The sequence below is a fragment of the Natrix helvetica genome (assembly GCF_964273705.1).
Source record: "Natrix helvetica genome assembly, chromosome: 5".
In the NCBI taxonomy this organism is placed as follows: Eukaryota; Metazoa; Chordata; class Lepidosauria; order Squamata; family Natricidae; genus Natrix; species Natrix helvetica.
In genome coordinates, this window is record NC_138551.1 from 47190914 (window position 1) to 47479271 (window position 288358).

Below are 288358 nucleotides of genomic sequence, written 5' to 3' on the forward strand. Positions count from 1 at the left end.
CCTGCGTTGACATATAGGGAAAGAGTTCTTCAACTCCTTGCTTTTATTACTCATTTCTTTTACTTGAATCATGCCAGGATTAAGAAGCTTGCCGGAAAGGACATATTCTAACAGTCTGTGTCCCCAAAGTGGTAAAGGAATCCTTTGATTGAAGTTTAAAGCAAGGTTTAAATTCAGGGCTTGTTGTTTCCATAGGTATGTTTAAAAAGAACAAGAAAAAGTAGTGCTGCATTGCTGTACCTCCTTTGCATCTTGACTATTGTTTTTTTTTAAATATGACATTATAAGGGCACAAAGACACACACATAGAAGTAAGAAGAGATGCAAAAATCTTAGAGGCTCTTTATTGTCTATCATCTGTTATTCTTGGCCATGCAAACAAATAAATGCCAGTTCCAGCTACAAATAATTGTGATAGGCCACAACACAAGAACGCCAGTCACCAGCTTTTAGAGATCAGAACCTACCTTGTAATATATAAGAAATGCCCTTTTAAGCTAATAGGTGTATAATTTAATTTTATATTGCAGTTCTGGGTCATTTTGTAATATGCTAATTGTGTCTCTTGAGTTTTCTTGGCATTTCGGCACTGTTTTATGAAACTCCACCCTCCTACTTCTGTAAATTTGTAAGTAGGCTTTTATCAAATTAATGGATTATTTAAGGCATCTGACAAAGGGAACTATAAGTCTTTCTGTAATATATTTATGGAATCAAAGCACTTGATCCATGTTTGGGAAATTATATTGGAAAAACTGATACTTGAATGTTATTTTGTGGTTACTGAATTGACTGATAGCAAGTTTGGGTCTATTTTCAGAGTGCTGGTTTTCCACTATAAAACACTTGAATGACATTAGAGATTGCCTGATTGTGCTTGATTTTGTCGGTGGAATATGAACTCTTAGAAAGAGCTTGCACAAGTCCCAGGCGAGGCTATGTTTCTGATGTTCTTCAAGGCACTCAAAACCATATTTTCTAAAAGGGACTGAGTATTACAGGACAATATTGGGGGACATTTACTATGTATAAGATTTATCTGATTTAAGATGACCAAACCTCACCCCTCAATATAGTATAATCATGGCTAACGTTTGAACAATACCAAATATATATAAGTAGATATCACTTTATTCTAACTTCTGTCTTAGATTTTTAGCTTTATACTTTAGTTTTAGACTAATAATATTCAGGGGAGGGGGTGTTGGTCTTAGAGGTATAGCTTACAGTGGTAACAATAATGACAATAATATTCTGTACCGGTAGTCCTCAACTTACAACCACAATTGAGCACAACATTTCTGTTGTTAAGCAAGGCAATTAAGTGAATTTTGCTCTATTTTACGACCTTTCTTGACACAGTTGTTAAGTGAATCACTGCAGTTGTTAAATTAGTAACACAGTTGTTAAGTGAAACTGGCTTCCCCATTGACTTTGCTTGTCAGAAGATTGCAAAAGATGATCCCTGACTGTGGGACACTACAAACATCATAAATGTGAGTAAGTTATCAAGCATCTGAATATAAATCATGTGACTATGGAAATGCTACAATGATCATAAGTGTGAAAAATGTGTTCATTCATTTTCCTTTGCCACTTTCTAGAGTATCACCAATTGCTGTTTATTTCAAATATTTTTATTTTTGCGATCTGAGCCTTTTCGATATTGCTTCTTCCTCCCTGTCCCCAGAGGAGTCTTCAGCCCCCCTCCTTCTTATCCTGCGCCATGCTGCCCCTCCCTCTACCTTCATTATGTTCGTCCTCTAGGAGGAGATAATTTTTTTTGATGAAGGCTTCCGCCTCCTGCACTGTATTGATTCTAATCCTATGAATGAATGAACACATGGTTAACATTACAGAATAAGATCTTGTTTTCTGCTTATCTTTTGTATTTTGTCTTTAAGATTGTAAAAACTGTGAGTGCTGGATGGGTTACTAACACCAGTGTGGGAGCTGCCAAAATTTTTTGTATACCCATTTACCTTTCCCCATATATGTGTAAAAACCAATAAAATTTTTTGAAGAATAAGTGTGAAAAATGGCCATAGGTCACTTTTTTCAATGTTGTTGTAACTTTGAACGGTCACTAAATGAACTGCTGTAAGTTGAAGACTATCTGTATCATTCTTTTAGCCTGCATTTTATACTTGGCCCTTCTCTTTTATCTTTAAATACCAATAATTTGTTAATTATTTCATCTGTACTGGGCTTTGAGTGAAGTAAAGGGTGACTGACTGATTGACTGATTTAATTGATTCTAGATAATTTTTATGAGGATTATGCTCGATTTTTTTTGTTACTTTCGAAAACAGTCCTGAGTCTGTGGAATAGAATTGTGCTAGATAAACATTGTTTTGAACCTTCAAGAGAGTATAATAAACTAACGACAGAGCTCTTTTTACAAAAAGGCATTATTTCAATCTAAAACATTTCCAAATATACATGTAAGTTCTGGGGAGTCTACCTGGGAATTTCTGCCTGTAAAGAAGATATGATTTTGTCAAGCAAGTTCCTAAATATTTCTTACAAGTAATGCTAAACTCTGTTGTAAAAACAGGTATTGCTTTTCTTCCTCTACCAACTTCTGTGTCAACATTTTAATATTTTTCATTGTTTATTCAATTGTCTGAAACAAGAGCAGATTATTGTATATTTTCCTTCAGCAGTATTAAAGAATCTTTTAGTTGGATACTTATAAAAATGGCATATTTTGTTTTCTCTTAACTGACACAGTATAGTTGACTAATCTGATGGGAAATGAGAAGAACTAAAGTCAAAACAAATATATGTCAGGAGCATAAATCAAGAATGTGACAAAACAACTTCCAACACTTATCAGTCTATTGGCAATTAACCATTGTTGCTATTATATTTGGTGATAAATAATATTGCAAAGAATACAGAAGCTAGAACATATAATCATGGATTTTGAACAACTTGAAAGGAAGCTCAAGAACTAGGGTGCTCCCATGGTGTTCTCAGCTATCTGTGAAAGAGGATTGGAAAGGGAAAGAAAAATAATGCAAAGAAGTGGCTGGCTAAGTAAACAGTGTCTATGGAGAAATTTGATCTCTTTTCATACAGCCAGGTGAAAATGACAATAATTCTGTCAGCTTCCTCTTCCACGCCAAATGGTAGAAATGGCACAATTGGTGAAAGTGTGATGGTTTCTTTCTTTTTGGTCCATGGGTGAATTCTTCAGAGAGGAAGATATCCAATATGAGGGGACTGTGGGAAGGAAAACTTTGCCTATTGGCTTTCTTGTTTTCTTTTCACCCTTCTTATTGTTAGGAGGAAGTACTCAATATATGGAGTGGAAGTCTCTAAGCTACAGTCTGTCTCCATGCCACAAACTCATTATGAAGATCACGATGCAATAAAGCTTTGTGTAATCAGGGATGTTTTTAACATCTAGAAATACTGTATTTGCACATATCGATTATTAAAAAAGAAGCAGATGTCTGCTGTTTCAGTCTTGTAGGTGGCTTAACCCATTTTCAGACAGACTTGAAAAGTTAACAGAAGTAGTGGAGGCATTTACATTTCAGGATTTATTTGGATTTTGGCAGAGGCGTCTGCAGGCTGGACGATTTTGTCAAGCATTTCCCCTGCCAGGTAGAAACATTGATTTTTCAAATCAGCCTATGCCTAAATATATGATCTCACAATCCATGATCACCTTATCTTTCTTCCATTATAGTTTTACAATTTGTTGGCCTTCATCTTGGCCCTATTGTTCATATTATCATCTATAGCTTTATTGGAGCGTTATGAAAATATCTCTCCTACATCAGTGTATAGACCCTTGTGGGCCTGATTCAGCAGAATCCTTGAGCCATGTGCTGCTCTTTTCATGCCTTTATGGGGAATGTCAGACAACATTTATGCCATTTTGAAAAATATCATGGAACAGAGTATAAAGCATATTTGTAATTTCTTCTATGTGGTCACATCTTTGTTATATACTGCCAGATTGCTTGATTTTCTGCTTTGATTTGTTCTGTTCATCATACTTGCAATTGAAGAATTGAATTAATATATGTGATCTTTATTATTATTATTATCTCATACTTTGCTATTATGACCTTATAGCCAGAAGATGCAGTCTACTCAAGTACCTATTTCAAATATATACAGACACACACACTGCCAAATTCTACAGCTATAGCAGAGGTAAACATAAAATTCAAGAAGGCAACTTTGCAAAGCTGTAGAATTTGGCAGTATATACAGACACACACACACTGCCAAATTCTGCAGCTTTGCAAAGTTGCCTTCTTGAATTTTATGTTTACCTCTGCTATAGCTGTAGAATTTGGCAGTGTGTGTGTGTCTGTATATACTGTATTTGAAATACGTACTTGAATATACTGCACCTTCTGGCTATAAGGTCATAATAAAGAAACTTTATCAAAATGCCAAACGTAGTGTATGGCTGTCACAAGCGATCTCTGTCTTTTTGAATGTCCTTGTGATGTCACTATGCGTATAGAGAAAGGACAGAGCATGTGTTGCAATGATGTGACACCTCTATCTTCATTTATCCTCTTCCCATTTCACTGTTCAATTTCTAGATCTCAGGCTAACTATCAAGTTGAAATTGATTGGTCAACATCAGATAAATCTTACTTGTGCTGTCTCCCCCAGCATGGAAATCTTCTACAGCCTCCTTTTATTACACCAATAAATGAAATGTCAAACATGATAGTTGGAATAGTCCAAACCATCTGACCAGTGTTCAGCTTTGAATACCTTAGCTGCCCTAACTACATATTCAAAATATATCTAAATTGCATTTTAGACAGGCTACAATAGAAACAACTACTGGTTTGATAATAATAGGGTGGGAATGTTTTCATGCCTCCTTTGCAATCATTTAAAATAACAAGGACAACATGCAAATAGGCAACTAAGGGGAATGCAGAATGTTTATTTAAATTCCAAATGATAGTAGAAAAATATAGATTGATATAAGAATTATTGCAAAGTGAATAAAACATGACAATTTGAATTGTGATATTTCAATGTAGTGATCAGGTGTAGGACATTGATAGATGCGCAAAATGGAAAAAGGGAAACCCTCATGTTTCTATTACTTGTTAACCGACTGCGTGATGAGAAAATGAGAATAGGATTAGCAACAATGCCTTTGTTCTATTTTTTTGGCACTATCTCATCTTCTAGATGCTCCCTTAACTGTTGTTTTATCATCTTTGAGTTTTTTTTCATCCTTTTTGTATTTAATTTATTGATGTAAGTCCAGCCAGAGAAGAATCGTACTGAAGGTCTGTCTCATGTCTCTTGTTATTTGTCTTCAATTCAGACTTGATTCCATATATATCTTATAAATAAAATTAGATGTATTGACTTATAATCTAATGGTCAAACATTTGCCCAATGTCTTTGTACTTTTCTATCAAGAAATCACTGTAATGAAATTACGGCTTTGAGGGACTCTAGCCATAATTGGTTATAAGGTATGATGGGAAAGCAGAATGGACTGAATATTATAAGCCTGCCTAAAATATGAAATACAAGCTGACAAATGTGTAAACTTCTTTTAGGAATGCAACTGTGGAAACTTCTTTTGGGAATTCAACTGTTTTTATTGAGCAAATTTCCCCAGATAATAACTCACTACAGAATTATAGAATTTCTTAACACTCAAATAATTGGGAACTTTCTTTACTTTCATAATTGTAGCTGTGAAGTTTAGTCCTGCTTCATCAGGCAAGTCTTCAAAAGAATAAGCTTTGAAATCATTGTTTTTCCAGTAATTTTCCCCGTCTTCATGGTAAATCTATGCTGCCATTTCAAATGCCATGCCTTATATTTGATTATCACCACTCTGAAAGGAGTGTAGTATGATGAAAATGGTTGCCTCAAATTCCAATGCATGTCCTGCTATCCTAACTTGGATTATGGGAGCCTGAAGAAGTTTTAAATGTATTGGCAACTGCAGACAAAGCAGTCATGATCTCACAAGTTTATTTAACCAGAGTATGATTGAATTCACATCTTTAGTTAAATGTACACACCTACATGCAACAATGAGATTACAGTTTCACTTTAAGGCTTAGGAATCTTGTGCAGGTATGAAGCCACTCCTGAATGTTGAACAACTAGCATTTGTGGCATAGAACAGATGTTAACTTGCTTTGTCTGGGAACATAGGCTGTGTTTGAATGACTCATATAGTACTTCTGATTCTTTTATTGCTGCACCTTATGTGTAAATTAAATTGCCTTTTCATGTTTCTCTTCTTGAAATGTGTATTTTTTATTTCAAAAGAGCCACTTCTACTTTTGTTCTGTGTCTTTTACAAATTAGTACTACACATACCCTCCCTAATAGGGACACAGTGGCTCAGACGCTTAACTTGTCAATCAGAAAGGTCGGCTGTTCAGCGGTTCAAATCCCTAGCGCTGCGTTGTCCCAGCTTCTGCTAACCTAGCAGTTCGAAAGCATGTAAAAATGCAAGTAGAAAAATAGGGATAACCTTTGGTGGGAAGGTAACAGCATTCCGTGTGCCTTCGGCATTTAGTCATGCCAGCCACATGACCATGGAGATGTCTTCGGACAGTGCTGTCTCTTCGGCTTTGAAACAGAGATGAGCACCGTCTCCTAGAATTGGGAATGACACAAGTGGGAGGGGAACCTTTACCTTTACTACACATAAAAACTCTCCAGAATTTGCTTTTACCAGTTTGACGAAAGAGAACCTATTTTTAAATGAATTCTTCAAAAGAGGAAGAGGATTTTCATTACATTTTCATGGAGAGTGGGGTGTTCTATTTATGTAGTCATGAGTTGGTCAGAGGTTTGGCATAATTGTTCTGCTTTTTCTTATAGAATTTTATCTCCAGTGATCTGCCTTGTCTTTCCATGCTTTCATTAAATTTTAAAAGATGTCCTGAGGGGACTTCCCATGGTGCCTTTTCAGATTGAAAGTATGGGTAGCCATATGGTGAAAGAAAAAATACATAACAAAAGCAACAACAACAACAAAGTCAGCAGTAGGACTTTCTGTCATCTCTTTGCTATCATGCACCACCTGGAAAATCAAGGAAGAAATTCTTAAGCATCCTGGGAATTTAGTAGAAGTCACTTTCATATAGGAAGAAAAGATTTGAGAAATTGCAAAGCCTAGCATTATTAGAAATACCATCTCCTTCTGAAGCAAATTGTTTTGACTTTCAGTCTGTTTTAGGCTGTGATCTTATGAAATGTGGACTACATGCTGCACAGCAAGTATATGTTATTTTTTCACCAGAAATCAGTGCTTGGTCCCAGTGGGAGCTTTTAGTAAGGGAGGGTATGGGCACCCTCCTCTGTGCAAATATCTAGTAGCAGCAATTAATTGACTCTTGTTCCTGTGCAACGAGCTTGTGGTAACCATTAGTGCAAGCCAGATGGTGGTTTCATACTAATGAGACTTTGGCTTGTAGAGAGGTAGAAGCAGCCTCTGCTTCCACAGGCATTTTTTCTTTAGAAGCTTTGTCAGCCAGAACAGCAGGAGAGAGATTAATTTCTTGTTTTTGAGATGCTAACATGTCCATGATATATAATATCTTGCTGAGATGTTCTCCTCCCCCCCCTTTTTTAGATTGACCAATATAAAGCATAGGTGTGTTAGGGCTTCCTTGATATTGAGCCATCTTTCAGGAGTTGCCATACATAGTATTCCCCCGCCCCCATAAAATAATTAGTTGCATCATTTCATGGGGAAGCTTGAAAATTTAAGTTAGGTTATGCTAAGTAGGCTCCATCATTTGGTTAGGCTAAGATTTTCTAACAATTGCTTTTAAATTGTGATAATTTAACATACAAATAAAGCAACAGACTGGTAAATAGTCAAATCCAAATTTGAGTTCCCTTATAGTAGATTCTACTATTCTACCACTAGTAGAATCTAATGATTAATGGTGATTTATAATCTGCAAATTAAAGTAGACACTGTTTACTTCTGATTTCCCCCTTGCAAGGAAGATTTATAACAGGTTTATTTCCCTTTCCCCCACAAACCAAAGCAATTTTCTTCCCATGGAACGGATCAAAGGGAATTAGAATATCAATGATATGGCACATAGACAGCATACACAGCAATGGAGAATGCACATATCCCAAAATATAACAACAGGCCAAAAATCTTTCTGTATGCTTTATTTAACTTGCTAAGGTCCAGTCTTGATCTAGACAGAAACAATTAGGTGACTATTCTTTTATTTTGTTTTGTCTGTTTTGTAGTAGTTACTGAGATGAGTAAAAGGAACACAATCTCTTCTCTTTGTAACATATTTTTTAAAAAAAGAAGCTATAAATAAATATATAAAGCTTTAGAAGTTATTTGATTCAGTTTAAACATTGCTGTTAGTTTCTGCAGCAAACATGCAGATCTTACAGAGTCGGTCTATTGGAAAATAATGGTCTGAAGGTAGATGCTCTCAGTGTTAATAAGAAGAGCTTGTTTGAGATCTTAAATGGGAGAGAAAAATGGAACTTAGAAAGATCAAAGTACCAGTTTATTGGATAAAGTCACCCAAAGAAAGGAGACGAAATAGATCCTTGGGAATAGCTTGTTCATCAGCTTCATAATGCAGCTTAGACAGCTTTGTAAAATTAAAAGCAGTTTGCATAAAGCAAGTAACATTAGCATGGTATCTCACTCAACTGCAGTTGTGCTGTTAGAAGCACTAGCAATCACCAAAATTTGCAGAGGCATTGGCGCAGATATTGAAACTAAAATGAGTTTGTAAAACGCAAGTGAAAATCAGTTCAAACTAGCAACACCAATAAATTAAAACATATTCCAACATGTACAAAACAAATCATCATTTGAAAATAAGTTCAACAATTATTTTTCATTGTTCAGCACTCAAATTCAGCACGTAGGAGGGAGCACCTGAGAAAAAGGCAGAGGAGAAAAAGCAGGAACTATAGGACAGAATGGGGCAGGGAATTACACGATGGAGAACTTCCCCATGATGCGCTTCAGGATTTATTAGAAATCAAAGATATTAACATAAAACCTCAATGAGAGGAAAACCTCAGTCGATCAGCCTATGAATGCATGCAGCCCATGAGATAATCATTTGGTTGGCCAACTCCTCTTTGCTTTAATATATATAATTTTTAAACCTGTCCATATTAATGGAATGTGAGCAACAACAAAAAAGAATAATGGTTCTAATGATATCCTATGCCCAATCATGGGAAATGTTGCATCTTCTGTTACCATCCTGGTATTTATAAAGAACTGCATGGCTCAAATGGATTTCAAGACAGTAGAGGACTGTAGTATTCAAGTTAGCAACATATGCCTGTCAAAACTATCTTTAATTTATGAATCATCTATAAATGTAAAATTCACTTCTAATGTAGATGCTTTAGAACTAAAATGGACATTCAAACCTACCCTTTCCATTCAAAACTAGACTAGCACAATATCTTGCTAATCATATCTATGTTTTTTTCAGGTAAAGGATCAGAATGGATTGGAGAAATCTGTGTAAATGTGAATTGCATGTGTCAAACATGAACTGGAAGAGAGCCTGAACTCATAAAGAAGACTTTGCAGTGGCCTCCTGATGCCCCTTTGTTTCTCATCTTAAAAATCTTGTCTTTCTAATTGAAAAAAAAAGCAATATAAATTCAGCCTCATGTAATAGCATGGATGTTTGGCAGTCCTTTGCATTTAGTGTAATAGTTCCAAGCAACTTTCTTCCCGCTTGCACAATTGGAAGCCTAATGGGATTTCATTGCAAGAAATTGCTATTGCATATAAAGAAAAGTCAAATAATATTGCATTCAGAAAACAAATTTGTCTTCAAGCAGAGAATATGATGGTATGTGTGTGTACACTAGACGGGAAATGTAGGAATTTATCAGGCGGGCAGTCTTTTTCAGCTTTTAAGCAACATTTTTAAAATTACTATTTGGTCTTTTTTAGTATTAAACTAGAAACACTTGGGGATAAACTTGGCATTGGCATATACTCTACCATTGAACCATACCTTCCCTTGCCTAGCTTATATTGATCCTAGTTAATGTTGGTCTTTCTCTTCCACATACTTTGCTAGTGAGATCATATATATGCAATGTATATTTGTTCTGCTATGTCTCTGCTATTCCACATTCCCATTCAAATAATGTAACATCATCTTTTTAAAAAAAGATGCAGTATCTTTCTGCATAATCTTTTAAAATCATTATGTACATGCTTTATTCTTGTCAGTCATCCTCAACCCCCTTCTCTAGATGCAATTATACTGCAGCTGCAAGATTTCCAGCCAACAAAGGAGTTTTAGCCAGAACATATTCAAGGTATACCAAGTGAGGGTTGGCTTGGCTGAAGCTATTCTTTCCCCACTACTGCTATAATTTCCAAACAATTCTCTGTAGATTAAAAAAAATGGCTACAAGATTAGACACATCCAAACTCTTAGAATGTAGCATTTCAGTGTATTTAATAGGATGATGAGAGAAATCTTGCACAAGTACAATGAGATAATAATTTCCCATGCCAAAAATGGAGAACTACTAGATTTTCCTTTTGTTAAATTTTCCTAATAATTATTCTGCAAAATCCTATGCCAACCCATATGCATACTGCAGCTGAATAAAAATCTTCCTACTTGATCAAAGCCAGAGAGGTCTATCTGGTCAAGCATCCTGTATCTCCTAAAAGTCAGCTAGCTCAGTGTTTCTCAACCTCAACAACTTTAAGATGTATGAACTTCAATTCCCAGAATTCCCCAGTCGGCTCTGAGCTAGATAATTCTAGAAAAGTCAACTCCTATTGTTACCCAGCAACTGGTATACATAAAGGTATATACTTCTGAAATTGCTTGCTTTCATTGTCAGGGCTAGGAGCTGATTTCCTATAAGAACAGACTGAGTGCAGATACCACAATAGAGTCCCAAAACAACAGAGGGAGCACTAATCATTCAACTGGTTAATTCATCTTTTGTAATTACCCTTCTCTGTTAAGAAATTTCACTAGGGAAAGCTGCCATCAGTCTAATCCCAGTGTACTCCAAGTTGGAGAGCTTTGTTAATTATATCTTTTCTGGAAAGGATCTTCCAGTCACAATAAACTGACAAGAAATATAATACATTGTGTTATATGAAAAATACTTAGCTGGCTTATGGCCTCAGAACTATTCCACAAATCCCCATTCAGTCCTCATTTCAGGCGGCTTCTGCAGAAAACAATTTCTTAAGTAATTTCAGCAAAGATTGAGCTATAATGTGCTGGCTGGTACTGCAAAATTCTCTTTTGCTAAAAATCTGGAACCAATGTCCTGGAACACCAGGGAGTGCTGTGGGAAGGATGTCTGCTGTTGGAAATGTTTATAACATTTCTTCTGTAGGGATTGTTCTGACTAAGTAAGCATGCTGATTTTAAATAGCTAGAGGAGATGTTTTCTAGACTTCCCCAGCACCAGCACTGCTGATATTATAAACTGCTCCTGTCAGAGTTAAGGAAAGCTCAGAAGATGATATGGAGGTTGAAAAGACACAATCAGGAACTACCCAAAAAGTGTGCCCTGTTATATTGTAGACAAAGGATTTTAAGCTAAGCATGTTTTTTCTTTACAGTATCATTGATCTGCTCTTGAACTATCTGGTCACACATCAAAGAATATTCAATATAAAATTTCTTCCCATGATATTAATGAATTCTTCTAAACAGTCACATTTAGTGTTAGAGTCCCACTTTTTTTTTCTATATCCTTATAATTGTCCTTATAATAATTTTAAAATCCTGGACTGATTTCCTTTATTTCTCATACCCAATCATAGCTTATTTGCCTTTGCAGTTTCAGTTCTTTTTGTCCAACTTAGATGCATTAGTCCAAATTATTTTGAATGACTTAAATGTCTTTGTAATAGTATAATACTGTATCTTAGCAAAAGTTGGGAAGACAAATGAACTATTGTGACAGGCCATGAAATTGTTATTTCCCTCTGCTGCAAGAAACTATATTGTGATCTAAGCATAAAATGACCACACACTCACTTACTTTGGTGCTGACGCTGACAATAATATTCAGTAGTTTTTATTTTCTTAGCTTTTACTTATAAAAACATCAAACAAAAATATTGGAGGAAGCTTATTTTCACAGGCAGATCCATGAAGGTTTTTTTTTAATCCAGGTTGTAGTGGAAATTAAATTTAAACACACACACACACACACAAACCTAGTTTCCTTTTATCTTTATCCACATGATGAAGAAGCCCTAGAAACTTGCTGTTTGTCATACAAAGCCTAATAGAACAGGCTCTCTGTTGTTCACACTATGCATATTGATTAGTTGCTGCAGCATATTTTTGTGAGACCATAGTGATGGACACAGTATAAACACTCTGGGTAAAGCTCCATTTTCTGCATGTCCAATGTTTTTGCTGCAGATGTTTTTGCAGGCAGATAATTTTAAAACATTTTTTTTATATTTGTTGCAAAAGTCCAGAGTTTTCCAGAGAATTAGTAGACTGTTGTTAATCCCTAAATTTAAGATTTAGGGATATAAAGTCTTCTCTGCCCCATCCCAATTATATTCAAATGCTTAGTTTTGATGAACTGTGAATATGAAGGGCATTTTCAAATACAGCAGAAAACCTTTCGACTGACTTGAGCTGCCAAATATTTGTATTTAAGAACTAGCATGCCTTTCAGGATGTAGATCATTACAGGTCCCTTGGTATTTGTGTTAAATACTGAAATAGATGGATAAGGTTATGTTTAAATCAAGTTTTCCTTCTGTTATCACTCTAAATATCACTCACTGTCCTGTGGATGAAACATAGAAGCAGCAAGCTGAGCATATATAATAGGTTGCTTAATTAGGCAACCTCCTTAGGAAGAAGACCAAATCTTAGGACATGAAGCATACATTGAGAACTGTGGGAAAGAATACAGGAAATCCTTGACTCATGACCACAATTGGGAACAGAATTTCTGTTGCTTCGCAAGATGGTTGTTAAGTAAGTCACACCCAATTTTACCTTTTGCTATGGTTGTTAAGTGAACCATTGCATTATTAAGTGAATCACATTGCATTATTAAAGAATTGTTCATTCTTCAAATGAATTTAATGTCCCACATTGATTTGGCTTGTTGGAAGCCAGCTTGGAAGGTTGCAAATGGTGATCACATGATTCTGGAACATTGCAACTTTCGTAAATATGTGCCACTTGCTAAGTGCCTGAATTTGGATCATGAGACTATGGAGAACGCTGCAAAGGTTGCAAATGCAAGGACTAGTTGTTAAGTCACTGTTTTGTAACTTTGAATGGCTGCTATGTCAAGTACTACCTATATTGAGATACAGAACCACAAGAAACTTTCTTGTGCCGAAAACCATGTACTAGCTTCTCTCTATGATGCAGAGTGCGCCTGATCTTTGAGAATCAGCTGTCAACCTTCATATTCAAATACTATCTACAAGTTAACTCAGTATCCAAGAGAACAGAAATAATAAGTCATAATGACAAACACAATTTGGTTTCCTTCAGACTCTCATTTTATAAAACTATTTAAAAACTTATAAAAGTGTTTAGAAAAAAAAGAGACATAGGTTTTTGGAGAGACAATAAATGATAACTGGATGCTTTCAAAAAGAAAAAAATGTATGGCATTGTGATTTTAAAAAAAAATGTTTATATAAAGGCTTATAAAATCAGAGCTTGAAGTGAGAACAACTGAGCGCTTCTAGCCTTACAAGTTGTCTTGTTTGCTCAAAAATAAGAAAGCCAGCCAGACAGACAAGTAAAGTCTCCTTCAAGTAAGCAAATACCTTCATGGACACATCCATGCAAGATTTGTTTTTGGTAATACTGTGGAAGTGCCACCTTTATGGGATTATTCCCCCCCCCCCAATTTTCTCATCTAGTCTAAAACCTTAGTATTCTTTAATATTATCACACTCCTAAGTCCTGAGACTGCTTAGGTTTTCAGCTCAGACATGATCAGCCAAATGCTGCCATGTGTTTATGCAACGCAGTATCTTAAATTCAACATCAGCACTCCCATAAATAGTAGATATTATCCAGTGAAAATTAGTTGCATCTAAATCTCCTTGACATCAATCAGTGGAGATGAATTACTTCATTAAATTTTAAGTTAGCCTCATTTGACCTAGGACTTATAATGATCTAATGTTTATTGTATAGCAGTCACTATACAGCAATGGACAATATGTAATGCCAAATAATGAACTATCACTTTGAATAATAACTGTGCCTTATTAAATCAACATCCAAACAGAGGGGAAGAATATTTTCCATCATGAGCAGAACAACCAAATGATAATTTAGAATTTGCATGGAATATGTTGGCTTCCGTTGGTCATATTCTTTAAATTTATTGGAGTGATACACAGTCAGTCTTTCTCTAGGAAATGATTTTTTTTAACCACTTGTGATGAGATCACTTACAGTTAGTTTTACACGGGATTTAATTCTCTCTTTAACAAAGGCTGAGAAAATGTATGCACAGATTCACCAGTTGTTTTGATAATGTAGAGTGTATGAGTGTGAATGTATGCATGCAAAACACCAGTGCCATGTAATCCAAACTTCAGTCCCCAATTCGTAGTCCAGGCTGTAATTTGTTTGCTGAATGTTTCTTATTCTCTATTTTTAAAATTTCCTTTTAGTTTGACTGCTGTTGGTTATGTATTCTGCCTTTGTTTTAGCCATGATTTCAATCTGAAGTCAAGCAGCTGGATCTGGGACCAAGTCATCACTGTGTGGCAGGGTCACTGCCATTATGATGATGTTCACCACTGAACATCTTATATAGACAAGGGAGGAAAACACTGATTCTTTGAAGCAGTGGTACAAAAGCTTTCTCTATGATGTCTAGATCTGCATCTAGGAGATGAAATATGTGGTGACATTTGGCCTCAGATCTAGGGGACTACACTTGTGCATTTTAAACTCTGAGCTCACTTTTTTATTATTTTTATTTTGTTTTATTAAGAACCCCATTGGTCTTGTAAGAAACAGTAAAAAGACCCTTTGTTTAAAGAAGCATTCTACTTTCTGTTTTACAGATTGTTTTAAATAAGTTTTTTTTTTAAATTCCATGTTCTTTTGTAATGGAAACACTAATATCTTGGTTTGTTTTTTTTTGTATAAAATTCTTTCAATGCTACCACTTCTCTATAATATGGCTCATGTAGTCCTCGGTTGGCAACCGTCCTTGTTCTTCTGTCTCTTCCCTGGGAAGTGCTTCATTAGATCGGTGAAGAAGCCTTTCTTCCCGATTCTTTATTCTCTGCTCCATCCTCTCCAGCTGCCTTTTGTACTGATAGCGCTGTTGGAAGAGGTCTTTTGCATAGTCGTACAGCTGCATGTCCAAGTCATTAAGTTCTTCAATTCTCCGTATGGTCTTGGTGTCCACCTCCACTCCACCTGCTCTTGTGCTATTATACTGCATGAATGGCCTGATAAATTTTAGATTGAAAGTTCTTTCAAACAAATACTGTGTTTTTCTCTGGAATTCTGTCAAGCCAAAAAAGGCCATGTCTCTGAGATTTTTCTTGGCACTTTCCAGCAGTATCTGTGCTCGCTTGTTTTCTGGTATGAAGGACATATTGTAGCAGCCTACCAAGCTTAGGTCAGCCAACATCCTCACTTGGCGATTGTTAGCTAAGTTATATGGACAATCCATGAACTCCTGAAGAGTACAGCCTGACCAGTCTGTGCCTTCATAGCATGATGGCAGCTCTTCAGGGGTTGGTGTCCGGCCATCACACATATGCAAGGATGTTTTCCAGGTAGCTCCTCGTTGGACATGCCTCCATTCACTGAGATAACGGGACACAGGATCCCTTAGCAGAGTGATGTAATAAAACTTCCTGTAAGAGAGAAAAAAATGCATGTAAGAATTACAGATTGTACACATAATTATTTTAATTTTAATTTTATTATTTATGTATTTATTTATTAAATTTATTGTTAGCCCATCTTATCACAGGGCAACTTATCCAGTGGCAGTTAATACTATTATTTGTTTCTTATTAATTTTTAAGGTTTACATTATCTGAATCATATACATATTTCTTTTCCATTAGGCTTCATAGTACTAGTTTCAAGCAGTGTCAGTAGAATTCAGCTGATCTGTGATCATTCAACAGTTCTTTTGGCATTAAGAATCAACTGACATTTCATATTATTATATACATTAAACGTACATGGCAATAAGAAAAAAAGACAGGAAATAGAAAAATACAGAGGGAGAAGCATACAATACTCTATTGTGGTGGTACTTCTCATCAAAAATCACTTGTCATGACAAGGAACACAGGATAAGCAACAGTGGGCTTCTGGCCAATAAATAACAGAATAATCATGATCAAAATTGCAGCCAAATCACTACAGATGTATGTATCTTAGAAGACAACTCATATTGAGAAGTAGAAGATTTTTATGGCACAATACAAGAAGCCATTTCTTTAGTAAAGGCTATGAATATCCCAATGGTTATGGGAGAACTCAATGCAAGTGTAACAAACCCCAAGGTAATAATAATCTTGGGGAAGAAAGACCCTCCCCCCCAAAAAAAATCAGTGTAACATGTACCTACAAAAAGGCCAAAACCTTGTCTACCTTGAACACTTAATCAGGGCACATGGAAAAAAAACCCTGATGAATTATCAACATAAATTGCATCAAAACATTTAAAGAACTAAATAATATTGTGACCTCAAGGGGAATGAATTTAAATTAAGAATGACCAAACACTATGTTTAGTCACTTCTCTTTTATGACATCAAGCATGGATGGTATCCTTCCAGGATGGGAACAGCCTTTGAAATGTGGCTTTTAAGGAGAATATTGAAAATTATTTGGAGTCATAAAAGGTAAAAAAAAAAAAACTTGAAATCCTAGAGAAATCTCATAAACACCAATATACAAAGAAAAATGTGATATTTGGTACATTTATTTAGTATTACACATATCCCCGGGGAAAGGATGTTCCAGAGAATGGGAATCCCTGCAGAGGAGGCCTTCCATCTAACTGATGTTCCATGGAATTCGAATTGCAAGTTCCCTCAAGATATTTGAATTGGATGGGTAAACTCAATTTGGCAAGGCGGGGCCTGATACGGGGGTGAAATGTTTCACCTTACAGCTTTTTAATCGCATCCTATTTGAAATGGGCTCAGAAGCCTATTGGTAATTACTGCAGTGAACCCAAAGTCTGTGTTATTCTGTATTGCCAGGATTGGTGTACCAGTCATCTGGCTGTTGCATTTTGAGCTAATGCCCTGAATCCAATGTTTTATGTCTGGTATCATTATACATTGCTGCATTATTTGTCTTGTATCACTGACTGAAATTTTCCAACTTTCTTTGCTCTCTGCCTGCGCTAATAGGTTTCCTTTTTGTGACATGCAATAATGGTGATGTAACTTTAAATGATTATGTTCAGGAGCTCATAATGAAAGCTCTCACAGCTGCTTACCCAAGGGTACTCCATATTCATGCTCCAATGGATCCACACATAAATTTGATTTCTTATTTATACTTAAGGAGAATAACCAACCAGGATTTTGTTTAAAAAGCCCACCTTTATAAACCTCTAAGAAAATCAAACAAACCACTAACTCCTATATAAGTCACAATTACTACTCTGTGCATAATTACTTTGAAGGAAACAAAGCAAAACAAAACAAAATAGGGGAACTATGTAATTGGACAGAAATATTATCATACTATTTGTGTAGATATTGACAAATACCAATGATGTTATGCAAATGATAACACATCAGGGCTACATCTACACAGGTTTGGAAAGTAAACATTTTGTTGAGAAGGATGTCAAACTTTTAGGATTTCTAAAAAGTTTTAATAACTTGTATTCTTTCCTTGCATTTTTACAGATAAATGGCGTGGAGTAGGAGGGAAAAATTAGAGAGAATCTGCCCAATCCAAAGATAAAAAAGTGACATTTTGTTGTTTTCTCCCTACTTTTCTAAATAGTTTCCCCCCACTTCTATTTCTCTCCTTTTTTTTTTTTTGCAATGATCAGGAATTACAATTAACAGGATGCTACAGATATGCTGATCATATTTCTTCCCCTTGCTGGTTTTATACTTGTGATTCTTAAACTTGAATTTATATCACTTTATGAATACATACAGTGTATATAATTTCCTTCTGTTAGTGTATGATAATAACATATTTAAACTTCAGCAAAAATTAATAATGTATAAAACTGTCAAGTTGTATTGTATTATCACAAACTTTTCATTATGGAGATTTCATAGTCCACTTTGTCATATGAGATCAAATTATGTTTACATCCTGGATAATCAGCTTTAAAAACTAAACTTATATGATTTAATTAATCTATATGAGCAGTCATATAAATTTGACTAATAAATATATGCAATAAAAAATAACAATGATTCATTTTTCCCAAGCAGGATACTGCTATGATTTAAATTATCAATGCTATGAAACACCAAACAGGCAGGGATAAAAATATCAATGGAATACATAAAGATTATAAGTGATGTGAAATGTTTCATTGAGAAAGAGAGAAAAACATTGATTCTGATCACTTAAAAGTTCTGACAAGTGGATATTTTTTTCAAACCAGAGGAATTCTCAAATTGATTCTCTGAGATTGAATTCTCAATCTCAAACTTGTTTTTCAATCTCTCTTCTCAGAAGCCAATGTAACAAAAAAGTTACTTATAATATTAAAATATTCTACGCTATACTAGATCTAGTATATCCTGAAGTGTGCCAAGTCTGGGATGCAGAATCCAAATATTCTGCCATTGTTATTGACATTGATACAAATACTGAAATTCTATATATTAGAATTTAATTTAATTACTTTGTTTCTGTTTTCTATATTGTGTTAAATCTTGTTTCTTAAGTCCATCATCAATTCATTTCTAACCATGGGATTCAATCAGATCTGATTGGCAAGGATCTATGGTTTAAATGGATGTAATGTCTGTCTACCAGTTTTCTTTGTATAGACACTTGGTGTATCTAACATTAAATATTTAGCATGTTGTGCTAAAAATGTACAGAAGAGAAAAATGTTTTAAAATAGTACAGAGCCACTCAAGAAATTATGGCACTAAATACATTTTATTTATTGGAAACACCTCCATTGAAACCACCAATAGGAGAATTCCTTGAAGTGCAAACGGCAGTTTCAACTACTACTTTTTTATGTGGACTGATGGAAGAGAAAGTTTAAACTCCTGTCCCCATCTTCCATAATCCTGAAGGTGCTCAGGGTTACTAAGCAAGAAACCATCAAAATATAGGTGAAGCTTGAGTTATGATCACGAGCATTCAAAGTTACAATGACACTGAATGTGTGGGACTTACAACGGGTCCTGGAGTTCTAGCTGTCCCAACATCCCTGCGGCCATGTAATTGTGATTTGGTGCTTGCAGTTATGTTTCAGTGAGCAGTGGTCACCTGATTGCAATTTCTGATGTTCCCTGCCAACTTCCAACAAGTGAAGTCAACAGAGAAGCTAGCCGGAAGTCTGCAGTTGGAGCATGTGAGGTCCTTGCTTAAAAACCTGCAGAGGTCTTATTTAGCTATGGCAAGTGGGACTGCTGGAATTGCCATTGCTAAATGATGGGCTCGCATGCTATTTATGACTATCTTGCTTAGAATTGGAATTCCTGGTCCCAACTGCTGTAGCAACCTAGGGACTACCTATAAATACAATTGTCTTAAGGTAATTAATATCGTTTCTACTTTTACTAATTAGTGAGCAGATTGAGCACAGTAATGCCTGCATTCTTTCAAAAGAAAGTGTCTCTCGATATTCTCAGTCATCCAGGTCATGGCAGTCCCAAAGGTGCTCCCTCAAGAAGGCAACTGGACCTTCCCATTTCTCTTTGAAGACATTTCACTTCTCATATAACAAACTTCTTCAGCTCTGGTACTTACTTTCAAAAGAAAGCATTTGCATGTATAATGCTGAGGCAAGGTGAGGCAGGTTTCCTACATGATATAACCTGCATGGATATACTTGCACAAACACACCAAAAATGGGATTGACAAGGCCCTTGGCTCCTATGCGCACAGCTCTGAAGCCTCCAACCGCTAAATTTCCACTGTTAATTTCCATATCACTATCGATTTCATTCCAGAAAAATGCCCTCTCTCTATGAGGTTATTCATAAAGAGTAATGTGACTGACCCACCTTTCGTAGTAGCTTAATGAAAGGATAGAGTTTGAAATTAAAGTCCTTTAGAATTAATGGGCTGATTCATTAATGAAATTAAAGTATATTGAGATGTAAATTGAAGGTAGGAAATTATGAAAGTGGGATAAAGAGAGGAAGAAAAACGAAGAGAAGTATTAATGAAATAATTCAAGACATTTTCTCTCAGCTAGGGATGTATGTGTGTGTATGTGTGTGTATTTGTGTGTATGTGCATATGTGCGTATGTGCGTATGTATGTATGTATGTATGTATGTATGTATGTATGTATGTATGTATGTATGTACACACACACACATAGGACCAGAATAAATCAAATACAGAATAAAACAAAACAGTTTATTGGTCAATTGTTCTCTAGATTTCTGCATTTGGTCTTTTATTCAAATTCCAGGAAATTTGGAATTGGAGTTGCTTATCTGGTTTTATGCCAATCAGGAAAGAAATTCTCTACTCCTCCCGATGAGAGAAAAGGAACAGGAAAAGAAAAATGGGAGGTTGCCTACCTGAGAGAAAGGGAAAAATCTTTCAATCCTGATTTTGATTACCTCCTCCCTTTATCTAGTTTGACAGGTTGGGTTTGATTGACAGGTTAAATTGATGCTTTCTTTTAATTCTTTCATATCTTTTTCTCTTGGGATAGGATTTCTTCACGTCCACTTTAGTACATCTCACCATAGTCATTAAAGAGAAGACTCTCGCCAGAGGCCAGTGGATTCTTTTCAATTACAACCTCCATCTTCACAATTGAGTGTGCTATGTGAAGATGATGGGACTGTACTCCCAACATTCTCTGCATGTTTTGTAACAGTGGATTTGTAAGGCACTATATTCTCCAAATAACCTCATTTATCTGAAATAATGACAGTGAATTTAAGATAATCCACCAGAAGGAAAAAAAAAGTGAACTAAAACAAAGATTTTTTTTAATGGACATATTTTAGCAGACTGCTATATTTATATATCAGGTGTGAGACTCCATTTAAATTGGTAGGCTGTCTGGTATTTTTTTCTTGCTAGATTAGTAATTTCCTGTTACCATTCTTTATTAAATGATACTATGCCTAAAGTAGGATTAACTTGAAGAAATAATCAATCACAATGCACAATAATTTCCTTGCTTACAAGAAGAAATCCCCTTCCATGTTTCTTATTGCAGGACAAAAATCAACACAGGGAAACTTGCTCTGAAGTATATTCAGAATTTTGCAAAACGTCTAGGCCATGATTAGTGCTGCTGCTTATATTGTTAATCAGACACCATGAATTCCAAAAATAAATATTGTAATGTAAACAATTGCTCTGTAGATTATGATATACCCAGAATTTATTTAGTTATCTATAAATGTATTTATTTAATTTATATCCCACATTTACTATTTTGACTTCTATCAGGCATATATTATAATATTCTACTAATACAGGTAGACCTTGATTTACAACCATTTGTTCAGTGACTGTTAGAAGTTACAAGAAGGCTGAGCGAATATGGTTGCAACTGGTCTCCAAAGTTCCAACTGTCTCAATATCCCTGGATCATATAATCATGATATGGGAACTTGGTGACTGACTCACCCAACCAGTTGCAGCGCTCTATGATCACATGATTATTTGTGATCTTCCTTGCTGGCCAGAAAAATAATGGGGAAGCCAGCAGGAAAGGTTGCAAATTGCTGAGGTAAGACTGCCCCACTCTCTCACATACACACCCTTGTCTCTTCTGCTTGCACTGAATTGGCCGCACACATACTCCTGTACCTTGCACACCTCCCTGCACTCCATACACCCTCCCAGACCTTCAGCGCAGCTCTCTCATATCCTCTCACACTCCCGTGCACCCTTGCATCCATTCCATGGCTTCCCCATGCACCCTCAGATACCTTCTCCAACACTCCCCATGCCTCCCTCACATCCAGTGACGTGCGGTGAGGTTTATGGCTGGTGAGGCTGGTGATGTCATCAGGAAGGTGGGGAATTCTTAACAAGGCGCTGGCCATGACTCGGTTTCCAGGGTCCTTTCGCGAGCAAGCTGGCAGGGAAACGGTAGCCGACAGTCCGAAAAGTCCGTCGCACTTTCTGCTTTCGCAAGCAACTTCCCGTAAACCTGCCGTTGCTCAGTGCAAGGAAGGGAGCCGCTCAGACATGCACATTCGCCCTGGAACATGAGCTCCGGCGTCAGAACCCAACAGAAGGAGGGGAATGGGACCATGTGTGCAGGAGGGAGGCTGAGGCTAGAGGAACCTCCTGCACCTCCCTCTGTCCTGCACACGTGGTCCCATTCCCTGCCTTCCTGAGTCAACATGAAGGGGACCACGGCTCGCGGAGTCCCATTCTCCGAGGCTCCTCAGCGCCTTTCCCCTTTTCCCTTTTTTTTCATGATGAGAGTGGTGAGGCTCTGCCTCCCCTGCCTCCCCTGACCGCACATCCCTGCTCACATCCTATCACACCACTTTGTGCCCTTCCCACCCAGGAGCAGCTACGTACTTGCCTGCTGGGTTGCATGCAAACTGCCTGGAACTTATAACTTCCTGCTAACTTTCTCACTGTCCTGTTTCATAATCACACATGCCTCAAATATGTGTAATTGGGAGCAGAACGGAAATGGAAACATTGGACCAGGTGCTTCTTTCAGTTTCATACACTGTACTAGAACATAATGTGATTTGTTTGCTTTTGGCTTAGTGTAATATGTGAACTCAGACATTATTGGTTGCAGATCATGGCTTACAGCAGTGCTTCTCAATTATTTTCTGTCATGCCCCCCCTAGGAAGAAGAAAACATTTCGCGCCCCCCGCGCGACTGTAAATAGTATCATTTGTCTATAAAATTGTTATAAGTACACCTCTGCATAACACTGTATCCTTATTAAACACCTCTTATTTTATACAATAAACATTTATCCATAAGTAATTCATCGCAATTCTGTGAGAAAATGATGAGAAATGCAGTAAATATCTTATTTTTAAATTGGTAACAAGGGCCCTACAGAATGAAATTCAAGGTTTATCTAGAGCGGTGATTCTCAAAGTATGGTTTACCGTACTCTTTCAGGGGGATGGCGGAGTATTTTATAAATAAATATTTTTAACATTTCTCGGTTTTAATTTCTAACATACTACACATCAGTGATATAACCCACACACATCAAAGCTTTTTGGTGTCCTCAATCACTTTTTAAAAATCAAAGAGACCCCCAGGCTAAAACCTTTGAGAACCGATCTAGTCCTATAATATGTAGAGACCCCAGTGGAAAAGCTGCCTCGTATTTCTGTTTCCCAGAAGCAAAGCCTTCCTCTGAGCGAGAGGCAACCACCCAGGCATGGCCCTCCTGGAAGAGAGGATGTGCCTTCGGCCAGAGGAAAAGCGCGGGTCGGGCCAGGCAGAAGCCAAACTGGGCACGTTGTTGCACCGGCACTAATTCGGCGGGGCTCGTCCCCGAAGCGCCAGGGTTGCTCCAGCGGCGCGGTCATTTTAAGCGCTCCGAAGGCATCAGGGAAGCCTCGGACGGTCCCTGAAGCCTTCGGAACGCTTAAAACCACCCTCCGAGCAAACCGGAGAAGGCGGAGCGGCAGCTCCTCCCTCAGCCAGGAGCCAGCGGGGGCTGGTCGGACAGGCAACCTTGGCGGGAAACTCCAGTCCGCCGCCTTTGCCACCGCCGTTGCCGCCTTTGCTGCCGCCGTTGCCACCTTTGCCGCCGCCGTTGCCACCTTCGCCTTCGCCGCCGTTGCACCCAGATGGAAAGGGAGCCTTCGCGCCCCTTTATGGAGCCTCGCGCCCCCCCTGGGGGGGCGCGCCCCACTATTTGAGAACCACTGGCTTACAGCTACATATTATTGAACCGAGCCAATTACAGCAAATCCTGATTAAGCCTAACAGTGTTTTAATACACATTAAACTCAGCTTGGTGATTCATCACAATGCCAAAAAAGTTCACTCAGAAAGAATGTGAGCATATTGCAACACAAAGGCTGCTATTCTGTAAACTATGATTTATAGTTTAGCATTACATGTAAAGCTAGCCAATTAGATGTGATAAGATGAGATAAACCATGGTTTATTGAAATATGGAAACCAAGCCAGTGTAATGATTCTTATTAGGCATTAAGCAAGTTTCTAGCTTCTAAAATTGTAGCATAGAAACCCTGCTGTATTTACAGAAACCCTGCTGCATTTACATTGGGGTGAGTTGGTTGTGACACAACAGTCACAGGTCGTGAAATGAATGAAATTCAATGCAGTTTCTCTGAAACTCCAAACACCAGAGGCCTCCTGGCCTAAGTAAATTCCAGGGAGTCTCCTGCTGCCACCTCCCCTAAGCCATCTGGGATTTAAAAGCTCAGGTCAATGCACATTTGACTTTATTGTGAGAGACCTAATAGGTGCTGTATGTGGCTGCCAAGCAGCCTCTTCATGCTATCCCTTGGATGATTTCCAAATCTTTCTGGAAATGCCTTGTCTGGTTTCTTGGCTTGTCAATAACATATTTTCCTGCCATTGCTTAAAAAAACATGTATTGATTGATGCCTTCTTTATCAGAGGATGAAGTGAACAACCGAATGTCTCGTTCCATGTTTCTACATTTGGAAAGATTTCCAGTGCTGAGCAAGATCCAGTGACTTGCCATGATTCTTAACTGATTGAAATGCCATTCTTCTGCTAAGCTGTGGTAAAATCCACTTCCAGCCAAGTGTTATGAATCCAAAATTTAGTAAAAGCTTTCTCTTGCAGACTCTTTTCCCATCCATATTTTTGATGGCTGTTGGAAATCCAGCAAAAGCTGCACCGTTAAGATGTTTTCAAGTTTTCTGTTTTCATTTTTTTTAAAAAAATCTGCATGCATACTTAAATAAAATGTGCTTTTGTAACTCTTATAAAGATAGCTTATTGTAGTTAATCCAAATGGACCAGTACTGTACCTGAAAAGAACTAGGATTTTGTTCCCCAAATCATTTATCTTTAAAATGGAAGGGTTAATCTAATTAATATTTTTGTATGCTTATATATTCCAAGATCATAGAGCCATATGCCATATGAAACCATACATGATGTCTAGGAAGAAACAAGAAATAACCAATTCCCAATAGATGGAAGATGGTGAGAAGACAAATTGCCATGAAGAAAATAACTAAAATGCCAGCTGATTCCCTTAATTACCCTTATAACTTTATGCCAAGAAAGAAGTCTGACCTGACACACATTAGATATTAACAGGTATTACTACGTCAAGGAGATATTTTAGGTACATTCTATAGAGCAATGATGATCAGTAAAGATTATTTTGACAGAATACCCTGCCAAGAATATATATCTTGAGAAAAAAGTTATATTTGGAACTGTTTGCCACTGCTCCACCTTTTTACACTGTTTTGCAAATGAGAAGAATTCTCAATTCATTAAGGTCACACATTATGTTATAAATACTCTAAATAAACAAAGGAGGTAGTAATACTCCACATATACACAAATACACTTGATAAATGTTAAGTGAAAGAAGGACTAGGGGAGACATGATAGCAGTGTTCCAATATCTCAGGGGTTCTCAGGGGTTGCCACAAAGAAGAGGGAGTCAAGCTATTCTCCAAGGCACCTGAGGACAGAACAAGAAGCAATGGGTGGAAACTAACCAAGGAGAGAAGCAACTTAGAACTGAGGGGAAATTTCCTGACAGTTAGAACAATTAATCAGTGGAACAGCTTGCCTCCAGAAGTTGTGAATGCCCCAACACTGGAAGTCTTTAAGAAGATGTTGGATGGCCATTTGTCTGAAATGCTATAGGGTTTCCTGCCTAGGCAGGGGGTTGGACTAGAAGACCCCCAGGGTCCCTTCCAACTCTACTATTGTATTGTATTGTATTGTATTATTGTATTGTATTGTAAGTTTTCTAGAAGTCTCTTTTATCTTTTGAAATTAAAACATTCAATTTCCATTTTTTTCTCCACTCTCTCATCAACCACCTTTTCTATTTCAATATTACACACTTACCCACATACATAAATAAACAATTGGTAATAAATAAATGTGCTTCCTCTGAGAAGGTGCTCATTAAAATCTTGGTTTCTTGATTTTGCTATGCACAAAGTTAACAATCAAAGCCTTTTTAACTATTGTCACTAAAAATAACACATACATTTCCCTATACTTATATTTTTCTTGCATTATTTACACAAAGCAAAGGTTGGCATAGAAATGAACCATGTCCTGTTTCTTTAGGTCATGAAAAAAAATGAATTCAGCCTGCCTCCTATGGCTTTTTAACATTACCAGAAGTCACTGACTCCTGCATATTTAGTGACTAGTGCGTTAGTAGCTGCATTTTTCTGAAAGTCCATTTAAAAAAGATGATAGGTGATACACCTAGCAACATTAAAAATGATTTCTTATTATATAAAATGCTGAGTAAGTTTCATGAATGGACTCTTCTAACACAGATCATATCCTACCGAATACTGGCTGAAACTGTCATAGGCCACATTCTGATTCAGCAGATAACATTGGTCTAATTGCACCTATAGCACCAGGTCAAAAGGTTAAAGTGGACAATAAGGACAGTATTTTTTATTTTTAAAATAGTTTTATTAAAATTTGTTTTAGCAAAATAAAAACCATAAAAGAGAACAACTCTATACTAAAGTTCAACACTAAAATGGCAGCAAGATAAGAATCAATGGAATTCAGGAGGGATTGGATTTGCACTGCTTGTGAAAATGCAATGACTCTAAGCTAATGATGCACTTAACTCTGTCCCCAGCTCTGCCTGCTCTTCTACAATTATAAACAAGTGGCTTCCAATCTTCTTGCTTGTACATACAGTACATTTATATTAATTAATATTTCTGAGGACAAAGAATTGGAAATTTTAGCTGTGATCCAAAGAATAAATAAACAACACTGGTGAAAATAAATTGCTTTCTTGGTCTTGTGGCTAAGACCAAGTGTAAATAAGCCAATATACCAAAAGCTGAGAAGGAAGAATATTACTTCTTTTGGGACTAAAATGTGACTTTAGGTAACAGATATGAACTCCCACCCACCTACCCCGAAATTTGGAAAGCATTATGATAGTTACTGAGAAACAATGCTCAATTTTCGATAAGTTATTCTACAGATAATAATGTAACCAGACCAAAGCTGCATGTCAGATCACTGACAATGCCAGCATTGAAAGATTTCCTTATTTTAAAGATACATTTGGAAAATGTGAGAAAAATGAACCGAGGAAAACGATATTTTTTTCCATATGACAAGTGTGAATGTTTGGAGGTATCAGTGAATTTAAGTAGACCAGAAGAGATGATTTAAAATCAAATAAGTATATGATTCGGAGCATGAGAACATATAAAGGAATATAGTAGCAATGACACTTAAAATCCTCGTAACTATTTGTTTGACTATAATCCACATATAGACCACAAAAAGTGCTTTCTTGGTGGTGATCTCCACTCTATGGAACATTATTCCCCTCCCTCAGGTATGGTGGCCCCATCCTGTTGCTTTTTTTAAAAAGCCTTAAAATGTGTTTTTGTTAATGGGCCTGGGAAATGTGAATGGAGATGGAATCAACCACGTGGTTAATTTGAATAGGTTGCTGCTGTTATAGGGAGATGGTTTAAGGATTTTATGTTGCGATTTTTAATGTATAAACCACCCAGAGTCACCCATATGTGAGTTGGATGGCTATGTAAATTTGTTTAATAAATAAAGACACAAATTAATTCAAAAAAGATAAGATATATTTGTTCTATAGGCATTCAAGGTTTCTGGCCATAATTAAAGTATCAGTTAAATTTTATTTATAGTCATAGACCAGATTTTTGTGTAAAAATAAAACACATAAAGCTAATATATTAAAAGGAAAAATATGCAATAAATTATCTTCCAATAAATGTACTGTTTGATTGTTGGTTGCGAAATCAGTATGCAGTGATTTGATGGCATATGTGGACTCTATGAGACACATATCCAGACTTTCTCCAGGATGTTTTGTTTCCAACCTGGTCTTTTACATGTCCCATCTATGTGCTCTTTGCTAGTAAAATCAAGCACATGCATCTTGCTGCGGGTCATTGTCTTCTCTTTGTTTCCTCATTTCCCAGCATTACCTATTTCTCAAGGGAGATGATAATTTGAGCATGATTATTTACACCTCCAGTGAGACATCCAGATTGTTTGATTTCTTTGATTATTAATGGTATTCTTAACAACATTTTCCAACATCTAGTTCAAAAACATACTGTGTTTCCCCCAAAATAAGACAGGTTCTTATTTTCTTTTGCCCCACGAAATATGGCCTTGGGCTTATTATAGGGGGAGGGATTATTATTTTCTGGGGCAGGTGACAAGCGAGGTGCGCCTTTTACCTTTCCAGGTCCGTTGCGTTCCTCGCCCTTCCGTCCAGTGAATCCCCTTGTAAAAAACACCTCATGAGGGCAACTCGTGAGTTTTTTTTTACAAGGGGCTTCAATGGGCGAAAGGGCGAGGAACGCAACGGACCTGGAACGGCAAGAGGCGTGCCTTGCGGCCCAACACTGCCCACCTTGTCCCAATGATAAAGGCAGCCTGCCTGGTTCCCTTCTCCACCGTTCCTTTAGCAAGGGGTGGCAGGTGGGGGGGGGAGAAGTGAGGCGCGCTTCTTAGCTTTCCAGGTCTGTTGCGTTCCTTGCCCTTTCGTCCTGTTAATCCCCTTGTAAAAAAAACCCTCACGAGTTGAACTCGCTTCTCCCCCCCCCACCTGCCACCCCTCGCTAAAGGGATGGTGGGGAAGGGAACCAGGCAGGCTGTCTTTACCATTGGGGTGGGGTGGCGGTGTTTTTTTGCAAGAGAAGGAACAGGCAGGAGGGGATGATCGCATTGCTGGTCTGCTGCTCTTTTTGCGGCAGGCTCTTTTTGCACAGGAGGGAAGGAAGGGAGGTGGAAGCACTTTGCTTCGCCTGCCGCTGCTTTTGCGGCAGGCTCTTTTTGTGTGGGAGGGAAGGGCAGGGTGTGGAAGCACTTTGTTTTCCCTGCCGCTGTTTTTGCAGTGGGCTCTTTTTGCGTGGGAGGGAAGGTGAAGCATTTTGCTTCACCTGCTGCTATTTTTGCGGCAAGCCCTCTTTTTGCCCCGCAAGCTGTACCGGCAGGTGGTACAGTGGTAATGGTGGGGACCGGTTGCGCATGTGCTTAAATAGTTGGGGGCGGGCTTATTTTTGGGGGAGGGCTTATTATGGCGCATGCTCTGAAAAGCCCGATTGGGCTTATTAGCACAGCATGTCTTATTTTCAGGGAAACATGGTAGATACTGTGACAAATTGAGTAGCAAACTGCAAGAGGTGTTTTGTTGTAAATTCAAGAAGGATGTAATATTAACAATGGTTGATCACAATGCAAAAATTGAAAAAATGGAATTTGGAATCACGGGAAGATTTAGCTTGATAAAGACAGTATAGAAGGTGCTAGACCTTCTATACTGTTTGCAAACATAATTCTTTATTTCCAACACTTGTTTTAAGCAAGATCACTGTAGACTTTCCACACTGAAATCAATGTGGACAACACTGGAAAAAAATAGTGACCACAACAGGGATATAAGAAATTCTATTACCGACTACAGAACAGACGACACATTAGTGGTACCAAATATAGACGATAAATTTGAATAATTATAAAGAATAGTTTTGTCAGTAAATGATGATTTAGAGAACATAGAATATAAGATCAATGTAAACAATAGACTCAGTGTGCTTAGATTATGCAATAGAGTACAAAGGAGCAATTGAAAGATATGAGAATTCATGAAAACTGAAATAGAAAAATATCCCCAAAATTTCAAAGAAGAAAGATCCAAGTAGCTTTCCTAACAACTTATCATGATAGCTAGGGAAAGATGAAGGATGAAAGCCTGGGGCAAAATATAGATGAATGTGACTGAATACTGACTTTCAGTGTTAAGTATGAAAGGACAAGGAAAGATAGCTCAATCAATAATGTCAAAAAATAGAGAAAATAATAAGTTAAAAAAATGAGAGAGTTTAAAAGAAGATTAGAGAAAGTGCAGGAAAATTTACAGCTAAGGTAAGATTACTAAAACGTAATCACGGACAAGATCTGACAGAAGCAAATGATGTTAAAGGAAACTGGAAAGGCTATACTGAAACTCTGTAAAAAGGGGATTATAGAATGACAGGAACATTTGTTGGAAGAGTTTGGAACTGACTCCATTAGAAAGTGAGATACGACAGGCAATAGACCAACTGTCAAATACTCAACCACTTAAAGTTGCAAGAAAAAAACAGCTAGTGCTAAGTGCTAGGTATTCACAAATGCAAAGCAAAACTGTGACTTTGAGATTGGTACATTTATCTATCCCACAGAAGAGAGTTGCAAGTGAACATGAACTACTGAGTGTTCATTAGTATACTAATGCTGCTCTAATTTCTCATGCAAACAAAGTTTTGCTTAAAATCTTACGAAGAAGGAGAGTCATATATGGAGAAAGAAATGCCAAATAAACAGAAAAGGCAGGATGTGAGATTAGATAGCTAAAATGACGGAAAGAGCAAAAGAGAACAAATAGGAAATTGACGTGCGTTTCATTGATACAAGAAAACCTTTGACAATGCAGATCATTCCAAAATGTAGAAATATGAGTAAGAGCTATGTCAAAATTATCTGATGCAAGCAAATGATGTTCCAGAAAAAAACAATGATTATGCTCACTAGATTAAGGGAAGTAGCAGGAGCAGAAAATGGATGGATGGATGGATGGATGGATGGGATCAAAGAAGTTGAATCCTACTGGTTATTACCAAAGTCAGGACAAGATGTTGAACTGTTTGTATATATGTTACTGTGAAAGTCCGAAATCTGGTGAATGTCGACATTCACATAGTCGCTTGGTGTATGTCCTTATCCTCTCGACACCCTTACCCTAATACCCTTACCCTAATACCTCGGCTCCTCGCTTCCTTTTAAGCGTCTTCTATTCGCTGACTTTTTTAAAAAAAACCTGCGATCCTGCGCGGTTAGAATGAGTAGTTTCCAGGACCGCGAATTGAAAAGCAAAAGTAAAGTTACGCTGACTCGTTATATATGTCACCGTGAAAGACCGAAATTGGTATGTGTCGACATTCACCGGTGAATGTCGACATTCACCAACATTCACCGGTGAATGTCGACATTCACCAATTTCGGTCTTTCACGGTGACATATATGTTACCAGGAGACAAACTTGCTTCAATAATACCTGGTCCATTTAAATGATAAAAATTTCACTATAGAAATAAACTGAGGCTTCCCAGTTCCTCACAACTGTTAACATTTCTCCAGTTTTAAACAATCCAATTTTCTGTTACATCCAAATCATGTCTTTACATTTTAGATTAATGAATAAATCAGAACCAGAAACACAAGAAACCTTGTGCCACAATAATTAGTATATAATATGCCAAGTAAATATTCTGCCATAGATGGCTATATCTACTCCTATGAATTTCTAAACTCTTATCAGATTATACTGCTTCCACATTTAATAATTTGGTTCCAACACAAAGTAAATACTGAATTAGGCAATGCTATAGATTGGATCTTCTCCTTGAACTATGCAGTAATGAGAAAAGAGTGGCTTATGAAAGAGGCACATGAGATAGTAAGTATAATAGCCTTCTTCGATCTGAAGCCTTCCAAAGACACATAGCTCTTATTACCCTGACCACAGGCTGAATCTAATAGAAGCTACTGCCTAAAATACAGTATCCCACAGAAGAATTTTCAGAAAGGATAAGACTCTACTAAGTTAAGACCATGATAGGTGACCTTGGGTGAAACACTGATTAGATTCATACATCTCATTCAACCATAATGTAGTTTGTTTGCTTTTGTTTTTTTTAAATGTTTATCCGGATAAAGTACTGTTTATAAACTTAACTTTTGGGACTTGGCATAACAATGGCATATTGTGAGATCTACAACAGTTGTGATATATTCAGTTAGCTATGAATAAACAAACCATGGCTTAGCATGATTTAATATGAGAGTCAGGCCACTTTCTTTTAATCCACTTTCTTTTAATCCAACACTGGAAGTCTTTAAGAAGATGTTGGATAGCCATTTAGGGGTTCCTGCCTAGGCAGGGGGTTGGACTAGAAGACCTCCAAGGTCCCTTCCAACTCTGCTATTGTATTGAAATCTTACCTTTCAGGGTATTAAGAGAACAAAGTGGAGAAAAATCTATGAAGGTGCCATGCAAGTTGCCCAAAATTCAAAGTATGAAAGGAAAAAAAAACAGAGAAAGAAATCAGTAATAAGAACAGTTTATACAGACTGTAGACAGACTTGGGCCATCTCTTGTTTTGCATGACTTTTTAAAAGATCCTAGGTAACTATCTCAAAGTTTTATTTTCCCATCTTTTAAACTGAGTATTAATGAGTGACTCCTCCTCTAGGGCAAGTATAAATATAAGCCAGATGTAGATATTACAGAGCACTTATTATTTACTTATTAGATTCCCGCAGAAATCCTAGTTGTCATAGTATCAGTTTCTGTCAAATTAAAATATTTCATTCTGTAATAAAACAAAGAGGGAGGGGTGTGGATAAATTTGCCAGATGGTGCTGTAAATCAGATCTTTCCTCTAAGGCTAGGAAATGTTCCTGAATGATTTATTATAAAGCAACAATAATCTGAAATACGCAGTAATGCACAACAGTTAAGACAGCTGTTGCAGTGGTTTAAGAAGGGACGACTGATTACCACAAGTGGACAATTTGTCTAAATAACATCGCTAAGGAATCTGCATGCAGACTAACTAAAATTGATAAAAACTAAACTGCATAGTTTAGTGAATTAAGATCCACATGAACTTTCTTTAAGTAGTTGATTGAACACACTAAGGCTTGGCGGAAACACTATTGTAACTCACGAGAAGCGGTACTCATCTTTTGGTAAAAACAAGATGCAGACAGAGTAACTAAAATGGATAAGAGCTAATCTGTAGAGTTTAGTGAATTAAGATCCACATGATCTTTTTAAAAAAGTGGCTGATATAAAAGAGAGGAACACACCAAGACTCGGTAGAAACAGTATTGTAACTCTTGAGAAGTGGTACTAATCTTTTGGTAAAAGCAAGATGCAGACAGAGTACAGTTCGCAGAGATACACTTTGCACTCTAGAAACCTGTCACTATGAATGATAACAATAGGAACAACCAATAGTCGTATAATCTAAGCAAAAAGCACAGATGTGTTTTTTCAGTCAGCCAGTCAAAATAAAGGGACATATCTACAGAATGTTCAAAACAATGGCTGGAACCATGCCTTAAAAATGTCATGGAAAAATATGGGACTCTTTCAGAAGGCAAATAGATATAAATAAATTGCGAGCTGATCCTAGCAAAGGTACTGATTAGTAGAATAACAAAGGCCATTGCTTTCTGAACGTACACTTAGCACAGAGAGTATACTATAGTTTCCTCCTCCCCTGTTCCTCTTCTTCCACAGAATAAAACTTCATTTGTTTGAAAATACCAATATATATTTTGTCTGGAAATTAAAGCTTACTTCTAGTTTTGAACAGAATATGTAATACCCAATTGCTTTATGCCAACTGGTATTTTGTAATCAAGGCATTTAAAGAAATCAATGGTCAGATATATAAATTAGACAATATATATTGTCCAATTTAAGAATCATCACATCCAACTCTTCTGAAACATAGTGGCAAAACTGAGCAGCTAAACAATTTTAAGCACAGTGAAGGTTGAAATATAGAAGTGATTCACTCACATATTTGCCCTTTTAATTTTACATAGCTTTCAAATCACCTGTATGGAATATACTGTATGGAATATACTGTATATAATTTACTTGGATGCCAATTCTTTCTTCTATAGACATTTTAAAGTGATACATGTAATTCCTTAACAGTTATTGTCCAAACAGAAAAGAGAATGATGTTTTTTGTTTAGTTGCATAAAAATATTTCATTAGGTTTGTTTCCTTGCCTTACTTGCAATTCATGTACTTATATAATTATTGAACAGATGCAGACCAGCTGGCTGATGCTGGTACAAACTTCCTGGAAAAGGGAAGGTTGAATGAATTGTGAAAAGGGAATGTGTAATGAATTTGAACATGTTATTTGAATCCAGACACTGATATTCCTATCAATAACTAGATTACTTCCTTGGTCTCACAAGTTCTAGAACAAAAATACCATACAAAATCTGCCCTGCGATATACATAGGACAAACAAACAGGAGAATAAATGCACGCATCGCAGAACACAAGAACGCAGTAAGAAAAAAAAGAAAAAACTTCCTCCCTTTTCCAGCAACTTAAAGCTACAGGACATGAAATTAATTTTGAAGGAACCAGGTTAATTTCCAAAACTGAACACTTCAACAAGATAATAATTATGGAAGCTATCGAAATAGAGAAACACCCCCACAACATGAATAAACGTGACGCTACCTCCCGCCTACCAGATATCTGGAAACCAGCCCTAGTCAACAAATGAGCCCCATGTCAGGCCTGTAATTATATTCTTTTTTGGATCTTTGGCCTGCCACACTTTCTTATAATTTTCTATGCTGTTTCAATAGTGTAGTAGTTGGGAGGGGGGAATAGAAAGGAGTAGGATTGTAGAATGGATTGTTGACATTCTTTTGTAGAAGCCAAGGCCATCTTTTCACTTCGCATCGCGACACCTGGCCGGAAGAAGATGGGTGTACATGCCAGCGTGGAAGATGATGATTGGAACATGTGATGGATGGGTGTGGGGAGAGATCATGAACTTTAACTGGGTGAACCCAGAGCATGTACTTCCAGAGTTGAAATTTCCATAGCTGTACTAACATGCCTGTGGAATAAATTGCACCATTAAGGATGTTTTGCCTTGGACAATGATTTATTTCTGCATGGTATTTAGAACCCTAACACCCCACCCACCACCCAGGCCATTACAACATGAAACAAAAACGGACCCACAGGCAGCACCAATCAGCACCAATCTACCAATCATGATACAACCACACAACCAATCATTCCACTTACTGAAACAAAGCCAGCACTCCACACACCCCCACCAAGATATATAGAAATATGGCAGCTCTGATCACACTTTAAGCTGAAAACACCAGCCTGAGGATGGCGAATGAGACCTCGCTGAAACGTTGCCAAGACAATCTCAATCTTACATGGGAAAAGACCTAAATACAACAAGACCAGCATACCTACACCCATGAAAATCTATGAAAACATTGTGTGTGTGTGTGTTTGTGTGTGTGTGTGTGTGTATGTATGTATTGTGTCACAACCCCTGGTATGCCCAAATATGGGAGGGAGCACACTGCTTCCCTTTTCTGTCTTTCGGCTCATTCCAGAGACCATCCAGGCAGAAAACCATCTTTTTTTTAATGTTGCCTTTGTTACATTTGTGTTGCATTTGTGCTGATAAATAAATAAAGGGAGACTAGTATAGATCTATTTCAAGCTATTTAGCTCACATCAGCTAGCCATTACCCTTACTGCTTAGTGGCTAATACATCTGCCTAATATGTAGTACAGTCCAGATTCAATTCCCAGTAAGGGTATGGCTAGCTGATGAGAGCTAAATAGCTTGAAATAGATCTATACTAGTCTCCCTTTATTTATTTATCAGCACAAATGCAACACACACACACACACACACACACACACACACATGCATTATATAAATTAGATCATAGGTATTAAGCCCAAAAACTTATCATAGCTTCAGATAACATATTAATCACAGTCAGAAACAAAATTACAATTTTGCATACAAATGCTTTAATACATTGTCTGGACAGGAATTGGATTGGTCTGACTACAACTTTATTATTAACTCTATCCAGAAATATCTCACTGGATTCAACAGAGTGCACTCTGGAATAGGCTTTATAATTTTATTGTCTAAGTGTTTCTGGGACTTCACAAAGTCAATGTATTTAAGAATAGAATGATTAATAAAGATGTGGGAACTAAAATTCCCAGGTTTCCCAAGTAGTATTCCAGAGTCCATCTTTTGTTTTAAAGAAAGAGTGGAAAATAGAATACTTCAAAGAGAACAGAAAACCTTATTTTTTGTTTTACTACTTAAAACCCAATTGCTACTAATAAAGAATGAAATTGTAGAAGTAATCATAGAATCAATGATTTCATTTTGTTAAGAATCAATTACTTCCATTATGTTTTCATGTAATGACTGCCGGAATTTTCCATTCAGCTTAGAGAACTACAGGTTTGTAGAATGAAACTGCATTATGAATCGATCATACAACAATTAAGAGAAATAACTATGGGAAACTGAAAAAATAAATAATTTTGCAGCAACTTAATAGCAACAGAACCGACCTAGTGACTGAGTTTTAATAAGTCATTTGTCATAAATTTATCCCACTGTAGCATGAAACATGTTCATGTAGATTCATCAGGGGGGAAAAAAGTCTAAATTGAGATTTGAATGATGATATTCTCTTTCACTCTCTTTCTCTATCTCTCTCACATAGAATCAAATATTTTAGCCACTAAAATGTTTTTAAGTCAGTGTTAGGTACAGGATACCTCAAAAGATAATTGAAAATACTGTCACTCAAGCAAACATCCACTAGATGGCACTTTCGTTACTCTGATAATCAGATGCGAAATTGCACTGTGGGAACATGCTCCAGTGCTTTTCCAAGAGTCAAAAGATTGCAGCATTTCATAGTAGCACAATGCATTTCCTTCAGTTCTCATGGGGCTGGTATGTATCTTACATGGTAAGGTCACAAGCCGAAGTGAATATAATTGCCTTGGGTGGGGGACGGGAGAGAAGGTATAATCTGTTTCTATTTCCTGAACACGTTTCAGCTGTACGAGAGTAAATGCCAGGGAGCTTGTGACAAATACTGATGAGGAGAACCAACTGGTGTCAAGGCATGTCTGGATATCAACTGTGTGCTATGCCAGCAACACTGGGCACTCATGAAGCTAAAACAAGTAAATTATCCCCAGGGGGACTTCTTGGCATGTTAAAGTACCATAAGACCTGCCATTGGTATTCACATTATGTTAACATTGAAATTTTTGTGATACATTGCTATTGCTTGCTATCACAGGCTATGCAGAGTTCGTCTGGAATGAGTGTGCAACAATAGCATTTGAATATGTTGAAAGAAAGCATATGATAGCGGGATTATAAATGGCAGAGTTTCAGCTGAAGAACCTGAAATGGAGAGAAACAGCAGCAACAGCAGGGACAGCAACAACTACTACAGGCCTTTGGAGGCTTTTATACTTTAGGCTCATGTGAGTAGTAGCTATAAAAATACCTTCCCACTTTCTGTAAGTCAATTCCTTGCAGCTGCTAAATCTAGGTAGTGCCCCATTCCTGATGGTAGCTTTGTCTACAATGCCAATACAATTGTGCAATTCATTCAGAACAACTTATATTTTGGGCAAACAGAAGACATTGTTCCTGGATATGACAGAAAAATCATCCCGTTTCTTCCAAGGGTTCCAGTAGGTCTTTAACATTCAGGAACAATCAAGAAGGAGCACATTACAAAGAATTCAGTGGCTTTCATTTTCAGCTTAATTGTTGGATGCGGGTCTACGACAACTTGCCACAGCCAACTAGCCATGGGACAAGACTGCGGGATACACTAATATTGAAGAAATAGTGAAATAGAATAATTTAAGAAAGGATGTCAAAGGAAGGACAAAATGAAATATGAATGACTAAAATTAAAATATTTTTAAAAATTATTTTAAATAATTAAGTTGAAGTGTTGAATTGTCCTGCAGTGAGTGGCCATGCAGCCTGCCTCTTAAAATATGTTTTGTCAACTCAATTAACTTCCCAGAGTCTAGCAGTATTGTAAATATACAGGATTTTCACTGAAATATCTTATTAATACATCAATTGTTGCACTTTCAAACTTGATATAAAGACCAATGATATGACCTGAAAAACATTTGATATAGCAATGAGAGAATTGTTGTCACTGGGGCCACTGCCTACCATTGCTGGTTGCCATATTGGCTGGGGCTTCATTCAACTCACCCGTATGGCAACTGTCTCTATGATTGTCTTTTGCAGGTTTGCCCACCAGAGTATTTAGGGGAGTATTATGACTCCCTTGGTCTATGATAATCAATGGAATAGAGAAGTAGGTCTTGAATCAGATGTCAGCAATGTTGCATTAAATCTTTCAATAAATTTTTTTTGACATAAGATTGTAACTGTATTCAACAAAATTTCATTTTAAGTGTGCATTCAAAGTGACAATAAAGTTATTCTAAGTCTAATTGATCATTCATACCATTTACTCTCCCAAGAAATAGCCATGAAAAGAAAAGAAAATTTTCTCTTAATACCTCTTCTCAGACCTTTCTGAGAAGAAATTCATATGAATGACGGATTTAACATATAACACATGTCTTTTTCTATGAGAAAAGTTTAAGCCACTCACATGGACCCAAATGTTTTGCAGTAAAAATAACCCATTCTTAAGGTTTCAAATTATAGAAATATTTTTCTGGTCCTGATGATATACTACAACCATGAGTTGTTCCTCAGAGGTCTTACATTTTGCCAAGTTACTACATAGTTGTTATTATTTTGTAACATAATTTGTTTCCTTTGAAGTCAAAATATCCAGAAAGTTAAGAATGGAAATGTTCAGATATTCCATTTATTGATTCCTACAATTCTACCTCAGGTCTAAATATTAATAGTGTATGCAACAGAATTTGTTGAGAGACAGTTGGCTGGTTACAACTCTTTTTTTTGACTGAAAGAGTTTATACTGAAGGGAAGGACAAAATCCTCAGGTTTTGGAGGAGGAGGGGACAACTGCACTGCAGCTAACCCCGGGGCCTCAGATGGGCAGGGAAATGTTTGAATGACATTGGGTCATTCTCTTCCTTCCCTTTGTCACTGAGAGCTTGGAGTTGTTGGTTCTCTATGCTTATTTAATTGTGCTATGTATTTTTCATTGACATTACTATGGCACCTTGGCCAAATAATTAATTTGTTCCAGAAAAAGCAGCCAAACTAGAGGCTTGGGAGATTGCTAGGCAGGAGAATAATGGCTTGGAAAATTGTATAGGGGTCAAAGCCTAATGTGTTTCCTCGATTTGATTAAATTAAAGGATATGTGCTTTCCCCACTGATTAAATTAGTTGCTCACATGGAACGGCAGATACACACAATGCCTCCCTGACTGCCAGAACATTGCCTAGCCAGCTAACCCATGAGTGTATCTGCACATATGCCAATTTAGAACTGGAGTGGAAAAATTGCGCCTAACTATTCCTCAAGCCACAAGCCAGCCATCATTTGTGGTGCTTTGTGCTTTCTCTACTGCTATCCTCTTGCCTTTCCTAACATGACTTTGTATTGTTCTGTAAATTATCCATAATTTGATCAGTTAGTTCAAAATCTCCCCCTGGATTCCTTTTATCCCGCTAGAAAATAGTATTTGCTTTGGTCTATTTTGAATTGTTTCAGTGCAATTCATTCATTCATTCATTCATTCATTCATTCATACATACATACCTTTACATCTCATCTCAATTCATCTTCTAAATTGCCCCCAAACCAGAGATTTCTGAGCATTACATAAATGAACGCTTCGAGAGAAACAGCTACAACGCAAGCGTCATACAAATATTTTTATATTTACTCAAATCTTGAGTAATGGATCCTTTGGATTAAATCATATTCATTAGTGCTCAATTCCTTCGGCAGCAAAGATGCCATGTAAGGAATATAGTTATTATACATTGAGATTGGAGCTCTCTATGCTAATACTTATTTTGTTTGCTTGTTTTGACCCTGAGAAACTAAGCCCCGAAAGGAGGCAACATCCCTCATATTATTCAGTTGCAGACAAGTGCAGAGGCCAACATAAAAATATACAAGAGGCAGAACTGAAAAGCACCAAGACTCTCCCCATTAGTTCCAGCGTAAGCACAAGCAGTCAAGGCAACTAGGGCCTCAGATGAATAAATAAGAAGCAGAACTGAAATGAACAGGCTAGATACACTGAAGGGACATCTTATGATAATATGAATGTCATGAGTTAATTGCTGCAATAGCACAGCCTTAAAAAAAAGATTTAAAAATAAAACAACTAGAAACTGCAATTATAAGTTAATTAAAAAAATTACCAGAAACATTTGTGAAATTATTAAATCAGCCCATATGTGGAATCTTGGGAGGCCAGCTTTTTCCAAATACGTAAGAGTAACATACAAACTTTTTGTTACCTGTTTGATCCGAAACTTTTAAAAATTTCAATGACTTCATAATTAACCTCTCTTAAGTAACAATTAAACTCCAGGGGCAGCAAACATTGCTTAGGAAAGCCAAAAACAAAAGAAAGAAAAAGGAAAAAAAATCAATTAAAGTAAGGTGAGGAAGAGTTTACCCTATCTATATTATGGAAAAGTGTGCCAATGGTACAACAGAAATTATTCCAAACACGAGTCCATTTTCGCAGAACTAGTTTGGCAGTTAGAAGCAGCATTCCTTCATCTGGGGTCCTCCAGATACTGTGGATTTCAACTTCCATTGTTCCCAGCCAACTGACTCAAGGACATCAACTTAAAGAAGGCTGATGTGAACCATTTAAGTTATACAAAACCTACATTTCTTGCTTGATCAGCTCTAGATCAAATGACTAGTTATGCTTCTGCTCAGTAATCTGCAATTCGCTTTAGGCTCTGACAAACAAAATGACAGAACTGAAATAATTCAAAGATACATTCATTAATTTCATAGGGCAAAGGAAGGCTTTAATTGAATTTTAAGGGCTTAGACACATGTTATGTCAAATGCACTGCTGACTGCTTTAAGGTCTCTTATTTCTATATGAATTCCTTCCAAAGTCCCAGCTTTTATCAGCATTACAACATGCAGTAATTTGAGATTTTAGCCTCTACTCATTGACCACAGTCCTGACCAAGAGGAAGTGCCTGGCAGCCCTCAATGATGATGTTCATTGCCAGGTTAAATATTTTTTTTGCAGGCATTTTTACAATTAGTTTTGATTTAAACGCTTGTATTCTACTGAGGAATGTATGTGTGTGTGTGTGTGTAAAAAATATATTATACATAAAATGCCTAGTTATTTCACACCTAAAAAGTGTAACAAGCACCACAAAAGTAAATGGAATATCAGTAAAAACATAAGGATGAATAAAACAGTAATAATACCCACTGGTATCCAATGCCAATGGTAGCATATTAAACATTAAATGCTCTGTGGGTTAAGGTAGATTCCACCGTTTTCTTAATAGGTAACAGTTTGGAAGCAAGTGAATCCCTGGGGAGAAGAAGGGAAGGTGATGTAAAGTATCGCTTCCAGGCTCTTTGATATTTGAAGAAGACACTCCTAAGCCAAGCCATAAAGGATTTAAGAGGTTAAAACCATCATTTTCAATTCTTCCTGGAAATTGTCTTGAAGTCAACTCAATGCTCACAAAACTGGTTATATAATTCTTACCTGTAGGTAGGTGCAGCATCACATTTTACAGCAATAGTTTACAAAGGGAGATCTACAGAAAGTTCATTATAGTAGTAGTCTAGTTTTAACCAAATCCAAGGCTTCCTACTCCAGGCAGAGCAAAAACTGACACAGCAGCCAGAGTTGAAAGAGATTCTTCTATCATCTTGCCATTTACAAATCTAGCCATAGTTTTAAGTTCAAGAGAACTCTCAAAATGAAATCCTACTTATTGAAAAGCATAATCCTGTCTCGAGTCAAACCTAGAGTTGGCCAAGGACCAGGTACTGTATGAGTCTATTTTTTAAATAAATAAATGTTTGTTTGTTACAGTTCATACAAACTTATTCTGATTCAATGAAATATCCAAGCTAAACTTGATTAGGTCATGGTGAAATACCCAATGAGTGTCAATATTCTCTGTGGAACAATAAATGATTACTAAGTAAAGTTTCTTCTAATGCATGCACTGGGATTCTTAAACAGGCACCCCTTCCACATTATGCCACTTCTATTTTAATTTTCTTTAGACAAAGTCTAGTCGTGTCTTGTTCCTGTAGCTGACTGATATTCAGCAAATATCTAATTATTGCTGAGTATCATATTTCATGATTCATTGAAATAATCTCTTCCTTGCATTGCATAAAGGTACTTCCAAATAAATACTTGGTACCCTAATATGTTAGAGAAATAATCTTGGAGATTGCAAAAATCCATTTGTATCACACTAGTGACCAGTGATGACACTTGTGATCATGTTGGACATGATCTGACGCAAACACAGCTGCATTTAAGAAGGTTTCATGAAGAGTATTTTCTCCCACACATTTGCCTTTGGTGACTCTGGAGAATGATGGGAGGTTTTTTAAATCCCCCTTTTTGCCTTTTTCATACTGATTGCTCTGAACTGTTCTGTGAGGGTTTTTTTTTTTTTTTGTAAACATGAAAATTTGATTTTTATTTTTTCTCTTACGTTTCATGTATTTGACAATTAACAAATCATAAATGCTCACAAAATATAGGGTTGCATTTATCAGCCCTTGAATCGTGAATTTCATTAATCTCATCCTTACCCATCCGGAAATTTTAAGAAGTAAAATCAGGCACTGGGCAGGTGCGAAGAATGAAAAACATAATTGGGTTACTATATTTTTTATATTTTATTATATTAAATAGGAACACCGAAGCCCAGGGACAACCCCCTTCAAAAAGGTATTAAAAAGGAAGGAATGTGGAAGACTTATGTGTAAAATTGGTTAATAAATTGGTGTGCTTGCATTGCATAGTAATGCCCTAGCTTGTTTTGCATGGCTATTCCTAAGGATGCTATTTGTTCATTTTGATGTACATTTTCTCTGAATGACAGAAGAAGCTGACAAATAGAGTCAAAAATAACTTCTGCAAGAAAGGAAAGTCTTTGTGTTTAACAGGTTCTGCTAGCATTTATCATTCTGTTATAGTGTAATATGAACATAGTGTTTTATTGATCGTTTGAACTTTTATCTTGCTCTTTCTTTGAAGAAGTAGAATAGCCTACACAGAACCTGTCCATCCTGCCCTACAACCCATAACCTGGTAAGGTAGCTTAGGCTGAGAGATGAAAGTTTTTGGTTTTAATTTCCCCTGTGTGGATTTTGCTTGGATCTAAATTGTTGCTAACAGTCCAGTAACAGCAAGTATACAGATACTGACACCAATGTTCTCCACAATATGAGAAGCAGTAACTTGGAGGCAATTTAAATAGAGAAAGGTTTTGCGAGAAGAGATTAAAAATTGCTTCTTCACTTTTCCAATCAAATTTGGGAGCCCCCAAAGGCAGCTTTAGATAAAAACAACATTTAAGAAATAAATCACGGAACAACTTCTCCCTCCCCCTCCCCAGTCTATTTCAGACTCTGAAACTTCAATTATTTCTGTGTTGTTCCAAGGATTGGTATGTAACAAAACTTGGAAATTTGGGCTACTGGATTCAGCATTAGTCATTGCTGCACCCTTTGCAATAAATTATTATTTGCCTCTAAATGTGTTTATGGATCAATATTATTTATTGAAAATATATTTTAATTGTACCATATTTTAACTCTTTAGTCAAGGTGTATCCTGGAAAATTTATCTAACTTAGAAAATGTTGTGTTTTTGTTAATGTAATCTCCTATTCTCTTAATCTTGTCTAGACTTGATATTGGCCTGTGACTTGATTGTGAAAGAGACAGTTCTTGACATTCGTGCTGCTCATAACATGTTCTGATTAGCCTTATAGTTTTTTGCATACTCATCCATACTCCTTTGCTCAAAATGTCTCTGCCATATTCATCCAACTGAAATTATTCATATAAAAGCTTGATGTCTATTGTAATTACAACTTCTGTCTCCTTCAGATACCTCAAAGGATTGTCATTTAGAAAGAACAGGTAATTTCCCTCTCATCCATATTCTGGAAGAAACAGACAACGGTTTATTATGGAACTATTAGCCTATTTTAGATTAGGTAAAGATGACAAACTGAGTTTCTGTACTTCAGCAATAATCGAAAGACAGTTGCCCCATAGTCCGAACACATTTACTCAGATGGTGGCTATTCACTCCAAGACAAGCATAGAGTACAGTGTCTGTTTTTATTAATGGACTAACATGCTGTCACAAGGAGAATTTTCAATGTGATTGTAAAAACATGATCAAAACTTTTGTTTTCCTTCCAAATGAAGTCAACAAGAGACTCATTTTCAACTGCAGCACAGATGGCTCCAGAAGATAATATTTTCTTGAAATGAACCACTGGAATGGCATTATTTATTTTGTTTGCGAAAAAGATATCCAAGAACTCTTTTTCCAGGAGGAAAAAGTTTAAATTAAAAAGAAACTAATTTGAAAATCTTTTTTTTTCTTTTTTACTGTGTGATTCTATTTTTGCCCTGTAGTTGACAAGGACAAACACATCTGATTTTCCAGGTAGAATTTTGCAAACTCTGAGAAATGCATAACCTGGAAAGTTCATGGTTAAGCAGACTACTTTTTAAATTCCTTTACATAAGGAGGGGTGGGCAACATTCAACCTCTTCCCAGCACCCCAATTACAGTTAGTCAGGAAATTCTCAAAGTAGAATGTATGGTCCTCTCAATACAATTTAATTTGAAACTAAATTAGTCTACAAAATGTTAAACCTCTCAAACTTAGATTAGGGACAAGGTGCCATAAAAATCAGTTCTTTAGATAAATGGAGAGTTAAGCCAAGATCTGGTATTATATCTAGTACATCAGAAATGGGTTCCTACTGGTTCGGACCGGTTTGGCTGAACTGGTAGCAACTTGGCGGCTTGGGTTGCTGGAACCGGCAGCGACCCAGGCCTGGCACACCCCCGGTTCTCTCGATGGCGGTGTAGGCGCCACCATCTTGCTTTTGGCTTCTGTGCATGTGCAGAAGCATTTTTTAGTACTGCACATGTGCATGCAGCACACATCAAGCATGCGCGCGGCGCATCTCTGAGTGAATCGGCAGTAGCAGCAACCAGAACCCACCCCTGTAGTACATTACAGTGACTTTCACAACATACAGATCAATCAATTTCCTATCTTCTAGTCAAACTGATCTGTTAGAACATAAGAGCCCAAAACACAGAAAGAGATTTTTTTCAGAGTTTGGCCTTCACAGGGTGAAAGTTTAGTTGACCAGTTCTCACGTGAAAATAATAATTTACCATGTCCTGTTTATCACTATAGAAATATTTCTTTTTTTATATATATTTTTTTATTTTTAAATTTCAAAACAAACACAACACATCCTTCTTTACATACTGTAGAAAGTGTATCAGTTGGTTACAAAAAGGCATTCGTGCATCTCTTCCACAGTCAACAAACATAATTCATATTTACTCAAGTATTTTAACTCAGATATTTTATACATGTTACTATCATCATACCTCCATTTTCATTTGGCTATAATTGTTTAAATGTCCTTCATCATAAAATATACCAAGATTTAATACATAACCACATACTGGTATTTCATTTACTATTTCTAAAATCCTCCAATACGACTGAATCCTTATGTCCTATTCTAGCTAAACATCCATAATATTTAATAACAAAGTTTTCTAATTCTCCTTTCCAAATCACTGTTTACAATTTACATCGAGTTTCCTTATGTTGTACCCATACCTGTATATACGTTGTTATCACTATCCCACCTTTATTTAACTATATGCTGCATCATAACATTTCCCCCCTAATAATCAAGACTAACTTAGTTCTTTTTTTATTAACCTTTATATATAATCCAAAAGGATTTCTAATCTTCCTTTCATGGGTACCATTCAATATTCATATCCAATTATTACTTATCATAACACTACACATTGTATACATTATTATAATTATCAATTATTTATTAAACTATATCTATTGTCACTAAATTTCACTAAGTTTAACTAGTTTTAAATTATACTCTTCCATCTATCAACCTGTATCTTTCCATTAGCAAATCAGTCTCATATCTTCTGTCATTTGTGGTGTCAGTCCTCTAATCATCTCCTTAATCAACTTTGTATGGACTCCTCTTAGCAACTCCTTGCTTATAAAATCTCTCATATAATTTCGATGCCCTTCTTCTGTTTCCTTAATCAACTTATCTTTGATTGTCGGTAGTGTTATCAATGATATTGCTAATAAAATTTCTCTCTTTAAATCCATAAATTCTTTTGTTTTTTCTTCTTCTGTATCTTGCCATCTGGGGTAGATTTCCCTTCCATTTAATTCCTCTTTCAGTATTCCCCTCTTTCCATTTTCAGAGACAAACCAATCACCATAAAAATCAGCAATTTTAATTTCTTTATATTCATTTTCCTCTTTGATTTTTAGGATTTTAACCATCACTTTTTCCATTTGATAACCATTTCCAACTTCTTCATCATATTTTACTGTTAGATACTCTAAGTCTTCCAACTTCTTCTCTATCCTCTCATATGTGTTTGATAATTTCTCTATTTCTGAGAATATCTTTTGCAGACTTAAAATTTCTTTCTGCTGTTGAAATTGTACCATTATCTCCAGCTAACAAACACTGCTGCTCTAGCTTGGAAGGTTTTAACAAGATTAAGCATAGATTCACAATAACGTTTTATTTTAACCTTTCTCTGGTTAAAGATATACTTCAAAGGGACATCTGTATGCTTTTCTTCTTATCACTCTCTATAAACAAGCAGTGAGACCTTGGAGTGCCAAACCAGGATAATCAGTGAGAAAAGTAAGAGTGTTTCATTTCCAATACACAAACCACCAGCCTCCGAGTACCAGTGTTATTGTTGCAATTTTCTTTGTTTCTTTTTGTATCTTTTTTGTATTTCACGTTAAAAAAAAAGTACGATTCTTGAATGAGTTAGGAGAACACCACAGTAATGAAAGAGGAGAATTTTAGTCCATAGGTTACAAAGAATAATAAAAGAAAAAAAAATAGAAGAAGAAAAGTTAATCCATTCATTTTAAAAGGCTTGCATAAATTCCATCCATGAAGATAGCATTTAAAAAGTAAGATAACCCACTGTCCAAAACCATTCCAAATTTAATTCCGCCGCTTATTTCTTCTGTTCTCCAATTTAAATTAGTTTTAAGTTTTTTATAGGCAGTCTCTTTTAAAACGGTAACAATTCCTCACCAGCTGGAAACACTTTCTCTTTCTGTATTTATTTATTTATTTTATTTAGTTTGTCACTCATGTACAAGATAACAGGAATAAGAATAAACATGAATAAGAACGCAGGAAATGGGTACAAATAAATGGGGACAGAAGGACAGGGACGTTAGGCACACTGGTGTGCTCATGCACACCCCTACTGACCTCTTAGGAATAAGGTGAGATCAACAGTAGACAATTTAAGGTTAAAGTTATGGGGTTTTGAGGATGTAACAACAGAGTCAGGTAGTGTATTCCAGGGATTGACCACTTGTTGCTGCAGTCGTATTTTCTGCAATCGAGTTTGGAGCAGTTTATCTTGCATTTATTTCTATTGTGTGCTCGTGTATTATTGTGGTTGAAACTGAAGAAGTTATTGACTACTTAAATCTAATACTGAAATCAAACTATCTAGATTTTCATAGTAATTGGATTGGCAGGAAATTCAGGCGTGTTTGTTCTTGTGGTGTGTAAAGACTATCCTATTGGAAAATAGGTATTTATAACTGAGGCTCCAGAGCTTCTCAGCTGAGTGCGTACTTGCAGATGTGTCTAAAATAAGTTATTCTAAATCACATGATGTCACTTGCTCCATTTTCTTGCTTTTCAACTCTTCCCCTTCCCTGATGTTCCTTCGGGGAACATCATGAGTATAGTAGAATACTGAAGGATATTCTCCTCTGGGAATAGTGCTAGCAATTGTACAAGAAAGAAAGTGGGCTTTTCAAATTCAGAATATGAAAAAGGCATACAGTTGTTCCTGTTCTTATTTAGCAAGAGAAGCTGAATATTGCTCAGTACTCTTTGTCTGAACTCTCATCTGTCATCATAGAATTTCCTGGAATCTTGCCTGGATCCTGGGAGTAGAACCTAAATTCTCCAAAATGAGGACTGCTACTTTTATATCACTGAATAATTCATCACTCTTCAGTGAGGCACACATTGCTTTCTTTGTATATCTAAGCTTCCGAAGAGTTGTGTGGGCATCTCTTCTTTTTCAGCTGGAATCCCTTAGGAATATAAAACTAACAAGGGCATCATGAGATGAAGAGATGGCTTTATGACTATGATAAATTATTATCGTAATGGAGCAGAAGATTGCATAGTATCAGTAATAAAGTATGTAGGGCTCAACTCTAGAAGTTGAGTAGATGAATTGAAAATGATATGCTTCTTACAGCTTTTAGCACATTCAATTAGGTAGATATTGAGAAACAATTTTCTCGCTGTAAAATAACAAGAAAGATCTTAATTCACAACAGTGAAAGTACCAAGTTGCACCCACAACTTACAGTATGTCTGAGAAAACTTGTGAATGCAGGATAATGTCTTCTGGAGCACTTGTTTATATTAGAGTCAGATTGGCATTGACTGAAAGTAAGTATTAACTGTTAATTGCACTGTGCAACAGCAAGAAATTAAAAAAAAAAACACCACTCAAATCCAAAACTACAAAACTCTACACTAACAGGATAGAACCAAAACTAATTAGTAAAGCACACTAAAGAAACTTGTACACAACTGACAAGCCTATATTTTATTCAGAGACTGACAAATCAAATCAGCATCTCCGCAAAGCTGGTAGGAATTATGAGACTGCCAACAGAAGAGAATGATAGGTTTACAAGTACCAGTCAGTTTTAGACTTAGGTTAGCAAAAGACATCAAATCTATCCATTTTTTTTTGTGCTACACATTTCCAGTCAGAAAATATATTTTCAACCACAGGACTTCTGAAATCCTGTTTGAAAATGAAACGGCTTTGTGACATGGCTTGTCCACAGAAGTCTCACTGCATAATCAGAAGTACACTTTACCTGAAGGAATTGGCAGAGGGATAAATAAGTACAGGTCAGTCAATTGGCTCAGATAAAAAAAATACCCTGTGATTCTTTTTGTCTATTAATATTACTCTCGCTGCTTCCTGTGATGGTCTGATGAACTGATGGACAAGCAAGTTGCCAATATACTGTAGTAAAATCTCTGAGGTTGATTAGCTGATCCAGCATGTCTTTGTGGCTCTGAATGCTCTAACAACTCACTTAACAAAGTTGTTAGCAACAAAATGCTCACAGTCCAAATTCTGTACGGGAAGGACACCTACCTATTTATTTAGGATAGAAACCTCATACCATCCCTATGAAAGAAGCATCAGATGAGTTGCTTAAACCAATCAGAAGTCTCAGAAGATACAGGTTCAAATGACTAAGGTAAATTCTGGAATCTGACAGAATAATAATTGGAAAAGAGACTTGATGAAAAGCTTTGCAGATCACTTACTAAGGAGCCAAGTGGGAACATGTTTACAGGATTAAGCTTTCATATCACCTTTAAAGGTATCAAAGACAAGAATATTTCATGTTCCAATTAAGAGTGTTGAGTTTAAACTGCTCCCTCCATCTGCATAACTTTACATTTTCTTTCTTTCTTTCTTTTTTGGGAAGGGAGGGTTTCCTTCAAACCACTGTTAACTCCTGATGAGTGCCTGGACTAGTTCATGCAATTTTCTTGACATGATTTAAGAAGTAGTTTGCTAATTCCTGCTTCCTAGGGGTGGGAGGGAGTGATTGGTCCAAGGTGACCTGGCTGGCTTTGTGCTTAAGGCGGGATTAGAATTCATAGCCTCCTAGTTTCTAATCAAGTGCCTTAACCACTATAGCAATCTGGCTCTGTTTATCTGAAATAGAGATATTTTAATAAACAAGCCAGGAAAATAATCCTTGAAATTAGTTCTTTTGTTAGCTCTTTTACTTTTTCTTCTCCACCCAACCAGCATCATTTACTACACACTTCTGCTAATGAAAGATAAACTACTAAAACTACCACAAAGTAACTTCACATGTTGAACCTTCAAAGAGGCCTTGAGAATCTTTTCCAATATTTTGAGTCAAGATGCCCAGAAAAATATTCCTTCAGTTTTGGGAAATGATGGAAGGTATATGGTGCCAAGTCAAGATTATATGGCAGATGGAGTAAAACGGTAAGATCCAACTTTGTAATTGATTCTTGGATGGCTCATAAATGTTGTCAAATTGCAGCAAATTTTCCTTCTTTTGCTACTGAACTCTATTAAATCATTGTTTCAAGTTCTGTGCATTGTAAAGTAGTGCTCTGAATTGGTACTGATGCAATGTTCAAGGTAATCAATAATACCATATGCACCTGAAAAACCTATAAGTGTAACCCTGAAGCCAGGGTTAAGATTTTTTTTTAACAGATGAAGCTTTGTGATGACATTCTGTGCACTGGTTCTTTGTTTCCGGGTCATATCATTGAGCCCATGTTTCACCAGCTGTTATAATGTTATGAGAAAATCCCACACCTTCATCGTCATAGTGTGACAACTATTGCTGACAAATTCTTGAAGCTTTTGTTCTTGAAGATTTCAACTCTCTGCTTCCAGCATGGGAGGAGCCCATCTTTCACAAGTCTTCCAATACAGAGGAACGTCAATATCAAGCTTGATAGCAATTTCTTTTGAATGATCTACTGTTTGCCCTTATTCATCAAACTTTCTCTGTTGCTGTCACCAGTCATCTACTTTGTTCTTGATCACACAAGTCAATTCTTCCTAGTTACCTATCTTTATTTTTTTGATCCAGTGACATACAGTACTCCTATCTACCACCATAAATAACCTGCATTTGGTGATGAATTTAAATTTCAATTAAAGGAAATACTTCATCAATAAAAAATTTTTTTAATCATAGTGCGTTGCTTAAAGCCCATTGACAAGCATTCACTACAGGTTTCTCTTTCATGAAGGATAAAACTTTTTTTCACAGCAATTTCTCAGGAACATGTACTGTAAGAATTTCTGATGTCATGGTACCATCTGTTGATAGTATATAACACTGGAATCATTACTTTTCATTCAAACCTCATAACTGGAGAATAAGAGTCAAAAGAAATGGAATGAGACAACTATTTTCCATATATTAATTTCACCTAATCAGCTAGTTTGTGTCTTTACTTAAAAGTAGTTTACTAAGACGTTTACTGGCTCATAACAAACATATAATTGATTAGTATGAATGTTATCATTTCCATGACCCATTTATGCTACATATTAGCCCCTAATCTTCTTATCTCACAAATGTAGGGAAACGTGACATGTGTACACAACAGGAAAATCCACTTGGAGAAAATGATCCTTAAGAAACCCAGGAGTCAAGACAAGTCAAAATCAGCACTATGAGCCAGTCCTGGAAAACTACTGGCAAGCAATCTGCAACATAAATGTTATATGACAGTAGTGGGTCTCATCTAATAGTATTTTGTGCTGAGTAGAGTTTCTAAGAACTCTTTAAAGGCAGCTCTGTGTAAAACACACCTTAGTAGCACAGATTATCATCACCAAATGTTGCAGGCATTTCTAGCTAAAAAGCTCAAGCAACAAAAAATGGAAAACGCTTTTGCCCAAAATTCTGATATGCCAATGCTAAAACTATCATATCCAGGGCCCCAACCCATATTAAGATTACCTCATTACAGTATTGCTATGATAACATCTGAAAGCATCTAAGTCCAATTTAAACATCTGGCTGAATATGTAACTAACCATAATAAAATAATGACTTAGTTCATTCAAAACTCTAGAGTTATCCCAGCAGGAAATATACATTATAATAATAAGCTGATGGAAGTGGTGGTGACTTCTCTAAATTGCTATGCTTATTCTCTAGATAAATTTGAAGAAGTTAAATCTTTCAAAATATTGTTGCAAGCCATAGCACTTGACATGGTGACCTGGAACTAAAAGGATCTTGAACTCTGAACTGCTAAACACCAATGACATAGAACTGCCTCAGGCTCTCAAACATAAAGCAAGGCTAGAGCACAGGGAAGCAGCAGTGGTGCAGAGAAAGAAGAATGTGTGCATCTCTCTTATTTCTGACTTATGCTGCTTAGCTGAGTTGTGGAAAGGGAGGTGATATGGTGCATGGTGAATCCATTCAGCCTAGTTTAATTTACAGCCTTAACCAAAGTCACTCCAAGACTTCACTCACATTCTGTTAATAATTTATATTTCCCCAGCAAACTACAATTAGTAAGGGAGCAAGCTAATGAGAAGCCCAAATGATGCGTATGCTGGTACTTACTGCATATATATAATAATAATACTTTATTTACAGTCACAGACCAAAACATGACCACTACAAAAGAAACACAGCAGCCAGTCACCAAAAGCCCAACTAAGGGAGGTTACAGCTCTCTCCTCTAATGGTCACAGCTCTCAAGAAAAACCTGGAAACTTGAGAGGTGATGTACGAGGAGACATCCCCAAGGCAATGCACAAACAAATCACAGCCATCAGGACCAGAAGGGACGATTTCAGGAAGAGACAGTAACCTAGATCTGTCCGCAAAATAGGGCAAAATAGAAGGACATGCTCCACTGTCTCAACCTCGGCTCTGTCACAAGGGCACAGCCGCTTATTAATCGGGAGCCTCTTGAAACGACCATCCAGAAGTCCTGAGGGCAAGACATTGAAGCGAGCTAGGGAAAAAGCTCTTCTATACTTGGGAATGGTTAGGGTATAAAAATAGGAAGCCATCCTCAATCCATAGTTATTAACTTGGTTGAGAGTCAGGGTGGAGCAAGTTTTATTGGCTCTGGCTCGTAGATATTGTAAATCATGCATATATATATATATGTATGTATGTATGTATGTATGTATGTATGTATACACACACACACACACACACACACACACACACACACGCCTAGGGAAAATGTACATACCAAAGAATCTGCTAGAATAGATGGATGTATTATTAATATGATTGGTCACACAATCAGCCACATATGTCATTTTTATCCACCTATTGAGTCTTTTCCAAGGACCTGGGATAGATAGGCAATTGTTGTTGTTTGATGGTGACAAAAGTATTGTTGGATGAGTTAAAGGTATTGTTTGATGGCATTACAAGTAGTCCTTGACTTATGATCATTCGCTTAACAAAGGTTTGAAATAACGACTGCCTCAAAAAGGAAGTTTTGTAAACCATTTTTGACTGTAATGGCTTGTGTTAAAATCCCTTTTCATGCTTCTCTGACTGTGTTAATGATCAACTCTTACTCCATCCCATCCCATCCCCCAATTTTGAGTCTGGCTTCACCTAAGAGCAATCCATCTCTTTATGCTCCCTTAGGCTCCTCGTGCCCTTTGAAAACATAAACATGAAAGAAAAGCAGCCTTTTCTTTAACGAGATCAGTAGGATAAATAGCTTCCAAATCTGGAATCAGTTGAATGAACTTAAAAACTAAATAGGAAATGGGAATGCATTTTGGTTAACACAGTGGATCCCATTTGATTACATTTGTTACCAGGAGGACATGGCTCATCCTTTAAATCAGGGGTGTCCAAACTTGAGAACTTTAAGACTTGTGGACTTCAATTCCCAGAATTCCCCAGCCAGTATGGCTGGCTGGGGAATTCTGGGAGTTGAAGTCCATAAGTCTTAAAGTTCCCAAATTTGGACACCCCTGCTTTAAATGGTCTGCTTCAGTTTACTAACCCTTCTGGCATTCCCTCTTCAGTATGTTTAGGGCTGCCTCACCTTCATAATGTATTGGATGCTAATAGGTCACACAAATGAGAATTTGGCAACAATATATATCCATGTATAACAGCACAGAGATATAAATCAAGCACGAGTAGTAGTACATCTCTTAATTAAATCTGAAGCTTCCACTAGCCCTTCTTAAAAGCTCTTTATCTATTGTATTAAATTTATACTGATTTCCATTAAAAAGCTATACTATCTACTGAAACCTAAAGGGGAAAGTAGCATCAATTTATATGTGATGCTTGTAATTTCAAAGCCATCACTGACAATGATGCTCAGAAACAATTTGGAGAAAGCTTGAAAACCTTTTATGGATGATCCATAGGTATCATTAACAATAAATCTCTTTCAGGTTGGAAACATTTGCTATGAAATCTTTTGATTCTCATATATCTAATCTTCCTGTAAATGAAGATGAAACAGAACCAAGTGGTCCAACATTAATACTTGGAGTAATTATAGGAAGACACCCATGTTAATCTAAGGAAGGTGGAAGAAATTTAGTAGCACTTTTTCAGGCTACCAAATGTTATTTAAAAGGAACAAAAGACAACAGAATGCTTACATGAGAATCAAACTCTGCAACAAACCCAGATGTTTATTCTCATTTACATCAACAAAACCAATGCAGACCCCAACAACTACACACACAAGATTAGAGCCATTTTCACAAACTCTTCTATCTTCTCCTATAATATATATCATCATCTGTCAGTAATCCCCAACGGACTTTATGTAGACCAAACAGTCAAGTTTGATATCATAATTCAAAATAAACACTATTAGAGCATTTCAATCTTCCATGTCATTACTTTAAAGATCTTGGAAAACAGAAAATTTGTCAACATGATTGATTGAGAAATTGAGTGGCATGGCGGTCTAGTGATGAAGACATTCGTCTCCTACTCGGAAGGAGTAGGATTGAGAAATTGAGTGGCATGGCGGTCTAGTGATGAAGACATTCGTCTCCTACTCGGAAGGTTCAGAGTGCAATCCTAAGTAGCGGCAGATGTTTCTCTCTCAGGACATAAAGAGAAAATATCTGCTGTGAACTCCACATAGGTATCAGGAAGGGCATCCAGCCAGTAAACTTTCAACTCCATTAAGTCATCCCAAGCCAGAGTTCGATCCTGACGGCCTCAAGGTTGACTCAGCCTTCCATCCTTCCATAAAACGAGAACCCAAATTGTTGGAGCAATATGCTGACCCTGTAAACTGCTCAGAGAGTGCTGTAAAGCACTATGGAGTGGTATATAAGCCTAAGAAATATCACTATTAATACTTCTAACCTGTCTCACATATAACCTGCAACTGCACAACTGTCTTATCTTGTTCTCCTTTCCAAACTCATTTCAATTTAAATCTTACATCAGTTTAGCCACTCTTAATTTTGCTGATAAAGTGAGCTGTAATTCATACAAGCCTATGCCTTTTTATTGGTATTTAAAGTGCAACCAGGCTCGTTCTGACATTTGTAAGATGTGGGTTGGGTAATACTATTACAGATGGTGAAGGGATTATAGATGTGCTAGTATACAACAGTACCTGAGGAAGATTGAGTGATATTTGCCATTTATTTTGCATTAAGAGATGGGTACGTGCTATAAGCTCATGGTCTAACATAATGGTTTGTTTCTCATTTCTAAATTATCCTAAGTATAATCTGCTAGGACAGTGATGGCGAACCTTTTTCGCCTCGGGTGCCAAAACACATATGTGCGCGCTATCACACGAACTCGAGTGCCGACCCACATAACTTAATGTCCCCCCTCACCTGTGTGGACCGTGCATTTTTGCACAAGGCTTCCTCGCCACTCCCTGCTCTGGCTGCTTCCCCTTGGATAACACCCAGTGAGGGAGAAGTTGCTCTGCCACTAACGGGCAGAGATTGGGGTGGGGGTGGGGGGATGCTCAAGTGTGCTCCTGTGTCAAAAAACCTTCCCTTATCATTCTCCTGTGTAAAGATTGGGCCCTTTTTACTATGGCAGGTGTGAGTCCAGTTGCTAAATTCTCCCCTTCTATTAAAGAGGATCCTGGGCACTACAGTCAATAGACAAATGAGGAAGGGAGCTGCTGGCACAGGGGAAAGAAAAGCATCAAGAAAAGAAGAAAAAGCAGCTTTTTCCCCTCAAGGTGGCTGCTCTGTTTTCCCCCCTCCCCTGTGCTAGCATAGAGGATCCTGCCTGGTTGCTGCAATCCAAAGAGAAAGGAGGAAGAGAGCAATCTGCATGAGGGAAAGACAAGCAACAAGGAAAGAAGAAAAAGCAGCTTTTTTCCCTCAAGGTGGCTGCTCTGTTGCCCTTTTCTCCATTTCAGCACCACTCCATGGAGCCTGCCCCACCCCCCATCGCCCAGGTCCTCGCTTCTCCCAAGCATTTCTTTGCCTATTTAAGTTCCCCTCCATAGCATTTTTCCATCGTGTTTCTTGCCATTTTGGACAGGAAAACAAAGTTTGTGGGACTAAAAAAAACTCCTTTCAATCAATCAATTCCAACTTTGCGAGATCTCTCCCCCCCCCCGCCCCAAGTTGTAATTGATTGAAGTTTTGTTTTAGTCCCACAAACCTTGTTTCTCTGCACACGCTGGCAAGAAATGCGATGGAGCTGGAAATCAGGTAGGCAAAGAAATGTTTGGGAGAAGCAAGGACCTGGGCGATGGTGGGTGGGGCAACCTCGATGCCCTGGCACTGAAATGGAGAAAAGGGCAACAGAGCAGCCACGTTGAGTGAAAGAAGCCTCTTTTCTTGCCGCTTGTCTTCTCCCCCTCCCCACTGCTAGCAACTCTCATTTCCCTGCGGATTCAAGCGATCGGGCAGGATCCTTTTTAGTAGCAGGGGAGGAGGGGGGAACAGAGCAGCCACGTTGAGTGAAAGAAGCCTCTTTCCTTGCCGCTTGTCTTCTCCCCCTCCCCCCTGCTGGCAACTCTCATTTCCCTGCGGATTCAAGCGATCGGGCAGGATCCTTTTTAGTAGCAGGGGAGGAGGGGGGAACAGAGCAGCCACGTTGAGTGAAAGAAGCCTCTTTCCTTGCCGCTTGTCTTCTCCCCCTCCCCCCTGCTGGCAACTCTCATTTCCCTGCGGATTCAAGCGATCGGGCAGGATCCTTTTTAGTAGCAGGGGAGGGAGGGGGGAACAGAGCAGCCACGTTGAGTGAAAGAAGCCTCTTTCCTTGCCGCTTGTCTTCTCCCCCTTCCCCCTGCTGGCAACTCTCCTGATTTCCCTGTGGATTCAAGCGATCGGGCAGGATCCTTTTTAGTAGCAGGGGAGGGAGGGGGGAACAGAGCAGCCAGCACGAGTGAAAGAAGCCTCTTGCCGCTTGTCTTCCCCCGTTCCGGCAGCTCTCTCCTCATTTCTGGTTTGCATTGGGCTGTTTTTCGCCCTTTGGAGGCTTCAGGGAATCCTCCGGAGATTTTAAAAAAAACTATCGAAAAATCAGCTGGCCAGCGGGCGCATGCGCACTGGAGCTGACAGGGCAATGCCTCCCATGCCCTCAGAAATGGCTCTGTGTGCCGCCTGTGGCACGCGTGCCATAGGTTCGCCATCACGGTGCTAGGATGTCTGAATCACACAGAAAAAATAGTGCTAATTTCCAAATTACAAGTTACAAATCTATCTCAAACTATAGTTTTAAATTGGAGGTGGGAACAAATCATAGTCTGATTGATTCTAAGGAACTCCAGAAAAAAATGTATAAGTTTGAGGAAAGAGAGGGCACATTTCTGATCCTTTAATTAATATTTTGAAATATTCTCTAAGCTGAGCCTCAGTGATGGTAATTATAACCTAACTCTAAATATCTTACAACGGTGTTATGTTTTTAGCTCTTTAAAAAATTCATTTCCGTATTTACAGATCTTCCACCGAATGCCATCAGTTTTTATGAAAACGAAATAAACAAAGCGAAACACTCTGCAAGTTCCCAGGTTTCCATTTGCACTATAAAAAAAAAAATCTCCAAATTTCAGTCATGCGCATTTTTACAGGATTATACTTGCACTTTACTGTTGTCTACCTTGTTTTAGACTTTAATTTATATTTTCAACATAACAGATCTATCCCTTGCTTTTTAGTTATGTCTAGTTATATTAACCAGGAAGGCTTCATCCTAAAGAGTGGAAATAGAAAAGTGTAAGAAAAAGTAACATCACACTCAGATCCTGCAAGGAATGGCTGAAGATACAAGAGTGTGGAAGTGACGACAGCTTGGTGCCTATAGCATATGTGCATTCTGCTTGTGCACATGTTCATGAACAAACATACATTTTCCTTGAGTCGCACTTTATTCTGAACATTATACTTGAATTGTTAGAAAGAGATTGGTCCACTATTTGGAATAATACCATGGTAAATCAATACTTCTATCATAGTTCCCCCGTCTCCAACCATAGAAAGTTGGGGGAAGTGGGCCCTATCCAAGAAGATGGCTTTTGTAGTGGCAGAAAAAGAGCCGTATCTTAAAACTAACATAACTGAGCCTCTAACGTGACATATGTAATGGAAATGTGCAACTTGTCAAGATGAACTTATATTGCTATCTGTAAGCACATATTGGCTTATAGCAGGGGTGAAATACTACTGGATTTCTTTAGACCGGTTTGCCTGAATCGGTAGTAAAAAAATGCTACTGGTTCGGGTGAACGGGTATTTCCGACGATCAGCTGTGACGCACACTCTATATTAGTTACAAAGCAGGAATTCCTGCTTTCTAGCTAAACTAAATCGCGTGGCACAGAGGATTCCCCCCCACCCCCTTGCTGTTCTACTTACCTTTCAGGCGTGCTCGGTAGCAGGCTCCGCCCACCAATCCAGACGTCATCAAGTCCATTTTTGATGTTTTGCGCATGCGCAGAAGGTTCTGCACATGCGCAGAGGTGACAACTGCGCTCACATTTGGGAACCGGTAGCGAAGATAAGTAGATTTCACCCCTGGCTTATAGGCTTATTTTCAAACCATACATGAGTGAAGCCAAAAAACTTGAACGTTACAGCAAGATACAAAGGCACTGATGCCAAAATTAAAGTGCTCCAGGCTGCGGAATCTCTACTTAAAGCGCCCTCTAGCTGAATAAAGATAAAAGTTAAACAGGCAGACGGTGCTTCAATAAGGCTGCCATTTCTACGTCTTTCCTACTGAAGTTTGCCCTAGTTGCAGAATGAAAAAAATTGAATCAAACTCACGCTTAAGACACCCCATAAAACAATCTAAGAAACAATAGGCCACATTTGGAAATAGACTTCTGTACAGGGGAAGTTTTCCTGATTCTCACAGAGTATGACACCAGACATCTTTGTGTATCACAGGAATAAACGAGTTCAGTTTATTATCTCACATTTTTTAAAAAGGCTTATAACCACAGGCATTCCTTTAGGGCATATTACTGGAGGGGAAGAGTCAACATTTTTAGATATCTTTTAAGGAGCCAGGGAAGTATTAGGGCAAAATAAATATACTATGCTTGGTAGAAGCTTAAGATGACAATTTCCTGTCTTAAAAATATACAGTTCTCCCATCCCAAGCATGGTTAATTTTTCCTGTTTGAAAAAAAAAATCTCACCAACATAGCACTCCCCCCCCAAGCTGAAAGATGAGTTATGAGGATGTGAATTAAAAAATTGACAAAAGAGAAATAGTCCAGATGAATTATCCCTTGAAATGGTACACATCCACACTCAAAAGAAATGTGTTGAAAATAGAAAATAATCCGGTAAGAAGCCAAGGAAGTAGTGAATGTACTGTTTAATGAGTCTGAAAATGTTCATTTCAGCTGGATAATGCTAATTTAATTGCCCCACTCCCATTTTTCCTGTAATCAAAAGGTAAAATTGGATTGTATTATGCAAAACTGAAAAAGAATATGCAAAGCTTTTTTTTTAAAAAAAGTCTTATTTCAACAATTAAAATGCATGAGTAACATTAAATACGTAAGAAATGTTTTTGAGTTGTAATGAAGAATAAGCTATTTCTGCAACTATTGAGCAGAAATTAATATTGTGATGATCTTTGTGCTCGAATTCACCGTGGAGAATCTAGCATTTCTCTGGCAAATGGTGGCATCAACTAAACAACAATGAACATTCATTACAATCGATAGTGGAAGCTGATTAGGGAGATCGTTGCTATAACTATTATGTGCAAAGCACATACCAACTTCAACTTCCAAAGAGGGTCCTCAGTTCCCTACTGATCTAGGGGGAAAAAAAAACTAATATTCTCTCTCCTTACAACACCACTGTAATTTCTTGGTGATAATTTCTTATAAAGTTAATTACATGCCTACTGCTAATTAATTAGTACAGTGACATTTTCACAAAATAATGAACAATTGGGATTTTTTAAAAAAACAACACTGTCTCACATCACCAAGTCTATTTCGACAACGTTTAATGAATTTGTAGATTAGAATCAAAGCTAACATTGGTAGCATGCAAATATGTCTCTAAATTCAAAATGGCAATGTTTTCAGAGATAGAGAATTACCATACTGGCATAGAACTTTGCTTGTATGGGCTCCCTCCCACCCTTCTAAGCTGACTTCAAATGTTTAGACTCGGGAAACTTCCAAAAGAAGGATCTCAGAGCAAACAGGCCCTTCCTTCCTTCCTTCTTTCTTTCTTTCCCTCCCTCCCTTCCACAAAAGATGAACACAGTGGAAAAAATGAAAGACAGTTACATACTGAAGGTGAGATATTCCCTTATAAATCCTATAAATGAGGATCACATGGCAAGAAAATGATTTTTACCTTCTGTTTTTTTCTTTCCATTGAAAATACTCCTGTAGAAGTTCTATTGTCTAGAAATTGCCCATTAATTTGGATTAATATACCCTGAGTTTGCCCTGATAGCCTAAGTACTCCAGTTAACACTATCATTATGTGTCTAATAGCCAGCAACTTGTTGTTTCTTCTGCCTCAACATTTTTTATTAAGTCCACCAAATAGATCTGACCAACACTAGCAGAAATAGGGGGAAATGCATTTCCTTTATATAAATTTCCTGAGTATCCTCAAGCATTTCAATAAAACCCACTTTTCCTCCTGCCTCCAGTAAACCCAATTTGCAGGTTAGGCTGTTCTCTCCCCAATCACATAATAAAGACTATTCTTCTGCTTTTGCTTGGACTCTATTTCACTCTACCATGATGCTTGTAACATGTAATGTAGATAGATGGACACAGATTGCACATAGGAATCTGGTGTTTTATTTGTCTTTACTCTTAGGACTATGGCTTGATAGGAAATAAGAATTCTGATGAAAAATGAGTATTAGTACTGGAATGAGTCAAAAAGATTTTGCACGTAAATAGCTAAACTGAATTTCTGCTTTATTTCTTGGCAGTGGCCAAGCTCTACGCTGAGAGCCAAAACTGAATCTTGAGCAACATTTAAAGGTTCATCTAAAAGGCAAACTTTCAGAAAAAGATCAGTTTCCGCTTGAGCATATGCTATTTGGAGTCAGCTTCATTGAGCCACGTCATAATTCACAATACTCAACTGCCTTGCAGGACATCAAGATGAAAACGCTCTAAACTGTCAAAGGAAAATAAGATAGCTTGCTAAATGTAAGCAATATTTTCTTTACTCATTATAGAAGGAGGTGGGGAAGAAAATAATAAAGACAATTGCTAAAAGAATGATATGAGATGAAATGTTTACAACATCTGAACAATGAAGTTTAATAATAATTTTTCAATATATTATTTTCTGTTGTGGCTTTCAAATGGATCATACAGGTTTGCTTTATTCAAACAGTAGAATAATGAATAATTCAAGGCAGCTGCAGTCAAGAGTTAGCACACTGCCAATAGTATCTATGCGGTGATAAATCTACAAGCTGTCCAGCTTCAAAGTTAAATTTTATTAATCATCATGCTTCTTGCATGTCTCTAATTTCACAGGCAACATTCAGTATACAGCACAGAGCAATTCTTGTTTGCTCAAATCTGTTCTGCCAACCCTCAAAGGGCACCCTGACCCTGTATAACATGGCATCATGGAAAAAGTATACATTTTGTTCTCTCGGCGGTAGCATATGAAGCTGTCAATCACAGGGGCAGAGCGGCTGAAAAATATGCCTGTGGGAAATATGCCTAGTTATAATACAGATGAACAAAGAGGCAAATGTATTGTATTGATTTCCTTGGGCAAAATATATAGTATTGATTTTCTGAAAACCAAATTCCATGCTTTGTATGGAATCAAAAAATATATGGCTCATGTGAAGGAAGTGCAACTGGAGTTTAAGAAGGACCGAAAACAAGTCAGTCTTAAGCATATTAATTTCTTTTTCTATACATTAATGCCAGGGGTGTCCAAACTTGGGAACTTTAAGACTTGTGGACTTCAACTCCCAGAATTCCCCAGCCAGCATGGCTGGCTGGGGAATTCTGGGAGTTGAAGTCCACAAGTCTTAAAGTTCCCAAGTTTGGACACCCCTGATTAATGCAAAAACATCAGGAGCATATTCCTCAATAATGTATCCAACATCATGACCAGATAAAATAAATCATTACTGAAAATTTCTTGAAAAGAAGTGGATTTGCATATCATGCTTTACTACTACTAGGTTTTTTAGTTACTTTCTTTTAGTGAAATCTGTATAGCTATCTGTGTCTTCAAGCTGCAAAAAAAGTACAAATCATTAAAACCTTAATTAAAATAGTAACTTTACGAGGTAGCATTTACTGTTCTCATGTCTTCATAACTATGCATTATAACAATGTCAAAATTGAACATATTAACATGAAGATAAACTCTTCTTTATGACATGACTTTTAAAACTGCTAGTATTGTTAATTACATTCTGGGACCGATTTTATATGAGAAAAATATATTATTTTTTTGTTTGGCTGATATTTTTTATAACCCATGTTTTTCATACCAACTAATACTGACAGTGCTAATCTTTCTTTAGCTCGTAGTACCAATATAGAACCCTGCTCTTTTTATAGCCACTTACCAATGCCATTCAACTGTCCTATGTAGCAATAGTACACTGAAGGAATGTTGGTTGTCATCCAAAAGAAATGTATCCATTTATTTTTAAGAACTAGGAAGAATAATTATATGGGATATACTCGCTGGGGGCAGGATGTTTATTAGAGCATTCACTTCCCTCTCCCCCCATCATAAATCAATGTAATCTTTTTCTCATTTTTAAAAAATATAGTCCATTGACTCAAATGATCCAGTTAATAAGAATATATCCAAAGAGTTAATTTGTTTAATATGGAATTAATTATTGGGACTGTATGTTTTATTTTATTAAATGTAATATATTAATACATCTGATACTTTCAAATATCAACCATGTTGGTACATGCCGTCCTTTGGAGGATAATGTACCTTCTTTCAACACCAAATTCTTGTATATTTTTTTCCTGCTATTGAACAGCTCTTGAAGAAATGCAAATATATGTCTAGCAGGAAGTGCAGAATTTATATCATATTTTTTTTTGCTTTGAAAAAAAACCCCAAGAAAAGAAACCTATATTCATTTAATTTGTCTAGTGTTTCTGTGAGGCTCTTTTGCATCTTCTAAGTTGAACTACAATCCACAGCATTCCTAGTAGCTAAGAATTAATAGAGATGCAATCCAAGACATCTGGAGGATAACACATTGGGGAAATCATTCAACAAGCTTGCTAGCAGCCGAAATCCAGCTCTGCTGAATCAAAAAAAAAGGTTCTGATTTATTTACATGGCTGAATGTTCTATTGCTTTTGAGACGGAAAGGAATCCCAAGAGACTGACAATATATTTTTGGCATTTCACAGCCCTCTTCCTTGATGTATGCTATGGTGGGTTGCTAAGGATGACTGAGAGAAGCAGTGCAAAAAAGAGCCTGGGAGAAGAAGCAGAGGGCACTTCTGTCAGCTGATGTCCACCTAACTTTCTAACCAAAGCTAGAATCCATCCTATTTTCTGGATAAATAGGAAGGTTTTCAAAATAGCAGCAGTTCCAATGCACCTGGAAAGTTGCATTAAAAGCAACAGGACTGGCTTGCAGGTTTCCTTTTTCTTTGCCTCAAAACCAAAAGCATACGCAAACCAACCAACCAATTAAAAAAAAAACCTTTAAACATTCAAAAAAAGAAATATCCTTGCCTGCTTTTCCCCCCTTCCTGTCATAAGTGCTCTACATGTTACATTTAAGTGGCAGCAACTCCCTTTTACCAAATACGCATGTATGTGTCTCACACAAATAAAGCATCTAAATCAGTAAGGAAGGGTGGGGAAGGGAAGAAGCAACTCACCCTATTTACCCTGATTCACTCCACCAGTTAAAGGACACCCTCTTGCCCTTTTGGGACCGCTCCAACTATCCTTCAAACTGCAAAGAACCAACAATATCTTGCATATAAAAGACACTGCCCAACATGAGCAGCAGTTGTTCTTTAGAAGATTATTCATTTAATTGCTTCATAATCTCCCAAGAAATTGGATTCAGCTGTTCTACAATCTACAAGGGGAAAATAATGAATGTTGCTGAGCTGGGGAAATGAAATGGAGACCATTAAACCATTATGGAATTTGTCAAAACAATAACAATAACCACCCACTTTTCCCAATCTCTGAACTGGAGCTTCAAAATTTAGTCTGATATCCTTTTAACGCTCTTCTTTTCCTTAATTTATAAACAGAGCTGACTTTATCCAAAAGATCTGGTTTTAATTTTTTAATGTAGGCAGAAGTAGAGAAAGAAGAAATAAAGTTACAATTAAAACTTAAAAGACCTTAAAAGGGCCTAAAGACTACAACTTAAAATGTACCAACATCTTTTTAGGGATTAGCCTGGAAAATAGAAGGGTAGTATCCACATTTATTGGGGAAGCAGATTTTCTTTCTGATATTTTCAAAATTGAGAAATGAATTTTTTTTCTATATCCCAGCAACATGAAGCATGTCCAGTACTTGACCATCCTAGATTTGAAAATCTGCTGCCTACTTTAATTTGAGTATTACTTGTGATACTAAAGTAACTACATAATAGAATTATGAGATAAAGGTCTATTGATTGTAGATGATCTATGAACCAACTGCTGGTCAATCAATAGCAATAGCAACAGCACTTAAGACTTATATAGTGCTTATCAGTATTCTCTAAGTGGTTTACAGAGTCAGCATTTTTGGGTCCTCATTTTACCCACCTCGGATGGATGGAAGGCTGAGTCAACCTTGAGCCTGATGAGATTTGAACTGCCAAATTGCAGTCAGCCAGCGGTCAACAGAAATAGCCTGTAGTACTGCACTCTAACCACTGTGCCACCACAGCTCTCATCCTAACCTCATCCTAAAATGTCTAAGTATGTCTTTACTGCTCCTGTGGATGGCCAGGAACTTCCACTGTTAAGACTTTGCTCTTTTGAAATGGATAAACTCCATAAATTTGCCCTACCAAATGAGTTGACATAAGTTGGTCTACTCTAAATAACGCTGGTCAATTTCAACTCTAAATCTCTACTAGGCCTAATCCAATAAGCAGTAATTGTATCTATTCATTTATATGACCACTCTACATTGACCTCTATAATCAACTCAAGCTACCTTTGTCTGGGACAATATACAGGCCAGAAAAGTTGCAGAGATGAAACGAAGGATTACGTTTGCAGAAATAATCTGCCAGGCTCCATTTCAGAGGGTTTTTATACTGAAACATAAAGGATTGGTACTCAGAAAGGCTGTTTTTTTGGAAAGACTAAACAACAAAGCCAGGTAGTCCTCAACTTACAACAGTTCATTTAGGAACCATTCAAAGTTACAACGGACTGGAAAAAAAAGACTTATAACCATTTTTACATGTATGACCGTTACAGAATCCCCAAGGTCATGCAATCAAAATTCAGAAGCTTGACAACTGACTCATATTTATGAAGTTGCTGTGTCCCAGGGTCATTTCATCACCTTTTATGACCTTCTGACAAGCAAAGTCAATCAGGAAGCCAGATTCACTTAACAACCGTGCTTCTAACTTAACAATTACAATGCTTCACTTAACAACAGTGGGAAGAAAGATTGTAAAACAGGGGAAAACTCACTTAACAAATGTTTCACTGACCAACAAAAATTTTGGGCTCAACTGTGGACATAATGAATACCTGTATACGACTTGAATATCTGACGCTTCTCTTTCTCTCTCCACCTCCATACCATTAAAAAAATAGTTTTGGTTTATCTTCTTGTTTATTAGGAGGATTCTGGAATATTCAAAAGTTCATGCTCTTTTCTGATCTTGAGTTGGTCTTGCTATAATATGGATTTTGTCAAGAAAAATGCACTGCAACTAAATGCTGCAGAGGTCACTCTAGTGCAGCGGTTCTCAAATAGTGGGGCGCGCCCCCCTGGGGGGGCGCGAGGCTCCGTAAAGGGGGGCGCGAAGGCTCCCTTTCCATCTGGGTGCAACGGCGGCGGCGTGGGCGAGGCATAATATATCCCGCCTGGAAGTGGCAGCACTTCGGACTGTGGATTTTCATTGGAGCCGCAGGCTAGAGCTGTGCAAGAAGCCTGCTCGGGCGGGGGTGGGAGGGAGGGAAGCATGGCTGTCCCAGGCTTCCCTCCCTTCCCCCCCCCCAGCCCAAGCAGACTTTTTGCACAGCTCCAGCCCGCGGCTCTGATGAGTCTCTGAGCAGTCCCCAGCGCTGCCACTTCAAGCCGGGATATATTCTGCCATGCCCTCGGCGGCGTCTTTATGCAGGTAGCTCGCCTCCCCGCCAGCAGCTCCACCGCCAGGATTCCGTCTGGAAGCGGAAGCGCAACAGCCGCTGTTGGGGAAGGGACAAAGGGGCGGCGGTCGCCCAATCTTGCCACCGCCACCCCTTCGCCCCTGGTAACGGCGACTGTTGCGCTGCTGCTTCCAGCTGGGATGCTGGAGGAGCTGCTGGCAGGGAGGGAGGGAAGAAAGGGAGGAGGGAGTAAGGATAGACAAGCAAGAGGGAAAGAGGAAAGAAGGCAAGCAGGCAGGAAGGAGGCAGAAGGAAGGAGGGAAGAATGGAACTGGAAGGGAGGCAGGGAAGGAGGGAGGGAGAAAGGAAGGATAGGAGGATAGGGAAAGAGGAAAGAAGGCAGGCAGGCAGGGGGAAAGAGGAAGGAGGGAACTGGAAGGGAGGCAGGAAGGAAGGGAAGGAGGAAGGGAGGGTGGAAGGAAGGATAGACAAGCAAGAGGGAAAGAGGAAAGAAAGCATGTGACTACGGTGGGAGACGAGGAAAGACCGGTGTGCTATGTTATGCAGAGGTGTACTTATAACAATTTTATAGACAAATTATACTATTTACAGTCGCGCGGGGGGGCGCGCGAAATGTTTTCTTCTTCCTAGGGGGGGCATGACAGAAAATAATTGAGAAGCACTGCTCTAGTGCAATGTTTCTCAGCCTTGGCAACTTGAAGATGTCCGGACTTCAAGCATTCGCAGGCTGGGGAAATCTGGGAGTTGAAGTCCAGACATCTTCAAGTTGCCAAGGTTGAGAAACACTGCTCTAGTGGCAGGCAATGTTTTTGACTAGCAGCAGCTGTCCTCCACTGCCCATTTAGCCTATCAATGCCCTTATTCTCTACAATAACTTTCACATATTATAAAGAATTGGGATGCTTCACAAATAAAATGATAAACATTTTAAAAGGAGCCTCCCTACTATAGGCAGATATTGATTTAGCTCTAAACTACAGTACAAAGAATATAGAATTAATGAACCTGGATGACTGATTGAATGGCATCTGGATGTTCTGGCACTAAACTGTTGCACCTATTCAGAGGAAGAAAAGATCTATTCTGACAATTACGATAACTACCGCTATTACTACTGTACTTTGTTATAGTAATAACCAGGTTCTCAGTTAAAAGAAAGAAAGAAAGAAAATTGTGAATTAACTCAAGTTGCAGCTTCAATATACTGCATTTGCAAAGTTCCAAACTGAGAAAGGTAATGTAGGTCCAGTCAGATCTTTTGGGATGACCAAACTGGCTGTTGATTCCAATTCACAGAAACTAGATCTTCCAAGTGCAAAAAATAGGTCACATTCCCTGCCCCATCATCATATTATTCCATAGAAAACTATGGAACGTGTGTGTCCGTGTTATAAATACTAGTTGAAACTTTGAAGAGATATGACTACATTTCCCCTGAATTTTTCTCACAACCCACAAACCACTAGCTTTTTTCAGTTTATTTGTAACATTGCAGAATTATTTTGAAGTGGCGCAAAAAAGCAATGACTGCAGAAAGTCAGCTCTTTAGATTTGAGTAATGAACAATGGCAAACATAGAAGAAGGAAATCCATTTTGGTGATAATAAGATGATTACTCCACTGACAAACCAACCATACCTAAAGAAAATGATGGTGGACAAATGATACTGCTTTACATTATTATACCATCCAACAGAAATCACCTGGATGAAAGCAGCCAGACAAAGTTCTATGAAATCTTCAAAACAAGGCAACATTATTTTAGGCAACTAAGGTTTAGAAATCTTTAACAGCAATTCATAGATTAACATCAGCTGCAATCATAGTTTCCCACGGTAACTGACAAAAGGGAAACTATTACATTTACTTAGAAAGAAAAATAAAATCATTGGCTCCTGATATTTAAAAAAAAGCCTATTTACATTATGTATAATCCTTTCTGTATATTACCTGTATAACTATCTTATTCAGCTTTATTTTGCTTTGGAAATTCTGGGGGCCATTCTGATTTTCCAGAAATGATCAAACCTTGAAATAGGGCATTCCATTTAGTATGGAAGCTCTAAAAGTGATGTGACTTTAAAACAAGCTACTTCAGGATCAGAAGATCCCGTTACATTGATGGAACACTCACTGGATATGTTGCAGTATAGCTCTCATTGGTTAGTAATATCTAGAAAAGAGAAACTGAGATTGCACTGGATACATAACGAAAATATATACACCTTTAGTGTTAGGACTAGAGAGTGGGGGGGGGGAGAGGGAGGAAGGGGGGGGAGAGAGGGAGAGAGAGAGAGGGAGAGAATACTTTGCTGTAATTTGTTCTATAAGAGACACTCATGCATCCTTTCTGTAACAATAGAGTGCACTTGTTGCATTTCTAATTTTATGTAAATTCAGATAAATCTGTACAATGGATCCAGAAAAGTTGCAGGAAAGTACAGTCAAATGATTATATGAATACCTTGGTCTCTTTAACTCACCAGCAAGATATCCTTTGACACATGCTAGCTCATGCTATACCTCATTTAAATTTTTTAAGGATTCTTTTATGGGAACCTTTCTTTATAGGTAATAATTGGGAAGCTAATATGAAGAACCTTGCACACAATGCAAAATATTTTATACTTGGGCTTCCCCCCAACCCCAACCCTGTTTAAGCAACCTTTGCAAGTATGTGGACAGTCAAGTTCGGTCATTCAGAGAATGAGCTAGTAAACAGAGTTATAGGATACAGTTGGGTGACATGGACCCTTGATTAATGAGGACATTTAATACTTCTGCTACAACAATGAATGAGACATTAGATACTTGTGAAGTGACTTCAAAGGTTGCTGGAACCTTTTATATGGAAGATATGGGAGTTTGAGGATTATACTCACACCTACACCATGACTCAGAGGATAGGCAACAGCACAAAAATACTTTCATCCAAAAGATTTGGCCTTTGACTTATGTAGGCTAACTGAAATACCAACTGAAATTTGTTTACTATTATGGAAAAGAGGAAACTTAATCTAGCTCCCAGTTAAGTAGTGTCTATTTGAAATCAAGAGGGTATGAGACATTAAAATTACTTTAATTGGAAAAAAATTGGTTGTCTGATATAAAGCATGAGTTCAGTGGCAAAGGTTGATTTTTAGACTTTTGCACCTGCATTCTTCAGCCATAATCAAAAACAGAACCTCAGCTTATCTTTCAAAGGGAGCCATTCCCATAGGATTATTCCTTTATGCATCTAGCAGAGTATATTATCTGCATGTTTTAAAGGACTCTATAAAGCATTAAAAAGCATTAAAGCATTATTCCCAGGTATATTGACATGAAGAGAGCAACTCTCAGTGATGATTTAAAGCGGCCACCTTTCCACAAGGCTCAGCACTCTAATTTTGATATTTTTCTCTGGCTGCCAATATGAACATCAGCATGCACAGTCACTGGCAGTTCCAGCAAAAGTACTTGTGGGAATACTCTAATTTTGAAGCAGCCATGTCAACTTTCATGAGGATATAGTTTGTTTAGTGCTTCAAGGAAATTTGCTTGAGCAAAACACTTGAGCAAAGTATCACGTTTCCATGTTTTAACTGGCCCTAATGTTTATAACAAAAACTGAGACCACAGGCAATCAGGAAACTGTTAATGATCAAATAAACAAAGACAGCAGCTTTGAAGTTAAATACTGAACAGGCTTAACATACTAAATGTTCTCTTTTCGGGATAGTAGATAGCGACATGTCATTTAAAAAAAAACCCAACATTTTGCACATATCAATCTATAAGAAATGTATATTGGGAATAACGACTGCAATATCAATAGTAAACCTCCTTCAAATCAAGCTTGCTTTCTCATGAATTCATAGGCAAATCTATGTTTGTGTCTTAGCTGCAATATATAACTGGCTGATTACTGCTATTACTTTTTTAAAATATATCCAGTCAATCCCTGGAAAGTTATATTTTATGATGTAAAGACTTTGCATCAAAATAACCTACAATATCATTTATTCTCTGGGAACTGGGAAACCAACAATGCATAAAATTCCACAAGAAACTTTGACACTATACATTTGGCACTATATACTGAACCCTGCAAGGTTATGCTAACCTATTACCAGAGTCTCTAATTGAACAGTGAGATATAACTTTAGAATATTGAACTGTTCTGGCCTTGTCTTGGGAAAGCTAAGAGACAACAACTAGTGCTCCTCAGGCACAAGCTGCCATTGACCTATACGCAAATAAATCTAACTTGTTTTGAGTAAAGTTGGTATTACAGCACACAGAAATGCTAAATCACTTGATTGGAAAAAAAAGAAGACAAATTTAAAAAATGGAGAGACTCATCAAGTGAATTTTCAAAGTGGGTAAAGATGTAAGAGGATTTGAACAAAAATCGTTCCATTAAAAGATCATCTTTATTTCTTGAAGCCCTTCGGTCTGGAGGCCATTGGGTCACCGTTTGCTATTTGACCTCTTGGTATCGGTGGCTTCTCTTGAAGTTATGGTATGTGAAAAGCAGCATTTTTTTAAAAAAGAAGTCTGCTAACTTCTATATTCTTCAAAGCTATGTTCCAATGAGACATATTTGGAATATTTGTCCACAGTTCTAATCCACTGCCTAAAGAGGGAATTAACTCAAAGCTGGGGGGAAAAAAAGAAAAAGAGCAAAAAATAAAATGGCAGAGAGCAAGAGAGCAAACAATTACGGCTGTAATCCAACTGTGCTTACGGGAAAGGAGAGAGAGGAAAGCCTGCTCTGATAAAGGGAAAATGTTTACAAATGTTTACAAATTTTAGTGGCTGCTTTTCCAAACATGCTGAACCCCTTATTTTTCTTACAGTGGCTCATAGTTTTCTAACCATTCCCATAAGCTGGCTTTTAGATGGAATGCAAGTACAGTGGTTTATATCGTCTTATATTATCTTGCTATCAGCTTTTCTCTTAGAAATATGGATGCTACTAACTATACCTTTCTTTGAGATTTTATATCATTCTTCTGCTTCTTGTTGACGCTATTTTTAATGCATCCAATTTAGAAATGATCCTTAAGAAATATATCTTTATAAGAGAAATGCACCCTCTTGCATCCCCCCACTATGCTAACATTTTAGATAGCCAGATCCTGCTATTCCTCAATCAAATTTATCTACCATTTGCATTAGATGATTAAACTAGACAAATTTTCTCTTCTGGCATTTGGCCACTTGGGGAGAACTGTCTCAAAAAACTATTGGTCTGAACCCAAGTATATAAAAATGATCAAGGAAAACTTCTGGTAAAAAATGTTGGATTGCAAACAGATCACAACCTTAAAAGAAAAGATTGTAAGTAAAGGTTTTCAGAAACATTGCATTGCTCTTTGAGAAACAGGTTTCTTGGGCCAGGACTATCAAGAAACAATCAAACCCAATTGCTTTCAATAAAGTATAGTTCTGTGAATCTGCAGTTATTTATGTGAGTGACAGCATAACAGAGGAAAATAGTTTATGATGAGGTACTGCTTGATTCTGTGATAACATAAAGAACTAATATGAAAAAAAATAATAAAGGCCTTTTGCTATTCTTTCTGGAAATGTGAAAATAGGTACAAACTGGTTTGGGAGACAGTTTATTTCAAGGATATTGCAAGTCCTGCTTGTGCCCTGGCTTTTCTAATGATTCAATCCTACCTACAGGATGGCATTTACAAGAGTAGTAATTTCACGAGAACAAGCTCTACGTTTCAATCACTGTGGCTTCTTCCATCAGTTAGAGAAATGGGGATTAGGAATAGCAGCTGGAACAACAATTGGACATGGGTTACATATAGGAAAATACTGGGATGTGGTTGACTGATTGCATGTCTTTATGGTGGGAGTCTGCCGTTTCCTTTCCTTTCCTTTTCCCTTCCTTATTTTTATAAATAACTCAGGGTAGCAAATCTATCTAGTTATTCACCCTTCTCCTATTTTCCCTATGACATCCCTATAAGCTTGGTTTACATGACATCCCTATAAACTTGGTCTGAGAGAGAGTGACTGGTCCCAAATGACTAAGGTCGGACTAGAACTCATGGTTTCTTGGTTTCTAGATTGGTGCCTTAACCACTATACCAAACTGAGTCTCTTGTCTGAGTTGCAAATAAGGACACCCACCAATGGATAAGATAGTTGGTTTCCTGAAGTTCTAATTGGTGGTTAACACACTAATTCAAGAGACAAATCATTTCTCTAGTGCAGTGTTTCTCAGCCTGGACTTCAACCAGCAGGTTGACTGGGGAGTTGAAGTCCACATATCTTAAAAGTTGTCAAGTTTGAGAAACACTGCTCTAGTGGATGGCAAGGGATGGAATGACAAGCCCAGTTGCGGTTCCATTGCCAGCTGTGAAACAAAACAGGAAAGAAAACAACTGCTCTCTCTATGCCTGAACAATGTAGACCTTACATAAATATAGGTTCTGTGTCCATCTCAAATTTGTCCCATCGTTTTAAGCGCATTTTGAACTGCATTTTGCTGGTCTTGTACAACATTATACAAGGTAAGAAGCTTCTGGTGACATTTCAGATAGTTTGAAAAGAAAGATCTTCGTCATACACCACTTTAAATTTATGAATAGATATCAGCTACGTGGAAGTATGCCAATTACCCCAAAAAGGAACATGAGAATTGGCAACCAGAATTATTGGAACATGAATGAATTCTTAGTGCACATTCATTACCTGTAACACATCAGTTCCAATAATCTGGGTCTGCTGCAGCTTTTTCAAAGGCAGCTACTAAATATTTTGCAAGCCTTGGAACTAGAATAATTGATATTATATGTACTGTTTTCACTAGTGGAAGCACATCTTTCTTAAACGTTTTAGAAGTGCTAAAGGAAGTACCCAGTCCACTGTCCAAGTGTGACTTCTTCCTAATCAGCTGCAAGATGTTCCAAAATCAAGCAATGAAAAGATACAATGCATTTTTCCCATTCTTTACATATTTTCTCTTAATAAAATGTTAAATATATATGATTTTCTAATGAAGATAATTTGTAAGCTCCTTTCCTTTCTACCAGGCTACCTTCTCATGTTTCGCTAGCTGCCTCAAAGCTACAGAACTGAGGAGGCTAAAATGATTTCATTAAAAAAAAAAATCTAAGTGAAAGGTTCATGTTTACATGTGCCTGTGTGGCCTTACAAGAACCCACCCATCAGTGATCCTTATTCACTTTTTTGCATGCGGGAGGCACGTACTTTATGTTTACAGGTTGATTTTGAAAGTTCTGTGTCAAATCCTCCAACCAATGGGAAGGGAAAGGTCCAAGAATTCTCTTTCTTCCCTCATTCTCTTGCAAAAGGATAGAGAATTTAATTTTCATTGATGCATTTTGAATTTGCAGAGGAAATGGCTCCTTCATCTTTCTTGTCTTTTTAATATGGTGTATATATAGTAATGTTGTGTCCCCCATAACAACCGTTCTTGAGTTGGGATGAAAAGAAGGTCCCTCCCTATCATGCCTAAGGAAGGACAGGAAGGCCTCCATGTTTCTAGTCCAGCAGCTTAACCGCTATACCAGATAAGGAACTTCTGGATAAACAATCCTTACAAGACACTTTAGAAAACACTACCTTAATCAGAAAATTTTAAATGTGTTGAATTAAGACTGAAATGATCCAGGGATCTAGGCACCTGTGGTAATCAGTGTTAAATGAACAAATTGTTATGATCTCAGGATGTCAAGACCCAAGTACGAAAGTGGAGATTAAATCCAGATGTTGCAATGAATATTTTATAATTTTTTGCTACTATTGCTAGTAGCGAAGGCCTGATTCTTTTGGTTATGGTTGGGCTAATGAAAGATAGCTCAGCACATCTGTTGGAATGCCAATTTGGGAGAAGCTGTTTTGCAAATAGAAGAGGATCTTTCGGCTTTGGACAGGTATTTCTGACCAAATTTTTGACAGCATTTTTAATGACTACAAATCTCAGCATATCTATTAGCCTGGCTGACACTTCTAACAACCCTTAGTTTTTAAAAAAACTGACTACAGAGAACATGTGCTGGATAAATAGAGATTTTGGTTTTTAATATTAGCCAGTATCCTAAATGAACTTAATTTGCTGAAATCCCATGGGTGTGAAGCACAATGAAAAAATGAAGTTTTATAAGTGAATTATAATCAGATAATACAGAAAAGAGGGAATGAGATTTTTCACCCTCTAATATTAACACCATACTACAAAAGACAATTTTCGTTTTTCTAGATATGCAATCCTAAACTGGATAATTTTACAGTATTTTAAAAAAGGCCATAATTTTTATAAGAATATTTTGCAGATTAATTAATCATTTATGGTTCTTTGTGAAACTATGGTGAACATGAGGCAAATGCAAAACATAATAAATCACTGTATCACTAAATAATGGCAATACAGATATATAATGCCACATGTTACATATTAATGTATTATAATTAATTCTTTGATAACAATGCAGGCTTGGCTTTGAATCAGAGCGGCTACCTAGAGGGATTCTCTGCATGGCATCCCTTTAAATATCATAGAAGCAGATATTTAGCAACTTTTATGCTTTCATAATGTTTGCATTGAGAAGGGAAGGTGTAGAGGTGAGGGGTGCTGAGCAGAAGAGAAAAACCTAAATGGTTCAAAAATGGAGTTCATTTAACTACAGCTACAAGAATCGCTCTATATTTTAATGGGAACTGAAAAAAATGGGTGCTTACTGAAAGAAGCCAAGCTAAAGACTCTATCAGAGTTTGCAATTGTATTTAGAATTTGTGATTTTAGCTTTCCATGACAATCTCTATGTCAGAAATAGTAAGGGTAAGTTCTATCTTATCTGTTCTCCTGTCTTTACTACCGTGTTTCCCCGAAAATAAGACAGGGTCTTATCTTCTTTTGACCCCCAAAATAACAATTTCTTCACAATTAAAATAGATAGAAAATGGAACTGATTATCTAAAAAAGAGAAGAAGTTGTCTTCATGGGATAAGTTCAAGCAAAGTTGAAGAGCCTGTTAGATTCCAGCACTGGAGAGTTGATTTGGCATGATCGTCTAAATAACCTCTTCTAACTGTATAACTTTATGTAAAACACTAGGGATTTTAAGGAGGTTTCCACCATAGTTTGTTATCACCAACAAAAAAACTCATCATTTATTTTAAACCTGTTTATTGTTTTCATTCAGGTTTATTCCAAGTGGAAGTGATTATCACTTTTATGATAAGTCTGCTTGAAAAGAGACACACATGAATGCTCTGGATTGCAAACTGTGTATTCACAGCCAAACTGTGTTTGGTGACAGTAAAGAGGAATGGTTACGCTTTTTCTGGTACCAAAATTACTGCTGTGCTTTTGAAACAGCAATATTCCTGAAATTTGGAACTTTTCATATGCTGGACTAGATGCAATGTTAAATACTCCATGTCAGGCTTCTAGCTAGTATTAAATCCTTAGACCAGGAGTCCCCAAACTTGGCAACTTTAAGATTTGTGGACTTCAACTCCCAGAATTCTCCAGCCAGTTGAAGTCCTCAAGTTTTAAAATTGCCAAGTTTGAAGACCTCTACCTTAGACACTCAACCCTTCATTTTTCACTTGGATTGACCTCACAGAAGATGCTTAGGCAAACTCAGATTATTGTAGATAAGAATGACATCTTAAACACATCTTTAACATTTTATTTCATACCAGAGATTTAATAAAAAATATCAAGCAGAGGAGCCTTTTCTTCTCTTTGATATAAACATGATGGGAAAATCTTCAGTCACCTATAGTCTTCACATCTAATGCTAAGAAACAAAAATAAAGTCAGCAAAAATAGAACCCAACCTAATGTTTTGCTTTGATGATCCCGTGGGTGCAGTGTTTAAAGGACTGAATTGCGAATAGGGAGATTGAGGATTGAGTTTCCACTTCAGTAAAAGTGCCGATAATCATAGGATGATTATCATGTCCATAGCTAAGGGAACTTCCTCAGTAAATACTGAGGGCAATCCGGGAAAATCTGATCCTCCATCAAGGAGAATTAAGACTAGTTGGAGATTAAAGTAACACGGCAGTTGGACCAATAGTTTGAATTGGCATGAAACAGGTTCCTTTATTCTTTTATATTTATCTGAGGAACATGGATACACACAAAAGGATTCTAACAGAAATGCAAGCATTGCATGAAATAACCCTACAAAACTGACACTGAAATCTTCTTCAGTAAGTCTGACACAGCAAAATTTACCTCAAGGAAAAGCTAACATTAAAAAGATAATCTTCTGTGTCACTAGAGCCATATCTCCTCTCCCACGTCTTTGCTCTGAAAACTAGATTTGTTATAGACACTTCCTGCTATTGCACTGATCAAAAGGGACCAATTTCCCATCAGAGAATTGATAAGCAGCCTCAGCCTTAATAATAATCCTGTCCTGTAATTTGATTCATGGTCCCAGAACACAGATTAATCCACTAAGCCTCTCCGTGCTTAGAAATGAGGGAAGAGCATGTTCTTTGTTGTATGGCTTCTCCAATGATATTTTGCAAAATTAAAATAACCAGGAGTGCTATGTGTTGGCTTGGTCAAATTGAGGTACTTTAGTGAAACTAGAAGCAGGAGTTATGCTAACCATTCTCCCAATGTTGGCTTACTGCACTTCATGTTTTTAAAACTCTATGCAAGAAGGTACAGTTGGGTGGAATGGAAATGGAGTACGTAACTTCAGTCTTCTACAACATCTTTCCTGTTACAAAAGGTTATTCAGCTACTATTTGTGTATAATTTGGCCTTGAATAGTGCTAAGCATAATTGCATTGCTTTATTATTGTTTTCAGTCTGCTAGCAAAGTACTTTATTCCTGCTCCCCAAATGTTGAACATTTGGTGAAATTCCCATGGATGGAATGAGCTGTATTATGTCCTTATTTTAGTTCTAGCATTGGCTAAAGAGTATTTTCATTTTCAGGGTACAAATAATCTAAGAATTGCAACTTCCCTGGTTTCCCATTCTTTAACTAAATTCCAAGAGAAGATTTTAAGAGAGGCAAACCAAAGAGTCTTTCACAAGGAGAAAAACATATTGGGAAATTGTAGATGTAGCAGTACAATTATAGATGTAGGAGTGAGTGTATCATGTGACTGTAGGGAGGAAGGTGCTCCAGCTCTCCCATGGGCAAATCTGCTTGTTTTTAGGGGGAAGTGGAGTATCTGTTTTTAGGGGGAAGTGGAGTGTCTGTTTTTAGGGGGAAGTGGAGTGTCTGTTTTTAGGGGGAAGTGGAGTGTCTGACTGAGCAAATCATGTGACTGCAGGGAAGAAGGTGCTCCAGCTGACCTCATGGATGAATCTGTTTGTTTTTAGGGGGAGAGTGGCTGTTTGATTGAGTGTAAGTGGGAAGTTTTGTTAGCTGTGTCCATAAGAAAAGAAACCGGCTAGACAGTGTTCGTTAGCCTTGGAAGGCAACCCATGTAGGAGAAGGAAAACTCCAATCTCAAACCTCCACTGCCTTGTGGATACTCATCTACAGGAAAGGCTTCAGGAGTCAACCTCGAGGCAAAATCTGGAGCATTTTCACACATACTATAACTTATTTTGGAACCCTATTTCCAATATGTTGAGGTTTTGCTAGCAGCAGTTGATACCATGCTGAGTTAGAAAGAAAATTGAAGTTCCCTAGCAGAGCAGACTATCACCTACGCTGCATCAGATATCCCCTTAAAAGCCATATTACTTAACCTGACTGGGCTTTAGAAAGGTGATTAAAAGATGGCCAAATATGACTATAGAGGCCTTTGGTATAGAAATGTTATGAAATGTCTCCCTTTGCAATGTAGCATTCTCTTTGAACTGAGTTGCTTGTTGTCCATGACACAGAATTTTGAGCGGTTTATTCCTTGCTTGATTTCAATGTATGTTTAAAATCTTATTTTATAGAATAAGGTACGTAAATCACTTGCCTGCAATTGGATCAGTATAAGGTAAAGGTTCCCCTTGCACTTATGTGCTATTTGTTACCAACTCTAGGGGGCGGTGCTCATCTCCATTTCAAAGCTGAAGAGCCAGCACTGTCTGAAGATGTCTCCGTGGTCATGTGGCTGGCATGACTAAACGGCAAAGGTGCACGGAATGCTCCTACCTTCCCACCAAAGGTGGTCCCTATTTTTCTATTTGCATTTTTACATGCTTTCGAACTGCTAGGTTGGCAGAAGCTGAGACAAGTAACGGGAGCTCACTCTGTTATGCGGCACTAGGGATTCGAACCGCTGAACTGCCGACCTTTCTGATCAACAAACTCTGTCTTAGCCACTGAGCCCCCACCTATACAAACCCACTAAATAAGTCAAGTGAGTGAGTGACAACTGTCCTGTTATTGTCACAAGGATGGCAATGTCATTTTTTCTTCATTTACTGAATTAAAAAACTAAAGTAGTCCAAAAGAGAATTAAAGAAGTGAAGTACTTAGCGATCTCTGAGTGTGCTTTTTTTTTTTTTTAAAGGTTGTTTCATTGCCAGGCTAGGTAGCATCAGCTGTGTGTGTGTGTGTGTGTGTGTGGAATCTACGGTGGCAATGAAATGTCAACAGGAAGAAAAGGAAACTTATAGAACATCAAGAACCCACAACTCAACTCTCAGCTACAGATATTCCCCACTATTGCAAGGAAAGGAATGCATCAGTGACTGTGAGCAAAGGCAATGTGTTAGCCTAAAGGGAAAGGTAGATTTGCTGCACTCCAGAGTATTAAGACTCTGCAACCATGCAATGCCTATATAATAATACGATATCATCGGCTCATGGACTTCCCAAAGAATAAAATAAGAAGGAAGACTAATTTCACAATTGGAATATAACCCTTCCAACTCCATCCTGAAGGAGAAATCATTACAACCCAGTTATATTCAATCAGTGAAGTCGGGACCTCTTACCTCTTATTGCAAAGCCTTTAGAGTGAAAAAACATAAACAAACGGAAACTGTTACTTTGAATTGCTTGGCAGCTAAATCAGGCTGGAACACATTTAGGAAACTGGCAAACTTAGCCAAGGCATTTCTTACTGAAAAATTGATACAATAAGCCATAAGCAATAAGAACGACGTTTTCTCCAATAGGCTTCATCCCTCTACCATCCATATCAAGGGGAGGGGGTAGTAATCATGCTTTCACAATAATATATTATTAAGTCTCCTGAAATGTATAAAGCAGACCAAAAAAAAAAAAAAAGAGGAGGGGGTCCATATCTTAATAATTTTCTCCCATTAATTATTTTCCTTATAAATATTTCAGAAAACTTTATGGTTTCCATTTCTTCCTAATACTGTTTGGAGAGGGTTTTCATTCCAATTCCTGGTCTGAACTTTTTCTTCTTCCATTAGTTAGCTGAACCATCATCTATCTCACAGGAATTGCCTTATCTAAGGCACGGGCTCCTTCTCAATCTGAATACTCCAAACAAAACTCCCAATAAATAAAAAGTAATTGCCATTTGTAGCTTTCACCTCTTCATCTGCATCTATGAATGAAAGACTGAAGATTGGACTATCACAATGGAACAAAGCTTTCACAAGTGAGTTTGGGGGCTAGAGTCACTAATTGCTTATGGTAACCTGAAGCTTGCCGTGTGGATAATACATTTGGCATTAAATAATTAGTTTTGTTGGTGCTTGTCTGTTTGCTTAGCAGAAGCCTGGCTGAGGCTGGGATCTGCAGAGTGCTAGGCTGAGATAAGCGGTTGTTGCTAGGATGAAGGAAGGACTGATACATGGTGGACTGATACAAAGCCGGAGACAATAAAGCTAGAGACAGGCATCTCGTATTCGCATGGCATGTAAAAGAGGACGAAGGCCAAGCAACCATCTGGAGACAGGTCTTAAACCAAAGACCTGCAGGAGCAATTTTATACTAGAAGTCTTCGAGGGGTGTCCAAGGAATGCATTTGAACGAACTGGAGGACCCTCCTGTGACCTGTGTGCATTGTGCATTTATGAGCGTGCCTGAATTTCATGACTGTAATAGTACAGTTGGTCCTCGACTTGCAACCACAATAGAGGTTAAAATTTCAGTCATAAGTTGCTGCAGTCATAAATTAAGGCACCATGTGACTGAAGTCAATTTTGTGAGCATTTTTATGACATAAAAATGTCATAAAGTGACTCATCATGTTTGTATAGCGAATTGCGTGATCATGAAGCAAATCATGGGGTTGTTAAGAGAATCCAGCATATTCAATCAATGTTTTCCCCCCCCAGAAACTAATGTGAGAAATTGGCAAAAAAACCTCACAAATTAAAAGTCACCTGACTGTGGGATGATGCAACTGGTCATAGATGTGACCATGAAGGGGGGGAAGGGCAGTTGTAGCTTCAAAAACAGGTTGCATATAGCTTTTTAAAACTCTGTCATAACTTTGAACAGTTGTTAAGTGACTGGCTACAAGTCAACGACTATCTGGAGTAAGTATGAATCCAATTAAAAATTAGCCCAAGATTAAGGACTCAAAGCTGGACCTTTTCAGGCCTACCACATCATTCTGGTTCACCTTCTAAAAAAACAACAACTTGGTAGCAAGATGTGGTAGACGTATTGCAAGCAGAATATGGAGAATCAAGAAAACCATGAGTGCATTATGGAATTTTATTTATTTTTGCCCTCTTAAAGTCAACACCAAAGGGATCTTCTCAAAGGAGAGGATGCATTTTGCTTGTTTCCCTTCAGCTTGAATTAAAACAACGACCCTTGCAAAAATTAAAATCATATATAATGATGAAAGTTGAATAATATGGTTTATTCATCCATGCAAATTTATATACATCTATATTAGAGGCACCACTATTAGAAGCTCATAAAGGTTGGTCTGCATCTGTTGAAAAATCCTGGAGAAACCGGGACCAATTTTTATTTGCCACCTGCCATCTGATCTAGAAGAAGTCAGCAGAGATGAAGATGTGTGAAAAGTAGATGGCAACTACTGTGTTAGGAGAATAATAAGACACTAATGAAGTAGTCTAAGTAAGACATATATTAATTAACAAGATGTGCTCAGGACAAAACAGATGGCACCTTTTCTATCTCCCATAAAGGAGCCAAAAGGAATATAATTGTAGTAATTGGCACTTGCACTTTAGGGGGGTATTTTGTTTTGTATCCCCTCATGTCCAATGAATAATCTGCAAAGTTTATATTTTAGAATGCTACAGGCACAAAAGTGAAAGAAATGTGACATAGCGAAAAGAACAAGTTTAGTCACATAATTCTTAATGACTTGAAAGAATAACCCATTAGCATTTTCCAATGAAAAGAATCTAATAAAGCTAAACTTGACTAACTAAAGGTTATATATAAACAAATTGTTTCAAAGCAATGACAATAATAATAATTAAAACAGGGTTTTGATTACTCTTTGGTTTCTATTTCTCCAAGGAAGATTCATAAACTGGTTTTTCTTAACAGTTAGTAGATGGGAAAAATATTTTTTTTGGCATGAAGTTTCCTTGACTGTCCTTTGCTTAGATATCATAGTTATAATTAAACAATACACTTGTTTTAATATTCATCTCACTTAATACATGCAGAAGATTTGTAGCCATTTAATACATCCTACTTAAGATGCAAGCTGCTTATTATTAAGTGCAATTTATGATGATGCTAATGTCATGAGTAAACTCAGCCACGTTTGACAGGAAAAAAAAAAGTTAAGAACAGAAGGAAAATCCTGGGAAGATTGAACTCATGGTTTCCTGATTCGTTCTCTGTCACATTAAGGATAAACAGGCTCATCTAGACAAATTAAATGTAAAACTGGAACATCACTTAAAATAAAAAAGGCATGAACTGATTAAATAGGTCTGGCTTCTCTATGACACCACCTACAAAGTAGAGACCCAAATATTATTTTGCTCTTTTCTTAGTAGACTGAACAGCAATTATATGCATTAATGAAAGCAAAAATCAAGTTGTTATGTACCATAGTGACTCAAGACAGTGAAACCTTTTGCGGGATTGAAAACCATACTTCAGCCTTGGAATCAATAGAAGGTGATACTTTGAAAAATAGATGGGGTGTCAGTAAAACTGGTGCAGCTATTACCCCCAATCTAACTCCAAAATCAGAAGATATTCTTGAGTTACTCTAAAAACAGCCACTCACTGTTCACCCAGACTCCGCTTGCCTTCCAGAGATTATGATATATCATATTTGGGGAAGGGAGAGCAATTGCTTCATTTTAGAGCCACAAGGTCTTTGCATGTGCTTTCTAAAGTCCAGTCAACCTTTCTCTATATACAGGATCTTGCATTTGTCAGATTTATAGCTACTTGGTATAATACTGAGAAGGTCACAATATATTTGGATTGTTGCTTTCCATGGTAATTTTACAATGTGATTGTATTTTCAATATACTGTGATTATAGGCTGCATTGACATTAATTTGTTTGGCACATAGAGAGCTGCACCATTTCCTCTGACACATTTGCTATAATCATAAGCAGTTACATGTTTAGGTATTCTTTATCTAGCAGTATCTTTAGAATGTTTTTGCTAAAGACATAGGTTGATTGATCTATTTACAATGGATGTCTGAAGACTGAAAATTGAAGGAATCAAGCTAATATCCTATGCTATTTAGAATAAGACTTTGGATTTTTAAAGATTGACTTCTAGATTTGTAGTTCTACTCGTGTGAGGGCAAGTAAACATTAATTCATCTATTCCAGCTCCTTTGTAATTCAGTTCTGAAAGGAGTCTAACAAGTTCAGACAGAGACCAAGCACTAGCATTTTAGGAAACTGAGAGAGAAGCCAGAAAATGATTTATATGAAGCAACTTGTTAATCTGTCTACTTGTACACTTTGTTCTGAATGAATCTTTAAGGTGCCACAAGGCTCTTTGTTGTTGCTCTTGCTATATGAGAGTAAGAAGTCTACACCTTTAGGCACCAAATTTCATATAATACTTTCCAATTCTATTCTAAGTAAGGAGTTGTTTCTCATTCGGATTTTTTAAATAAACAACACAATAGTCTTATCTGATCTTTGGATATGGAAATCCTGTCTTTGTTATCCAGTTGTTTGTTATTGGTTTTGTACTAGCTATTTCTGGTATCTTAATTCTGTTCCAACATTTTCCTACCTCAGTGATGAAAATAAGAGCTATTTATTCCCTTCCTTTATCATATCTCTATTCCTATTTGTCTTCAGAACGTTCTGATGTATATCCTGAGTAACTCTTTGATTTACAAGATTATGATCAAAGACAGTTTCTCTATATAAATCAGGTCTCACTTTCCCTAAAAGGAGCTATTAAGGTCCTGGAAGAAGTGTAACATATTGTTTAATGATGGAAGCAAAATCTGAAATGGCTAATTTAGATTATAAACTTCTTTGGGATGAAACATTGCATCCCAGTTTGAGACAAGCCCAAATTCCTTTCAACTGAGTGCTGAGCTTTTTGGTATGCATGTACTTGTGTGTGGGCATGTCCGAGCATGGGTAGCACTCATAGCATTGCTGCCAGCCATCAATAGTTCTTCCTCCTTTCCCAAGAACTTATCTCAAACTCACTTGAGGAAAAAACAGTGCTGAAGAAAGCCAGATGTCTGCCTCACTATACCTCTCCCTGGCATCTAAAATGCTGCAATATCATCAACATTTGCTGGATTTCTTCTTTTGAGATGTTCCCACTCTAATATTCTAAGTGCTAGGAATAAGGAAAGAGAAACTTCAATCCTTTGCCAAATTAAATTGGCTCCCTGAAGCTTTTCATCCCCATGCTGGTTTTCTCTAATTTTCAGTTCAGAACCAGTCTTCTGTCATAATTTTACATTTCAGATTTAAGGTTTTTTTTCTTGCTCAAACTGACAGGATTTTATTTTAATAACAACACATATATAATCTATGCTATTTTGCAGCATCTCTTCAGGGAATCTAGGCCAGGTGAGGAACTTCTGTATATAACCACAAGCAATGCCCCATCAAGAGATAGGGTTATGGCACCTTCTCTCTAGTCCATCACTTCTCTTCCAGCTTTGCCTTTAAGCAGATCTCAATTATCATTTTCCTGCTCCCCCACATTTCAAAATCAAATTTGACTTAAAGAGTTCCAAATGCCTAAAGACACTTGTCAATTTCTATAGCTTTGATTTGCAAGATCGTACCAGCCTGGCTTTTCAATCAGATTTTCAAATCTTTTGAAGGACCACAGGCCACTCAAATAAAATGAGGAAGAGGTAGCTAGAACTTTCTGTGCAAGTCCTCAGTATTAATTCCACCAAATATTAAATAGTGCAAATCTTATTAACAGTGTCAGGGTAGACTCAAAAAGCTTCACTCTTCTTTGGTACAACATCCTTATTTGTGCATGATTCCCATTAGCCAAAGATGTTGATCAAAAAGGATAGAACATTACTGAGGAAGGAGTAGGGAAGGAGGGGGTGGGGTAAGTAACTGCAATAAAATTAACACAAGTTGGCATAATGCTGCTCCAGAACCAGATGGAGTTCATTCTTTTCGCTGACAATGAGTAGTGTGTTAAGTTGCTAGCAAGGAAATAGCCATAGAAGATTACATGAGAACTTCTTGTTGTGATACTAGCTAGTTTGAGACAAGGAGTCTTAGGAATTCAAGGGAGATTGCCAAACTTCCTTCCTTGTTGCAATTTCTACTGAATATTCAGAAAAACTTCTGGTTATTTCCATAATTATACGGAGTGCTGCAGACAATGAAATAGAAGCAAACCAGCTTACCCTACATTAATATGCAGATGGCTATTAATACTGTACCATATTTCCATATTACTAAAGATGGAATAACTTAATGGCTTTATGGGCTTTCTGCAAAACTGGTCATTAGTGAGAAAAAGCTTTTGCATTGGAAAGAAAAGCTTTCCATTAATAGAGTTACAATAGAAAACCAACAATTATGAGTTGGTCATATGTTTACTAATGAACACAAAGCTTTGAGCAAAGAGGAGATCTTTATCCCTGTCATAGTATAACTAAAAGACTAGGATGGGACACATTTGCACATAATAAAATGTACAGAAGTAAAATCCAAACCAACCATTTCTTTGTTGAAACAAAATTAAGGTCAAAAGTGGATAATATTTTATTTGCAACATGATAGCGGCCACTTCTTTTTCTGTTTGTTTGGTTCTTTAAAAGTTGAATATTGAAAGGCTTATATCAGAAGACTTTATTGCGGCCTTTATCTGGCAATCTTCAGATGTTACGACTAAGGTAAAGGTAAAGGTTCCCCTCACACTTATGTGCTAGTCATTCCCGACTCTAGGGGTGGTGGTACTCGTCTCTATTACAAAACCGAAGAGCCAGCACTGTCCGAAGACGTCTCCATGATCATGCGGCCGGCATGACTAAACACCAAGGTAACACGGAATGCGGTTACCTTCCCACCAAAGATGGTTCCTATTTTTCTATTTGCATTTTTTACATGCTTTCAAACTGCTAGGTTGGCAGAAGCTGGGACAAGTAATGGGAGCTCACTCTGTTATGTGGCACTAGGGATTCGAACTGCCGACCTTTCTGATCGGCAAGCTCAACGTTTTAGCTACTGAACCACCACGTTCCTGTTACGACTACAACTCCCTAAACTCAGTTTCTATGATAACAATGCTAGGGGTTGCAGTATTAATATATCCAAAGGGCATTAGGTAGGGGAAAGCTGTTTTCTTCCAAAGAAAGAATACCCAATACCTCCAACCCTGTAAAAAGAGGAATCTCAATCTCCTTTGCGTTTCAAAAGGAGAAGTCTAAACAGTAGCAATAAGACCACTCAGGCAAACTCTCCTAAATAATCCTGGTTTCAACAAAAGATGCTGAAGCGACTTAGCATTATTACCTATTCCTTCTGATTCTTTCAGTCACAGCAATTAGCTACACAAGTTTTGTTATAGGGATGTGCAGCTCAAGCTGGATAATAGTGAGAAGTAATATGTTAACATGCCTAAAATAAGGCAGTAAAATAATGAGCTTAGCCATTAAGAAGTGGCGGCATTCTCCTTCCCCTTGCCTTTTTTACAATAAATTGTTTGAGCAGATCCAGCTAGGAAGCAAGACATTCCACAGAGGAAGCAAAACAGAAGCAAACATTCACTCAGAAATTGCTTTGAATTCAAAGAGCAGCATAAGAAACTGTAGACTTAGGTCTTAAATACTGAAGTGCTGTGATGACATGCAGAATGGAAGTAAGTAAAGAGGCTGACAATTGGTTTTCTGTGCCTAGTACTTTATTTCTATTCAGGCCATCCATCCCTGAGGACAGATGCATATACTAAACTAACTAAAGATGACAAATTGTTAGAAATCTAGCAACCACTGCTCTATGGCCCCATAGGAGTTGTAGTCTTTTCATTCCCTTTTTGCTTTCGTCTGAACATGAATGAGTATTACATCTCCCACCAGGCTTTTCCTTCTCATCATACCTATAGAACAAAAACAAAGGGGGAAAGACACTGAGCTTTCTAACCTCCTCATTAGACATTTGCAGGGATGAGAACAATCTGGGTTGTTTGCCTTTAGGTTTCTCCCATCTACAAGGTCATTGTTTTCTCCAATGTCTCAGCACCAAATAACATCAAGCTGTTGTCTGTGTTGCCCAAGAATGTCTATAGTAGAATTTCTTTATTCCATTTTAGATCCAACTATTGCTTGTCATTATTTCTAAAGTGGCATCAAGTGGTTTATGCTCTGTAGCAGGTCTACAGACCATAGTTTGACCATACTTCCAATCTCAGAATAGTAAACAATGATTTATAGTAATCTGGAAGTATCACAGAGTGCTACATTCATCTCACACCCCACCTTCACATTTTTATACTGCTTTAAGCACTAATGAAACACAATTTAACAGACCATTAAGAAAAAGAGGGATCTATGAAATCTGAATATCTGTAAAATCCACAAATGATGTAAATTATGTCATATACCTCCATTTATGTTATTTCAATACCAAACATAATTAATTCAAATGTCACTTGAAGCAAAAAAATTATGTGAGTTGTGCAAACTATTTGAGATACTTATTTGGGGGTAACATGCAAGATAAAAATCTGGTCCACTGTACTTTAAGCCTTCTAGACTAAGGTATTATATATTACAGCGATGGCGAACCTTTTTTGGCTCGTGTGCCACAAGTGGGGGGAGCACAGGGGGGTTGTGTGCGGGCGTGCCGCACCCATAATGCAACGTGCAACCACCCCCAGTGCGCATGCGCGCACAACGCGTGACACTCCCCCATTTTTACATGCTTTTTTCGCCCTCCCCAGGCTCCAGAGGCTTTATAGGAGCCTGGGGAGGGCAAAAAGAGCCTCCCCCGCCCCCCGGAGGCCCTCTGGACGCTTCAGGGACCGTCCAGAGGCTTTCCTGAAGCCTTCGGAACACTTAAAACCATCCTCTGAGCAAACCGGAAGTGACTTCCGGTTTGCTCGGAGGGTCGTTTTAAGCGCTCCGAAGGCGTCAGGGAAGCCTCCGGAGCCTGGGGAAGGCGAAAAATGGCTTTTAAAAAGGTGAACTCGCGCTGGCCAGCTGACAGGGCAGTGCCTCGCGTGCCCTGACAAATGGCTCCATAGGTTCACCATCACTGATATATATATATATATATATATATATATATATATATATATATATATATATATATATATATATATATATATATATATATATATATATATATATATATATATATATATGGTTTTGTTGTATTTGGGTCTTTTCCCGTGTAAGGTTGAGATTGTCTTTGCAACGTTTCGGCAGGATCTCACCTGCCATCATCAAGCGTGGGCTCAAAATGTGGGCTTAAAATGGGAACGGAGCTGCCGTCTTTCTGTAAGTCTTGGTGGGAGGGGATGGGGTGCTGGCTTTGTTTCAGTAAGTGGAATGATTGGTTGTGTGGTTGTATCATGATTGGTAGATTGGTGCTGATTGGTGCAGGTTGTGTGTACATTGTTGTTTTGTATTTTAACGGCTTGGGTGGTGGGTGGTGTTCGTTTGTTGGCTAGGGCTGGTTTCCAGATGTTTGGTAGGCGGGAGGTACCATCACGTTTGTTCATGCTGTGGGGGTGTTTCTCTATTTCGATGGCTTCCATGATTATTCTCTTGTGGAGGTGTTCTGTTTTGGAGATTAACCTGGCTCCTTCAAAGTTGATTTCGTGTCCTGTAGCTTTAAGGTGCTGGAAAAGGGAAGAAGTTTTTTCTTTTTTTCTTACTGCATTTTTGTGTTCTGTGATGCGTGCATTTATTCTCCTGTTTGTTTGTCCTATGTATATTGCTGGGCAGATTTTGCATGGTATTTTGTAGACTCCTTGGTTTTCTAGCTGGATTTTGTCTTTGGGGTTTCTTAAGATGTTGGCTATTTTTTGGTCAGTGGTGAAGGCTGTCCTGATATTGTGCTTGTGGAGAATTTTGCTGATTTTATCTGTGGTGCCTTTGATGTAAGGGAGGAGGGCGATGCCATTTTCCTGTTCTGTATCTTGGTTTTTTGGGGGAGTCTCCTTTTGGATTAGGTTGGTGATTGTTTTTCTTTGGAATCCATTGGAGATTAATACATTTGTGAGTTTGTGTAATTCAGTTTTCAGGTGGTCTTTGTCGGCTAGGCGTTTGGTTCTGGAGATGAGGGTCTTGGCTACAGAGTTGATCTGTGCAGGGTGGTGATGGGATTGTGCATTTAAGTAGCGGTTGGTGTGTGTTTTTTTCTGGTAGATGGTGTGTCCTAGGGAGCCATTGGGTTTTTCGTAGATTAGGACATCCAGAAAGGGAAGTTGGTTGTTTGCTTCTATTTCCATGGTGAATTGTATTTTGGGGTGTAGGTTGTTGAGATGTGTGAGGAAGTTGTCCAGTTTTTCTTTTCCATGTGGCCAAATCAAATATATATATATATACATACATACATACATACATACATACATACATACATACATACATACATACATACATACATACATACATATATATATATATATATATATATATATATATATATATATATATTATATGTCATAGGTAGATTTAGACAACTAAATCTAATTTAGAAATAAGAAAGATATAATAGTTTACTTGGTCTTCAGGTTATTTTTAAAATATACAGATAAAGAAATACACATTCAGATTTTTTTACAAGAGAAAATAACTGAAGCCACCTGATCCCCTTTTTCCATTGTAGTATTAATGAAGAATAACCCTTGTTAAACAAACATTGTTTAAAGGTTAGCCCAACTTATACTATTCTGCATCTTATGTCAAAACATAGCTATAGCCAACAATTTTTTTAACATAACTCTCACTTAAAACAGACAATAAACAAGCAATAAAAATAAAATGGAAACATATTACCAACAATTAAATAATAAGGTCATGCAGAAACTATAAAGTGCTAAAAAATCTGGGAAATATATATTAACTGTAATGAAAATTAATATGAAGAAAAGATTGTAAGCTTAACAGTATATTTCTAAAAGTACTGGAATAAACCGTGGTGAAGTATTTTTAAATAAACCCCTCCCCCTTGAAATAATAAAACAAAACCTGTCAGTTACAGGGAGCACAAAAAAGAACCAAATGACAGGTCCATTTCTATTTTATGTAATATGAAAAATGTAATTGCGCACGCATAATTTCTGTAGGCCTTCTTTTCCATACAATACAATGTTTTCAGGAGCACCTCTCCAGACAGAAGAATACAGCTTATTACACATGCAAATATATGTGTGAATTTGCTGAAAGAGGGTGGGAAGATTTGCAGCTAAGCAGGTTAATGATAAAAGCTCCAGCATTATTTTTTTGTTCAACCAAGCAATGCAGCTGAATATCCTGGAAAGCTTGAAGGACAGCAAGGAACAGGAGAGATTAAAAAGAACAAAGGCATTTTGGCTTCTTAAAATATTTCTACCAGCCTGATAGCAGCAGTGGCAGCAAAGACCACGGGCAAAGGGTGGGAGTCTGGAATCTATGTCTCCTTCATCCCACCCTGCTCCCAGCTGATACCATGAAACATTCAGGAAAAGAGATACTGGGCAGATAGCAAACTATACCAGGAAGACTGGCTATCCAGACTGAAAGTCATCCTGCTGTGATGGAGAGGTAGAAAAAGAACAACACTTGTGCAAAACAGATTTTTTTTTAAAAAAAAGTGGAGGCTGAAAATCTTGCACCCCTTCATTTTCTTTCTTTATTCCCCTCTTTTTGATTTATCAAGAAACAGCTAAGTACTTTGAAAAGACTCTTCATCATGAACCTTGGTGCAGATGGCTTCTGATCCCATTCGGAGGCCCTGTTGTTTTTAATACAGCTGTCACTTAGACTCTCTTTGCTGATTTAACAGGAAAAAAGGGGAATGCTAATCTATTTCTGCCTAAGGGAGCACACTGCCACTGACAGCCACCCACTGGGGATGTGGGACTGTTTCAGATATCCTGCTGGCTCTGAGAGAGGCCAGCCCTTTAAACTGCTTTCACGCCACATTTACACCCTGCCTAGCAGAAGCGGGGGAAGAAGAATCTAGGGCTGTCTGACTGAGGCCCAGCGCTACCAGAAATAGGAAGAGGGCTGCTCCTATTTTTACCCTGCCACCTCTCTCTGTGACAAGAGAAAAGAACAGCAAGGTTCACTCAATGCAAATGTGGCTGGCGAGGAAAGTGAATAACCTTCAGCTGTTCCTTGATGATCTCAAAAAGATAATAGGCCCATATTTGAATGCTGAACAGACTTGGATTCAGTTAGAGACTCTGTAAACCTCCCTTAGAAGCTAAGTGATTACAGCATCTTGAGCAGCATCATTATATCAGCTCTTTTCTTGCATTTTCTTCTCGTTGTTTCATTCTGCGCCACATCACAGCTCACAACTGACACTGACGAGTCTTTAGCTTTTGTTTTAATGCTTTATATTACCTGAACATTCTATCATTCATCGAAGGGCTGACATAACCTACATACAGGTTTTAGTTGTGAATATAAGCCCCATATCATTTGGGGTATATATCTGGGCTTTATGCTGCAATATTTTATGACAGCACACTTTTTAGAAGTGCTGGGGGAATAACCTCTCTCTCTTTCTGAAAGAGCTGGATACAACCCTCTGCAGTAAAAATGGCCCCCAGCTGAGACAGCTGTAAATAATCCTTGAAGGTTTAGGCTAAACACAGGGGAAGCAAATGGTCTGCAGTCAGTTTCCTTTTGTCAAAGCCTGGAAACAAAGTTTGGTCCCCTGGAAGAATCAGTATCTTTTAAGAATAAGGGATAAAGAGAAGAAGAATGAAAATAACTTTTGGAATTTGTACAACTTTTCCTCAGATTTTATTCCTATTGTCTTGCTTTGTAGAAAATATTTAATCAGTATTTTAAAACTAGGCTTTGTAGAATTCAATGGCATAGATAAACCAGCATGGTTTGTTAAACTAGTGACAATGACCTGGTTTATACATTGTGCTAAGCTCAAAGTAGACATACTTGCAATATGGCTTAGTGGCGTAGCATGATATGAAAATTAAACTATGATTCTGACAAACTTGACAAATTCGTGACAAGAAAAAGAATACAAACAAAACTCCTAGCTCTAAAATCAATGTGCTTAGTTTCTTTTCAATTTAAGCCAATTGCTAGACATGAAAACATCACCACACATCCCTTAAGAGTTCTATATGGGCCCTTAATTAAAATCAATAAAACTTACTAAAAATAATGGTAGAATTTACGAAATTCTGACCAGAGAAAGAAAAATGGGTCCCTTTGGACTCAGATCTTAGTAGGAAAAAGTGTCATAATGATATTATCATAGCCCAGGAAATAATATGCACATAAAGCAATTACAGACCCACACTGGCTGAGAATTTTGGGCTCTGCAATCCCGAAGTATTTAGAAGGTGTTAGATTGGGAAGCTGTTAGAAGCTGTTAAGAACACACCTATTTCTAAAGGATGAAAGAACTTATGCAGATAAAATATGTTTATCTAATGACTATGCACAGAGTTTGAGCCAGACATAAACCTGAAAGAGAACAGAGCAGTTTCTTTAGACATTTTAATTAACAGTGAGAGATAAAAAAGCACTGAGCATTTTGTCAGGTGTTTTGAAGGGAACTGAAAGTTAGTTTAAGTGTGGCAGAAGCAACAGTAACTTCAGCATGAGAAAAGTGCTACAGTTTAAATGCGCATAATTACCATCCGTTCTGCTACTAGGCACGTACAATGGAAGTAAAGGAGTGAGTGACAGTTGCCTGGAATTAAGAGACAGAGAAAAGAAAAGCCAACTGGTTCCAGCTCCCCCCCTTCCATAATCAAAAGTCACTAAGTATAGGAAGAGGAATGCATTGTGCAACCCTCAGACCATCGTCACAGTGAATTTACTACCTGACAATCAAAAAATAAAAGCACTAGAACTGATAGACTGTAGTCCCTCCTCCCCACAGCCACAAAAGGGGGAGGGGGATGAGGAATGGGGAAAAAAATCCTAGCTTCAGATCCTCTAACAAGTTAATTCAACTGGGAGACTTTTCTAGGTTTCTGTTAACCCAACCCTAGAAAGAAGCAGTGCTTTAATAAGTGTGTTCCCAAAAGTGGACTTGTAAAAGTCAGGACAATGATCAGATGACACCAAAGCTCTAAGACTATTCTAATGCACTACTGGAAAGTAATCTTAAGTGAGAGACAGTTTCTGCATGCACTGATGAACAAGTTGTATCCATGTACTGTTTGTCAAGAACTGCAGGTCTTTGGAAAGTGCACAGGAAACCCTCTAAAGAAAGCACTACAAATTTCATTCTGCACTGTGTGGGTTTTGATATCATTGGTTTCTCTCTTGAATAAGCCATGATTGGCTGGATACATATGTCTAAGCTATAAATGATGAATGTCTCTGTTAAGAGAAGATGCTATGCCAACCACTTTATAACTTACACTAATGTACCAACCCAAAACATTTTGTATGTATATTTCAATTTACTGCCTTTATTATGTTACCCAATATTTATTTTTCCACACCAAGTCTAACTGCAATTTTTAATAAGGGTGAGGGAGCATCACTGACCAGTTTTGCTAAATTGTTATTAAGATGTTTCTTTATTGATCATTAGATTTCATTAAAGTTCCTTCCTACTTAGTAGTAACAGACTAAGTCATTGTTTATCGTGTTTTGGGCTTCAAGTCAAGGCTGTTTGTCTGCCAATACTCCATGCAGATTGTGAGCTACCAAAAGACTTGGTTTTTTTCTATTAAAAAGAAAATCTCAGTTTTAGTGGATGAATTGTGTTTTTTGTGTCTAGACTTGTTCGGAGATGAAAAACTGGGTTCCTTCATATGCTAAGCTATATTTTTTGGCAATGAAACTGTGCAAAAAAAAAAAAAGTCAAAGATTTTGATTGAATTACTCCAGGCACAGAATGTTGGTCCATACATGTTCAGGTGAGTGTCTCCTCAACTATATCAGTAAAAAGTTAATTTTCCAAAAAGATCTACTAGGAATACACCTACTGGCAGTTTGGTAGTGAAATGTCTGCAAGAAAACAACCAAGCTCAGAATCCCTTAAGGGTCTTTTTAAAGCTCCCCCCCCCGAAACATACATAGCTTTTATTTTGAAGCTATTTATTTTAATATTTGCAGTGGTATATGAAATATATAATAATAATAATAATAATAATAATAATAATAATAATAATAATAATAATAATAATAATAATAATAATAATAATAATAATAAGTAGATTATAAATTGCGGCACAATTCAGTAGCACAAATGATCCACTGGAATTTGTGCAAAAATTATAATATTAAAACAACAATAAACTGGTGGGAACATAAGCCTGAAAAAGTCACCGAAAATCAGATGGTCAAGATCCTATGGTATTTTCGTATACAAAGGGACAAAATACTGGCGCATAACACACCAGGCATCACACTGGTTGAGAAAAATAAGGTTACAATCATAGACATCGCAATACCAGGGGATAGCAGGGTCGACGAGAAGGAACATGAAAAAATCGCGAAATACCAGGACCTAAAAATTAAAATTCAACGATTATGGCACAAACCAGCAGTGGTAATTCCAGTAGTAATCGGCACACTGGGTGCTATTCCAAAAGCACTGGAATTACATTTAAAACAGTTAAAACTTGACAAAATCACCACCAGTCAAATGCAAAAAGCTGCACTGCTTGGATCCGCATGTATATTACGAAAATACGTTACGACGTCCTAGGCCCCTGGGTGGGGCCCGACTAGTAATCAATGCCAAATCTGGCGAAACAACTGGCTGCTGTGATACAATCATATAATAGTATATAAAATATATAAAATATATAAAATATATAAAATATATAAAATATATAAAATATATAAAATATATAAAATATATAAAATATATAAAATATATAAAATATATAAAATATATAAAATATATAAAATATATAAATATATAATAAATATATAATAAATATATAATATAATGAATATTACTACCAAAATAATTTTCCACTACTTCATACATTTCCCTTGGCAGGGGAGAGATTTTAACAACTTCTAAGTGCTTTTCATATCCCTAGCCATATAGCTCTGGAATACTTGCCAGCTTCAAGGGAATTCAACATGTGCAGTAAAATTCAATCAAGTAAATAATGGGCTGCCACTTTTATTTAAATCTGGGATTATTATTATTTTGCTTATGGTCCAAGTCTATGTAAGACATACTTGGCATTCACTGTTTTGTCAGGCAGGCATTTCATTTCATTGCCATTTATTTGAATTTTTTGGTATTGCCAGCGGACTTTCTTTTTGAAGATTTAACATTTCTGATTATCAATGTAACAATGCCTACCAAAAGCTTTTCTTACTGACTCTTAAATGATACAAACGTGCACTTTGGTAAGAACTTTAATTCTTCAACTTGGCATCCTCAAGATATGTTGGACACTCATACATGTTGGCAACGAATTCTGGAAGTTGTTGTTCCAACACATCTGGAAGCTGCAAGAATTGGAAAGACTAGGATAGAGAACTGCTGCAGAAGTGCCATTGGCACTGAGTGTGCCTGTTAAGTTATAATAAAGAGAATAATGCTTCAATTTTAAATCAGCTTTATAACTAAAAGGCCCAAGTTACTGTTTGTCCTGTTTATTATTTATCTCTACTCATTATTCTTTCAACAGACAGTTGGGCAGATAAGGAATTTTGAGACTATGTAATGAACATACTTTCATAAGAGAAAGTTAAGAGAGAAAGAAAGAGAGAATATGGAGTTTTTTGAACTACAACAGTTATTTAATACATTACAAAACAATGTGATTAGAATGTTCTTTATGGTGTGTAAGCTGGAATGAAAAATACAACAGTGGCTAAGGAACTGGAAAATATCAATTTATATTCTAGTACTAAAAAATGAGTGCTAAAGAATGCTTAGACGACTGAACAATTGCACATATTATATTCTAGTAAGATAATATCCAAGCACTGTGATCTTCAACTATCATTTGAACAAGAGCTGTCTCGTACAAGATGAAATCAGAAAAGATTATATCACAAACCAAGATTATAAACTGATGGATAGTGGAAAAGGTAAAGGAATTTAAAAAAATCATTTCTTACATAAGTTATTCAAGGCTTTAGTCTGTGTTGACCACAACAAATTGTCTTTATCTCATCTGACCAACAAACAATTTAGAATGAAATATGTAATGAAATATAAATTAAATGGTTCAAAGCTGGAAAAGCAGTACACTATATATTTAGCATATATGCAGGATATATTGTGATAAGGAGAAAGAGGAATAAAAAGAAAAATTAGAATTAAAATTTTCTGGGTTAAATACCATAAGCATGCTGGTATCTTTTTGATTGCTGGAAACAAGGAAGGTTTAAGGAACCTCTTTTCTGAAGATGAAAGACGAGAGTACAACAAATGGTGTGATATTTTCTTTAAAAAACACCCTGAGATTAAGGCAATAGGCAATATCAAATCAGTATTTGGTATAGGAAAACTGATAACTGGCTTTATCTTTCCGGACATAAACTGGAGGAGAGATATTATAATGATAAAATTTGCAACCCCCAATGTCAGCACGTTGAGCTAGGCCAGGGCAGGTTAGGAAACAGAGTTAGTAAATCCACAGAACTTAATGGAACTCTACTCTATCAATATAGATTGTAGTAACAGCATCTTAAAAGCCTGACAGCATTTTCCCTCCCTCCCTCTGATACCAAATAAAATTCAGGTAGAATCAGCTTGCCTTCATTCATGAGAATCAGTTTAATTTTTCCTTTTACTAGTGTTCTCTTCCTGTGCTGGATTTAAATCATATTCTCATAACTTCCCTCACATACCTACCCTAAGGAAATCTATGGGATTATCTACACCCAAACAAAATCTGCTACTGCCAAGATAATGTTAGCCCTTGTGGTCTGTTTGTCCATTTCCAGCCTCTGATTTAGCCCAGCAGCAAAATCTATCAGTAGTAAAAAAAAAATAAACTGAATTAGATACTGCTTCTTGTAAGAAATTGAAAGATGGGTGAGGGAAGAGAAAAAAAACTCTAGGAAAGTAGATTGAAATGACAGTTTGTGGGGATTGCTGTTGTAGAAGCAACTACAAATTAATATTTAAATCTAAGTGTTTCTATTGAGGATGCAGAATCAGACAAGACAGGCTTCTCAAAACAAAGGGGGTGGGTTTGAGGCAAGATCATTTCATTAAAATGACTTGAATCACATTAATCACATTACCTATTTTGTTATGAAAGGGTGGGAAATTACTGATCCTATAGCATCTTTGTTACGGCAAGCAAAAGATCGCTATCTAATGCTCTAAAATAGCAACTGTAGTTCAGCAACACTTGTTGCTGAATTATAATTTCTAGCAGCCCAAAGTATGGTGGATTGGTATTGGGAGTTGTTTTTCAATTCTGTTTAGAGGTTGCTTTAGAGAACTGTTACTTTCCTAGTTGCTAATCCTATGGTATTAGGCTAATTAAGAGGAATATCCCATGCTAAAATTCTGAATACTCCTGGCTTCCCATTAAGTTATCAAGTTCTGTTTCCACAATTATCAATTTCAAGGCTTCTTGAAAGAAGTCAAAAGTGTTGAAGCAAGTTGAAGCAAATCAATCAAAAGTTTCCCACTTAATGAAGCTTTTTGTGATTGAGTTTTACACGTCCCACATTCCAAAGAGTGGCCGTAACAAGACTTAACTGTGTTAAAACTTACTGACTTCAAAAACATGGCTTTATACGTTCCAAGGTACTTATCTTTTCAGGTTTGCGAATGTTGCTTTTGACTGCAAGTCTTTAGTTCGGGAGCTTTGGCACCTATGTATCACTACTGATATTTTCAGTTCTACCATCCTATAACATTTAAATTATTTTGAATAATCATATTTCTTTCTTCCAAATTTAGGCAACCGAATTTTCTCTTTATTTTTATGTGTGAAATGTAATGTATTGGGCAGAGAGGAAGAAATGTTCATTTCCAGTGAGGCTAGCCACTGGGAACCCTAGCCAGAGAGGCTTTAAGGATTCCCTTGCTGTTGTGGAACCAAATCACTCTAACTTTGTCATTTATTAGTTTTGAAGAGTTTTGAATCTGTATAGAAAAAAAAGGGGTTGATTCAGGCAGGCAGATTTACAAAGATTCCAGAAACATAAGGAATAATTTAAAGCGAACCAGATGTGGGTTTCCTTTTCTTGCCATTATGCTGTAGGAGCTTCTTGATTAGAGTGTTTTCTGGACAACAGATGTGTGGCCCAGGAAGAGTCATAAATCAAGAATCAGATTTTCAATTGAAAGCCAATTGAAAGCCAATTGAAAATAATTTGGGGTTCTATTTTGAAGACATGGTGACGGCTGCGAGAATTGTACTTGCCAAACACTGGAAAGAAAAAGACATTCCGATTGTTAAAGAATGGATTTTGAAATTGACTGAATTAGCAGAGGTGGTGAAATCAACAGCTTTGATTAGAGATAATGAACTAAACAGCTTTATGAGAGACTGGAAAACAGTTTGTGGACTTTCTATGTGCTAAATATAGGATAACAGAGTTGGAAGGGTCCTCTAGCCCAAATCCCTCCTTAGGCAGAAAACCCTACGTCACTTCAGACAAATGGATATCCAATATCTTCTTTAAAACGTCCAGTGTTGGAGCATTCACAACTTCTGGAGGCAAGTTATTCCACTGATTAATTGTTCTAACTGTCAGGAAATTTCTCCTTAGTTCTAAGTTGCTTCTCTCCTTGATTAGTTTCCACCCATTGCTTCTTGTCCTACCCTCAGGTGCTTTGGAGAATAGTTTGACTCCCTCTTCTCCCTCTTTGCCCCTGAGATATTGGAACAATGACATCACCCCTGGTCCTTCTTTTCATTAAACTAGACATAGCCAGTTCCTGCAACTGTTCTTCATATGTTTTAGCCTCCAGTCCCCTAATCATCTTTGTTGCTCTTCTCTGCACTCTTTCTAGAGTCTCAACATCTTTTTTACATCATGGAGACCAAATTCCAAGTGTGGCCTTACCAAGGCATTATAAAGTGGTATTAACACTTCAAGTGATCTTGATTCTATCCTTCTGTTTATGTAGCCTAGAACTGTGTTGGCTTTTTTGGCAGCTGCTGCACACTGCTGGCTCATATTTAAATGGTTGTCCACTAGGACTCCAAGATCCCTCTCACAGTTACTACTATTGAGCAAGGTACCACCTATACTGCACCTGTGCATTTTGTTTTTCTTGCCTAAATGTAGAACCTTATAATAATGGTTAACAGTGGGATTTGAAGATTAGTGAAATGTTTAGCTCAACCTGATGATTGCTTTTTTATCTATCTGTCTGTCTATCCATCCATACATTCAGTATACATACATACATACGTATGTACGTACATACATACATATATACACATACATACTGTGTATATATACCATATATAAACTGATTGTATTCTGCAACAAATAGGACCATTGGCAGTGTAGAAGGTGATAGACCTGAAGAGGGGTAACATAATCTGTTTAATTAGGCTGCAAACCAACATGATGATAATATACTGTCTATGTTGGTAGCACTAACTGATTGTTTTGGAGACAAAGAGAGAGACTGATTTTGCCAGCATCAGAGGAAGGAAACAATAATTATTGTCTGTGTCACTTTGATTGACAGGCTTGTCCCCTTGAGAAGAATCTAAAATACTGCTTTCTTACTAAGTTATGAGCAAAATAAATTGGCTTTCTGAAAATACTGTTTCAAAACACCGATCAGACTGGAACTGATCAACCTGCTAACAGTAGTGACATCTCACACATCTGATGTCTGAAAAATAGCTCAGATTAGCTGCAAAGGCAAAAGAAAGAATTTAAAAAAGAGTTATTTGAGGAACAGACAACAATGAAACTAATAAAAATATATTCTTGTTGCTACTTGTCAATGAGTTAAAACCTACGATATTTTATGTTGTTGTCTTATGAAAAACATTTCATAAGGGTGGATAAGGAAGTTATACCCATTCAAATGATATTGCATTTCAACTCCCCAAACCACCAGCATAGCCCATGGAGTCATCAGGACTCACCCATCCTTGCTATATGCAACTGAAGTATGGTAGCAAGTCTTGATTTGGAAAAGCAGCAATACTTCGTTAAAGTGATAGAAAAGGCATCAAAACTCAAAACAAGACTATATTTGAGGATCCTACTAAAATATGATTTGCTAGCTAAACTGTAGGGAAATTTTAGGGAACTAAATCAAGACTTATCAAGCAAGCCAACCAATTTGATTTCTGAACCTGGCCAAAGCAAAGGAAGCAGAAACAGTAAGGAGTCAACAGACCATCATTATCAATACAGGGTTAAATATTCAATCCACTTTTTAGATGTATTCTTTGTAAAGCAAGAATATTTACATTCTGAACAAGCAAAGATGCCTATTAGTTAGAAACTGTTTGCCTTCCACAAATGATACACTCTGTTTGGAAATGAAATGGCAAAGTTGCAGATTTATGCAGAGGCCAGACAATTTAAGGCAGCTTGGGTTTTTTATTCATTTCTTCAAATGGTGTATAAACTGGAAGTTGTAAGAAAATTGGCAGACCGTTGATATTCTTAAACTCTTAGCATCGGAGCATCTTAAAGGACTTGTATATTTCCAGTGTCTCTGTGATATGAAAAGATGGCATATTGAAATCAGTATGCCGTAACTCATTAGCAGCTTTAAAAACATAAGGCAAAGCAGGTGACAAACCTAATTAATATACATCTTGATTAAGTGCTTGTTTTCAAAAAATGGACAGAATATGCTTTAAGAAGGTGCACTGTAATGATACAGGAAGGTTACAGAATGTAGAATGTGCTTCAAAGCCAACATAGTGGCAAAGTAGAGATATTAATAGACAGAAGATTGAAATAAAATGCATATGCCAGAACTTATGATCTGGTGAGGATCATATATAAGTTATATTAGTTGGAGCACTATTTTCTGTTTCAAAAAAATCACAAAATGCTCCCTTCCCAAAATAGGGTTGTTTTCGCTCTTAATATAGGTCAGATGTCTAGCATTTTATGGTAAAGTTTCTCATAATTGCACATTATGTGTCCTCATCAAGTGTCCAAAAGTTCCTGCTTTTCTGCTTTGCTGTTCATCACCTCAAAAGACTAAACTAGTCTTTATTTTATCTAGAACTGACGGATAAATTCTTAGTATTTTGTGGTACTAAGAGCCATGGTGGCGCAGGGGCTAGAATGCAGCATTGCAGGCTAATTCTGCTAACTGCCAGCAGTTTGATTCTTACTGGCTCAAGGTTGATTCAGCCGCCCGATATCTTAAAATATTAATAGTATTTCCATAGTAAAATAGTAAAACACTATGAAGCAGTATATAAGTTTAAATATTCTTGTTATTGCTGTTGCTACTTTTAGCAACTATTTCCAAATCCATATATCATTTGTCTTCTGTTCTTTCTCAATGTCCAACTTTCACAACTTCTTTGTATTATCACTGCAGTGTTCTATTGCTATAACTATTCTGATTTCTGCTATCATAGAAATATCCTTAGTCTTCAAGAATGTGTGTAAGCTGATAAACACTTTCTTCTCCAGAACATACCCCATCTTTACTTCTTCAGAACACTCTCCTTAATTTCCTCCTGCCTTGGGCAGAGGATTGGACTAGAAGACTCCAAGGTTTCCTCCAGCCCTATGAATATATGATAATCTAGTTTTGAGTTCATGAAACCGAAACTATCTACATTGCTTCTGAACATGTTTCAAAGAAGGTTTTTTTTTAACAATGCAGCCCATAGAACTAATCTCAGCCATTAACCTCTATGCACTTTATTCCTTTGAATCTGAATAGAAGTGTGCATATATCATCATCTCCACCACCACCGGCAGGGACATTGTGGTCAATTAAACCGGCCCATTGCTTTCCTGTGCTTAATTAGGAGAGGTTGTTCAGTCTGGCAGTAGCAGTGGTTTCTTTTTAGTGAATGGGCCTAATAAGCTCTGGAGGCCAGTTTTCCAATTTTCCTCTTCCTGCTCCTTGCAAATACCCTTTGCTATCTTCACAAAGATTTAGGCAGTGATTTTGCAAAGTTAGTGCTTACCAAGGGCTGCATGAATACCAAAAAACAGAGCCCCAATGCTTGCATATCAGTGCAAAAGAACACTGAAAAATGGTTTATTTACCATGGCATGGCTTAGATAATGAAGTCAAACTGTAAGACAGAAGAAAGTAAAAAGAAAAAGAAAAAACCAGGCACAAGCCAGGATAACTTTAAATTAGATATAGCTTGATGAGTAGCAAGAGAATGTGAGCACAAGATACATAAAACAGAAAAAAGGGTAATTTGTTGTCTTTAAAAGAAAAGAAGAGAAAGAATATGCCTTTGGTTTCCAAATGTTCACCTAAAGGCTCAGAGATGAAATTCTCAGAAATTTGAATTTTAATGTTTCTTGCACTATGATTCTGATCAGTGTTTGTGAAAACTAGACAAAAAGTGCAAAAAAGTGAACCAAAGGAACTTGTAATCACTTTAATTGCACTCTTTTGGCATTCTGAGTCTCTAAAAGTGAGTGAAAGCCAACTTCACATTCCACTCTTCCCAATGAATTGGAGAGAGGTATGGATTATCCCAATTGGGCCATTCAATCTGATAGCCTATTAAACTGGTGCCTGGGAAACCTTATTTTATTTTACAAGTCTGTTCTGCTGGGAGTTTGGGATTTCTAGTCATGTGGCTTCTAGCACTTGCCTTTCTTCTTCCCAAAGACTTCATACATTAGGGTACCTCTTCATACTCCCCCTGCGATTAGCATTTAAAGACTTCTACATTCTTTCAACCAACTTGGCTAGGGCTTATTTTCTTTCCACTGTTCTTTCTCCTTGTCAGCTACTGTACTTTTCACAAAATAGCATTCTCCCTTGATGTGGTTTTGTTAAAGCAATACGTATCCCACAGGCTCTGTGTGCAGGTTTCTGGTATCTATTTGCCAAAGATGTGGAAAGTCTTCCTCACAGGAAAGTGGTAGCCAAGCAAGGAATAATTCTAAGATTAAAACTTCTGAAACCTAAAAGAGAAACAATGCCACTATTTGCAAAGTGCTGCAAGATAGGTATCATAACCTTGGCTTACATACATGACCCATGAATGATTAATTGAAAAAGAAATGTCATTTATCACTCTTTCATGGTTTCATATCCTTAGTAGAAACCTGAGAACGAGCCACTACAAAGGGCACCCATGGTATTTGCTGCCAACTCTTTAGCAGTTCAAGCAACTCATGCAAGATTTAACCCGTCACTAAGCGTATACTAATGAAATAAGCTGCCTACAGAAAGGGCAATTGCTGATATGAGAGCAAGGGGGAGGGGGGAGGGAGGGAGGGAGGGAGAAAGAAAACACAGAGGGGAAAATAAGAGATAAGTATGTTAATCTTGAAGAGAAGGGTTTGAAGGATAGTGCTCATAATTTAGCATCCATGAATATAAACACATGAGATACTAAAGGAGCCTATATATTCCTTTTTATTGAAAATGGAAGAATGAAGGTGGGTGATAATAAACTGTCAGACTGCAATCTAGAGATTCATGATATACAGGCAAAGAAAGCTTTAGTTGTTCCTTCTCTTGCACAAAAGAGGTAAAATATAGAATCTCTCGGAGGCAATTCAGCAGAGCTATAGACAGTTGTTACTCTAGAGATGTAAACAATATTTGAAGTCTAAGTTGTTGCTTAATGCAGGATGTGTATTGTAGGATATTATCCCATTAGACTGTCCAAACTTTGCTTCAATATTTTCAGCAAAGAGCTCCTAATTAACCAGGACTCTCCATCCAAAGTGTTCTAATTATTAGCATGTTTCTTCCAACATTTAGCCAGAATCTGTTTCTCTGAAAAACATTTGTGAAAGATTGATACTAGTATTTTTTTATATCTCGGAGGTATTCCGCCACGTCCAATTATTCAGAATGTGCTACAATTGAAGGGTCAAAAGTACCTGATGGCCCAGGACTGAATAATTCAAAGCAGTTGTTACTTATTCTTTCATCTCCTGGCTTGTCGGTCTAGCAGCCTCCTAGATTTTACATGATTCCACTGCCAAGTATAAGCAGAACAGGAATCTTTCCTCTCATTAGCACTGCCACTTAGGCCTTGAAACACAAACCGAGGCAAACTGTGCCTTTTTATTTGGACCAACTAGTGTTTAAAATGTAATACACAGCTTTATAATTTGGGCTTTTCCAATGCTGCGGATGAAAATTATTTCCAGGTAGGAATATAAAAAACACATGTGGAGCTTCATGAGTAAGGGCAATGATCACAGACATGTCTGTGCTAGTTGTTACGTGAACACGTGTTTCTTGTTCTACGGGGCCAACATGTCTAGCAAGATTTTTATCTATCTTGGATCTTATCACTTAAGGAATTCCTATATTATTATTTCTAGATTTCTAAGAGAACATGCATTCTAACAAAAATTAGCTGGCTTTTCCTTCAACAGCTGGAACTAATCAAATCTTGAATTTGATCAGATTACACTTCTTTAGAAATATGTATGGAAAATTCAAGGGGAAAGTTAACTATCTCTATAACTGAAAACATTTCAATCTGAGGCTATGTTATATGGGAATTGTAAATATGAAAATTGCATGGAATAGGCTCTAGATTTATTCAATCCTTTGCCAACTACCCTTTTCCATTCATTTTACCAAGACAAGTGATGATTAAAATACATATGCTGTGCACCATTAAGAATTCAAACAGGATATCTTTATATTGTGGTCTCTCTTCAGATGATTTGATTGGGAAATGGTGGGAAAGCATAGAGTTATGATCTCAAGGTAAACGTAACTAAGTGGTGATTTATAGTATCTTGCAGAACCAAACAGAATTAGAACTAGTAATGAGCAATACACCGTTCATAATGTAATCCTGCTTTACAGGTAGTTTCAATTTATGACCCCAATTGGGAGTGGAATTTTAGCCAAAAATCAGAATAGTCATTAAATGGGCCATCACATGAACTGACTTGATTTCACAATGGTCATAAAGTGACTCACTACGGTTGTTAAGCAAACCACGTGGTTAAATCCAGCATACCCAATGAGCATTTTTGCCATTTTCGGTTGTAAAATGGCAAAAAGCATTGCAAATCTAGGTCATCCATTTGAGGCAGTTGCCAAGTGCCCAAAATGTGGGGGAGGTGGTGCGTTATATTTTACGATGGTTGGATATGCTTTATAAGTTCCAAAGCACCCTTTGTAATGTCACTGTAACTTCAAACAATTGTTAAGCAACTGATTGTTGAAGGAGATTAGGACTCATGGTCTCCCAGTTTCTAGTTTGGTGCCTTAACCACTAGACCAAACAGGCCCTATACTCAAATTATTCCAATTTTATGGGTTCACATAACAATCAATCATAATCAACTATACTGACTGAGTTAATCCAGCATGATAAACTAAAATCTCGGTAGCTAGTTGATGATTAATGGATCATTCAAGCATAGTTATCATCACTGTTCCTGTTTAAATTACAGAAGCAGAAACCCTAATCCAGTGATGGCGAACCTGTGGCATGTGTGCCAGAGGTGGCACTCTCTGCGGGCATGCGTGCTGTCGCCCCAGGTCACATCTCCATGGCACTTCTTTTGTGAGCTTCTATTTCTCTGTAGATGATGAAACAGAAGCTCACGAAAGAGAAAGATCTTACCTCTTGCCGCGCTGTAAGTGTTGGGATGCCTTGCCTCCCACTGGCCAGCTGGTCTTCGAGTGTACATCCGCATGTGCGCACCCACACACCTTTCAGTTTGGGCATGTGTGCACATGCAGTTTGGGCCCTCAGTGTCTAAAAGATTTGCCATCACTGCCCTAATACATTAGGAACAAAACACTGGAATTATATCGTAGTTCTGTCCTACAGTAGCTGCTAACAGTTACAGTGGGGCAAAAAAGTATTTAGTCAGCCACCAACAATGTTCCCTCTAATTTTTTTTCAGTGTGAGCGGAGAAATATAGTGTTTGAGCGGCACATTTTCATGCCTGAGCATCTGAATTTTTTTCATAGATGTCACCCAAGACAACAACGAAATCAGTGTTATTTGAAACTCAATTCTACCATGTAAATATCCATTAAGTAAAGAAATCTCCCTATACAGGTAGTCCTCAATCTACGACCATAATTGAGCCCAAAGTTTCTACTGCTAAGTGAGACATTTGTTAAGTGAGTTTTGCCCCATTTTACCACCTTCCTTGCTACATACAGTTAAGTGAATCACTGCGGTTAAATCAGTAACCTGGTTGTTAAATCAATCTGACTTTCCTACTGACTTTGCTTGGCAGAAGGTTGCAAAAGGGGACCCCAGGACACTGCAACCATCCTAAATATGAGGCAGTTGCAAAAGATCCAAATTTTGATCATGTGGCCATGGGGATGCTGCAGTGATCATAAGTGTGAAGAACAGCCCTAAGTCACTTTTTTCAGTGCTGATGTGACTTTAGTCATTAAGTGAACTGTTGTAAGTTGAGGACTACTTGCATTCAAGTTCAATGCATGACTTTCTATGGGAAAAGGATCAAAACTCCCCTCTATCCACATTTTCCATACTATGAATTACTTTATATGCTTTATACTTTCCCCCTTACTATCCAATAGTCTGCAGTGATATTAGCAAGTTATGAATAAATTACCAATTGATGTAGATTAGCAATTGGGGCACATAAAGAAACAAACAAAAAGGGGGGAGGAGGGAGGGGGAGGAAGGAGGGGAGACACACACACACACAAACACACACACACACACACACACAGACAAAAAAGGAAAGAGAAGAAAGAGAAAAAGAAAGGTGAGAGGAGGGAGGGAGGATAAGAAAAAGAGGCAGAAAAAAGAAAGAGAGAGAAAGAGAAAGAAGAAAGGAAGGAAGAAGGAAGGAAGGAAAGAAAAAAGGAAGAAAGAAAAGAGGAGAAGGAATAGAGGCCAAAAAAGCAAACAAGGAAAAGTAGGAAAAACTTTCACTGGAAAACACTATTTTTCCATCAGCGCAAAACTTTCCTAAACAAGGTTAATTTTCCGGATTTTGAGTTTCTGGTCTAGGCGGACCAAGAAGCCTCTGTTTTCTTTTTCTTTTCGAGCAATAAAATCAAATAAAATCCACGGAGCACCAGCTCGACTCCCCCTCCCTGCCAAAAAAACCTCGAGCCCCAATGCTCCGAACGCAGAGGCTGGATTCAGACAGGTGCCCACCCGGCGTGGGTTTCTACTTGCTTGCATGGCGAGCACCTCCCGCACATCCGCATTTCGGAAGCGGAGGAAACAGCGGGGAGCCCAGCCATGGGGGCTTAGCCCACAAACCTCCACGGAAGCATCCTCCGCACGTCCCGCGGAGAGTTTGCTGTTGCCGCTGCTCCCCCCCCTCAATAACTTTGATCCAGGAGGGAATGGCCTCCCTGTCAATCAGCCACGCGCCGGCAGAGGGAGCCCAATCATAACCCTAGGCAGCCACATTTCTATTGACCAAATGCCCGCCTTCCTCTGGGTGTGTCCAGGCACTATAATATCCCGGCCGAGCTGATAGAAGCCTCCTAGCCGCCTGCAGCTTGTCCATCATGCTAAAGATCCCTGCGCGGCAGTTGGAAACTGCTGCGCTGTGTTTTGTTGCCACCTGCGCACCCGCGCACCCGCGCAGCTTAGAGGGAACATAGGCCACCAATTGTGCAAGTTCTCCCACTTAAAAAGATGAGAGAGGCCTGTAATTGCCATCATAGGTAGACCTCAACTATGAGAGACAAAATGTAAAAAAAAAACCAAACAATCACATTGGCGATTTGGAAAGAATTTATTTGCAAATTATGGTGGAAAATAAGTATTTGGTCAATATCAAAAGTTCATCTCAATACTTTGTTATATATCCTTTGTTGGCAATGACAGAGGCCAAACGTTTCCTGTAAGTCTTCACAAGGTTGGCACACACTGTTGCTGGTATGTTGGCCCATTCCTCCATGCAGATCTCCTCTAGAGCAGTGATGTTTTGGGGCTGTCGCTGGGCAACATGGACTTTCAACTCCCTCCAAAGGTTTTCTATGGGGTTGAGATCTGAAGATTGGCTAGGCCACTCCATGACCTTGAAATGCTTCTTACAAAGCCACTCTTTCGTTGCCCGGGCAGTATGTTTGGGATCATTGTCATGTTGAAAGACCCAGCCACGTTTCATCTTCAATGCTCTTGCTGATGGAAGGAGGTTTGCACTCAAAATCTCATGATACATGGCCCCATTCATTCTGTCCTGTACAGGGATCAGTCGTCCTGGTCCCTTTGCAGAGAAACAGCCACAAAGTATGATGTTGCCACCCCCATGCTTCACAGTAGGCATGGTGTTCTTTGGATGCAACTCAGCATTCTCTCTCCTCCAAACACGATGAGTTGTGTTTCTACTAAACAGTTCTATTTTGGTTTCATCTGACCATATGACATTCTCCCAATCCTCTTCTGGATCATCCAAATGCTCTCTAGCAAACTTCAGACAGGCCTGGACATGTACTGGCTTAAGCAAGGGGACAGGTCTGGCACTGCAGGATCTGAGTCCCTGGTGGCATAGTGTGTTACTGATGGTAGCCTTTGTTACATTGGTCCCAGCTCTCTGCAGGTCATTCACTAGGCCCCCCCCATGTGGTCCTGGGATTTTTGCTCACCGTTCTTGGGATCATTTTGACCCCATGGGGTGAGATCTTGCGTGGAGCCCAAGATCGAGGGAGATTATCAGTAGTCTTGCATGTCTTCCATTTTCTAATTATTGCTCCCACAGTTGACGTGTTCACACCAAGCTGCTTGCCTATTGCAGATTCAGTCTTCCCAGCCTGGTGCAGGTCTACAATTTTGTTTCTGGTGTCCTTCGACAGCTCTTTAGTCTTCACCATAGTGGAGTTTGGAGTGTGACTGTTTGAGGTTGTGGACAGGTGTCTTTTATACTGATAACAAGTTCAAACAGGTGCCATTGATACAGGTAATGAGTGCAGGACAGAGGAGCCTCTTAAAGAAGAAGGTACAGGTCTGTGAGAGCCAGAAATCTTGCTTTTTTGTAGGTGACCAAATACTTATTTTCCACCATAATTTGCAAATAAATTCTTTCCAAATCAGCCAATGTGATTGTTTGGGGTTTTTTTTTTACATTTTGTCTCTCATAGTTGAGGTCTACCTATGATGCCAATTACAGGCCTCTCTCATCTTTTTAAGTGGGAGAACTTGCACAATTGGTGGCTGACGAAATACTTTTTTGCCCCACTGTATACTATGAGATTATAATGTAGCTGTAGTCTGTCTTCTCTGCTCAGTTACAGCATACAATAGGAGAATTATTTCCAAAATATAATACATTTTACATTTACCATCTCTACTACATTTTTAAATTGGCGCCAGACTATGACTGTAACCATATTAGACATGTAGCTTATAAATCAAGTTAGCTTTTCATTTGGAATAACTTATAATTCATATAATTTTTATATGAATAAATGAGTATGGAATTCTCTAAAAGCAAGAAAATCCAGGAGTATCTCTGTGTGGGGTGGATGGGGAATTGCAGCTGTCATCTTGACTTTTATAATGGATGGATGCCCTGACAAAATATTAATTTCTAGAATATTCCAAACAAGGACCCACCAAAGATCTCAGGAATGGTATTTATTATAAAAATATTAGAAAAATGTATAACACAGTGTTTTTCAAACTTGGCAACTTTAACTGACATTGCTCTAGTTACTGTTTCAATAAAACCTTGGTTAAAACAAATCACATACATATCCTATTTAGTTATTAATTTTTGTAGTATGACTGTACATCCACACTCAGTTAAGTCTGCCACTTAAGAATTACTACTGTCAGATGTAACATCCAGGACAAACTGCAAAGATGTGAAAAGGATTAAATGTCTGTCATGCATCATGGTGCAAAACTTTTGTACTTCTGCCTAACGCTCTGCACACAAATATACAAGTTATGTGAACTGTGTTGCGATGAGGTTCTCATAATCTGTCTCATAACCCAACTCCCAGAATACTCAAATTGCTAGAGATTATTTTTGATTTTAAGGCTGAAGATCAGAAGCACATGTTAACTGAGCTCTGGTCAGTTTAGAAGTGCATACAATAATGTTAATACAGTACATTAACTCTACACAATGATCAGACGGAATAGCAATTTGGGATCCTTCTGCAGAAATTTCCTAAAGAAGCTATTCAGCCATCCTGCTTCATATGTACCAATCGTAGACCAGATCACAAAAATGATTACATAGGAAGACCAGAACTATACTTCATTGAAATGGGCTACAGTAATCTTGCAGATATTCTCCTTCCTCTTATACCTAGTGAATCAGGCATATCAGAGCTAACTGGAATCTTTTCTGAATACTACTTCCTTTCCCAGTGCTTAAAGTATATTTCTGCCCTTCGTGTTACAGAATATTTGCTTAAAGACATCCCCAGGATAATCTGTAACATGTGACAACACTGTCCCAAAGGTGCTTTTTTCAAGAGACAACTGGACTTTCTTGTCATCGGGTTCACTTCTCATCCAAGAAGCTTCTTCAGCTCTGACTGTATGAGGGGTGGGGGAATAGAAGGATTTATATTCCTTGCAGATAACTGGTTATTTGCATTCTTTTAGAGAGTCATTGAGGCCACTTAGAGGTTTCACTGTGTCCTCAGGTGCAAATGAGTAGTGCAAATGGGTGTGGAGCCTTCTTGGAACTGCTGAAAGGATTGCTTCAACTGCTCTAAAAGAATGCAAATGACCAGCTGTCTGCAAGGAATATAAATCATTAATTTTCCACCATCCAGTCAGAGTAAAAAAGCTTCTTGGATAAGCACCTTGAGGGCTACCATGACCTGGATGACTGAGAATCTCCATAGACATTTAGTTATGTAAGAACACTGTTATCCACCTTGCAAAGGGGGACATTCAAGGATTGTGCTTATTATCATTTTTAAGAGATCTGTTTTGACTCACAGTTCTAGACTGTAATTATCCTTTAATCTTTCAATGTCTTCAAAATTTGCATCCCAGATCTCGTTTCCAAAAAAATAGCAAAATGTATATGCTAAAAAAATGTATACATGCATGTTTACTGTAAAATAAAAAAGGCAAAACATTTATTTGTAAAAAAATGAATTTAAAAATTCATTTTTTTTCTTGTATGGGTGAACGAAGAAACACTTTATTTCAGAAAATATTTATGAATGAACACATTTGAGTCTGAAATCAACTAATTTATCCATTCTACTTCTGAATATCTCCATCCATGATTAACACTGCAGGAAAATCAAAAAGACAGTGACTTCTTAAAATAGAGTAAATTAATGTAAGATCTTGTGCTTAAAAAAGACAATATGATCCTATGTTGTATTGTCACATGAGACCCTATACCCAATTCTAGAAGTTAAAAAATTCAGTATGAAATATGTCTTATTTTTAACATCTGCCTTGAAACATCAAACTAATTTTAAACTGAAATGTTAAGTTGCTTTGAACTTAAAACAGATGAGAAAAATAGACAAATAAATTAAAATACACAGCAGATGCACCAAAATTTGATGTAGATACATCTTATCTGTGTCTAACAGAGCAATACTCAAAACTCAAAATAAACCTACCTCCTATCACTGCTTATATTTTGTTTTCTTTTTATCTCACCCTTAAAATATTTCTGATTTTTCTTAACTGCAGTTTAATTTAATTAAATTAGAATTTTAAAAATACCTTTATCTTCATGGTCATTTTCATGGATTGTTCCTGTTGTTCTGATAAATACACATTTAAATTCCATGTAACAGGCTTAACTCATTAAATTCTAATGATTTTTACTAGTACAAAATAAGCTTATTCTTTTACAGCAAGACAAAGTAAGAGGAGTGGTAGCTTCATGTACATCTGAAATGTAAATGCAAATGCAAGACAGATTCTAGCTGCTGAGAAAGACGAGGCATGAAGAAATAGTGGGTAACAGTTTCCATCATGATCTGTTAACCCCACAAATGAATTACTACTAAAACTGAAAAATGGGTGAGAAATCTAACAGATTTAATTAATATCAGCTTCTATATATATATCTCTTTCATATACCAACAAACTACATTGTTAACAGAGAATTTGAACTAGTAGACACTTGCTACAGAAAGATTATCAGACCTCCCTGTAATTTCTTTCACTATTAATAGAACAATTCCATAGCTTGAGGCCTGGCATTGTCAATAACTGCCCAGAATGAGAGCACTAATTCCATTTTCATCAATCACTCCAAAATTCCATTTATTCTTTAGAGCAGGGGTGTCAAACGTACATCATCACATCATCATGTGATATAGCGGGACTTTTTCCTGCTTCGCTAAACAGGGGGTGGGGTTTGCCAGCCCTTGACGCATCCAGCCTGTGGACCGTGAGTTTGACACCCCTGCTTTAGAGGTTTAGACACAGCAATGGAGATCCGCATTACAGGTAGTCCTCATCCTATGACCACAATTGAGCCCAAAATTTCTGTTACTAAGTGAGACATTTGTTAAGTGAATTTTGTCCTGTTTTATGACCTTTCTTGCCACAGTTATTAAGTGAATCGCTGCAGTTATTCATTTAGTAACACATTACTAAGTTAAGTGAATCTGGCTTCCCCATTGTCTGCTTGTCAGAAGGTTGCAACATGACTTCCAGAAGCTACTGCTGCAACCGTCATCAATATGAGTTAGTTGCCATACAGCTGAATTTTGATTATGTGACCTTGGGGATGCCGCAACAATTGTTAAGTGTGAAAAATGGTCATAAGTCACTTTTTTCAGTGCTGATGTAAATCTGAATGGTCACTAAATGAACTGTTGCGTCGAGGTCTATCTGTAGTCTGTTTTTCGCAACTTCCTTTATCAAATTATCAAATTAGGGATCATATACCGTGGTGCAATCTTGCACAATGCGTGTTCCAGATGAAGGATGAGGAAAGCTGATACTGCACTGATTATTTGTTTAGTATTTTCAATTTTTACAAAGAAACAATGAAGAATTGATGGTTTGGTTTCAGCCATCCAAACTATTTAACCTAAGATTCAGAATACTGTAAGGAATTCAGAATATTGTAAGGGGAGGAAGCTGATGTGGTTTTTCTGAACCATATCTATCTAAAACAATGACTATAAGGTCTAGAGCAGGGATGTCAAACTCAATTCCCACGGACCGGATCTGGTCCACAGGGTGCTTAAATCTGGCCCACGGGGCCAGCCTGGAAATATCAAAGGACTGGCCCTCAGTGCCTCTGCCGGCCAAAAAGAAGTTGTGAAGTTGTGAAGTTGTGAACTCCAGAAGTTGTGAATGCCCCAACACTGGAAGTCTTTAAGAAGATGTTGGATAGCTATTTGTCTGAAACGGTATAGGGTTTCCTGCCTAGGCAGGGGGTTGGACTAGAAGACCTCCAAGGTCCCTTCCAACTCTACTATTGTATTATTGTATTATTATAAAATGGGCTGTGTGCAGCCCCCCCCCCCCCACGGCCCATTTTTGGTCTTCCCAGCCTCGCCAGGCCCCCATGTGGCCTGTCTTTGGCCGGCAGAGTGCTGCAGGAAGCCATGGAGGACAAAAATGAGGCATGGAAGGGCTGCGTGTGGTCGCCTCACACTCAGTTTTGGCCGGCAGGCTGCTGCAGGAACGGGCCCAACAGGCTAACTGGAAGTTCAGAAATGATATGTTTCCGGCTTCTGGAGGGCCTCCTGGGGACCAGGGGAGGCCGTTTTCAACCTCCCCAGGCTTCAGGAAAGCCTCTGGAGCCTGAGGAGGGCAAAAACATCCTCCCACGGGGTCAGGGCAGGGTCTCGCATGCATGTACAGGTGGGAGTGGTGCATTGAATTGTGGGGGTGGGCACGCATGCGGGTGCAATAGCACGTGCACACACAATTTTGGCACGCCTTTACAAAAAGGTTCGCCATCACTGTCCTAGGGAAATACCCTTGATTGGGTTTAGGCTAAATCTGTTTGTCATTGTATCCAATGAAATCAATTATTCATTTACCTTTTTTGCATTAATTTCAAAGGCATTTAAGTTTGATGGACATGGTCTAAATTTACTTCATTTACTTTAATAAAAAACACATAAAACAGTTTTGATCCTTTCTTAACATATTTATGGATACCATGATTGATTATTTATGTTGTCAAAACAAAAATAAACTCATTATGCACTGGCTTGCCAATGTCATTCATAGGAGCTACCTGCAAGCAACGGAAAAATACATCTGTCATGAAGGAAGCCAACAACTGAATAAAATTTTAAACAATAAGGCTACAGGTGATAAGGACAGATATTATAGAAAAATACAAGTCTTGGAATCGCTGCATCATTTGTTATCTGTTATCTGGAGGAAGAATATGGCTCTGGGTAGAGCAGATATGCTATCAGTGCTTCTAGTTTTTTGTGTGAAATGCCATGCACAACAATAAAGTTGGTAATGCATGTATTTAAATGAAGAACAGAAAATATATTTTATGTTTACTCCATTATTTCTTTTGCAATCCAAATCTGCAAGAGAAACCAATGTGCAAAGATACAAAAGAATGTTTTTGTTCTATCAACAAAATGAAGTCATACTCTAGACAGAAGCATGCAATAGTTTTCAGTAATTCAAAATTGGATTTCTATCATCAGCAATGGAGCCAAGTTCCACGGTACTATTTGTTGTTACGCAAAAACCAAATGTAGTATTTCACAGCAATTTGGATTTCTTTGGGAAAAAGGGGGTGGGGTGGGTATCCTTGTATGCAGCTCAAATCAACTACTTTGCAAAGGATACGGGACCTTTTTCAAAGGTCGTTATCATTCAGGAGCATCCACAAAATCCAAGATGGCAGCCACAATTACATAACCGACCACTTTTTAAACACATGAAAACTATGGGCAAGCGTCTTCTTAACTCTCTCCCCACTACAGATGTCATTGCTCTCATGAAATATTTATCTAAAGGGCACTGAATATTTGGCTGTTTTCAGTGCTGATAAAAATTGAATGATTTATAAAAATTGTCTTGTTCTGCATTTTCAGTTTAGTTTATTTTAAAATATAGGACAATGAAAGGCTGGTTTGTATTGGGATTACTATGCACTTAGTTCTCTCCTACAGACAGATAATAAAAAAACAACACTCCACCTAGCAAAAATAGAGTTTAAAAAAAAAATCCTAGCATGACGTTTTGCCCTATCACTGAAAATAGTGAGGCAACATTTGGGTAGTTGTATAGTATGTAGGATTACACTATAAATGACACAATATGAGTCTCCATGCCAAGTATTGAGATCACAGTGAGAGAACCTTAATTATAACTATGTGTATGAAAACCAACAGGTAATGTAACATGTATTATTAATGATAAGAATTATGCTTCTTTCCATACAGACACTGATAAATCCTTATCTGAACGGGATTTAATACTATTGACTGCTAAAAATCCATCCATTCCCACAATCTTAACTAAAGCAAGATCCAACATTGACTTTTTCCAAACCACATTTGGATAGCTGCCAAATTAATCTTCGCAGTAAACACAGGAATGCAGTCACCTCTCAAAAAGGAAGAAAAACACAGAACTTGAATGGCCCCCAAAATAGCTGTGGAATTAACTGCTGTTCATAACATACGGCAATGCCAAATAATGTCTCACTGGCCACACTAATTGTGTGGTGTGTGTGTGTGTGTGTTCCTTATGACCACAATTGAGCCTGAAATTTGTTGCTGATTGAGATAGTTAAGTGAGTTCTGCCCCATTATACGACTTTTTTTCCCTACAGTTGTTAAGTGAATCACTGCAGGTGTTAAGTTAGTAACACAGTTATAAAGTGAATCTGGCTTTCCCTCTAACTTTGCATGTCAGAAGAGTGCAAAAGGTGATCACAGGAACCTGGGACACTATTTATTGTCATTTATTGTCATAAATATGAACCAGTTCCCAAGCAACCTCCACCTCAGTTTGTGGGATTTGGAACCAAAAATATTCCTTCAGTTCACCGTGGCAAAAATGACCTACAGACTTGAAACTTGGTAGTGGAAAAGGAGTCAACAAGACTTGGTTAGTCGTCTTTTTACTTGCAGCAAGTGGTGAAAATTCCTTCTGAATTCCTTCTAAGCGGCTGGTTTGCCAGATTAATTTTAAATTAAAGTCAAAGGCAAACCAGAAGTACTGGGGGGGGGGGGGAATCAAATGTTTCTGTCAGCTTTCCATAGTTACATGTTCCAAATAGCCCTCAACCCTGTTGAAATAGATCAGGGGTGTCCAAACTTGAGAACTTTAAGACTTGTGGACTTCAACTCCCAGAATTCCCCAGCCAGCCATGCTGGGGAATTCTGGGAATTGAAGTCCACAAGTCTTAAAGTTCTCAAGTTTGGACACTCCTGAAATAGATCCTCCTTAATTAAGTAAAAAAATCAGTATGAGCTTGCCTATGTTTGTTATTGACTAGGTAACATCCGCACGACACTGAAGATGTTACCTTGTTGGGTAATGAAACATCTGCTAGCAAACCATCAAGCTCAGACAGCCCCAGGCGTTCAACCATAGTTCAACTGTGAGCTACACATATTCTCTTCTAAAAGAATCAGTGTCTTACATTTATTACTGTGCTATCAGTATCAACCCTATTCATATTTGAATGACCAAGGTAAGTTTTAAAAAACATGTATTTAAATAATTCACATCTTGTCATGTCTACTGATGCTTATGCCAGGGCTTATTATTTCCTTTTTTCAATAGGGATAAAAAACACACATTTTTGTCAATTTTCCAAAAAAATATTGCTAATGTATAATGCAAACAGTACTATAGACTAAAAGTACCCAGTAGATTCCTAAAACCTTTACAAACTATTATTATATGTATTTTAAATTTTGGGGGGTAGGCTCCTTAGGTTGCTTTTTAATTTTTATTATTATTGTACAGCTTTACATTTAATTTGTTTTTAGGGGTATTTAAGATTTTCTATTTTGTATATGGTCTTTTAACTGCTGTCTGTACACCGCCCCGAGTCCCTTCGGGGAGAGGGGGCGGTCTATAAATTCAATAAAATTCAAAATTCAAATTCAAATCTTTAAAATATTTTCTGTCAATCAGATTTTTTTGAATTCTTCTACAGAAAACCGCCATCCTGGGCCCAACACTTGGGAACCCAGGCTCTGCCTGTCACAAATCAGGACAAAGGGTGAGTGAGGGTGAGTAACACCTCCTTAAAAAATCTTGGTCCAGCTGGCCTGGCTGGTAGCACTTTGTAAGGGCCCCTTTCCAGGGTTACAGAAGAAGACAGTCAACGGTTTTGAAGGCAGAAAAGGGCTCTACACCCCAATGGCAGATGAAGCAGCAGAGCCATCTTCTAGGAGAAGGGAAACTCTGATTACAAACCTCCACTGTCTTGTGGCTATATCCACTACTGGAAAAGGCTTCAGGAGTCAATCTCAAGGCAAAATCCAGAGCTGGAGTCCCAGAAGCAATTCGTGACTGTGTACAGCCATGTTCTGGTAATTCCTGCGACACAGCTTGGACCAATCATATCGGCTCTGCTGTTCCATTGGACTATTTCAGCGACATGGAGAAGGGGGGATCTGCTGCTTGAGTAACAGTCTATCCTCCATATTAATCAACCCAGGCCTTGTGCTGGAGAGAACACTTCAGCGTTGACCTCTTTCCAGAGCACAATACCATAGTCCAGCGATGGCGAACCTTTTTTGGCTCGCGTGCTACAAGTGGGGGGAGCGCAGGGGGATCATATGCAGGCGTGCCGCACCCATAATGCAACGCGCCACACACACCGTGTGCATGCGCGCACAACGCGCAACCCCCCATTTTTACATGCTTTTTTTGCCCTCCCCAGCCTCCAGAGGCTTTATAGGAGCCTGGGGAGGGCGAAAAGAGCCTCCCCCACCCCCCCGGAGGCCCTCTGGGTTGACTTCCGGGTTGCTCGGAGGGTCATTTTCAGCGTTCCAAAGGCTTCAGGGAAGCCTCCGGACGGTCCCTGAAGCCTCCGGAGGTGGCGGGGGAGGCTCTTTTCGCCCTCCCCAGGCTCCTATAAAGCCTCTGGAGCCTGGGAAGGCGAAAAATAGCTTTTAAAAAGGTGAACTCAGCTGGCCAGCGCGTGCATGTGCGCTGGCCAGCTGACAGGGCAGCGCCTTGCGTGCCCTGACAAATGGCTCTGCATGCCACTTGTGGCACGCGTGCCATAGGTTCACCATCACTGCCATAGTCTTTTGAGACTGAAGGATGCCAATGCACAGAAATGGTTTTACAATCTCAGACATCATTTTGGATAAAACCTATTAGTTTGGCTTTAGTAATTGTTTTGGTTCCTCTGTGAAGCTGTCCTTAGACTTAGGCTATATAATAAAATTATTGATGATTAGCAATTTAGTTCCATTCCGTAGAAGAGGTAACAAATCTTACGATATTCACAATATATGGCATAACATTTGGGTTGTGTTATGATTCAAAAATGATTATGATGCTGAACATATAAGTATGTTCCAGCAGTGCAGAATCTAGGGCAATGGTAGTTGCTTGATTTCTAACAACTCTGATGTTTCCACTAGTGTGCCACTTAAAAGGATTAGCTAAGAGAAAAACTCTATTTGGCATATTGAAAAAAACAGCCCAAACATTCTATTGAGATTCTTTGCTCATGAATCCAGATCTATTAACAACCGCGTTATGGGTAGTAAAGAAAGGAAAGTCAGTCATTCTCTTTTTTTAAAATATGTAATTATGCAGTAATCCATAAACAAGCAGGTTCCTTTCCCACTCATATCTTTAATGTCTATATTGCTTGTTCATGCTGCTGTGAGCCTCCTTGAAAGTACTTCTTCTTAATATAGTAAACACTGAGTTGATCAAATTGGCAAATTTGTTTGGGTTATTAGCATCTGGCAAACAGTATTAGGGAAGGGAAGATATAATCTGTGAGGATGATAAAATGTGTTACAAGAAATTGTGAATGGAAAAATGCAATGGATAGTGCCTTCGTTCTATGGGAAATGATCACAAGGACAAAAAGGTTGCACGTTTATAACCACAAGGTTGAATGATCATAGGAGGAATCATGAGTCACTTCGGTGAAAGTGAAGGATGTAGGATACTTATGAGAAACCTATCTGCTGAACTGATACAGACTAATGAGGGCAACATCACTTATGAATAAATGAATTGATTATTCAAAAATTATACTATTTATCATGTTCAGGAATCAATTTTGAAGGGAGAATATGATCTATTAAAAATGCACAGGTAGCAGGAGGAAATAACTCAATCTTTCTTGGTTTTTAACAGTTATAATATGTCTTCGGGTATCTTTTTCCATTAAAAAACATTAATTACTGTACAAAAATTAAAGCAATCCTGCTTGCTGTTTAGAATTTACTATCGGATGCAACTGGCCATGTGAAATCTATGCTACAAGAAATCAGTGGTGTTGCTGTTGGGGAGTATTTTCTATTAGCTTACCCTCTTTAAATGTCTCTTCTGAAAGCTGCGCCACATCACCATAGCTATGAAACAAGCTGGAGGAGAAAGAGAAAGGACAAGTGGTGCTGCAATATATTGTGGAGGGTAACGTACATTGTACAGCGTACAATGAGAAGATCTCTGATCAAAGATTAAAATATGAATGCAAGAAAAGTGTGTTTGTGTATGGATACAGATAATGGCACACCAGAAAAAGAAAACGGGGACAGCCTTATGTCTATCGCTTGAGAATAGCAGCAAAAATCTAGCAGACTCATCCCATTTGGCATTCATACTATGTCAAGAGTGATTCTTCTAGATTTCTGAGAAATCCATTGGATGGGTTGAAATGCTATAGGTCACATTCCTACCTAAATTCTGGGAAATTTCAACAAAATCTTCCAATCAGATTTTATATATATATATTCTTCCAGAAACTGAAAATCATGATAGTTTTTAATGCCAACCAAAATGACATCTTCTCTTCAATGTAACTGGTAATTTATCTATCTGGGCAGCTGAATTCTTGCAGCCAACTGAACATGAATTTTGCATGCACTGTGAACAAAAATGTCTTTTTGCTCTTTTGCAAAGTCCTGTTCTAGTAAGATTTTCGTTGCTGCCAAGTAACCCTGTAAAGATTATTGTGTTTCATACATATTGGCAGCCAATTGTTCAGATTTAAACCATCAAATAATTAGAAAACAACTGAAAATTAATATCTCAGTATCATCCTTGTAATTATCTTCATCCGTGGTAGTTTTTTTTAAAATTGCAGTTGTAATGAGATTATGAGGCTGTTGAAACCAGTCTTTTTATAAAAGGGTGACAAATGGCCCTGAAAATGAACACAATGTGCAAATTAATGTTTGTTAACACATTTCTGATCAAAGTTCACAGTTAAAATTAGGAGCTGCATCTTACAATTCCCTGCCCCCCCAATGATTCTTGTGATTTCTACAATGAATGATAGTACATCCTTAGCATAGTATTTCTGTGGGAGACATATTGCATTTCCCTATTTAATCTCTTAATTAACAATTCTTACAGCGAAATGTGATTCCTTAAAAATCATGTTTGCCTTAAGATGTCACCAGTGAAGACGAAAACAACTGTCTCCCCACATTTCTGCAGCAATTTATTTTTTGACATCAAAATGTGACCATTTCACTGTTTGTTCAGTTGCTTCTGATTCATTGTGACCCAGTAGACAACATTTCACTAAGATTGTCAATCAAAAACTGCTTTCTTGAGTCCTTGTAAGCTCATCCTTATTTTATGATTGAAAATAATCTAGCCACCTTCTCTTCTGTCAGCCTCTTTTTCACCTAGCTTCAGTTTTTCCAAGCGTTAGTGTCTTTTCAGGACTCTTCCTTTTACATTAAATGTGTCAAATATTTATTCTTTAGTTTTGTTGTGAATGCTTCCAGTGAGCAGTTTGCTCTTACTTCATCTAGTAGTGAATTATTTTTCTCAGATATTTGCCAGCACCACGATTCAAAGGCACCTTTATATTTCTTCAGCCTTTCTAATGTTCCCTAACTTAAATACGCATATGTATGTTATGCCTGGGAAAACCATAACCTTCGTAATATGTAACTTTGTTGGCAATATGATGTCTCTGCACTTTCAAAGTAACAGGTATCTCTTTATTTCACAGCTCCATCCCCATGAATTTCTGATCTAGGAATTTAACTCTGTTAATATTTCAACTTCTTCTCCACTTTGTGCTTGTGTTGCCTACTGATATAATAATCATTTATATACATTATGTATTGTACACTGCCCAGAGATAGATGGTTAAGAAATATGAAATATAAATAAAATGTATGTATGTATATATATTAATATTGGGCATTAAACAGGTTTTTATTATCTCTTCTTTCACCTTCAAGAAATGAGTCCCAGGTTTTCCTCATTCAAGCAATCAAAATAGTATCAGCAGCAGAATATCTGAGGTTATTTATATTCATCCCAGCAATTTAAATTTCTATTGTATCTGGACCAATTCTTTATGCTCTAAAAAAAATTCCAAATGGTGCCCACTGGAAATACATAGTGAATCACTGGGACCACAATGAAGAATTTATGCAATGAGAGACGTATAGTACTTTAGAGAAACATAAAACTATCTTAGTTGAATTATAACAATTCATTTGGGTATAACCATAGGAAACATGGTGGAAATAGCATGCTAATCCTGGCAGGGAGACAAGTATCTTCTCAAATCTTCATTTATTTATCACAGGGCAGCAAGTTCCAAATCTAATAACGAATCCTAGTCTGAATTGATAGGCAAAATGTCAGAGCTGTTAGAAACCTTTTACGGGTTTAGTTCCCATTCTTTGGCTACACATGAGGAAAAATGGGTATTGCCATAGGTTCCCCAGGTTAAAGATGAAGAAATCAATGTGGGAAAGAGAACAATTTTGGCCACTTTGTGAAACTTTTCACTGAAACTTTAGAAGTAGTTCATTTCTATGCACCCATCCAGAATGGAAACAGAAACCCATGAGGTTGTTCAATTATAGGAAGGAATTTCAAGAAAAGAGTACTTTTGCTTTGTCTTTGCAGACAAGAGAGTAACATTTTTATTTTATTTTATTTTAATTTTTAGGCTGCAGCAAGCTGGTGTTTTTATATTTCACTGGAACTTAATAAACTATATTTTAGGAAAATAATGATTTCTGTGCAAGGTATTATAATTTGCCTATAAATCAGAATCTAGAAACATCAGGTTGTGAGCAAAGTCTAGTGGTCTGGATTCAAAATAAATAGCAAGTTATTGTTGCTATATTCTTGGAAAGGAGGGTTCTCAATCTTCGTATGTTACAACTACAAGGAAGAAGCTTGTAAGCTAAAATCTGTTTTCATAACAAGCCATTGTTAGCCATTGCACAGTACAAATCCAACCCATACTGAGATATAATTGTTTCCAAGAGAATATGTAGTGGTAATAGAAATCTTTCCAAACAAACAAACCAAAAAATTAAAAACCATTTTAGTTTCAACATACAGTTTTAATAAAGACTGTTACATTTAACAGAGCATTCAATTTATATCAATGTATAATTTATTGATTTTTTTCCCTAAATTATATATTGTTAAAGGTACTTAATATATGATTGTTCTATTCATTTGTTCTGCATTATGACTGAACTGCAAAGGCAACTAGAAAAGCTCACTGAAATTATTGTCAGTGAAAGTTTGAATCACCTGTATTTTATTGTAGTGTACTATAGCACAGGGGTTCCCAACCTGTGGGCCGTGGCCAATTAGTGGGCTGTGAGGGGTTTGCAACCAGGCCATGGAAATGGCCAGTGAGACTACATGCATCGCTACATGCATTCTCACTTTTACAAGCAGCAGGGGGTGTACGCGCTCCATTTGCAGGCATATGTGGACACCACTCGCACAAATGGAGCGGCGCACACATGTGCATGCTTGCTAAACTCTTGCATGGCACCATCTCCTCTCCCCTTCCCACCCCACCTGTCTGCCAAACCGGAAATGTTGGGGAACTCTACTGCAGCACTACTTAAAGCATTTTTCCAATTTCATATTAAAATATGGAACTAAGGAGACTTCCCACCATTTCATAGATAAATTCGCTTTTTATAAATGGCACAGAAGGAATAAAACCCTGCATGAATATTGAAAACAGCTATTCAGAATAGAAAGGGACTGAGACAAAGATGCATATTGTTCTCATATCTTCTTAATATATACAGTGAATGTATTACAAAAATAACAAGATTAAAAAAGATGACAGCTGTAATCAAAATAAGGGCCTGGAGTACTAAAAGTTGAGATACGCAATTGACACTACTTTCTTAGCTGAAAGTAACAATGAGCTAAAAGAATTCACGTGCAGAATAAAAATGGAAAGTGAAAGTACAGATTAATGTTAAATGTTAAGAAGACAAAGTTAATGTAATTCTGTTTTCTTAATGAAAGTTTTTAGTGAAGAAGTGAAAACTACTGATTTTTTTCCTTGGGGTCAGTCATAGATAAAGATGGATAATGTGCTCAAGAAGTAAATAGATTAATCTTAGCGAGGAAGGTAATGATAGAGCAAAATATTTCAACAGAACTGTTAAAAGAATGTTCTTTTCTGTGATAATATACAGTTGTGAATTTGAACAATAAGAAACAGATACAGGAGAGAGAGATATAGCACTGAATTACAAAGACTAACCAAAGAAGATTACTAAGAGTACCATGGTTTACGAGAAGAACCAACCGGTTGATCCTGTAGAATATACTTGGGTCAACAATAAGGAAGTAGAAAATTGCACATTTTGGGTGTGTTTGGGATGAACAAAAATGATTATTCTTGACAAAATTGAGGAAGTAGAGGAAGTAGAATGAAATTGCTTACCCTAAAATAAGGTAAAGCGGTGAGCAATTTTTTCATTCAACCAGCCAGAATTTAGCTTGACTCAATGGTACCTTATGAAGCAATGTACTAAGTAAGTAAAAGAGCTGATAAAATATAAACGTTTACTTTCTGCTGGTATTCCAAGACCTTTGGAATATAACATGGCTTGGGTAGAAGCACTTAAAATCTTTGTAGAAAGAAAAATCTCCTACATCTGCAAGTATAAGTCAGTTTTAAGTGAGATTTCAGAAAATGGCACCTACAGTATTTGGCACCTACAGTAAATACATTTTTGCATTTCATATACTGTATTCACTATATATGCTGTGGGCTCTGATACATTTGACCAATATCTCATGACATACTGATATTTAACAGATCAATAAATGGACAAAAGGTCAGTCCATTTCATGTAAAGATTTCACTAAGTGAATCATTCAAAAATTTATCCCACTATTGAAGAAGTACATCATTACGCTAAATGATTTTGCGTCACAGAAGGGCGACTCTGTTTATACCATAAAACTGATTTAGGAAAGGATCTTAATGGCCCCAAGAGCTCTTTATCTCTGCCTTTTATCATTTTATATATGTATCAAAAAGCTAAACAGCTAAGCGAATCCAAACCAGCTTACTGCAAGGAATCCTAAATTTATCTATTAGGAATCGGATTAGGCTTCCTCAAAAGAGGCACATATATATTAAGAGTCCTTCTGGATATTAATATCTGCCTGGAATCACAGATTGTGACAACAGCTAGACGTATCTTATAATCAACTTATCTAAGATTTCCCAAAATTGTTGATAATGTCTATAATAGACTACTGAAATACTTCACAAAGAGCTAAAGTCTAGTCTGCAGAAAATAGGTTGACCTATAATGTAACATGGACTATAATATACTAATATAAAAAATATTTCACTAGAATTCACCCACTAACAGACCTGTCTCCAACTGTTGCTGGATTATCTAGCAAATATTAGGAGTTGCTTTTCTCAGTAATTGCTTCTGGGTTCTGAAATGCAATCCCTCTGAAAATAAGAGAATTGTTAACATTGTTGGCCCATATTCTACTTTATAGCAATAAAATGAAAAGCAAAGCAAGAGAGAGGCATTAATGAGTACAAATCTCATGGAATCAAATAAGCAATCTGATTTATCTAGTCAACAGGAGTCAAGCATAAGCATAATCTAGAGACTGTACACAGGGTCAAGACACAGGTAAGTTCAAAAAGACTTCTTCAGGAATCCAGATATATAACAAAACATGGCCTAAGGAACAGAATCAAATCTTCAGGTTGTCAACAGCAGGGATGTTCCGGGGTGTAAGCTTATTTATATAGTTGTCTGTTATTAAATTCATGTAACCAATCTAGTGATTTGAGGCAACTTTTATCCCGCTTCTATGTCCATAATAATAATTCTAAATTAAACAATAGGTTTTTTTAGAAATCAATAATTATTTCCAGTCTCAATATTCAGCTTTGAAATTCTGTTAGAATATCAGGTGATTTTAAATTTAGTAGGTTCCTGATAGCCTTAAATAGAGTTCAAATTCTAAAGGGAAAAGCAACAGCAATGTTGCATTTCATTAGGACACATAATACTGAGAAACAATAGAGTCCCTTGTGGCATTGCATTTTGATTTAATGTTTTTTCCACTCCAGTGACAATTCATCCCCCACTGCCTTACAAATGATGACTTGTGGGTCTTAACCTTACAAGAACGATACATGTGACCCATTAGCTACCCTACTTAAAAGCTTTTGTTAACCTGTAGTAAGAGCTGGAGCCATGGTTTAAATATAGACAGTCCACACCACAGTAGCAGATGGTCTTACAAAACATGCTCCCTCCAATCCTTTTTATTCCCATTCATCAATGTTCTTTACCTAGTATTACCTAGTATTACTAGACTTAGGCTTATATTTTTGCAGATGGTCTAGTAACAAATGACACAATGGCTTTAAGAACACTTGCAGGATGAGTGGCTGATTTGGTTTGAATTAAATTATTATCAAACAACAGACAATATTGTTTCAAGTAAACAGAAAATGAATAGAATCAAGAGATCTTGACTTCGCAACCTTATATTTCTGTTTGGAACTGATTCCTGCATAATAAATTCCTTTTGGGAAGCCTTTCAGAAAATAACACATGCCCTGATCATCTCATGATTGGCCTACTGCATTGGGTACTACTTGGGGCTGCCCTTGAAGACCACCCTGAAGTTACAACTTGGATTGGACTCCAAAATTAAATACCTTCCTAGAGAGTATTTTATCTCAAATGAAAAGGCAGAAAAGACTGTCAAGATTTGATGAAAAGACAAAGGGTAGATTTCTTTTGTGATGGCTTTAACTAGCATGTCTATTACTAGCAGAATTACTTTTATTTTATTGGAATTATTTTTTATTTTTTTTATTACTAAATTTATTTGCTGCCCATCTCATGGTTTGAGTTTTCTCTGAGCAGCTTACAGTGTGATAAAATGTAGAATTATGCATTATGTAGCAAATGGTTCTGAGGTTGGTAAAATGAGAACCCAGATTGTTGAGGGCAATATGACTATAAAATGCTTAGAGAAGGTTGTAAAGCACTGTGAAGTGGTATATAAGTCTAAGTTCTATTACTATTATGTGATTATTTCCTTTTTCATTTAATAAAGTATTCCTATTTAGATTAAAGTTACGGAAGTATGCACATTAGCTTTTTATTTAGCCTCCATATGTAGTTTTTTAAAAGTCAGTTGGTACTCTGACTTAATTTTGTACTAATTTTCTTTTATGTATTCTTTCTATGATAGTCAATATTATAGTTCAAGATAAATGTTTTATGGAAAAGTAAAGCCATAAGGTATCAAAAAATGGGCATTTAAATTAAAAAAAGGTTGTACAGTTGCTTTATTAGGTTAACAGATCAGATGCTGAGCAACAAGAACTCGTCAAAGTACTAGAAAACATTAACTGAACATTTAGAAGAATTAACACAGATTCTAGGAACTTCAGCTGCAGTACAATAAGTTCAACCCTAATCAAACACAGAAATCAACCAGAAGTAGTAGTGATACAGCCGTTGAAAAACTGACAGATACAGGAAAGGAACTTGTTGATTTAATTCAGTTGAAGAGATAGTACAGTTCTGAAGAAGTCAGAATGATGATCCCTGAATGTGCATCCAGCAGCATTAAAGTTTTGCCCATTTGTGTGATTCAATGGAAAATAAAAGCTTCCCTGAATGTATCCATATCCTCTAGGATTATACTGTTTCAATTTTGTAAGAAATATTTTAAGGACAAATTTTACTGAAATCTCTTTTCTTGTCCCCGTTTTTCCTTATATTTCCCCGTTTCTCCTTATATTTCCAAGAAATAAGCTCATTCACCAGACATTTTCTACATCTCTGGTGTTATTTAAATCCTCATAACATAATACGAAAACATTGTAAGTAACAATTGTAAAGTAGCTAATAGTCAGCAACAGATTCAAACAAATTCTATTCTAAATAGCTCTGGAATACCCTGAATGCAGGAATAATAAATATTATCAATGAAAATATTTGTGTTCAGAGATAATGAAAAAAGCTTGTAGATAGATGATGAATGGTTCATATTATATTTCTATAGACTTCTGCTAATCACTGTGTCCATCACAGCAATGGGCTAAGAGATGTGATATTGTTGATGACCAAGAATACATTAGGAATTTTGACATGTAAGCTTGACCAGTCACTTTTTTTTAACTGCAAAGGGAATGCTCAAAATTCAATTCTACCAACAGAATGATAGCACCTCCACTTTTCCATCACAATTTAAACATCTGGTGCTAGCCAAGGTTCTATATGAAAGCTTTTATTTCTAGCCTTTTCCTCTTTTGACTGCCATCTCTGCTTGCACATGAACACATTTGCTTGCACATAAACTTACAATATTAATATAAGAAAACAGGATTAAAAAGTCTTCAGGGAAGAGGAGGAGAAAGAATAACAAGAAGGAGAAGGAGGAGAAGGAGAAAGGGAAGGGAAAGAAGATGATGATACCTGGAATTTTCAGTTATGTGTAATAGCTACCTTAGGAAAAGCCTAGAATGTTCAAGGAATGGATAACAAGCTAATTTCTCTATCCTAGTATGAATTAAACAAATCCTTGTCCAGGGAATATCTCATATAGGAATGCATTTTCAACTATGATGGCTGATAGACATTTTGGCATTCCCAATACCTAACTAACACTCTAACAGCTTCACCAAACTTCATATAGCCCTCTATTATAATTCCAAAATATAGCAGTATAGTCTAGTAAATAAATCCTGTCTTTTCTAAAGTTGAATATTTGCAGCAGTTGTCAGACCTGAAAAAATGTGTAGAAACTCTTATTATACTCGCTGGAGCTAATACCCCAAATGGTGCAAAAATAAAAGACAGAAAGGGAAAGCTAGGAGAGCAAAGATGAGAATACAGGGCTGGAGATTTTAGTAAAGATCTTTGCTTCTTTGAGAATTATAATATCAATTCATGTAGAGAAAATGGACCATAGAAGTCTATTAAAGGAGGTTTGCAAGGTAACCTACCTTTCTTAACTGACAAATTATATCCAGAGGAAATAGTGTATGAATTAAAGCAAGATAATTGATAATTCAGGAAAGAATTCCTGGAACTTTCTACACACATACGAACCCTTCTTACGTTCAGATTTGTGCACAACACATGAATATCACCAAAGTGACTAAGAAATTGTATTATTACACAGTTGCTTTAATATGCAGACAACAAGCAATGAATACAAACAATTCAGTGAACGTAAGTATAAAAACCATAATATTTGCTAAATCACTATGGCATAATAAAAGAGTTTTTAAAAGACATACACAACATTTAGAAATCTGAATTGGAACATTAGTACATCATTATTATTAATGTTCATGAAAAGAGGAGAAATATCAGATTAATAGGGCCTCCTACATTTTGGGCATTGATACACATATCCAATCTTATATCATTATTTTCTTTTTATGACTGTACCCGTGGGGTCTCTTTCTAGAGAGCACTTCTAGCATCTATCTAAGTCAAGGGTGTCAAACTGGCAGCCTGTGGGCTGGATGCATCACATGCAGGCCACACCCACCCCAGTTCTGCGAAGGGGAAAAATGTGAAATATCATGTGATGGCAACATGATGCCACGAGTTTGACACCTATGATCTAAGTCATATAGGAACTGAAATATGCACACTTATTAATCAAAGGGACTTAACATCAAAGTTGTAACTGTTTTTTAAAGTTATAGTTGTATATCATTGTTTGTTAATTGCACAAATTAGCTTTATTTAGTCAGGAATGCATATTTACAAATTTGTTTTTTTGCCCAGACCCTTTGACCCTTGCATAAAATATGCCAAATAATATGTGTACTGTGTTGTAGGCATGTAAGAATATATCTATAGATTTATATACAGATTAATTCTGATACAGATTTTCATAACTAGTAAGAGCATTCTAAAAGTGTTAATTGTTCTTTGATAGTAGCAGTATACATTACTCAATTGTAAAAAAGCAAGAACAGACTTACCTAAATTCATCCATCAAGAGACAAGTTGGGGAAGAGTTGCATCCGAAGAACATATATAAAAAGAGAGAGATAAAAATAAAAATGAAAATTAATAACATTCTGATGACAAACTAAAAATAGTAATTGACAATATTGGCAACTCGACCTACAGGGAATACTGAAAAATGGCATGGGATTTAATTATGAAGTAATTCAAAGATATATTAGAAGGTATGAACTAGTGTCATCTAAATTGCTGCAGATGTATAGATCTCATCAATTATTTATTTATTTAGCAAACAAATTTATGTGGCCATCCAATTCACACACAGGTTACTCCACAGATGATTATTGGGGATCCATGAATTACACTCAAAAGTACATGATGCTAATGGGAGAACCAGAAATGATTTTTGGAAGATTTGTGCAACATTCTGAATGAGATTCAAAGGGACAAACATACTGTATTTTGCTAGTGACATGAATGCATAGGGCAGAAATAATATACGTTATTACAAATAATCACATTTTAATTTTTTTGTTAGTTTAATGTCCTGTCCTTCACTGAATTTACTAAAGATGTTATGCAAAGCACTCATTTCCATTTTATTTGACAATAGGAACCCTGTGAAGTAAAATGAGAGAGAGAGGGATGTGTGTCAAAACAACTCAAGTGACTTTGATGGCTAAAGAAATATCTAAACATGGGTTTCCCTAATACAATAATACAATAGTAGAGTTGGAAGGGACCTTGGAGGTCTTCTAGTCCAACCCCCTGCCTAGGCAGGAAACCCTATACCGTTTCAGACAGATGGCTATCCAACATCTTCTTAAAGACTTCCAGTGTTGGGGCATTCACAACTTCTGGAGGCAAGCTGTTCCACTGATTAACTGTCAGGAAATTTCTCCTCAGTTCTAAGTTGCTTCTCTCCTTGATTAGTTTCCACCCATTGCTTCTTGTTCTACCCTCAGGTGCCTTGGAGAATAGTTTGACTCCCTCTTCCCTGAGCCAATTAAACACCTTAAGCAGAACACAACACTGTTTTGCACAAACAAGGATAGGCAGCATTGCTTTAAACCAGTAATGGGAAAATATCACCAGTATCTTGATATGCAGAAATACCTCTGTTAATTTTAGCCAGTTTTCCAAGTCTGATGCTGGAATGCTAAAGCCTGCATTTGATACAGGGGCCTCCATTCAGAGGCATCTGTAACAAGGTCCCAATGATTTTAAAACAACACATATGTTATTATATCATTACCCAACTGCTGCAATTATGTAATGACCTCATGATGTCTGAGGTAAATACATTAGGCATGTAATTTGTGTGATAATGCCATTGTTGTAGAAGAGTGTGTAGGAATGCAAAGAAGAATGCAGGAATAGTTAGGACAAAATGACAGACAATTCAGTCCTGGGAAATGAGAAAGTGTGAGAAAAGAAACTCAAAATAATCCTGCCTTGAATTGTTCCGCATAAGAGGGGGCAGAAGAAAACTTTAATAGGCTTTCAAGAATCTGTAATTATACCTTACAGCAGTAAAGTAGCATTTCTGTAATCCTTGCTCTATTGGTTTTATGACCTAGCCTACCTCAAAGAGCTGATAATCATGCACTTTGATGACTAAGTGGCAAAATTGCCAATTAGAGGAAGACAACTTCCAGGAAAAATTCCAGCTGCAATGAGATGCCTTCCATGGCCATCCTTTGATTGGTAGTTCCGTCACTCAATCATTATATGTACATACTGTGATTTGCCACCCTCCCCACTAGTGCCTACTTTGCGAATTTGATGTTCTCGGGTCACCAATATCAATCATTTTACTTTCTTGTAAATGGGAAGAATGAACCAACTTTCATAGTGTCGATTGTGTGTGACAAAAGAAAACCATTTTGAAAGCTCCAATAATATTCACATCACAATTTCTGAAAAACATTTTAATTTGGTTAATTCTGATTTTTATTCTATGCAGTGCAGTGCTCCCCAGTTTTCTCCAGGAAAACATCTGTATAGAAAACAAATCATGTAATCTGGATTATAAAAAAGAGTGAGTCAGTTTCTCTAATTCTAAGAATTTAAAAATAAATAGTTGAGATGCACCAAATTGCCACCAGGAAACTATGATTGTATTAGTCTAATTGTACATATTTTCATATAATCGTTCTTGGGGACATTTCAAGTTCACAACATAGAAAAGGTTTCAAGTAATTATTAGTTGCTTTAGGGAAGAATAACATGGCAATGCTTAAAGGAATAGTGTATAATTATAGATTTAACCTACCAAGTATGGTAATTCTAGACCTTTTATTTGCAATCTCGGAAGGAATTGGTGTCTATATGTCAAATATTAAGAGAGGCTTCATTTATGAAATCTATTAATCTTTATCTAAGGTGACAACAACAGGGAATATCTAGGAAAAGTAATAGACGGTTTGCCTTAATGTTTTGCTTTTGTTGTTCAGATATTTACATTATAGAGAGCTATTTACAAAGCCAAAGATTTATATATAAAACCTAAAATTTCTACTACCATTTCAATCCAAAGAAAAAGGAATACTGTTATGCTTTTAAAAAAAATTGTATTAATTAATAGGCATACATTCATTTTTTTTGTTTGCTTGCTTGCTGGAAAGCTAGGTGAATATATTTCTCATGATGTGTTATCAAGCAGAATGTTTCCCTATGGAGCCAGGTGATAAATAGCAGAATTAATGCCACATAGTATTAATGGTTTACTCATTGCCCTAAACCACGTTTGTTTTAACTATGGTTCCTTGAATAATCCATATGCTTGATTTACAATAAATATTTATAATCCAAAGCGTTTGAACTTGCCCAGACAAAAAAACAAACCACAATAAGATTTATTTAGATACATGAATTCTATCAAAATAAATCAGAAAGACAGCCTGGCCGTGATGATTTAGAAAATAAGGACGGGGATCTGCAGCCCTGCAAACATTGAAAAATTCCAACCAGAATGATCAATAATGAAAGATGTGGGAGTTTCAGATCAACAATCTTTGAACAGAAAAACCCAGGATTTTAAGGAAGACCCATTTGTTTGGTAAAAGCCAAAGGTAAGGAAGAGTCTTTTTCTGTTCAGGAGAAAAAGAGAAACAAATCAATGAAGATGAAGAAGATAACATTAATGAAAAAAATATTAAGCTACAAAAAGCTAGTCTACTCTTTATACATTTGGAAAAGTATATATTTTGCAGAAAGGTGGATGCCTGGATGAGGAGATAAGGCATTGCCATCAGAGTGTGCACTATAAAGTAATCGGGAGATTATTTTACTATTAAAATTACACATGGAATGTCAGCCTATAAACTCATTTGTACAGACTTGAGAGTCTATATTCTCTATACATACCTAAAAGAAAAACTAACCAGAACAGAATGGCATATTATGTGTTAGTCGTGAGACAGGTGTACAGAACACGGTGATTTAAAAGCAGAAAGCAGCACTGGTGCTTAGCACTCCTCAGAGGCCATAGTCAGCCTCAATCAGCTTTGGCAATGCAGACAACTGTCTTAAAAGATCAATTAGGCAGTTCAAGGTCAGAGGAGACAGTTGACCTTCTACTGCCAGTCTCAACAAGACTTTGGTCCTTCCTTTCACACACCACAAAACAATTCTTCTCTTCCTTTCATTCCCCTCATTTGGCAAAGGAATTTCTCAAGGGTTTCAATATTATTCAGAACAAGCACCAATGTGTGACCTAATCAACACACTGAGCCTTGACAAAGGAGAGCCCTGCTCAACTAACCTGTTTCTGAATGGACTGGAACACAACCCTCCATTCTCAACACTCCCAAACGATGCCTGAGCTTTGTTTTAATCTGCAGTGGAAACACAATACTTTCCCACAACTCAGTGGAATTAGTGTTACATACATTTGGGGGTGCAGGGTCTCAGTCCCTGACATAGAAGTAAACGTTATGAGTCAAGTCTGTAGCAGTGTTTCTCAAGTCTCAGCAATGGATAATGGTGGGTGTTGTCCAGACATCTGAAACTTTGCTGAGCTTGACAAACAACTGCTCTGTAGGATTTTAAGGAGGAATTTAGGGTAGGGAGGAAAGGAGGCAGATCTGTGTAATGAATAAAAATAAACAAAGAAGTAAATGAAGGAGGAAACTGATTCAGAACAGGAACCAATTTTCTGCCACATGCTTAAGAGGACAGCTTGAAAATGACAAAATAATTAAGCAGTCTTAATTGCAGATTTTCTTCATTCCGAGATCCCAAGAGAGGTGGCAAACATTTTTAAAACTTGCAGAATATGGAAGATTTCCCACCCATTAAAAAGGGAGAGAAAGTTTTACATTTCTGTTCTTTGTTTATTTTGCTGTAAAATGCAGAGCACAAAAGCCCTGTGGGTATCTGTGCAGCTAAGGATTGATGCTGGGACAAGGAAAGCAAAAAGGAAGAATGGTGTATAAAGGCAACACTTTTCCATAACAAGGACAAGGCTGCTATGTTTTAGAAGTATTAGTTCTGGCTTCAGTCACAAGCATAAAGGAATTTGGCAAGCCTCATACAGCTCCCTCATAGCCTCAAAACCACAGACGATTCCAGCACAATTGGCTGGCTCAGCTCAGACAAATACTGGAAGATGTTTCATCACAGCATTTTTCAGCTGTTGACCTACTGTCTTGGAATTCAGCAACAGATTTTAACATTATTTTAAATTAATTAGTGCCTATAATGAGTGTTTCTCTTATTCTGCACAATCAGGCAGAATACAGGCTCAATAAAGACTATGCTCAAGAGGAAGAATTTTAGTTTTTGAAACTTTATTTTCAGCAACTTGATTTCCTGAACACTTACCTTTCTCCTTCAATATTTGGGCACCTTTTCAAATTAGGGCAGCAGAGAAAGTCTGCGGTTAGTCTGCAATCTCATTTAGACTCCAATACACATTCTCTCCAGTCTAAGGAACCTAAGTAAACCTTCCCAAACCTGTTGCCATCCAGATGTACTGAATTCCAACAAACAAACTTCTTTGACTAGAAGTCAAAGAAGAAGTGTGTTTAGTTATGCAGAATCTCAGGCTGCATTTTGGGGAAAACTCACTTTTCACAAAGCCTGGGCATTATATAGACTTTTGGATTTTCCAAGTAACTTGGTTCCCCTATGACAGTGATGGCAAACCTTTTACATGCCAAAAGCGGGGGAGCACAGGGGTGTGTGGGAGAGCATGGCACACCCATAATCCTATGCACACGACCCCCGTGCGCATGCGTGCACAACCCCCCCTCTCCTCTACCTTTGGTGTGCGATGGTCCCATTTTTCGCCGTCCCCAGGCTCCAGAGGCTTTCTAGGAGCTGGGGAGGGAAACAATTGCCTTCCCCCACCCCCCTGGAGGCTTCTAGCACCTTGCACTCACACTCGCAGCACCTGCCGCTCCCTGCCGCATTCAGAGGCAACCGCTACTCTTGGCGGGGCAGCTGTGCTCGCGCGGTCCTGGCCCGAAGCCTCATGACCCCCCTACCCAGCCAAGCACAGGTCATCTGCGCTGGGAGGCACCTGGCAGTGCCGGTGGTCTCCCTTGTGGCTGGCGGGTGGTTGGGGGTGCAATGCCCCCGATGCCCAGTGCCTTCCACTGGTGCAGAAAGGGTGTGCCATGGGGAAACAGGTTCCCCAGGGAGGAGGGTGAGAGAGAGATTGGGCCGGCAGGGGGGGGCGTGTTTCCCCTATTTGTCATGGGAGCAGCACTGGGATGAGGCGTCACGCTGGCCATTTTCATTCTGAAGAGGCGAAGCTTCCCTGAAATCTTCCTCATGGACTTGAGGGGGAAAAAGCTCCCCTTTTCCCCCCTTCTCAAATTGCGGCATGTGTGGCGAGAGAAAGAGCATGGGAGAGCAGCACCTGTCAACAAGTCACTGAGCACGCCAGCTAGCTGGAGAGACCAATCCGTCACTGAACCCTAATCGCAGCCTTGGCCTAGCAGGTGGGCGGGCGCGCAGGTGCTCCCTTGCACTGTATGCGTTCCTTCGCTTAAGCGCTGCGGTGACCCACGCACCAGCTGGGTATGAAGTGCTGGCCGTGGTGCTCCCATCCGTGTCCACCACCTCCACCAGCTCAGGGCAGTGGATTCAGCTGCATCTCATATGAGCTGAGGCTGCAGGTAGGCCCCATGTGTTTCAGAGGGGGACCAGCCTTCGTTCGCACAACAAAGCATCCCCTATCACTAAGGATGAAGGGGAGTGTTCCAACAAGCAAATGATGCGCCGGCAAACCTCCCACCTGCTTTCAAATCAGCTCGCCTCCTCTATCCCCATATGGGCTCTCTGGTCCCTGCCAAGACCAGCTTCGTTCCTGCCCTCCTGCAACATCTGTCCACACCCAGAAGCAGCTGAGGATTGCTCTCACCCTCGGGAAACAGTTCTGCCTTCCCACTCCTCAAGCCCAGCAATGAAGCCCGCTCCTCCCACCAGATCCACCCAAGGAAGGAGAGAGACATCGGGTTCAGCCGATCTGCTCTCCCTGAGCTAGAAGAAGTAGTTAAGGGCAGAGACCGCAATGCTCCCCAGCGCAAGAAAATAAAGCTCCTTTTCTCAGGCTGTATGTGGTGGAATTTAAGACTAACCCAGAAGGGGTGGCGGCTTGATGCTTGCTGATTCTTCTGGCACTGGAAGAGGGACCTCGGCCGATTCGGACTCTCTCTCTCCTTCCTTGGGTGAATCTGTAGGGAGGAGCAGTCTTCCTTGCCGGGCTTGAGGAGGGGAGGAGGTGGAGCTGTTGCCTGAGGGCAAGAGTAATCCCTGGCCACCTCTGGGTTAGGAGCAACCACCTTAGACGTTCCTCTATCAGTCTCTCCTTGCGCCAGGAGAATCCTTCTCTGGGTAGGAGCGAAGAAGAGCCACCACCCTCCTCCCCCTGTGGCTCCTGTCTAGTGCTCTCTCTTCTCTCTCCCCTTCGCCTCCCCACACTTCTTTACCTGTTTCAGAGAGCTCTGGCTACGCCTCCCTTTAACCCGGCTGCCTTCCTCACCGGCATTGCTCCCAAGTGAACTCTTCCATCCTTGGGTGTTGCGAAGCACAACCCAACATGCAAACTGGAAGTTGGTTCCCAAATTTCCAGTTTGTGCGTTGGGTTGTTTTTTGTCATCTGGAGGCTTTGGAAAATAAAAACCAAAGTCAGCTGGCCAGTGCTCATATGCACGCTGGAGCTGACAGATCAATTCCTCGTGTGCCCTGACAAATGCTCCATGTGCCACCTGTGGCACACAAGCCATAGATTCACTATCATGGCCCTATGACTTAAAATACAACTAGATTCCTTTGCTGTTTCTTTTAGGCTTTACCAGACATGCTGGGCCCAGGTTGGAGAACTTCAAAGGGAAATACATCTGTGTGAACACGGGATCTTGATTTTCAGTTTCTCTAATCATAACCCACTTAGCTATTTAGTTAGCCCAATGGTAACTTCCCCCCCCCCCTAAGCCTGGTATTTTCCCACATTTTTCATAGACATAATATTTAAAATGTGTGTTTGAAAGGGGTTGAAAAATTCTAGAGCCTTCATACAACTAAGTACATACTTCAGGGTACAAGTACATTGGATGGCAAACACTATTTAGAATATTTTACTTTAAAGAATAAATCAGCCTTGACCTAGAGCTTGCTACTGGGAATAATGCTTGGCTATATTTGTCTTTATGACTGAAAAGACTTGAAAATAAAAGAATTTGGCATCCTTATAAAATATTGAAAAAAAAACTAAATATACTTGCTGAATAATCTGCACTTCTAAAGAAAAAGAATGTAATGAGGCTGAAGACTAAGTCTCCACAAACCATTCTTACTCAGCTTTTTAAAATTCTTATTCGCTCTTTTTTAATTTTAATGTCTCCAAACTTTGTTTTCTTGAGATATCTAGGGTTCAATATTGTAGGTTTTTGAACAGTTAATGGCTTAAAGTAAATAGGAAGATGCAAGTGCTTAGTTGCTAGGACATACACATCAAAGCTTATGTTGATGCCTAGGAATCTGAAATATTTATTCAATTTGATTATTATGTACTGACAGACTCAACACTAAGGCGTACATTTATGTTAGTTGCAAAGATTAGTTGGGTAGAAGGTCAAAAGTGATAGACGAATGAAACAAGGCACACATAGTAACCTATTGGATGGAGTCTCAAAGGAACACACTGGCTCTCTTGTTCAAATTATGTAAGCTTGCCAGTTTAATGAGATAGTTAGGGTTATTTCTCTAGCTTCAATTAACTTCTTCTTTTGACAAGTATTAAAGCATCTACTGTTGATTATCTAAAAAAGCCGTCCCTAATTTGATATCTTCCAGCTATTTTTGTATTTGTAATTTCCAGAGCGTCTAGACTGGGAAGACACATAGCTCTGAACTTCCATTTTTATTAACAGCCATGCAACAGGTGATCTATGTCTTGCTAGGTTGCTACTTTAGGAGAAGGAATGGCAGAACCTGGGGATGCAGTCAAAAGAGAAATCAGCTTAGGTAGCCACAAAATAAATGTAACTCCTCTTGAATTCCACTGACCCTTATCTAGGCCAAAATAGTGCTAATTGTTGACTAGATTCTTGTAGTTAGGCATGAGTACTACTAAATCAATTTAATTGGAACTTCATGTGCGGTCCTGGTCTTTCCCACCTGACACATAATTACATTTAAAAACTGACTCTTAAAAAATCTAGCTATAAAATAAAAAGATGCAATGAGATCAATAAACCTTTAATCACTCTGAAGAGTCAGCATTGTGTATTTCCGCCATCCTGCCCCCTTTTCTAAACATATTTTGTAAGTAATTGTGTGTGTAAAGAGGAAGAGTCTAGCAGTTTGCCAGATTATACAGATTCAATAGAAAAATTAAATAAGGAAGTATGTGGTCAGGCAAACATGGGATAGTAAAAATATGAGCTTTCAGAAAACTCAGTTCTCAACCCAGAAAGCAATTATATTCCCTTTAACCAGCAGGTGCTGCTCTGGCAATAGGAACAGACTCAAACAGCAAATAATAATAAACTGCAAAATGTGTCCAAGCAATATAAGGGCCAAATGAAACTGGCAGCCCTATGCTTTGGAATACAAATAGAATACAATACAAATCACCAAGAAACTTTCCTTCCCAACCATCTCAATGGTCTCCCTGTCAAAGAAAATCGCAAGATCACTCATTGAACAAACACGTTCTACTCTGCTCAACTTGGACCAGTTACAATAGAAAGCCAACACAAAAACCAACCAAAACATCACAAATCAGGAACACTGCTCCCCACAAATTCAGCTGTGATCTATCTCAGATCAACACAATCCCTTTGTTACAGTATATGGCAGACAGACTTCAAAATGTTTTCTGCCGATGTGCAACAGATCAGCATGAAGTCTCCTCCTTTTACAGAATATTTAGAGAAATGGAGGAGCCCCAGAACCCTGGGAGCAGGGGGGAGGGAGTTGGCATAAATACAGAGAAATACTGTGAGGCTACAAGGGAATTCAACCACAGGCCTTTGCTGAGGTATTAATGTCGACAGTTCCCTATAAAAGATACAGGGTAGGCCTTAGTGAAATTAACAGTTTTCTATTGCCCAATTCATCTAATACAAAACCAAGCAAATGTTATTATGTTCTTATCACTGAGGAGGAGTCAATGTCTTCTCACTCTTTCATTCTTCTTCTGCAGAATCTACTAGACTCAAATAGCACTCTGTTTTTAGTAATGTAGGTAAAATACCTTTGAACATGCAGCTTTCTTTTGAATCAAAAAAATCCTTAGCTCATTGTTTGATAAATTGCACTACATTTAATGAGTGAAATACTTTAACAGTAGATGAATCTGAAATTTAGTTTGAACTATTCAAATTATTTATATAAAATCCCAATAATTTAACATGAAATCCACAAGAATGTTATCTTGATGGGCTTACTAGATGAGCTAACTAAAGAAAGAATGGGACAATCATTAACATCATTGGCCAAAGTTTATGTAGGGGTGTTTTTAATGTCTAGGTAGAAAGGAGGTTAGTGAGTGAATTTAACAGTTAGCATAAATTTCCCCTAGAAGTGAGCGGGACAGAAAAAGGAGCAGAAAAAGAACAAAGGAGAGAACAGAACTATTTTCTGAGACTACTTTAAGTTAGAGACAAAAGGTAGAAGTCTCAAAGTTGACGGAAGTCTCAAGGTTCAATTAAATGATTTTTAAAAAGATTAACATTAGAATATTGCTAAATGTAAAGATGTTGGTGAGGGAGATCTTTCTATTCAATATACAATATATATCCGTATACAATAAATACAGAAAACTTTTGATCTAACTAAAATTAAATATTAATGGAAAGCAATACACTGTTAGTCATGATTAACTACAGTGGTACTGAGTTTAGGGAATAATAGGATTAATTCCTAATCTGGAAAAACATAGCCAATTTCAAGGTCTCTTTTTTCAAAAGGGAATTTGAAAATAATAATGTTTGATTGGCTACAGAAATACTGCCCTGTTGCCTATTTCAGAGTTATGGTAATATCTAACGCTATTTCTAATGCAGAAATGAAATCAAAATACGTATATAGTCTGTGGATTGTTCTGTAAAAAGGAGTAGGCTAGACAATTCCTGTCCAGATTCCTGTCTGCAGAAAAGAAGCAAAAGGACAGGACAGAAGGAACAATCTTTACCAGGGAATCCAAGACAAACACAAAGAGACTACACTTATGTCATAATGAAATATTCGGTACCACGCTGGCAGCTTTTGAGAGATAATTTAGTGGAAATAGAAATATATTTTGCTTGATGGCAGCTTCTGTGAAACAACACAGGGGAAAATGGTCTTGTTAATCTAATACATGTAATGTATCAATTGTGTCCTCTACTTAATAGAAGGCTCTTCACTTCAGTCAGGGCTTTTATGAGCAGAGTTGATTTCTGAAAATTATCCCATTTTTCTACAGTTTTAAAAAGGTAATTCCTAACCTTATGAAAATTTTGGACAGATAATATCAGCAAAAATTGCTCTCCCTTACCGGATTCACCAAAGCTTTTATGGCAATCCTGAAGGCATTCAAAACACAGATGTATTATGAGCTATTTCAATTGCTAGATTGTCTTCAAAAGATAACTTCAGTTTTTGCATATGATAACCCTGCATTATGCAGCTAGATAGCAACAGGCGTAGCAGTAGCAACATCTAGTAATATAAAATATATGACAGCATGTTATGATGCCAGGTGTTTTTATGCCACACTCCGATTTTATTAGTTGTTTCCTACAGAAGATCGGAAATTACCAAGCAATGGTATCATGACAATGCAGAAGCATCCTTCCATTGAGAAGTGTCTCCATAACAAAGGGTCAAAGCTCCACCATTCTCTCCTTTTCCTTCTATTCCTTCACATAAGACTGTTACATTGTTTCCACATGCAGGATTTGAACAAAAACACAACTAAATTAATTAAAACACCCACAATTACTTTTCTTTTAAAATGATTTCATTTTAAAGCCTAAGGATATGTAATTTGTGATTAACACATTCTGATTGACTTTCTGTTAGCCTATCCAGTATGATTCCGGTAGAGGATTATGCCCATCCTCATACCTGTTTAAAATGATTGGCTTACAAAGAGGTTCTGAGTTCATCACCCTTTTTACTGGAGGGCATAGAAGTACAAAAGCTAATGAGAGAACCTGTCACTGCAGGGGGCATTTATTTATTTAGTTTCCAGTCATCAAAGGAGGAAGTGACAGACAGTGAAGACACTATGGCCATCATGTCAGCTTAATCTAGGAAACAAGATAAGACTCTGCTCCCTCAACATCCTTTCAAAGGATGGCTCAGAACTATTTTAAAGGATTAAGAGTGAGCAAATGTTCTCCTAGCCAAAGGAAACAAATGCATACCCTTTCTGTCTTTTCTGGCCCCTGGGCTGATAGACTCATGCATATTTTACATTTTTCCACACAGTAATTCAGGAGCAGTCTAATCTATTCTAATTTAGCTGACTTTAAATACCTGAAACACCTTATTGAAAGTCTGATTTAATCTATTGCTACTTTTACCTGGACTGTTAAGAATGTCTTTCTTCCCTCTGAGGCCATCTAATGATCATTCAAATGTCTGCACATGAGAATATTAGTTCATTTCTCCTGAATTGCCCAATTCCGTAGGGCAAAATAAGTAGAAGCATGTTGTTGTTGTTAACCGGAAGTGTGTAACAACTGATTACTTCAGAGAAATATTCACTAGAAGCAGACTATTTACCACCCAATACCTTTCTAGTCACATTTGTACATCTTAGAATTTTTCGATCGATAGTAAACACTCCATCAAGATTTCACAAATTCATCCTTTTACTGTAGTTTTTCACTATTTATAAAGGGGTACTATTCATTCAATTTTATCTGTCATATACCACTATCACTAATGTTTTTGATATATAAATTTTCAGATCTGTACTCCTCATTGCTTCATACAATCTATTAGCTTTTTTTGGGGGGGGGGGAGTCATTCTGCTTCTCAACCAACAACATGGCATCATCTGGTTACAACACTACTTATGCATTCACACTAACCCTAACCCCAATCCCAACCAACACACCTCTATTACTGTCGCAAACATTCTTTATCCATTTATTAATATGTTGATCAAGGAGAAATCACATACTCTTGTTTTGCTGAAACATTTGCTAAGCATTCTATTTATTACCACAATATTTTTTTCTATCATCTGAAGTTAGCACATTTAGCAGTCAATCTTCAACTACAGGTTACTGAAAAATCTTTCATAATTCAGACCTATTCACAATTCAAGCCTATTGGAATATTTTTCTTTAAAAAAAATAAGTATAAAACTTACTTTCAATGAAAAAAAAATCAACATGGAAATGGACAATCCATACAGCAAAACATCCAGGAAATGTGGCATGTCACTTTTTTCAAAGACCTGTTCTTCTCCTTTATCAACATACTTTTATTTATTATTGTTCAAATTGTTGGCATCATTATGTTGGCTAAGATGGATTTTATGCAATAAATCTAAAACAGTATTAATGGAACTAGTATTTTACTAAAGATGTTGCAGTGGATCAGTATTGGCCTACAGACAAAGTGAAATAGTTTCTTTGACAATTGCTTATTTTCGTGGAAATATAAATTCTGGAATTAGAAGCAAATTGTTGGGATTTGATTTCTATAGGGGCTGTCCTATGCACCTGAAGTTAGCCTACTGTCTTCAGATAAGGGAAAAGTTAAGTGTTATGACCAATGTTAAAAAGAAGCTGTTTATGAACATGGAGTTGTTATCTTAGTGTAACTCACTAGAATCCCTTAGCCATTTCTCTGAAAATTAGGGAAAACATTGTTACTTTTTATAATAAGCAAGCTTTCGGCAACATAAATTCCAAAAAAGCCCAATTTATACTATAGGATTAAGCAAACATACCAGAGTCCCAAATCCTCAGATAAAATGTGTAGATTAACAGAAAAAAAACCCAAAACACCCTCCTGTTTTATGCTGCATGAACATTTATTATTCACACTAAACTTTAAAATGTGGTTTATAAACTTTAATATTAATATCATAGCACATTATATAAAACCACAAATAAATCATGCTACATCTTAGAGCAATGTATGAACCTAACTAATGCAAGACAGATGGTATAATGTGCAGTATTACTTGTATATTAATGCAAAGGCAAAATTGTCTATCTTGTTCCAATGGGTCTCTCTCTCTCTCAGTATAACAAACATAGGAGAAGATAGTCTTCTACCATACCACAAAGAAGCCAGTTATGAATACCATATCCCTGAATACCACATCCCTAGTCATTTAAAAATAGAGTTGTTCTTAAATCCCTTAGCTGTAAACAGAGTTTATATCTGTAATTAAAAAGAGATGATACAGCAGTCTGGCAGGATAAAAGACACATGTAAAATCCTAGCTGAATTAATTCCCCAGAAAGATAAGAAAGATCAACAGTATTTTAAAGCAAATTCTGGCAGCAAGGGGGAAGTTCTAAGTGTTGTCTGAAGCATCCATGTTTAAAATGAAAGAAAAGGGGGAGGGGAAGCCTTCTCCTCAGCATGTTGTAGTTCAGCAGCAGAAATAATTCCCATTAGCAATAACTGACCTAACACTGCCCAGGTGATGGTGTGGAAGAAACAACCCACAGATGCTTTTGTCTTCAGAGACCTTTTGGTCCAAGTCTCTTTGAACATCCCAACAAATGTAATGGGCTGAAATGCTTTGTCCTGGTGTATTTTCAATTTATAGGAAGGAAGATTGGGGATGGGTGGCTGGGAATACTTTCAGGCAAACAGTATTGCATACATATAATATAGTGGCAGAAGCCCATTCTTTCCACAGCATTCATGTGAGCTCTTACTGCCCACTTGCAGCTTCTGTAATTTCATCATATTAAAGCTGAATGACAGCTTTTAGAAATAAAACAAGGCACAGGCATGTGCTATACGAGCAAGAACCCAATCCAAATTTAATTCCAGAATTAAAACAAACAAAGATGAGAAGGGACCTGGATCTTTGTATCAAATGAAGCCTGCCCTGACATGGCCTTGTCTGTTATAGCTTAACTTGTGTGAACCCAACCAATAAAAAACAGATAATGCATTTTGGGAAAATAACCCGGATTTATCATAATATGATTATTTTGGAGCAGCTTAATTTGGATAAAGCAATTTTTAAAATGTTTTTCAAGCTTAGCATTAGATTTGATTAATTTGAGAACGTTTCTTGGCAGTTTACACAATTTAAGCATATATTGGATTTGTGGGGAGAAAGCTGTTGCAGCTGGAAAAATTAATTGTGATTTCAAAACCAATAACTTATCTTGATAAAGAGCTGAATAATGAAGATTAAAGTGACCTCAGATTATATTTGGAACAATGAACTTGAATGCGTTGTTCTTGTCAACCAATGGGAGGTTAGCCTAAAAAATGTGAAACTAATGTTTGATCCTGAGGCACTCTCCAGAACAAAAGCTTTGAGAGCTGGATTTCTCCCCATGCACGCTAACTAGAACCTTCCTCAGCAGGAAGTGAAAAGAACTACTGCAATACTTCCAAATCCTGAGGTGATCCAGAAGGTACTGAGGGATGCCAAAAGTTCAAGGATGGAGGCAACATCCCAGTCTCTTTACTAACCATCAAGTATGACCAGTGCGATCTCCATACAGCAATCTGACTGAAAGCTTTGAGAATAATTAGCTTCATCTTAGAACTTCTGAAGCTGTAATATGTGACAAACCTGGGAGGTTAGAGAAAGGCTGGAAACTATCCAGGATGGTTGAAGCCAGCAATGGCATCTTGAGAAGTGGGTGGACCTTCTTAAGTGCATCTATGCACGTTCTCTAAGGACTATTGTCTTCCTGAAAGATGACTTTACTGCTTGGATGCAGCCACCTGCTACCTTCCAAGAGGCCTTATCCTACCAGTAGGAAATGTATTTAAAATGCAGATGGACACATTCACAACTCTAAAGACCCTATCCAGTTTCCAGCCCAATCATGTCAGACTAGAGTTCATCCAACTCTTTGGAACTGACTCTTTAGAGTCCAACTCTACAGTCCAATTACTGTAAGTCCCATAATGTTATTTGAGAAATCCATGAAAAATTTTCATTATGGCCCTGGGGGTGGTATTTGACCCAGTGCCTTAATAAGGAGACAAGTCACCTTATAAAGGCCACTGGAAGCAGTCTGTAAAAGCAATAAGAGTAGCAAAATACTTCTGCTTTGACACTCTTATTGCCACAGTCTAGTCTCTAACAAAGGCCCTTACCAGTGTCAAATTGTATTTGCTTTTCATTTTTTTTCAGTATTTTTATTCTGCTATTTCATCTCCCAGAAAGCATGCAAACAAACAAACAGAGATTTCCAGAATTGGTAGAAAAAGGCTGTGTAGGCATAATCCAGTCTAAAGTCATTGCCACCCTCTCATTCTATATGCCACTAAGCCCTCAGACAAACTGTGCACCAAATACTTGGAAATCCACCAAGTGCCCTTTGAACCCAGACTTGGGATAGACTGGATAAATAAGATCTACCTTTCTGTAGTAGGGAGTGAGCATGAAGAACTTCTAATCAGTCAAAGAGTCATTGTGCCATGACAAACAACAAACAAAATCATCCTCAAATTCCAGATCATGTCACCACTATCCTGAGAATAAAACAGATCTAGCAGGTGTGAAACTCTTGATAATTTGGAATAGGACTGTAGTTGCCACTCCAGACCCAGGGACCAAGATGGCAACCTGAAGAGACTGCCAGGCTAAGAACTGAATTAAGTTGTACAGATACGTATGTGTAATGGAACTTGTGGATGATCTTGGGGAACAAGAGAAGAGGTGCTGCCAAGGAAACAATCAGACAACAGAGGTAAGAACCTTCAGTGTTTCAATGGTTAGAGAAAGAAACATAGGAAGATCCCTCCTTAATTGTTCAGATGGTTGAAATTGGTGGCAGGATATTCGTACTTTCAGATTTGCAAAATTTGTTAATCCAGCCTTACAATAAAGTTGAATTAGTTATTCTAGTTGTGTTTCCTATCTGGTTTATTTGGGAGGGCTGACAGTGTGCCATTACACAGCAGGAAAGCTGGTACAGAAATAGCAGTCCCATCTGTTCCTGAAAGCCCATCCTCACAAATAAGGTCTCACATCTGTTTGTCTGGTGGGCAACATGGGTGGGGGAGCTTTCTGTATCCCATTTTCTGAAATGACAAATAGCTCTTGATCTTCTTCCATGTAGTATCATTTGAAACTGCTATACTATTGTCTTTCTCAGGACTAAACATGCAAATCATGAACGTGTGCATTTAGGTGTAAACATGCTACTTTCTCTTCCTGCAAGGAAACAGAAGTGCAGTCTGTACATGAGAGACGTTCAGCATGGTGTATAGTAGTGGGGTACGGTGTTGGACAGGAGTGGCGAGACTTCTACTTTACCCAAGTCATGGAAGTTATCAAAAAGGATGACTGTAAGAATCAAAACAAGGAGCATAAAGACCCTAATGGCTCTGTACATAGACTTTAATGGGACAGGTAAACGAATCCTTAATGCTAGCCTATAGATCAAAGGAAGCCCTAGAGAGATTCCAGTTATGTGGGACAATTAGCACAATTTGAAAGGCAAGGAACTGCTAGCACACACTTTTGGGCTATAAAGTGGAAATATTTCAGGAACAAATTTTTCCCATGCCAAAAAAGTATAGATGCTTTTGTAGGTAAACTAGTTAGGCAGTGATACGGCAGCCAAATGGGCATTTTACATATCTTAATTTCAATGACAGTAATTGCCTTTAGTATATTAATCAATGATATCCTTACAAAACGAGAAACACACACACACACACACACACACACACAGAGCGAGAGAGAGAACATTGTTTTTATTTTTGCAAAGCTCCTGGCTTCAACTCCTCTAGAACAAAATGGATTCTTCAGCAGAAGATTCAGAGTAATGCTGATGCACATACAAAAATACAATTACTTGTCTACAGAGAGCCACTGCACCAAAATTTATCTATTACAAAGCACATTCAGAAGCATTTTCGAGGCAAAGCTTCAATGCAGCAGTCCAATGAAGAACTAAAATGCATTGGGAAACACAGTGCTGTCTTTTATAGAGCTTCTCAGATTTGCCCCTGACTTGACAGAGACTTGTGCCCCTGGTGGCATGTCATGTTTCAGGTCAGTAGTTTTGAGGCTGAAGCTGTTTAATCATTTAATAGGGAAGTGCTGTTCAACATGAAAACTGTAACCACTGTGTGGATTCTTTTCTTTCTTGCTTGCTTTCTGAAAACACTTCTGTTCTGATAACTAGTCCTTTAGCTTAGAAAAGCTCCAATCTAACCTTCCACTATCACCAAACTATATCACTACAAGTTCCCAGATAAGATGTTTGTAGAAAGAGGTTTCAAAGCAACTATTTCCAGGTATTGTAGAAACTGGACTATTTCTAAAAGGGCAGCGGGTGGGGTGAAAATCAACTTGGGTGCTGCCTTAAGGATTTCCTATAAAATACTGCTTTACTGTTTTATTAAAAACAGAGGCAGTAAAGGAAAAAATAATAATATAAGGTAGTTTTTACACTCTTTAGACTTTATCGCACATGTTTAAATGTTGATATTTCACCCCATTTTATAAGGTTGGAACCTCCAAAAATGAGTTAGGAGCAACATAATCTTTTCATAAGTTCTGAGCGAGAAATTTCCAAAAGATTGTGCAAATTTCTTTTTAGGAATGATGGCAATGGTAAGAATAATGTTTGAAATACCGTTCAGTATGCAATATTTGAATATCTTTCAAGGTAATGCTGTGTATGTCTTTGTCTCTCACATGCCGCCTTCTCTTACACACACAAATCCCAAAAGGAGAGGGAGAAAAAAGAATTCCCAGGGAGCTTCATTAACACTTTCCACAGCTGAAACCCTAGGCTCAGGACCACAGGCTTCATATAGCCTTGTGCAAAGATCAAGAGGGAGGGGGAATAGAGCAAATGAATCACCTTTTGTAATGCAGTTGGCAAATACAATTGGCACCCAAACCTGACTGAGGGCACAGCAGAGGACAAAAAATTAAATTCCTTTATTGCCAGACAAAGCCCCAAGTGTTGAATTGTCTCCCGGGCTTACATTATAAAAGAAAGGAGAGGAAAGAAAGAAGAGCTTCTAGCCATGTCTATAATACAGTATGCAATCTGGTTTTTTTGAAAGAAAAAGTTTAATGAAGCAGGGATAAGGACAGAAGATCGCTAAAGTATATTCTGGTGTCTGAAAGAGAACTCCTATACATACTTAATTAGATGGGAGTCCCTATCAGCATAAATAGGGCTCCTAATGAATAGATATTATTGGGATTAGACACTTCTAATTTTATGACTCGCAGCTTCACCTCTCATAAATCCTCTCCAATGGAACTTTGTTAGAGTTAATGGTATTTCTGGCACATTTGCTACTGGCAGCAGTAAAATCCTTCTTTCTTAGCCATGAGTGGGATTAAACTTTACAATTTTAAAGGGAAGAATGAATTAAATTCACAAACGAACACTTCCTCAATTGATTGGGAGAATGGATATCCTTTAGATATTGTCTGAAAAGAGTAAAGGGAAGGAAGAAAAAATAGTATTTTGGGCGAGGAGTTTAATATCATTGTAGGAATCAATTTTCCACAGATTGCAAGACAGTATGATTCTCCACATTGTACAGTGCTCATAATGTAGCTTAACTGTTAATATGATGGTCATTAGTTAATTACTTGAGAAATAGTTGAAGCAGATGTAGGACAGCATTTACTATGCTTTAAATAGGATTGCATTAAAGGCAAGCAGATGATTTAACCTACAGCTTACTATATCAGAGTTTGGCATTTATGAAATATGAGAAAAGAAAAAGAAAAGTCCAATGTGGTGCCATGTTTGATGATGTTTCACTATTTTCTGCATGAGAACATTTTAGCCAAAAGTTATAATGTAGCATTGACTTCACAAACACTGGTTTAAATTCTAACATTTCCTCTCCATCCCATAAAAGCAAATTGCAAAAGTAGAAGCACTCCCCCCAACCACCGCGCTGTTTGGATAAATGTCTCCAAAGGAAGGCAGAAATTCTAAGAAATTTGTTATTTGCTTTTAAAAGAGAAATTGTTTGACAATGTTAAAGAGTTGTATATAAATAAACCTGCAGTAACAGTAACTTACAAGACTGTTTCAATCAGGTGGCTGTGATGACTAGAAAACGTCTAAATGTGTAATGATGTCAGGAAATTGTGTCATTTAAGAGTTGCAATAAAGACTTTAAAATTGATGGTTTGCCAGTAAACAGATCCTCTCAAACCTGGAGTCTTTTCAATGTGTGGAAGAATTCTTTGCAATGGATGGAAGGCTAGATCTGGAGTGTCAAACTGGTGACCCGCGGGCTGGATGTGTTATGTGCAGGCCACGCCCACCCCAGTTCTGTGAATGAGAAAAATGTCGCAAATGTCAATGTGACACTGCGAGTTTGAACACCCATGGTCTAGATCAGGGTTGTCACACTCCCGCCCCACAAGCCAGAGGTGTCACATGCTGGCCACACCCACGCCCGGTTTAGTGAAGGGGGAAAAAGTCCTGATATGTCATGTGACAATGCCATGATGCTGTGAGTTTGACACCCCTGGTTTAGATACTTCAAAGATATCTAGGGTGGGGAAAGCTATATTACGGTTCAGTGAAGGTTCCCTTCTGTGGAGGTAGCGTATTTCATAGCTACTAAGAAAACAGGACTATTTGTACCCTTGTGAACTCTGAGCTGAAAATATTTTAACTGGCTATTCTTGTGAAAAGCATCATAGCACAGAGATAGGAAAGACAGAGATCCATTCTATGATACTTGGCTTAAAGATGTGTGGACCCATTTCAAAAACACTGCAGTAGCTGAAGTGTGTATGTTAGCATCAATTTTACATGCAAAACCTTAATGCAAAGTCTGCACACATGCAAACAGTAGTAAAAGATCAAAGCCTATGCTGCACTCCCTTTAAAAGGTTCCACTCATTGAAGAGAAAAAGGGTGTTGGTACTTACGATACACCTCTTTTCATAGTGGGGGAGGAGTATCCAGGATGGGTTGACCTTGTCCTCTCTTGATTGGACTGAGTCAGATAAGCTCTTTGTGCCCATGCCCTGGTCACCAGGTACCACCCAGTTATCGGCGAAGAACTTTATCCGACTCGCTGTGTCATCCACTCTAGACTTTATTTTTAGTTTCAAACCTTTATTATTATTCCTTCAACAGAACAGTTCAACAACCGGCATAACGAATTGCTGCATAGCTATATCAGGGAGGGGCTGGATACTCCTCCCACACTATGAGAAGAGGCATATCAGGTAAGTACCAACCCTCTTTCTCCATAATGAGGGGGAGGAGTATCCAGGATGGAACGTACCAAAGCCTACACGTCCCTAGGGAGGGTTACACATTTATTTATATATAAATAAATATATATAAAAGCAGCAGCCTGAAGATGATGAATGAGACTTCATCGAAACGTCGTGAAGATACTTCCAATTCTACGTGGGAGAAAACCCGAACAACCAAAGACCTACATACAAACACCCGCGAAAACCTCAGAAAACATATATATATATATATATTGTATTTGTACTGATAAATAAATAAAGGGAGACTAGTATAGATCTATTTCGAGCTAATTAGCTCTCATCAGCTAGCCATACCCTTACTGGGATTTGAAGCTGATGAGAGCTAATTAGCTCGAAATAGATCTATACTAGTCTCCCTTTATTTATTTATTTATCAGTACAAATACAACACAAATATAAAAGGCAACATTAAAAATAAGAATATGGTTTTCTGCCTGCATGGTCTTCTGTTATGAAGCCGAAGGACAGAAAGAGGGAGTAGTGACCTTCCTCCCATATTTAGGCATACCAGGGGTTGTAACACAAATATATATATATATATAACCAGGGGTTGTAACACAAATATATATATATCCTGAGTTATGCCTGGTGAGGCATCTCCCCCGCCCTGTGAACCACCTGCAACACTCTACATCCGAATGAGGCTTCTGCAGAAGCGAAGGAATCCAACTTGTAGATCCTCATGAATGGTGAGGGGGAAGACTACATGGCTGCCCTGCAGATCTCAGTCAATGATGCCTGCGTGGCCCAGGCCGTCGAAGTGGCGGCGCTTCATTTAGAGTGTGCTGTGATAGAGCTTGGTGTTTGTAGACCACGTGCTTGATAGGCATCAGCAATACAGGTTTGTAACCACCTGCCTATAGTGGTGGATGTCACCTTGTTCCACAGGGACCCCGGCTGGAAGGAGACAAATAAGGCTTCTGATCTCCTGTGCGGCTTGGTTCTTCTGAGGTAAATCCACAGAGCCCTCCTCACGTCCAAGGTGTGCCACTTCTTCTCTAATGGGTGAGAAGGATCTGGACAAAAATTGGGCAATATCAGCTCCTGCGAGTGATGGAAACACGAGCACACCTTGGGTATAAAGGAGGGGTCCAACCTTAGCACTACCTTGTCCTGGTGGAACATGCAGAGATTTTCCCTGGTAGACAGAGCCTGCAGTTCGGATATCCTCCTGGCGGAGGTGAAGGCACCAGAAAGGCCACCTTAAGGGTCAAAAACCTAAGAGAAACAGTCCGTAAAGGTTCGAACAAGGGTTCTGTCAGAGCGTCCAACACCTTATGTAAGTCCCAGGAAAGGTACCTGTGCACCGTGGGCAGTTTAAGGTTGGAGGCCCCCTTGAGGAACCGCCGGACCATGGGGTGGTGAGTCAGTGTTTGAAATCTACTGCACAGCAGTACTGATGAAATGGCCAAGATCTGTCTCCTAATCTTGTTGGGAGCTAACCCTCTGTCCAGACCTGCCTGAAGGAAGTCCAGAACTTGTGCAACAGTGGCTCAAACCAGATTGTGGCCCTTGGAGATGCACCATGTTGAGAAGGCCCGCCATATAGCGCCGTAAATGCGCTCTGTGGAAGGTCTGTGAGCTGCCTGGATTGTCTGAATAACTCTGGGGGAGAAATGGTCTTCAGGATGCTCCGCTCAAGTGCCAAGAGTCAACTGGAGCCACTGAGGGTCCGGATGTTCCAGCGACCCCTGACTGAGGGAGATCCTCTCCAGGGGAATCCTCCAGGGCCTGTTCACCGAAAGGGATTGGAGATCTGCAAACCAAGGTCTCCGGGGCCAGTGTGGGGTAATCAGGACCACCTCCGCCCCCTCCTGTAGGATTTTTTGTATGACCCTGGGGATCAGGGGCAAGGGTGGATAGGCATAGAGGAGGCCATGGGCAACGGAGAGCATCTATCCCCTCTGCCCCTGTGTCTGGTACCTGGAGTAAAACCTCGGGAGCTGAGCATTGTGGGGAGTGGCGAACAGGTCGACCTCCAGGCGCCTGAAGTGCTTTGCCACCTCTTCGAAGATTGCTGGCTGCAGTTTCCACTCTGAATTGTCCACCTCGGTCCGGCTGAGCCAGTCGGCTCTGGTGTTGTCCACCCCTGCTATATGTTCTGCAGTCAGAGAAAGAAAATGTTTTTCAGTCTTTTGGCCTCCAGTTTGAGGGCCTTTGATCCCCCCCGACTATTTATGTGTGCCTTGGTGGTGATGTTGTCCATGAGGACTAGAATATGGTTGCCTCTGACAGAGTGATGAAACTACAGCAAGGCTCGGCGGACCGCCCTGAACTCCAACCAGTTTATGTTCCGCCCGGCTCCATTGTCCCTGTGCCATCTGAGCTCACAGATCAGTGCCCCATCCCAACAAGCTGGCATCCGTTATTACTGTCACCCAGTCTGGCGTTATGAAGACTTCGCCCCGGTTATTGCCGGGGATGTCCACCAAATCAGTGAGCGGGATACCTCTGCCAGTAGAAGGACTTTGATCTGGGAGCAGCTCATGCGCCTTCGCTGGAAAGGCAAAAGGAACCATTGGAGGTCTCTGGTGTGGAACTGAGCCCAAGGAACGATGCCAATGGCAGACACCATAGTGCCTAGCAACTTGGACAGCTTGGCTAAGGACACCCTACACTCCCTGGCTACCTGGGTGGCTAGCTGCCTAAGAGAGAGCTGTCTTTCTGAAGACAGAGAGACCGTGTATCTATCAGGGCTCCTAGATGGATCAGACTAATGGAGGGATGAAGGTGACTTTTGGCGAGGTTCACCGAAAACCCGTGATCTCTCAGGACTGATATAGTAGTGTCCAGATCCCACCCTTAAAGGAGGATGATTGTAGCAGCAGGTCATCTAAATAACATTGAATTCATACCGGTAGCTCAGGTGCGCTGCCAATGCTGCCATTACCCTAGTGAAAACTAGAGGGGCTGACGACAGCCTGAAAGGTAAGGCTCTATACTGAAAGTGGTGCCCTAGGTAGCAGAACCTGAGATATTGAGGTTTTCTGGGGTTATAGGTATATGCAGGTAGGCCTCTGTGAGGTCTATGGAGGTGAGGAAATCTTCCTGCCTAACCCCTTCCAAGATGGAATGCAGTGAATGCATCTTAAACCTCCAATAGTGTATGAATCGGTTCAGGTGTTTCAAGTCAAGAATCGCTCTCCAGCCATCCGAGGCCTTGGGGATCACAAACAGAATGGAATAGTATCCCTGGCCTAATTGCTCTAGAGGTACTGGATGGATATCCCTGATGTCCAAGAGGTGTTGGATGGCCTCCTGCATTAGCAACCTGCGGGTCAGGTTGTTTGAGACAGGGCAGATCCGGAAAGATCTTGGGGGGGCTGGAGAGAAACTTGAGTGAGAGGCCATAGCGAATGGTGTTCTGAACCCACTTATCAGAGGATGATATGTCCCATTGGTCGGTGAAGTATGCCAAGCAACCCCCAATGAGGCGGTGAGCTAGGTAAAGGTCTAGTTTTTGCAGAAGGAGCACTTCCTGCCTCCTCCTCCACCTCCTCGAAAGGGCCGCTTCTGCTGTCTGCCCTTCTGCTGTCTATCTGGGAATCTCTGCCTGGACTGGAAGCCTCCCTGGTACTGCCTGGGGCCTGAATACCCAAATTCTGACCTCCTGAAGGAATTCTGACTCCAGAAGGAGGACCCAAAGTCTTGACCCCGAGGGTAGGAGCGCCTGGGTATGGAGCCGCCGTGAAGCTGTTCTTCTTTGGGGCTGTGGGAAGCACCTTCCGCTTGTCCTTGTTCTCTACCAGGAAGGGATGAAGCGCTGCTCCAAAGAGGGATTCCTCCGTGAATGGGGCCGATGCCAGGCACCACTTGTGGCGCATGTCCACTTTCCACTGCCGCAGCCAGAGCAACCTGTGAGATGCCACGGACGGGGTGATTGCTCTAGAGGCAAATCTGGCTGCAGCTAAGGTGGCATCTGAAGAAAATTGGATGGCAGCCACCAGCTTGTTGATGTCTTGGTGTAACCTGACATCCGAAATGGGGATCCACTGCTGGAGGTCCTGTAGCCACAGAAGAGAAGACCAGTTGAAGAAGGAGGCGGTGGTAGCTGCTTTCACTACCCAGGCTGCCGCTTGGTGGCTCCTCTGTAATGTGATATCAGCCTTTTTGTCTTCCGGCTTTAGAGCATCCTCTGGTTCCCCGGGCATGTTGGTAGGTATATGCAGGGCCGTAACCGCTGCATCGATGGTGGGTTGTGACAGCACCTGTGCCATGTCCTTGTCCACGTTGAAAAAGGTCTTGTCTGTGGAGGTGGGCATGGGGCCTGCCATGGGGGATGTCCATTGCCGCTTTACCAGCTCCAGAAAGGACTTGGGTGTGGGCACTGTGTCGACCTCAATGGGCTGCTCTTCAAAGATGTTCTCAGCTGAGAAGCCTGGGAGTTCATCGGTGTTTCTACTGGTCTGTTGCCAGGTTTAGCAGCTGCCTTGGCCTTGAATAGCAGAGATTTATACAGGGAGGGCTGGAACAATCCGGAAAAGGTAGGTTTAGGAGGAGGCATACCTTCATCTTCTGAGAGTTTGTCCTCTCTGATTTTGCCTTCCTTGGATTCCGAGTCACTGTCCTCCTGGGATGAGGCCTGGGGAGTTGGAGGGTCCTCCTCCTGGGGCCCCAGTCCCTCAGAGGCCCCTGGCCAGGGTGCCACCTGAGGCTGCACCTGTGGCTGCTGAAAAGCTGCTGCCATGCATAGCTGGAAGGCCTGCATCATAATATTCTGGAAGTCTGGGAACCCTGCTGAGGTTGGCTGTCTAGTCCCCATGCCCCCAGATGTGGGGGGGAAGACCTGAGGTGATGGCAGCATTGCTGATGCACGTGGGGGTGATTGCCATCCCTGCGCAGCTCCCCAGATGCCTGAGGTATCGAAGGGGATCCTCACCTGTAGGGGAGGCTCCCCCTCTGTAGGCCTGCTGGGGGAAGGCAGTCCAGGTGGTCTCTCCTGGTTCCCGGCCAGGGGGGGCTTTTTACTGCTGGCTTTGTGGCAGATGTGCTCCAATGCTTGGTGCCTCTGCTTTTCGTACTTGGAGCTCGGCTTGGGGGAGGTTTGGATCCACAGCCTGCTTCCTTGGCCCCCCTCGTGGAGATGTGTTTCTTTTTGGACTTTGCCTTGCGTCCCCCGCCCCTGGCTCAAGCCTCTGAGAGGGTTTCTGACCTGCTTAAGGGCTCCTTATGGCCTCCGATGGTGTTGCTGGCTGCAGGGCTGGGTGCCTGAATCCTGCCAGCATCTTCAGAGCTGCTGGGGGGTGCCATCTTGGACCACGTGGTTTCAAAATGGTGCCCGGCTCCAAATTCAAAAAGCTTCTCTTCCTAGGAACATGTGGAAGCGGCTTGTGCCTTTGCAGGCTGCCGTGCGGCTTCCGCTGCCACTGGGGGCTCTCTCTCGCATCCCCCTGCCCTCTACTGCTGTTTGCGAGCCACTCCGGCTCTCCTTTGTCTTTGGCGATCTCCTGTAGGCGCGGGTGCTCTGTGGCGCTTTAAAACGCTGCGGTTCATTGCTCAATCCCTGAGGGGAGCGACGGAGCGCTCTGGCGCTTTTCTCCAGAACCATAAAATACGATATACTTTCATTTCAGAGTATATATATTCTTTGATTCTGTACTAGTAATAGAGAGTAGTTCTGTAGTTCTAACCTTTGCATGAATTGAGGTATTTATCTCATTTTTTATAGCCTGCCCTTATCAGCCCTTTTTCTCTTGACCATAATCTGACCATATTAATTCCTGGTAGTTCAAAGAGAAGCTCTTTTTCTCCTGCAATCCAATAAAGCACTTAAGCACAAGTTAAACACATTTCTTACTCTGTTGTAGGTAATTAATGGCAGTTGACTTTGACTGGATCAACCGTCTGCACTCAGCTAACCTTGTTGCCATGTGACACCAATAGACTAAATGATCAGCTCCCACTGAGGTGGGTCTATAATAAGATTCTTATTGCTAATGACTTCTATAGTACTTTTAAAAGGGGCCAAGTGCTTTTGAAGTAAGGCATTATTATTTCTAGTTTAGTGATCAAGACTGAAGGTTAAAAGGCTTGTCCTAGCATAGATCAGCGCAGCAAAAAAAAAAAAATCATAGTTCTGCTAAGGAAAGCTTTATAAATAAATTATGCAAATTGCACTGAGCTCAATTATTTAGTTTAATTTATCTAATGCCAGCATCAGAAGAGATGTGTTCCCATTTCCATACAGAACATTACAATGGGCCCTCTTTCTATGTTGTTATGCACGCCATATAATTTATTTTTATTATACCTCTATTTTTTTTCTTAGGAGTCCATGCGGAAATCTTCTTTCATTTTATTCCCACTGCAAATATCTTGGTCTTGGTCAGAGAGTGACAGATTCAAAGATACCCACTGAATTTCTTTGTGAGAGTGGAGTTGAACTTGGATTTTCCCCATTCTTAAACCCAATGCCATAAAACATCACACCATCCAGGCTCTAAGACATTGAAAATGGCATCACCATGTTGAATGCTACAGAATCATAACGGATAAGCATCAATCCAACTACAATGGATCCAAGAATCTCACACTAAGCATTTGTACCTCTCTAGGTCTCTATCAACTCTGTAAAATTATTTTTTCTATATCAGAAACAGTGTCCACCGGCTAGAAGGAGAAAATTTTATATTGAGGAATATTAACTAAGCATCTATCATGATAATAGCAGGACTATTAATACAGAGTAAAATACAAATTAATTGGAAATGTTATCTGTCTTCTTTTATATAAAGACAAAGCCTTTTTTTGTAACAGGTGGGTATTTGTCCTGAACTTTAGCTTAACCACCAGAAATAACAGCAACAAAGCAACAATAGAAAATCCATTAGCTTGTAGTTGTAGAGCACTGTTTCTTAATTTCAGCAACTTGAAGATATACTATATGGATATCAATGCCTAGAATTCCCCAGGTGACACCTTCAAATTGCTGAAGTTGAGAAACACTGTTCTAGAGCATCCAAAGTCTATTAACAATTGACTGATCAGCCTGTCAGATACAAGTCAGATTCTGAAATCTTTCTGTCAGTAAATTGTTACAAGTTAATAAATAACGTAATGGAAATTCAATTTAAAGTAAGGGGAGAAATGTCTAATTATTTTTTTTAGAATGCCACTGATATTCTGAGCTCATGGCATTTGCAAAAGACAAATCTTGTCAGATCAGGATGCTTGAGATAAAAAGGTTCATCTTTTCCTGTGATAGATATTTAGACCAAGAACTTTGGTCAAAGTTTATAGAAGTATAGTATAGTATAGTATAGTATAGTATAGTATAGTATAGTATAGTGGAGTGGAGCGGAGCGGAGCGGAGCGGAGCGGAGCAGAGCAGAGCAGAGCAGAGCAGAGCATGTGTGTATCTTCAATTGTGACTACCTGGGCAAGTTTGCACTGAAAAACTAGCAGATGCCAGACATTAGTGTGGAGATAAGAAATCTCAACAAGATAAATAAATAATCTATTTACCATTCTGTGAGTGCTTACTCTTTGACTCCAGTAGGCAACATTGTATGCATGAACTTCATTTCCCTATAAGTCAGGAATGATAATGCTGAGGTTCAAGAATTTCAGATTTGGGGGCGGCATAGAGTGTTCTGTGATCATGCAGGTTTTTTAAAAAAATGATTTTAAGGCATAACATTCATGATAATGTTAAGTGTACATTCTAAAACAGGGGTGTCAAACTCACATCACAGCGGTGTCACATGATGTATCAGGACTTCCCCCCCTTCACTAAACTCGGAGGGGGGGTGCAGCACATGATGCATCCGGTCCTTGGGTCGCGAGTTTGACACCCTTGTTGTAAAACAAGCTTATAATACTTCAAAAACAGGAAACCTTGGCTTGGCCCCTGCATATTACTTGACCACATTTATTTGTTATTCCCCTCACTTGCTGCAGTTTTCAAATCCCTGCCATGTTTAAATGTGGTGCTCAGACACGAAAACATCTATCCTTGTCTTAAGCTCTTGAGGAGTTTTTCTTGCTCAATGCCTCAGACATAAAGAAATACTCCCTGGATGACTCTTTCAACTCTGTGGCTTATTTTACATATTTTGTTATCTTATCTGGTTTTGCCTCAGGATCTTAAATGATTAGTGAACCATCTCAGAATCATATCACCAGTACCACCTTAGGCTTTAAGTTAGCAGATGCCATCACAGCCCAACAAGAACAGTAGTTTCATAACAGATTGATATCTCCCTACATGCTGGTAGTCTATTAGGATAGACGACTTTGAAAAATGCCAAGTAAAATCTCTCTCTCTCTCTCTCCCCCTCCCCCCACAAACACACACCCTCCAAAACTCTTGACCTCCTTGAAAGTAGCCTTTCTGTAATAAAAATACCAGACCTGTGAAGCAGGGATGTCAACGTGTAAAGCGTTTCCATGACTATTACCAACTCGAGAAGGGAGGAGAATTCCATGCATACTTTTGGCCAGAGTCAAGTCTCATATTCTTGCAGCTGGCATGTGAATGAGCATGTCCATAACCTGCCATAACTTCTTGTTGGTGAATGTGATTTATGACTTCAGGCAGAGGGGAGGGGACACAGGGGTAAAGTTCAGTTTAAAGTGAAATTCAGTTTCGGCTCCACAGGAGATCATGCCAAGATGTTGATCCTAATAAATGAATGTTTTTTTTAACTTTGTCTCGAGGCTCGTAAATTAATTAGATCATCCCTTGGGAACTTCACAAGGGGTGGGTTCCAGCAGGCACTACTGCAAGTTTTCTCATGTGTGCGCCATGTGTGCACGCCACTCTGTGCTCTGCATGTACTGGTGCAGTGTGATTGATATTGTTTTTTCATGTGCAGAACCAAAAAACAAGATGGTGGCGCCTATGCTGCTGCCAGGACAACTGGTTTGGGGGCGTGGCAGGCCTTGGTCACTGCCGGTTCCAGTAACCCAGACCGCCAAACCACTACTGGTTTGACCAAACTGGACCGAACCGGTAGGAACCCACCACTGCTGTGAAGCATCTAATTCAGCAGAAGCATCCTGACACACTGCACTTAAGTTGTGTGTGTGTGTGTGTGTGAGAGAGAGAGAGAGAGAGAGAGAAAGTAACCTATGCATCTTCTGCTAAATGGGTTTTACTGAACACAGTCCTAAAATGTGAACCCTGCTGAATTTTCAATGATGAAGTCACTGAATATGAAACAAAGTCTCATATTCAGATGTCTCTCATGAACCCCGTCAATTCACTGTCTATTTAACTAGTAGTGCTGGAGGAAGACCTGGCTTAAACCCCAGTAAAGCATATCTTCTTATAACACTGCTCCAGCCCTTGAGAAAACGGCATGTTTTCAAAGCCCTTGAAGCCTCAAACAAAGGAAGATTACTGTATTGAAATACAATCTGAGCTGGGAAAGAACTTTTAGAGAGGAATCAGCTCACATCTACAATGTTGCCACATCTTATGCACTAAGATAGCGTTGTATTTTAGGCTTTTTATATCTGAAATTAAATTTCAGACTTTTACAAATAGTCATGAATAAAGAATGTTAAAGTGATTTATAAAACATACAAATAACAATAATTTGATGCTATTAAAATCTTGTTGGAAACTATTAATTACCTGACTTTACAATAGCGTTCCATTCCATTTTTCAAAGTTTTACAAAAAGCTGTGTGTTTGAGATGGTTAAGTATGTTTTTGAATTAACTCTTGTTTCCAATTAATATAATTTAAATGTGTCTTGTCTCCCCATTCCCATGTTGTACTCTCGGTATTTTTTCCACCATCCTAAACAGATCACACCATTGTTTTCTTAGGATTGTTTTTATCATAATTTCCCATTTACTTTTACTACTTTAGAAAGTGACAATTTTGTTTTCACCTTTGCCTGAAGACCCTCCTCCTAACCAAATAATAATCATGTGGATACAAGCCGAGTCAATGCAGACATGTGATATATTGCACATCTCTCAACAGTGCTTATGTTCTCAAGGGCAAATGCAAAATCTCTCTACTGAAAAAGGTATGTATGTATATGAGTATCTATATGTTTGTGCATGCGTGTGTATATGTATAATATGAGCAAGAAAGGTTAGACTCATCTAGGCTAGTACACTTAAGTTATACTATATATTCATTGTGCCATGCCATTTCAATTCAAATGGTAAATTATTTCAGCCTCAATTTCTTATTTATGAAATCAAATTCATTTGCCACCGCTAGGCACTGAAACTGTGCAAAGTCATCAACAATAAGAGAGCGTTGACATTCATAAAGCCGAGCTAAATACTTTCATTTTAAAAACAGATGCTGTATTTTGAAAAATAAATAAATCATTCTGGAAGATAAGCCTCTTCTGCAGCATTTCCAAACTTCAAATTCAACTTTTGAAACCCTGTGACCATCACTGAGAGGCAGAAACCTATGGACAGAGCAGGCTCCCCCACCCCTTATTTTTTATATGGTGAAAACATATCCCCATGAAATACATAATATTTACATTATTGTTCTTTTATTTTAAGATGCTCTAACTTTATGCCTCCGTAATGTGTATGGTGGTTGCCTTTTTAGGTCATGTTGGTCAATTCTTGGTAACCCATTTTGAATTGCTGCCTGTAGGTAAATCAATATATCAATGATTTAAATAACAGGGACAGTGTAATATTTTTATATTAAAGAAAAAAACATCAAAACAAACAATTTATAGGAAAACTAGGCGTATTAATGCTAATAACAAATAGACACTAACACTTGGCAAGACTTCAGGTTTCCCCGTAAATCCTTTAGCTTAGAAATCCTACATGACCTAGTAGCCAGAAAAGCTTTATCAAGTGCTGAGTTGTACCACATGGGGATTATACCCTATATCTGCTGCAGAAAGCACACTTGGCTCTTGCACAGTGATGACAGCATGTCAGTGCAGGCACACTTCAAACATCAAAAAGGGTTGGTTCACAGGAGAACCAGTTTTTGTTCTCTCTGTACTTCCGATGTGGTTGAAACAGTGCCCTGGTATATTTGCTTGCCATGTCTCTGTCATCCCAACTTATATTCTTCTCACAGAGGGGAAAAGTGGTGAAAACAGCTGGCTGTGACATAGGCTTCCACCAAGAGACCTTCTAAATCTTCTGAATACAGTATACCCTTTAGGAGGATGAGAGTTTTACATTTGCATTTTAAATATGTAATTGTGGATATAAATGGATTAAAGCTTCCCAGCCTTGTATAAAACCCTTCCGTTTTATGACTTTAATTTAAAAAATCAACTGTGAGAATATTTCTCTAGATAAAAATGGAGTATGCATGCATGCCTTGAAGTCAGTCTTGACTCCAGACAACTGCACAAACAAGTCCATGCAGCTTTCTTGGCAACGCTTTTCAGAAGTGGCTTACCAGGTCTGTCCTCCCCGGATTGAGAGTGGTTTTGTGCCTAAGGCAGGACTAGAATTCCTGTTCTCATTTTTTAATCCAGAAATTTTAATTGTCACATCAAACAAATAACAAGGGGGGGGGGACTTCCCTCTGCCTTGGGTCTGAATTTAGGAAGCTTTTGCTAAAAAATTATTATATTTTATGTAGCTAGGCTTAGGAAGTTTGATTACATTTTTTTTTCACAGAATGGATTTGGAAAAACTTTTAGATCTTTCTTACTTCCACCATATTTCTTTGTTCTTCCTCACGGGGATCCCGATTTATCTTTACACAGAGTCAATCCATCATTTCAAGAAAATTACTGTGTAATATCTTCTGTCTCTTTTAATAATACAAAGTGCACATTTCACACGTAGTTTTTAAAGATTAAGTCAGGGTCTGCTATTGACCACATAATTACAATAAGCTAACCCTAAATATTTTAAGTGTCATTGTGCAAAGAAAGGCACTACTTTCATCACCTTATATCTGATAGAATGAAAAAGTATGAAGGACACAGCTGGCTTCAAAGTCAGTCCTTTGATTTTTTGTTGTTGTTGGTTGTGAAGTTGTGTCTGACCCATCGCAACCCCACAGACAACGTACTTCCAGGCCTCCGACTTTTACAGGATTCCAATTTCAAGTATACCTAGTACAGATTACTGAGATATAGGATTAAGATCAGAATGGGATCCTATCTTTCAGGACTTCAATGAAGATTAAACAACTCTTTGTCAACATTCAAGGCTTGTTCTCTTTGGCCTTTTCTTTTGCACTGTCACACAATAAAATTCTGTACCAGTATTGGTTAAGGAACAAGGATGACTGCCCTCCCTGGTACACTTTTTAGCATATATTAACATTTCAGGAATAAGACTTATATGACATCTGACACATCGTATCTATTAAGTCCCATTTATATACTTAATTAAAATTAATGCAACCATCTGTCCATACAGTATGTGCATAATTTTAATTGCACATTTCCGCTTTTCTCTGTAATATGCAAACAAACCTATGCCTCTTCTCTCATCTAGCTTGATTATGGCATACTCTGGAGAAGGAATGAATTGGCCAATAATGAGATTGTTTCCTGAAACTGTTTGTTCTCTTCTTTCTTAAGATGAGCAGTTAAAGGCATGCTAAAAACTGGTCAGAAATAATTAGCCACTGAAATCCACTGCCTCTGCCAACTAATTGCCAAAATCACCCCAGTGATATTAAGACTGAGTGGATTCTTGTTTCAATAGGCATTTTTTTAAAGAAATGCAATAAAAATATGCAAGCTGGATAAGATTTGCAAATTCTCTTGGGCACAACCCAGGGAGAGTTGAGATTATTTGAACCCCATCAAAATCAATGGTCTTGAATGCACAATTAAATACTTAAATCCCATTGATTCAATGAGTCTTAACTTTGTTTTGATTATACACCCTGGATGCAATCCAAGGAAATATTTAATGTGACGACAAGCCATAGAGGACGGGGAGGAGGAAAGGATAAGGATGAGGTTTTCATAATCCTCCCATATTGCAACTGACTTCTCAATTATACAAAGCATTCAAACCATCTTTGAAAAACTTAAATAGCATTTCATTCACTCTTCTGGCAGAAAAGAAGGAAAGGCAACAGTTTGACAATTCAGCTCACATCTTGTATTTGCAAATATTCTAGCACGCTCAATTATTGGGAAGATGAAAAAGATAAAGACAAATGGTCAGTGAAGAGTTCAAATGCATATAAATTTCAAAAGGTAGAAAATGCAGATATTTTGTTCTCCTAGCACCAAGGCCAGCTCCAGATTGATATGGACTCCCCTCCATTTCACCTTCTCCTCTCATAAGTGATAAGCTTATTACTGTTATTCTTTTCACCTACAACTGCACTTCTTTTCTTTTCCCTCCTGAATCTAAAGTCCTTTCTCCTTCAACCAATGATTTTATCTGAAATGGTGATGGGTAAAATCGGCATGGAGATTAGTACAAAGAAAATGCAAGCCATCTGACACTGTTATGAACTATAATGCCCTGATACTGCTCTATAGCATTGTAGGTTACGGAAATGGCAAGTAACTTGCAACTTCTTGGTACAGACAGAGAGATCCTGCCCACTGATAAAGGCACATGACTGATAAAGGCAAATGCAAGGTCAATAATGTGTGTTTTCAGAACACAAGGTTTTTGTAGTTGGCACATCTCTGTGTGAGTGGCCTTGCAGGTGCATAATAGATAATAATAATAGATTTTGGTTCAGTCTTTTTGACAGATAGTTATATAGTGCACCTAAAGCATTTCAGGAGGGGCTATGCATTTGTAAATCTAACTCCCTCCTTCCCTTGTGTGTGTATGTGTGGGTGCACACACTTTTAGTCAGTTTTTACTCCTGGTGACTGCCTGGACTAGTCCTTGCAATTTTCTTGGCAAGATTTTTTGAAAGTGGTTTGCTATTCCCTCTTTCCTAGGGCTGAAAGAAAATGACTGGCTTAAGGTCACCTAGCTGATTTAGTGCTTAAATTGAGATTATAAATCATGTTTTCTCAGTTTATACACCAACACCAAATTGGCTTTCTAAAGTTCCCTTACTCTTGAAATATTCTTGGACTTAATCACTATGTTTAATTGGGAAAACATGTGTAGCTATTGTCTATTGTTTACAGAATGCTGGCAGTGACTTTGAATATCAGATATTGTTCCACCTTTCTACTATGGAATTTTACCATTGTTGTCTATTGTTCCACTCATTTGCAATCTGAAGCACATATTTTTGGATCTTGTTTTGATGTTAAATAAATCTGCATAGTCTTCCAAGGACAACCTCATCAAATCTGAGAACACTGCTACAAGGCAGCCAAATTTATCATTAAAAATAGAAAAAACACCAAGAAAGAATAGAAAGACAGATGAATAGAAAAGAAACCAAATAAAATGCCTTGATCGCTTGTGTACCAAACAGGAAATTGGAGTGTATAACCACTGAGGTACTTCCCATTTGTACAATTTTGTGAAAATACCTTGTATATATAATTTGTTACTTTTAATCAGGAACACATATTTGGACAAATACACAAACACAATAATTGGAATGTACACATGCAGCAAATGTTGCAATGTTGGGGTCATGTCTGGCCTTAGCTATTGCCTCAAATAATTTTCTAAAAGATCTTAACTCAATTTAAACAGAACTACAATTGGATATATAGTTATTCTTAATAACTGCACCTGTAATACTTACTATTTTCACCATTAGTCTTTAACTAGCCACAACTGTTTTTGCAGATCAGACCCAACTATATAAATTATAGTAACATCATTCAAATATGATCTTGTTTCCAAGAGTGGCAGATCTAAGCAGATAATTCCTCTTTACCTTTGTCTGACAAGTAGTTTCTTGCAGATAGTTGGATAGTTTTATGTTTTCCAAAGGAATAGCAACTGATTGTTATAGAGAGATGGCCTATTATAATGCAAGACTGTTGAATCTGGCCAGGAAAAAAAATCAATCAAGAAATAATATATCACAAGCATTCTAATATACATTTACATTTCAAAATGGAAAAAAAAAGCTTTCTTACCATTTGACTGATGAACTGGAAAAATAGATGGGTTAAACACTGCTTGCTATGAATTCTAAGATGGAGAGTGGAAAGTATTTCCATTGGCAACACAGATAAAGCTAAATTGTGAGTATGATGAAACAATAGTAGAAGCATCTTATCTCCTTTCAGCCTTATCAAAGAAGGAAGGGGTATCCTGAGTTATCTCAAGCTCAACCACTTGCTGTCATGTAAGTCAGGGAGATTTTTCTGATTGTATGAGATGATGATTCTTAACAAGAATTTGTATGCATGTATGCGTACACATGCATATATCCCTTTCATGGTTCATTCTCTCTTGTTCTCCCTTCTTTCCAGAACTTGTCTTGCCACACCACACAGCAGCTCTTTGTGCCAAAGAACAATGCATCAATAATGACAAGCTGGTCATGGTGGGAAATGCAGCCAATTTAATTTAACTGAAGGGATTCACATCATGGCACACTGTTGTCCATTAACAGAACAAACACCATTCTCCACATTGCCATCACCACCACACCCTGCACTTGGCAATTGAAGCAAATCTTCCATGAAAATACATTTCCTATAATGTCCTGGTCATGGTTGGAGGGAGCTGCAGCACATTTCCATAAAGCTACCATGTGGAAAATTGCCTTGCTGTTCAAATGGAATAATGTGAAAGAATTTCCTTTTTCTAGCTGAGAGACTCAATCGTTTAAAAGAGACAGTCTAGAATATTATCAAGATACTTGCCAGCAACAAGGCAGAGACCTCAAAATTAAGACTGCAAATCAAACAGTTTTAAATAAAACACAAAAAACCAAACTGCACATCACCATCCACTGGAAATAATCATGTATATACAGCAAGGTACTAATCAAAGCTATTATTGGCACTACAAGGTATGCACATCCCAAAGGCAGGTTGTGAATGCTGGCAAATTACCTCCTGAATAAGTCCCAATACCGTTCAGTTTTTCATGATCAGATTTTCACCTATTAACTTTTAAGGCCTTTCATAAGTTCTAGTCATATATTATCTATATAGAAGAATTTTCCAATTCTTGGAAAAGAATTATCTCTAGAAATTGGAGCCTTCCAATTATATTCAACTGCAAATCCTATGTTGTCTTGGCTTTCTGGGACTGGAAAGCCAATCATTTTTGGAGGTGTCAAACTGGCTGAAGCCCTTTGCCATTTACAAAAGGAGATGACACAAACAAGTTTTAAGAATAAGAGTAGCCAATACTGGGTCAAATACTGGGTCAAAGCAATGTATTTACAAGCTTTGCTAATCATCATAACCCACTGGCTTTAAAATAATTGCTTTAGGATGATGTAAAGTCTTCCAGATTGAGCAATAAGAGGAACTCATTTTGACAAGTACATCAAAAGTCATCAAGGAAGAAGGTATTATGTTTTAAGTAGCTCAAAAACTTCATCAACTGTCAATGACAATAATAAAGATCTTAAAATTTATTGTTTTTGAATATTTGGAAGTAAGGAATAGAAAATAATTTTATCTGCTTAGGTGAGACAGTCATAGTAGTAATGACAGCTATGGTTCATACTTTAGTGTTCAAAAAGATTTAATGTAATTAAACAGTAATTAGATTAATAATCAATTAATGTACCCAATAACAGATAGTGAATAATGCTGTTAATTATTTGCTGAAAGCTACTTATGAGAGGGGGCGGTCTAGAAATTTATCCGGGGAGAGGGGGCGGTCTTATCCGGGGAGAGGGGGCGGTCTTATCCGGGGAGAGGGGGCGGTCTAGAAATTTAATAAATTATTATTAAATTAAATTATGAACTCAGAATTTGAATTTTACTTCTTTTAGCCATCATATTGAGTCACATTCCCCAAACCCCAGAATTTACGTTGTTTTCCTATATTCAGGCACATTTGGAATCAGCAAGGTGAGTCACTTGGCAAAAGAAGGTATGCAGTTGATGCAATAATTTATTTACTTGAATTTTGCAAGCAATGTTGATTTCCAGTACCCTCTTCTGGAAAGTAAAGCTAACATTCTAAACTGATTTTGTAATGGATAGACCTATTTTTCAAAAAAAAAGTCTTGGGAAATTTGAGATTGAAACTGGCTTCTTGAGTAATGATAGTTAAAAAATTAAAAAGTTGTGTGCCAAAGAGATTTTTCAAACCAAAGCCCATTGCCTGCAATAATAATAAGTCTCAGAACAACTTCTTTGTATGTGCTTATATAACTCATATAACATCCAAAGTAAAGTCATGAGATGTAACTCATTTTATTTTGCTGTAATCAGACTCTGCTTTGGGTATTCTGTCCAGTTCAGCACAAATTTTCAAGAACGATTCATACAAGTAGAAAAGATTCAGAGAAAACTAATCAGAATTTATATCCTAGAAGAGAGATTTAAAAAGCTGGGAGTGTTTCCCTTGAGAAGATAGAACATCGCATTACTGAAACACCTGAAAAGATGTTACACAGAAAGAGGTCAAGGCTTGTTCTTCATTGTTCCAAAATGAAGGACACAAAATAATGAATTCAAGTTATAGGAAGGCAGTTTCAGACCAAATATCAGAAAAGCAATTATAACACAAAAAGCAAATTTGACTGTGAAAACCAATGCCCAAAGAAGTAAGGTTCACAATTTCCAGGTTGAATTAAAAAGATATTGGAAAGTCATATACTAGGAATGGATTCCTGAATTTAGAAGGACTAAGTGGACTAAATGTCACTTTCCAATTCTAGAGAATTGTTCAGGATCTCAAGAGATTCAAAAGCACTAAAAGTGAGCCATGCTTACATTCTGTAAGTAGTAGTAAGATTGCCACAGCAGCTGAGGCCTATAGTTTTCTTGAAATATTTTGTTTTGTTAACCTGAGGACAATTTAATTAAAAGGGAGAATTTCTCTAATAAAGAAGAACATTATTTGATTTCAGATTTGCCTTGTTCAGTTTCCTAAAGGAAAGATATCAAGTTATTTACTAATTTCATTTCCCATTACTGGCATATTTCAATGCTGAAGTCAGAAAGAGAAACTTAATAATAATAATAATAAATTTGAATTTATTAGCCGCTCCCTTTCCAGACAGGACTCGGGGCGGCGTACAATAGAGCATATAAAACATAAAACATATGTACAAACACATAAACATACATATATACAAAGACATACATGCACGGAGGAGGTAACAAATTACATCACATTTAGACAGTTAAAAATCACCATTAAAATACCCCAATTGTAAAAAACACAATTTAAAATTAAAAAATTTAAAAGGACAGTCAGGAGGAGTAAGAAAAATTACGGTTGAGCCAGGCCAGATAATTGAAAGAGGTGGGTCTTCAGCTGTACACGGAAGGAGCGGAGATCGGAAGTAATCCTGAACTTCATTTTAGACAAACAGAACATTGAATTCATAAAGTGCTAGATTAAGACACAAAGACATAATCCAAAGACTAAACTTTTCACCAGTGACCGAAGTTGGAAGGCCACAACACTGGCAGATATCTTTTTTTTAGCATCCATTTTAAATGGCTTTATCTAATTAAATTCAAAATGCTCATAGGTGATCACCAAATCAAGTATGTGAACCTAATTGCAATTTAGATAACGTATTTTTCAAATAAAACATTCAGGTGCCTGTAGCTCCACAAACATGCCTTTCTGAGAACAGAAAGTCAACACTTGAAAACATTATTGTGCATAAAAACAGAACATATTTTTTACAATTACAGTTTTGTAGAAGATGAGATAACTTTGAAGTAGGCCTATTAATGGAAAAATAGACCCCAGCATAACTTCTGCATGTTTATATGCATTATTTTTTATCTTGCATAGGAATTAATTCTATGATTATATACCATAACCTCTACATAGAAATAATCTTCCTTAGATACATCCACATTCATATTAATTTCCTGACTCATAAAGTACATCTCAATTTCCACTACAACCAAGAGGAATATCTCTGAAAATAGTATCAGGAAACACAGAACACAAAAATATATCAGTCATGTTTCTGTGAGAAGGGCAGCCACACAAATAGTGCAAACCAACCAACAACCAAATGTTTAAAGATTCAATTTGTGTTGAGATATTTGGATCACTAGAATACTTCCTCACCTCCATGATAAATAATATACAAATTTATGGGAGTGCTGAGCATTTCAAAGAAGACATGGTCAAATCAATCTGTTTAGGCTCATTGGGTCACTTTGCCATGTTATGTTTTCACGAATACTGATTCTTTCTATTTACAGCCAACCATACCTGGTCCAAATCCAGTCTATTGGCTTCTCCTACTGAGACTGGAAATAGTAAGAAGTCCTCTACTCTAGAACTGGTGGACTTGTACACAACTTTTCATGGCAACATGAGAGGAGCCAAGACAGCCTCCGCAGTTCTAAAGTAAATGGTGTGTACCGTTTGTGTGTGTGTTAAGGTGCAATGTAAAAGTGAGGATAGCTCCTGAAAAACCTGTCAGATGTTCAGATCAGAGAGAAACAGAACAAAGCTCTATCAGCCCAGATGGTCTCAGCATGAGCCAAATACTTTAAATCTCTGGCCACATTTATTACTTTTCAAGCACAAACGTGGAAAGATCCCTTTCAGAGAAGCTTTTAAAGTTTAGATTTTTCTGTTGCTCGGTCCAATGTAGTCATTAATGACCATGTTATCTTTTGAATACAGAAACTGTTTTTTCCATTTCCATCTGATTCAAAAAATAACATAAAATATGAATGTTTGAAATGTAACAATACAATTTTTACTTTTAAAAATAAAACACCTTCTTCCTAATCAAGTTTCTACCTTATCTACTTCAAAACATAAAGGATTCTTTAACATCATTTTAAAAAATTCCTTAGATTAGCTTCAGGCATTCTATGTTAAGTTACTACACTCTTAACCAGGATGGAAGACAAGTGAAAAGCAGAAAGATAGATTATTTATGTGTATGATCTCAAGTGCACAATCATACTGTACAGTTTTAACTGTTTCTTGCACTATCTTTTCAGTATATAATCTATTCAGTTTAGTATCCTAATGGTTGCTGAGCACAAAAACTTACTTTTGTCATCTGTGTATCTCCTAAGTATTTCCTACAACTGTTTACCTGCCTCTCAGATTTATGACCTTGCTGTTGCTGTGATTAAAACAATAACAGTTTGTTTTTCTTTCTCCTTGCAACTGATTATTTTTCCCCTTTCTGTTCAACAGAGGAAATGAGCTGTTAAACTCACCAAAACATGCTATGCTGTATTCAGTGGTTGGTTACAGGTGCTCTAGAAGCTAAAGCTGGACTTAAGAAACCCTTTTAACCCAATGCCTTCACAATGGGGGAAATGAGCCATAGATCTTTCTTCGCCCCCAAATCAACCGCATGCATTGCCTTTGATATATAAGCCTTCCTTTCTGAAATGCCAAAAGCATAATACGAAGCCCTTTTAACCTTTCTTGACCCGCATGGGTCTTCTATTAAGCCCAGAGGAAAACTACAAGTTGTGTATACATTGGTTAATGGTAAAGCTTGGTTTTAGCCAGCTACTGTTCAGAACAAGTATTATTTACAACAGGATCGTGCAGCTCTTTGGATTCAAAAGCAAAATAGAAGTGCAGAAGGCAAATGATTAAACCAGACACACCGTCTCTTAGGGACTGATCAGCTTTAAGGAACTGTAGGCAAAGTTGCATCCCCAGCACCCTGAAAGCACCCTTCTGGTTTTGAAACTGCATGTTTTTAAATGAGTGTGTGTGATTTTGTAAAAAGAAAGCCAAGTAATAATCAAAAAAGGAAGCCACATTCTTGCTGTATTCAAAATATATTGAGGTTCATGCAATATTATAAAATACCTCCAAGTAAATAGCATAGGCCTTAGATCTTCTCTAGACAGACTGCTCTCCAAAGAACAGAGGCACCAAAACTGAAGAGATGCAACAGTATAGGAATATGTACAGGAATCTTTAATATTCACATGAATATTAGACGTAGTACTAAGTGAGAATGAGAGGTGATTCACAAATGTTATAAAAACTGGCTTTAGTTTTGATATTAGATGAACAGACTCTGTAGACCAGGGGCGTCCAAACTTGGGAACTTTAAGACTTGTGGACTTCAACTCCCAGAATTCCCCAGCCGGCTGGCTGGGGAATTCTGGGAGTTGAAGTCCACAAGTCTTAAAGTTCCCAAGTTTGGACACCCCTGCTGTAGACAAAGAGCAAATCTTATAGTGCTTTTCTCAGCTCCTGAAAACCAGCATTGTCCATAGAATGAGATGCTGGTTCCTGAAATTTCAAAGGCCACACGTTTCCTATGTGATAAATACATTTATCACATATTTATCCTATGTGATAAAGATATTGATCATATATTCATACTTTAAGTTTCTTCAACCCTTAACAGAGGTTCCAAAATAGTAGAGGATGGGCTGGCAGGGGAAGTGCTAATGAAGGGGCAGAGGAATTGCCATAAACCAGTTCCGATTAGGAATATAAATTTATAAATCAACCCCTAAAAATAAATCACACAGAAGACCAAGACCTCATCCCAGAGAGCAGGACATGGATTAATGTTTTAAAGTTATAAGAAGGCAGATTCAAATTTGGCAGTGAAACCATGGAATGGTGGTGGACTGGGTGTGTTTAAGCAGAGGCGAGACAGTCATCTGTCATGGATATTTTAATCTGGAATTCCTTCACAAAGCAGGACTCAAGGACCTAAATAGCTTTTTCCAATTCTGAGATTTATGAAAAACCTTCCATCAGAAACATATTTTTGAAAAAAACTGGTTTTCAAAATAACGTGTAAAATGTCCATTTTACTAAACCAACTTTTTAATTATTTTACATTTTTAAAAATAAAGAAAAATCAAATGAAGGAACTTGGTTTTTTGGCAGTAAGACGCTTTTCAAAAAATTGGGAGTGCAAAGTTTGCAGCAATATTTGCCAAAACAGAATCAAGTCCTTGTTACGATTCTAATCACAGCAAAGATGAATCACCCATGATTTGCTCTAAGGAACATTATCTTAGAGTGCAGGCAGACAAATCTTGGAATTTGTCTGAAGCAATTAAATAGCGCAGATGCAAACAACTAGAGTCCATATGGTTTTTTTCTCTCTCCAGCTCTAATAACCAGTGATATTTTGACTGTGCTTATATAATTTGCCTTAAATGTTATGATTTAAAATTCTTGGAATTTCTCATTAATTGTTCAGACAATTCTGCTAACAGCTGCTAAGAAAAATAATTCAAAATGTATTAATTGCCTCCAGAGTGTGTGCAAGGTCAGGGAACATCTGGCACAAAGGATGTAACAAAATGCCCACATTATCAAGGGCCTTCTTCCCATTCTCCTAACTTCCTTTAAACTTGAATACGTTTCCTTTCCCATCTTCAAAACAAAACAAAACAAAAACACAGATTTCCAACTGTATATGTACTCCTTTTTATTTTAAGGAGGAACAACTTGAGACATTCTAAATGTTTCCTACGCATGTGCCTGAAATAACTTGTTGAGATATTTAGCAACTGTTATTAATATATCATTTAAGCAGAGCTAGAAAACACCCACTCAAAGGTGGAAGTGGAAATGCTGAAGAATACAAAAATGCATAACTGTAATCTTAACCACAGCTAAAAAAGCCCAGACACAGTATTCTACATTCACTGATAGCAAAACCCATGAGCAAACATTCTCCTTTTTTCCTGGCTTTTATCCATTTCTATTTTTTTAAGAGCCCTGAAACATTTTTTTAAAGAATTTTATTAGTTTTTACAAACATTTATGGGAAGGGGTAAATAGGTATACAAAATTTTTTGACAGCTACATCGTGCGAAAGGTAGAAATCCCCCCAAATCTCACAACTTTTACAGAAAAAAAAGTAAGAGATAAACATTGGCAGCTTTTTGTTTTACATTGTATCAACCATATATTCAATCATCTCATATGTCACTTCCAACAATTACATTATATCAACAATTGCAATAATGTTTCAAATATGCTTATTTTTGTGACCTGAGTCTTTTCAATATTGCTTCCTCCCCCCGTCTTCTGGCAGAGCCACGGCCCCTCCCTCCTTCATATCTTCTGTACTGTCCCCTGTTCCATCTAAAAGAGCACTGTGTTTTTTAATGAAGGCCTCCGCCTCCGCAACTGTGTTAATTCCAATTCTACTGCCCTCCCAGAAAATCAACATTCCTTCTGGCAATAACCATCTAAACCAAACTCCTTTATTATATAGTTTCTTTGATAAAGAGGAATATTTCTTCCTCTTATCTCTTACTTTCTTCGGAATTTGCTTAAGAATGGTTATTTCTTTATCTTTATATTTTAATGGTCCCACCCTTTGAGCTCCTAAAACCTCATCTCTTGTAGTCTTTCTAAGAAATTTAACATGTACTTCCCTTGGAACATTGTGTGTTCTAGCATATCCTGAATTGATCCTATAAATCAAATCAATATCCCACCACAGCTGTTCTTTATCTCTTTTGATATATTCTGCTAAAATTGTAGCCACGATCTCCTTGAGATCTTCATTTTCTGTCTCTGGTAAGTTTTGAAATCTAAGAAAAAAAGACATTCTTTCAAGGTCCATCTTTATCATAAAATTTTCAAGTTTTCTATACCCCTTCTGGACTATCTTAACCTCCTCCCTCAACCCAGTCGTGTCTTCCTCCAACACACCAATTCTCTGTTTATTTTGTGTTGCTTGTTGTTGTGTTTCTCTGAGCTGTTCATTTAAGTCTGCCAATTGTTTTTTCAGTTCGTCTTGTCCCTTCATAATAGTTTGAAACATTTGAGCAACAGATAAGTCCTTTGAACTCTCTTCAGTTGTTTTAGGTTGTAGAAATGAGGCAATTTGTGTCTGTTGTGTAATCGGGCTAGACGTAGAGGATGTTGGGGCCGAAGATGCCTTCCCAGGCGGTGGCTTTTTAGGTCCCATATTAAGTTCAGAGATAGCTATAAATCTTGTACAAAAGAAATGGTGTCTGTGGAATGCACAGCTGGGAGAGTTCATGGAGGCAAACAAGCCCAGAAGTAAAAGGGACCACATAACAAGAGAGGCTCCAAGAGATCTCCAGGGTGTAGGATGATATAAAGCCAGAAATTCTTTCAAAGGGGAAACTTCATTCATAAGATCAAAGAAGAAGGAGGAAGTTGGCCATCTTGGCTCTGCCTTCACAGGGGACCAGGGAGCAAAATGTCCAAAGTTTCCATAAAGTGGATTATAAAAACAACTCAGCAATCATCTCTTGCAATTGTAGTAAAAATCATTCTCCCATTGCTAGTAGAAGTGAACAGTTAGCTTTTAACTCTCTCTCTCTCCTCTGAGAGAGAGAGATATTCCGAATGCCGCCTTTTCTGAGGGGGGGTGGAAAATCCCCCCTCCAATCTTACAACTTCAAAGGATTGAATCCACAATTTAAAGAAGCTGCTGTTCATCAATTACGTAGAATTAAAAGAGATTGAGGCAAACCTCTCACCTCTCGCACTTCAGCTGTAACATCTGATTGATTCTTTCCTTCCGGAATCCGTTCGGTGAAGGCGCACAGCGACAGCGCACAGCGACGCCATACACCCCCCATACTCTCCGGCTCCTGGGGCGAAGCTGGGAATCCCCCCGCGGCTGCCGCCGATCCAGGGGGTCCCAACAAGCCGCCCTACGGCAGGGAGCCTCTCCATGGCCCCCTGTGCTCCTAAAAGGAGCCCACCGAAGAGATGAGCAGTGGACGCGCATGTCCGTCACCTTCGAAGTCATCTCAGTCCTGAAACATTTTAAAGACCTAATTCATATATTGCGGTATGCATATTGTAATTGATTAGGGCTAATCTCATACATGCTTTTATGTCACAATAAATGTGTTGCTGGAATTTTATTGCTACCAACGTCCCCCTCCTCCTTGTTTATTTTCCATTAATCATTTCAGTGGGGATAATACATAACAGTTTCTGGTACAGGCATGGACAGATATGGAACTATTAATAAAAGGTAAAGGTAAAAGTTCCCCATGCACATACGTACTAGTCATTCCTGACTCTAGGGAGCCGTGCTCATCTCCGTTTCAAAGCCAAAGCGCCAGTGCTGTCCGAAGACATCTCCATGGTCATGTGGCTGGCATGACTAAATGCCAAAGGTGCATGGAACGCCGTCGGGGTCTGGATGGGGGACAACAGACTCAAGCTCAACCCCTCCAAGACCGAGTCGCTGTGGCTACCGGCACCCCGGTTCAGTCAGTTGATTCCATCACTGACCATAGGGGGCGAGCAATTGCCCCCTGTGGAGCGGGCGCGCAATTTGGGCGTCCTCCTAGATGCCCGGCTGTCAATGGATGACCATGTGGCAGCCGTGGCAAGGGGGGCATTCCACCAGGTTCGCCTGGTGCGCCAATTGCGCCCCCTACTGGACCGGGATGCCCTACGCACGGTCACTCATGCACTGGTGACGTCTCGGCTGGACTACTGCAATGCCCTCTACATGGGGCTTCCCTTGGGACACGCTCGAAGACTGCAGCTAGTCCAGAACGCAGCCGCGCGGGCTATTATGGGGAGTACTAGGTACTCCCATGTAACACCGCTCCTGCACGAGCTGCACTGGCTGCCTGTGGTCTTTCGAGTGCGTTTCAAGGTGTTAATTACCATCTTTAAAGCGCTCCATGGCTCAGGACCTAGGTACTTGCGGGATCGCATCCTACCACACACTTCCCTGCGACCGATTCGCTTTCACAGGGAAGGACTCCTCCGGGTGCCGTCCACTAAGCAATGCCAACGGGCGACACCTAGGAGTAGAGCCTTCTCTGTGATGGGCCCAACCCTCTGGAATGACCTCCCCCCCGATATCAGAACCACCACCGACTTCCGCTCCTTTCGACAAAAACTGAAGACTAGCCTGTTCCGTTTAGCTGGCCTGGCCCATTTATAGTTTTATTCTACCTCCTGGCAGATATTTTAATTGGGTATTTTTAGGGTATTTAAATATTGCTTTTAATTACTTTACTGCAGATATGTACAGTTTCTTATTGCCTCCTCTTTGTGTTTGTATTTTCTATTTATTGATGTGTTTTTATTTGACTGTACACCGCCCCGAGTCCCTTTGGGGAGAGGGGGCGGTATAAAAATCTAAATAAAAGTAAAAGTAAAGTAAAGTTACCTTCCCACCAAAGGTGGTCCCTATTTTTTCTACTTGCATTTTTATATGCTTTCAAACTGCTAGGTTGACAGCTGGGACAAGTAACTGGAGCTCACTCCACTATGTGGTGCTAGGGATTCGAACCGCTGAACTGTAGACCTTTCTGATTGACAAGCTCAGGGTCTTAGCCACTAACCCTTCAAGGATCTATTAATAGATTTATTTAAATCAACAAGGATTTCTGATTCCCAATCACTGAACAATAGTTGTAATAAAATTACTCTTCACCTCCAACTTAAATGACACTCGTGAAGTAAAAACCACTTGGAGTTACTGGAAACTGCCTTTCATACAGAAGGATTGGGAACTTCTTTCAGTTCTGGCATTTAAAAGAAAGTTCTGATCTCCAAATTCTTTAATTTTAAGTGCCTCCTTTTTTGAAACAGAGACCAGATGGTAGATCTTGGGATTTTAATGAGAAGGAGGAAGGTAAGAAGAAATAATGAAAACATATTACAAATCTTGCTCAAGGCTTGAAGTTTCTAGGTCTGTAGAGACACATCAAGGAGTTAGATGCAGATATTACTACCATGATGCAGGCTCTCTCATATACATTCCAACTTACTGCACTGCACCAATGATTAGAATTATGACCTTTCCATAGTAATTTGCAATGAGTTTTAAATAGGAGAGAGGAAAAGTAAAGCTACACAGAGATCAAGACATAATGCAATAAAATGTTAGAAAAAACTATGCAAATGTACACAAGGAAATTCAATGACACAATTGTTGGACTCTGTTCTATTAAGCAATTTGATTATAAAATAGCCTCAAGCCTTACCATACTTTTTATGCTAATGAATGTTTTAAAAAGAAGGTATTGTTTTAGACAACTGCTATTTAAACCCAAATGCTATTTTATTTTATTGTGTGCTGCCTTGATTGCATATATAGTAGAGAATAAGAGACCAGGACAAACATTGCACATTCTGGTATTCAGAAAAAATCAGTACCAGTTTAAAATGGTTCAAAATAACGTGCCGAATCAATTTAAGATTTGGGTAACATCATAGCTGCACTACATCCTGGCTGAATTCTGATGCTACAATTGCTTCCATTGCCTAAAAACCTTTTCATTTATGTCATGAATTTTATGGCAGTGATTCCTATCCAAACACTTGCAATTACACTGACCATCACCCTGATCAAATTGCACCTCAGTTACCTAAACAACAACCAAATGAAATTAACAAAAATCTGATCAATTTCACTGTAACTACATTCCATCTGTACATCAGCAACCAATTATTTTATTGCTTAGAGGCTGAAGGATGGAAACCCAAATCACCAGAAACAATATATTAGAAAACAGAGGGGGTAAAAACCAGGTATTATCTTTTCACACAAAATCAAATATAATCACTTTAAATATGTTTTATGTGCACAGGACGGGAGGACCAGGGCTCCCAACACTGCAAATTTCAAGATTTAATATTCATCATCTCTAGACTACAATCTTGCATCCCTGCATGTAGACAATATCCAGACAGATTATGTAGTCCAGCTTAGTACCTTGAAACTTTGAATGTTTACTTTCTAATGCAGGGATAGAAAACTTCAGCACTGTTTTTGAATCGCTTTTACCATTTCATATGCTAGGCTGCTGAAGACCAGTAGGTAGAATACCACCATGCTATTAAATTTGTCAAGCAGTTATTACGTTTATTAAAACTTTCCTACAATATACCATATTTTTGGTGTATAAGATGTACCTTTTTCCCCCAAAAAGAGGGTGAAAATCTGGGTGCATCTTATAAACTGAATACAGCATTTTTGGCCTACTGAAACTCCGCCCCCTTTGCAAAAATGGATGTGCAGAGGGTTTGGGAGGCTTGCAAGGAGCTCTGGGGGCTGGGGAGGGCAAAAATGAGCAAACAATGGGCCGTTTTTGCTTGTTTCCCCCCCCATCCCCTAGGAGCATTCTATAAGCCTCCCAAAGCCTCTGTAAGCCCTTTTTTTGCGAAAAAAGACTGTTTTTTGCTTGTTTTTGCCCTCCCCCAGCCCCCAGGAGCACTCCACAAGCCTCCCAAAGCCTCTGCATGCCCCCCACTCTTTTCTTGCAAAAAACAAGGTGTGCAGAGAGTTTGGGAAGCCTGCAGAGTGCAAAAACTTTTTTTTAAAATTTGCCTCTTCAAAATCTTGGTGTGTCTTATACTCCAGTGCATCTTATACTCCAAAAAATATGGTAGTTGAGTCCACATAAAACATTAATTCAAAACCATCCAAATTGTTTCATAGGTGAGGATAATGTAGAATTCCAGTCGCTAATTTGCTCTTTAAAAAAACTGTTCACCGTCTCCTTGGGTTCCTTGACGCAGACCCCAAGCCCTGATTCACAGCCTGTTTAGCACTGAATCAGAAACTCGAGTAATTTGACTATCAAAAGTATTTTTCACTAGAATCCTAGAAAGAAACTTTCACTCTAGAAAACACGCTGCCGTCGTTTCACATCTGCCCTTCATGGCTTGAACACCCAATCAGAATTCACTACTTTATGACTGTCTTTGATGAAATGGTCAGAAACCACAGCTATTATGCAGCAGAACACATCAGTTCCTAACAGGCTCTGGAGCAACAATGGAGCTGAGCTGCAGAGTCTGTTATATCACCCTTTCATCTTTCAAGCAGAACCTTCTCTTTGAGCTATGGAAAAATTCTAAACGGCCTAGGCTCACTGTAGCTAACAGAGTCTCCCTTCTTATTATAGCTTATTGCAGTTTCGAAAGCAATCAAGCTCCCTATATTGGTTTCTTCCACTACTGGCGCTCACTGGATATACTGTAGAACACTAGTCTTCAATTTTCAGGATTGCCAGCCAGTTGTTAACTCTGTTAGCTAAAAAAAATTGGGGGCTGAAACCTAATAATCTGTAATGCACCAAGCTGGGGGAAAAACTGCTCTGTAATATGACCAATCGAAGAAGTAATGTGGGCCAACATTTTAGTAGGTGCTTTATGAGTGTGGACAAGCTCCTCTTGCCAAATTTATTTCATAAGCGCTTTAAAACGTTTCTGGATAGAATTCTTCTGCTATCGAGTGATTTTTCTTGTCACCATAAGTGTAGCATACTGTGACATTTTACAGATCCTTTTAACTTCCTTTCAGTGATAAAAGGTAAGATAACAGGTCTAGAAAGTTAATTAAACATATAGTGGAGTGACAAGATGTAAGATACTACATATATGTTACTAAATAGTATGTCTATTTTCCTTGAACTTTAAAGGTAAAATAGTATACATTTTTAAAAAGCAATCTGAAACTACTATTAGGTTTAGGCAAAGAACACTCAATCTTTTGTTGTTAGTTAGTAATTAGAGGAGTGACCCACTAAGGCCATGAAGGCGAACCTATGGCACATGTGCCACAGATGGCCCTCAGAGCCCTCTCTGTGGATACACAAGCAGTCGCCCCAGCTCAGCTCTGCCGTGCATGCGCGCATGCCTCCTGCCGGCCAGCTGGTTTCTTGGTCTCTTCCGTGCATGCTTTGGGGGCATGTGGGAGACACACACATGTGCAGGGGCTGGTTGTGCCTGCATGCACGGGGGCACAGGTTTGGGGGAGTCATGTGCGCATGTGCAGGGGGGGTCATGTATGCATTGCATTTATGGCTGTGTGCGCGTGCTTTTGGCATTCTGTGCGGAAAAGGTTCGCCATCACTGCACTAAGGGATCCTGAATAAATACTTTATTTCAAATAAATGTTTAGAAACTTAGGAGTCCATTGAACAAGCCACCATACGTGTCACTTATTACCAAGATAGTTAAGTACATGTGTTTTTCAATGTACTGTTTACTTCACAGATCAAATTTTTCTGGATAGTAAAAGCAAACATTTCTAGCATTAGTTGCAGATAATTATGGTAATTTTGCTCAAGGAGAAATGAGCAAGCAAATTTAATTTAGGGTAAAACAGACCTACAAAAATGATACGTGCTTTTTCAAACCAGAAATGTTGGTCTCATGACGATGTCTCCTCGAATGGTTCCGAAACGTTTGCAACCGACTTGGCAAGCTCGGAGGTCAAACCAACATCCTAACTTTTGCCAACCTTTACTCAACCTTCACCAAGAGTGTGTTTTGGACTACAGATCTTATAATTTGGCATAGCTTTGCCGACTGGGAATTATGGAGTTGAGGGTCATTAGTAGAACTCTCTGGGCCCAAAGCAAGTATCTCAGATGCAGCACTCTAACTGTGAAAATTCAGGTGCCAAACCCCTTAGGCTGCTACAACTGAGGGCAGGCAGTCCAAATAGGTTGCAGCAGCTGAAGGAAAATGAGCTAGAAAAAAAGGAGTCAAGGCTCAACATATGTTGGTTCCAAACTGATCTAGCTAAAAACTGGTTTTTATACCTCTTTGCTGCCATCTATTGGTGGTTTAGACTTTGCAGGTATGCTTACTCTTTTATGAACAAGGAAGAGAAAGAGAACCCTGAAGAGAACAGAGAAGCAAGTAGCAATTGCTAAGTGAGTTGCCAGAGCCTGCAAGGACTTGCTTCTGGTGTAGGAGTCTACTGCTAAGGCAGATTTGGAAGCAATAAGACACTTCCCTCCGCCTTCTCTTCTTTCCTTCATGCTGCTCTTCTGTCACAGTTCCTCTTGGGCCCTTGCTTGGGCTACCAAACCTGGGTTGCCACATCTGGATAGCAACACGTTATGCCAGAAAAGAGATAAAGAAACTCTAACTTATTGTGTCCATCAAGATTTTTATAGCTAAAAAGTAGGCAATAAGAAGGCTTCCAGGGAAGCGTCTGGGTCTACAGGCTGCAAACTGTCTACCTTTCCTACATTTTCATAATGTGATTGTAGATCCAATTCTACTGGAGGAGGCCAGACTTAGGAAATATGCTTCCCAGAAACCACTTTAAAAAAAGCTGGTGAAATTTATCAGGAGGAAGAAGAACAGATGTGGGCAGGGCACAAAGGAAGAGAAATAAAATGGAGAACCAGTAAAATCCATTTAGAGTTCAAGTCTTTGCTGAACTGCTTTAAATCAAGGAGATAATGCAATTATTTTTAATTTTATGGTGAAGATATAAAAAGATATTTCCTGCACATTTGCAGCAAGCTTGTCCTAATCACTGAATGGCATAAAACACTAGCTTGGTGCAGCTTCTGCAGACAATAAAACAAGTGGATGGCAGCTGTGCAGCTTGGTTTGGCACAAGACAGCAAAAGTCCTTATTGACTCTTAGGAAAGGATTATTATAGAAGGCTGAATGCCATGAAATTTAAAGGACTGAAAAATGAAAACAGGAGCATCGGCAGCGCAGGACACATTGGATAAAGAATGGCTCAATACCTGCATTGCAATGGATGTAACAGATGCACAAATAGAACTAGGGAAAGGAGACAGGCTTGGCAGGTCAACTGTTATAATGCTACCAAGCAAAAGAAATATTTTCATTGGTCTTTATATCGATTGCTATCATTTGACTTCACTTTCTGACACATTCTGAGATCCTATGGACTTTTATGTCTGTGATTTGGCACAGTCCTGTTCAATTTGCACAAGCATTGAGAGAGAACAGGCTTATAGTTAATTGTGATATACTCTGGAGATACTAAACATCCATGCTCAAGTGACTATTTCAGATTTCCATAATCATAATAAATTCTAATGGAGCAGTAACAAGGTTTTCAGGCTATATACAGCAACACTAAGGTTTACCCCAGTGGTGGGTTCTGGATTGCATTCCAACCGATAGGGTTGGAACAGGCCCGGTGGTGTCCACATGGATGTGCAGCGTACACATGTCTCGTATTGTCCAGCGACGCCCCGGTGAGTCTCTGCGATGCTCCAGCTACTCAGCTGAACATTGCGCAGGCGCTGTTATGTGCCATGCATGTGCGCCGAAGACTTTAAAGGACAGATAAGGAGCTTGGGCAGGCGGGCCCTCTGGAGCACTGTACCAGAACAGTACCTGGTGCTCCTGGCAGGCTGCGGTATGTCCATACCGGGGAGTACCATCTGCAATCCACCACTGGTTTATTCTATTTTAGGATGCTGTGTTTGGAATCTCTTTGCTCTTAAGTATCCTTAGATTCTTAAAAAAGACATAATTTACACACACACACACACACACTCACTCATGACTTTCAAGTTAGCATTCAATTCATGCAAATATATGGCCGCAGTTGATGTTTTTGATACAACTGCAGTACCAAGCGGAAAGGAGCCAGTAACTCAGAGCTTCTGGTTTTAGTTTCCAAAGAATATTGTATACATATCAAGACATAGCTGCACAAGGAAACCAGTGAGATTTATTGTTTTTGCCTGTGGCTGGTAGCCTATGGGTTGCTGAATGATTCCATCTTGTCTCCATAGCTCATCAACTTCTATAGGAATCTGATACATGAAGTCAACCAAAAATGTGGGCATTAATATGCAGTTAATCTCCCTTCTTTCTAATCTGATACTAGGGTTAGTTATGAAGAATTAGAAAGGACACAATAAGCTGCAACAAAATCAAAATAGAACAGAAATAGCCAGCTAAGCAGTGTGACTGGGCTTTGGGTGCTATCTATCAGAGTGAGGTGCTTCCTGAATGAACATTGATGTTCATTCATACCAGTGGCCCCATTTGGACTTTCATGATCAGTTTAGCTACCTCCAGATTAGACGACTCTGGTGTGCTGGTTATGAATCTTGCTTGGAAACTACAATCTGTTAAATTCTATTGAGAGGTATCCAACCGTTGTATCTTGTTTTAATGTTGTAAATTGAGTTGAATTTATTTAGAAAAAAGCAGGGTATACATTTAACATAGATAAACTATTTTACCAATAAGGGACACCATATATTATGGGCATGAATGTTCTCTGGAATCCAGGCAAGTGTTACATTATAGTTTTGGAAAGGAATTTATATTACAGTGACATGTTGGGGGAAATAAAGGAAAAAATACAACAGTTTGAAAGCAAAAATACATGTTTACTAAAATATCATTTTCACTTAATATATAATTCAGTTAAATTATCTATTCACCTACTGGAACAGAAAAATCGACACTCAAATAGTTTACTGTTTGGGTTTTCCACAGCTCAATTACCATGACCAAGATTAAAAGATCTTTATGCATGAAAAATGCAAAGATACTAAACAAATCCAATTGCTTATTTTATTTATTTTTCAGTGCTGCAAAGCCTACAGTAGAGATCTGTGGCTTTTCTAGCTGGAGGCCAAGCAAACAATTCCATCCACTCTGCCCGTCAGACTGAATTTATAAGACCTGCCTCTGTGACTGCAGTTCTGTTTCATAAGCACAACCAGAGGAGGTACAAGGGGAAAGGCAACGTTCCTGCTAAGGGACTGGTGGTTTTTGAATACTGAATAGAATTCATACTCAATCTGATTTCAAACCACTTTTTATTACAATCTTGATCAAGCAACCCGGTTCTCTTTCTCCCTGTACTATGAGTTTGGAACCTCTATTTCTTAGGAGTCAATTCCTTCATTATTATTATTATTATTATCATCTCCAAGTGAACATTTTTAATTTAAAAACATACAGCATTAAAAAAAGACTGCAACATAATTGAGGGATAACTTTCAATCGACTTTACAGATCCATTCAATTCTACAGTACCTTTTAAGACTGTGCTCTTTAGGAGACGGCCCATTTTGGTTTGAGATATACTTATCCCATGGATGCTTTCTCAAATCAGAAAACTGGCAAAAATAAATTGCACACATGCCCTGGGCTTATCAAGAGGCAACTGGTTTTCGTGAACCAAATAATCTGCTTAGCTTGCAGTGATTTTGCACTCCACTCCACACACACTTTCTAAAAGTACAGTGTGATGCAGGTCTTTCAAAAGGACAGGAAAGAAGGAAAAAACGCTTGTCACTCTCCACTGGTGGTGTGAAAAATCCTTAACTGTTATATTTTTATCTATTTATGTCAGATGAATGAATGCCCTAAGGTTGTGGGAATTTGAGAAGCAATTTCTTGCTTTCTTTCCCATACATACTATAGAATAAAGTTCTGTAATAGACACAGTTCATATTGTTATTCTTTCTTATCCTCCTTATGAAATTCAAGAGGGAAGATGTGGATAGAAAAATTTGATCCATTGAAAAGAATCTCTTTGCTTGTTCTGACAAACGCCCACTGCACTGAAAGTTCTGAAAAAACAACAACTATCTGTTGTCTTGATTCCCTTTCCAAGTTCCAAAAGACAAATTCCATGGAACTCAAGTGCCACAACCTGATTCTCGCAAAAATAAGAGACGAAAGAGTATCAGTTTTTCTCTTTGAGCAACAAAGAGATCAAGGTCATGCAGCTCACCAGCTGAATCATAAAGCAGAAACATCTAGGTAGCCATGCAGTCCCCAAGAGCCTTGGATGTGATCTGAGAGCTTCAAACGTTTCTGCTGAATTGTGATTTTAGCCTGACAGCAGAAGAAGGAAGATATATGGAGGATAATAATATAAACCATACTTAGCTAATTTAATTGTACTTTAAATTAAAATTAAATACATTGATTTTTTTACCGGTGCCATCTACTTTGGTAGTTTGTTAAAGAAATACTGGCCTATGAACAGAAGAAGCTTACAGATTGTTTTCATTGCTCATAATTTACAATCAAAATATTTTTGTTCATACAACTCATAAAAAAATCCAAAACTGAATACAGTGCAGTTATTTATTTCATTAAATTTAGACATTGCGTGATTTGTTAAAAGTGCTTCAAGTTCCTTATCTGCAGCCTCTAAAGAGAAAGAGGGCAGCTATAGCATTGATTAATGATCAGCTTTCATCAAGGTTTTCTACATAAACTTATACTAAATAGCCTTAGATCAGTGTTTCCCAACCTTGGCAACTTGAAGATGTCTTCAATTCCCAGAATTCCCCAGCCAGTGAATGCTGGGAGTTGAAGTCCGGACATCTTCAAGTTGCCAAGGTTGGGTAACACTGCCTTAGATTCTATCCTTGTCTCTTTGTGAAAGGCTTTGCAACCGAATGAGCAAGTTTTGGGACAGTTGTTTTCAAAGCAAAGCCATAACAGCAAAAAAATATTTCGTATTTAGGCCATTTTTCAAGTGTTCATAAAAGCACAATAAATTCCTGTTAGTTGTGCACGAAATTCGACAACTTTCAGCTACAAATAGAAACTAACCATTACTATAAATGTTGTTTTAGTCAGTATTTTTCCTCTTTCTGTTTATAATCCTTTAAATATAACCAATGGCAAATGCCGAAAGCATGGAATTAGGAAACAGAACGTTTTTCAACCCAGTCCAGAATGTGAATTGAAACAACAGCCTCTAGTTATTGAATTTTCTTGTGGACTTCATAAAAGTCCATTCTCTTCTCTTCTATGTTTAAACTCATACCTCCAACCCTTCGTAGGAAAATACCAAGCAAGGTCATTCCTCAGCATGGAGCTGGATAAAAAAGAAAATAGAAGGGAGGAAAATGTAAATAAATGAATTGTACCCGAAGTGGTGGAGCTGAGTGTCTGTGGCGGGTGGGCAGAGCAAACTTCATCTAAGCTTCTGTGGATTAATACAGATGTGAGAAGTTTTCAGCCACTGCCTTAGTTTTCAGTACAGTTTCTGACTGAGACAGACTCGCAGAACAGTTTAGCTTGTCCTAATTTAATCACAATTGTTTATGAACTGACATAAATATGGTCACATAAATGCTCACAAAACAAATAACTGCTTTTCTATAGAAATGTAATGATTAGTGACTGGGGACTAAATTCACACTTTCTCTGCATCATCCCCACATTACAAGATTTGTTGAATAGACTCTATTTTATTATGTATTAATGAGGTACATTAAGAAAGCAGCAAAAATAATTCTATCCTACTGATACGAAGTCCAGCAGCTTTTTGAAACTCACTCTATGTTGTTTAATATAATAAAAGATTTATCAAAATTACTTCAAAACCAGTTATTGCGTAAAATATTTAATTTAAATACAAGAGTACATCTTGATTTGGACATAATGAAAAATGAGCATGCCATCTTCAAAAAAAATTATTGCAGGATTTATCTTTTGACCTTCAGACTGGAAACATTCTTTTTCTTCTTAATACTCTGTGCCATACAATGAAAAAAATAAATAAAATAAAATGGGAAAAAGCAGCCATCCTTGCTTGGATGCCTTATTGGTTTGGGAAAAAAGTATCAGATCAAATCAAATTACTGCTTATGCTAATGAATATAAAGAAAATTTGTGCTTTCACATCGGTTTTAACTCCTGGCAACTGCCTTGGCCATTTTCTTGGCAACATTTTTGGAAGTGGCTTGCCTTCTTCCTGCAACTGAGAAAAAGAGTAAGTGGCCCAAGGTTACCCAGCTGCATTCACACTTAAGGCAGGACTAAACTGACAGTCTATTGCAGCAACGGCGAACCTTTTTTGGCTCGCGTGCCATAAGTGGGGGGAGCGCAGGGGAGTCGTGTGAGGGTGTGCCGCACCCATAATGCAATGCGCTACCCCCTGTGCGCATGTGCGCACTACAGGCATGACCCCCCCATTTTTACATGCTTTTTTCACCTTCCCCAGGCTCCAGAGGCTTTATAGGAACCTGGGGAGGGTGAAAACAGCCTCCCCCGCTCCCCCGGATGCCCTCCAGAGGCTTCAGGGATCGTCAGGAGGCTTTCCTGACGCCTTCGGGGCGCTCAAAACGACCCTCCGAGCAAACCGGAAGTCCGTTCTCGAACTTCCGGTTTGCCTGTAGGGCCGGTTTTCTGCGCTCCGGAGGCTTCATGGAAGCTCATGAAGCCTCCCGAGAGCCTCGGGGGGGGGGGATGCTCCTTTCACCCTCCCCAGGCTCCTATAAAGCCTCTGGAGCCTGGAGAGGGCAAAAAATGGCTTTTAAAAAGGGTGAATTCAGCTGGCCAGCGCAGCGCCTCGCGTGCCCTGACAAATAGCTCCGCGTGCCATAGGTTCGCCATCACTAGTCTTTTGCTTTCTAACCTGGTGCCTTGACCACTACTCCAACCTGGGTCACTGGTGAAGAAATGAATGAATTATCAAGCTGAATTTATAATAAAAAGGTAACTAAATCTACATTTCACTTTTCAAATACAGGTACTCCTCCGCTTTTAATTTATTTAGTGACCATTCAAAGTTACAACGGCATAGAAAAAAGTGACTTACAACTGTTTTTCACACTTATGGCTATTGCAACATCCTCCTGGTCATGTGATCAAAAATCAGGTACTTGGCAGTTGAGTCATATTTATGATGATTGCAGCATCCGGGGGTCCTATGATCTCCTTTCATGACCTTCTGACAAGCAAAGTTAATGGGGAAGCCAGATTCATTTAACAACCATGTTACTAACTTAACAACTGCAATGATTCACTTACCACCTATGGCAAGAAAGGTCATAAAATGGGAAAAATCACTTAACAAATGTCTCAGGTAGCCACAGAAATTTTGGGTCAATTGTGGTTGTAACTCGAGGGCTATCTGTACTTTAAAACATTTAAAGACAAATAAGTAGACTTCAGGTACATTTTGCACAATGTACAGTATTTAGTAGTCTTTCATTTTATTGAATGATGGCTTTTTTTTTAGGAACAAACCAAGATCAATGAAGAGATAAATAATTACTTTGAAATGCATTTGACCTACTAGTCAATAAAGCTCTGAATATTTTTCTTAAAGATTTAGTTCTTACTTATAGAAACATAAGGATGTGGCTTAATCTTTATTTTCTTTACAGGAATGAAACAGATTCAGGGCTCATGCCTTTCGCCTTTCCTCTGCAGATTTGGCATCCCCCCAAAAATATGCTCTTAGGAGCCTAGGAATGGTTTGAGAATGATGTGGAATTTGCAGAGGACTGCAAATAGAGAGAGAGTTATTAGAGAACATTCTCCACCACTTATGAGAATTGAAAAGCAATTTAAAATTAAGCCTTAGTGTTTAGAATAATATGTTGTCTATTAAGAGAAAAGTTGGATTTTTCTATGTATGCTGAAGAGCAATTTGATCAGTTGGCTACTGTGGTTTTTTTAATTCTAAGATTATTGTTCTTTGTAGCAGTGGGGGGGAAGATGTCAGGATATTATTGTAAGTAAAATTTGATTTAATTTATTTACTTCCCCTTTAATTGGGAAGAAAAAGTAGAGCATAAAACACTGAATGAAACAATCTAATGAACAAAGTGAGCTACACTGTATGCTTAGTCAGTCTAGAGATACTGACAAAAAGCCTAATTTAATTGTGTGGCTTGATATAGATCCACCCGGAAAATGTATGATTGTGAGGCTATCCTATATTTTGTTGGAGGGAAACATTTTTTTGAACTTTATGTCTCGACCTGTACAAACGTCTGCCATTTTCCCACCTTAAAAATTTTCACCCCGAGATCTCATTTGGTTTTTGAGTGGTATACCAGAGTAAAATTGAAAAGCTAGGTGGGCAGAATAAACATTAAATTTGGATTGATGAAAATGTAATGAAAATGCAGTTCAATAATTAAAATACAGCTCACCTGAGAGCTTCCTACATATTTAATCATTTTATTTTTTCATCATATTGAAATGTAGAGTTGAGTAAAGTCTGAGAAGCTTCAAGAATGTACACGAGGAGGAGTCGATAATGTTTTGGGGGCTCAGATATGCATATCTGGTCTAACGAAAGAGAAAAACCTGGGTGAAAGATCTGTAGGCTTGTCACCTATGTATTATGCATAATCCACATAATGACATAGCTCTCTTTCCCCCTCTGTGCCTGAGCTGCAAAGCCCCCTCGCCTTTTGGGTCTGAGGCAGCGTGGAAGCCTGAAGCCTCATGGGCTATAAGCCCTGAGGCTGTAGCCACAGCTTGGGAAACTGAGCCAGTCGAAACTGTAGTGCTCTGGGGGAGCACTCACAAGTCCAAATGGTAATAAAGGTGTAATAAATGATATAACTATTCGTTTTAGGAAGAGAACAGCAGTGACACAACTGTCCAGGAGTGGACTGAGTTGAAAGCTGGGTGGATAGCAACAGAGGTGAAGCTTAACAACTTTCCAGAATTAGATTCAGTCCAATCAGGAGCGGCCAAGGTCAACCCATGTCTGGATGCTATCTCCACTTCATTGGATAAAAACAAAATCCAAGCTAGCTGCACTCCACTGCCCTCATTCATACCCCAAAACTTAAAATAAAACTCACCCTTACATTTTCTGTCAGTCCGAGACACAATGACAGAGTAACCAACTGTTTAGTTAGTTGAATTAGGAAAGCAAGAGTATTCACAGGCCACCCCCAGAAACCAGAGGATTCTAGAAGTTGGCTTGCAGTTGCCCTGAGACAGCGATTCATTTCAGCAGACAGACACAGCATTAGACAGGATACAACTATTCATTCGTGCTTCCTATGCAGCAACCCAATTTGTATCTGCCACTTTCCTCTGGAGAAACCCACTTAAAAGGAGCTTTAAAAGCCAGGGGAGAGGAAGGAGGAAGGGTAAGATTAATCCTGTCTTTTCTGATTTAAAGTATGTGAACAGAAGGAATAGCTGACCGATTATGATTACAGTTTAATGTTTTTGCTGAAGACCATCCATTGCTTCCATTAGGAAAAGTGAGAGAGGCCAGGAACTGATGAGCCAGCAATCTCCACTAGCTTGTCTCAGCAATGCAACATTGATCTCTTTCTCCCCAGCCCAAGGTTTGCAATGCTGTCACTAATCTCCTAGCAGCAATCGTTACTAAAGAGAGGAAAGGGCCACACATCTATAATGCACACACACACACACACACACACACACCAACATGCACACAGATAGATTCTGCGTATTGACAAGATTTGACAGTGTAAGGGAAATTGCCAGAGATAGATGGTAGGCAACAAAAGGACTTGGAAGCAAAACAAAATGTGACCAAATGTCATTTGGGTGCTGTTTCCACAGCCTTATGAGGCTATTTAACCAATCAAAGCATCAGAGCAGATTCTGGGAAAACACCCACAATAACCCTATCTATATACTATTTTAAGGCAAGAGTGGTCAGGCTTAAAACATTTATACGCTGCATATAGATTTTCAGGAATGCAGTTTGAAATTGTATCAGTTTCATTTTTTTTAACATGTGCTCAAAATGTCTACTGTTTAGCTTTATTTACTTTCTGCCTTTGTTATTTTTACAAATAATTCAAGGTAACAAACATATTCAATACATCTCCCTCCTCCTATTTCCCCCAAAACAACAACCCTGTGATGTGGCTGAGAGAGTGTGACTGGCCCCAAGTCATTCAATTGGCTTTCATGGCTAAGGTGGGATTTGAACTCAAGTCTTCCATTCTCCAGCTGGTGCCTTAACCACTAGACCAGTGTTTCTCAATCTTGGCGACTTTAGGTCCTGTGGACTTCAACTCCCAGAATCCCCGAAACACTGCATTAAACCAAATTGTCTCTCTTTTGTTTGTCTGAATGCTTTGCGTAGAGAGAATATCCAAGTCATTCTGGTGCTGACTACAATACTAAAATGTTTCAAACTGTTGGACTTAATTCTATTCTGGAAATTGCTTAACTTTATAAAAAAAACCCACAATATTAATGTTTTAGTGAGTATTATAAATTTTATCTCTAATATAAAAAATAAGTTGAAAACTTCTGTCTATTATTTCAATGTATATATTTATATTTCTTTATTGTTTTTTATATAGCTATGAAAAGAAAGACTTTGCAAATAGTATTCTTTTTTTTTTTTACAAATACCAAGATGCAATGAATAAAATGTACTATTGTAAATTATACTAAGGCATAATCTAAGAATCACTACTGTGATTCTGCATTAGCTGGAGTTGTGCAATAAGATGCGATGTTAACATGAAATTACTAATTGTAAATCACCATTTTCTTCTTAAAGATGAAAGGCATTTGCCAAGAATTGCTTCTCTAAATGAGGTTTTCAGCTGTTAAGTTGAGCTTAGCATGAACACAAAAGAGGACAGAGTGGAGTAAATTTAGACATTTTAGATATCATCTATATAAAATCAACAACTATTCAGACAGAAATTCAATAGCCGTGATTAAACAGAACATATGGAGACATAACTGTTTAGAATATATGGTTAAAGATAACTGTCTCATCTACTCACCTCCAAGGAGCATACTGAGAAAGTGCTTTTCCTCTCTGTTCAATTGTTGAGGTCTTCTTGTATTGCTACTCTGATCAAAATTCTTTAAGTTTATTGGTTAGCACTTGGTACAGATCAACAGTCCCAAAGGTAATACTTACTAAGCATCGGCAGTATAGAATGCTTTAAGATGCATGGCTAGAAAGCAAATCACTTTTCAATTAAGATCAAGACAAGAGCCACACAATCCTTTCTAGGGAAAAGAAACATTCACACAGCTTAACTTAATCAGAAAGCATCTAGGGAAAACAGGCTTGAACATTTCTACAGACTATGATATAACGAAGCAAGGTTTTTACAAGCAATGGGATATATTTTAAAAATAAGCCAACATACCATTATCAAAACACCTCAAATTTGTAATTGGATAATGCTTTATTAGGCCCACTCAACCAGGCACGAAAGAGTTTTATAAGCTTTTTGAACACACACACCCTTCCAACACCATTTATCAGGGAAATTGCATCCATCCCTGATTAATCCATTCCTGCAACTATCTTTGAACAGCACACTGCATGCCTGAAACATCTGGTTTAACTTTTCTCATTCTTATTGCTTGATGAAGAATTCTTGGGAACACTTGAGTTGGTCCTAACCCAACTATGGAATTTTTTCGCAGACCTTCTTAGCTACAACTCTTTTTGAAGCACAATAAAGAGGCACTTAAGCATACAACAGACATATTCCGAACTACAGTTCTGTGTCCATGGAATGATTACTCATGCTTGTATAAATAATGCTTTCAAATATTTCTAGCATTTCATACATGTAATAATTGCTAACTGACAGCCAATTGTAACAAGCTATAATTTCTTTCACATTATAGATATTCCAGACAAGTACCTGTAAGAAATCTTGATTCCGATAACAGGCAAATTTTACTTTATTAGCAAAACTGTATTTCCTTTTTAATATTTTTCTCAAAATGCTGTTTACTTTCAGCAGTAATTAACCTTTGTAATCTAATTTTATTCAGAAATCAGATGTTGCTTAATACATCTCCAAAGTAATGCATGCACTAACAGTAAAATCTACCACATAAAGGAAAATATATAACATGTTCTTGGATCAAGAAACTATGAGCAGCTAGAAATGAAAGCCAAAGAGATGGGTGCATAGGCCGTGCTTTCATCTGTGCTCCCAAGGTAGATATCCAATCAGGGAACACAGAACTTTTGAAATTATCCACTAGCTTTGGAGATGGGGACAATGAGAGAACTTTAGATTCCAGACAAGTTCAAATAACCAGAATCAGATAGGTTGCACCCCAAGGTTCTGAAGGAGCTGGCAGATGTGGTCTCAGAACAACTGAAGCATATCTTTCAAAGATCTTGGAGCACCAGGTGTACTACCTGAGGACTGAAAAAGAGCTGATGTGATTCCCATCTTCAAAAAAGGAAAAAAATGGATTCGGGAAACTACAGACCAGCCTGACATCAATACTTGGGAAGATCCTGGAAAAGATAATTAAGAAATGGATCTGTGGACTTCCGGTTCCGGCGGCTACGGCGACAGGCAGATCGCTGCCTGCTCCAGCTCTCCCGGTGGGCTTCCCCCGCTTCTGGGGGGGCACAAGACGCCTTGGAGGGGCGTCTTGCCGAAGGAACGGCTTGCGGAGGGTCCTGGCGTCGGCGGCGGCTGGCGGGGGCTCCTCCGCTTCGTTCTAGGCATCGGGGAGCAGTTTTGGAGGACGTGCGTGCGCACGCGTCTCGCCCCATGCCGATCGGAGAACACACTTCCGAACGAAGCAGCGGCAGTATGGTGAGAGGCTTCCTTTCTGCATTCCTTCGCTTTTGAATTGATGAACTTTTCAGCACTTTTAAAAAGTTAAACTTTCGGATCCCTGCTAGAGGTGCGGCTAGAGGGAGGGGGATTTCCCCCCCTCCCTCGGACAAGCGGCTTGAAAAGACTTTCCTTCCATCCCCAGAGAGGAGGAGGGGGGAGAGCCAACTAATGATGCCTCACCCCTATAAAAGTGATTTTCATTCGACCTAGCTCCAGAACTAATGGATGAACTGAGAACTTTTTGAACTTTTAAAAATTTTACTATGCCTCTGAGCCCAAAGCTGGCAGGGCAAGATGGCACACTTCCGTTGTCTTCATGAACTGTGAAACCTGACTCCACCTTTAAAATTCAGGCTTCCGGTCTTTGTCTCCGAGTCACCCAGAGGAATTTCTTGTGGATTGCTACTTTCTGAACTCTTTGGAGAAAAAAAACTTTCATCTACTGCTAGAGTGACTAAAGAAATCCCCATCTGTTTGGATCCTCTGCCTTCTGAATTCGCCTGCCTGCTCTACCTCTCCAGCTGCCCAGTCTCTACTTTGACTGATCTCCTTGCTTCATAAACCATGTCTCCAAAAAGACCACCTCCTGGAAAGCCTGGCTTTGCTACTTCTGCTCCAACGTCTGCAACGTCTAGTCCAGCTACACAGTCAAAGATATCAGAATTGATGCAACCCAAGACTACAGAGATAGACTTCCAACAAATGCTTCAACAAATTTTACAAGGCCAGGAGGAAATTAAGAAACAGTTAAGGGAAATGAAAGATGAAATTAAACAGAATCAAGCCCAAATCTTTAAGAACTCACAGAGACTGGACCTTGTGGAGGGTGGGGTGGCGGAGGCGAGGGGGGGGGTAGAGGCCTTACAGAAGGGGAACAAAGAACTTGACATCCAACAAATGAAAGCAGAGTTTGAAAGAATGTCCTTTTATCTTAGATTTCAAAATGTAATAGAAGCAGATGGGGAAAATATAAGGGACATTATGACTAACATTCTAGCTGAATACATACACAAAGATAAACAGCAGATGGAATGGGAGATAGATCTAGCTTATAGAGTGAATTCAGCATATGCCAGAACACATAATGTACCCAGGGAGGTTCATATTAAATTTCTTAGGAAAACCACAAGAGATGAAATTCTGGGTGTACAAAGGGGGCAAACACTGACATACCACGATAGGGAGATAACCATTCTAAAGCAGATTCCCAAAAAAATTAGGGAAAAAAGGAAAAGTTATTCGCAATTGGCGAATAAATTATACCAGAAGGGGGTGTGGTTTAGATGGTTGATGCCTGAAGGTATGCTGATATTCTGGGAGGAGACAAGAATCAGAATCAACACACCCATAGAGGCACAGGCCTTTATGGAAAAAAACAAAGCGAACCTAGAAAAAACAGATGACACTACAACGGTTATACAGGACACGGGAGGGGCCGGAGCTCTGCCAGCGGGGGGTGAAGGGGCAACACCAAGAAAGCTCAGATCACAAAAATAAATAAGAAAACCACAATGTTATAAACAGACCGAAAGTATTAATGAATTTACAACTAGACTATATATTATAATTATATAAACTGATTGAAAAGTATTTTTTCTAGAATTAATATGCTGATTTTTTTATGACTATGTAATAAGGTTTGATATTTTGATGTAACCTAGGAGTCTGGAGGGAGGGGGCGTCTGCCATACTTGCAACTGCCAAAATTTGTAACTATTCCACTTACCCTTTTCCGCATAAATGTTTTTAAAAAAACCAATAAAACTTCCTGAAAAAAAAAAAAAAAAAAAGAAATGGATCTGTGGACACCTAGTAGCAAGCAAAGCTACTACTAGAAGCCAACATCAAAAACAGATCACAGATCAATTTTACTGCAGTCTTTGATAAAGTGACTAAACAGTGGACCAGTGATATGTTATGGACATAATATACTTGGGCTTCAGTAAGACATGTGACAAAGTACACTACCACCTACTTTTTAGTAAGATAGAATAATGTGAAACAGCATCGCCATCAAATGGATTTGTAAGTGGCTAACAAACTGCATTCAACTGCAGTGTCTTCAATGAAACTACATCTACATGGAGGGAAGCATGCAGTGGGATACCCCAAGGTTCTGTCTTAGGCCCAATACTCTTCAATAATTTCACAAATGAAGGAATAAAAGTGGAACTCATCATATTTGCAAATGACACCAAATTGGGAGGAAGATTAGAAGAAAGACTCAAGATACAGAAGGACCTTGACAGACTTGAGAACTGAGCCCAAGTCAACAAAATGCAGTTCAGTGATGGGAAAAGTAAGGTACCACATATAGTAAGAAAAAACAAATGTATAGGTGTACAATAAATGGTACTTGGCTCAATAGTAGCACCTGTGAGAGGGATCTATAAGTCCTAATGGACAAGTATGTGTTAACAGTGTGTTGCACCTGCCATAAATGCCAATGCAGTCCTAAGCGGCATTAACAGAAGAAGAGTATCAAGAACACATGAAGCATTAGTACCACTATATATTTTAAAAAAATAAGTTGAGGCTCTAGAAAAAGTGCAGAGAAGAGCAGTAAAGATGATTAGGGGTTTTGAAGCTAAAACATATAATAATTGCTGGAACTGTGTATATGTCTAGTCTAATGAAAAGAAGGACTAGGGATGATTTGACCACAGTCTTCCTAAATTTGTGGGGCTGTCACAAAGAACAGAAGACAACTATTCTCCAAATCTCCTAAGGGCAAGATAAAGAAGGAACAGATAGAAACCTAAGGTTTCTAAGGAAATTAAGGAAACTAAGTAAAGTTATCTGAGACAGTGGGAACAATTAAGCGGTCAAACAGCTTGCCTTCAAAAATTGTGGGTGTTTTTAAAAAGATTTGTCCCTTGACAAAGAATGGTACAGGGTCTCCTGTTTGGGCAGGTGGCTGAATTAGAAGACCTCCAACGTCCCTTCCAATTCTAATTATATAATTTGCATTCTGTATGTTATGCTGAATCAAAGACATGGCTACTGCACGCCATCAACCTCCAAGAATTTGTCTCATTCAGCATCTCAGAGAACAAGACTTTCTATATGTCATGGAACAAGTGCTGCTGGGAAGCACATTCATACTTATTTATCTACCACAACCTTCCCACTTGTAGTAAGGCAGCAGTACAATCTAGTGGACTCCTCTTTTTAAGATTCTTCTCACTGAATTCTCCAGTGCAACACGGGCAAACAAAAGTCACACTGGCAATGTTTGAAAAATAAAAATTGACAAATAAAAACTGAGATGTGGGTGGGGAAGTATGGTACAAACTAGATGTGGGTTAACAGAAAATGGTTTATGGCATATAAAAGATGATATACCTATTTGCCCACAAACATGAAGAGTTGTTGCATAAGTTGGGAAAGGTTGGTGTCACAGGTAACACTTAAATAAGAAATCTTATTTTTAAAAGGTTAAATTAATGAAAACAAATAATGGAATACACAAATGACATTTTTGTGTATAACAAATTTGGATCATCCCCCCCACTCCAATGTATGGAAACATTCCAGTGGCTGTACATATCCAATGGAGGCAGAATCAGGACTTAAAGTTGCCAGAACCTATAGGACTGTGCAGAAGAAGGACTCTTCATACGCATGAAGAAAGGAACAATGTAAAAGATCCTGTGGGGCCCACAGTATCCCGTTTGCCTAGATAATGGCAAGAGCCACATGAAACCAGAGATTAAGCAATACTCTTTTAGACACATTCTTTGCCCAGCTGTACAGCATTGAAAACATCTCACATCTGACATATTCCAAAATATATGGTCTTGCGTTATTTGTATTGTGGCCACATGGCAATGCTCCACAAAAGGATTGTCTAAAAAATAATCTATTTCTTTCTCATGCTCCAATTTCTTCACTGAAAATTAAACAAGGAAAAAAAGCTGTTCCTGGAGAATTAAAATAACCAGATATTGCATTGACAAATCAATTATTATAGTTCCCACGGGGACAGTGGGGAAAAATAGCATTATTCAGCTAGTTAAATACTTTAAACATCCCACTGATTTCAGTAAGAAAAGCATATTTTTAAAATTATTCCCACTGAAGAAGGGGGGATTTTTGGAACAACTATGCCAAATTCATGAATAAATATATTTAGTTTCAGAACTAAATTAATTTGTGGTAACAAGTAACCTTCTTTCCAATATTTTATAAGGTCAGTTTTCCTTTTTTTAAAGAGGGTTTTGGAAGTATTCAGAGGAAATGTTATCTCCTTGCCAGCTTGAGTATCATCATATTCAAAAATATTATCAGGACTGAAAACAAAGACAGTTGGTTTGATTCCATCAAAACAATGACTCCCACCCTCAATAGTCAGTTGAAAACAGGAGGAGAATCCATAATCCAATCCAAGCACTCCTTTGTTATTCATGACTTTAAAAGATTGTTATCCCATCTGATACACTACAGTAACTTCAGCTTCAAATTTACATATCTAAAAAAGCAGATATAGATCTAACTACCCAACAATTACAAGAATAACATAAATAGTATGTAAAAAAGGAGGGCTTTCCAAATCCAATTTTTGATATAAAGACTTTATTGTCTCTGTTAAACAAAGAGGTGCACCCCAACTGTGCCCACTTGACCTAAGAAACATCAAGATATTTTACAGTTTTTTAAATTCTGATACTCTTCAAGATGTCAATTGCTGTAACTTTTTTGACAATCTATCATGGCTGAGGAGTTATGGGAATTGAAATTTGTGCAACTGGACAATACAAGGTTGAGAAAAATGAGTTTATCACAAATGAATTTACACTGGATTTTATGACCAATCAAGAAATACTTTTCAATGAATTAAATAAACAAAGTAGTAAAAAAATCAAGGGAGGTTCACAAAGTAGTAAGTACATGACAGATATATTTTTTAAAGCAAAGGAAATGGGAGACTGTAGTTTAACAGAAAAGAGCACATTTAGGTTGACCACAGTTCCCATGACCTTAACCAGTGGTCATGCTAATGTTGGGATCAAATATCAACTGGAAAATTAACAATTTTTTATTCAGTGGAATTAGCATCTGCTTAGAGATACTCTTAAATTAAATCCCCACTTAGCCTTTAAAGTTTTCTGCAATCTTGGATAATTACTTGCTCTCTGTTTGACTCTCCGCCTATCATACTACCACCACATATACTTCCATAAACCTCCAGCAATGGTTTTAATTCTGCCCCTCAGTAGTCCTCAAAAGCTATCACCTTGACAGCACTTCTTCCAACTGACCAACGCAAAACCCCCAAAACTGGCATCCAACTGGTACAGTGTTCTTCAATGTTATCGCTAGATTCTCTGCCAATTTGTCTACTTAAATGATGGTGCAACATCTCAGCAGATGTAATACCATTAGGAAAAAGAGTTAGAAAGCTTCAAAAAGGAGCTGAGAATTTCATGTAGCCTGCAGATTACCTGTTTTTACTTTACGAAAAATATTCTTTCTGAAGACTCTAAATACACTTGACAGCTGTGTTAGTAGTTATATATAGTTATATTACTAGAATAGTAGTTGTAGTAGTCTTTTTATTTTTAAGAGAATCAAAATGTTTCTTCCACTTTTACAGAAAGTGAGAAATTCCAAAGAAAGGTCAGCAGTTGAATTCTGTGACAGAATTGCATAAGTATGCATATAAAACCCTAAATTAAGGAAGCCTACAGAGGAAGCAAAATTATTTTTCAATGCATACTTTATGAATGCAACTTACACAATGGTAAAAAAAAACAACTGGAACTGGAAAGAAACAAAAGTTTTAATGGGAAGCCCCAACAAGTTTCACTGTTACTTGGAGATTGATGTGTACAGATGGTAGTGAAATACAGGAATGTTTATTTCTGCTTCTGTTCTGTGCAATCCTAGGAACTTGGGGTCATTTATGGAGTGCTTTTTCAACACATAACTAAAGAAAGTCATAATTTTAAAAAAATAATTAAAAATGTGAATTAAATGATTGAATTGTATTCATCAATGAAACCAATTTTTAAAAAAGATTATTCTAGCTTTGAAGCTTCATATTCAAAAATAAGAACAATACTTAAAATGGTCTGAGACATATAAGTGAATCACAGAACCTGTAAATCCAGAAAGACAAAGTTTGAGTAATCAAGGGCAAAAATTCAGCCTCCAAACCTGCTTAAAAGTTCACAGGAACCACCTGATAACACTGTAACATTACTAGAAGTGGGATTAAAAATGTCAGGTCATTCCCCTCCTTACACCAACCCCAAATGGGTCTAAACTTTGACTGAAATTTGGTCATTTTGTCATAGACTTTCAGAAATGTAATCTTGGGGTGTTGCAGAGGCAAATGAAATGCTGGGGTAACATGTGGTCTGAAGGCCACTAGCCCTATTTAATATTAAACTTGTCGTTTGTCCCAATTACAACATTAATAACAATTGGTGTGCTGTCCATAGCAAGCATGCAATTTACTTCATTATGTTAATGAGAAATTAAATAATTCTACTTCCTAATTTGTGGACTGCTGAGATCTAAATTTACTGGATCAACCTGACTTCTCTTAGAATGCTGAAGTCTATCAATTAAACTACGTGTACACAGGAGCTGAAGAAGGGAAGCATGGGATTTAGAATAAAGTTAGGATTTTCATTCTAGCCCCAAGATTTGTTGGAGAGGAAGACCAGATCTGGATTTTTTCTCTGTTATATATAATTTGTAATGACAAAAACAAATATGGATTTGCAGCAGAAGATGACTTTAAAGGCTGCAAGAAAAGGAGCTTGGAGTTGCAATTTGCTGTTTCCCCATCCAGTATAAATATTTGTTGCTCAGAATGTTTTATATCTAAGCAGAGGATGAGCCTAGACTTGTATATATGAGCTGTATATGTAAGATTTTGAGGGGGGGGGAGCCTAGTTCTTGACGTGATCCATCTGGAGCTTCTAAAGGGACAGAAAATAAATTTGCAGCAAGAAAGGAGAAAATGATAACAAGCTGTGATACACATATACAACATTCAAACAAAATATGCCACAGTCTAAAACTCTTTTGTTCCTTCTGACTCAATGAACAAAACATTGTTTGCCAGAACTTGATAAGATTTATTTACCAATATTTAAGCTTTTAGCAGGAGGAATTCATTTATACTTAGATCCTTGTGGGCAATTCTCTCAGACAACTCAGTCATTTGATAGATTTATTTTTACTAGTAGTATTAATGTTATTATTTGATATTATTGTGCACATAGGAGAGATGTTCCCAGTGGTTTTGCCAGCAATAAGAACTTCCGTGAAAGGCTCAGCAGGTAGATTTATGTGACAGATTCTTGTTAATGACAGCACAAAACCAAGATTAAGCAAAGCTGTGGCAGAAACTCATGAATTAAAAAAGGTAAATGTAGGGAGAAGGAAGCTAAGAAACTGAGGAAATGGGAGGGAAAATACAGAAGGAGAAAACTGAGATATTCTATTTTCAGCAGCAAAATGTGGCAATCAACATCAACTGGCTGCTCTGAGGAGTTTAAGGTGCATGCTCAGTCAATCCTTTCCAAGCCAAAATGGATGCTCTTCATGTCTCCCTCCATGCAGAAAAATAGCTGCCGGGGGAGGGGGGGGGAGGAGGAGGATTTTAATATGATGTTTCCCAAGAGAACCACTACCCTAATCACTACAATAAACACACTATGCTGCAAATCAGCAATACAAAGAGAAAACCTAATTGTAGATATTCTACACAATGTCTGGTTTGGATCTCAATAAGTTACTTTCTTTCTGTGGAAAAAAGGACCAAATCAAATCCAGAACTAGGTCCTTTGGTGCATATGAGTTTCAGTAAATTCTGCCACACAATAACCCATTGGGGCTTGCAAATGGTACCCAAAGAGCTGGAAAGTCCATATCTCCTCTCCCCATTTATCTTTATGCTAGATACCTTCTAGCTAGTTATTGGGGCGTCAGCTACACAAATGTCTCAGAAAAAGTGAGCTATATTTGAGGTCTAGGAAGCTTATTTAAGTTCTTTAAGGACGCCCTGGGTCTTAAAAGGTTCATACTTCCCTGCCTTTTCTTCTGTGAAGGAAAAATATGAAACTCCTGAAAAGAGGAAGCAAGGCTACCAAATGTGCTGAGCCCCATTTTTAACTGTGCCTGAAGTATGGTTTGCTTAGGGCAGAGCACAGCAGAAAGGAGATGATCTCGAAGAACTTCTGGAAGCATGTTCTCATGTAGACATAAGGCACCCTTTGGCTCTAAATTAGCAGAAACTATTGAAATATGGTATGGCAAGGTGAGAACCTTCAATGTATACAAGGGTGAAGTCACTTGAAGGAGTTGTTTCCTTTCTCTCAATATAAGAATGCAATCCCTTCTCATATAAGCACCCTTTGGCTCTAAATTAGCAGAAACTATTGAAATATGGTATGGCAAGGTGAGAATCTTCAATGTATACAAGGATGAAGTCATTTGAAGGAGTTGTTTCCTTTCTTTCAATATAAGAATGCAATCCCTTCTCATATAAGCACCCTTTGGCTCTAAATTAGCAGAAACTATTGAAATATGGTATGGCAAGGTGAGAATCTTCAATGTATACAAGGATGAAGTCACTTGAAGGAGTTGTTTCCTTTCTCTCAATATAAGAATGCAATCCCTTCTCATATAAGCACCCTTTGGCTCTAAATTAGCAGAAACTATTGAAATATGGTATGGCAAGGTGAGAACCTTCAATGTATACAAGGATGAAGTCATTTGAAGGAGTTGTTTCCTTTCTCTCAATATAAGAATGCAATCCCTTCTCACGTTCACTTTTCTCGCCACCTTTTTCACGGCTTAAAGGACATATTGCTTTGGGCTTTTCAAGCCTAATGCTAGACGGATGTTGGTTGTTGGCATGACATTTCTTGGAAAACCTAATGGCCTACGTAACTTTCATACCTATACTCCACATCAAATAGGGATCAATGTGCCAATGGAATGCACCTTGATGCTAATTTTATTAAGATCATTTTAATGCAAAACAAAGGTAGGATACCAGCAGTCTTAAAGCAGAGTACCAGATTTCAGCATCTTCATTATTTAGGAGCATGTCTCTGGACCCCATATTGGGCCCACAGAAATTCAACATGATGGATGGTTCCAGCCCAGCATGCTCTATGCTCTGCAGCCAGAAAAAAAAGACAAGTGACCCTTCCCACACTTACCAATCTGCAATGATAGGCAATATGGGAGGCGGGGGTTAGTTTGCATTTCTAGTAAATGAGCATTCTGTGACTTGTCACGCTCATTACTGCAGCTATTTTGTAAGAGTACAACAACACCAATTGTGCTTTGAGTAATCTCACTCTCAGCAAGTCGCGGTGTTATTCTTTTTTAAAAAAAAAATCTGCAGAGTAAAGAAATGATCATTCTTAGCATACTGTAACAACTACAATTGTCTAACAATATTCCTCCTCTCCAAAACAAAACACTTAAAAATAAACAATTAGGTTAGTGTGATACCTCTATAACAGGCACAAACAAAGAGGACAATCAATTCAAGTGTCTCTGTGAAAAAGGTACTGCTATTATCAAGACCAACCTGGAGTAGCAAAACTGTAAAAGCCGTTGCATTCTGGATGCAGAAAGTATACAGAAGCTCCCAGAACGTAGAATAAGGATGCACTTAGCAATGCTAAAATGGCACTACTTCCAGGGTTAATAATCTTTTAGCTGATGATTTGTATGCATTTATGAGCACTAGTGAATGACCTTCAAGAATACCTGTAAGACACTAAGAAGATGCATTAAAGAAACACGGTCCTTTCTTTTCACAAATACAGCTTTTCCACCTTACTGAATAGCAAATTAAGAAAGAGAAGAGACTGATATCTCAATTCAAAAAGGTAGCAGCAGCAGCAGCTGTACTTGAGAAGACTCAAGTATTGATGTCCCTTTAAGCAGTCATATATGGGATACTGTGCTACTAAACCTCCCACATCCTATCCTTTCTTTCCAATATGTTTGCTTAAGGACTACAAGCAAAGAGTTCTTTAAGTGAAATGCATCCGGACGAATATTTCTGCTGCTCTTTAAAAAAAAATTGTCAACAGCAACAGAATTCTGTTGACCAGATGAAAGCTCCAGGAATCCCAAAATACTGCACATACTTCAATGGCAGAAGCTGTTTCAATAAAAGATTATCACCCAATGAATTTTCCTGCTCCCAGCAGGCTCTATAATGTGTGCCAGACATGAAAACATAGGTTGTTCCATTACCCTAGATACATTATTCAAAGAGGCAAAATGAAGTGATACAGCCACCACTGCAGTGGAAATAATGCAAGAATGAATCCCTTACAAAGGAAATCTACTTCATCAGTGGTTTTACATAAACAGCTCTTGCTTATGAAGCCAGGTTTCATTACAGGCAGGAGAAATGTTATCTTTTTGTGGACAAGCTAAAATGAACTACCGTACAATAGGCCTACGTATGTGACACAGCAATATTACAAAGTCAGTCAACAATTATTGTTTATTCTTAATATACATAACACTATCCAGTTCAGAGTTAATGAATGGCAAGGAGCATGCTTATTCATTGAAGAGGGCTTGGAGCAATAAGAGTACTAACCTCCATAATGCCATTGATGCTTCAATACAGTACTTTTTCAATCCAAGTAGGACACCATGAGAAAGGTTAAAAGGATAAGCCAAACTCAGTATCCGAATGTGTACATGGGAAATTGTAAATCTGGCTATACTTAGGCATGCTTACTTATTATTATTAAACCCCTAGAAAATGATCTTAGTAAATAGCATTAGATCCCAGAGAAAAGAAAAACCGAGAGTCGTTATAAAAACAAGATATTTAATCAGTTATATTGTAAACTTCATTGTGGATACAACATAGCTCCAAAGTCCTTAAGTCTACACAGGCAAAGCAAACAATTTGTGGGCCCTATTATCACCAAACCTACTGCAATACCTGCAACTTGGCTTTTCACTTTCCAAGCATTTCATTGTTCCAAGAAAGGAAAGCCATGTAAGAACAGGATTTAACTATACATTTAAATAAGGGAAGCATGCAACAATATCTGCCCATAAATCTAATTTCTCTACTGATGATTTATAAGTAAAGTTGTTTGTTTAGGTTTTTTTTTTTGGGGGGGGGGAGTTTAACATAAAAGTTCCAAGAAAACATGAAACAATTATTCATTTACAATGTTTCATCAAGTAGCAATCAGAGGATGGGGGAGAGGACCATTGTATGCCAGTATTCACCTATATTTGTCTTTGCAGAAAGGGAACCTTTTTGGATAAGTTTCTTGATATGATATCCCTGAGTCAGTTTACATAAAAGCAGATTATAGGGCAATCAGAACAATTAATCAAAATTTGACCAAGGTGCATTGAAAAGATAGCAACAACAGAAGAATCAATACATATAATTAATAACTCCACGCAGCATCCCATGCTAAACAAGTCTAACAAATGGAGAAAGGGGGGAGGATAAATGAGCTGTGCAGCAGAGATAAGACAAATATGCTTTGTTCTGGCCTCCCAAGACTGCCTACTCACTGGAAGGATTACAGAGGATCTGACCAATGGGCACAAAACATAAACATAAAACCTGTATGGCACTAGAGGAGCAGTGTTTGAGACCAAGGCTCTAAAAAGTAGCAGGAATTAATGACTTACAGTAGGATGCCAATCAAACAATAAATCTTTAAACATGACTCTAAAATAGAAAGGAAAGTAAGGAAATAGAAGCACTTCAGATGATTTAAAGAATAAAACCCAACATGGAAGAGAAAAATTACAAGGCAGGCCAAAAGACCATACATACATACATACATACATACATACATACATACATACATACATCCTTTAAATTAGGTGATCGTAGATGGAAGCAATTTGTGCATGAATTGGGGATGACTAGAATGTATCAGGTGGAATGCTTTCAAAAGATTGACTTTAGCTGGATTTTTTAATCTATACTCGAAAACCTTGGCAAACCAGGTAAAAGGAAACCATAATGAGAAGATGAAAGGTGTTTTGGAAATTAATGTGGGCACGAGAAAAAAATATGTCTCTAGGATAAAGGATGCTTAAGAAGATTAATGCCATCTAAAAGGAAAATGGGGTGGGGGGATAGAAACATGGGAAAAATCCAGCAGGCAAGTAGGGTAAATGCACGAACAATCAACAGGACAACCTAAGACAAAAGTTACTTGCTAAAAAGCACAGGTATAAAATAACCATGTACAAACAAGATTTCTGTGCATTTCTGTGAATTAGGCATGGCATTCATTAACTCTACAGGAGTGGATAATAATAGAAAAGGGCTATTACAATCAGCAAACATGTACAAAGACAGCAGCTAACATTACAAAAAAAAAGTAAAACAAAAGTCTATAAAATATATAAAGGAATCTGGCAAGAGACCATTCTTAGTGTTTCTTCCATATGCGCTATAATGCAGAAAAATAAGGATAGCTCTGAGAATGAGAAGTGTTAACACTGCCAATGGTTAACAATGGAAAGATTTATTGTTGACAAAGACCCAGGTTTAGAGAAATAAGATTCAGGTACATATGCGTGAAACCCCAAATCAAATGAAGGGAATGTGTTAAAATGTGTGAAATGAAGTAGACAAGGGATAGCATTTCACATCTGAAGTTTAAAAAAAACCCTCCAGACACCCATTTCTCTGAAAGCTCTTAAATGGGACCCTGAACTTCTGCCCCTTATTCTGGGTGAATGGAGACTGACTGTAATGGACATACATTCCACACATTCTCCGGAGCCTTCTCTGCTACAGGAAGATTGACGAGGTACACACTAATGCTCTGAATGAAAATGAGTTAAAATCTCAGGGAAATCCTACAAAGTATATGAGGGAAAACAGTTCTAGAGTGTATAAAGCAGGAAAGGAGAGTTCTAGCAGAAGGCAGTGGGGGAAAAAAGACCTATGGGATCAATGAACACAATATAGAGACAGACAGGCCACGTATATGGGATTGGTACAATTCTTTCTGCCTTCATTCCTTTCAAAGGCTTAGCAGCTGCATGAGATACAGAAAATTCCATAGGTGCAATCTCTCTTTCCCTCCCTCCCTCCCTCCACAAGCACATGAAGAGGAATGAGGGGCCTGCCTAATGTGCGTCTCTCACACACACAAATGGGCAAGAAGAGAAGGAACAGGCACCAACTGCACAGAACACCAAGTCTCAGGACTAAGTTGCATACTGAAAACAGAGGGAAGAGGACAGAGAGGGAGGGAGGGAGAGAATGGATGGAAAGGGGAGCTAGGTAAGTAGCAAAACAGTTCAACAATTGATTCTGAGCTTGATGACAAAAGCAGCCAGCAGTGAGAGTGAGTCACAACAGTGCAGTAAATGTGAATCAAATTTGGCTGAAGAGTCAGGGGCCAGCTGGGCCATGGAGAACTGTATCTTTCCCTCAGCCATCAGCCTGCTGAGCAAAGTAGTAGTGTAAGTCAGCTATGGAAACTGCCAATCTTGGAGATATTCAACAATAAGCTCCTAGCACCAGGTGACTTGTGAAGTACAGGTAGTGGTCAGAGTGTCAGATTAGCAAAGGAAACTCCAGGTATCCATACATAACACCCAGGCTTAGAGAAGCCTGAAGCTCACTGGCTGACCTTGAGCTTTACTGTTCCCTCCAGCCTACCTAACAAGATTGTAGTGAGGAAACATAGAGGTCCGGCGGTGGGGAGAACTATAAATAATAGATGGGAAGACGAAGGTGCAGGGGGGGGGGGGGGGAAGAGACCACTGCGAGAAGGAGCCTCCCCCTCCCGTCTCACCTGGGAGGTTTGACCGCGGCGCTCTCTCGCTTGTCCAAGACGCCGGGCACGCAGTTGGTGAGCTCGGTCCAGTCGGCGTGCAGCCCGCAGCTCCAGCCCGTGGAGAAGCGCGAGAAGAGCCAGGTCTCCCGGCGGTTGGGCCGATAGCAGGTGCATTTCTTCTGCCCGGGCCGGCAGTCGCAGGGGACCTCGAGGCGCACGTTTTGCACCAGGTGGCGGCCGAAGGTGGTGCCGCCCGTCTTCTGGATGTGCAGGAAGACGATCACGTCGTCCCCCTTCATGTCGAAGGCCAGCTGGCGCTCCAACTCCCGCACGGGGAAGTAGTACTTCTTGACGTAGTGCGGGTCCGGAGTGGGGAAGAGGTCCAGCTCATCCTGGTACGAGCGGCCGCTCGGCGAGCCCAGACTCAGCCCCGGCCCCACATATTGGTACAGGATGAGCATGAAGCACACCGACCCCGCCACGATCAGCAGGAACTTGCTGTTCCTTTCAACCATGGTCCTTCCAGCGCGCTTCATATGCCACCATCTCCCGGCAATGGGGAGGCGGCGGCGGCGGCGGCTGTTCCTGGAGGTGTTGGCGGCGCCCAAATACGCTCCTCTTGTTTCGGCTTTGCTTCACGCACCAGTACCGACAACCAAACCGGCGCCTCCCTTTGCAAGAAGCGGGGATTCCCTTCCTCTCTCCTTTCCCCCCCTTCTCCTTCAGTCAGATCGGCAGAAGGGGGAGGCGAAGACGAAGGAGGGGAGGGGGCGGCGAACAGCGCGGTTCCCAATGACCCCCTCCCCCGGTTCCGCCTCCCTCGCAGCCCCGTCCCGCCTCTGCCTACGGGACTTGGCTTCCCCTTTCACTCCAGCTCCGATCTAGCCAGGCGATCGGCTCACACGATCCGCAAGCCCTCCGTGTAGCGCTGGCTCGCTCGCTCGCTCGCCGCCGCACGCTAGTTCCAGTCCTTCCTGCCTGGCTTCCTATTGCCAAGCCCCACCATGATCTGAGCCCAGCATGCACAGCGCCGCCTCCACTCACTTCTCGAGCTGCTCCAAGCGCGCGCTGGAGAAGGGAGAGCAGTCGCGGCGGCGGCGGCGGCAGCAAACACAAGCACGCCGCAAAGACAGCAGTTCTGGAGGCTCCGAAGTTGCAAGCGCCCGCCCGTAGAAATTTTGGGTGTGCGCGCGCTGCTGCTGCTTCTGCTGTAGCTGCGATGTTTTGGGGACTTCTCCACTTCCTCCTTTACATAACCGAAGCGCACCAATGGGGAAGCGCAGTTACCGATCTTCACGTTCAAGAGCAATGATATCCATGGATTTCAGAACTGGCGGTCAGATCTCTCTGTCTCTCTCTTCTTCTTCGCCCCCTCCGTTTCCGATCCAGGAGAAAGGAAGGACCGCCTGTTCTTCAGTCGCGAAATCTATTTTGCTCGCTTTTCTAATTAAAGGAAGACCCACCCCGGGATCCAGGTTCTACAGTATTATCTTCTCTGGTTGTCCACCTCTTCAAGAGCTTTGGAACAATTGCACGATTCTTCAACAGGTGCTACTTTCCCCTGGCATCAAACTGAGCGATGAATCAAAACTGACCCGAAAGTCAATTATCGCAATCATCTTCATCCGAAAATGTATATGCCATTCTTTATTACAAAGTGGTTGACAATCCGATGCTGCAATAATGTAATACAAAACTTTTAGTTCCTAAAAATAAAAAAGCAACATTTAGATATTCAGTTTTACTTTAAAAGTAAGAATATTACCTTGAACAAGACAAGTAACCAAGGATATTTTAATACTGTTCAGGATTCCGAAAAGGTTTTTCTTTTGAAGGCTGTTTGGGAATGATCCACAAAGATGCATTCTTCTAATAATTATAATCAGCATTTTTATTTCTTTGTTTATGAATGGCATGATTCGATCCAGAGATCTTTCACATACTTAACAAATGGTCTTGTGCAGATCTCATCAAAATGAGTGATCAAATGGGAAAATCCAGAGCTCAATTACCCTTTGGACAGAATCCCATCACAATAATTGAATTTACTTTGCAATAGAGATGCCGTTGATTGCTGAATCAGACCCATATTGAATTGTTTCAGAGGTGGTATTCTGGAGAACCAGTAGCAGAAATTTTGAGAGGGGAGGGAATGGGGATTTTGCAATATCCATCCCCTGCCACCCCCACAAAGCAACGCCCATAGAATTGGTAGTAAAAATTTTTGAAGCCCACCACTGAATTGTTTGAAGATTCATACTAGAATGGCTAGTCCAAAATTATTTTGTGTGAGATGGAAAGGGAAACCTTTTTCAAACCGTGTGCAAAAGCTGTAAATGACCCTGAGGAGTATTCAGGATTTTCTTTTAGAGCATCAGACTTTTCCTTTAGAGGGCATAAATAAGGCTACTAGGGTATCCATCTTTCTCTTCAATGGCTTGCTGCCTTTTCAGCCATTATCACCTTAGTCAACTTCCTCATTCCAACTAATAGTAGGGTCACTTTTGGCCTTTATCACTAAAAAGATCTTGTAATACTGCCTTCAGCTTAGCTAAAGAATGAATATTTTCATTGCTTTAGGCATGTCTTTAAGGAAAGTAAAAGCAGAAAAAGAATGTGATGAGAAACAATTTTCCTCCCCCTTTGTCTCCCAGGTCTCTGCCTCATCCCATCAATCACAGTAATCTCTTCATTGTGATGTCACAAAGAGTTGCTCTGCTGATGTCACAAAGGCAGGATTATGAGAATGAAAAATGAATAGGGAATGCACCCAGAGCTACGTTTTGCAAGATGAGCAGCCATAAAGCTTTAATAAATAAATAAATAAATAAAAATATGGAACAATTAGAATCTCATAGTAAAATAAAGTATGAGGAAAACTAAAATTGATGGCAGGCAAATTTAATCGTCCAACATCATCAAAGGGAAATTATATTGGTGCAAGATTTTTCTGAAAGTTTAATGTGATGAACTTGGCAATGAAAATTATGAGTACATTAGAAAGAGAAAGAGAGGGAGGGATGAACTCAAAATACATGATCAGTTTTCACAATTGATAGCTATGGTGGAAAATGCAAGAAAGCACAGCTCTAAATGTAGTTATTCTATGCCCCCTCCCCCCAAGAAGCATGAAGTCCCTGATCTAAAGAATGTACCTCAGAATATAAATAATGAAATTGCCACATTGTTCACCAGGAATTGTTGAGTGGAATGTATGGTACTTTTCTTAATATGCTACACATCATTGGGGACAGGCAGTATGTGTTACATGCATGTTAATGTCAGTGCATGGGTTTGTAGATTACTTTGTATAAAAATAGACTTGTATTATTGCTGTTAAAGTTTGAAGAAGAAAAGCCTATTTGGGGATTTCAACAACATTCCTATTTTTTTTAAAAAATGCTTCCCTCTACAAGAGGGCTGCTGCTAAATTTGGAATTAGTGTGCAGTCCTGGGAAAATGGATGAGATTACCCAATAGTTTTGCATCCTGTAATGCCACTGGGAAGCCCTCCAAACTGTCATACAGAATGAATGACATTTGTCATTCTTCCCAGAGAAGGCCATCTTGGCTAGGGATGCTGGGAATTCTCAGGCAGCAGGTTTAGGAATGTTATAAGAGGAAAAGATCCATGGAGGCCAAACCATTTTTATGCCTATTACTAATACTGGAGAGCCAATTGTTTTTAATGTTATTTTCCTATCATGGTTTTATAGATAACATCATCTGTAGCATTCAAAGACTTGATTTCAATACATTCTGGCAAGTGCATATCAGATACAGGCAGGGGAGGGGGGAAATGTCATGCGTCACCCTCATTTATGAACTCCCCACAGTCTCCTATATTAGAGCCTCCTTGACAAAGATGGGGATAAAAGTTCAATGTAACAATCAGGCAGAAAAGAGAGTCAGAGTTTCACATGTCGGTCAAAAAAACTAATAAAAAATTACCTACTTATCTATCTACCAAAGCTCCCTCTCTCTTTCCTCTCCCCCCCCCCCCCAGTATTGGGTTTTCATTTTTTTTACTACTGGTTTGCTCGTGTGCGGGTGGGTGGAACCTCCCACTGCCGCCACTACCGGTTCACCCGATCCGGGCCAAACCTGGAGCAACCCACCTCTGCCCCCCTTCTCTGGCTAAAAATTGCTCTCTGTTTATATAATGGCTTGAAAGAAAATACAATAACGATGTTGAAAATAAATCCTTTCTATTAGTACATAGGCAACTGGTAGGTTTCCTATTCAACTTTCCTAATCATTAAATATAAAGCAGGATTGTATGACCTGAGACTCCGGGGGTATATGTATCCCCCATCCCACTCCAAGCCTTGGGTACACGTCCCCAAACCTCTGTAAACTGTTGCTAGACTGTAGTGTTTAATATGATGGGAGAACACAATGCTAGCACAATGAGATGGAATCATTTTAAATGAAGTTAATTTAATGAAACTGACATTGATTTGTTGTAATTCCACATACTTCTACAAGTGACACTCTTGGCCCAGGAAAGGTGCTTGTGTAGAGGCATGGTGAATTAGACAACTCATCCCTTCTCAAATCAGCAAACATAAATCTTCCACAGTACCCAAATAATCACACAAAGAATGTCATATTTAATGTCATTTTCTTAAACAAACACAGTGGGTTTTATCCCCACTTTGTGTACCATATTTGAGAGCAATTCTATCTTCATAATGAAAGAAGAAACAGTGGAGAAATGAAGCTTTATTTAAGTTTGGAAGTTGATTTGGGAAGTGCTGGCATTTATGCACTATTTTATGTAAGCAATTGAAATAAATGTGAGACTATAAAGAGCCACAAAGGAGCTTGTGGTATTGATGTTTTGCCTTTGGTTGTAAAAGTACATAACTGGCAGAATAACCCACTGAGTGTTAATTGTAAGAAAGGGTATTTACTATAGAATGAGTTAACAATAAATAAGAAGCATGAAACCAATATGAAAGTGGTTTATTTGCAGTATATTGATGACTAATCAAAAGGATGGAAGAACCAACAAAAACTGGTTGGTTATGTGGAATAAAAATGTGTCAATACAATTTGTTGTAAGTCTTGTATTACTGCATTAAGGATTTTTGCAGTGTAAGGGAAAATGCATTACTCTAGCTAATTAACTGCTTATTTATTGATTATATATTAATAATCATTTATATTGCTGCCCATCTCAAATTTTTGATTCTACGTAATGAAGTTTGTTTCCTGACAACTAGCACAATTGAATTCTACCGCAGTCCACTGTAGAAGGATTTGTGACATCTAGTATTAAATCAGTGATACAGTAAATATACCATACTCCCAAAGTGAATGAACAAAATTGCATCAGTAATCCAATGACATCAAATGCAGAATAATGTTGCATTGAAAAAAAAAAGGAGAGAAGACCCACTTTTGACCTCTTCATATTTCCTAGACCAGCTTCTTGATCTAGGTTTTCAATAAATTGGTATTAGTATTTACCTTGTAATAAAGATAAAAAATCATAATCTTATTTGAACCTTCTTTACAAGAATATCATCATTGTAACCTTCTTTACAAGAATATCATCCTTGATATGTTCTAGTGTTAAAACTAGATAACTGTGTGTTATTTCAGCAAGATTACCTGAGTAACTAGTCTGAAGCAATGCTTTGATACTAATTTGCTGTTGAACAGGATTATATTAAATGTTAGGATCTGATCATTATATTGAGGGCAGTTTAAGGTCTAGGGCTATGCATTGAAAAGATACACTTTTCATTGTTTTAACCCTCATTTGAAACAGAGTTTGTTCTTTAATGAGATATTTAATGTTGTCCTAAAGTTCAAAGAAAAAATAATGCTGGAAGACTTGAGTATTGTTATAAACTGCAGGAATGGGCAAAGATTAGAATAGATGGCTAATGTTTACATGAGATGGATTTTTTTCCAGGTAATACCCCAAAAGTGAACAAAACTTTTTCGACAGAAAATTGGTTATGGTATGGAAAAAATAAAATTGGGGAGAAATAAATAGGAGAAGAATTCAGCATTCCTACATTCTTCCGCTTCCTTTTGAGAATTTGATATGATCCAAAGGGGTGCCAGTCCATTGAATATCTCAAAGGATATTTTGGACAAATAAACCATCACAGCTGCTTATATTAGCCTCATGAGCTCTCATCAATCCCAAAAGTCAGAGCCATTCATGAAACTAAATGTAATGGCTACTTCACGGGATAAGGGGGGGGGGGTACCCTCTGGCTATCCACCTGAATTATTCTGGCCCATCTCTCGGTCTAATTCTGTCTTCATAAGATATTCTATGCTACATATGCTGCTTTGTCTTCTGGTTTGTTTCCTTTAGCTGGTTTGAGATGTATCTGTTATTATTTATATATCAGCTAGTTACCTCTTCTCAATAGTTTCTCAATGTAGTAAGGTGTAAAATGTTAAACTATTATTTCTTCCATTATGAGAAGATGTTTGGCTACTACAGTATTTCTTCTATTACATCAGAGAACACATTTGGACTTAGGTAATGGTAGTATTGGTATTATAAGGATAAAGTGGAAAAATATTGTGTGTCTGGAACATAGGAGATGAACAGTTGAAGATGGTAATTGTGTTGAACTTGGACTCTGGGGCATGAGGCTTCACACACTTCGTCTTGGAAGCCATTCATCTAAGCTACCCAATAAAGTAAGGATAAATTACTAGGAAACATTGAAGTGCTGCAAATCATCCAAGATGAATTCATGGCTTCCATGACAGCCATGGATCTGACTCAAGTAGTTCAGGACCCCACGCACGAGGGAGGCCACATACTGGATCTTGTGTTTGTCTCCGACCAGTGGACGAGTGATCTGGGAAGAGGGAATTTAGTCATCACGCCCCTGTCATGGTCAGATCACTCACTTCTCCAGCTGGACTTCCCTGGCGCTGCTCCCCACGGCGGGGAGGCGGAACCAGACTATCCCAGATGGTTCCGCCCCAGGCGTCTGATGGAACCAGATAGGTTCCAGGCGGAGCTTGGGCCACCTCCTGCAGACCTGCCCCGCCCCCGGGCAGAGGACCTGGTAGCCGCGTGGAATAATGCGGCCGCCGGTGCCTTGGACCGGGTGGCGCCTTTGCGGCCTCTCCGACGGCCACGATCGACCCGGGCCCCCTGGTTTAACGGGGAGCTAAGGGCGATGAAACGCCTTAGGAGACGCCTAGAGAGCAAGTGGAGGTCCTCCCGCTCCGAATCCGACCGAGCACAGGTAAGAGCCTACGTAAGGACTTACCTTGTGGCAATAAGAGTGGCCAAACGTCAGTATTGTGCCACCCTTATAGCGTCCGCAGAGAACCGCCCTGCCGCCCTGTTTCGGGTGACCCGCTCCCTTTTGTCACAGGGGCAGTGGGACCCCCCCATTGCTGGGCCGGGCAGAGGAATTTGGAGAGTTCCTGCAGGATAAAATCGATCAGATCCGAAGGGGATGGATCCACCTCAGTGCTCCAGTGGGACGTCCGAGGCTAGTCTTGAGAGACCATGCTGGGAGGAGTTTGACCCTGTTGTCACCGAAGATTTGGACAGGTTGCGCGGGCGACTGCGAGCCACCACATGTTTATTGGACCCGTGTCCCTCCTGGTTGGTACTGGCCTCCTGGGAGGGCTCACGAGGCTGGCTACTGGGGCTAGTGAACGCTTCGCTGGGTGAGGGCCTTTTACCAACCGCCTTGAAAGAGGCGGTGGTGAGGCCCCTGCTCAAGAAGCCTTCTCTGGACCCAATGGAGCTAGCAAATTACCGTCCTGTCTCCAACCTTCCTTTCTTAGCGAAGGTTGTTGAGAGTGTGGTGGCTCAGCAGTTTCCGCGCCACCTGGAGGAAGCTGATTATCTAGACCCGCGCCAGTCCGGCTTCCGACCCGGTCACAGCACGGAGACAGCCTTGGTCGCGTTGGTGGATGATCTCTGGAGGGCAAAGGATGGGGGTTGTTCCTCCATCCTTGTCCTATTAGACCTCTCGGCGGCCTTCGATACCATCGACCATGGTATCCTATTGCGCCGTCTGGAGGGGTTGGGGGTCGGGGGCACCGTATTACGATGGTTCCGCTCCTACCTCTCTGGCCGGACGCAATGTGTGTTGGCAGGAGAGGAGAGGTCGACCGCGAGGCCCCTTATCTGTGGGGTCCCACAGGGGTCGATCCTCTCGCCTCTCCTGTTCAACATATATATGAAGCCGCTGGGCGAGATCATCCGTGGTTTTGGGGTAAGATACCATCTGTACGCTGATGACACTCAGCTGTACATTTCCACCCCAAACCACCCCAACGAGGCTGTTGAAGTGATGTCCCGGTGTCTGGAAGCCGTACGGGTCTGGATGGATGACAACAGGCTCAGGCTCAACCCCTCCAAGACAGAGTGGCTGTGACTTCCGGCTTCCCGGTTCAACCAGCATATGCCATCGCTGGCCATCGGGGACGACCAATTAGCCCCGGTGGAAGGGGCGCGCAATTTGGGCGTCCTCCTTGATGCCCGGCTATCTATGGAAGATCACGTGGCAGCCGTGGCAAGGGGGGCGTTCCACCAGGTTCGCCTGGTGCGCCAATTGCGGCCCCTTTTGGACCGGGAGGCCTTGCGCACAGTCACTCACGCGCTGGTGACGTCTCGCCTGGACTACTGTAACGCTCTCTACATGGGGCTCCCCTTGAGGTGCGCCCGGAGACTGCAGTTGGTCCAGAATGCAGCCGCGCGGGTAATTATGGGGAGATCGAGGTTCTCCCATATAACACCCATCCTGCGCGAGCTGCACTGGCTTCCTGTGGCCTACCGGGTGCGCTTCAAGGTGCTGGTTACCACCTTCAAAGCGCTCCATGGCACAGGGCCTAGTTACCTGCGGGATCGCGTCCTGCCCCATACATCCCTGCGACCCGTCCGCTCACACAGAGAGGGACTACTCCGGGTGCCGTCCTCCAGAGAGTGCCAGAGGGCGGCGCCCAGGAGTAGGGCCTTCTCTGTAGTGGGCCCCACCCTTTGGAATGACCTCCCCCCAGACATCAGGACAACAACCGACCTTCGCTCCTTCCGTATGAAGCTGAAAACCTACCTGTTTCGACTAGCTGACCTGGCATAATACTACAACCTCTCCAGCCCAGGGCATTTTTAATTGGTAATTTTAGTTTTAAGGGTTAATTTCACTGGGGTTTTAACTTTTTTAGGTATTGTAACTTATTTATTTATTTTTACCTCCTCTGTACGCTATATAATACTTTTGTACGTCGCCCCGAGTCCCTGTGGGGAGAGGGGGCGACTAATAAGTTCAAGTAATAAATAATAAATAAATAAATGAAAGCTTTGTAGTTATTAGCAGGAAGATGAGCCACATGTGAACTTAAACTTAATCTGATGAAACCCATAGCTGGAGGATATTAAGTATGTGGCTGGAAAAATGAATAATATTTGAATCCCCTTCTTAGTCTCTCAAATTCATAACCACTCATGGTTATTATTATTATTATTAAATTTGTTGACAAATACTGTTTAATACATTTACCTTCTGAATCACTCTACACATTGATTTGATTCATCTGAAGCTACAAAAGGCAACAGTTTATTAAATGCTCAGAGCTTTTGGTTTGATTTGAAAAGTTGTTGTCAAAATACATGGTATTCTGTTGACAATAATCAGCAAAGGAAAGTTATGGCCAGTGCATAGAAAAGCCAATAAATCTTCTGGAGATGTTATTTTATTTGGGCTTGGAACAGCTGTAAGGACAGACTATATGGCTATGAGGGGAAAGTTTCAGAGAAGCCTCACAGCATATTTATCCTTCTAGAACAAAGCTGTACAATAGGAAAGTCCTGAAAGTGGCAAATAGAACAGAATTTGTTACATTTTTCAAAACTCTGGCACCAAACTATATATAAATGTGGTACAGGGTGTGACAGTTCATTTTATAAAAGAAACACTGAAAATATGTAGTATTCTTTCTTTGTCCTTACATTTTATACACTTATTATATTTTTATTTAGTGTTTTACTGCTTTTTAAAAAATGACAGAAATGAAAAAAACACAAAGATAAAAATGTATGCATTGTCAAAGAAAATTAAAAACTTCAATAGTGTGCTTTTAAGAGTGGAAAAAATGCAACAAAAAATAAAAAGGTATAGTGTATCATTTTAGCTGTAAATAGCTACAAGTCTATATATAGTTATTTAATGCATTATTCAAGCACATTTATATTTCTAATACGTTTATACAACATATTTTAACCTAATGTATTTTGTATAAATGAGTCCCATGTTTTATCTTATTTGTCCATACGAAGTCTACATCTGTAGCAGTGGTAGGTTTCAAATTTTTTTAGAACCTCTTCTGTAGGTGTGGCCTGCTTTGTGGGAGTGGCTTGCTGGCCACGTGACCGGGTGGGAGTGGCTTGCCAGCCATGTGACTGGGTGGGCGTGGCCAACTTGTAAAATGTGGTGAAACTCACTTAAAAATGCTCTTGCTTGGCAACCAAATTGTTGGCTCAGAAACTCTGGCACGCAAGTCTTAAAGCTGTCAAGTTACAAGACCCTTTAGAAAAAAAAACCAGGGGTGTTCAAACTTGACAGCTTTAAGACTTGTGGACTTCAACTCCCAGAATTCCTCCTCTCGCTCTTCATCTTGATGATGTACGGTCAGGCGGGGGGAGGGAGTTGGAACTAGTTCTAAACGGCACTGCAGATTTGTGGAATCTCTTCTATAGAAGAGGTTAGAACTGGCAGGAACCCACCCCTGATCTGTAGGCATCCTACTCTCAAGTGGCAAATGAATCCACAGACTAAATTGGGCCACACATTCATCTTTCCAATGGTTAGCATCAGTCTTTTGGCTTTGGTAAGGAGAATCCATTTATGCTGCACACTTCTTATAAATCTTAATAAGATATATGAGTTTGCACTTCTTGGCATATTTAATCCATATCTGAAGTATAAAATTGGTTAAATTGAGCCTATTTTTATATTTGGTATTGGCCCCACTATTTTAAGATATGCTGAAGGAAAAGGTAGGTGTTTTGATGCTTTTTCACCTAAAACTCATATTCTGTGTGAACTTCATTGAAAAAGTCTTTTAGCGATGGTTCTTTCTCATTTGGTTGCTTCAATATGATGTCTGAGGCACGATGTGCCAACACTTCCTGTTGATAAGAAGATTTTCTTGGAACTCTGGAATTGGTTAATGGAACGTTTTCAAGTTAGAGAACATAGTTCAGCGAAGATAGTTTAAGAAAGACTGCCTTGATTAGTTCCATTTAATTGTAATAAAATATAAATGAAATCATTTTGGGGGGCTATTACTAGAAATGTTTGGTTCCCCGGCATGCTTTTCCAAGGCCCAAAAAGATAATGGATACTATGAACTGGATTGTAAGCAAAAGCAAAAATGTTAAAAGCAGAAGCAAAAGCAAAAAGCATTAAAGGAAAATTTTCCTTGGAGCATAATGGTCCCCAAGTCAAATGTTACCATTTAAAAAGAGAGGCCAAAGTTTAAAATGTTCTCAGTTGAAAGAAAGGGAAAGTCTCAACGTTGCCCTACAGGTCATTGCTCTTTGGCAGGTAATTTTAGCAGGAACCAGTGATCCTGACCAGGACCCAGATATAAATGCAGAGCTTGAGTTTATACAGCTATTCCCATTTCTAGGTTAGGACTCAACAGAAGTCTCACAGACGCTGTTCAGCAGGGTCTTTACTGCAGACAAGTAGAAATAACACAAAACAGTCAATTGCCTGCTGCCCGTGTAAAAGTGCAAGTGCCTCTTCATACCCATGGTGGTCCAATCTGTAGCCTTTTCTTCCCATAAATTAATAACTACTTTGCACAGCACTTGCTGGCCTTGGAACGGTGCAGTTGCCGAGTGTTTCCCAGCAATTCTTTTCTTTCTGCTAATAGTGCTGAGAGTGAATGAGAGAGGATAAAAGGAACAGAGAGTACTGTAAATGGATATGTAGTACTGTAATGCGTATTACACACACAATGTCCAGCTCTTGAGCAACAACTAGAGTAGCTCTTAGGGGAAAACAGTGGTTTACCCTGGCATGCTATAGTCCCTTTTTCATAAAGTGTATAGCAAACTTCATTAAATATGTAGAAGTTCTCAACTGAGGTTATTTTAATATTTAAAAAAAAGAAATTAAAAGGAACAATAGAAAACAGTTACAGAGTAGAGAGCCACTGCATAAGTAATGTATTAGAATAATATATGTTTCTTATGTGTGAAAAGTATCAGTTGCGTTTATTTCTGAACAAACACAGAATTGATTAGGTTACTAATAACAAATAGCTTCAAATCAGGTTAACTTTGTAGCACTAAGATCCATTGTTTTGCAAAGGCAGGCATTAAGTTATCAAGACCCTCAGAGATTTTGGGTGTGCAGTGTGTTTGTGTGTGTGTACTGAATTGCAATTTTAGTATTTGGCCATTGTAATGGCCTGTTACAAGGCTTTTTAGATGTATTGTTGTAATTTTTCTTTCAACAACTAAGCAATGTAAAGTATTTTAGCATTTGGCTGACCATCAATTGCTTTAATTTAGGAATTAAATAGAGTCTGCATGAAAGGAGTTGCAGAAGTCAAATCTACTTCATTTTTTTTTTTTGGCTTGGTAGGTTGACCTGAAGAAACTCCTCCCTCCCTTTCATTAGGCAGAGCTTCGTGTCTGAGAAACAAGAGATCAACCTGTGAGTCTTACTCTTGGAATGCCAAAGTATGTGTAGTGCTGGTTTGCAAAGCATGAGGGCAGCACTGTCAGCAATGATTTTGATATGTTTATAAACCAGCTGATGTTATAAAATTATGGGATTTTCCACACTCATTCTATAGATGTTATTGTGTCGAGCATTTTAAAGACACCCTTTTATAAAGCATGAAATCAGATCTTGAGTATTAAGAAACATGAAACAGGAACAACAACAAAACCATCTTATTTACAACATTCAAATAGCTCCTAACCAATGTTTAATTAAATTAAAAGAATTCTTTGGGATGTTCTAATCCACTTCAGTAAGCAGGGGCGTGGAGAAATAAATTGCCAATAGGAAAAGATTTAGACTATATCAGTTTATTTATTTGCTCTTTGTGGGGGTTTGACCTGTGATATAATCCAACACCTCTAGATGGCACTAAATTGTGTAAGCTATGAGATTCAATTGCAAGCTAGAAAGGGGGGATATTGTTGTACAAAATTAAGCAATTGATACAGCTCACCAGTAGAAACCTTGTGATTTCCAGTTAAATGGGTGGAATGAAATATCTGCTGAAATGCTGGAAGAAATATTTGGTATGTAAACGGGAAGACCCAATTTAAGTGAAACTAAACTCCTGGTGACTACAGCATTTGGACACATGCAATACATGCTATTTTCCTGGTAACAATATAGAAGTAGTTTGTCATTATATTATTTTGAATATTTGCCAACTTCTGAACTTAATATCTGGCTCTGGAATTTTCTGGAATATTTGTCCTATTCAGCAATCAATCAGGCCTGAACACAATTAGTTTTTTCAGAATCATTCAGAGTGGCTAGGTAGATGTTACTAGGTAGATGTTACTACCTGCTGTGCCAATTCTGTGTCTAGAATTGTGCATTTGGGGGAGCGGAGGAGGGTTTTATGTACATATAATATCATTGCAAAGAGTCATCATTCTCTACTTCTGCATTACCTGACATCATGGCCATCCTCTAGGGCTAGGCTGATGTGGTAATATCCTCTTTCAGCTACTATAGTCACTGTTTTGTTCTTAACCTTAGCGAGGTCTTTTATTGTCAGACCTTCTGGTTCAGGAATTCAGTTGTGGCTGCTTTCTCAAGAAACCAAGTCATGGCTAATCTTTATTGCAAGCAGATTAATAGCTAAGTAAGACAACTGAACAGCACTGATTGACAGAGAAGCACTCTTAGTATATATATTGATTCAAACTACTCTTCCCCTTTTCTTGCACAGCTCTTTAGCCAATTCAAATCTGGTTTTCCTGTTCTTAGCTTCTCTCCTCCCCTTAGAAGGCTACAGTTTTTCTGCATTCTTTCTCACAATAGTAGAAAATTCATTGTCTTCAGCTTCTCCTTTCCCACGGACCCAACACCATCACTCTCTACAGTCTCTTTGCCCTCATCAACTAATCAGGTTTTCCCCTCTGGCCTCGTGTAACTAACTCGGTATTTACCAGCCCAAGCTCAACTCCTTTGCCACATAAACTAATGTCTGTGGAGGCAAGGGCAGAATGATGTCCTTGAGAACTATCCCTGCTCCCAAATGGGAGCTGCAGCTCCTGGGTTGTATTGGATCAGAACCATTATTTGCATATAATACCTGTGTTGTATTGCTCTCCATTAGATTGCTGGGTACGATTAAAATGCTGGCATTGACCTACAAATGGGTTGATATCTGGATTATATGACAACTTATTTCAAAAGGGTACAACTTGATCAGTATCAAATTGTAAACTCAGTTCAAGGGGAGATGCTGCATGTTCCCTTCTCCATGACTGATAAGGGGAAAGCAAGAGAGAAGTATCTTTTGAGGGGAGGGGGTGACAACCTTAATCATGGAACCAGCTTTTCACTGGTGTTGCAGTTGGTGCCTTTGTTCCTGAGCTTCAGAAAGAGCTTGAAAAAAAGACATTTGAGATTTGGCATATGTTCATAAGTGCTCTATTTAGATGTATTTGTGTGTATGTGTGTGTGTGTTGTCTGTGTATTCATATTAAATTTAGATTTGTATTTGACATTGGGTGTACATGGCTCTATAGATTTTGTTGTTATATTGATCTATTGTTAACTTTTACAGTGCTTGTCATTTTAAGTGTATAGCATCATAGGTCCTTTTGAAATAGGGCAGTTACAAATATGGTAAGCAAACAAAGGAACAAACAAACAAAAAACATTCCCAAGGCTACGCATAGAATTAGCACAATATCACTCAGATGCTTCAGAGTTTCCTCTTTCAGAAGTCTGATGCTATGGATAACCACCTCATATGTTTGGGGGGACCTGGGAATTGTGGCTGGAAGTGATGGTACAGGATGCATGACATTAGTCATTGCTTCCTAGGAGCAATCAGTATCAATAGAGCCTTTCCAATGGATGAAATGTTCTTGTCTGCCCCAGCAATATCAAGAAGCCAAAATATGCTCCATCTCAAACTTTCCCTCTCCCCCCACAGGGACTTGAGGGAATGGAGGGACAGAAAGGAGTAAGGAACTGTATCTAGCTGGTCACTCCAAGAGCAGTAGAGAAAGATGAAATATGTGGTGGATTTTTTTTTGGGGGGGGCAGGAAGTTGCAAATCATAGGCCACAGGATCACAATAGGAAACGTCCCAATAAGTTTGGATCTTTGCACAGCCAAATAGAAGGAACATAGTTTGTGACAGTCCAAAGTCGTGTGATCTCTTCAAATTCAATTGAGTGTGTGGTCTGTCTAATAGCTGCTGCTGGACTTGAAAGGCAACCTCAATTCTGGGTCATGTTGAAAATATCATTGTTCCATTTGGCCAAAGAGAGATTGTGTGAATGGAAAACTCAGGGAAGGAAGAAACTGTGGATCACAGCACAACAGCTCCAAGGCCATATCAAGTCACGCGTCTGGACAGTGAAAGAGGAGGAGAGGTCAGGATAGGAAGGATCAGCCGGAAAGTGAGCTGATCATAAACAAAGTTAGTACTTTTCTTTCTTGGGAAGATGATTACAGCCTAATTCTCATGTCTTTCTAATCAAGACACCAAGACGTCCCATTTAATGTATGTATCTATGTCCTAAGATCTAAATCCTGAATCTCATTATTCTTCTCTTTGGTAATAGATTGAATACTTTCTGAAAACTACTTCATTCATTGTATATTGAAAGGAATGATAATTATCGGTATAGTAAATAGATGTGGAATACTTCCCTTTAATGAAAGAAGAGGCTTCTAGCCTCATAAATCAGGAGAAAACGAAAGTTTTGCTGTACTAAATTGCTTGTATATAGGAGCCCCATTTGAAAGTCAGACTTTTTCTGGAATTCTTGGGCTATAACCTCAATCTTCTCTCTAATCAAATTAAGTATTCTTTATTAGGGTGTTGCATCAAAATGCCACCTGAGATACAAACAACAAAAATGAATGAACATGACAATACCTAAAGTTAAGCCATAACACATAGTTCAAATCAAATCTTTATGATGTTCCAGACCAGCATAAGGAAGGTTGGCTTCAGTCATTAGAAAAGCATAAAGAATACATCAAGAGTAAAAATAAAAATATAAACAAATTATATAAAGCTAGAAAATATAAAGGATGCATAGATTAAAAATTAAATACCAATAAAGGAGAATGTTTGTAGATCAGGGGGACATGAGGAGTCTCATGTTCTTGCAGATATTTCATTACCCAAACATCCTGGTAAACAATCAAACTCAGAGAGCACCAAGGATCCTTAAAAATGAAATGTATGTTTAGAAACAAGAATCTAAAAGAAGGGGAAGAACATTAGAGGAATATAGAGGAGTATCAATGATGAATATATAGAAGGTTATATCAAGGTAAAAAAGCACATGGAGCTCATTAAATCTAATATTTAGCACATATCCACATCTTAGGAATTTTGAGCACTGATGCTCAGAACCTGGCAACACTGTACGTTATCCCAGGGTTGGTATTAGAAAGCAATAGAATTGTCCTGTATTTATGTAGTACATGGTTCACACTAGTATTAGTGGAGCCAGGCTCTAAGATGCAGGCAGATCAAGTCTCGCTGGGCACTTCACCTGCAGATTCAGCAACCACTGAATTAAATGCTGATACTCTCTCAGGTTTCATCACTCATCCCTCTTTAGCCAACACAGTTGCTAAGAAGCAGGTAAGGTGCACACTCCCAGCCTGTGAATCCCGCACCTATAAAAATAAGTGCCTTGTGAATAAGCAGCCAGACCATGATCATGCAAACAAGCCTAGCACCACATCATTGGCAGCTGCTGAACAAGAAAAGTTTCAGCTATCCATGCTTGACAAGGAAGAGAAAGCAAACTGGAAGCCACTTTGGCATCTGGTTCTGTACTTTCTGTATTCTTACATTTCCAACCTTGGCACATTCCTGACCAAGTCTCTGGGCTCCTCCTTGGCACTTTTCAAGACATGGAGTGTTTTGCAATTACAGATTGACTAATCCGACTTAATGTCTTTCCAGCCTCCAGTAAACTGTCATGCACCCATGCCCACTCTTTCTTATGCTTCTGCCACCTTTCCCACCCATCTGCTGCTGTTTCTCCTGCTAAGCTTTCCTGATACCTTCACAAGTCTTGCTTCAAATGCACTGCTCCAACCACCCATGTCAACACGCTCTTCATGTCTCCCCTCATTTCCCCACCTTGCTACATTTTTTACCAAACCCCTTTTACGTTATTTTGTACCCCAGCAACTCTACAAGTCTTGTCTCCAAGTGCCCTCATGGTGTCCACATCTTGCTTGATAGTTGCATGGGCATTTATCTCCTTCACTGAAGCCAGGACATGAAAACTATGATGATACAATGTTTTGCTGAGTTCTTATTGCCAAATAGCAGAATTTTACAACTATATAGATTATTAGGGTCTATATCTGCCAGTAAATAGGTTACATAAAATTATTCAGGATAATCTGAGCTGAAGTAATCTTTGAATATCAGAGTCAAATCACATCACAAAAAAAACCATGTCCTATCATGTCAACCTCCCCTGCTTTGTTTGGAAAGTTAGAGTGTTATATACATTCCCTTTAAAATTGTGGAAGGAGAGCATTGAAATGGCCTCTGGTAAATGTCCAGCAATATTTAGAATAACTAAGAGTCATAGATAGTCTATGAGAGAATGTCTCTGGAGAACTCTCAAGAACCAATAAATCCTTGTAACATGACTGAGGTCATTCTGAATTTCTGTATCATTAAGTCCACCGCTTAATGACCTTCTTAGCTTTTTCAATACAAGAATGCAACAGAAGTTCATGGGAAAGGCCACAGAACAGCAATTTCCTTGTGATGTTTTCCTACTAAGTAGATCTATACCTATCAGATGTTATTCGAGGAAGCAGCTCAGTTGGAGGTGGAATCAAATTGGGGTTTAGCCAAGTGAATTTTACTGCTTGTCAGAGTTTAGCTACTGTTCTTAAAAATGTAACCTCAAGACTCAGTTCTAGGTGTCCAGAGTAATCAATTTAAAAATCTGACTGCATTTATTTTAAAATATAAGGAGCTAAAGCTGGAAAAATGGTCCACACGAAAGCTACGTAACTGTTTTGCAGGGAATAGAAGCTGAAATAAAATTTTCTCTTTGTGTGTGATAAAGTCTTAAAATTGCTGCAGTAGTCCTTTAAGTCAGAGGCAAAGTTAACTAGAGCTGCTTTCTTTTAGAGGGCTAGAAAATGATTCCTGGATATTTAAAACACTTAACTTGTTTTACAACCCAATTGTCTATTACCACCTGTGAAGTTCAGAGCTGTTGGAGAAGACTGTCACTTTGGGGTTTTCTTGTGATTTATAACCAGTTGCTTTTCCTTGCTGTGATAGGCAAGGGGCTTAAGAGCTCTCTTGAGACCAGCTTGAATTAGAACCAACTTGATCAAATACTTTTAACCAGAGATTGAAGATTCTTGTACCTTAAATTAACTGTTGCAAGGAGGGAGGTCTGACACCCATTCCTCATATTGGGCTTGCTGTGCATGGTCTGTGTTTATCAGACAGAGGAAGAATGTCCATCTCTTATTCTTTTGTCGTCAAAAGGGTTTCATTTCGTTCTTGTGTTTTTTATTTTCCATATATTTATTTATTTATAATAAATCCAACTCACAGGTGACTTCAGGCTGAGGCGGGTTGCTCCTGATTCAGCCCAGTTCGGCCGAACCGGTAGTGGAATTGCGGCCTGGATCACAGAAGCGGCAGTGACCCAGGCTCACCATACCCCTGAACTGGTTCCCCAATTTCTTATATGGTTGCCAGCATGTTTCTGTGCATGCACATAACAATATTTAGTCAACTATTCATGCACCAGCAACATGTGGTTGGCAAAGCGTGCATGCAGCAAACTGGTACTGGTATAGGAACCCACCCCTGACTCCAGGCAGCTTACAACATTAAAAATCCACAACACAATCACTCTTCTTTCCACCCCTCCTACCCCTCCTCGCAATGGCAGGAACAACACAATCAAATTAACCACTTGATTGGCTCCATCTCTATTCATGGTCCCCAGGTCCACTAACAAAACCACATATTTTGGAATATAGGGCTTTTTGGAAAAGCAGTAAGGTAGGCAGGTAATCATATGAGAAGAGGCAAGTAGGCATTGAAACACTATCAATGACCAAAGGTGATAATTCTCCAATAGTCAAAGAGCCCTAATTAGAGCCACTTCATCTTGCCAGGGATCAGTTTTAGGCTGTTGCTCCCCATCCATATCTCAACAGCTTCTAGGCACTGAGAAAGGATGGTTGCAGCATAGTGCTGGGTTTCAAATTTTTTTAGAACCTCTTCTGTAGGTGTGGCCTGCTTTGTGGGAGTGGCTTGCCGGCCATGTGACCAGGTGGGAGTTGTTTGTCAGGCATGTGACTGGGTGGGAGTGGCTTGCCAGCCATGTGACTGGGTGGGCATGTAAAATGTGGTGAAACTCACTTAACAATGCCCTTGCTTAGCAACCAAAATGTTGGCTCAGAAACTCTGGCATTTGAAGCACGCAAGTTTTAAAGCTGTCAAGTTACAAGACCCTTGCACCCCTAACCCTTTAGAAAAAAACCCCAGGGATGTTCAAACTTGACAGCTTTAAGACTTGTGGACTTCAACTCCCAGAATTCCTCCTCCAGTCATGTTGGCTCAGGAACTCTGACATTGAAGTGTGCAAGTCTTAAAGCTGTCACATTACAAGACCCTTCCACCCCTAACCCTTTAGAAAAAAAACCTCAGAGGTGTTCAAACTTGACAGCTTTAAGACTTGTGGACTTCAACTCCCAGAATTCCTCCTCTCGCTCTTCATCTTGATGATGTGCGGACGGGCGGGGGAAGGGAGTTGGAACCGGTTCTAAATGGCACTGTAGATTTGTGGAACCTCTTCTACAGAAGAGGTTAGAACTGGCAGGAAAACCATATCTGTTGCAGCATCACTTAATCCAGGGGTGTCCAAACTTGGGAACTTTAAGACTTGTGGACTTCAACTCCCAGAATTCTGGGAGTTGAAGTCCACAAGTCTTAAAGTTCCCAGGTTTGGACACCCCTGACTTAATCTCTCACAAACAGAGATGTACAACTGACAGATGTCACCCTGATCTTATGCAGAAGGTGAGAGGTAGGAAGAACTCTATGCTTTCAACATTCTCATTAGCAGCTTTTGTAACAGACAGTTTGCACCCATAGTTTATGTTAGCCTAGTTCAGTGCTTCTCAATTATTTTCTGTCATGCCCCCCCTAGGAAGAAGAAAACATTTCGCCCCCCCCCCCGCGGGACTGTAAATAGTATCATTTGTCTATAAAATTGTTATAAGTACACCTCTGCATAACATAGCACACCGGTCTTTCCTCGCCTCCCACCGTAGTCACATGCTTTCTTTCCTCTTTCCCTCTTACTTGTCTATCCTTCCTTCCACCCTCCCTTCCTCCTTCCCTTCCTTCCTGCCTCCCTTCCAGTTCCCTCCTTCCTCTTTCCCCCTGCCTGCCTGCCTTCTTTCCCTCCTGCTTATCTATGCTTTCTTCCTTCCTTGCACCTCCCTCCCTTCTGCCTGCCTGCCTTCTTTCCTCTTTCCCTATCCTCCTATCCTTCCTTTCTCCCTCCCTCCTTCCCTGCCTCCCTTCCAGTTCCATTCTTCCCTCCTTCCTTCTGCCTCCTTCCTGCCTGCTTGCCTTCTTTCCTCTTTCCCTCCGGCGTGTCTGCTTTTCTTTCCTTCCTTCCACCTCCCTTCTGCCCTCCTGCTTTCTTTCCTCTTTCCCTCTTGCTTGTCTATCCTTACTCCCTCCTCCCCTTCTTCCCTCCCTCCCTGCCAGCAGCTCCTCCAGCATCCCAGCTGGAAGCAGCAGCACAACAGTCACCGTTACCAGGGGCGAAGGGGTGGCGGTGGCAAGATCGGGCGACCGCTGCCCCTTTGTCCCTTCCCCAACAGCGGCTGTTGCGCTTCCGCTTCCAGACGGAATGCTGGCGGTGGAGCTGCTGGCGGGGAGGCGAGCTACGCGGTGGCGAAGACGGGCAGTCCCATGCTTCCCTCCCTCCCACCCCCGCCCGAGCAGGCTTCTTGCACAGCTCCAGCCCGCGGCTCCAATGAAAATCCACAGTCCGAAGTGCTGCCACTTCCAGGCGGGATATATTATGCCTCGCCCACGCCTTTGCCGCCGTTGCACCCAGATGGAAAGGGAGCCTTCGCGCCCCCCTTTACGGAGCCTCGCGCCCCCCCAGGGGGGTGCGCCCCACTATTTGAGAACCGCTGGCCTAGTTGCACGTGGCCTTTGTTCACAAAATGGTTATGTTTAGTCTCTAAGGTCTCTTCTTGCAAGTTCCAACTTTCATAGTTAATGACTTTAACAGTCTGAAATAACATGCTACAATAATATAATATATAGAAGAAGAAGTACAGGCACTTTTACTGTAAGTTGTCACCAACAAATTCTTTGAGACTTAGTCAAAATACTAGGGGATGTGGGGTTATTACTTGCAATTACATAATGGTGCAGTGGCAAGATTTTTGGCTTCCTCTCAAAGGTTTACAAGAACCAATTACTTGACCAGTAGGATGAGAGTCTCACCTTGGAGGGTTGACTGCATGGGTCTGATTTCTTGCAATCTGTACATATGATAACAGGAATTGCAGTGATGTCTTCACAGTCCCACGGTAGGAGTTCATGAACTGACAGTCTTTATTTTACGGTGTTTTAGGAAGATTGGAGAAGAGGGATTCTTCTGGTTCTAGTAAATGTGGACATCTTTCTCAAACTCCATTCTTTTAGACCCACTTTAGACAAGAACGGTGAGCCCGGCTTTAAAATTCTTTACACAAGAAGCTTTAAAACTTCAGCTATTAAAGTTGGCCATTTTTATTTCTTTGAAAACTTAACTATTAATTTTACTGGCCTTATTCCTTTTGTGCCCCAATGTATATCTAAACATTACCAAATATTGTTATTTTTTTAGATCACTTATCTCATAGCATGGTATTATTGGAACTATATAGCTACTTGAGAACTCATAAGCACTGATGGTGAAGGTACATGCTTCAACTAGAATTAGCAAAGGAGATCCTCAGAGCAATGGTGGGATTCAGCCAGTTCGCACCAGTTTGGCAGAACCGGTTGTTAACTTTCTGACCGGTTTGGTGAGCTGGTTGTTAGAAGAAATCATTAGGGCAGAGAACCGGTTGTTCAATTATTTGAATCCCACCAATGTCTCAGAGAGATAACGTATGCTAAAGAGCAAATAAAATGGCAAGTATGCCCTCACCCAAAGCTGAAAGAAATATATGTAGAAAAATCCAGGAAAAAGCATTGCAGAGAAATGGTTGCACGCGTCTTATGGCAGCAGATGTTCCCAGCAGATGTAAACGGTAGCAACTCAGACAAAAAAACCCCCTGAACAATGCTTAGCGGGCCTCCACTTCAGTTTCTGTAGCCATACAAAAGCTTCAGCGGGAGAAATTTACAACTGTCCATTTGGTGGGATGTGAAGCACAATGTGCTTCTAAATGCAGTGTTTACTTGTTTTTTTCCCCCTTTCCTTTGTAGAAAGTGGAAGGCATTCAGATGGAAAGCAGACATGTTGTCCTTTGTACACTACTGACAGGAGAACATGCCTGTGGAAGAAGAAAAATAAAATTGAAAGCTCAAGGGCAAAGGCATCATTTCTTGTTTTGGAAATGGGGACTATGATAGGAAAAATGCTGAACATCCATTTCTAAAAAGGGAACAACATAAACCTTTGGAAGGATTTAACATTTCCTGTAACTCCTGCTTCAAACTTTGCTTTCTATATGATACATTGTGAGGCATTTGAAATTCTCATTTGTGAAGTGTCTTATATTGAAACATGGAAAACAAATAATAGAATCTGGCTTAAAAATACAGTTAGCATTTTGTAGTTATTCTCAAATACTTTTGGAATAGAAAGACAAGAAATCCGCCTTTCATAAAGATGCTATTCAGCATGTCTTTTTGATGTTGGCTTGATTTGCCTATTATGCCAAGTAATGGTTTGTTTGAGTGTAGTTTACTGAATAAACCATAGTTGGCTGACTTTTTAATGTGCTAAACTCAAACTAAACAGACTCAATCAGTGTCTTCCCAGAGTGTGTTCAAATGTATTAAAACATACCTGGACTTCCACGATAACAATGGTGGAGATGACAATCGTAGAAGAATGGGGAGCTGGCAAATGGATGGGAACATCAAATTCCTCTTTGGATGAAGAGCAGGGTCACAAGTGGTCTACACAGAGGCTTCTCTCAAGAAGATTGTAAAACATTGGTATCTGGCAGGTTTAAGAGATCTGGGAGCTGAGGGACAGTCAGTTTTGCCCAAGCTGTGGTTTGGAATCTTCAAATGGACATTGAATTCGCCCACTTCCTCTATTTATTACATTAGGAAATTGGTTGTTAATTGCTTTTTGGATACTAAGAACCTTCAGAATCAGAAGTTTTCTTATACCAGGTAATTTTTCTTCAATCCACAGTGAATGAAATTTCACGTAAATTTAAGAATTTAATTCACACACACACCCTGAAATATACAGCAGTGAGTTAATTGGATCGATTTCTGAAAATTATAAATGGATGAATTGGAACTATTATTTTGAAATTATTTATAATTAAAATCCTATTAAATATATATATATATATACACAGATTTTGAATCTAAATGTAATAAATCTTCTATGGGAAAATGTTGTGGATTAGAGAAAAATATGAAAAGAGACTTTGAAAACTGGAGTCAACATGAAACAATAAAGGTTTTAATTAAAGGAGAAGACACCATCTACCATAATATAGAAAGGGAATTTTTTTTTGACTTTGGAAAAAGTTGCAGATATTTGGAAATAATGCACTCAGAAATTTCTTAAGGTTGTTTGCTACCATAAAATCCATAAAATGGGCTTAAAAGAGGGAAAATAAGAGGATACAGGTGAGAACCAGCCTGGTTTTGATTTGGATTTAAAAATGATGCTACAAGAATGATATGGAAAAATGATGTAATACTGAATCTACAAATGAAACTGGTTGGTGTCTTAATATCTAAAAGGGACACACAAATAATACATCAGAACAGTGACTTGGACAACTTTCTTATCCTGGAGTTACAAAAGGGATGTAATATAGTCACGAAGGACTTCCTGGAAAAAAACAAAAAGGAGATGAAATGAAATCAACAGTTGGGACACTGTTTACTAGGAATAAACATCAAGATTTTTAAAACCAAAAAGAATAAATATAAAGTTGGCTTATGTGATCAACGCTAATAGGTATATTTTTTCTAGTAACTCTTAATGGATAATTTTTCACCAGGTGTAAATGACAAAGCTTTAAATGTTTGTTTGTATATAGAATATGGAAAGGAGGGTTTTTTTTTTACATTTTCAAGGAAAATAATCTTATGGTGTTGAAAATAAAGGAAAGGATTACAAAGTGGGCTTATTTCATTAAGGTTTAAATATAGAATGAAATAAGATTAAACTTATTTCACATAGGAGTTGAATTTGTGAATGAGTTTTTGAGAGAAGACAAAGAGAAAATAATAGGAAATTAACTTCTGGGATACTATTTGAAGGGATTAAAGATAAAGATTCTTAATATGTTGTTTCTGTAGCTCTTAATGGAGTTTTTTTTTTTTTACTATGTTTGAATGATGAGCCTTTAAAGCCTCATCATTCAGACCTTTGTTTTATAAATAAGAGACCTTTGTTAATAAATAAGAGATAAGATATGTGAAAAAGAGATTTTTCATTGTAATTTTGGAGAAAATGATATGTTACTGTGCTAAAAGTAAGGAAAGGAGTATGTAACTGATCTATTTGATTACTCTCTCTATGAATGTTATTTCTGATAAGGAGCTTTTTCTGATTAGAACTAAATGACAAAGCTTTATAATTTGTTTACAGATTCTTATCATGATTTGGAAAGAAAACATCTTTTGCAGAAGTATGAGAGAAGCTGATAAGTTATTGAAATTGTTTCCACTTGCCTTGATGAAGGGGGAAATAATTTCTTTATTTTTATTTTTTTATTTTTCTCAGCAGTTTTAATTTTTACTTTTTCCTTAGTTTGCATTAGTTTTTATCTTTGTATTTTTAAAATTTAATACAATGTATTATATAAAAAGATGTAGTAAAGCACACCTGACTTCTTCTTGCTTCAAAATAATATATGGATCTCTCCAATTCGCGGCACAGATGACGTATTGGTATGAGAGCCAAAAATGGGTGCTAGTGCGGGCATCAGAGATGAATTACACCTACATTCTACAATGTAATGACTCGTTGTATTTGATCTTAATGCTGATTAAACATGGACTTTATAATTGACAGCTTTTTCTATGGTGGTGATGAGAGTGGGTTGATCATTGACTCAGCGCCAAACTGGCACGTATGCATAATGAACTTGTCTACAGTTCCGTACTTTATGCTTGTATTTTATGCTTTATGTTTATGCTTATTCGAATCTTGATATTGGTATACATGCTGATTTGTTTTTCCTCTGTCCTCATTGTACTTCCCAGAGCGAGCTCAAGGAGCATAATTCTTTCCTCTTAGGCATACTAATTCAGTGACAGTATTAAATGGGGGCTTTTGGCAAAATAAACTAGATTTTCTGAAAAAGAAAAGCTCAGTAAAAGTGTTAAGATGACATACTGTAAAGATACATTATTTATAAGCCTGATTATCTTGCTATCAGATAGGCCTCTACAAAAATATCAAAAGCAGTTTACATGATTAAATAGCAAAATTCTGCTTAAGACAGCTTGTGGTTTTAACAAGTAGATTAATAACATGTGATCGATCAGTTTGACAAGAATCCTGTACATTAAAAAAGTTTTAAGATACTGTCTGCCCTTGAAGATGGCCCAGAAACTTCAGTTACTATCAAATACTGTAGCAATAGCAGTAAATAGATCAGGTTGTTAGGAACCAATTACTCTAATATCATTTTTACATTAAGTTTCCTAGCTCCCAAATTCTAGTCCAAATTCAAACGTTTGAGTATTAATCTAAAACACATCATTTTCTGGTGCCATTTGAAGGTAGTTTTTGGAGGCCTTTCTCTTGGTGCTCTCTTACATTGAGATACAATGACTGTATCTCTTGGAATAAGTTTTTCTCAAAGGTAGCCGACCCACCTAATTTCTGATCTTTCAGATGCCATACAAAGATTGGGTCATTCTCTTTTTTAATAAATTAATATGATATTCTCTCTCTCTCTCTCTCTCTCTCTCTCTCTCTCTCTCTCTCTCTCTCTTTCTCTCTCTCTCTCTCTCTCTCTCTCTCTGTATGTTTATTCATTAGGAAATGAATAATTTCCCTTCTTTTTGCCCTGATTGAGAGCATAAGTGGGGAAAATGATGTGGGCAGCAATACCACTGAAAGCAATTGAATCGGATAGCTTTTATTGTCATTTTCCTGTACACATAATGGCACACATTAAAATGAAATTCTGATGCACTGCTCTCAAAAGAAAAAAAAATGTCACTCACCAAGCAATGTCAACATCCCAAGGATAATGTACTAATAACAACAATCTAATAACCGCTGCAGCATCCAAAAATGCCAAATTATACAAGGTGACACTAAGATACACACACACACACACACAAACACATATGTATGTGTATGTATAAAACTTGCTGTATTCATTCCCCACCCTCAGGTGGGATTGGTGGGGTAGGGTAAACATGTTGTGGTATGTAGGAGTGAGATCATTCTACAATACATAACTGTGTTTAAGAAAAATAAAATAAAACAACAATTCTTGAGTGACATTCAATTTGATTCTCTCCAGCTTGATTCCCTCCAGATGAATTCAACTTCAATTTCCATAATCCCCAACCATAAGGTAACAAAGTAGACAACAGTGGCTTGCATAAGCATGCCTTATTATGTTTGGCAGGGCAAAAAAAAATGTTTTGACTGACCTAAACAGGTCAGTACGCGAACCAATGAGCTCTCTAAATAAAAAGAGACCATATGATTTGCAAACCCTAACAGACCAATGGCTCCTTAGGAAACAAGATACATTAAAATGGCACAGTCTCATATTGCAAACCTAGACACATTGTCAAATTTTATTTATTAAGTTATGCTTTTTAATTTTAAAACTAAATGTGTCAGATGTCAAATGCATACAGCTTGCATGCTTCCTCAATTTTCTGTCAAAGTGAATCAGCAAAAAGGCCTTTTCGAGGCTTTTTCTTTGCCTACAGATGATTCTTTAAAGTTCTTTTTCATTCAGCCAGCATTGGAAATGATTCCACAAAGAGGATACCTTCAAACAGACGGCTGTCCTTTGACAATTCTTTACATCAAGGACTGTCTTCGATAAAATTGTACACCTGTCATCCGGCTTTAGCATTTCCTTAAGTAATATTTGCTCCACTTAGTGTCTATCCTGGGATAAACTGAGCCTGTTATTCATTCGTTCTTAGCTGTTTCCCAGTTTCAATAAACTGCTCAGAGATCAAACATCATCTATGAGCCCACAGCAATTTTGTTCGGGTTAGACAAGTTTTAGTTGCTGCTGGGAAAAAAAAATGCTTGGGAGGACACTCTCCTCCTTGCAGAGATAACAGAGTTACTATAGCTCTATCCAAGACATCACTACAAATTCTAAGGCCAGAGAACTATCACGTAGACCAGGCTGTCAGGATGTCAACTCTGCAGAAAAACCATGACATTTCCTTGGACGTAATCATGATTATCTCTGTAATCCTTTTGTGAAGCAATTATCTAGTGTCAGCCTAAGACATTTAACTGCCTAAAGTGAAGCTTAAATGGCATTGTTCACACACTCAACATTTCAAACATGTCTACTAGCACCAATCAGGCATTTATTCCTGTTTATAGGTAACCTCTCTTCTACTGTTACCTGGAAAAGGTTGCTCCAGTCTACAATACCACAGTAAAGTAACCAGGTTCGGTTATTCAGCACAGTGCGAATAGAAAAGGAGACAACAGAATTGCTGTCACGAGATACTTTTCTGTAACTGAGTCCTGGGAATTATGTATATCAAAAGCTAATTTATTTCCAGACATACAGAACAAAAAGTTCACGTCTTCTATCAGTGAAACAGATATAGCAAATTCTCCATCAACATTTGGGAGTCTAGATCATGCATTTGACAAGCGCAATGTATCAGAGAAGATATTTTAAGAAACTGACCAAAAACTATTCTGCAGGAAGAGGTATTTATAAATCACACTTCAGAATCCATTAATATAAAACACATGCTTGAACTGAGAATAAATCATTTACCCTGGACACTGAGTAAATGTTTATCCTTCATTTTCTGCTTCATCTAAAAGCATCACAATTTGCTTGTACAACTAAGAGAAACAATGAAATGATCAGGAGCAGGCAAGCTTTTTGATTAATGAGCATCATCACATTATGTCATGGCATGAATCTCAATATTAAAAATTAATGAAAATGTAAAAGTAAACATTTTGTAAGATCATCAACATCATCTGACAACATGGAGGTTTGCAGGACTTGGTGGCTAATTTCCTTCTTTAAAACTGGTATTGGCTTCTTTTTAACTCTTGACTGACTACTTCCATAGCATTCTGCAAAATTATTGTCAGGGTTCCAAGAAACACACCCAACAAAAGAAAACTCCGAGGCTTGAGTTTCCTTAAAGTTCCATTTTATTAGAGATGTCATGTTGGCACACCTGGGAAAAATTGAATCAGAAAGCTTCCAGGTTTTCCCACCCAGTTGAAAGTTCAAGACCCTGCCCCAGCACCTACAAGTCTATCACATGATCCAATCCTTCATTGCCATGAACAAAGATTCCTCCCATCCACATCCATCCAGGTGCAGGGTCAAAGCGACCTTGACTTTTGGAGAAAGAATGTTATTATGGCTACACATCACCCCTACTCTGTATAATCACCCCTCTCATTTTCCCAAAGTAGAAAGTGTGGCAGGCCTGAAATCCGAAAAGTAAAAAATGGCTTCCAGGTCTGACATTTACATTAAATTTATCGGATGCTGCACCCGGAGTTTGGTCAAATCAAACTAAGGATTAAACGTAACTGTAACATTAAAAATGATCTTTCCCAGCAAAATGAAGAAAAAAAGGAAGCCCATGAAATGATATACAAGCATCTATAAGAAGACTATAGAATTTTATCTCCCACATTATTATATGTTCAAACGTTTAGCCTTTTCTAATATCATGCCGTCCAGTTGTTTTTTCAATTTCATGTTCCATAATATTTTTGAGATTGGAGGTCCAAAATCGAAGCTGGAAAAAAGACCACTATTAGGTAGACTTACTCATGACTGAAGCGATGCACCCACAGGTCTATAGGTTTATATGCTTTCTAGTTTCTCGTGGAATATTTGAATTGGTTAAGCTGTGACATTACTTCCTTCTGGTGGGATATGAACTCTGAGCGGGTTATCAATTTACAAGGGGAATAAATGTTCTTTCTCAATATATTTTGGAAAATTTCTCATTAACTCAATGTAACATGTTAGCGAAGCTATTATCTCTCTGCCAGGCAGTGCAGATGGATGGAGTGTGTATAAAACAAGTTTATATGGATCAATAATAGCGGAGAGAGATGCAATAGTCTAGAGGATCCTTAAGAGGGAGAAGGACAAGATAATGGAAAGAATGTTAGGCCACATCCTAAGTAACCTCTATGTGAACTTAAATGCTATATTAGTTATGCATTTATAGCATGCTGTATATTTATGCTAAGTGCATGCAAGATGTTTCAGCTTACACTATTGTCCCAGCAGAGAAAGTAAGAAAGTTTAATAAAAGACTTTGTGTAGTTTCCCCACAAATAAATAAGAATCTGTATGTTGAAATTATAGATTATGATGAGGAGTAAACTAGAGATGTGTGATGGAATGACTGACAGACTCTGGAGAAGTAGAGGTGGAAAAAGAGACACCTCCGACAAAAGGAGGAAGGAAGAATAAGAAAGTGAGCAAATCCACTTTAATTATGCTAAGGAAGAATAAGAAAGGGAGCAAATCCACTTTATGCTAAGGATGAATTGAGTGAGAGAATTGCTTTGATAAGATCTCTTTCCACAAATCAGAGTGGTTCCAGTTTCATGAACGGTTTGTCTTGCAGGGCTTGACATAATGTTTGGAATCAGGTGGTGGTAATTAGGAAGGGAATAACCCACCAGCAAAATTTAGTGATTAGGTTTACCCAACATAAATTTATCTCTGTACCTATACAAGACAAGCTAGCAAGAAAACATAGAGAGGGAACGAGCCAGACATCATGACGACACAACATGCGGTCTCAATAGTCCGAGATCGTTGATTCTTTTACCAGCTGCACGGTCTGTATGGACCTAAACTGTCCCAGAGAGATGGTGACAGGGAGATAAATTCCTTGCTGGTCTCAGGGACACCGCAAAGTCCCTGATTGACCCAAGGGAAGTTCTCCAAGCCGGTGGTAAACAGACAGCCCCCAGGCTGACAAAGTCGGAGACGGCACCAGAAAGAAGGCAGTGAAAGTGAGTCCAGCTGGTGAGATTTTTTTCTTTGAGAATGATTGCCCAAAGAAATTTTTTTTAAAGATAAATTAGTCCTTTAAGCAAAAAATAAAGAGGTGAAATTTATCTTTATTGGACTGCCTTAGAAAGTTTTCTTTTCTTCTTCTATGTAACAGTGTTTTGTGGTTTGAAGTGATTGGAATGCTTCTTGTTTCTCCTCTTAATGAACTGATTTTTTTCTCCTAATCTGTGCTACCTTTATTTTTTGGCTGATCTAAAACTTTTTTCACTTTAATAATCCTTCCTCTTACTGATTATTAAATTTTATTAAAGACACTTAGAGATTTTTGTTTTCCTTAAGCTTGATATGAATAAGAGAAAGTTGAATCTGCCATTCGGAAGCCAGAACTTGGTTTTTTTTTCTTTTTGAAACAAAGTATCCTTTGCTCTATTTTCTCTGAGTTTGTTGACATTGTAACTAGAGGGTTTGCAGCTTGTCTGTAGAGACTGATACCGGCTCAAGGACACGAACTGTTTTCTTGCAGGTGTCTTTGTGGAATATTTTGGACAAGGGAAGGGAAAGAAAAGAAAAGATAGAACTCTCATTTTTTTTGAAAAAATTAAAAGGATCTTATGTTTAAGCAAATTTAAAACAAAAATATTTTTATATATAAAAGAGATATTGAAGGCGAGAGTGGCAGTGGATTTTAAACTTTTTCTTTTCTTCTGGGAAATATGCATTCATATACAGATGAAGAAACCCTAAACTACCAGGATTTTTTGGATGGAATTCTAAAGATATTGGAAGGATTTGAGAGGTTTGATAAGAAATTGGATAGATTATTATCTGGCTCAATAAAAGATGAAGGGACTGGAGCCTCAAAAATTAAAGAAGAGAGTGAAGATATAGAAGACAAAGACAAGATAACATATGAACCTAATAATGGAGCACCTGTGAGTGAAAGTGGAAAGGAGGGAACATGGAAAAGTGAATCTGATTATTATTATATACTTGATGATCTGGAGCTCTACCCCTCCTGTCAAGATATGGATTTGATGATGTAATTAAGAAGAGAAACAGCTTTAGAAAGACATCGGATAATTAAAGACATGCCAATTTTAATACCAATTCAAGGGCAACAAGACTATATGAGAGATCTTTTAAGCAAAAAATTGCGGAGAGAGGTTTTTAAAAACTTTATAAAGAAGTTTATAAGAGAATTGACACAACAACTGGCTAAAGAGATAAGACAGTTTTGTTTCTGGAAAGACACAGGCTGATGATGAAGGTTGATAACTTAGTTAACCTTTGGTGATTAATAAGTAGGATTTCTTAGACACTTTTAGAATGTTTTCTTTAACATGTTTATTTGTTAATTAATAACTCATTATGTTAATAATAATGAATTAATAATCTCAAGTAGTAAAAATAATTTGGATATAAACTGTAAATTGCGACCTGGGGAAAAGATTTATCAATTTCACTAATATATTTTTGTTTAGACTTTATTATAAAGATGTAATTTTTCTTGGGTTGGTGGGGAGGAGATGTGATATAAATGACAAAAAAAATTCTGTTTTTTTTTCTTTAGATAACTATAATAATAATAAGAAAATGTTTATGGATAATGTTTAATGATTTTTATATGTCTTGGCATTGGTAAAAGCAATTAGATATAAGCCTTAGATAGTGAGTTGGGAAAAAAAGGGAATATGCTATAAAAGGGTAATTATTGGAGGTTTATAGGAATAACTAATGAATGCCAGTAGGTGGTTGTGTCTTCAAGTGCAAATGATTCTAGATAAAAGCATATTTAAATAATTATAGTTAAATGAGAATGATGGTATATTGATGGTAAAATACATAAAGATCTTCGATTTTAAAATGTAAATTAAAAATATGAAGGATGTATAGTAATGCATGAAATTCATTTGTAACCATTCGACATGCTTTCTACAAGATGTAATGAAGAATGGTTTTTTTGTATTTTTGTTTAATTAAAACAATAAAAAATTTTCTAAAAAAAAAAAAAGGAAACATAGAGAGAAGACATGAAGATGTTCCATATCCAAATATTATGTACTGTATATCTAACAATAAATGTCTAGGCAACTAGGTGGCAACAATGAATTTGGGTTTTCTGTATGCCTGGGGCTACCTAGTGGTTATCCAGATTTTGGAAGCCATAACAGAAAGCGTCATAACATATACAGGGAGTTGTGGGCCAGCTGCCGGCAGAGCATACAACCATAGAGCGTATGTCCAGAGCGGCCACTGCTGGAAGACTCAGTTTGGATGCTGCCAAAAAAGCCATGCTGGGATGGCGGTGGTGGTGGCAGTGGCAGCAGCGGAGGTTCCCTGGCTCTGCAGGGAGAGCTGGGCCAGGTTATGGTGAGGCTGGGAGGCACGTGAGCGAGAGCGGAACAGCCGCTCGCGCAACCCCCACTCTCCAGCTATGCAGAGCGCAATTCACTGGCATTTGGAAGGCGCCAAGCCGTGGGAGACGGGCGGTGGTGAACAGGCGCTCACGCAACTTGGTGATACCCCTAGGTCAGTGAATGGCGCTGGAAATAGAATTTACTGGGTAGCTGCTCGTGAGCATGGTTGCTTCATGGCTGTTGTGTTGCGCTGCTGCAACAGCGCAACACAGCCATTTGCCCATGAGGCTGTGCCCGACTCTTTGGGAAGAGAGCAGCTGCCTGGCAACCCCAAAACAATAAACCTTCCCCTCATAATAAGGCCCAAGCCATATTTTGTGGGTAGAAAGAAAATAAGACCCTGTCTTATTTTCGGGGAAACATGGTATTTTTCACTTATGGCCATTGCAGCATCCCCATGGTCACATAATTAAAAGTCAGACAATTGGCAATTGACTCATATTTATGATGGCTGCAGTATCCTGGGATCATGTGATCACCTTTTGTGACCTGACAATGGGAAAACCAGATTAACTTAACAACTGCAATGATTCACTTGACAGCTGTGACAAGAAAGGTTGCAAAAAGGGGCAAAATTCACTTAACAAATGTCTCTTCTAGCAACATAAATTTGCAGCTCAATTGTGGTCGTAAGTCAAGGACTACCTGTACTTTTGCAAGCAAAATTCACTAGTTCAGCTCAATTCTTGGAAATCCCATTAAAATGAATCTAAAATGAACAAGGCAACAATAACCACATTTTGGTTGATTACCAAAAATGAAATAGGTTTGAATTTGGTTAGTGTTTGGAAGATTATCAGGAAATACCAGGTCTGAGGTTAGATTGGGAAATTAGAAAAAGAAAGAAGGAAAGAAGGGAAAATATCAAGATAAGGCAACAGCAAATCACTTTTTAATAGCTGTCAAAAACCTATATACAGTAAGTAGACCTTCTGCTTCAGCATGTCATCAGCGTGCAGTTTTTCTGGTTTTGTTGGGAGCATGAGATCCATAAATTAGTTTGATTAATAAATACATATGATCAAGGGAAAGTATCAAGAAATGTAGAGATAACCATGATGAAGGTTATCTGTTATCAGCAGAAACAGATAAGGAAGGAAAAATGACAATTTAATTCTGGGAAAGGGAAAGCACGAGGAAGAAATTCAAAACAATCCTGCCTTGACTCTGTTGGGTAGAGGAGCAGAGACATATTCAGTTACATCCTACAAAAATAGGGTACCATTCCTTTGATCATTGCCTGTTTCCTGACCTTGCCTACCTTCAAGGGTTGATAGAAAGAGATCTTACATTTGCAGAAGCCTTTCCACGGGGGTATAACTGATGCAACTGTTTCAGAGGCAGAACATTTTTTTTTTCTGTGTCCAAGAATTTGAACTGGTTGGTATTAACGCTGTTTTATTTGTTGCCTTAAATCTTTTATGATGATTATACAGTTTAACATTTTATTGCATTTTGTGTTATTTTGAATTATAATTATGCACCATTGTGCTATTTGTCAGAATAACAATAAATTAAAATGTATTGATACAAGATAAATACAATTAGTGCTTCCTAATGATCTACAAATAAAGGACAAGAGCATTGAGTGGCCTTAATTTTTCTTAGTTTTCTATGATAGTAAATTGATTAAAAGACAAACAGCTTCAATGGATTTATACATAATGCATCTTACATGCTGGCTTGCCTTTGAACTCATGGGGTCAGAAATAATTACATAAAAGCCTCTGTTGGGAATTAGATAAGGTGCAACCAGTAAATTCTGGATTTTTGAGCAGCCTTCAGTAAAGCCTTCCCCCAAACTTTTAGTGATGGGGGATTTTAACCTGCCATCGATGGGAGAAGCATCAGAGGGGGTTTGGGAGTTCATGGCTTCCATGACAGCCATGGACCTGACTCAAATGATTCAGGGCCCGACACATGAGGGAGGACACACTCTGGACCTTGTTTTTGTCTCTGGCCAGTGGCTGAGTGATCTGGGAGGAGGGGACTTAACCATCACTCCCCTGTCATGGTCAGATCACTCACTCCTTCGTCTTGACTTCCCTGGTGCTACCTCCCGCTGCGGGGAGGCGGAACCGGAAAGTACCAGATGGTTCCGCCCCAGGCGCCTGATGGAACCTGATAGGTTCCAGATGGAGCTTGGGCCACCTCCTGTAACCTTGACCCGCCCCCGGGTAGAGGACCTGGTGGTCGCGTGGAATAATGCGACTACCGGGGCCTTGAACCGGGTGGCGCCTTTGCGGCCTCTCCGGCGGCAACGATCCACCCTGGCCCCTTGGTTTACCGAGGAACTAAGGGTGATGAAATGCTGCAAGAGACGTCTAGAGAGTCGTTGGAGATCCTCTCGCTCCGAATTTGATCGAACACAGGCACGAGCCCATTTAAGGACGTACCTTGTGGCATTGAGAGTGGCCAAACGCCAATATTGTGCCACTCTCATTGCATCCGCGGAGAACCGCCCTGCCGCCCTGTTTCGGGTGTCCCGCTCCCTCTTGTTTCAGAGGCCGCGGGAGGCCCCTCTACAGGGCAGGGCAGAGGAATTTGGTAAATATCTGCAGGATAAAATTGCTCAAATCCGGAGGGATTGGGTCCCTGTCAGTGGTCCAATGGAGACGTCCATGGCGAGTCTTGAGGAATCGATCTGGGAGGAGTTTGACTTGGTTGCCATTGAGGATTTGGACAGAATGCGTGGACGACTGCGACCCACCACATGTTTATTGGACCCGTGCCCCTCCTGGCTTGTACTGGCATCCTGGGAGGTTACACGAGACTGGCTCCTGGGCCTAGTGAATGCTTCGTTGAGCGAGGGGTCTCTTCCGGCCGCCTTGAAAGAGGCGGTGGTGAGACCCTTGCTCAAGAAGCCTTCCCTGGACCCTTTGGAGCTGGCCAATTATCGTCCTGTCTCCAACCTTCCCTTTTTGGCGAAGGTTGTAGAGAGTGTGGTGGCCTACCAGTTTCCACGTCATCTGGAGGAAAATGATTATCTAGACCCGCGCCAGTCCGGCTTCCGCCCCGGTCACAGCACGGAGACGGCCTTGGTCGCGTTGGTGGATGATCTCTGGAGGGCCAGAGATAGAGGTTGTTCCTCTATCCTGGTCCTATTAGACCTCTCGGCGGCTTTTGATACCATCGACCATGGTATCCTGCTGCGCCGGCTGGAGGGGTTGGGGGTCCGGGGCACCGTTTTGCGGTGGTTCGGCTCCTACCTTTCTGGCCGGACGCAGCGTGTGTTGGCAGGAGAAGAGAGGTCGACCCTACGCCCCCTTACTTGTGGGGTGCCACAGGGGTCGGTCCTCTCGCCACTCCTGTTCAACACATATATGAAGCCGCTGGGTGAGATCATCCGTGGTTTCGGGGTGGGATACCACCTGTACGCTGATGATACTCAGCTGTACTTTTCCACCCCGAACCACCCCAACGAGGCCATCGAAGTGATGTCCCGGTGTGTGGAAGCCGTACGGATCTGGATGGATGACAACCGACTCAAGCTCAACCCCTCCAAGACGGAGTGGCTGTGGGTACCAGTCCCCGGTTCAGCCAATTAACTCCATCATTGGCCATTGGGGGCATTCAACTTGCTCCCGTGGAGCGGGCGCGCAATTTGGGCGTCCTCCTGGATGCCCGGCTGTCCATGGATGACCATGTGACAGCTGTGGCAAGGGGGGCGTTCCACCAGGTTCGCCTGGTGCACCAATTGCGCCCCCTACTGGACCGGGATGCCTTACGCACAGTCACTCATGCGCTGGTGACGTCTCGCTTGGACTACTGTAACGCTCTCTACATGGGGCTTCCCTTGAAATGCACCTGGAGGCTACAGTTGGTCCAGAACGCAGCCGCGCGGGTAATTATGGGGAGTACTAGGTACTCCCATGTGACACCGTTCCTGCGCGAGCTGCACTGGCTTCCTGTGGTCTATCGGGTGCGTTTCAAGGTTTTGATAACAATTTTTAAAGCGCTCCATGGCTCAGGACCTAGTTACTTGCGGGATCGTATTCTGCCCCATACATCCCTGCGACCAATCCGCTCGCACAGAGAGGGCCTCCTCCAGGTGCCATCCACTAGACAGTGTCGGGGGGCGGCGCCTAGGAGTAGAGCCTTCTCTGTGGCGGGCCCAGCCCTGTGGAATGACCTCCCTCCGGATATTAGGAATACCTCTGACCTCCGCTCCTTTCGTATTAAGCTTAAGATCCACCTATTCCAAGTAGCTGGCCTGGCTCAACTTTGATCTAACCATATCGCTCCTGACGGGTTTTTAATTGGGTATTTTAATTATATTTAATTATTTAGGGGTTTTTTAATCACTGTATTCTAATTGTTTTTTATTCATCAGCCGACCTCCTCCTTGTGTATGTCTCGGTATATGTCTCTGTTATATGTTTGTTTTGTCCACATATTTATTTCATATGTTTCATTGTACGCCGCCCCGAGTCCTTCGGGAGAGGGTGCGGCTAAGAAATAAATATTTATTTATTTATTTATTTATTATAAGTTTCTTACAGTGTATAGTGTCAAGGTTCCAAATAGCATCCAAAATTAAATCAGAGTCGAAGGCAAAGAATTCCTCAAAGTTTCAATTTATTAAGAGAGCCATGTTGGCATATCTGGGAAAACCCTAATCGGAAAGCTTCCCAGTTTTCCCCACCCAGTTGAAAGCTCAAGATCTTGCCCCCACACCCACAAATCCATTACATGGTCCAATCTTCCACCCATCAAGTTCCGGTCAGGTGCAGAGGTGCAAAGACAAAGGATGACTTTGGCTTTCTAGAAAGAATTTTGTTATGACTACATATCATCTAACTCTGTACAATCCCCCCTCCCATTTTCCCGCAATAGAAAATGCATAGTAGAATAATAGGAAGTATGACAGGCCAAAGATTAAAAAAAAAAGATGCAGGCCAGACATATAGCATTTTAGATGACTTAGTTGGACTAGGATTTGCTGCAATAGTTATTCTTACTCTTTTTGAAGGAATAAGTCCAGAAAACAATATAATCAGGGTTAATTCTTCTTCTTGAGTTCTCTAGCCCCTCATGTTTGTAAATATCTACAATACCAGGAAAAAGTCCATAGATTTGAGTTAAAAGGTCCATTATGTGGAACACAAAGCTTTAGAGGCAGTTTGGGGGTGGATAAAGGTGAAGAAAATTATGCCTATTCCAGATAGAAATGCTAGATACTTTTTGTACAACACAATAAACTATCCAAGCACATTTTACAGAATATAACTGATTAAATAATGGTTCACTTAACTACAAGCAAGCAAATGCAGTCAAATTTTGGTGACACTGAAATTTGGTGAAATTATGAAACCAAAATGTGATGGATTTTCTCTGTCATTCAGAGACCAAATACACAGCTTGGAGGATGAACACAATTTAACATGTAATGGGCTAATCTATTTTAAGTGCATTGATAACTGTTGTGGCCCAGCAGGAGCCGTTGGAGCTGCCACCAGACTCCGACAGAGGGTCCCTATGAGTCGGCTCTGGAGGATGTGGAGGACCCTGGGCAGGGTTCTGACTCCGAGCAGGGATCAGAGAGGCTGGTCGGCCACCAGGAGGCACCTGAGGCATGGAGCAGTGGTGAAAGCCAAATGGAGGGTGCTCCTGATGCCATGCCTTGGAGCAGTGGGGAGGAGTCACGGGACAGCGAGTCAGACATCAGCAGTGAGTTATTAAATGCTCGTTACTGGTGTGCTAAGCGGCGTCAGGAGCAATTGCGCAGTTACCGGAAGTAATTGCACTCAGCTGATGATAATTAGACTCCTCTCCAGACTATAAAAGGACTGCTTGTGCACACACCTTTTTGCAGAAGTCAACGCAGGAACTATTGTGGGAGTACAGTCTTGTCAGTGTGGCAGGCTGGATAGCTGCTATTGCGTATCAGTGCCGGAGGATTCTGAAGGTCGAGTTGTGTTGGATTGCTGCCAAGGATCTGTCTATCTGTGCAATAAACCTCGTGAAGTATCTTTGGCTCGGAGTGCGTCTGTGATTGCGGGGGAAGAGGGGGGTCAAAACAGATAACCATCTGAATTCCATAAACTGGATTTATGCTATTATTATGTATGCATTTTACTGCTGTTCTTTAATATACTTAGAAAGCCTGTTTTGAAATGAGGTTAACAAATAATTTTAAATAAATAAATGGTACCGAGGTCTTGAGATCATTGCAGGGAAGTGTAGTTCTGTTTATGGTCTCCCATGGACACTTGGCTGGACAGCGCAAGGAACAGGATGTTGAATTAGATAGCAAGGATCTGGTCCAGCAGAGTTCTTATTATGTTCCATAACAAAAGAGGCTAGAATATCTTTAGGGCTCTTGTAATCCAAACACTGGTTGCATCAAAGGTGAGATATCTGCAATTTGATAGTTCTCTCTAAGCTGCCTTGGAACAAAAGTTGCTCGCCCTAAGCCTTCCATCTGGCAGACAGAGTTCTTTCTTTTTCTCAGCAGCACAACACACACCAAACAGAATAATTTTCTTGTCTTTGAACAAAGCTTGAAAAGGAAGCCCAAAAGTGTTTCTGAAAGCAGGAGAGCAAAAGATAATTGACTGTGGCAATTATTAGCTGTGAAAAGGGTTAGCAGTTAGAAGATCTGAATGGACTCCATTGATTAGCCCAGAGACAAAGACTGGAATGCAGCCTCAGTAAGTCGAAAGAAAGCCCCTAGCCTAGTCCATAGTTTCAAAGTACTGAAACAGGCAGGGAGAATGCTCAGGGCTCTTCAGGCTGAAGCCGCACATGACGTTTTTTTAGAAAATGGAAAAGCTACACCGAGAAGCTAGCATTTGAACGGCCTCTTTAATGAAAGTAGCAAAAACTGCCTGGGATTAAATAGATTCAATATGAATCAAGAAAGGAGGGAAGACATTCTGCTGAAATTCTACTTTAATTATTCTTCTGCACCAGAGAATGACAGAGCACATTTGGAGAGATTATCTAAGCAGACAAAAATGGAAAGCGTGTCTCTTGATTGCATCCGTTTGTATCTTGCGCTCTGTTTCCTGGGACTCTTGCCAATATCCCTTTCTCTTCCCTTTCTTCTGTTTAACGGATAACAAATCAACAAAAAAAAATCCATCTAAATTTGAGAGTCCATTACTACCACTACTTACTCTCAGTGGAGTGGAAAGCCTAAATGCATTGCCATTCTGCAGTCCACAGGATAGTGCCATTTGAGAAATCCTCTTTGCTGGCTTTATAGCCCTTTGTGTGAACTCTGAAAAGAAGAAGAAACCCACTGCAACACTCCAAGTGAATCATCGGTTAAAATTGCCTTAAAGGATCCACAACTATGATCTCCTAATAAATTGAACCGTTTTATTCCATTACCTTATTGGATGAAGATTATTATTCAGCATATATATACACATACATACACAACCCCTGGTATGCCCAAATATGGGAGGCAAAACACTGCTTCCCTTTTCTGTCCTTCCGCTCACTCCAGGAGACTATCCAGGCAGAAAACCATATTTTTAATGTTGCCTTTGTTACATTTGTGTTGTATTTGTGATGATAAATAAATAAAGGGAGACTAGTATAGATCTATTTCAAGCTATTTTAGCTCTCATCAGCTAGTTCAAATCTCAGTAAAGGTATGGCTAGCTGATGAGAGCTAAAATAGCTTGAAATAGATCTATACTAGTCTCCCTTTATTTATTTATCAGCACAAATACAACATACACACATATATATATACATACACACACACACACACACACACACACACACACACACACACATATATATGCTGGTCTTGTTGTGGGTCTTTTCCCGTGTAAGATTGAGATTGATTTGGCAACGTTTCAGTGAGGTCTCACCATCTTCAGGCTGGGTTTTGGGCTTAAAGCGTGGTCGGAGCTGCCGTCTTTCTATAAATCTTGGTGGGAGTGTGTGGAGTGCTGGCTTTGTTTCAGTAAGTGGAATGATTGGTCATGTGGTTGTATCATGATTGGTAGATTGGTGCGGATTGGTGCTGGCTATGTGTCCATTGCCCCACCTACCAGCCAGACCATTACAACATGAAACAGCAATGGACACACAGCCAGCACCAATCAGCACCAATCTACCAATCATGATACAACCACACGACCAATCATTCCACTTACTGAAACGAAGCCAGCACTCCACACCCCCCACCAAGATCTATAGAAAGACGGCAGCTCTGACCACGCTTTAAGCCCAAAACCCAGCCTGAAGATGTTTCGGCGAGGTCTCACTCGCCATCTTCAGGCTGATGTTTTCGGCTTAAAGCGTGGTCGGAGCTGCCATCTTTCTATAGATCTTGGTGGGGGTATGTGGAGTGCTGGTTTTGTTTAAGTAAGTGGACTGATTGACTGTTTGGTTGTATCATGATTGGTAGATTGGTGCTGATTGATGCTGGCTGTGTATCCGTTTGTTGTTTTGTGTTGTAATGGCCTGGGTGGTGGGTGGGGCTCATTTCTTGACTAGATCTGGTTTCCAGATGTCTGGTAGGCGGGACGTATTGTCACGTTTATTCATATATATATATGAATATATTTGGAAAAGAGGCTCTTATAGCTTTCCTGGTCAATCATATAAAATTGTTAGTGGCTTGGTGAGAGTTTGCAACTGCCAAAATAGCTAATAAAGCTTACATTAACAAGGACTTTTATAACTTATAAAACTCATAAAGTTATTCTGATACTCAATGGGAAAATAATATGCTTTTAAAGATTCTTCCAAATTCAAAATACACATCAGGAACAAAATCAGCTTTGAGAAGTGAGAAATGCATTTGGAATGATCCCTATAATGATGTAAGCTACACACTGACTTCAGAGAACCTTTGAGAAGTCCCATACCAGCTTGGATGGATTTTATTCTGGCACCCCTTATTTTCATTTCCATCAAATATCTCCTTTTGTTGAAGCGGATGCCCTTTCTTTTCCTGCTAAGATAGTGAAATTGATTCTGACATCTTGTTGGCATTTGTTTTTAGTTTAGTTAGTTTAGTTTTAGTACAGGAGACTGTGTAATTTAACCCTCTGTGCAAGGATCAAGGATTCTGTACCATGTGAAGCCCTGCTCATCATCATTTCTACAATGTAATTTTCCACTCTTTTCTTTGGGAAAACAAGTAGCAATACTGAATCCCAACACGCTAGTATACTCGTTGTCTGGTTTAATTCCATTCTAGGATTCATATTGTGCTGCTTCTCTGCCTTTACTTGGTCAACTTGTTTTGCGTATACTGCAAGTCAGAGCTGTCAAACTCGTGGCATCACAGCGGTGTCACATGATTTATCGGGACATTTACCCCCTTTGCTAAATCAGGGGTGCCGTGGTTAGCATGTGATGCATGTAGTCTGTGGGGATGAGTTTGACAGCCATGCTGTAAGTTGTAATCATGACTGCTTCTTTATAGAATATATTTGGTATTCTTTTATTAGGAGGCATTCTTAAATTCCTTTCCAACAATGTTTTATTCTTTTTTTCTGCCACATTATTTTATTTTGGAATGCACAGAATTGTCTTCTCTTGCTTAATGCCTTGTGCCTTTTGGGCTTGTTCGCTCTCCATTTTTATTTATACTGTTCTCAGTATGTAAAGTCTCAGGCATTCTCCCAAATTTATTGTGCTCTCTGGCCACATATCTTTGCTATTTTGGAACACTTTATATTTCTCTTTCAGGAGGCAAATGAAAACATATTTTGAAAAATCCTCTAAAGATATTTTTGTCATTTTTTCCACAGTTACATTTAGGTTGCATTTGTTTTAATAGGACATTTGATTCAAATTTCAAGATTAAGCATACAAATAGAGTTAAATTGTTCTTTGTGTACTTTGAAATTTATTCAATATTTCTGTGGCCTTTTAGGGGTTTGTAAATCATACATTTGTCTGGAAAATGATCTAGATTGTTTTTTTTGAAAAATGTAGAGAGTTTTAATATTTTTATAGGTTTTGTTATAAATTAGTTTTGAATTGATTCCGCAACTATTTTTGTAGTAATATTGAATTTTCATTTACAAGATTCATTTGTTACAAATCCTTGGCTTGTGACTTTCTTTTGTTTTGTGCCAGTCTGCCAGCTGAATGAGTCATCTCTGTGGAATTAGCTTTTCTCCCTCTCTCTTTCTGGGCATTCATTTTTGAAATTGGTCCTGCTAGGGAAACAGTCTTCCTTTAAAAGAAAAAAAAAGTCTCTGAAGTTTTGAGTTTGAGTTTGAAATCATTTTTCTGCTTTCCTTTCTGAAATTGAACTTCAGCAACAATAGTACATTTTAAATTTGGAAGAAAGTTACAATTCCTTGGCTACTCTATGTATTTTTACATCTTGATCTACCTAAGAAGAAGCCCATATGTATTGATAAGTCATGCAACTCATGGTTAATTATTGTATCTTATCTAATTTGCATCTCTTGCAGACCTACTAGCACTCCCCCAAAACTCCTTTAAAAAAACAAAACCACCTTTTAATAATTTTTATACTTTTAAATCTCTCTTGCAAGTGGGTCTATAACCAAAGATGTATTTTATGTCACAGAGCATGCATGCATACATTAATAAAATAACATAATTATTCACAGAATTTCCGAAGGCTGCTGCTTACAGTATTTTAAAAAAAAACCAGATTAAAACTTAAATACATAGGTCAGAAGCAGGAGAATTATAAACAGGAATGGGTAAAATGGATTGATTACATACAGAATAAATATCAGACTAGGAAGTACTATGTAGCCTTTAGGTAAGAATGTTTAGACTGATAGATGATCAGAGTAAATAATACATGGGATGCTTGGAATTGTTAGAGTGGTGTATAGCGGAAGTCAGGGGGGTGGGTTTGATTGGGTGGTGGGGGAGGGTTAGGGTGGAGGGTGGGGAAATATATATGCATAATTAATCTAGAAGATGGGATTAATGAGATATTGTTATTGTTACTTTAAGAGAAACTTATATTATGATTGTTGGGAGGTGAGGGGGTACAATATTTGAATGAGAAATCTATTTTAAGACGGGGGAGGGGAGGGGGTACAGTATTTGTATGTGATTTACATTATATGGTGGGGGGGGGGTAAAAAGGGGGAAAATTGTTTGTATAAAACTTTTTCAATTAAAAAAAACTTAAATACATGATTTAAATGTATTCTAAATAAAATTATGAAGGATCATATGCTACATGGCACAGGGAGAATATCTTATTGGGAGAAAAGAGAGAAATGGATGGCTCTGGGATTCTCTTGTTCAAATAGCTAGAAGCAGGTTAGCAGGGCCACCTCTCACCTCTAAGGGACCTTTGTGCAAAACATTTTTTGTTGCCCCAAGCAAAAGAAGAAGAGTCAACAACAGCTCGCATTTGTTAAGCTGGGTGTTCTGGAGCTCGAACGTTCTAGGGGGAAACTAGAAAATGTTGTTGGTGCTGATAGTTTCAGATTGTGCACTACTTACGGTTTTTCTGAATTGATGTACCACAGTTATTTTGGAAAAAAGATGAAATCTCATATAAGTGAGCACATATGATTTGTGTTAGAAATGAAATATGGATTTTTAAAACTTGGCAAATAGACACACCTGTGCCATGGCATCTTTCTACCTGCTTGTGGCAGCCCCGCAGTGTCAAAGGAGCTGAAAGAAAGGAATTCCTATAGAAACTCTGGTCACATTGAGAAGGTTCAGTAAGGTAGTGCATGCAGGAGGAGATCATCCAGTACTTCAACATCAAAAAGGCCATCAAAAAGAGGCATGTTGCGACTTCTGCCCAGCTCTCCAAAGCATCCTGTCCTTAAAAGACAGAGGAATAGGAGAAAGTTTTTTTAAAAAATATACACCTTATATAATGACCTTCCCCCCGACATTAGAATGGCTACGGATCTCCGCTCCTTCCATCAGAAACTTAAAACCCACCTGTTCCAGCTAGCCGGCTTGGCCTAATTCCACCATTCCCACCTCAGTTTTATTTCTAAATTTTATGATTGGTTTTATGGTCTGTTTTTAATTTTTATAAATTTGTACAGGGGTTGTTTAATTTGATTTTTAGCTATGTATACGATTGTTTGTATGGTTTTTAAATTTATTCCTGTACACCGCCCCAAGTCCCTCCAGGGAGAGGGGGCGGTCTAGAAATCTAATAAATAATAATAATAATAATAATAATAATAATAATAATAATAATAATAATTATTATTATTATTATTATTATTATTATTATTATTATTACACGAAGGAATCCTACTAGTTTGAAAACTAAGTGTGAAAGGCATAATTATAACTTGGAAACTTTTAGGCCTAGCAAGTTCAGATAAGATTAACTTTATGAGGTATAGCTGTATAAAACTATCAGGTTCTCAGCTTGCCACCATTTGAATCTTTATTGATCTGCTCCAAGCTTTTCCAGTTTTTGATACTGTAGGTTATTCCATTTCTGATTGCACACAAATAAATCCCCTGCTGCATGAACGCTATAACTCTGGTGCTAGCGAGATAAGGCAAACTCCACTTTATTTACTGTTCCATGCCTTAAGCGTTGCATATACAGCTTCTTTTTTTGGAGTCCTATACTAGGGTCATTTTCCAACAGTGACCTTGTATCACACCCAAAGTCCGCTAGTGCCTGTTACTGTCATTATGTGGATGACACTGCCTTGCTTTCCACCATCTTCCTCAAAGGACAGAGGAATTCGTACTTAGAATTTAATTCTGCATCTTTCAGGCCTTTAGTCAAAGAAAGGTTCATGTACAACAGAGTTAGGACTTGAAGATGCAGATTAAATAATATGTGTTGTTAGTAGGTAGTAGATGTGATCACTGGTGGGGAAATATGTTAATTATGGATTAATAATTGCTTTATTTCAATTCTTTTCTGGAATCTATTAGGATCATGGGTCTAGAACTGTAGAACCATGTGACAGTATATGAAATGTTAAAATAAATAATGACATACCATACAACTGTTTAGATTAGGGGTGTCAAACACCCATCATGGTGGCATCATGTGACGTATCATGACTTTCCCCCCCCTTCGCTAAACTGAGCATGGCTAGCATGTGATGCATCAGGGCTGCGGGTTGCGAGTTTGACAGCCCTGGTTTATACAATGTCTTATGGTTCTGCCCAATATATTAAACATATTACAATTTTGTATTATTGTATTTCTATCCATACTCAAATTACTCTTTTTTTTTTTAATTTCTAAAGTATCTAAGCACCGTGTATAAGTCCGTGGTTTTTTTTGACTTAGCACCCTGAAGATATGTGAACTTCAACTCTTGAATTCCCCCATCAGCATGCTGGGTGGGGAATTCTGAGAGTTGAAGGCCACACATCTTCAGGCTGCCAAGACTGAGCAGCGCTGGTCTAAATTATTAGAAGGCCTGCCTATGCCTGGTGGACCTGCCTATGTTAGATCCATTTTAAATTCTCCACATTGGCTTTTGGCCTTTGCGTTATAAAAGTATCATGAATGAGACACATGGAATGGCCATTTCAGAAATCGTATTTAAAACCATGTTGAAAATCTCCTGTTCTGAAAGGCTTGTGATTAATTTTTATAAGTCATGACTCTGTTTTTGCTGGTCTCTGAATTTCTTTTATTGATCTCATTAATCTGACCTTTTGAATGTTACTTTCAGAGTTATTATATTATACCTGAATTTTAATTTTGAGACTTATTTATTTACAGTTCTGAATGGATGCATTTGAAAAGTCAGCTTATAAACTTTAAAAAAATTAATACTCTGTTTTACTAAAGTGAATATGCTAAATTCTATGTAACAGGCTTAAGTTAGGAATATACTAACAAAGTGCTTGTCATGATGATGGATAGGTGCACTTGAAGGGGGGGGGGGTGTCCATTACAGTTTTTAATTTAAAAAACCACTGCTTTGCTCCAAGTAATGCATTTAATATTATACACAATTCAGGCCTAAAAATAATATACCATTTTAAAAAATAAATACACAAGCCATAGATATTAACAAGAACTGCCAACTATGGATTGAAAAACATTGAAAAACATTTATTAAAGTAAAAATAGAGTCCAACTAAGCTCCAATCTTCTCTTAAAACCATTCTTGAACAACAAGCCTAAGTTCCAAACCTATCTCAGAAATGGATTTTCTGGACAGGGAAAAAGATTTGGGAAAATTATTAATTTCAGGCTCCATTTCCTTTTCATAAAACAAGGATAACAGTGATGGTACAACTGTAACAAACAGACATATATAGGAGAGTGGTAAAGAATGAGCATATAGCATTCAAGCCTAAGCTACATTCCACCAAAGTACAGATAGTCCTCAACTTACAACAGTTCATTGTGTGACTGTTACAACAGCACTCCAAAAAGTGACATGTTCATTTTTCACACTTAAAAGCATCGCAGCATCCCCATGGTCACATGATCAAAATTCAGATACTTGGCAACTGATTTGCAGTGTCCTGGGTCATGTGATCAGTTGCAGTGTCCCGGGATCATGTGATCGATCCCTTTTGCAGCCTTCTGGTAAGCAAAGTCAATGGGGAAGCCAAATTCATTTAACAACTGTGCTAGTAATTTAACAACTGCAGTGATTCACTTAACAACTGTGGCAAGAAAGGTCAAAACATGGGGCAAAATTCCCTGAACAACTGTCTCACTTAACAACATACATTTTAGGCTCTATTGTGGTTGTACATTGGGGGCTACCTGTAATTGTGAAGATTATGTCTATAGCAAGTATATTTAATATGATTTTCCAAGAGCATCCTTGGTGTTCGTTGCACTATGAAAATATTCTGGACCATTGGAAGAAAATGTTAATCTCACTGGGCTTGAAAATAAAACTGGTTTAATATATTTCACTAGTGAAATAGATACCAGAAGAGAATTGCACTGTTTCCCAGTCATTAAAATTCTCCATCTCCTGCTCTGGCTTAGTTTTTGTTCTGCAGAGCAAAGCTATAGAATTGAGGGAGTGTCTCTGGTAATGGAACTGACCCTTTCTTGCGAAATACTGCCTTTAAACCAACTTCACGATGCCTCAGGTACATCCTTTTTCAACACTGCCTGTACCCCTTTCCTTCTTTTCTTACTTGTTAGAAAATTCTAGGAAGAGTGCCTTTTGGTGGCATGAACCATCAAAATCATTTGGTAGATGTATTCTCTAAGCATAAACAATGCATCGTATCACAGGCCAAAGTTAAAATGTCTTCATTCTCTCAGGTTTCTGTACTATGCTCTTTCATTATTGCTTCCAGCCTTCTGGATTTGGTCTCTGAGGGCATTTAATTTGAAGATTTTGTGTAAAACCAAAATTGGATCTGGATCCTTCTGAACAGAGAATGGTTCAGCTGTTTTCTGGCTCTATTCCAGGGGTGTCCAAACTTGGGAACTTTAAGACTTGTGGACTTCAACTCCCAGAATTCCCCAGCCAGCTGGCTGGGGAATTCTGGGAGTTGAAGTCCACAAGTCTTAAAGTTCCCAAGTTTGGACACCCCTGCTCTATTCTATTTTAAATTGAGACAATTTGGGTGTCTTCTTCCACAATACTGAAATTTTCAGACCTTCCATTTTTTCACTGGCAGGAACAATTGCTTCTACAGTACTTCCTTCTCACCTCCTGGACTCAAGCAAACCATTTTATCTCCAGGCTGTTGCTTGGAAATTTAAAACAAAACTAAATAAAAATAATAAAAAACCAGGAAATCTAACACATTGCATATCCATGGTAGTTGATCCTTTACTGAAGAGGAAACAGAAACATACAGAACATTTGTCAATTTTCTTCTCTTTCCCTACATTATTGTGTTTTCAATAGGTAAATTGTCAAAATTGGCTGAATTTTAAGTAGAATTTCTGGAGTCTGTGTGCACTGCAGAGTGCTTATCTCCCCTTATTTGGCCTCTATCACTATCAACTACGATTAGAGATCCTGGAGAAAGTTCTTGCTTAGAAAATTGCTGATACTGTGCCAATCATTTTCAGATACTTTTATGTGTAGCATAGTGATGGTAGCAATGTGGTGAGGCTATTTTTATTTCTGTTTCTCCTTCCTTCCTGCCTGCCTTTCTTTCTTTCTCAATATTTTCCTTGAATAGCTTCCCATTATATCAATTTGGGTAATTTAAGTTATTATTTCCCTGCCATATAAGAAAATAAATTTTTATTTTTACAGAATCCGAGAAAGCACATGGCACAAATCCATATATGTATTAGGCAATCTCAGCTAACATTAAAAACACTCCATGAAATTACATGTCTATCAGGGCAAAATAAATGTTCTGGCTGGGGTATTTTAGTTTTTATCATAATAATCTCTCATCTTAATTTGTGCTGGAAAACTTGGCAAGTGCAGCTGCCATTTTAAGGAGCTTTAAAATATTCTGTGGCATTACTTAAAATGGAGAGTCTGAAGAGTGAGGTGTTTGGAAGCCTGAGCAAACGTCATCACCTTTAATTGTTTCCGTTTGTCTAATGTGTTATGAATCTTCATTCATTGTCCTTTCAAGGTACAGATCGGCCTTACACCTGCTCCCTTGCTGCTCTCCCAATAAGAGCTGCCTCAGCTTCACACCTGCCAAATTTGCTTTAACAGACTTAGCATCTTTTTAGCATATCGGCAATTTTCTATAAAGTTAATTAAAAATAAGTGTGCATATTTTCAGCCAGGCATCATTTCTTTCTGACAATGCTATAATTCAGTACTTGGGAAATTTAAAATGATATCTCTGTGTGTTGTGGATACCTTGGTTACATATGTACATAATCAGACACATATCCACTTTTCTGAATTTCATTCTGCTATGTTTGTTTCCATTAAGATTCTTATCAGAATGTATTGTTTATGCAGGTTTTTTTTTAAAAGGCATTACAAGGTATAAATGCTTTTTTACCATTTGACATTATTTTAAAGACCGTGGGTAAATTAAGGGAAACTTTCATAGAAATCCAAATAATTAATAATCAAGTACAGTATTTTATCAGAGAATATTTAATAAACGATGGAGTCTGGATATAGTAAAAATAGAATATAAAAAATTAACATTTTATGTTTTAATTTAATTTGTGAGGTTATTCTTTATTTGGTTTCTTCACATAAAACCTAGGTTCATCTAGGAAGAGATCAAGAAAAAATAATTCAGGCAGCATTTTAATCAAAATTTATTTGTGTTTTGCCAGGAATTAGTTGTAATCATGCTCAGGCATCGCATTGCTGATATTTCCTTTGCAGAAAACTAATATCATTGCTGGCTAAGTTAAGAAGGTTGGATTAAAGCCAAGAACCAGGATCATGGCAAATTGAATCAATAATAAAACAATAATATGTGCATGTACACCAGATACCTGTCTTTCAAATTTGTGCTCAGCTGCAGAGTAGATTTTGAAATGTAATAACATTTTGAAACTCAGCCAGTACTGAAGAAAACTCATGCTTCAGAAACAGCTTTTGTCCACCAGTGATTTACAAATGGGAATGAACATTCAAGTCTCAGCTGAAGTTAGTGCAATGGTATGAACTTAAGTGAAAAGCAGAATTATTTATTTGTCAGTGCACAACATATGTACAATGAGATTGGTTGAGCTCCCTCAGTGCACCCCCTTCCCAACACAATACAACTCACAGTGAAGTCAGAAAATCCCAAACCCAATAAATCAGTGCTTCTCAACCTTGGCCCACCTGAAGATGTGTGGAGTTCAATTCCCAAAATCCCCCAGTTGGGGGATTCTGAGAGTTGAAGTCCATGCATCTTCAGGTGACCAAGGTTGAGAAACACTGCAGTAAATCATATTAACAAAAATCCAGTCCTACTATACCAATGTGAACGTGCCATATGTTGTGCCAGCCCTGCAAGTCCATCGTACTATGGAGTTATGATGTTATTTCACATTCAAACAGCTCATGAATAGAAACTGTTCTTCAGCCTGTTTGTGCATCTGGCTATGCTTCTATATCTCCTTCCTGATGGAAGGAGGATAAAGAAGTGCTGTCCAGAAGTGTGAGCCATCCCTGAGGATTTTCGTCACTATTCTAAGGCAGCGAGCCTTAGCAATCTCATCTAGTGGTATTAGGGGACAGCCCACAATGTTTTGTGCTGTGCTTACCACCCTCTGTAATGTTTTTCTATTTGCGGCTGTCAAACCGGCATGCAATACCGTGATGCAATAAGCGAGGATGCTTTCTATTCTGGACCGGTAAAAGAAGGTCATCAGTTGTTGCAGCATTTATTGTTTCTAAATCCTGAAAGTCCAACATCTGGGGCATTTTTAAAGTCTGAAATGAAGGACAAGACAATGTTTTTTCCCCCAATTCTATATGCAGAAATGAAATAGATATTTTTCCCAATTTATTTATTTTATGTATCACATAGATTGACCCATTTTACAACCATCATGAGTCGCAGCTGTGATGGCCAGGCTCCATTGTAGTTGTAACTAAAGAACAACCTATAAAGAAATATGCAGCTTCATGGTCACAGAAACATAGTATGGCATTTGTTGAACATCCATTTCTTATTAGTGCAGGTTATGTCAAACTGTTTTCAAAATACAGGAAACCTTAAAGTGTAGGATATAATTTTCTGAGACAGACGACAACATGCTTTCTGAAGACTATTTTTTAGATGTTATTTTCTTGATGACCCATTGTGATTCCAAATAAGTCATTGAGAGAAGTTTTATATTATTCTTAATTCAAATTATGCAACTATGTTTCTCCTTATCCAGAGACAGGCAACTCACAATCGGCCCAATCCCATTTTTGTAGTCCTCCTAGAAGATTATTTTTCTGGAATTCAGCAGAATATTACCAAATTTTCATGGCATTACTATTTGACATTTTAAACAAAAGAGATGAAGCTGAAGGGGCAGAAATCAATAATTCTCAGTCCAGACAAAAGGTTGGACAGATGTCTCCAATTCAAGTTGGGAAAAGAAAGGGCCAGAATTTAAATTCTAGAGCAGATTATGTCTTTCTGTCTGTATCATCTATCCATGCATCCATTCATCCATTCATCCATTCATCCATTCATCCATTCATCCATTCATCCATTCATCCGTCCGTCTGTTCATCCGTCCATCTATCCATCTATCCATCTATCCATCTATCCATCTATCCATCTATCCATCTATCCATCTATCCATCTATCCATCTATCCATCTATCCATCTATCCATCTATCCATCTATCCATCTATCCATCTATCCATCTATCCATCTATCCATCTATCCATCTATCCATCTATCCATCTATCCATCTATCCATCTATCCATCTATCCATCTATCCATCTATCCATCTATCCATCTATCCATCCATCTACTTGTCTTAATTTTTGTGTTCTGTATTCTGTAATACAATAGGCAAATCTTCTCTCTGTGTGCGTCTGTGTGAATTCAATCTTGTCTGTGAAACTTCTGCTATATACAAGTCCTTAAATATGGACTTGAAAGTATAGAATAACAAGGTTTATTATCCAGAAAAATACATTTTAGTACATTTTTTCTTCTTCAAAAAGACTTTCTAAGCCCCCCAAATAAATAATTCAGCACTCCCCTTGGAAATGACATGTGCTTGCCATGTTCCTAGACACTTAAAAAAGTAATAAAAGTACAGTTCCCCATCAACTAGAGAAGAAATGCCCATTATTGTTCCCCAAGGGAAGTAAATAGTCTGAAGCCGAGTGTCATAAACATCTTAATTCACATATCAAGAAATGCAGTGACCCTGGTTAAGGTCATTCAAAATATTTGTATGGATGTGGTAGAAAAGAATCCAACTTTTATTGAATTAGATGCTTAATCATATTATTATATTACCATTATTTTTATTCCTTCATTAGGTGAGACTATATTGACATAGCTCAACCTTTAAAATAGAAAACCAAAGCATCGGGGCAGATACTGGCTTGTGTGTCAAGGAGATAATCTACATTATTACAAAGATAGATGAGGCTACTGGTATTTCAGGGACTGGAAGGGACTGACAATGATATATAGAGGAGCTTGCTGTAGCCATTCTGTGCCAAAATTATTTGCTACTTGAATTCCTAGTGACAGTTAAATACCCACTGGAAATCCTCCAGAGATAAAAGAGTCTCTTGTGAATGGCCAGATATGTGACAGGCAAATAGCTCCATTTCTTGTGAAATACTGTTTCACACCAATCATTTTAATATAGTAGGTTGCAATCATTGGATCTGGCAGCAAGGACCTCATCAGCAAAAAAATAGCCATTTGGCTTAGGATAACTGCCTATTCTATAAATACAGAGCAATGACACAGGTCCCCTTGCTTTACCCTAATGGATTCAGTAAGCAATACCTGCTTTTTCTATCTGGTTGGGTCTTCTATGTCCTTTTGATTGCTTGGTTCAAACACAGTGCTGCAAACTAAGCTCAATCGGGCTGGGTTGGCCAGGAGGAAAGAATGTGCAACAGACTATAATAATAAAAAAATGGAACCATTTTCTATATTGCCAGAACTTTGTTCTTAGCCTGGAGGGAATAAATCCTACCAGAAACCCTTGAGATCTGTTCTCTCTTGTTCCAGAGTACAGGACATGAAATAATAGAAAGAAGTTATAGGAAGGCAGATTCTGATTGAATGTTAGATAAACCTCAGTAAAATCAGCTTGACAGTTGAGCCAATTACCCAGAGAAGTGTAGGCAGCCATCTGTAGGGGATATTTTAATTTGGATTTCTGCACTGAACAGAGGATTGGGCTTGATGGTCTGACTAGCCTGGGCCATGACTCTATATTTATTTGATTTTAACCTCTTACAGTAATCTCACTTTTCAGATGAAAAGATTCCCAATAAAAACAAACAGTGCCTGCTCGTGAACTAACAAGTTAGTTCTTACCTAAAGGGAATCAAAAAACAAAAGGAAGAGGGAAAAAGTTGAGTCTAAATCCTGCAGTGCAAAAGTTCTTTAAACTGAGATCTTTCAGAGTGGGGAGAAGCCAAATAATGCTGATCTTGTAACAAAATGGCGTAGCCTTACCGACCATCTGTCTGCTTTTTCATGGAAAACCTTAGCCACTGTAGTCAACATTATGCAGAGAACAAGTTTTAAAAATACTAGTTTTACATCTGTTTTTTTTAAATTGTTGAATATTACATAGCTGAAAACTACCTACTAGATATCCTGAAACTAATCCCTGCTTTAGTTGTGCAAATTTTATTACCCTATTTTTAACAGATTGTAATTAGCAAACCAGGTTACCAACACATATTTTGCATCTCAATCTCTTGTGTACAACTACAGTATATGGCATCATTACTTGAAAAACATTGATTAAGTATCAGCCTATATTTTCAAATTCCCAGCATTGTGGAACTGAAACCAAGAAAAGGGTGTTGTTGGGTTTTTTTTTTTTTTGCTTAATCATTAAATAAATAATAAAGTTGCCTTGTTACATTTTGTAAAATCATTACTAACCCTATTGTAACCCGACTGTAATGATTTACAATGACATGATTTTGGAACTGCATTTATACTAGGGATAACTATGCTAAATTGATTGGGCTCAGCTTATCATCACTTTTGTGTTTCTGCACAATCTTTTCACAAACATCCTCCATCACTGACAACAGTGCAATCTGCAGTGTAGGCAAGAAGACTGCAATAGGAGAGACCTTCCTTTGGCTGTGGAAAGAAGTATTTGGCTTACATGTCCAAAGATAGATGGGAAGCTAGATACCTGACCAAGCACAAGAAAGGTTATAGGGTGTGTGAGAAGGCAATCTGCCTTATTTTCATTGCAAAAGTAGTTTTGGATAGTGGGGGTAAAGCAAATCATGGTAAATCTCTCCGTTTCTCATAAAAGTCAGCTGGCTGTTTTAAAAAAAATATGTAATAACCTAAGCAAACTTCCACACAGACAATAAGCAACCAAGCAGGGACTACCTGGAATCCTACTTTTATAACCACATGTCCTGACTTCTGATTAGTGTTTAGCTAAGCTGATTGGTGCAGGTTGGTTAGAATTGATCTCCGATTGATTTTTTCTTTCTTTGTGCCTGATCTTGATTTGTTGTTTTGGTGGTTTTAGTTCCTGATTGGCCCTTTCTTTGTGAAGGCTTTCAATTGGCCATTTTGGGAATGTTGATTCCTGATTGGTTCTTAGTTCATTTCTAGGTTCTGGTTAATTAGTCTGAACATCTGAGTCCTGATTTAGTCCTTGTGTAGGCAAGTTTCAGATTTGTCCATGTTTGGGAGCTGATTCTTATTGATTCTGCTTTTGGGCAAGATGTTGATGTGGTACAGGCCAGGCAATTAGATTTTCTTAACCTTCAGAGTTTGTTCTTTCTTGTTGAAATTGTTGGGATGTGGATCTCACAGTCTCTCATAGATAATATTTTGTGTTCTTGGCAGCATTGTATCAAGGACAATGTTGCACAACACTACTCAATTCACTCAGTAGCCAGGGGTTGGATTCAGCCGATTCGGAGTAGTTCCAGTGATCAGTTGGGCCAGCCCACCTGCCCCTGCGCTAGTCTGTCCTATATTTCTTTTGTTTGAAGCCCACCAGAGAGTATTGCCACACTTTAGCTGTTTTACTTACTGGGGCTACAGTAGAAGGTAAGTTTTCAAATGCACTGCATGCACGTATAACACACGTTTGGCACACGTGTGTCTGCAAAGCATGCACTCAGGGAATTGGTTGTTTCACCAGTTGAATCCCACCACTGTCAGTAGCATCGGCATAATACACTGATATATAGAAACTATCTTTCTGATGAACTCAATATACCAGCAGTTCAAGAAGCATGGGTCTGAACAACATGTTGTTAGACTTCCAGGCTTGAGGTGTGCTCACCCATCACTTACATTTTAGATATACTGTACAGTAATTATCATCTTTGCAGATATCAGCAGTAGAGAGAATATAAAAAGCTTATAAATACTTCTTATCTCTAAACAAAACAAAGGTGAAATAATTTTGCTCTAGTCAAATGATGTTTCTTCTGAGAATTTCTAAACTGATAATCAGAATAATGGACAATATATAGGGTACCTCCCACCCCATACTACAATTTAAAAACTGGAAAAAAAGCCATGTCTTCACAATAAATCTTTGTAATAAATTGTGTGGACATCCTGTAATAACTGAAAAATGTCTATTGCATAATAAAAGATGCTTCAGAAAAATTCCTAAGTAGGACAAATCACCATGTGAAAGAAAACATTTATTTCTATGCATAACTAATTCACTGGGTTGGATCTCTTTGCTAGCACTGCAGGATTGCAAGTGGGATACTTTTAATGTGTGGCTATTAATTGGATTTAGATAAGTAGATTTAGAGATGATCATTGGACGTTGTAAGGGAAATGCATTAGACAATATCTTTGATCTTCTTTCAAAGTTTTTGAAAACAAAAACTTACCTCTTATTTTACCTTAATAGCAGTTTTAGGATTGCTCTCCTTATAGGCCTGTACAGATTATGTAATGTGGCAAATTGTTTGGTTCGGTTCATCTAGTATAGACAAGATCAGTTTGGTTTATTTTTCCCTTTGGATGTTTTTTTTCAAGATTTATGGTTGCTAATCAATAATTTAATCAACTTTCCTTCCACCTAGCTATCATTTATGTACCAAGCATGCAATGGGACAAACCGTTTTCAAGATCTAGGCTAGTTATTTTCAGCCAAAAATGTATGTCAAAGTTCAAAGGCTTCTATATCCAGTTGACATTAATGATATAAATATATCCTTCTCCTGAGGATGTACTTCATTATTACATGCTGGCAGCATTTGTCGCTGTGTGATTACACTGAATCATGTATAAAGCCAGTTGGATTCATTGGTCCAAATGTCCTCGGTCATGTAATATAGCAATATGGTTTGGCTATTATTTGAGAGAATGTAGCTTAAGCTTCAAAAATAAGATTTTTTTTGGATATTGTCCAAATATTTTCACCATTCCTTACCACATAAAAACTAATGGTGAGGTAATACTCTTAAGAAGTGACTGAAAATGGAAATCGTGTATATTTTCTCAATTAAGGAAAATTGAGGAGCCTACATCTCCTATCTATTTTCCTTAAAAGAGGAGGAAAGATTATTGTTGGCATATAAGGAATTCTACTGTGGGAGATGACAGGACCCAAAGGAAATTAGCATCTAAATCTTGTTTTTAGCATCTAAATCTTGCATCCAGAATTATTATAGTTATTTACGTGACTTTTCTTCCTTGAGATAAATTAATATGGACAGATAAGGATTTCTTTTATTCAGGTCAAAGAGAAAACTACCTACTGTCAGTAGCAAGACTGCTCATGGATGTCCTAGAGTTTTTCCTAGAGAGAGAGTACATATATCCCAAATAATCATTTGCAAATATAAATGAATTTACTTAATTAGATTCTGTCTTGACTTTGCTTCCTTAGACCTCTGTCCTATAAGGAACAAAGAAATCTAAGGGAGGAATAGAATATGGAAATTTTTCCAGCAGAAGCACACTGAATTCTCTTTGGAAACAGCTGGGAGACATAATTACCTTATTGCCAATCCAATCCTTACGCTGAAGTTATTGGATTGGGAAATGGATTGTAGAGAGAGCTGGGCCTCTTTTAACATTCTTTTAGCCATTCTCCCTACCATTCTGACATTTCAAGCATTTAATCCATAAAGTTGGGCTATCTCATCTGGGACCAATGGCAACAGAGTTCCATAGATCATATGTTCATAAGAAGAATGTATAAGGGAACATAATTGTTTTTAAAAAGTGAATAAACAGATAATTTATCAATAAATTGAAACAGATAATTCTAGTATCATTGATTAGACACTTTAGTATTCAACCGTGAATGCAGAATATTCCTGAAAAAAATTGATATCCCATAATATATAAGGATTTCACAAGACAACCAAGTTTCTGTCTGCCAATTGCACTGAAAGGCGACTCCACTGTTTTGATTCTGCAAATCTATATTTTTTGGGGGTGGATGGGTGTTAAACATTAAAACAGGACATTTGATCACCAAATAGGAATCATCTGGAAATCCCTTTGTAAGTTTACATTTTCAACAATAGGCATATCAGTTTTGAATTAGGCACTGTAATCTTGGTAAAGTTGAAGCACCACGGACAGCCTAAAGTACTTTAAGCTACCTATCAAATTGGTCTCTTATTTAAAGAAACAACCTGTCAAGGACAATTCAAAATCCAATGTCAGCAGTAGCAACTCTAAAATAGAAAGAAAGTTGGAATTATTATTTAGGTTGGATTCTGTAAAGCTCCTTCATAATAGCTTCAAAAAACCGATCCTTATAAACCTGGATAAATGATGGCGTTGATGAGTTGCCATGTGTGTTTATAAATGTGGACACAAACATTTTATAAAGAATTATGGCTTTCCTAGGTGGACAGTTTAGAAATTTTAATCATGCATCTTAGTAAATCTAGTGATTTAGCATGTTTGTTCCACAATAAGGATAAATCTCAGCAGAACATCCTCAAGCATTTCTCATAAATCATTGCCAGAGAAAGCTCAATTATTCTTCAGAAAGAAATATATTTAGGTGGTGTAGGAGAGAAAAGACTTGCCTTTCCACAGACATTTAACAGTCCCCCCCTTCTTTTTGTTAAATGCCATCTTCATAAATGGTCCCAGATTATACTTTCAGATAGTGCTTTCTGGATAATTGTCCACTTGACAGTTTAGTGCCTTAATGACAGGCCATTGTGAAGAGCTTTAGATTTATACTTTTCCTGGACTTGTGCGTATGATCCGGAGACAATGACTTGGAACTTGTTCAGCAGTTTTATACAACCAATTCTTTGATTTCAAATGATACTTCAAACATTAAGTATGAGTGCTACTGATCTATATCAGAATATTTCATTAAGGTAGTAAGATTGGTCTGGCAAGAAGGTCCAGCTTATCTGCTGCCCTATGCTGCAATGGATTTTCAGGTATAAAACTCAAGAAGTAAGGACTTCCTAGGAGATAGTAAAATGGCAACATCAGAGTTATGGTCTCACCTTCACATGCAGTACAATGTGATCAGAGTGACATAGCAGAAGGTTGAAGTGATAGAATGCCATGGAATTATACGAGTGGCAAATGAAGTTATGTTTATAAAAATACAATCTAGAAAACTGAAGAGCCAGAGAGAAACACTTCTCTTGGTTTTCTATTTGTTATAATATTTTAACATACATTTTTGCATCCTTTAAGTGATTCCGAGATTCCTTTCACAAAAGCCAAATTTCTGCTAGTAACTTCCTCCCACTTTGAGGCATGAAACCTAGAATAAGTGCAAGTTCTAAAATAACGAATCTCCCCAAACATCCAAACCCGGGAGAAAAAAAATCAGAATATCTTGCTTCTGTTGATTTGTGCAACCCTTCATATTTTGTATCAACATCCCAAATGATGTGATCCTGGCCTTCTCAGATGGTAAGTGATCCCCAAGTGTACTTAAATTGGCCACTTGTGATATAGAAGGAATCATTTGAAATGGCACTCCAGTCCCACCCTCAGTGGGACAAAGTGATTGCATCCATAGTGCTGCACATTTTGACCAAGTCTCTGAAGATATGTAGAAATAAGGCTGAAGCATCTGAAAATAAAATAGCCAATCTTGAGTCAAAGCAAATAGAAGAACTGCAACTGGAGCTCAAATTTGGCTGAATTGTTTCTATTAGCGGTAAGGATTGCTTTAGCATAAATGGTACATTTTATGACACTTATAAATATTTCTCCTATTACAGGTATTATAATAAATATTTGTACACAGTCTATTTGAAAGAAAATGAGATACCGCTTTCTATTTACTTCATTTTCTCCTTTCATTCTTTCTAGTTTTTATTCTTATTTATCTTTTCACAAAACAATACTCCTAATGGAAAAATAAATATTTTACCATTTAGGTTTTAATGGGAAAAAAGGTTTTGTTAATTTAACATGGATATTGAAATGAGATAGGGAGAAAAATAGAAAAACCATCCAGCCCAAGCCATAGGGGATGTTTTTTCATTTATTATACCATGACTGCCTTTTCTGGGCACAGTCTATATTAACACTCCCAAAGAGAGCTATTATAACAAAATAATACATGCCCAATCATAAAAAGAAAAATCTAGACAATTATGAAATTATAAAACATCATAACCCCCTGGTTTTATTGATCTATTCCACATCCTAATTCACTTTCCTATAACAGCTTCAGCAAGTGTGCATGATATGTAAATTATTAACAAAAAGCATTTTAAGAAAAACTATGAATATCTAGCTAGCTAGCTATGAAAATAGCATTCGCCCATCCTTCTCCTTCTTTTTTTCTGCTAGCTTCAAGATTTGCAGGTTAAGCAGAGTCTGATTAATTTTCCAGAGGGTGTTGGCAAAAACTGTGGAGATAATTTAGAGACTCAATATGTAGATAACAAATCTACAAAATTCCAGCTGCAGCAACAAGATTGTGCTCTAAACCATTTCGTTCATTCAGTTCATAGCTTGATTGTATTCCCACTAGGCTGATTTAAAGGCCCCATTAGAAAGTTGATAGTGTTATGTATGCATCTGCTAATAAGAATTCTGATGGCAAGCTGGGCAACTAAAGAGCACCCTTAGGTTAGATGGCAACTCTTCCAGATCTTATTAGAAGAAAATCCTCAGACTTAGTAAAAGAAAGTTCATTGCCATGTGAAGTTATGGTGATTTACAAAACACTTGTGTTTTTCAGAATACAATTCAGCTGAAGGACCAAGTTGAGTAAGAGAGATGATTTTTTAAAAAAATAAATCACAGGTAACACGATTTAGAAAAATTAATTATTACACAATATGGAATCTAAACATGCTTTATGTAGTGATATATTGCTTCAGTCTTTGGGATGCTCATGGAAATTTAAATAACTAACATCTTTCGTATTAAATTCCAGGAATTGCAAGGACAGTGAAATGTTTTCTTAACTTGATGCTAGGTTTTAGATAATTATATACCTTCTAAGTCACAGATGGATCTTTGTTTGTATCCCACTACTCACTAAAAATAGATGACACTTTGTGGAGGAGTATATTTAAAAACAGAATTAAGTTTCATAAAGAGTCTGGGTTTTACTAGATATTGTTATGATGTTCCTGACACAACTGTTCCCATAATATTTACAACATGTCTCAAAATAGCAAGTTCCAAGGTCGTTACTGTTCGTGAATGTTTAATTTAATTAATTTTCACCTGAGATATGCAAATGATGGAAATGATTAGCTTGATGCATGAAAACCAAATCTTCCAAAATCTCTTGCGCCCCCATTTATTTACTCATCCTTTGCAATACACTCATCTATCCCGGAGTGCAGAATGCTTTTTAAATTCTTTTAAATCAAGATAGCTGACATTTTCAAGGAAGAAGGAAAGTTTTGTTGTTACTTTATGTGGCAGCCCAGCAATGTGAACTCATGATTCACATGTCACATGCAGTGGTGGGTTTCAAAATTTTTTAGAACCTCTTCTGTAGGTGTGGCCTGCTTTGTGGAAGTGGCTTGCCGGCCATTTGACTGGGTGGGAGTGGCTTACCAGCCATGTGACTGAGTGGGAGTGGCTTGGTAGTCATGTGACTGGGTGGGCGTGGCTAACTTGTAAAATGTGGTGAAACTCACTTAACAACGCTCTTGCTTAGCAACCAAAATGTTGGCTCAGAAAGTCTGGCACTTGAAGCACGCAAGTCTTAAAGCTATCAAGTTACAAGACCCTTGCACCCTAACCCTTTAGAAAGAAAACCCCAGGGGTGTTCAAACTTGACAGCTTTAAGACTTGTGGACTTCAACTCCCAGAATTCCTCCTCTCGCTCTTCATCTTGATGATGTGCGAACGAGAGGGGTGAGGGAGGGAGCTGGAACCAGTTCTAAACGGCACTGTAGATTTGTGGAACCTATAGAAGAGGTTAGAACTGGCAGGAACCCACCCCTGGTCATATGTCACTGTCAGAAAGCAGTTAGTTCCAGATTTCAAACCAGATAAAGTTGCTTCTTGTAGTCAAAGGCAGCCAAAAGGAAAACCTCAGTCTTTTGATTTTACTGTTCAAGTCTTATGTACCCAAAATATTTTTAAACCATGTATGTCCTTACAGATTATTCTAAACTTTGGGGATGGGGTGGGGTGCGGAAGCAGTGTTCCTTCCCTACAGCTAAAGCTTCTTGCTATATGTCTATGTGATTGAAACTATTCCTTAGGGTTGCATACACATTGTTTGGTGCACATTTTTATACTTACCGCCCACTTTTGTATCTCTGTTCGTAGTAAAATTTTCTAACCGCCCACCGGTTCCACAGTAATGGTGATTTATAAAGTAGGGAAGTAACTTTACTTTATAAAATTTATAAAGCAGAGTTACAGCAAACCCCTACTGCCCACCATGAAAGCTGGAACGCCCACTAGTGGGCGGTAGGGACCAGGTTGACTACCACTGGTTTAGAATTTGGAATGGCTGGATTGTATTTTTTCATTCAAGGCAATAAACCATTTAGTTAAAATATAATAGGTAGTAGGGGCATATGTGTCCTTTTTTAAATGACGGGCCTCAAAAAAGCCAAGATGGTGGTTGCAACTGTGATCATGACTCTGTCTTAATTTCTTTCTTTCTTTTTTTTAGTAAGTCTCCCTCCTCCCTCCTTTTGGATGCCTAATAGCAAATTTTTTATCTTAGTAATTTGGATCTCCTGCATGCCTCCATTTCCTGGAACATTGATATCAGTGGATAAAAATCTATTAAAATGGCATTGATTGAGAGACAATGCAGTGTGAAGAAAAAGGGTCGGGAGTCAATCAATCAATCAAAATGTTAATAACAGCTGTCTTGAACAAATGCATTTAAGGGCAAGATCATTGAGTGGGTAACTAGGGATTGTCCAGGTAATACTGTAAATACAATTAATTGATACAATTTAATTATAATTATGGACAAATTAACTCAGCAAGTGCAACAAAAGAATTCTAGTTCTTAAAAAGCCATTTACAGAGTTCTAGTTTTGTTTATCTCATGTAAAAGCAAATATCTGATCACATTCTAGACAAATATTTATGTATATATGTGTATATATATATTCTTCAGGACTACCAATTTAGCTATATTATTTATAAAGTTTTCATTTCATTTTTGTTGCATTCTAACCTTTATTTCATAACAAAGCACGATTAAATAAAACATTTAAAACAAACATATAATATGTATGTACTGTATGTATATATGTGTGTGTGTGTCTCTCTGTGTGTGTATTTGCAATAGCTACAATGTGGTTGTAGTATCTGGTTCTAAGTCTAAAGAGTCATGGGATTCACTTTCTATGAACAATCTATATTGAATTAGATCTTACAGTATATAATGCATAATGTTTCATGTTGTCTGAAATTCTGTTCAGGTAAACTTTCTAATGAAAAATAAGTGCTCTCTACTATGCGTAAACATAGTAGTACAGTGAAGAAGACACTGTAGGAATTAAGGAATTAAAGATGTTGTTGGCAATAGTCCATGAGTTAAACAGTGTGCAACATGTACCATGTTTTAAAGTACCTTAGAGGAACATTTGGGTGTAATTTATTTGGGTGTAATTTTCAAGAGTAAAAACTGGGACACATTAATTTGTATACTCATCCATATTTATTAATCTTAATCCATAACACAAACCATTTCACAATTCCTGATGCACCTCTATATCACAAAAATAACAATTGACATGATCAGATTTTAAACTGTAATTATGTACAGGATATAGTAATTCTATGCAAAGATTAGAATTGTGCAGGGAATGGTTTTCCATGTGACACTCTGTAGAAGTGAGAGCACTGATGTTTTGAAGAAGTAGAATAGAAAGAATGGACACTTTTTAACTTTGGTGTTGGAGGAATTTCCTGAGAATATCCAGGTAGCCAAAGAAATAAGCACAAAATTTTGAAGAATACACTTGCTTTGTATGTTATAAAATTCAGCACAACTTTGATTACCATGACATCAAGATAAACAATGATTTAAAAATTGCTCACTTTGTTTGGGTCATAATGGGAAAAAGAATCTATGCTACAGATCAATGATTTTGAAACAATGAGTAAATGTTACTACCAATCACTCAACTGTTTTCTTTTTCTGCTGTTCCCAATTTTGCCTGTTCGTTATATCTTTACACTTGTCAGTTCATTAAATAATCTGTAGAGAATGCTACAGGACCTTGTTCAGCTGTATGAGGATGTCTGCAGTTCATTAAACATACTTCCATTCCCCCTAGATAAGGAATACAATAGTGATGTGGACCTACTTTGGGAACTGTTTATGGTGTGGTTTTTCCTCTTTAAGGACCTGCAGCCTCTGAAACAGTCACCCTTTCTGTAGAAAAACATCTCTTTCAGGGGTCTGTTTCATGGCAATGTCAATCCCACTGGCTTTTCTTTTTCTATGGCTTCTATTATGTCATTGAATAGGGAGAACTGATTGTGCAGTAACAATCGTTGGATTTCACCCAGTAGGTGAAAGAAAACAAAAATTGCTACAGGAACTAAGAGGTGAAGACCTGAAAAGAAGTTTAATTCATGGTTGTACCAAATTTATCAATATGAAAACTTGTCGTTCTGGAAAACTCTGAAATGTTATATTTTTCTCCTTGTCAGATAATGACAAACTTCCCACTCCAGGAACATAGTTTGTCATTTTTCCAGAAGGAAATCCAACAAGCCCAAAGCAGTTTGTGGGGTTGGGGACATAAAATTCTGGACAAAAGGATTGGACCATTCCTGGAACACTTCAAATTGCTTAGAGTTTGACAGATTTTTTTTCTGGAAATTGTGAAACTACTCCCTCTGACAAAGTATAATTTAGAGCAGTGTTTCTCAAACTTGGCGACTTTAAGTCCTGTGGACTTCAACTCCCAGAATCCCCCAGCCAGCATAGCTGGCTGAGGAATTCTGGGAGTTGAAGTCCACAGGACTTAAAGTCACCAAGTTTGAGAAACACTGATTTAGAGCATAGTTTTCAAATGATGTGCCATAGAATCCCAGTGTGCTTTAAGGACTTGATGGGATTCTGTGTCAGACTAAGGAAGTCAGATCAAGAAGAAAGACTACTGTGCTAAATGAATATGACCAATTTTATATTACCATAGCTTTGCCTGCTTGATCAGGAAATCCAGGAATTTATAAAAAATTAATAAGTTCCAGCACCTGAAAAGGCTTGGAAATCCCTGACTTAGAAGACATTCAGCATCATTGGGAGAAAGATGGAACATTCCATTATTCTCAGAACATTTCATTCCTGAATTTAAATTCTGCAAAGTTCTCTTTAGCATCTTGTCCACTACAAGGATCACAAAAAGCTAGCAGGTTGCACTTGTGTTGAGAAGTTGCTGACATTCCAATTAAAACAAAACAAATTATTTCAATCAATAAGGTTCAAATATTAAAAGCTTTGATAGCAAAGGTCTTGATATCAGGGACAATCCTGCCAAAAGCCATTTACACTGCATTTTGGAAAATGTGATCTGCAGTCCACACTTAAGTTAAACAATTTTCAGAAGAGTGCCTCTTGGTTTGGCACCAAAGTTAGATTTGTGTTGCCACTCAAAAGCCAATCCCTTTTTTAGTAACTTGAATTTTGCCCAGGGCTTCACATATTTCTCAATGCACTTTAATAGACGTTTCAGCTAGAGCAGAAGTTAAATTCCACTATTTTTTTTACCTTCAGTCCTTTAGGATTTAAAGGAACAAATTACCATTGGTATCACTTTAATAGATGTTATAGTGGAACATCAGTTGATTGAGATATAATCAGAGTTGCCCGTTTCACATTTTAGATCTCCTGCGGCAACAACTGTAGATGCATTAGTATTAAGAGTATTTGTATGAGAGCAATAGAACTTTAGATCACACACAAGTGCAGTTCATTAACTGTGATTGTGCATTACAGCAGGGTAAAGAAATTGTCTTCTGATTTTGCCCTTACTTTTTCACGTTCCCTTCACAAACGTATTTGCTATATTGCTGCATTGAATAAGGCCAATGGTGACTGCCACTGCAAGCAACAGAAAATACTGACTTGTAGTGCTAGCAGTGTGCTATTGGATTGTCTTTCTTACTTACTAAAATAGGTTTCTCCAAGTACTTTTTATTGACTGAACATTTGCATTTAGAAGACATCTCATTTTATTAGCAAGTTGCTTTGACGAACTGCACTGCAGAGAGTCCCCCCCCCCCCTTGTTAGGGACTACACTATAAAAATCTACATATTACAAAACAAAACAAATGATAACATTTTACTCAATTCAATGTATTCCTAGCAGTAGCAGCTAACTCTTAATATCATTTTGCCTAGAAGGGCATCCCAGATGGGCTCCCAGATAAATGTATTCAGCTGATATTAATTTCTAAATTAACTATTTACTACAGTTTCAGTAGTAAATATCAAATTCTAGATGTAGTTGCTTGCCAGGAACAGTGAGTACAAGTGCAAATTACTCTTTCTACTAAATATGTCCATAAGCATACATTTTCCATAGTTGGTTCCACAAGGAGCTTCTCCTGATTATGCCTAAATGAGATGAATGGAAGTGTCAGAAAAACATGACCAATATAATTCCCATTCAGTCCAGTGGGGGTAGCATAGGAATTGTTCTTAGTGATGTCTTTTAATAATGATTTTCTATGATCCAGTTAGCAATAAAAGGAGAAATATAATAATATAGATACATGGCTATATATATGTTATTTAATTATAGAATCTGTGCTTTCTTTCTTTGCTTCCACTCACATCTGACATGCCTGCCTCCAAATACATTTCCTAAAAACACTTTGACTAGAAAGCATGGAAGTTAATTCTTAAAAGAAATTTTATGTAATGAAGTAGCTTTCAGTAATTCCAGATACTTTATACATTTCTCTACACTGTGGCTTTACACTGCATTTCAGATCAAAGAAAGCAAATAGGTGACTAATAAGCAATAGACCTCCCTAAGTATCAAGTTGGGAATTTATAACAGCATAGGTCTTCTCTTTCATTCCCATCTTCCAGTTCATTAAGAGGTAATCTCAAATTCAATGAACTAAAGGAAACCATTATCAGTTGTCTTTCTACCTAGTTAAGGCAGCAAATGGTGCCTTGAACAAGTCAAGGTATATAGGACCCAAAGGATGCTATATATAAGTCAAGGTATATAGGATCCAAAGTATCTTTTCTCCTAGGTAGTAAAAGCACAACAACAATGATACCATTTTTTTAGCATGTACAAATAAATTAAAACAGACTTGCAAATTGCTGTAGATAAAAGTATCTATACCTTATTCCCCTACTATCTCTTGAATGTACGTTCTTTCTTTCAGGCTGGGATTGCTCTGAATGACAGGTAAATCATTTTAAATTTTTGTGTCCAATTCTGATTTATTTATTTATTCAGTTTGCATGGCCACCCATTTTACTTAAGTACTCTGGGCAGCTTATAACAGTTTAAAAAGAGCAGTCCAATGAAATTTTTTACAGCCAATATAAAAACTTATAAAACAGAAACCACTTAGAAAACAAAAATAACTATGGTCAATGAACAAAGTCCATCCTTTCATCCAGCTCAACAAAACCAATGTAAAAGCTTCCCACCATGGCCAGACTCCAAGGCATGGTGGCAGAGCCATGTCATCAGGGCATTTCTAAAGTCCTGTAGGACTGAGGTCAATCTAGGTTTCATGGGGATGATGTTCCAAAGAAGTGGGGGGGGGGGGGAGGCCAGAGCTCACAGCAGAATAGGCTGCCTTCCGAGATCCTGCCAGATGACACTCTTTAATAGATGGAACCTGTATCTCTGAAGAAGTATCTCTAGCAATCAGGCAGATAACCCCATGTGTGTGAAACTCTTGATAACTGAAGCCAAAATACCCCCTTTTGCTTCTTTTCCTTTTAGACTCCAAAGCATGTTGTTCGTAGAAGACCTTATTTCTTTGCAATTCATGGACCATAACATTTTCAAATGGAAACAAATGAAGTCATTGATTTAGAGGAAATCTTATTATTTTCTAAGTGGTTGGATGTGAGAAAATAGTAATAAAAGCAAGACTTCTATTAATAGATTAATATATTATACAAGGGCATTCTTTAACTTTGGGAAGTTGGCTATAGAACAGATTTGCAAGATTGAGTGGCATTTATTTTCCTATCTGTCAACACTTGAAACTTATTACAATCTAGTGCCAAGTTTTAAATGAATTAAACAGTTTATGGGAATATTAAAATGGCATTAATCTAACTAAAATGTTTCTGGTTTGTGAGTGGCATACAAATTTTAATAATAATACATTACTACTACTACTACTACTACTACTACTACTACTACTATTACTTCTACTTCTACTACTACTACCACCACCACCAAAATTTGATCTCCAAAGCCAACTAAAGAATTGGTAGCTGTGATTTCACATTGTTGTATATATAATAAGAAGTCAGCAAAACTTACTTGCTAAAATAAAGCCATGGAATAAACCTGAATTATCTTTTCAGTTTGGGTTCAATAATTTCTTTCTTTATTCCTATTTCCAGAAATGACAATAGGTCAACTACTAATATAGGGATTAATTTTATCTAGGGCAAGTCTTATATACCCAGGTCTGAGAGCTTATGAGAACCAAGTACCCAAAGGAGGTACGTAGGCAGCAAAACATTTCAAAAGTGCATATATACTGACCTGAAAGTCTGTCTTAGAATACATTCTGTAGCTTTAGGTAGTGCTGTAAATTTGGAAGCTAATTCAGAAGCCCCAAATGAATGTCCCGGGATTATCTGGTTTTCTCCGGCAAGAATTCTCAGCAGTAATGCTGTTGCTCTATCTTGATTGTTTGTGAAACCTTCCACTAGCCATTAAATGCAATGGTTCAAGGACAATAAATGTGTCCTTGACTGAATAAGCACAGATTTTAAGTTGGTTGATTTCCCTGCTGCTTGTTTTACTGAAACTTCCCAAAGAAACATTTCCAGTGAGTATACAATGTTCACAACATACAGTATCCTGATAGGCCAAAGTAATCAAGCCATAATACAAGATCACAGGATCCGTCTTCAGCCACAACACAATACATAAGTATATTGATGATGAACAATTTAAAATTAAATATTGACAAGAAAATGTTGGTCAATAGGAAAGCAGGCCCTGAGACTGTTTCAGTGTCTTCTAGATAGGATTTTACCTGAAAAAGCCAGTCCTCAGATTGTGTTTTCTCCTTAGCACTCTCATCTGTGTTTCAATCTTTAAAGAGCTAATTGGCTAAAAGTATTTTGGTACAATTACAGTGGAATCAATAAGTTGCAACCATTCTTGGTCCAGCGGAAATAGCATTAGTCTTATTGCACCCAACCCATTAAAATGGCATTGAAAAGATTTTCATTTGGGCAAAAAAATGGATGAACACTGATCAGGGAGAGAAGAACCTGGAACTAAGGAGAAATTTCCTGAATATTAGAACAATTAATCAGTTGAATGAGTTGCCTTCAGAAGTTGTGGGTGATCCAACTCTGGAGGTTTTTAAGATAGATTGGACAACCATTTGTCTGAAATGGTACAAGGTTTCCTGCTTGAGCAGGGGGTTGGACTAGAAGACCTCCAAGGTCCTTCCCATTTTTGTTATTCTGTCATTTCATTTTGCCCCAAAAGGAATAGGTATAATTACAAAAGAAATTTTTGGACCAAAAGAATTTTAGATATTTGTGTGCATATGCGTGTGTATCTGTATGTGTGTATCAATCACCTTGCAGCTATTTTCTTTGATATCTCTCTCTCTCCCCTCTCAATAAAATAAAATAAATCCAATATTTCAATATGAGGATAAAGAAATGTGTACAAAAAATAACTATGTCTAACTGATAATATTTTTTTTTCTAAATTGTTGCACATTTTCCAGTTGGAGGTTAAACTTAAGAAAGGAAATGAAAGGAATACTAACTTAGTAGTTCATTAATTCTACACGTTTCTTTTCCACCTGCCTTTTGGATAATCATATGTTTTCAGAATTTATTCTGCTTTAAGAGATACATGTTTTGACCACAGCTAAGTAGAGTTTCCTTTGTTACTTGATAAAAGAAAGAAAGGCAATCTGGAATAAACAGTAAATAACCCCAATTATTTCTGATTTCCCAAGTGCTTCAATTAGCGCAAAATCTGAAAGGATATTGTTGCATATACCAGTATGTATATAAAACCTATTCTGTCTTTTATTTGTTTTCTAAGAAAAGCATAAAGTACTATTTTTAAACATTGGGGATTTAAACTTTAAAAGAGACTAAGGGAACACCTACCTGAATGGGAAATTGTCTGAATTTTAAGATCAGGTATGATAGACCTTGATAAATACAACCTCAGTTCTGAGATCTTTTTGTTGGGCTAATGGGAGAGAGCCTATTTCATATTACTCAAAGCTATTGGAAGGTTTGAAAGCTGCATCTAGGCTCTACCTTTTCCATTTTGAGGAAAAACATCACAATCTAGACTTTTGTTTTAGGGGAGGCATTTTCAGACTGTAATTTCAATGATTTTATGAAACATTAAATGATTATATATCTCTATTATTATTATTTTTAATGTTACCACTCTCAAGGGACCCATGGAGAACAAATCAAGCTACAATAGTAAAAATCATAAGGAGAAAAGTACCTGGAAAGACTTGTGAGTTGGACAGAGAAAGAAGTTAGGGAAGTATATTCAAATCAAAAAGCAAATCCAAGTTAATCATATAGGCCAGAGATGGGTTTCTGCCGGTTTGGCCCGGATCATGCAAACTGGTAGTGGTGGCTCTGCCCACCCTCCTGGATGCTTCTGCGCATGTGCAGAAGCAGTGCAAGTGCGTGAACTGGTAGTAAAAAAAAATGGAAACCCACCACTGATATAGCCTCTGATTACATTGCCAAACAGCACTTGTCACACTTGAGGGGAATAAATAATAGAAGACTGGGAGACAAGGGAAACAAACATTTTTTTCTCTATCAGGTATCAGAAATTCTTCATGAACACTAAAAGCTTGAAAAGATCTTCTCTCATACTTTTGAGGGGACAGGTAGCTATTTAATTTGCAGTCCTTTGCTTGTTATCAAAAGGACTGGTGCATGAGTTCTACCATGAAGTACAATGTAGAAAATTAATAACCACTCAACAATGATTATCTTTACTTATTGAAGCATCAGTTACAGAAAAACATTTGGGGGAAATAAAGAAACGAATGTATCAACTTTAGGCTGATCAAGTAGCGTATTCTTTTTTGAGTAGCATCTGGGAAATTGCATTTCATGAAATAGTCAAGGTGAAAGAAAATGGAGTTGAGATTGAACTAAATTTAATTTTAATTTAACTAAATATAAGTACAGTTTATGATACTTTCATTTATATTTAATAATTGCCCAAGGAACGTTTAGATTTTGGCAGACATATTTGAATGGGATGAGTGGGGGGCTCTCCTAAGGCATTGTGAAAAAAATGCATTTTCCTTTGAAGTTCAAGTTGTATACTCCCTGAAACAATCAATTAAAAAGAACTGAAAAAAGAAGTTTTCACCAAGGTACAACTTGCTCTATATCTCACTATAAGTTGTTTCTTTGCTAATAATAACCATTATTTCAATCCCACTTTCTTTACCATGATCCCATAATTAAATGTACCATCTACATGAGTAACATCATGTTTGTCTCCCACTCTGTCTGCTGAGACACAATAAATGAAGGAAGCTATGACTAATTGCCTACTAATTACCTTATCATCTTTTTCTATTCATCTGCATCACAGGATCTGAATGGTTAGCAACCAGTGCTCACTTTGGGCTTCTAATCATATCTGTGAAATATATTAAAATTGTTCTTTTGTTTGTGTGGAACACCATGCTAGTGAGCTCAGAGGACAACTTTTCATTTATGCTGGATCTCTGCCTGGCATCATTTTATCAGAACTGGCTCTTTATGGTTAAGCAAGACCTTTTGGTGCCAAAATCCAGCAATAAGTATTTAAAAATTGATTCACCATTACATATCCACTAGCTATGAATTATATCATTGGGGTTATATTTAGATGCAAACAGCACATTTGGGTAGTTGGATGTAAAGGTAGTATTTTATGACCACAATTGGAACTGGAACTTCTGCTGCTAAGTAATGCAGTCATTAAGTGAGACACATCAAATTTTATGACCTTTTTGATAGGGTCATTAAATAAAACACATTCATTAAGCAAATCTCATTTCCCCCATTAAGTCTACTTATCAGAACCGCCATTGGAAGTTCATAAACGACCTCCCCCCTGACATTCGAACTACCACCGACCTCCGTTCCTTCCGTCAAAAGTTAAAGACTCACCTATTTCAATCAGCTGGCCTGGCACTTTCTTAGTTTTACCTCCCGGGGATTTATTTTAATTGGGTTTGGGGTTTTAATTGGGATGTTTTTAGGTATTTATTTCTTGTACAGTCTATCTCCCCCTCTAAATGTATTTTAAATGTATTTTATTGTTATGACTGTATTTTATTTGCATTGACTGTACACCGCCCCGAGTCCCTTTTTGGGAGAGGGGGCGGTCTAAAAAATCTAAGAAAATAAATAATAAATGGCAATCACATGATTCTGGGATGCTGCAACCATTGTGAATACATACTGTCTGACAAATGTCCAAATTCTGATCACATGACTATGGGGACATTGAAATGGTCGTAAGTGTGAAGACCAGTCCTAAATCACTTGCATCAGAACTGTCCTAATGTCAAATGATCATTAAACAAATAATCTTAAGTCAAGGACCACTGTGGTTTGTTCTAAAGCTTTGGGAGTTCTACTAACTTCTTGTGGAAGCAAAATGGAACATTTTATGAGTTTCGGCAGCTGATATGAGGGTATATTTCAAGACAATTAGCTTGCAGAGCCTCAGGTGGTGTTTTCAGCCATTGAGTCCAAAGCCCAAAGCAGAACAATTTTAATTACTTGAATATGAGTAATAAACCTCTAGATAGTCATTGCCCAGACTTGTTGGGTGGTTTGGTCCTAATGTCCCGAAGAAACAGATGGTTCACTTGGGCTTAATACAGTTGTTATCTTTGTGTCTCCCTGTTATCAGGTCTTCAGATAAAAATAGCAGTATGTTGATGCTACAACTAGATCCTTAAGGAAGGATACAAGGACAAACTGCTTAGAATATCTTTCTAGTTTCCCACCCTAAATGTTAGCATCAAATTTGATGTTGTGAATCACTAGAAAGATTATTCTGGGCAAATATCAACATCCATGACAAATAGGTTCACCATGTCATTTTTTTGAATATGTACATTGCAACACTTGGGGTGTGGATGGAGATTTAAAATGCCTATTTTTTCCTGATCATATTATTGGTAGATGAAATTCAGCTGTTCTTTGGCAAAATTGCCTTATTTGGAGTCTTATTTATTAAAATAAATAATTTTAAATTAATAATTATTTAAATAATTACAGACATTATTTAATAATCTGTCCATCATCTTTAGTGGAAAGCCACAATTCATGGAAATTGATCAGCAGCTGTCCTGATAACCTATTTGGTTGCATATCAAGTCATAGTACAGCCATATGCTCAATTCTTACTCTGCTTGGGTTATTGGATCTTTGCATATTAATCTTTTGTGATGCATATATTTGTGCTGTAGGCTGATTCATTAATACTAAATTACAGAAGTCTATTAAAGCAGGAATGCTATTTATGAACCTCGTATCTATAGTTCTGGTCATGTTTATTGCATGAATTTGTGAAAATTTTTAAGATTCCAATTAAAAACAAATTCTACATGTATTTCATTTTTTTCACTTCTTAAAAATTCCAGGTGCTAAATATCCATTTATACATGTATAAATGCTATTATTTTGTGTAATATTCCTTATATCTGTATTGTTCATTATAATGCTGCTTTCATGAATAAGTTTGGCTTTGTTCTAAAAATGATAGTTTTTATAATTAAGATACTGACCCTGTCTATTTTATACTTTTATACTTAAGATACTGATACTGTCTATTAGAATCAGCCTACAACACAAATATATGGTTCGGGACCTAGTTATTTGCGGGATCGCATTCTACCCCATACATCCCTGCGACCAATCCGCTCTCACAGAGAGGGCCTCCTCCGGGTACCATCCGCTAAACAGTGCGGGCGGGCGGTGCCTAGGAGTAGGGCCTTCTCTGTGATGGGCCCAACCCTCTGGAACGACCTCCCCCCCGATATTAGAACCACCTCTGATCTCCGCTCCTTCCGCAAGAAACTCAAGACCCACCTGTTTCGAGTAGCAGGTCTGGCCTAATTACAACCATAATCGTAACTGCATTTATCATCTATCCAAACCTTCCTGGATGGCTTTTTAAATTTTATATTGGGGTTTTAATGGGTTTTAAAATTGTTCTTAATATTTAATTGGTTTTGGGATTTTATAACAGACAGTGTATGTGAGTTGTTTATGTTGCATGTCTTATGTCTTATGTCATTTTATTGTTTTGATTACGAATGGTCTGTACACCGCCCCGAGTCCCTACGGGGAGAGGGGGCGGTCTATAAATTAAATAAACTATAACTATAAACTATAACTATATCCATCATGCAAGTTACTGTATTTAAAAGATTATAACGAGAAGAATGATGAAAACTGCAATAAATCAGAATAGGTTAAATAATAATTTTAAAACTGTAGGTCACATCTAGATTGTTTTGGGAGCAGCTCTAAAATATTGTTGAATTGCCATAACTCAGCCACGCTAACCTCTTAGTCTGCTGATTGGATAATGATAGCCATAGTCCAATGGGATGATGGTTCATGGTCTAGCTGCCATATTTGTGCTTTGCCCTCTAATTGAGCTATTTATATATGTCGCCTGACTTTAACCTGTTCCATTTTAAAGTGTTACAAAAGTCTTTTGAATGTCTGCCAGAAAAATATAAATGCACAAACAATTTGACCTAGTTTTAGTCACCTTACTCTTACCTGTTGTTTGGTTTCTTGCTGATTTATTTTTTCCTGATAGCAGATGTTGCCTAGTAATTAAGTCAATAATTATTTTCTGTGAATGATATCTACATATGTTATACTCATTAGACAAAATTACCAAAGTGGTATAAATCATTTTGATTGGGTTTCCATTCCTCTCCATGGTATTTTACACCATTGAGGAAGAAATTGAGCTTTCGCTCTTTCCCTTCATACTGAATATTCATATGCTTTACACTTTCTACAATGGTTTTAATAGTTTGCAAGGTATCTTTCTTTCATTTGATTTTAAACTTTGCATGGTTTTCTTCTTTTGACTTCAAAGACATACATAACCACTTTTGAGCCTCCATGAATATTTGCAAGCTTTGGGTAACGGAACGAGTCTGGTACAGAGGAATATAGATGTGATTGTGCAACTGATGGGTCCCAGTGGAGAAACAGACACTTGGGAGGATGGAGTGGGGAAATTTCTTTTTGCAGTTATATATATATTTAAAGAAGTTCTATAGTTTTAACATTTTAGACTTAGTGCAATTCTTTCTGGATTTTTCTTTCAGCCAGAATATCTCATAGCCTTAATGAAATGGAGAATATCAGGAAAAAGAAAATAAAAATGCCCATTACCAATGAATTTGCAAGGAAATAATACATGCATAACTGTGAAATTAAAGTAAAGTTGCAGCTACTCATTTTGAAAGATTTAGTTTGCCTCTTAATAAATACTCGAACCTAATAATATAAATAGTAATTGGGGCCTAGGATTTTGCAGAAATTAATTCTTGGTTATATAATTAGTGATTATGATGCATGATACATTCTTGGATGCTACACATTTTAATATTTTTATTATTCTAATTGTCTCTATTTTTAATTTTGTTCGCCATGCAGAATCACTTTTTGAGATGGGTAGCCATACAAATAGAATAAATAAATGAGTTACATGCAATCATGTATGAAAAAGTAAGCTGGAGAACTGGCAATCCTGCTTTGGAATAGCTAGGAAATTAACAACTGGATGTGTCAATTTTCTAAAAAATATGGGATGAGAAAATCACACATCTTTATGTATCTGATGAACTTGACTTGTCTGTAGAAAAGCTTTGTAAAGACCATTGAAAAACCTTGCCCTGGGAAATCGTCTCTCTTATCTGCTTAGAAGGATATCACCAGCATAGTTCCAATCATAGCAGTAGAGCAAATGACTAGGAAAATGGTATTTTAATAACCTTTTCTTAAGAAGCTGATATTTCATTCCATGTCTGACCTGTGCTTTTTATATGAAAAAGCAACTCACATACACACAGAAGCAATAGTATTATTCACCAACTGGTAATAAAAAGAGAGTAGAGTTTACCAAGAAAATTAAACCCGAAAATCTCCCAGGGATTTCAACTGGATTCGGTACTGCCTTCCAATATCTTCTTTGTTTATCAAAAGATAGTTGGAATAATCCTTTTTCCTATTATTAACTTCAAAGTTTTCTCTCACATTTTTAAGTGTTGGCAATACACAGGGTTAACATAAAAGAGCAAAGTTGCACAAAGATACATTTAAAATAAGAATTCTTAATACTTTAAATTATATGCCTAAAATTTGAGGGTGGGGATTTGTGCAAATAGCTGTCAAACAAAATGTCTGAATGCAGTACTGTAAATGAAAGAAAAATCATGGTAAACCAAAATAATCTTCTCATTTTGATTTTTAATTTTACAAGAGTTTTTGCCTACATCTTGCTGAAATAGGGACATCTGAAGAATTGGAATTTTGATGTAAAATGGCTTGATCTCCATGTTGCATAATGTATGCATATATTGCAACATATGGTTTGATATAGCTGTTCTCTAAGTTGCATGAGGCAGATATCTATTCAAAAATGTAACAAAATTCCTTTTGAAAATAAATGTGGACACTTAAATAAAATGATATAAATTTGATGGAGTCCTAGTGGATCACCATTTAAATATGAGCCAGTAGTGTGCAGCAGCTGCCAAAAAAGTCAACACAGTTCTAGGCTACATAAACAGAGGGATAGAATCAAGATCACGTGAAATGTTAATACCACTTTATAATGCCTTGGTAAGGCCACGCTTGGAACAATGCATTCAGTTTTGGTCGCCATGATGTAGAAAAGATGTGGAGACTCTAGAAAGAGTGCAGAGAAGAGCAACAAAGATAATTAGGGGACTGGAGACTAAAACATATGAAGAACGGTTGCAGGAACTGGGTATGTCTAGTTTAATGAAAAGAAGGACTAGGGGAGACATGATAGCAGTCTTCCAATATCTCAGGGGTTGCCACAAAGAAGAATAGTCTAACTATTCTCCAATGCACCTGAGGGTAGAACAAGAAGCAATGAGTGGAAACTAATCAAGTAGAGAAGAAACTTAGAACTGAGGAGAAATTTCCTGACAGAACAATTAATCAGTGGAACAGCTTGCCTCCAGAAATTGTGAATGCCCCAACATTGGAAATCTTTAAGAAGATGTTGGATAGCCATTTGTCTGAAACGGTATAGGGTTTCCTACTAGGCAGGGTGTTGGACTAGAAGACCTCCAAGGTCCTTTCCAACTCTGTTATTGTATTGTATTGATGCTTCTGTTAGAAAATGTTCAAAAACTTATTTATAGAATCAGTTGTTCCTAGCCAATCAATCATATGTCATCAGAGGTGTTATTCTACCAGTTCGGACAGGTTCGCCCAAACCGATAGCAGAAATCGCAGATAGCCCAGCTCTATGGCATTCCATTTAGGCCCCTTTTAAGCCAAAAGCACATACGCAGAATTCTGAGTGCATGCATAGAGGTAGTGCATGCGTTCACATTTGCGAACCGGTAGAGAAGGTAAGTGAATACCATCCCTGGATGTCATGGTAATAGACAAGGACAAAAAGACAGTGGTGGTGATAGATTTAGGGGTGCCAAGTGATAATAACATCAGGAAAAAGGAACACGAGAAATTGGAGAAGCACTAGGGCCTGAAAGAGGAACTGGAGAGGATGTGGAAACTGAAAGCCAAAGTGGTGCCAATAGTGGTAGGAACACTTGCCCTTTGACTCCTAAGCTGGGACAGTGGTTCCAATAGATCACAGGAACAACCCCAGAGCTCTCTGTCTAAAAGAGCTAAGTTCCTGTGCAGAATCTTCACACTCTCAGACTTCTGGTAGGAGACTTGAGATTAAGGTAGCCATATACTTGGAGGGCTTAAGATAAGAAAAAGCAGTATGAACTTTCTTTCCCGGGTGCCAAGTTATAAGTTCCATGTCTGTATTTAGCTTTTACAGACATTTTGAGATATCTCATTATAGTTTTTCACCCATCTCATTTAGTTTGGTCTGTAGAAAGGGCTAAACTGGATCAGATATAGCAGATCTGTGATTAGATTCTTATATAGATTATTTTTTATTAACCTACATTGGAGTTTTGAAAAGTAGAACAGTTCTTTAAAAGTATATGCTTAACTCTTTGCTCTCACCCTGAACCTTTTTATCACTTGCATTTAAACAAAGTACAAATATGCCCTGTGACCTCTTTTCTCTGCCCATTACATTGTTTTCATTTTGTCCCCAGCCCATGATGCTTAAGGCATCCTTGGTGATGAAAATAATGGAAGAAAATAGCATGCAATGAGAGCTGCAAAATGTGTTACACTTCATTTGGCCATCACCTCTTCCCTCTGGTCACTGGTCAGGCTCATTTATTGTTTTCCTAAAGAGCTAGACACAGTGATGCATGGGAGGCAAGGAAAACTACTTCATTGGGCTTCATTGGAAATTATCAAAGAAGAACTTTCTGCCACAGTACTGGTTAAAATCTCCCAGACTGGACAGTTTGGCAAAAGCTACATGATTTCCCGCCACATGGTACCCAGTCTAGTGATCTTTGGCATGCTCTGAAAGATTTCCTGGATCAATGGCTCCCATAAATACTGCCAATTGAACCTGGGGATACTAGCAGTGGTGGGGATGGGTGTGTGGATGAGCCTTCTGTGCAATGGGAAACTTGCTTTCTAAAGGTAAACAGGTGATCTTTTTGCTTTTTCAGGGCAAACTGGGTCAATTCTTGGACCTAAATAATTTTGTCAAAAAGCAAATTACTCTAGCTTTATTTTAAAATTAATTAAATATTTAATGTCCAAAAGGATAGACAACTCATACTCTCATTATACATATTCTGTGAGCAGTGATTAGATTCAAGTAATTTAACAACTGGTTCTCCCTAATGACCAGCTGGGTAGGCATGGCTGGGGGAAGTCATGTGACTGAGTGGGCATAGCCAACTCGACATCACTCATGGCAAGGTGGGGTGGCACAGGAGGATGAAGTAGTGATGGCAATAGCCAGAGCCTTAGTGTGGGAACGAAGCACCCCTGTACTTGTCTTTGAACAGCAACAGTATTCTGCCTTCGTCACAGTACATTTGCATTCAAGGCAGCCCTTGCCTCCCGCTGCTTTGGGCTCATAGCTGTAAGGCGCATCTGGGAAGCACTGTGGCGGAGAGAAGCAGCTGGTCTGCTTCTCCAGTGCCTCATCTCTTGCTAGGTCTCCCTTTCTGACAGTCAGGTTTTAAAAAAAGATTTTTGCGGCAGGAAATGGTGGGCCACTACTTCCAGCCTTTGTTGGTGCAACTTGGCATAACTCAGTCATTCGGGGAGCTGCGCAACATGCTCTCCACCCCAAGACATTGCCTGCCATGTTTTTTGCAGCTGCCTCATGGCCTGCCCGCTGACCTCACCTGTGCCGCTGTGCAACTGTGTAAAAAGTTAACATCGGATCAGCTGAACCGGTACGAACCAACTGAATCCCACCACTGTCTGTGAGTGTTTACGTCTCTGAACTTCTTCCTGATGAGAAAGTGACGAAAATCATTCTTCCTTTAGGAAGGAGGTCTAAGAGTGTTCTAATCAGAGGAAAACAAAGCGGATAAAAACAAAATGAAAATGATGGTGTGATTGCCTTGGCACTTCTAGTCTTAAATATTTCAGTATACATTAAGAGAAACAATGCAAATGTTTCTAGAATTGTATCTTTAACTTAAACTGCATTAGAATATCAGAAAGTTACAGTTCTGGAAGAATGTATATTCTGAGGCTCAGAATAATTTAATCACATATACTAGGGATGAACAAAACAAACTTGCTGTAGAATGCAGGGAACCACAAGTTGTGAATTTAGTTGAGAATGAGCAATTGTCATCCAAATAAAATAAAATATGTGATCACTGAAGAGAAATGTCCATATTAACTCTAAACCAGAAATGCATCTGTATGCCTGGAAGAGCTTAATCTGTTTAAGGTATCTTATTGCATTTTCTATGCATTGTAGCCCAACTCCTTATCATTGCTCACTGGTCATGGTTTCCATGGTTGGACTGTGATTGCAAATTATCTTTTTATTTGTTGTAGTAACCAGCAATTTGTAATGCCATCTGGTACAATTGAGCTCCTGCAGTGAGGGTCACCACAGTTCATCCTGACCTTCCAACCTGATCTAGTACAGTGCCCACAGCATCAGCAATTTTTCTTAAAATAGCTACTGCAGGAATAAAAGATCAGGCAAGCCAACAATGCACCCAGATAATTATTCTGTATAAAATTTAATTTTAAACAATTCATAATCCTCTTATTTTCCAGATGAAAAGGAGTAGCTTATGCCTTTTATTAGACCCTAACAATGTGGAATCTTAAAAGACTTTAATTCTTAGAATGATTTCAAAAGATATTTTTTTAAAAATGTTACCTTTGTAATTTTTAACTCACAATTGACACAAGCAACAGCTGCTCAAAGTCTATCTACTACTGTTCAATCAGTCTGCCAACAAAGCAGGTCTAGTTTACCAAAGCTTAAACCATAATAAAGCTGTTAGACTTTAAGCTGCCAAAGGAGTTTATTTTGGGGTGTTCAAAGAAGGAACATTATTAAAAATTAATTATCTCTAATAACAATACATAATAAAAGATGGACTCATTAAGGTGGACTACAGTAGGACATACTGGATTATATAGATTTACCAAAATCGTCTATGAAGTTCCTTGTATGTTGACTAAAATGTATTAACAAACATCTTTTTTATCCAGTTGACATGATTTTCAAATGCAGAGAAATTCAAACCACAAGTCTTTTGCTTCCTCTCTTTACAAGATCTTTGTCTCGTTCCCCCCCAAAAACACATATGGGCAATTTACGGACCAATACACAGCCCTTAACTGTTTTCCTTTCAGTTGTTCTCCCTATAGCCAATTTTGAA

General features: G+C 38.3%; 1 protein-coding gene across 1 annotated transcript; it reads right to left on the reverse strand.

Moving 5' to 3' along the window:
- Nucleotides 1–8017: 8017 nt before the first annotated feature.
- Nucleotides 8018–212218, reverse strand: HS6ST1 (heparan sulfate 6-O-sulfotransferase 1). Its single transcript, XM_081955938.1, has 2 exons — nucleotides 207170–212218; nucleotides 8018–15868 (listed from the first exon to the last, which is right to left on the reverse strand). The coding sequence occupies exons 1-2, from the start codon at nucleotides 207685–207687 to the stop codon at nucleotides 15160–15162; spliced, it is 1227 nt and encodes a 408-aa protein (XP_081812064.1). The 5' UTR covers nucleotides 207688–212218; the 3' UTR covers nucleotides 8018–15159.
- Nucleotides 212219–288358: the final 76140 nt, after the last annotated feature.

Bases quoted from the DNA above. Each gene is read 5' to 3' on its own strand.
- HS6ST1 (XM_081955938.1), bottom strand. From the start codon at position 207,687: ATGAAGCGCGCTGGAAGGACCATGGTTGAAAGGAACAGCAAGTTCCTG. The intron at 15,869-207,169 runs GTGAGACGGGAG...TCTCTCTTACAG, and splicing joins GCCGCGGTCAAACCTCCCAG to GAAGTTTTATTACATCACTC.